This window comes from Cibotium barometz, chromosome 43, assembly GCF_041138505.1.
Source record: "Cibotium barometz isolate CiBa-2024 chromosome 43, ASM4113850v1, whole genome shotgun sequence".
In the NCBI taxonomy this organism is placed as follows: domain Eukaryota; kingdom Viridiplantae; phylum Streptophyta; class Polypodiopsida; order Cyatheales; family Cibotiaceae; genus Cibotium; species Cibotium barometz.
The window spans coordinates 39,557,824-39,845,489 of record NC_141088.1 but is presented as its reverse complement, the minus strand read 5'-3'; the positions used below and the strand labels follow the sequence as shown (position 1 = coordinate 39,845,489).

Here is a 287,666-nt window from a genome sequence, read left to right as displayed (position 1 = left end):
GATTAGTTACAATAAAATAATGTTATTTTTGGGTTTCATTGAATAATCCCAATAAAGAACATGATTTTCAACATCTATTTTCTTGTTGCTTTCTTTAACAAGTATCATTTTGCATTTGTTTAGTTGAGAACATTAGAAAAATATCGTCGTCTTTCATCTTCTTCAAAAAGCAAGAAACCATTTCAAAAAAGAGTTTCATACTAGATGGATAACCATTCTATTTAGTTGTCACTTCCTCTTTTTTCAATTCAATTTTATTTGTTCATATGCAACACATACATTGAATAATCCCAATGAAGAAGATGATTTTCAACATCTATTTTCTTGTTGCTTTCTTTAACAAGTATCATTTTGCATTTGTTTAGTTGAGATTCGAGAATATTAGAAAAATATCGTCGTCTTTCATCTTCTTCAAAAAGCAAGAAACTATTTCAAAAAAAGAGTTTCATACTAGATGGATAACCATTCTGTTTAGTTGTCACTTCCTCTTTTTTCAATTCAATTTTATTTGTACATATGCAACACACACACGCGCGCGCGCGCGCACACACGCATGCACACATACACACATGCGCACGCATGCATGAGACACACCCACGCACACACACATACACACATGCACATGCATGCATGAGACACATGCACGCATGCACACATACACACATGCGCATGCATGCATGAGACACACACACGTGCACATGTGTGCATGTGTGTATGCATGCACACGCACAGTGTCCGCCCTTCTTTTTGCAGTTCCAAAAATAGAGTTCTGTGTAGAGAATCGAACTTACCCACAGTGCTAGTGAACCCCTGTTGTGTGAACTGAAAAACGGAGGTCCAGACACGCCTGAAATGCGTTTTCAGCCCAAAAAATATTGTCCAACAGATGATATAGTTGCCCTATAGATTTTCTCCCATGAAGAAATCTCCTCAATCGAAGTTTGTTTGCCGGTGCCTTCCGAAGAGCTCCCGATAAGGGTATAGTAGCCAACACAAAGGGGGAAGAGTAGATGAAGCTCTTACCCTCGTACCACTTCATGTGCTTCTCTTGCTTGCCACTCAGCCCTTAGCATGAACCAGGCTTTGATACCATGAAAAGATGCAGGGGAGAAGAGAGCTTAAGCTCTTGCAAGCACACACACTCACACAAACCCTAATAGAACACACAAGGTGAGAGGCTAACATTTCTTCTTCTTCTTCACACAACAAAAGAGGTCTACAAAGAAGATAAAGTGACTAACACACATAATAGAGTATATACAAGCGGTCCATAATGTGAACACGCTAAGAGGAGTGGGTGGATGTGGACTAGTCGGTGTAGTCTAGTTGTAGAATCTCTGGTGAAGATATATCGATGCCAACTACCAAACCCACCACCAGTGATATAAATGTCGAACAGTCATGCAAGCGCCACGTGAGTGTCAGCTTATGTTGAGCTTGACATCTCAACAGGTAGCAACCTATGGAAGCCGGTCAAGCTTTTTTCCAATAATCTTATCTTGACTATCAGTCATTTTGCTATGCACAATGTTCACTGAGTGTTTCAAGAAATCAACTCAACCACACATACATACTTGTACTTCTTCACCAATGCTATTCGCATATTCCACAATTGGCGACAAATTTCAGGACTCAAAACCACTGTTTGCATAAGCTAAAAATAACTTGGCACCACTCAAAAAATTTGAGAAACACATCCAAAATAGTCCTCCACTTTTCTAAAACACTCCAATGTACTCACACAAGCTCAATCTTGATGATTTACATCCACTCGTTCACATACATCCACTATCCAGTATAAAAAGTCCACTATGCCTTGTTATGACAGGTTTTGTCAAGCCTTCCAATCCTTCAAATCACTGAGAAATGATTAAATCAAGTGTAGACCAAATACATTGACATCCATACATCCTCCATGTTGCATATAAACATCATCCGAGGTCACCAAGTATCAATTACATGCCAAAAATAGCTCTCTGTTTTGGTCGGGAACCTGAAAACTGTCAAACACCAGCACTAATCCGCTTCCAATTCATTCCATATGCATACAAATCTTAGGCCCAGGCATTCATTGGCTTCATATCAAGTTACTCTAGCTATGTATAGGCTCAATTTCACCAATTTTGGCTAAGTGAGTGATTAATTTGATGATTAAGCTCCTCTATTTTGTTAATCTCAATTAACAGACCTGCTAATCCTACTTAATCCAGCTTGTTTTGCATCAATGCCTTCAAATGAGTGCTTGTGGGTTCTATCCAAAGGTACATACATATGTGGGGATCAATTTCTAAGCTTCTTGTGCAAGTTATATATCATTTGAGCTTGTTTAATTTTTTTGGTCTCCATTGTGGATTTTTGCGTTGATTTTCAGCCTTCTTGTGATTGATTTAATCACTCCAATTTGACTTGGTTGGATATGGCAAGTGGTTGGGATGAGATAGAAGAGCCTAAGCTGTACTCTAATCACATCAATGTGCATAGAATGAACCTCCAATGGCTCCAATTTCATGCTTACATTCTCTGTTCTTATGTAGCTCTCAAACCAAAATTTTAACCTCTTCTATATGCATAGATTTGCACCACATCTCAGATATTGTAAGTTCTGAAGTTGCTCTTACTTCACATCCAATTGCTAATACATTCATGGTGTCAAATACATCACATATATCTCTTACTTCCAAGCTTTAATGGAAAGCTCAAACTGTCTTCTCTTGCCCATGGGGCAGCCAGGTTTTGGCTCTAATCTTGTTCAAATCACCTGCAATCCACTCAAGAAAGAGAGTACCACTCACCAATGGGCCTTAGCTTTCATATCTTCTTGAGTTGGTGTGCTCCATAGCTTCTCTTTTCTCCACAACTTCAATGGAAAGCTCCAAAAACAAGATTTTTCCCTCTTCTTCACTCACTTCACAAAACCCTAATAGAGAGCACCAAGCTATGATACCATGAAAAGAGAGAGGAGAAAGAAACAAGGGTAGAGAGGCAAACCCTAATTGGCTCTCATTATCTCAAACCATCATCATCTACATGATAGAGAAGCTCCATAGCTTTCCTTCATTGCACACACAAACAAAGCACACTACACTAGTGATGATAAGTTCACACTAAAAATAACCTAAGTCTAATGTCCACACACTTGGTTAGCTGGACACGGCCATCATTGTCCACACAAACTTGGTTAGCTGGACACGGCCATCATTGTCCACACACACACTGCTAGACTCATGTCCACATGCTGCCGCTATCCACTAGATCCCGATGAGCTTGCATTCTCAACATTAAGGGGGGGTGTTGAAATGAGTGATGCTAGAGTGCCAAGTCACCTCGTCAAATTATCCCACGTGAGTTATCAAAGCCTTGTTATACCTCCCTCACATAAAAGGGGTCATTTTCAATCAATGGAAACAAGCAAGCTCTCAAGCCTCTTTATGAGTACAAGTCTTAATCTTGTAACCTAATTGTGCTTGAGTCTAAAGCGTAATTAGCTTAGTTCATTCATCATGATTGTTCTTAAGTATCACCCCCCCTAGCTTAGATTAGCACTAATCACATGTTAATTAGTATAGGTTTAATTCTTTCTTATCATCACCATATCCATGGGAGCTTGGATCCACAAGATTTATCACTTCCTTCCCTCAGCAAGATGCCAAGATTATCAGGAGGTTCTTTTGGTGTGATGATAGTAATGACATTGATGGTGCTTCTCTTGATTGTATGATAGTGAATGGCACACTTAGGCTACACTCCATCAGGAGCACATCCTATGATGACTTCACATGGCACCACTCATGCTTTTTTGGGCCATGCATCAATGGTGACCACTCATTGTGTGAGATGTGAAAGTCGGCTAATCCTTAGTTAGAGCAGGTGTTGAGACTAGAGCGAGGAGCAATACCCCCCACTGTTAATCCTCACACACTATCTGACTAGGTAGACCATGATTACTTGACATATACTTTGATAGTGGGTGATGTTTTGCCGTCATTGCTGAGAGGATGACAATGAAGAGGAGGTAAAATGCTACATTCTACAGTGCACAAGGCCCCTTGAGTGCGATGTGATTAATGATTATGAGAAGTAGCAGAAGCAATTGTGCCGGGGTGGAAGTTTTCACCACTGACATGATCCCACAAACAAGGATTTCCATAACTCCATAGGGAGTAATTTGATCCATCTAATTTATCCTCTTTGGAAAGAATACCAAACAAATAATTTACAGAGTTATTGGCCATACCTGACTATTGAGAAGGAAAGATACTAAAATAAAGCTTTAACTAATGTTAGCAATTGATTTTTTGAACTCTCTGGTAAGCTGTTATAGCAATTATCAACTGGATAGGTAATTGGAGTCTCTGATCGGATGATTGGAGGCTTTGATTGGATGATTAGAGATGAAGAATCATAGATTTTCCCATGGGATAAATCACCGATTGAACTATGGCAAGAATCACTCAATCACAATTGGACTCTTGGATCCCCGATTGGAGAAGGTGACATCGGACGATTGGAGAAGTACGATTAAAGGACATAGATTGAATGATTGAAAAATAGGAATCACATGATTGAAAAAGTATTGGAAAAGTAGAATCGGATGATTTAAAAAGCATAATCATCGGTAGGAAATAGGAGATTTAGCCTCCTAAGTCAAAGATTGGACCTGTTGAAGTTGGCGATTACAAAATTAGAGTGATTGTTTTGTGCCGTGAGATGTTTGGAGAAGCTGGAAAACCAATGCAGTTACAACAATTGGAAAAAGCCAATGATTAGTGAAGTAGTCAATCAAATGATTGGAGAATGTTGCAGACAATTAGAAAGATCTACATACGATTGGAAAACTAGACAATTGCACTATCGGGCAATTGGAAAACTAGACAATTGCACTATCGGGCAATTGGAGAACTAGACGATTGGAGAAGTGGATGATTTGACAATCTATGGATTTCTCAATTGAGTGATTGCACAGTTGAGAGATTAGGCTATTTTATATACCACGTGGTGCTTATTTGACATGTGTTAGCAACACGTGAAGTGGTGGATTCTGTTAAAAGGACGGATTTGACTGGACGTCGATGTCCATTGATTGATTGATGGATTGCAATGAGATTGCATAAGAAATGAGAAGTTTGTTGCTTTGCTAATGAATTAAGCTACATGTAAATCTGACTACACCTGGCTATCTGCACAATTAGACTGTAGTCGACTACACCTGTAATGCTGCTTCTTGAGTTACACCAACTAAAACTTGTTGAACTCCATAGACAAAGAAGAAGACTTCAAGAAATAAAGCTGAATGAAACCTCTCAGTTCCACAGAATAGGGAATACTTCAAGAAAGAGAATCATCTGCAAACTACTCTGAAATCTTGAAGTAAACAAGCTATGGAATGCTTGGAAAATTGTGAACTTGAAAATGAGAAACCCAAGTAATGGAGAGCTTGGCTTTGATACCACTGTTAGCTTTGATGAAAAAAAAGTTGCAAATACTCACTCAATGTTTGCAAATCAAAGAGACCGCAAGGGGGAGAGAGAGAGAGAGAGAGTAGAAGGCTAGTTCACTATAGGAGCAAGAGCTCAAGGTACAATGAAGTATAAAATGAACAACAACCCTAAATTAAGGATGAGGTTACTTATATACTAGCTACTCGTAAGGTGTTTGTTCACACTTGGATGGCCATGGAAAAACACCAAGTGGGACAAAAGAAGGGCCCATGGCATAAGTGCATGATCTCACATATAGTACTACCAAAGATCTACTAACACACCCATTGTGCCAAGTGGTAGGACCGCTAGTTTCATGCATACTTAGAGTATTTTCCCATTAGGGTTGATACCTTAGTGTTGGAGTTTACAGAGAACTGCACGTTCTTGCCCTATAAGAGATACAATCTGAGTACTACTTATTAGAATACCTGTATAATAATATCTTCAATTATTATGTGATGTAATAGATAGCTTTTGATTTACTTATTTAAGATAAAAAATTATTGATTGCTATTTTCGTACACATCAGCTAGCATCATGTAGAGATACACTTGGGTGTAGCTGCCAATATACCAAAGGCTCCTCACATCATTATCAAGGGAGTATCATCTTTATAGTAGTGATTGTTTGCATGATGTACATTTTTTATAGCATTGTTTCTCCCTTCATATTGCATTTATGAGGGATTTCTGAGTCACATGGCATCATGGTGGATTTGGTCTGACGGATATGGTAGTGATTTCAAGTCTTTGAGGTAGTTCTATCTACTATACAAGTGACACTAGGATGGCAATAGGTTATTTTGAGTTTTTTGAGGCTGTCCATGGGAAGGGGGAGCATGATGATGATTGGTGCATGATGTCTCTATTTAATTGGTGTCATTTGTCATTTGTCTCTCTATTTGATTAGTGTCATTTGTGTCTCTCTTTGTTGCAAGAGAGGTGAAGGTTAGAGACATAAACATTTTATCTTTTTGTTTTTAATTTATTGCATATTTGAATATACAAAATTATGTTTAGAGTGAGAAATAAGGTGAAAGTTTCTCTTTGGTCTCACCATTCCAGCACATTTAGTAGGAATGTGTAGGCCAAAGGCCTACTTTTTAATGTGTCTTGCCCCATTAAAATTGGGCCTCTAGCTTGCATATTCAAACCAAATGTTCTTGGATGGTGACCAAACTTTGTAAGAGTGAGGGTAGGGTCCACATGTACAAACAAATTTTGGTCACTATCCAAGAATATTTGGTTGGAATGTACAAGCTAGAGGCCTTCTTTTTTATCTATCTTGGCTTTAGATGCCTTCTTAAAATTGGGCATCTAGCTTCCATATTTCAATCAAATATTATTGGTGGTGTGACCGATGTTAAGAGTGAGAGTGGGGTCCACTTGTACACACTTGAAAAGTTTGGTCGCCATCTGTGCACATTTGGTTAGAATATGCAAGCCAAAAGCCTGCTTTTTAGTTCACTAGGAGCAAGAGCGCAAGGTACAATGAAGTACAAAATCAAAAGCAACCCTGAACTGAGGATAAGGTTACTTATATATTCTAGCTAATCATAAGGTGCTAGTTCACACCTAGATAGCCATGGAAAAAAGGGCCCAAGTGGTACGACTGCCAGTTTCATGCATACTTGGAGTAGTTTCCCATTGGTGTTGTTACCTTAGTGATGGAATTTGTAGAGAACTGCACATTCTCACCTTACAAGAGATACAATATGAGTACTACTTATCAGAGCAGATATAATGATATCTTCAATTATTATGTGATATAATAGATAGCTTTTGATTTACTTATTTAAGGTAAAAAGTTATTGCACTTTTAGGTTGCTATTTTTGTACACATTAGCTAGCATCATCTAGAGATGCACTTGGGTGGAGTTGCCAGTATCCCAAAGACTCCTCATATCATTATCTGGGAGTACCACCTTTATATTAGTGATGCACATTTTGTATAGCATTGTTTCTCCCTTCATATTGCATTTACGAGCGATTGCCAAGTCACATGGCATTAGCGATGTATTTGTTTCGATGGATATGGTGGCGATTTCAAGTCTTTGAGGTAGTTCTATTGGCTATACAGGTGACACTAGGAGACTTGCAGATAATAGGTTATTTGGAGATTTTTGAGACTAGCCATGGGAAGGGGGAGCATGATGATGTTGGTGCATGATGAGCCTGAGAGCATCATATTAGATGTTTTGAGAGTGAGAGAGGGTGTTGATGATTAGTTTGCTATCACCACAGGTTGCACTTTGGCTTTTTGTTATTGTATTATCAGTGTCTCATTTTTTTCAATGCAATGTTTCTTCTGTATTTGATTATTACATCATAAATTTTAATCTCTATTTGATTGTTGTATCATTTGGTCTCTATTTGATTGGTGTATCGTTTGGTCCCTATTTGATTGGTGTCATTTGTCTCCCTATTTGTTTAGTGTCATTTATCTCTCTCTTTGCAAAGAGAGCTGGAGTTTAGAGCCATAAATATTTTACCTTTTTAATTTTACTTTATTGCTTATTTAAATGAAAAAAATTAACACATTTGCAAGTTAATAAGAAGGTAGTTGTTGGCATGGACTACCTGGAAATATTCCCTTCCCAAATATTAAAAAATATATATTTTATAAGTATTGGACATAAATTTACAATTTGATTCTCACGTAAGACTAAAATTTTCTTACATTTTAAATAACTTAAAGTAACTCAAAGCACTACCTTCAATTTTATTTTGTACTTAAATCATCTTTTTTAAAAACCATGTTTATACAATGCTTTATTTTTTGAATATGAGACAGCTTCTAAAGAAACAAAAGTTTGTAAAATTTAAAAGACTTAAACATACAACATATACAAGGCAAGCTAGAAAACATTTTTGGGCCTTTTTCCTCTAGAGAGAGAAAGGGTTTGGACCAATAGGAAGAGAGGAAATTTTGATAGTTAAATGTTTTCATATATTCTTTATATGAATATATTATTAATAGAGAAAAACAAATTGCATTTGCAAAATACTTAGACCACACTTTATATTGACAATTCATTAATGCACATGAAAACTAGAGTGTTGTCACCTCATTTAATAAAGGTAGTTTTTCCCTCTAAAAATTCTTCAAATTTCCCAGCTCATTTAATGAATGGATTTTCCTCTAAGAATTTCGCATGTTTTCAACGTTCTCTTCTTCCATCTTCTTGTGTTTTGAAGGTTATCTCTTCTTTCGTCTGCGTTTGTGCTTGTGTTTGCTTCATTGGGGAAACCACACATCCTAGATGTTAGGCATACAAATTTAGAAAAAAACTTAAAGAAAAACATATTATATTTTGCTGTGTGAAATTCAAACACGTAAGGGTCTTCAGAGTTGCAAGGGCCTTAGCAGAGTAGAAGGTTTAGTTAGAAGCAAAGTCCTACTGGATAGTCGGGAGTTCTTCTAAGATGCTAGTAGTAGAAGCATGTGCCAGCATACGATCTAGGTGATGGGTGGCGAAGGCAGTGAGTTGGCAGCAATAAAGAGGAAGGTGGGTAAGCAAGCCAATCTCTAGAAGGAGAGAGGTGGTGTTGGCAAGAGGGGAGGCGGTGCAGTGTAAGGAGAGAGGTGAGTGGAAAGAGACAAGTGCGTGGAAGAAGGGGACACAGCTTTGGTAGGAGGGGAGGTGGTGTAGAAGGAGAGAAAGCAACGTAGGAGGCCCCATGAGAAGACAACAAAGGAGGCACAATGCAAAGGAGAGAAAGCAACATAGGAGGCCCCATAAGAAGACAACAAAGGAGGCGCAACGCAAAGGAGACAATGATGCAGGGGGGAGGGGAGGGGGAAGGCACATATTATTTTTGGGAAAAAAAGATTTAAAAATGGAGGATAACACCATCCTAGGGTGAGATACAAAGGAAAAGTTGAGGAAAGCAAGAGAGGTAAACTTATGCTCATGTTTTGTACCAATTTAGATGTTCAACATCCAAATTGCCACAATTTGGATGTCAAGCATCAAATTTCCTGAATTTGGATGCAAAACATCCATATGCATGTTTGACGTGCTGATCTAGGCCAAAAGTGTACCCGCTTGATATAGCCTCTAAAGGCATGTGTTTTTAGGAAAGCGGCCTCCAAATGACTACCAACCACAATAACAGTTGCATATCAAAAACCATATAGGCCATACCGTAAATGGCCCTTCGGGCCACGGGTACGTGTAAGGGTGTGCTCGTGGGAAAGGACAAGAGTGTCTTGTGGGTGTTGGGACAACCGCATGTTACCTACGAAGGGTGCCCACAGGTAATAAATACATGCAATTTAGCGAAAAATAGACTCTCGAGCATTTGAGAAAGGTGTGCGCACGGCTTGGGCACTTCATGGGCAGGGGCCATGGTGGGGCCCATGACACGTGCCCGGAGTCGTCCGACAGACGACATAATTTTTTTTGGTGAAAATGTCCAGAGTTCTGCTGGGACCCCAAGGATGTGCTCCACTGCTAGAATAGCTGCTAAATTTGGTCGGAAGTTGCGTATTTTAAAACTTTGGAACTTAACTAAAGTTACTCTGGTCGCCCATTTTAACCCCCCGAAAAAATCCCTACCTAGGGTAAATCCATGCCGCAAATTCCAAATTTGAATTCATAATTATAAAATTCCAAGCAGAACTAACTCATTTTAAAAACACCCCAAAAATATAAACTTTTGGTGAGAAAGCAAGAGAGAGGTAAACTTATGCGGACACCAAGAAGTGTTGCTACAGTCACCTCAATGAAGGTATGGATATGTTTAGAGGGCATTAATTTTTATGTTATTTGAAACGCAAGTGTTTAAAATTAATGATAATGTATGAAAAAAATATATTTACTTCTTCTTTTTTTGGAGTAGAGCCTTAAAATTATGTTTTATAAATTTTTTATTGAATAAATTATTTTAAAAATGTTTTTTTATTTTTTCGTATTTAAAAATCATGAAATATAATGGTGAGGTAGCAGGCGTTTTGCCACATGGCAAACATATGCTGACATGGAACCTTCATGTATTGGCATTCCTCATGCTCAAGTGTGAGGTGGCAATGCCATGCATATATATGATGTGTCATGCTATGTATGCACAGAAAGTCAACCAAGTTGACTGTGCTGCTGAGGTGGCAAGATGACATGGACATTCTTGATTACGTGGAAATTCCATGTATGCATTTGATGTGGCATGCCATGTAGGCTTTAGGGAGTCAACCTTGTTCACTAAGTTGAGGTGGCATGATGACGAGGAATGCTGAGATGGCAAGATGCTTATGTAGAGTCTCCCCCCATATATGATGTGGCATGTACATGTAGGACTAAGACTATATTACCATAGCTCAATTGCTTTACAAATGGCATAATTTCTAAGCTTGGTGAAACACCAAGCCTAATACGGTTCCTTTGTTTTAGACTTTGGGCGGACAAATAGTGAAAAATTGATTAAGATGGCTAGAAAATGGACTTTCCTTACTCAAATTCACTCAATTTTTTTCTTGTTAAACTCATCACCATGACAAGTACTTTGATCCACAAGAAATTCAAGTGTAATGAGGGTTGTATTAAATTTATATAATTAAATTATTAAACATTTACAAGACCTCTAAGAGACTAAAGAATTTTCTACAAAAAATCAAAAGAAATCCATCCGTTAAAATTGCAATTTGACAATATGGCCACATTTTATACATATTTTTCTAAATTCTCACCGTTGGATCTTCAATGACGAGCTTCACATTTGCCAAGATCTTGAATAGAAAATCACATATTTCTTTACAATAAAAAGCATCGAAAACATATTTATAAAAAATAGTTAAATAGCCAAAAAATCTCAATAAATCAAGTTAAGCTCTATGCAATGTGTTACATTCATGTACGAATTGGGATGATCATTAGACTTGGGATGCAAAAGTAATAAGCATTGTATGTGTGACTGCAGTAAAGAAAAGTGAAAAATGCAAATGCCAAAACTTTCGTGCAATGAAACAATCACTATAATAAATTGGATTTCCGATCAGGGGGTGCCATTTGAACACTCACTATATGTATAATGTGCCCCAAACAGCATGCCACTAAATTCCAAACATAACTACAAGAGATTGGACCTTTAAGTTGGAAAAGATGCATGTTTTCAAGCTACCTTCAGGGTGCCCAACTGTCAAAAGTGGAACCCCTTATCTTGCAAAACCACCCTGCAAAGTTTCATCACCATCAGACGCCGGATGGACGGGACGGTGTGTTGCCATCCACTTCTTTTTGACATAGTGCGCAAAGGGTCCCCTATGCAAAAAATAACAAGTTTGGGTGGGGTATCATTATCATACGATGTCCAATGGTTGTGAAACTTTGCAAGCAAGTCTATGGGGCTTCTACCCCACCACTCACAAAGTTTCATCACCATCGGACGTCGGATGGGTAGGACGTTGCGTTGCAATCCACTATTTTTTGACATAGTGCCCAAAGGGTCCCCCTATGCAAAAAATAGCATGGCACCTTACATGTACAAACTTTATAGAAATTAAAAATCACAAGACATAGTCCAATACATAAAACTTCATAGAAATACAAAATAAAAAAAGACATAGCTCAATATATAAATCAAAATGGGATACAACTCGTGGATGTCATACATAGAAACATGAGGTCATAAATACAAATGGCATGTAGGCTGGTCGATACAAAGCATGATGTGATATACATGTACATGATGTCTAACCCTCATCTAAGAGGACTTGATAAGCTCCACAATGACGTGCCCGCCACTGCCTTCTCCTCGGCTCCTGTATACAACCCGCTCTGCAATGGTCCTCTGGGTAAGACGCTTCTCTGCCATGGCTGAGGACTCACCACGAGTAGCAACAGCAGCATAACTAACTTCCTCATCAATCACTTAGCCTCTATGCTCATGTCTCATCTCCCATAAGTGGCTGTCAGCGTACATGCACGACGCGAAAGCAGCAAAATGGCCACGTGTATACTACTCCATCGACCTAATACGTGCATCGAGACCCCAGTCCACCAAACTCCCTACTTCAACTGGGGTGCGTAAAGCAACATGCCGAGCCTGTAAGATGAACTCATCGATGCGGGCCCATCGTACTCTCTATGACTCCTCCTTTTCTGGTGATAAATCCCTCTCAAAATCCTTAGCAACATATCCATCATCTGCCATGATGTCTAGGATAGCATGTCGATGATTAGTGCTACCGATGGGCCTCTATGAGACAAGATCCACAGTCATTGTGCCGACCCTGTGGGTATAAGTTGCCTATCCCCCAAAGGCGATATAAGCCAAACTCCACACTACACCGACAAGTCATGGACACCTAGAAGTCATCTCTAATGAGCGAACAAGGTAGTAAAGATGAAACTACTGGTGGCACCATAATGTGTACCACCCCCAAGTGTTAAACTCGCTGAGGCAAATTACACAAATTGCAGTGCCGGTGTCCGCACGTGGTCTCGCAACAACCAAAGAGTTTGGCGAAAGGGGATAGATAACAATGCTTGGCATCACATGATGGCAAGCTACATCTTTGCCAAGTCTTGTCCACTCCCATGTAGTGCTCCACGTGGTAGTATGCGATCCGTCTCTCGACGTCCCCTCCCGAACTAACTGTCTCTGGCGCTCAATCTCCTGATGTGACTCCTGTAACTTCAGAGTGAGCTATGACACCTGTTTGACAAAGCTCAACTAGCTCGGTATCCTAAAAAGTGAAAGTGATCAATATTAAGATAAATACAAGAAATAATACTTGAGTAATGGGAAAATAATTTAAACAATGTTCTCACATGGCTAGGGGGTGCTGGTAAAGGTGATGATGTCCCAACTCTCTCCTCGGCTTGGATTAAAGTAGAAGCGTGGGTGTGAAACTATGCAGGGCCCTGCATAAACAAGATAACATATAGGTGGATAGCTTATCAACGTATAAATACACATCGCAAATGAATTACTCTAGAAGGGTTTGGGAGAATACCGTGCTAGTGGTCGGCGCTACGATAAGAGAGCCATGGCATGTCGATTAGACTCTGTAGCGTAATTAAATTGGTGATCGATCTGCACACCTAGCTTATGCACTGTGGGAAAATGGTAGCATCTCCAATCCAGGTGTCCCAAGTACAGGTGGGAGATGCCTAGCCTGGTCACCAGGCCTCCTGTCCTAGTCCTGAAGCTAGCCCACACCATGGCCACCCTAGCACTAGGTTAACGATCATGATAACCTACCTCGAGTCCCAACACAAACTCTGCATATAACTGTTGTGCAACATAGATCAAAATATCATGATGATGGGGCAATGCACCATAATACACCACATATCATGGTAGAATGTGGGCTACCATAGCTACATGGGTGCACCAAGCTACCTTAAGCGGCCCTATAGTTGCGACTGGCCCATCCTCACGAATGAACAATTGTAATGTCCTCTCTCTGATAGAGGGCGGTTGGGATACCTCTCTCGATGAGAAAATCCACGCCGTACTCGTCTACCCTACTTTGTCTCTAGCCATGTCAAAGACTCTACGTTGTCAAGGGAACGTAGAGTCTCCACATGCCCTCCAACGATGCAACAAGATGCATGGTGGAGGGATGTGGATCTCTCTATCCGAAGCTGAGTGCATGAAGCCTCTAAGAGTGCGACCATCTCGGGGATGGTCTCTGGACGTGACTCACAAGCCATGATAAAAACTGCACAATGCTACGTAACCGAAAGGTCATCTTTCTCTCTCTCTCTCTCTCTCTCTCTCTCTCTCTCTCTCTCTCTCTCTCTCTCTCTCTCTCTCTCTCTCTCTCTCTCTCTCTCTCATTCTCAATACTTTTGTATCACCAAAGTGAGATGACTACTTGCTACATAGGCATTGTTTAGGGTCTCTATGGGCTCTTTTATGTGCCTTAAAGGTCAAATAGGCCGCTTGGGGTCTAGTATGTTACAGGCTTGAACCAATTTTAGAAATGTTGTTGCAAGACATTGTAGTCTACGTGGGGCAAGAGGGTCTTTTGTTAATGATGGACAAAAGAACCTCGTTGCTTTAGGAGCAATGATAGGATGCAAGGTCGGTGATACATGCATATGTTCCAAGGGGTGTGAGTGGTTGGTTGGACACTTTGTTTTATTAATGATGAGAATACTAGCTTAGAGGAGCATAATATGTCCCCGAAATGTTGTTTTCATCATTAACTAATTAAATAAAGATGGTGAAAACACACAAAGACTGAGGCATCTAGGTCATCGCCCAACCATAAAGCCATTCAGGCTCACCCCCAAGCATAGGGGGATAGTAGAATTATGGCATGTGGGAGACGTGGTGAACATAAGGCCTTATGCTTTAAGCCTTTATACATAAGGCCTTATGCACTGAAGCCTCTATCCATAAGCCTTAAGCATAAAGCCTCTACGCATAAAGCCTGTGGGGCTTAAGCATAAAGCCCCTATAAAGCCCTATGATTAAGTCTTTATACATATAGGCCTTATGCTTAAGCCTTCATGCATAAGGCCTTTATGCATAAGGCCTCTATGGATAAAGATTTGAGGCTTAATCATAAAGCCTCTATGGATAAAGATTTGAGGCTTAATCATAAAGCCTCTATGCATAAAGGCTTCATGTTTCATAGGGCTTCATGCATTAAGACCTTATGCATAGAGGCTTCATGCATTAAGACCTTATGCATAGAGGCTTCATGCAATAACCTACTAAATGGGTTTGGATGGGTTTTGAGACATGGTTTTACATCCATAACTACCAAAATCTGAGGAGCTTCTATGTTTTGATCATTTAATTAAACTACTTAATGGTTTTATTAATTACTAGTATAGACCCTATTTTGATCATTTAATTAAATTGCTTATAATGGTGAGGTTGATTATTGGTGGTGGTGGGGCAGACTCTGGTTTCAAATGCAGAGCTTTCGTTAATTATAGTTTTCTCGCGTATAAACGAATGCAAAACCACCCATAAACGAATGCACGGTGATTTTTGTTAATTATGCTTTGTAATAATCAATTTACATTAATTAAGGTGTTTGAATTGCTCAAAGCTTTAAAAAATAATTACTCAATAAACTAGGATGCTTACCTGGGCAAAACTTTGGGTCCGATGATAGAGATGTGGGGGGGCAACTCAGGCGAGTACAACGAGACAGTGACAGATGGTGACAAGTGCTCCAACGATGGTGACAGGTGCTAGTTGAAAAGCTCCAAAAAAACAGAGAAAAGGACGGCAGATAATAAAAAGGGAGAAAAGTTTGGGCATTTTTAGGGTGCACATATCTCGGGCGAGATACGTGGCACAGACCATTCGCTTTTTGTATCTCGCCCGAGATATCATAAATATAAAAAATATTGACTCGCTTCACTTATCTCTCCCGAGATAAGATAAATATATAATTAATTCGATTTACGTGTCTTGCTTGATATACGATAAATATATAATTAATTCGATTTACGTTTCTCGCCCGAGATACGATAAATATATAATTAAATCGATTGACGTATCTCACCCAAGATATGATAAATATATAATTAATTCTATTTACGTATCTCGCCTGAGAAACGATAAGTATATAATTAATTCTATTTATGTATCTCGCTCGAGATATGATAAATATATAATTATCTTGCCCGAGAAACCTTTTATCGATTTTCATATCTCGCCCAAGATATAAATATACATGCTGCGTTGGCATGCCATTGTGACTGGGCAATCTAGTCAGCATGTTTAGCTATCTTGACCGAGATACGTTGGGATGATGACTAGATTTCCCGGTCATGTTGCCATGTATCTCGCTCGAGATATCACATGGCTAGTTTTATCGAACCTACGTGGGCGACACATATCTCGATCGAGATGTAGCGCAGCAGCTAATTGGTCATTTCAAACTCACCTGAGATACCTCAGACACAGATTCAGGAGGCTAAAAAATGTCCCACTTCTTGCCAAACTGTTGCGAAAGCAACCATCTTATCATGCTACCGCCCATTAGAGAAGACAGTTCGTCCACCTCTATGGATGCAGGTGAATGAGTAAAAGACCACTTACTGTATTGTTAAAAAATAGTGAAAATTACAAACGCCGTATACATGCCAAGACTGATAAGCTGAAGAACCCTAAACAAGACAATGAGCACTCTCACAAGTCTTGTAAAGATAGTGGTGAAGTCTACACTTTCTCATTCAAAGTTCAGAATAATGTGATGATCTCGTGCATGCACGATTACAAGATGTGAAAAATGCATTTATTACAACTGAAGCTCAAGGTATTTGTGACAAAGTTGGTTTAAGTAGAGAATCCTATGCAATGATCTACAAACAAATGGATCTGCAGGTTTTAAGTCCGTGTTGCAAAACAAAAGGGTAACTCCACTGTCATGCCCTTTTAGTGTCAGAAAAGCAAGGCAACAATTGAATAATAATGTCCTTGAACTCATTGGGGAGCCTAAACACATAGTTCACTCGCATCATGTATTCACGTATTATGCTAAAGAAGTGACCTTCGACATGAAACCAAACAACAATTATGCCTTGGATGTGTGCAAATTGCAAGCTACAATGGTGAAGTTCTATGTTTGTCTGTTCAATAATGTGTTGGCACACTGAAATTTGTACTAAAAATTGATGAGAGTGAAATTGTGAAGAATCAAAAGATAGAAAGAGTAAGTTTAACATTGATGATGAACAAGGCATTGGATCCTTCCATAAAGCCAAGTGATCCTTAGTACTTCAGTGTTCAATTTGAAAATGAAATTTGGTGGCTCGCAGCATTTGAGGTTCCAAAAGAAGACCATGAGATCCTAAAGATGTTTTTCAAACTAACAGAGATTGCTACTATGGTTCAACGTTAAAAAGTAGGTGAAATTATACATGTGAACGGATTTGGAGACTACTCAGTGGAATGGCATCTTGCACATGATCTAAAGACACTAAAGTGCATGTTTGGTGTCTCAAATGCTACAAATGCAGAGTTTGCTTGCTTGTATTGCACGCGCTCAAGGAAAAAGGGTAAGAATGGAAAAAAGGCATGGAATATGAATACTGGGAAGGATGATGCACCGACTCGTGATCAGTTCATATGGGATGGCATAACAGTGGTTACAGTGGATCCAAAAGTGGGACCCTATACTTGACATTTCTTTAACATGAGTCCATCATTGTACACTACATGCTATCTGTAGAATTGTGAAAAAAATAGTTTATGAATATATATGTTTTACATATAAGATGTAACTGACATCCATGGCCCAAGAAGTGTGTAAGAGAGTGGAGGAGGTTCTTTCATGTGTGGGTCTACACAAAGGGAAAGTGGAAATCAAGAAAGATGAGAAGAGGTGAGGTGCAAGTGGAAATCTTCCATGCAAACCAAGTATTGGTGGAGGTAAGGCTAGAAAATTTTTGTCACCACCAAAGAACCATGGACATTTATTAATTCTTCAATCATGGAAGTATGAGGCATGGAGGAAGTTACACATGGTTGTCCCAGATCATAGTAATAATGGCGAGACTAGAATTGCAAAGGCTAATGTATGGATTGCCTTTGATAAGGTTTCTAAGCTTCTACAGAAAATGGCATTCAATGAAGAAGATGCCAACAACGACTTTAAACAAGCTATGACTACGTTTTACAGGTAAATGGTGGAAGCATGGACATCAAGTAGCATAACACATTATATAGTAAGATCCCTAATTTTGTGTGTTCCTATGTTGTTTAGTGATTCTTATTGAAAATAACCAATGTGCATATGTTGTTGCCATTTTTATTCCAACATTTTTTTGAGGGTCATGGTCCCTACTTTGCAAATCAAGGAATTCTAGCCTACACATTACTACCAACGATGGGGAGACTAAAGATAAAATTTTGCATTGTTTCTCATTCTAAACATAATTAATACGTTTGCAAGTAAAATAGGTAAAATTACCTCAAAAAAAGCAACATTTGGCATCTTTTAAAGTTTCCTTTCAAAAAAGACATTTTTAAGGCTTTTTTTGAAAACATTGTACTCGTGAGTAAAGCATGCCGAAAAAATGACAAAACTTTGGGCACTCTATACAAATTTGACATGATACAAAATTACAAATAAAGTAAAAAGTTGAGATTTTTTTACAAATTGTTACTTGAAAAAGTAGACAACTTTTCGAAATTGAATAAAAATGGATGTTCAACATCTATTATGTTTCAATTTGGATGTCCAACATCCATTTTAATTTAATTTAGATGTTTAGCATCCATTTTATTTTAATTTGGATATTTAAATATATATGTTTACATTTTTATTTATAGCTTAAATATTGAACAACATCCTAGGCATGTTGTTACAATTTTGGTGCTTTTTTTACATTTATCTTGGTGTACTTTGGATGTCTCACATCCAAATTGTTATAATCTAGTGAGATGTGTGGTGAGTTATCTATTGCACATGGGTTGAAATTTTTGGGTCTGTCATGGCGCACAATTGGAACAATAATGATCTGCTCGATAGGACACATTAGCAGGGGATGCGAGCAGCACATCCCCCAGGAGGGGTCCGAGGGGACACACCCCTACACGTACCCCTCAACCTGAAGGGATGTATGGCCTACATGGTTTTTGACATGCAGCTCTCAATGTTGTTGATAGTCATTTACAGGCCGCTTCCCTAAAAGCGCATGCCTTTAGAGGCTATATCAAGTGGGTACACTTTTGTCCTAAATTAGCACTTTAAATATGCATATGGATGTTTTGCATCCAAATTGAGGCAATTTGGATGTTCGGCATCCAAATTGTGGTGATTTGGATGTTGAACATCCAAATTGTTATACAAAACGCCAGTATAAGTTTACCTCTCTCTTGTTTTCCTCACAAAAAATTACTATTTTTGGAGTGTTTTTAAAATAAGCTAGTTTGGGGGGGGTTGCGGGGGCGTGACGGTAGGGCCCCGGAGGGGGGGCTGCGGGGCGCGACGGCACGGTGCCGCGGGGGCGGGGGGGCTACGGGGGCGTGACGGCATGGCACCGCGCGGGGGGGGCTGCGGCGGGGGCACGGCACCATTCAAATTTGGAATCTTCGCCATGGATTTCCGTGGGCTGGGATTTTGTCAGGGTCAAAATGGGCAACTGCAATAGCTTTAATTAAGCTCTAAAAAGTTTTAAAATCAGCAACTTCCGACCAAATTTAGCACCTATTTGGGTGGCCAATTAGAGGACGGATCATTCCCTTAGAGTCCCAAGGTAACCTCGGATGTTTTTACCTACAAAAATTATGGCACTCATCGGACAACCCCGGGCACGTGTTGTGGGCCACCATGGTCCCCACCTGTTAAGCGCCCCACCTGTACGCACACCTCTCTTGAAGGCACCAGAGTCTTTTTTTCACTAAATTGTGTGTGTTTATTACCCACGAGCCCACCTATTAAGCACTCGACATATGCGCACACCTCTCTCGAAGGTGAGAGAGAGTCTATTTTCACTAAATTGTGTGTGTTTATTACCCACCACGAGTGCCCTTTGTAGGTAACGAGTGGTGTCCCAACACCCAAAAAGGAACTCTTTCCTTTCCCATGAGCATACTCCTACACATACACTCTGGCCCGAAAGGCTGTTTATAGTATGTCTCATATGGTTTTTGATATGCAGCTGTTAGTGTGGTTGTGGTAGTCAGCCGCTTTCGTAAAACCACATGCCTTTAGAGGCTATATCAAGTGGGTACAATTTTGGCCTACATCAGCACTTCAAACATGCATATGGAAGTTTTGCATCAAAATTGAGGCAATTTGGATGCTCAACGTCCAAATTGTGGGAATTGTGGTAATCTTGATGCAATAACACTTCCTGGTAGTAAAATAATCAGGTATAGAAAATCAATGAAGGCAAATAGGACTTTTTGGTTCCACTTGAAGGCACCAGAAAGTCAAATCTCTCTTCATTGTTGTCCATGAATAAATAGTATGTGAGAAAAGAGGAGATTCAAGTGAAAGCTTAGAGACTTCACTTAGCAAATATTGAAGATTTGAATGGAGGGAAATTCAAATAGAGAAGAGTGCCTATTGAATGAGGAAAACTCACCCAATGACAACCACCATAACTTCATGAAAATGCACTAGAATAGAACTTAAGCGTGTTTAATTGCGTTGAAAAAATAACTTTTTAAAATACTAAGTTTGCTTCAAGATATATTCGAGTTCTTTTAAAAAATTCCACTATTTCCAATCAACATCTTCTAATTCCATGTTGTACTTATGTCAAAAATATAGTTGCATAGTTTTATATATCAAAAATATTCTCGTACTTGTTTTCTTACTATATACAGTATTAGGTTTTCACATTTATAAATTTTCATTCACAGTGGTTGACGTTACGTAGAATTTAAGCACATTAGAATAAAATTAGCATTCAATCTCTTTAGAAAATATGAAAAAAGCAAATTTAGATTTAAAAAGAAGAGAGATAAACCCAACATAATAATAATATTTTTGCACTTTTTCGGGATTCCAGGAAGAGAGAGAAACCCTTAAAGGATCCATTTCGAGCCCGAATTTTTCCTAATGTTAAAAAATGCCACTATTTCCAATCAATATCTTCTAATTCCATGTTGTACTTATGTTAGAAATATAGTTACATAGTTATATATCTCAAAAATATTTCATACTTGTTTTCTTACTTTATAGAGTACTAGCTTTTCACATTTATGAATTTTCACTCACAGTGGTTAAAGTTACGTAGAATTTAAGCACAATAGAATAAAATAAGCATTGAATCTCTTTAAAAAATATGGAAAAAGGTGAATTTAGACTTGAAAAGAAGGGAAAGAAACACAATATAATAATATTATTTTTACACTTTTCCTAGATTCCAGAAGGAGAGAGAAAGCCTTTAAAGGGCCCATTTAGAGCCTGAATTTTTGCTAATGTTATTCTTATTCCTTTTCTTCTTTGTGTAGGAAAATTGTTTCCTCTTTTCAAATTCAAGAGAGAACCCAACTCTTTTCTCTGTAAGTACATATTTTACGGTTTATCTATTTCCTTACTGGAAGATTTATATTTTTTAGTCATATATAACTCTTCTTAGGTATTTTTTTAAAAGATATTCGTATGAAACCTATTCACTGTAAATATTTTGGGGTGTCTTTTGGTAGTGATGAGAACATTTATGTAAGTTTGACTGCACATTGGGACTCTCATGCCCGAGCCATTTTGTACATATTTTCTTTTTCTTGTTCTTTTTTTCTTTAACTTTGAAGTTACCCTAATTGAGGTTCATGTGAAGGGAAAATGGAATGTCAATTAATAGGAAATTTCAAGCTCTTTCCACATAGTACCATCTTTCTTTTGGAGAGGTTGAGTAGAAGTTCCTTGTGAGATTAGCTACATACATTTTTATGGTGTGGAATGGAAAATGGGACGTCAATTAATAGGAAAGTTCAAGGTCTTTCCACACAGTACCATTTTTCTTTTGTAGAGAGGTTGAGTGGAAGTTCCTTGTGAGGTTACCTACGTACATTTCTATTTTCATTACTACAGGACAATATATTACTGACACTTTTACCGACGTAAAACACTTATACTTTAAAACCCACGAGCGTCTATACTTGCGTTGAAAAACGTCGATAAAAACATCGAAACACGCGTCTTTATAAAAGTCGGTACATACGTCAGAACATGCATCTATACCAATGCCGGTATCTCTATCGAAATAAGTTACCTACTTCTATCCCAAAAATAGTTTATTCCCACAGTTATTTCGACGCTTTTACCCGACGGACGCAGTATATTACCGACGCTTTTTTCGACGGACGTAGGGAATTATCGACGTTGATACCGACAGATGAAGGTTTTTTTTTTAATAATAGATCTAACAGGTATAATTGTATACCTGGATACACTTGAATACACCATTTGCTAAAGATTTGAACAAAAAATCACCACAAACAAAGATGTACAAAATCAAGTTGAGCATCTAAATGCATTACTTGGTGTCAAACGACAACGAGACATTGATACCAATTGTATGATATGTATGCTTATATGTGTCCAGATATACAAGAACATAACCGCATATGCGAGCGACCTATATATGCCCACAAGAGGTGCAAGAAAGATTTGTACAATTTCAAAACCAAAAAGATCTATACAATACTAAAGCTATGCTAGCTAAAAGGTCTCCAATCAGCTATTTTGCATAGTTCCCTCACAGGACTACACAGCTCCTGAGACTAACATCATCAAGTACCACCTTCCCTTCCCACACCGTGTAAAGATGCTAATCTGCATTAGGGAGAGGACTACTACCAAAACGTTGACTAGATCGATGCGAGGAGATGGGGGTGTCGGCCACATTCAGTATAGGTGGACGCTCTCGTGGAGGGGTAAATGCATCTATGGCACTACCACCGCCACAACAACCGCCACTACCCCTACGACGTGTACTGTGACTGCAGTTGGAGGAACGGCCTGAGGGTGGGGGGTTTGAGTAGGGGATGGTATGGGTGTAGGTGTGACGGTGGTGGTGGTTGATGATGGGACTACACTCGGCTCACCACCCCATGGCTAAAATAGGCTCTAGCCATGGCTGCTTGCTCGGGGGTGGCTTGTGCAATGAAAGCCCGAAATTGGTTAAGGCGCATGACGCGTGGAGTAGGTGGGACAGTTGGTTAGGGGGTTATGCGAGGGGTGATTTCCAGGCTATATGTATGGTCCTCCATTTGCATGTGTATGGATATGGTGGATATGCAAGTTATGATTAGGACTAATCAACACACTAATTAACTTCATTTTAAAAGCACAAAATCAAAATAACATGAAGATATTAAGGAGAGAAAAAAGGGGCTTACCTCTGAGAGATTGGGGATAGATAGTAGTGATATACAACCTACAGCAAAAAAATCCAAAAAATAAAAATTAGAACACAATAAAAACCTGTAAAAATAAGAAAACATAAAAGCAAGAAAGATGGAAACATAGGAGAGTGCAGAGATGAGTGCAGAGATGCAGTAGAGAGAGAGAGAGAGAGAGAGAGAGAGAGAGAGAGAGAGAGAGAGAGAGAGAGAGAGAGAGGAAAACCAAAAGCTCACTGGGGGGAAGGGGGTTGAAAAAACCTGCAAAAATAATAATAATAATAATAATAAAGATTAGAATATTTAATTTGGTAAAATTTAGGAAGGAAGCAAGATGCTAGAGTAGGAGAGTGGTGTAAGGATGTAGGGGAGAGAGAGAGAGAGAGAGAGAGAGAGAGAGAGAGAGAGAGAGAGAGAGAGAGAGAGAGAGGACATGCAAATTAGGAAGGAAGCAAGATAAGCTCACCGGGGGGGAAGGGGGTTGAAAAAACCCCCAAAAAAACCCCAAAAAAAAGAGATTAGAACATTTAAATTAGGAAGAAAGCAAGATGTTAAAGTAGGAGAGTGTAGGGATGTAGGAGAGAGAGAGAGAGAGAGAGAGAGAGAGAGAGAGAGAGAGAGAGAGAGAGAGAGAGAGGACATGCAAACTAGGAAGAAGCAAGATTTAGTCACCAATCAAGGAAGAGAGGAAGCCAAAAATGACAAAAACAGAGTTTGCGTTTTGGCTTTGTTATTTTTCCAATGTTGGAATAGGCGTCAAAGATTTAGTCGTTAAAAGTGTCGGAGAGATCGTCGGTATATGCGTCCAAATATGTATCTAGAATATTACCGACGATATTACTGAACGGTTTTTTTGACGTTATCTCCGACGTATGTTCCGATGACGATCATATTGTAAAAGTGTATACAATCTTTGAAATTTTCTACCCCGATACATTTCCCATTAGAATTTAACTTTGGCCGACTAAACTATGGCCTCATATATAAAGGGCCATTCGTCATCTCCCAAAAAACACAAATTTACAATCATGAATGGTGTGAATACTACAAACATGGGGGGACACCCGAACGTAAAGGAGAAATGCTTGTGCCCTTGCAATCAGTGTAAGTACCAAATCAGTTGAGCATCTAAATGCATTACTTGGTGTTGCGAATGTGTGTCCTCAAAATGAGCAACAGATCGATTACTTGGACCTTCAACCCGAGCAAAGTACTAGATGGATAACGACACAAGAAAGTACTAATCAACCTCATGGTGAAGAAGAAACTATGGTGGACTCTCTGACGTATTTGGAGCAACACATGGATGACATGATAGACGCCCTACATGTGACACAGGGGATATCGAGTAAGAAACACCGCACGAGATGGTGGTGTCCATCGACGTACAGAGCAGACCTCAAGAGAAGAGCAAGAGTTGCGTAGGCTGGCTCGTACGCCTCTATATCATGGTGCACGTATATCTGTTTTGCATACAGGCCTCGCAATGCTAAACTTGTAATCAATATTTGGATAGTCCGATACTAGCGTATCAAAACTTTTTGCATAAGTACTTATCACCCTTTCCATTTTTAATCTCTTTCTTTTACCTTTTTTAAATCATTGTTTGTGAATTTGACAAGTCATTGAGAGATCAAATATTGCCAAAAGGCAACGAGATGCCTGCGGACCGTACATGTGCAGAATCCATCCTACAATCCATTGGTATGGACTACAATTCCTACCACGCTTGTCCAAATGATTGTGTTCTTTATCAACACGAGCATGAAAGCATTGCACAATGTCCACAGTGTGGAGATTGTGCAAGCATTGTGCAATGTCCACAATGTGGAGAATCCGGATATAGGAAAGATGTCCAAGGAGAAAGGGTTCCTGCAAAAGTACTCAGGCATTTCCCTATCATTCCACGAATTCAAACCATGTTCAAGTGTAAATCCATGGTGTCTATGATGTCTTGGCATTGAACCACTAGATCCATGGACAATGTTATGTGTATGCCCCGCTCATTGCCCTACATGGAGACACATTGAAGAGAAGTGGCCAGGCTTTAATGAGGAACCTCGTAATATTCGCCTCGGGCTAGCTATAGATGGTGTGAACCCATTTGGTCTTAAAAGTTCAACATGGAGCACATGGCCAGTTTGTCTTGTGAACTCCAATCTTCCACCGTGATTAGCAACAATAAAGAAGGGACATCTTTTTCTCTCATTAATAGTCCCTAGGAAGTACAAGGTGGCCAACATGGATGTGTACTTAGCCTCGTTAATAGAGGAGCTACAAAGTTTGTGGGAAGGAATTAATGTTCATGACATGTCAAAGAGGTTTGGACAAAGGGAGTTCTCAGGAATACTAATGTGGACTATGCATGACTGGCCAGGCTATGGAGAATGCAGTGGTAAGCTATTTTGTTATTATGTAATAGATATTGATATATATGTGGATGGATGTGTAATATTGATATATATGTGGATGGTTTTGTTATTATGTAATAGATATTAATATATATGTGGATGGTTGTGTAATATTATTTGTTTTAATACAGGACTATCAATCTCTGGATACAATACGTGCCCTTTGTGTGGACCTAAACTAGATTCTTGTCATTCAAGAGGCTTGAGAAAGATGGTGTATGAGGGTCACAATAAGTATCTACCAGAGGACCATGAGCTACGTGAGGGCTATTTGGGTCGACCTCCTCCTACACTAAAGGAGGCAAGCAATTGAAAAAGAGCATGGGAGGACAATAAAGGGTCTCCACTCCCCTGGAATGAAGCGGCTGTCCATATTCTATCGACTACCATATTGGGAAGGTCTTCTAATTAACCATTTGCTTGACCCTATGTATATTTTTAAAAATATAGCCGTAATGCTTTGGAAGACTATTAATGGGGTCATAGAGAGCAAGGACCAAAGGGAGGATTTACAAATAAGTGATCATATGCAACACTTATGGCCCTAAACCAGAAGTGATGGTAAGTTGCTATTACCTAAAGCTCCTTGGGTATCGACAAAAGAAGATAAAGCTCAAGTTAAGAAGTGATGGTAAGTTACCTAAAGCTCCTTGGGTATCGACAAAAGAAGATAAAGCTCAAGTTAAGAAGTGATGGTAAGTTACCTAAAGCTCCTTGGGTATCGACAAAAGAAGATAAAGCTCAAGTTAAGAAGTGCATTTTGGAGTTTCGTACTCCGACTGGATGTATGCACTGCCTCCTAAAGGGGGCGTTTACAAAGGATAACGAGCTCTCCGGCTTAAAATCACATAATTGGCACAAGTTCTTGCAATTTGTCTGGCATGTGGCCATAAAAGGTTGCCTCCCGTTGACAACATAAGGGATACACTATACAAGATTGGCATTGTGGTCTGTTGGATTTCATTGAAGGAGATAAGAAAAGACACTTTGGAAGTAGCCCGCTTTAAATGCCATAAAAGCAATTACATTAGTGGAGAAGTTTCTCCCAACCAACATCTTAACCATACAAATGCAAGTTCATGTTGTGGATGAGGTGGTTGTGGTGGCAAGGGTTGTCCATTCACGTTGGATGTTCTTTTTGGAGAGGTTCATGAAGACGCTAAAAGGGTTTGTTCATGAAAGAGATCGCCTAGAGGGAAGTATGGCAATGGGATGTCTTGTGCAAGAATCCCTCGTGTGTACATCACAGAGTTTCTTAGTACCGTAGACCCTGAAATGCCTAAACTGTGGTCAACGGAAGAGGATGATAGGGTAGTTGGAGAACAGCCACAATGACAAGGGATTAAGAGAAGCATGGATGTGGCCTTATGAGATAAGATCAATAAATTTTGCATCTTAAACTCAAAGAGTATGCAAAAGTGGATCGAGCGGTATGGAGAGGCCAAGAACAAAAGGAGTCGAGCTCGTCAAGCTTTTCAAAGGAGTCGGACTATGCCTCGCCAACCATACCCTTCATTGCTTGCTATTCTTCTAGACATTCCATCAAGTAGATGGCTCCAACAAACCTTACAAAGCAAAACTTCGTGATGATGAAGTTATACGGATGAGGAAGAGGAGCTTGCATACGGTTGTGACTATCGTGTAGGTGATTTAATTCATTCTAAGCCTCGATATGTTCACATGTTTTCTAAATATTGTTTATAACTTCTCCATAATCTAACGATGTGTTATTTTCTTTTAGTATCAAAAATTTGTAGCGCTGTGGTCACATGGACACCATTTTTGAGTGGAGCGGATCAATAAGAAGAGAACAACGTTCGATTGTGGTGTTAAAGCAAATTTCAAAGCCGGACTACTACAAAAGATTCAAATACGGATGTGAACATGCTCGATTACTTTGGAACCATCCAAGATATCATCAAGGTTGGCTTTAGAAAGTTTCATATGTTTATCTTTGATGTTAAGTGGTTTAAGGTAGTTACAACAGGAGCACATGCAACCATACGAAGAGATAAATCCGGATTAGCTCAAGTGGACTCCACAAAGATATGAACATACTAAAAAGACGCATTTGTACTACCAGAGCATTGTGAGCAAATAATCTTAAGGAGGACCCAAGAGGTCTAAGATGGTGGTTTTTAATCCAAGTGGTAGCACGTAATAAATAAATATATGAAAATATGGAAATAGACAGAGATGAAGCAGAGATTGGTGTGGGCCAGCAAGATCAAGTTCCACTACATGTCGAAGTACAGCAAGAGCAAGGGCTAGACGAAGGTATAGAGATCGAACAATCAGACACAGGAAATGTTTCAGACACAGTAGATGATGATCTTGATGAAGAGCGAGCAACAAATGAGGAACCAGAGCCAGAGCTAGAAGATTTAGAGGCCAACATAGATGCATCGTCTATTCCCACCTATTTGAAGATGGAGGGATTTTCCTTGAAATAGATATTTTTGGAGCTAAGGATCTTTTTGAAGGTGAGAGGGTTGATATGATCAACTTTTATTTTGTAAATATGCAAATAATCTCACATGTTATGATTTGATGGTAATGTATTTATTAGTTTCATTTAATTTTACAAGTATTTTAATATACTAAAAGTGAAAAAGAAACATATAATATTGGTAATGATACAATCAAGGAAAAAAATAAATAAATAAATTTTTGACTTTTATTGTGACATGTATAGCGACAGTTTTTTCAACATCTATAGCAACGTTTTTTTAACGTTATTTTCGACGTCGAAACATAGGCATCGTGTAGTAGTGTGTGTGGCGGTTAGTGTTTAAGTCTTATATATTAGACAAACACTTATATATCTAAACTACTTGATTGTATTTGATCACAAAGTCACATTAATATTTTAAAAAATGTAGCACTCTTAAAAGTCATATTGACCACCAAAACATTGTGCTTGTTTTATTTATTTGTGTTTTAATAAAGAGCACATTTATCAATGCATAATGCACCTTGATAGTATTTGATTACACAGTCACATTGACCACCAAAACATTGTGCTTTGTTTTATTTATTTATGTTTTAATAAAGAGCACATTTATCAATGCATATTGCACTTGCATATCTGACTTTGTACACATACACATAAAGACTTAGGAAGTTTACTCTATAGAACACATATATATGGGGTATGTAAGATCCATTGTCAGTGAATCTTGAGTATTTAATCACACTTTCATAATTTTTTCTATCTAAAAAAACCTTAAGTACATTTTTATAAATTTATCCCAAAGATACACATTTTTTATAAGTGAATCCCACCAAGCAAAGAGAGATATGAACTAATGATGGAAGTGACATGTTGCACATTTCTATATTATCTTAAGGAAGAGTTTCACAAAGCTTACATGTGACAGGTTCGAAAAAGGGAGGAAGAGGTTTGAGTAGAATTTAAATTTGGAGTCTCAAAAGACGTGCAAAGCACAAGTTGCCCACTAGAAATAAGGACTATTTGCTTGTCATAAGAATCTGGAGAGCGTGGACTCCACCTAGAGAGAGTGACATTCCATGCCATTCTATGATTTAAGAAGTGTGAGGACAAAATCCCCGGTTAAATGTGAACACTCGGTTGTGTGAAACGAAGCTTGAGGTAGTTACTTTTTTTATAACTAAAACCGACCACTTAATAAAATACTATTAGAGAGAAATTATGAAGGCTGCTGGCTTCGAAAACGTTCGAAATCATGTTGGTGCGGCCTGCCGATTGCACGTTTGACGCCATGGGCATCACGTGAACTTGTAGGTAGTATAAACTTGTAATTAGCACGCCAAGTAGGCGCACTAGGTTACTGGCTATCATGGCAACAACAACATTATCATCTTCGTCCTGCTGTTCCATTTTAATCTCCTTGTTAATCACTAATTATGCAAGCGCTGTTCATCTCTCCGTCTGCGAAGCGCCCACACCAACCTTGCCCAGCTTCGTCGACGCCCTCACGTTCCCACCTCTCATTCACCTCTCCCCTTCCCGCCACCTTACCTTGGGCGCCTTCAAAATCACGCAGGCAATAATCACACGCTTGATTACTCAGAATTACTCTAATTATCACTTTGATCTGTCACGGGTAGTCATTCACATGTAATCGACTCGCTTCAGATCTCGTTATTAATCAAACACTAACAAAAAAAATAAAACACACTTTTGCCGCAGAAGCTGCATCGCGATCTTCCCAACACCACGCTCTACGCATATGGAATAAGCCAGGCCACAGCCACCTACCCAGGACCTACTTTGCTGGTAATTCACGCCGTTTATCACCAATTAACATTCTTGGCTGTTTTATTTTAAAAAAAATCGTCTGGTCGTCACCACACAGAGCTCCACATACTTATTATTGTTCATTAAAATCCAATTAACGTGTGCGTTCACCTTTGCACACAGAAAATGTTGCTCTCTCCACTTGCTCACCTTCTTCTTGCTCCTCCCCCTCCTTGCTCCTACTCTCCCTCGCCTCCTCCTCCCCATTCTTGCTCCTACTCACCTTCTTCTCACCTACAGCATAGACCTAGACCAGTGAGAGAGAGAGAGAGAGAGAGAGAGAGCGCGAGAGCGCTTCCAGCATAGATCTCATCCTCCTGCTTCTCCCCCCTTCTAGCGTAGACCTAGACCTATGAGAGAGGGTGCTTTCGGCATAGACCTAAAATATGAGAGAGAGGGAGGGATGGAGAGATGGGACAAGGGTGGGCTCATCTTCTCTATTGAGCGATCGAGAAAGAGAGAGAGTAAGAGCACTGCCCGCGCCCTCCTCTTGCGTGGGCTACACTCTTCTTCACCACCCTTGTATGAGGACATGCCCATCCATACCGACTCTCCTCCTCACAGCTTTGGCAACCTAACAAGGCCCGACTGCTCGTAAGGGTACTACCGCCGCATAGGAGTGCACAACCCCATGGGGCGGTTCTCAAGCACATTAATGCTATCATCACCCTCCATATTAGGGATGGCTTAGCTAGATTCATATTTTGTGTGAAGAGAGAGCGTATATAGTACCATGCTATTTGAAGATTGTGAAAAGATACAACTTGTTTTGTTTGCAAATATGTGTACATCTTGGAACCTTTGAAATTCACACGAAAACCAAAGCATCCATGGAAAATGGGGTGGTTAATTAGTTCTTGCCAAACAAAGAAATGTTTTGGCAGCCTATTAGTAAAAAGTATAACATTAACAACTAGATGAACAAAACAAATGGTATGATCCTAATAAACAAAGAAACATTAGTCAAATGGTTAAAGCTATGTTCCAAAAATGTTGCACCTTGTCTATGTTCATAAGAGCATTTTAGAAATGTGGGTTGTCCGTCGTGTAGCATGCACAAATCCACACACAACGTGCACAAATCCACCTTCCCAAAGAAAAGAAGGTTTAAGAAATATACGGCAACCCCATGATCTTAAAAAGATTAAAAGTGCCATTAATGTATTTGCTTTTGATGTACCACACATTAAAGAAGTATACCACGATCCCATGGTCTCAAAAAGATTAAAAGTGCTACTAGTATACACTCTTTTGGTGTGCCACAACTAGGTCTTAAAGAAATATACCACAATCCCATGATCTTAAAAAGATTATAAGTGCTATTAGTGTATGCGTTTTTCGTGTACCACAACTAAGCTAGGAACATGATTTTGGTGTACCACAACTAAACATTATAAGTGCTACTAGGGTACACATTTTTGATGTACCACAACTTAGGTAGGCCTTTTTGGTGTGCCACAACTAACATATCTCTTAATGACAAACTTGCGTTTCTTTATTTCTTGTTGTGAAATCTAGGAAAGAACCATTATGGTTGTTGTAACCATTGAAGATGGGTATGTCCTTTACAAGAATATTACCTACATGTAATGGGGATAAACTAGTAGTGTGGCATGCTCGGATACCTAATTTTTGAAGGGACGTGGTTTGAATTCACCATCCAAAAAGGCATTTTCTCTTGTCACTTCATCATCCGTGCTTTTAAAACATACAACTAGATACTTGTAATAGGGTGTTTTTTCTATTTATTAACAAACCTACTTTGTAGTTTTCAATAATTTTTTGTAAGGACATATTTACAACACTTCTAATGACTTGAACAATCTATTTATTAACTTTAACAAGTCTAGTTTGTAGGTTTTGATATTTTTTGTAAGGACATATTTACAACACTTTTAATGACTTGAATGTTCTACATATGCAGGGGGAGGTGGAGGTTCCTGCGTATGTTAGGTGGGAGAATCACATTCCAGATGCATCCCACTTCTTGGGAACAGATAATGCGATACCGTGGGCAAACCCAAGTAGAGGTGGTGTGCCTATGGTGACTCATTTGCATGGAGGTGAGGTGGAGAGCTCATCAGATGGCAATCCGGATGCTTGGTACACTCCATTTAACGAGACAGGGCCAGCTTACGAGAAACGAGACTACACGTATGCCAATGCCCAACGCCCATCCATGCTTTGGTATCATGACCACACTCAAGGCATTACACGCCTCAACTTGATGGCCGGTTTGATGGGCTTCTACATCTTGAGAGAGTCCATGATCAAATATAAAAGCACTAGTGAGAAGCAGCAACAACAAATGCCCTTGGGGATGCCACTTCTCATAAGGGACTGGCGCTTTTTTCCCAATGGCTCGCTCAATTTCCCTCTCTATGTAAACGTGAGCAACACTACCAAATGGTGCGCCGAGTACGGCGATACCATGCTTGTGAATGGGAAAGTGGTCCCCTTCCTGCGCGTGCTTCCGCAGCAGTACCGCTTCCACCTCCTCAACGGCTGCAACGCCAGGTTCTTGGAGCTCACCTTGAGCAATCCCACGCTCTCCTTCTTACAAATCGGCACCGACGGCGGCTTACTTCCCGAAAGCAGGCGCCTCACCTGCCTTCTCTTCTCTCCCGGTGAGAGATTAGACGTCTTAATCGACTTCTCCTCTTTGGAAGACGGAGCGGAAATCTTAGTCATCAACACCGCTCCGGCTCCTTTCCCCGTTGGCAAGCTTGCTTACTCAACAAACGGTACGTTCCATGTGATGAAGTTCATTGTCGACTTTAAAGAAGGCACCACAGATGGCTTGTTTCCTTCGCAAACACACATCCCTTTCCCTCCTCCGCCTCCCATGGCTCTTCAGCTTCCAGTTAACCTCACAAGGAGCCTCACTATGAGGTCTTTCCAAGGCGTGCATGGTGAGCCAAATCATCTCTTACTAGACAATCGTTCTTGGTCTGATCCTGTCACCCAATTCCCCGTCGTCGGAAGCACCGAGATCTGGGAGCTTATCAACCTTAGCCTTGATGCCCATAACATGCATATCCACCTCGTCTCATTTCAAATCCTCAACCAGCAGTCCTTCTCCGTTACAGGCTACGAGAATGGAACTTGCGCTTTTGACTTGCCCTATCCCGATCCTGCAAGCTGCTTTACTGACTATCCTCGAGTCCCTGAGAATGGCTACGGCCAAGGCTGGAAGGACACCATTATCGCCTGGCCTGGCAATGTTACTCGCCTCCTCCTCCGATTTGCTTCCAAAGATGGATCCTCTGATTTCCCTTTTGATCCCACCATCGGTCCTGGATACCTTTGGCACTGCCATACTGGTGATCATGAGGACTATGAGATGATGAGGCCCTTCCAGCTCCGCTTCCCTAGCATAGTCCTTCCTCCAACCACTCTTCCTTTGACATCCTCATCTTCTTCTACATGAATGTATCACAACTCAAGTAGTTCAATCATCCAGTATCTTCCAAGAGCAATAGCTTTTGCGTTCTTTCTAGACCTTCCTTTCATTGTTATAACACAAAAAATATCAAGTCATATATATACATACATACATATGAATAGTTATCTATACATACATACATACATATCTACTTATAATATAGTAGGGTGGATGCATGGTAAGCTAGACTTGAAACCTATGTCCTGGACATAGCTTTTAAACTGGTTTTTAGACATTTGAGAAAGTCATTTTCTCCCACATTTTGAACGTTTGAAAAGCCTTAAAACAAAAAAACAGTTACAAGCAGCTCGTAGTGTACTCATTTCACCACCTCTCCCACATCTCTCTCTCTCTCTCTCTCTCTCTCTCTCTCTCTCTCTCTCTTTCACTTATCCACTCTATCTCTTTCCATCTCCTCTATACCCTAAACCTGCATCATTGTCGCCTTGTTGTTTACCTCTCTCTCTCTTTCTCTCTCTCTCTCTCTCTCTCTCTCTCTCTCTCTCCTCCTATTGCGGGTCCCTTACTGTTGTTTCACCGACACACACATATACGCATGGACCTTTCACCCATCATAGATTCCCAAGCTTTTAGAGGCAGATGTAGAAGTTTAGACTGGGTAGACAGTTGCGAGTCATATGTAAAGTTTTCTGTCAATGCAAAGAGGAAGCAAGAACAACGTGCAAGGATGGAGTCTAAGCTACAAGAAGAACATGAGCACAATGCAAGTCATGATGTAAACGAGCAGAACCGTCAAAAAATAAAATACGCAACGACGTTGTTCAGTACTTTAATCAGCGGACCAAGGGTCTAGACGAGAAGACCAGGTTTGATATATTATCTCAGGTTCTCCAACATCCCTCCATGAAGGAAATTTCTAGCAATTTTCCACTATGGAACTAGACAAGTCTAATAGAGGGCATACGAAATACACTTGAAGCAATGAAAGTGTCTAGAAACTCTGAGGAGCTATTTCTTAAAAGGTTTATTCCAATGATTCTTATGAATGGCGCCAGCACAAATACATCCTCTCTTAATATTGCAGATGCTTCAAGGCAGTTGAACATACACAGACGTAATTTCTATGCAGCTAGAGAGTGTTTGCAAACCTTTGTTGATGGTATTTTGCCATTATCTTCATGCCATTGGCAAGCCCATGTAGTAGGCATAATCAGTGAGATGAGGTGAAAGAGCTTGTTTTCACTTTTTGGTTAAGCCATACTCGTGTTTCACCCAGCAAAAAGGATGTATGTCGCAAGTGCCTTGGTAGAAAATCTTATGTTAAGTATCCAACACACCTTCTCGATCAATCTCAAGTAACAACAACAACCCGTGCTGATTTGGTGTGCTTTTATACATTACATATTCCTTCAGTATAGATTCAAATGCTTTATATGATGATGCCAAATACTAGTTTAGATGTTTTCAACTGGCATACAAACAAATGTCAAATTCTCTACTCTTCTATGATTCTATCATCCTTGTATGTGTGTTGTTTCCTTCTTTTATCATGTGTCTATGTGTATTATGTCTGACTGTCAGATTTTCAGTCAGTCAACCTTTAGCTCTTGGACTACTTGGGGAAGTTTAGGACTAGAAAATCTAGCACATAAAAAGAAATCGTCCTCCCTCACAAGGCAGGGCATGGGTCTAAATGGTTTTCAACTTAGGGCGGCAATAAACAAAACCAAGAAAATCGGTGTAAAACCAGTAAGAGATTGGTGTTAAACTAGTAAGATACTTAGGCTATAGAAAAAACAAGCTTAACATACTTTCACCAGTATCATACCTGTCCCAAACCAATATGATACCGGTTGTGGAATGATATCTGTATACAACTAACACTAGTGATAGGGAAAAGACAGCTTTCGATTAAACATTGCTATCATACTAGCTTAGGAGCAAAGTCTCCTCTAATGTACTCTGATCACAAGCGCATGGGAGTTAATCCTATGTCCCGAATTTGAAGGTACAATTTTTCATGCTTTGAAGTGTCTGATGGAGAGTTATACTATCTGCGATCCTCGAAACATAGCATTTTGTCCAACTGAATCTACATATGTTGGTCGACTTGTCACCGTGTGTAGATCTTTCAGGACATAGAATGTGAAACCACTGATGATGGCAAGACAAAGAAGAGGAAAGAGTTAATACACAAGGAATCAGCTCGAAAAGTTTATCAAACATAATTTTGTGTACAAGTGGCAAGCTGAACAATACAAAGAATGCTTGTCCAATTTTCTCGAAGATCTGGTAATATCTGTTGTAGACTTGCTCAGAATTACTCTTTTAAGGAGCAAAATGAGATACAGTCAATGCACTGGTATTCAAGCCAAGTGTCCACATTTGTACATATTACATACTTTCACATTGCTAGTGACATCCACGTCAAAACAATACACTTTTTTATCTTACATGATAAGAAGCATGATACCCATTTTGTGCAACATTGTTTCATGCTACATTATAATTGGGCATTAACGTCATTGGGTTTGGTCTGATGGTGCTTCGTCTCAATTCAAAGCAAAAAGGCTTTTCTACTTTGTTTCAAGGTACACTGCCATCACAAGGTTACAAATGACTTGGAATTTCTTTGGCTCTAGTCATGGAAAGGGAGAGCACGACAGTGCAGGGACTGTAGTGACGAGAGCACTAACTCATGAACTACTCAAGCCTAATGGTGCTAAGATCTAATGTGTAGGTGATGTCATAACGTTTTTGCAAGAAATGCTCACCACCACTAGAGCTGAGTCCACATGCATCACAAGCTCGATACGTTAACGTGGACTCTTTTGCGAGATAAAGGTGGGTGATATAGATAGAGATGGGGCATGGAATGTCAAGGCTATAACAAACACAAGATCCCTACATTTAGACTTTGCATACTCTTAGCCCCCACGATCCAACAACATTGAGAGTGCGTCGGATATCCAGCATGCGACGATCACTAATAGAAACAGGTGCGAATAATTGGTCATATCGGTATCTCAATCTACGAAGTGTATCGAAATCCCTAGGCATTATTGTAAGCCTATGGGCATGGGCAGCGAGGAAATATGCATCTTCAAAAAACTCAATCAACCAGTCTAGTAATTTCTTGTGGAGACACAAAACTACAAATGCTTGCCATCACAATGCCAATACTCTAGTGTTCACAAATATCATGTGCAAGCCTTTGAAATGGTAGCCTGCCTATTGCAAGTTGCATACTTCACTCAATCTATCGAAGCTCTTACAGAACTGCCGTGTGGGCTTGATGTCTTCTCTTCCTATCTTGCACGTGCAGTGACTCTGTAGATCTTTCACTTGTTTCTAGCGTTCAACCAATTCGCTTGGTACACCGGAGTTAGTACCAAGCGATAACAGACTAGTGGGATGCCCGCGAGCTCGAGGGGTTCATAATATGTAAACTCTCTATATCACGTGTGTTCAAGGCCTAAATTAAAAACCCCTTATCTGTAATTTTTTCATGAATAAAACACACCCTTTTTCTATTCAATCTGTAAATATCCCCTTTAAATGTTACCCTTCTGTATGTACAAAATGTATTAAAAAAGGAATTTAAAAACCCTTTTTGTTGAACCCACGTGCTACGCTTACATATTTATGAGTGACCTCCCTGAGATATTTATGAGTGACCCCTGTGAGCCCGTGAGTAGCTAATCACTTGGTACTAACCCCGCTAACAAGATCTTATTGTATAGTCCGTGAGTAACATGACCAAAAGGGGAGTCAGTACTAAGCGATATGGGGCCAACAAGATGCCAAACGAGCCTCTTATCAATTGGTACTGACCTTGTGAGCAAAATGACGCAACGGGTCAATACCAAGCGAAATGGCCACAAGCCTTCTATCAGCAATATGGGGCCATCAAGATGCCAACAAACCTCCTATCGATTGGTACTAACCCCTGGTACTGATCCCGCAAGAAAAATGACCACAAAATATGGTCAATACCAAGCAATATGGGGCCTACAGGATGCCAATGTGACTCGTGTCACTTGGTACTAACCATGGGCAACGTGTCCCAAGGGAAGTCAGTACCAAGTGATATGGGGCGAGTACGATGCCCATGAGCCTCCTATCGCTTGGTACTGACCCCATGAGAAAAGTGACCGCAAGGGGGTACCAAGCAAAATAGGGCCTGCCAATGAGACTCGCATCGCTTGTTACTAACCCCGTGAGAAAAATGACCGCACCGCAAAGGGGGTGAGTACCAAGAGACAGGGCCTGCCAATGAGACTCGCATCGCTTGTTACTAACCCCGTGAGAAAAATGACCGCACCGCAAAGGGGGTGAGTACCAAGAGACAGGGCCCACAGAGACTTGTGCCGCTTGGTACTGACCCCGTGAGCAACGTGTCCTAAGGGGAGTCAGTAATGGATAATCATGTCTGAGGATAACATGTTACAGCAACCAAAATTACCTTGTGTGATCTCAGAACCAAGGTGTCTCCCACAGGATGCCTCCATCACCAAGCACATCAGTTTTTTCAGTAGACATACTACAACCCTCAAAGTTTTTGTATTTCATCATCAAGGCGTCTAGGTCGAAGGGGGCATCCACATCATGCATGGACAAGGTGGAAGCGGCTGGGTCCACCCCCTCGCCCAGCCTCTGGCTCACCTGAGACATAACAGACAATTACTGTACATATCAAAAGTAGCATGAATCCTGTCTTATGAAAGGGGCATGCCTTACCTATGGACTCCTCATATGCATTCCCAAGTGCCCAACATCTTGCTACAAGTGGTATCTCCCACGAACAGTCTGGAACAATGCACTTGGGCTCAGTCGCACAGACAATGGAAAAGCAAAAGGGGTGGTACTTGTGGGCACATGGCAAATAATAAACGCCGGCCACATGTTTGCTTGACAGCAGCTAGCCACAGGCCACACAAGATCCACCAATGAGGACAGTGTCAGCACCTAGGACAGACTTGGCAGGCGAGGTAGGCACTAGAAGGGCTCTCCCCTCTCTCTTCAAGAAAGTGCATGCCTCCTTCACGAAGGAGGCCTGTCTCCTCAGCTTACATGACACATGCTCCATTTCCTCAACCAAAGCCTGCACATAATGAAAAACAACCAGCCATCAGAACTTTCAAGCATTTATAAGTGGTTTGAGCACCTGTCTCAGTGGTCTCTGTGCAGTGCCAGTGAGTGGTTTAAGCACTTAAAAGTGGTCTAAGCACTTAAAAGTGGTCTAAGCACTTGCAAATGATGCAACCACTTGCAAGCGACTCTTCCAAGTGTTCTAAGCACCTGTTAAAGGTCTTAGAAATTGTATGTGCTTTGTGCTTTTGCTAGTGTTTTAAGCACTTGCAAGTGGTATGAGCACTTGAAAGCGGTATGAACACTTGCAAAGTGGTCTTGAACTTCGCTAGTGTTTTAAGCACTTGCAAGTGGTATGAGCACTTGAAAGCGGTATAAACACTTGCAAGTGGTCTTGAACTTCGCTAGTGGTCTAGGCACTTGCAAGTGGTATGAACACTTGCAAGTGGTCTTAGAACTTACAAAAGGCATGAACACTTACAAGTGGCCTTAGCACTTGCAAGTGGTATGACCACTTGCAAAAGGTATGACCACTTGCAAGTGGTCTTAGTACCTTCAAGTGGTCTAAGCACTTGTTAAACTTCTAAGAACTTGCATGATTTCTATGCACTTGCTAGTGATGTACGCACTTACAGTGGTATAACACTTGCAAGTGGTCACAGCACTTGCAAGTGGTCCGAATACTTACGAGTGGTCTATGAACTCGATGACCTCTAAGCACTTACAAGTGATGCAAGTGAAACAAGCACTTGCAAGTGGTGTAAATGCTACACCACTTTCAAGTGCTTGAATCACTTGCAAGTGCTTGGACCACTACTTAAAGGATAGAAAAATGCCCGAGTTTTCAAAAGTACGTGCATAGTGGACACCTCCTCCTTCATCTCTGTAGAGCAAATGTCACAGCACCAGAAGCCACTGAGACCACCCTCTCCAGCACTCCTATCTCAGCTTCCTTCTTCAGAATGAGAGCTTCATTTTCTAGGGGAGATGCTTTTAATATCTCCATGTCTACTCTAAGTCTCTCCATCTCTACTATAATTCGGGCATAGGCCGAATAGGTGCCTTCGTTGCGTAGCCACAAATCCCTCTTCTCTGCTAAGACCAATTTAGCAGAACCAACCTTCGCTTCAGCAATATGGGCCTGCCCATCAAGATCTTCAGCAATTCTACCTAACCATTCTTTGTATAGGGGCTGGGATGCAACCTCAGTCGGTTTTGCAGGGTGATTAGACACTCTCAAGGCGTAGGAGTCAACAACATGCTCTGTTTGTCCATATAAGACAGAAACACTGTAATCGGACATGAACTTGCTCACTTTGCGATTCAAACCTCCCCGTTGAGCCTTCACATTCTCCAAGACCATACCACCCACCACAGCCCATGCAATCTTGTGACTTTCGGGTTGAGCTTTAGTAGCTGCACAGTTCTCAAAGGCAAACCCCCTAGCAAACTTTGTCATTAGTTCCCCATTAGAGGGGGCAGCCTGGTACACTTTCTGATACAAAAGACGGCAAGTGTCGTATAGGTGATCCTGCACCATATGCAGGAAGACCTTTGTCTTCTTCTTTTTGGGAACTTTGAAGACAGTCAGTCACTCCTCAGGTGGCAAATCCTCCACAGTAAGGTCTTTGGGCAGCTTGCCCTCCATGCTCAAGCCGTACTCAGCATGCAACTCAGCTCTGCTGATGAGTAGCAAAAACAGGAGAGCTCGAGGTACTCAGATGACACTGTCAATAAAAGAACAAGCAAACATTAGTTTCAAGGGGAGCATGCATTGACATGGAAACAATGTGCAAACAAAAGCCAATGGAGGAGATGTGTAAGAAGGATATGTGCATGCAGCAGACATGGAAGAGGAGCACAATACCTTTCCGAGCGGACTTTTCTGTTTGGGGGCCGCATGTTGTCTGGGAAGCTGTTGCATGCAAATGAAGATCAATACAAGGATGCCGAGGATGCAACAAAAAAAAGATACTTAGGGCTCTTGTAAAGAGTTCCACTTTGTAGATGAATGTGGGAGAGGGTTTGATAATAATCCCACATGGGGACTTATGGGAGTCCTAGAATTTTTGTATAAAAGGTGGCTCATTTGAGAGCTTAGGTACACTTTGGGCTTAGTTCATGTAAGAGCTCCTTTGAGAGACCTACTCTCCCTCTTCTCCATAGAGGTGAAGACTCTTCTCTCACCCCATCTACATCATTGTATGAGGTTAATCTCTTCATTGAATCATTAGCAATGTCATGAGTTTTTCTCATCCTCTTCTCTAATCATTTTACTCTTATGCATGCTTTTAGTATTTCATTTTTGAGTACATGGATTGATTTGAAGCTTTCATGGAAGCTTGATGCTTGAATGTGTGCATGCTTGTAGGAAGATAGGAGTGGAGTGAGGTCTTTCTCTTTGCTTGAGTGCATAGTGATTGTATTCCTCTTGCTTGGATTTGTGAATGAATGGGTGTGTAGGAATGAGGCCAAGTTGAGCTTAAGTATGTATTGAGTCTATGTCATTAGTATGTGGTTAATTCTTCTTCTCCCATTCGGGATAGCCTCTATGCGCTAACCGGGTCGCATTCACGGAATGACAAGTGAGTGGGTTTGAGTGTAGCCTCCGCTATGCTATGATGCCCCAAACAATGGCGCCGCTGCCGGGGAACGCACACCTAAGTTAGTGAAGGGTGTTAACCATTACTTCTTATTAAGTGCTCCATTGATTGCAAAATCGTGGATTTGGGTAGATTAGAGTAGAGTTTGCAAGGGCATTGAGTGTGTGATCTCAAGGGCGCCTTGTGTATTTTCGTTTTTGATGAGAAGCAAGAAAAAAATTTAACCCCATTGCGGTTGAGTAATCCCGCCATTAATTAGAATTTACGCACTTTCTATTTTTGTTGCAAGTTGGCGTGAGATAGGTAGGAAGTAGTGATATTGTTTTGTTGTTGTGTTGATTATCATGTAGGGAAGCATCTCCATAAGTGTAGCAAAGAAAATATATATATATATATATATATATATATATATATATATTTTACATTGGAAAGGCCGTGGAGGTTCGAAAAAAAAAAAAAATAGAAGGCGGTCTTAAAAAAAAATAAAAAAAATACATATCTACATCTATATATATAGATATAGATATGTATTTTTATTTTCTACATTGAAGTGAAGCGTTGACGGCGGCTGATAAAAGCCTGCAGAGCAGCAGCAGACGGTTTTTTTCAAAAAATAAAAAAAAACAATTATATATATATATATATCTATATATATATAATCGTTTTTACGATTAGCTGCTGGAGTTGAAGAGCATCAGAAGAGACGATTGACGGCAGCGTCGACAGAGGCATAGAAGGCGGCATTTTTCTTTTTTAAAAACACAAAATAATAATTTTAATATATTTGCAGCGTTGACGGCGACGTTGACAGCAGTTAGAAGACGGACGGCGACGTTGACACGGCGACGTTGACGGCAGCGTGAAGACGGACGGCAGCAAGGGATTGACGCACAGCAGTTAGAAGACGGACGGCGACGTTGACACGGCGACGTTGACAGCAGTTAGAAGACGGACGGCGACGTTGACACGGCGACGTTGACGGCAGCGTGAAGACGGACGGCAGCAAGAGGACGAATGACGCACAGCAGTTGAAGCGGCCCGGCTGGAGGGAAGGCGACGGAGCGAGCAGAGGAGTGGAAGAGGCTGTAGGCTGTAGGAGGCAGCTGCTGCTGGGCAGTCGGCAGAGAAGCAGTCTGCAGCTGACGTGGCCGGCTGCTGCTGCAGCTAAAGGCCGGCGGCCGACAAGAAGAGAGCGATGGCGGTGGTGGCAAGCCACAGCAGAAGTGGAAGAGGGAAGCGAAGGTGAAGACGGCTGTTGCCAGCAGTGGAAGCGTGGGGGCGCCTGAGCAGTAGGTGAAGAAGACGGCCAGCACGTGGAGCCGGCGGGAAATCCGGGTGAGAGCCGAGCGGTGCGGAGGCGAAGGATAAGGTTAGTGGAATTTTATTTTTTTTTATTTTTAATTTTTTTATCATGTTTTTTTTATTTTTAAATTAAAAAAATAATATTTTTATTTAAAAAAAAGAAAAAAAGAAAAAGGCATTAAAAAAAAGGAAAAAAAAAAGAAAAGAGATTAAAAAAGAAAAGAAAAGAGAAAAAAAAAGGAAAAAAGAAAACAATTAAATATTTAAAAAATAGAGAGAAGAAATTAAAAAAAGAAATTTAAAAAAATAAAAAAATTAAAATAAAATAAAAATTTCTTTTTATTTGTTTTTAGGAGTCCATATTGTGTGTATATTTTTATTTTTTTCATTTCTGTAATTTTTAGCATAATTAGTTTAGATTTGCATTGTTTTAATTTTTTGTTATTAAAAACAAAAACAAAATTAAAATAAAAATAAAGAACAAAACAAAATAAAAGGAAAAAAAAAAAGAGAAAAAGAAGAAAAAATAATTTTTATTTTTCGAATCCACTGTTCATTATTTAAATTTTTGTACAAAAATTTGCATAATTGAAGGTAGCCTGCATTTTTTATTTTTATTGCATGCATAATTAGTATTTTTATAATTTTTTATTTTTGACACGAAATTCATTCATTTTATTTTTAAAAAAAAAACAAACAAACAAACAAACAAAAAAAAAAGAAAAAAAAAACCATAAAAACAAACAAAAGGAGGAAAAAACAAAAGAAGACAAAAGAAAATTTTTTGATTTTTTTAGGAGTCTATTATTTTTTGCATATTTTGTAGTTCTTCATTTTTTTTAATTTTTGTAACTTTGTGCATAGTTAGTATTTTTTAGTGTGATTCATAATTTCTGTGTTAAAAAAAAAATCATAAAATCATAAGATCATTAAATAAATTAAAAAAAATAAAAAAATGAAAAAATAAAAAAATTTAGGATAGATAGTTACACCATACATATTCTTTTTGAGTTGCCTTTAGTGATTAGGTAGGGAAAAATATATATATATATATACATATATATATATATTTTTATCAAAAAAAACAAAACACAAAAACCAAAACAAACGAAACAAAAACACATAAAAACCCAAAAACCAAAACAAAATTTGACCTTATGCACTTACGGTCAGGACGTCTGATAGATTCTGCCATAGGGCCTAGGGCACCATCTAGAGTGCCTACTCAAGAAAGTGGAACCCAATCGGTAGGCAATTTGGCAGATATTGCTGAAACCCTATCTGAATCCCAATCCGATACCCCTTCCTCTAGAACAAATAGTTCATTGTCCATGGACAATCTAGGGCCATCAACTAGTCATCCCGTAGCCCAAAATAGGACACCCTCAAGATCCTTTAATCCATTTGAGGCCGACACCATGGGGTTAACATTCAATGTGCGACTCCAATATGTCTACACTAATGCTCAAGGAGCTGAGATCTTTAGGGACCCACAACAAAGGTACCTTGTTAAGATCGCAGACATATTCTCAGAACTTGATAGAGCACCTCTAGTCAATGACCAGGGTAACATGTACATGGGTGGAGATGGTGTTCGCTATGAAGTCACCTACCATCCAGAAAAGGTAGACAAATTAGGGGAGCTCTCTACAACAGAGTTTTTAGACAGATCACAACTTTCCAGAGCGAGGGAGTCTCGAGATGACTGGCTCATCGAGCCGGACATGCCTGGACCATCCAAGGCCCAATCCTCAAAGCCATCCATAGATGATTTGCTTCTAGTAGATCTAAATTTGGACAAGGATAGGAAAGGCAAGTGTAAAATGGATCAGGGGGCTGAAGGCCAATGGGAGTTTGTACGACAAATTCCTGTGACAAAGGTTTTACAGGATGACCAACTTCAAGAGGTCTATAAGGATTCGTTAGAGGGATATTATGCCACAACTAAATCGCCAGAGCTGGATCTTCCTCTAGCTTATGTAGTGGTAGTTGAGAAGTGTGCAGGACACATGCACAGAATAGTTGATAAATGGGCCAATGAATATCGAACGTTAGATTGGAAAGAGATTAGGGAACTCACATGGAAAGGACAACCATTATTCATGGAAGTGTTCTCAACACATACAGCTAAACCAGGAGAGACAGCCTTTCTTGGAGAAACTGTTGCTCCTCCCCTACGAGAGTTCACTAGAGAGGGACCTTCAACATCTAAGTGGACCTCTGCTAGTAGCCCAACTCTAGCACCACGATATCGTCCTACACCAAATGTGCGACCACAGGTCACACCACCACAACAACATCTTTCCCACTATGACAATCAGATGAGAAGGGAGCCAACTAGGCCTCCTATAAGTGCACCTCCTGAAATGAGGGTGCCAAGATCTTTAGAGGGGTTTGGTGAGGCTGGTAATAGGGTACCCACACCAATTTTGGAAACATGTGGACCATCTTTCCAAAGAGAGGAACAATTCCCACTAAGGGTAAGAGGCCGTAGGCCCTACGATGAGTATTCACGACAAGTAAGGCCATCAACTCTTCAGAAACTGGTAAAGAAATATGAAGGGTCGGGAGATCCATACGACCATGTAGCAGCTTTTAGGCAAGCAGTTCGAGCTGAGCAAGTTGCTGATAAGCATACTCAAATAGAAGGGTTTGGACTCACTCTTGAGGGAAAAGCCCTTGCTTGGTTTCAGGCATTAGAAGCTTCTGACAAAACTTCTTTAAGAGTTTTGGAAGAGAGATTCATTGCTGCTTTTTCCTTGATGGGAATTCAACATGACACAGTAGCGCATATCTACTCTTTCAAGCAAGGTGAGAATGAGAGTGTTAGAGACTGTGTAAATAGAATGAAGCAGTACATTAATCGTTGCCCAGAAGATGAGAAACCCGCCCAAAGTCGATTAATTTCTCTCTTCTTAAAAGGCCTCAAAAATTCGACACTGCATACACATCTCTATGCTAAGAAACATACAAGTTTCAATGAGTGTTGCCATGATGCTATGGATTTCACCGATAACTTCAAGTTCCAGGATGGTTCTGGCCCTGAGGTGAAACCTAGAAATCAGTGGGGTGATGATCAAAGTTCAGGGTCTAGCGCACTAGTAAATCCAGACCAAATAGCCAACCTAGTGCTAAGGAGATTAGGACAAACCTATCGTCCACCCATGCAGCCACAACAACAGCAGCAGAGAATGAGGAGTGTACTTCCTACAGGTCCTCATCTTTGTGGAGCATGTGGCGGTGACCATAAAACAGAGGACTGTAATACCTTTTCTCCTCTAGTCACAAACCAACCCACAAAGAAGTGGTGCCAAGCCTGTGCTTGGAACTTTACTCATACCACCCAGGATTGTACTCGCATTGCGAGAATGAGACAGGAACGTGAGCAGCCGAGGGGTGGAGTGGCTCCACAAATGTATCAACAATATACAAATTTTGAACGTAAGCCACCGATGACACAAGAACAAGCACGACCTGTTCTTGGTGCTCAACCTCCTGCTCCAGGGACTGCTCCTGTGAGGGTTGTGGACTATGACAATCCAAATGTGTGTAGAGAATTGGTAAACCCAGGATATGTGGAGGAAGAATATGTATCATATTCATCCAAAGAAAATATCTTTGAAAGTCCCGCATACCCAAGCCCAGCACTGGAGACTCAACCAGGGGAACAAAACTCTTTAATGTTGCTAGGCGGCTACCAACCTAGGACTCCAGGCCCCTCAGGTCAATGGCAGCCAAGGAAAGTAGAGGCCAAACCAATGGGTCCGTGTTATGAGTGCGGAGAACCCCATTGGGCTCGTGATTGTCCACATCGCTCAAGGCAAGCATCTAGGTCCAATACAACAGTGCAACAGTTTCCACCAATAGAAAGATATTGTCTGGGGTGTTGTGTCGAACACTTCCCGAAGGATTGTCTGTTGAAACCACATGAGGAGGGCAACTCCCAACCAAAGGTGTCACTTAACCTTGTAGGGGCAATTCCATCACCACCTTCATCTGAGAATGAGGATGTCGTGCCACTTAGAGTCATGACTCGATCACAGACACGAAACGCTGAAATACAAACTGATGAGACACCTCGAACTAGGGACGCAAAGACAAATCTAGTGGACAAGACCCTACAGTCCAGTAGAAAAAAAACCACAAGGAGGAAGAAGAACCGAAACAAGCAAACTAAAAGTGCATCCACTTCTAGTTCTCAGGAATCCTCTAAACAAGACATAAGGGATAAAACTTTTACATCCCAGGAAGTGCGTGAGGAACATCAACCTCAACCTGAGCCTAGTGTTAAACAAGATGAGGTTAGTACGACTGAGGATAGTTCTGGGGGTTCTGTTTTTGTGGATAAAGTGAATGAGACTCTAGAGGCCATCATTGATGCTCATAGAAGTCGCATTGCAGCCTTATCAGAGCTACCCAAGAAGCTTCAAGAATACCCAAACCCTCGTGAGGAGAAGATCAATCTAGCTGTACATCAGCAACTCATTAGGGAAGCTCAGTCGATACTTGAGGGACCACCACCACCTATTCCTCGGGGCCCAACCTCTCTTAAGCCAACATTAGAAACTATACCGGAAGTGTCATCAAGTAGGGAAATGAAAAGTGAGTTCATTTCACAAGCTCAAAGCGAAAGATCGACACCAATTGACACTCCATTGAAAGAAGAAAGTCTACCATCACCTAGCCTTGTCTTCCCATGCAATGATGAAATTATTGATGCTAATGAGGACATGGCAAATGACATGTGGGCCGCAGTAAATGAGAAAATAAATGAGAACATGTCTTCTGTTAGTTTGCCTCCATTCTCTGAGGTGGATTTTACTAGAGACACGGAAAACAACTTTGGACACCCAAGCATCCAGGAGGAAGGTCAAACAATGGTTTCTCCTAGAAGTAAGCATACAATGAAAACCTTACCATCCTATCTGGGAGAATATGAGAACTGTTCTCAAACCTTGAGGATACCCTCCATGCATAAAAGGTTGACTAAGGAGAAAGATATGAGTATGGTGCAAGCTATTTTGTCAGCACCAGTGGCTTGTACCTTACCTTTGCTTGAATTGATAAAGCTTAAACCTGAGTTGTGGAATGATATTGCCACATGTTTGTCAGAGCAGGTATTGCTACAAAAGGGTCACCATGAGTGTACTATACACCCTGAGACAAAGCATGTAATGCCAGTTCCTATCAACAAAGTTGGAAAATTTTGTGAAAACGATCAGGGAAATGCTACCCTCCCATTGGAAGTGCGAAAAGTATCTTCAACTGCCATACTTGATAGTGGCGCAGGAGTGGGCATTGTGACAAGGTCCATTTGGGAAAAATGGGGCAAACCAGCTATTAGGAGTACAAGGATGCGCTTGCAGCTAGCAGATGGAAGCTTAGAACATCCCCTTGGGCTGCTTGAGAACATATTGGTCACCACATGTGGGATTGAATATGAGCATACCTTTGCAGTGGTGGATTTTGGAAAGCATCCAAACTATGAAGTGATATTGGGTAGACCATTCATGCGACAATTTAAAATGATTCAAGATTGGGGATACAATTATTTGTACCTCCGACATGATTCTGTCATCACAAGGGTCAACCTAAGTAATCACTCATATCGTGATGTAACAAGGTCTCCAATAGATGAGTTTGATTCTGCTTCATCTGAGGGCTCAAAAGTTACATTGTCAGATGGGCGAGAAGATCTATGGATGTGTGGAGCCTCCTGTAGGGATTTCAACACTGAGAGACTTAAGGGTAATCGAAGTGTATCTGACGAGGCATACATTCCACAACCCTTCCCTGAGCATTTAATTGATCCATTAGAATGGAGTCATGTCCTTGCAACATTATCGACATGTGCTTTACCAAAGCCAATTCAATTTTGTGACTCAGATGGATATGATATTGTTCCTATACGAATGGTACAACCATGTAACCTTCGAGATGATTTGTACTATAGGAATGCATCCACAACAGCACTGCATGTTGAGAAAGTCTCAGTTGAGGATTTGACACACGAATCAGCTAATGATGCTGATAAGAAAAAGACACTAGCTCCAACACAAATGATGTGGATAATTGATGAGTACTCAAGTGAGGGCCATGGCTGGCATGTTCCAACTAATCTAGTTGCTGCTCAAAGAAGGCCAGGCAAGAAGGATTCATCAATGTGGCTACCCAAAGATGCGTACAAACTTGTACCATTTCTTCCAGTTGCTAAGCCTCTTAAGAAGCACATCATTTCCAAGCCTAAATCTCGAATTGTTACTCGATGGGTCCCAAAACGGGTTCTTAAAGCACAAGGTTACTATGAGGGTACAACAGCAATTTGGCTTCCAAAATGCCATGCTGAGCAAAGGGTAAAAGAGTGTATCCAAAAGATTCCAAAAACCACCCTTGATTTTCCATATCAGTGGGTACAAAAGAAATCAACACAGACTCTTCAAGAAAGGAAAGGTGGCTGTGATAGCATCTACAAATCCACTTGTGTTGATATTCCTAATACATGTATTGAAACACCGGTTGACCCGATTTCTCCTTGTTACATAATTCAATCATCAACTGGTGTACCTAAGACTCATCCAACTCCAAAGGAGTCTCATTTGAGCATAGATTCTAGCATTTCAAAGCCTACATCCTCTTATCTTGCTCAAATTCCTCGACAATTGATAAAGTTCCCACCCAAGAAGGACACAACTAAAACCAAAGATAAGGCATTAACACTACAAATGAAGCTCTTTGGTCGATCAATGTTTGAATAGTGTAATTCCTTACGCCTTTAGAGAATTATGTTCTTTTTGAGATGATCCTCACCATCAGCGCAAGAGTGAACTCAGTGACTCCACAATAAGATCAACAAGCCAGGGCACTTTTCTCCCATTGGGTTTTTCCCCTCGGCTATATTTGGTGATTGGCACCACTAATAAATTTTATTCTTTTGTTTTTTTCTTTAATAAAACTTTGTGCAGAGATCTCAGCTTAAGAAGAGCATCAGATACACCCCTACAGTCCACCTATCGTGCACACAAATTAGGAAGGGGGGAGATATGCTATGCCTACAGGGATCAAGGAGAAGCAATCTGCACAAAATCAGCAATTAATCAAGGCAAACGAACAACATCAACAGGGCACTACAACAGGTGTATGCAAATCTTAATCTTTATTTCTTTATGTGCTCTTATCTTTCGAATATATGGTTTGCATGTACACAATATTGGCTGGTTTGAGTTTTGATTAGTAGTTAAAATGTGGTGAGTACATTCTAGAGTCTTAGAAAACTTAGTAAGAGATATGTCTATCCAAAGACAGTGTAGGATATATACCAAGGGAGTATGCCAAGTACTTATGTCTTCAAGGTATATTAGTTATCCCTAGTGGTAGTTATCTCTTAGATATGAGCTAGGTGCTAGGAGTAATAAAAAAATTTATGAAAATATACCCTAAAAAGATATATATCTATATACAAGGTGAATTACGACACGAAGTGTCTACCGCCATGCGAAGTGCTTGGTAGGTCCTAGGGATGTCTCAGCACCTTGGAGCCGATGCCTTGGTTTCCATGGGGTGAACACTAATGTCTAAAAACTTCAGAAGAAGAACTTTGAGGAATCTATCGCCTTGATAGATGTTGGTAGGACTCGGGGGTACACTATGGGCCCTCAAGACCGATGCCCTCATCTTCAAGGGGTACTCCTTAGGTCATAACAGAAAGAAAAAGGGTCTGTCGCCCTTGAGATACTTAGCGGTCTTTAGATTCTCTTGGCGGAGGTCTCTGGGCCATTGCTTGGGTCTCATGGGGATAGAACCTTAATCTTTATCACCTTCTACACATATATCAAAAAAAAAAAAAAAAAAAACAACAACAACAAGAGAGAGCTCCAATCACCTTTGCTCATACTTAGGAGTAGGGTTGCCACTTAGGAGTAACTTACATACTGATAGGACATTGAGACTGCGGTCATAACCGGAGGTGTACAAAGACACTTGCCTTTGCATAGCATTATCTACTACCTAAGTCTCACTTTGACTAGTTTTTACTCACCTCTTTTAGTACTCATTAAAACTTTAATCAGCCTTGCACTTGTATGCTCACGTGTGTGATTATTATTGCTGATTTTGCTTTTCTTTTCTTTTTATCAATAAAGGACTTTACTCGTATCAATTGTTTTTTGTTGCAGCTCTTGCTACTACCGCGCTCGAGGACGTGCGCAAAATAGGAAGGGGGGAGTGTTGCATGCAAATGAAGATCAATACAAGGATGCCGAGGATGCAACAAAAAAAAGATACTTAGGGCTCTTGTAAAGAGTTCCACTTTGTAGATGAATGTGGGAGAGGGTTTGATAATAATCCCACATGGGGACTTATGGGAGTCCTAGAATTTTTGTATAAAAGGTGGCTCATTTGAGAGCTTAGGTACACTTTGGGCTTAGTTCATGTAAGAGCTCCTTTGAGAGACCTACTCTCCCTCTTCTCCATAGAGGTGAAGACTCTTCTCTCACCCCATCTACATCATTGTATGAGGTTAATCTCTTCATTGAATCATTAGCAATGTCATGAGTTTTTCTCATCCTCTTCTCTAATCATTTTACTCTTATGCATGCTTTTAGTATTTCATTTTTGAGTACATGGATTGATTTGAAGCTTTCATGGAAGCTTGATGCTTGAATGTGTGCATGCTTGTAGGAAGATAGGAGTGGAGTGAGGTCTTTCTCTTTGCTTGAGTGCATAGTGATTGTATTCCTCTTGCTTGGATTTGTGAATGAATGGGTGTGTAGGAATGAGGCCAAGTTGAGCTTAAGTATGTATTGAGTCTATGTCATTAGTATGTGGTTAATTCTTCTTCTCCCATTCGGGATAGCCTCTATGCGCTAACCGGGTCGCATTCACGGAATGACAAGTGAGTGGGTTTGAGTGTAGCCTCCGCTATGCTATGATGCCCCAAACAGAAGCTTCACCTTGCTCTGGCATCGATGAAGGGGTCTACACGACTGAGTCAGCATCCGCAAAGGGTCTCTTGCACCTCCTAGGGGGGGTGTTCTTCTTGGGGGTGGGATCACTCATCTCTGCACACACGACTGTGAAACGATGAAACCATGAGTGATGCGAGGCAGCAGAGTGATGGGCAAGAAGCTCGCTTGGTGAGAGGGAATGTAGGAACGGATCAGAAGGAGAAGAGGAGTAGAGGGAGAAGGGGGCGCGTGCGATAGGCCAAATCAATGCATGCTTTAAAGAGGGTGACCCAATCCTTTTCATGATAGCCCACTACTTTCCATATTATGAGAAGAGGGACACCAAATCATTGCATGCTTTGAAGAGGGTGACCCAATCCTTTTCATGATGGCCCACTATTTTTCATATTAGGAGAAGATGGGTGGCCAAATCAATGCATGCTTTGAAGAGGGGGACCCAATTAATTTTATGATGGCCCACTATTTTCCATATTAGGAGAAGATGGGTGGCCAAATCAATGCATGCTTTGAAGAGGGGGACCCAATTAATTTTATGATGGCCCACTATTTTCCATATTACTAATTTTAAAAACACTAAACTTCCCTCCTTTTAGGGGCTATTGGTGGTACCACCAAAAGGTGAAAAAAGTGGTACCATCTATACATGCCTTCACCCTAATGGTTGCCTAACATATGGACGTTTTGCTAGTGCATAATCTTCATCTATACGAATGTGAATGTCTACTTTACGCTTTCTACCATTCGTAATATCATCTAAAGGCATGTCTAATTTAAGATGATAGAAAAATAAGATTGATAAAAGATTAGAAAAGAGATTTATATTAGATAATAATATTCTAACATTTGGAATGTTCCTAAAGAAATATATATTAAGAATATATCTCTCTAAAAAAGCCATTTTTGATATTCCAAAAATAAAGATTTCAGTCATGATTAGGAGAGATGATAAGAATGAAAGAAGTGGAGTGGCATTAAATGACATTAAAAATTTACATTAAATGAGATAAGGATTTGAAGATGATATTAAAAAAATAAACTTTTCAATATATATATTTGGGAGGAAAGTTTTAAATGAAAATACACTAAAATGTGAAAAGTATTAAAAAGTCATTATCTTAGTGGCCTCAAAAAACGCCCTTCTATTTTGGGATATAAAATATTAGAATGCATCTTGTAATCATTAGATAGCATAGCAGTTATAGGAAGATATGATGTTAACCTATGAGACGGACATTGAGACGTACTATGTTTTACATCATGTAATTAATTTAAGTATTCTGAGTCATGGGCCGGGCTTGTCAGTACCACATGTAAAGGATAAAGGGATTGGGTGATCGCCGATGAGAGGTGCACCTTGAATATCAGCAGGTTAAGGGTTAGGATTGGCCGGCCATGTATGGGCGCCCATGTGTGAACGGCTAAGTCACCTATGAGAGTCAAATGTAACCCTAAAACTCTCATTCTCAATGTGTTGAATGAAAAGTGTGCTCTTGCCTTATCTTCTTCTTGGTCCCCTTCTCCTGCGTATGTGTGTGTGTGTGTGAGAGAGAGAGAGAGAGAGAGCGATCGAGCACTGTGTGGCGGCACGGCGGTGGCGAGGCGGTAGAGCGGCGACGGCGGCTCCTTCTTCACTGCAACGTGAGAATCCTTCACGGCGGCAGTTTGAGCGGTGAATGACACACCTTTGCTTTCTGTTTGAGCTTGCTAGTTTCTGGTTGTATGCTTGCAGCCATTCGTGGCTCACATACGGTGTTCGGCAAGACCCCAGGCAAGACCCCAGCTTCGACTCGTGCGGTAAAAACGCACATTTTTGGCACCGCTGTCGGGGAAATGCCTTGCACCAAGCTTCAGTTTGCAGCTCGGTCTGCTGCGTGAAGTGAAATTTATACTGTAGGAAAGGCGATGGTGTGTATGTTGTTGACATTGTTGCGTGTTCGGTAACTTGTTTCTGCAATTTTGGTTTTCCTGGTTATTTTCTTGCTCCCCACTCTGTCTTTTGGTTTTCTACGTTGCGGCCTCCCCGCTCTGTCTTTTGGTTTTCTGCGTTGCGGCCTCCCTGCTCTATCTTCTGGTTTTCTGCGTTATGGTGTGGACGAGGGGGATTCCTGAATCCGTGGGCCTGTAGCTGTGTGCGAGCAACGCCACGGCCAAGTCCAAACCCTAGAAAGAAACCCTAGAAAACTTTTCTCAAAAAAACCCCAAAAAAAAAGTGAAACAAGAAAAAAAAAGAAAAAAAGAAAAAATCAAATTTGGAAAAAAAATTTAAATTATTTTTTAGAAAAAAACAAACGTGTGGAGAGGAAAGAGATTTTTTATTTGGAGAAAAGAATTTTGAAAAGAAAAAACCCCCAATTGACCCCAACCTCGGTCTCGGTCTTTTGATACATATATATAAGAGAGTGAGGCTCCATAGCTTTCTTTCAAGTGAAAGCTTAAAGGAAGTGGAGCTCTATATGTGGTCCACCTCCCAAGGAGTGAAGTGAGCATGTGGGATAAAGCCTTCACCCTTTCCTCCACAAGCAAATAGGCCTTCACCCCTTCCCCCACAAGCAAATAGACTGTTTTGAGGACCACAGGAGCTCTGGATAGGCGAACACTGTGCTCTAAAGCACACTAGGACCCTTTAAACGATACGCTCGTCTCGAGCTATCACACGTCCTAGTTCAGGTTCGACCATAAGTAAGGGGATTAGAAACAGGTTAAAAACAATACAAAAACAAGTAAAAACGGGGTACGAAACACCCGAGAGACCACTTGGGCGGGCTTCAAGGGTAGTCACCAATGCCCGTAGGGTACCCACGTCATATGCATCTACACTCTGGTCGGGTGCTAGAGCCTGAGCCACTAGAAAGCGTTTTAGTTTATGTAGGCTCACACCATCCCTCCATGTTAGCATCTTGGCCTTCGACGACTGGAACCCAAGGAAGTGCAACCCAAGATCCACGAATAGCGGCTAGTGACTCATCCTCTGACTCAGAAACCATGGATGCACCCTACCAAGAACCCTGAGGAGACAAGCCAAAACATGCCAGTTTGGGTCCCACAACCCGGATCTAGCATGTTTAGTCGTCTAATAGAGACCTTTAGTAGAGCTACACGCTCTGAACATGTGATAAGTGAAGTAAACGAAGAAGGAGGGGTAGTAGATTCGCCATTCACATCTTATGTAGACCCTACCCTCCCAAAGAGTGTCCATGTGGATATTCTACCCACTTCGTTTAATGAAGGCCCTACTGAGCTACCACCTTCCGATGCTCTTCCTAAAGTAGAGGTCCCTAGAAGTCGATCCATAAGAAGTGACATTGCGTCCACTTCAAGAGAACCGTTTGGCACACCAAGTCTGGATGGGATATTTCTCAATGAAAATTGGGAATATGATCTACACACAGAGACTCTAACTGACCTATACACGGGTTACACATACCATGTAGGTTGGTTAGAAGTCATACGATCTACATCTAGCGCCACTAATCTAGAGGAGCAACAACAAATGATATGTGAGGTTATTCATAGAATTATCCAATTTGAGAGGCAAAATAGGGGAGTGAACCTAGTTTGCACTGGCCCTATGAGATTTTTCGATATGGCCAAGGCCAAACAACCAACTCTGTCACAATTGCCAATGGCGTATGCTCCACGACTGCCTTATCACAACCCTTATCTAAGAGGAGCTAGGCCTAGTCACATATCATATCCTATGTCAGTACCAAGACCAACGCCAACTCCTATCAACCAGGCTATCCCAGAAGTGCCTCCACCAGCTATTCCTGCTCACCTAGGTGAACTCGCAGTGTTTGCTCAGACGATCGGACAATCTATTGCGGAAAACATGCGGGGCATGCCTGAGAGAGAGCCTTGAAGAAGGCAGTATAAGTGGCTAAGCTCACTCAGAACTTCAGTGGTAATGAAGATGTCAGGAAGCACATTGAAGTTTTTGAACACGTGTGTGATTCCTTGGAAGAGCACAATGAGCTACATAAATATAAAGCCTTAGGCTTAACCTTGAGTGGAAAAGCCAGAGATTGGTATCGAACTTTACGGGTTGAAGAGCGTACTCACTATCCCACTCTCAAGAGATTATTCTTGAAGGAATACATACGTGAGGGTGTGCTTTGGGGAGTAGCATCTCAACTCCAAAAAGCTGAACGCGAGGAAGGGGAGTCAGTGAGAGACTTTATTAGTCGATTAAAGCATCTAAATTCTCGTTGCACTCCCGATGAGCGCTTCAATAATAACCAACTGCTCGATAGATTCATCCGAGGATTGTGCCACGAGGACATATACAATGGCCTAGTCATTAGAGGTCTTACAACATGGGAAGTAGTCACTGCGAATGCAATCCAGTTAGAAGACAACTTGATGATTGCAGGTAAAAAGGTGTCTTCAGAGACAAAATCCGTTAGTTCGCAAGTATCTGGGCACGAGCCAATGACGGTGAAACCTATTGCCAAGGAGCCCAAGATATCCGAAATGTCTGTGACCGACCTTACTAAGGCTCTCCAAGAATACTTTAGGGGTAATCGAGCTCCTCAGAATAGCCATATGTACCCAAAGAGAGAGCAACAATGGTGTTCGGTTTGCTTAGGACCATATAGCACGAGTGAATGTCCCACATTCAGAGTCAAATTCAATGGGAATCGCAATGCATGTGGTAAGTATGGCCATCAATCTAAGGATTGCCTAGTACTTAAGCAAATGTTGGCAAATCAGGCACCACTAGCCTGGTCAAACACACCTCAAGACCCGCGCTGATGCCTGCACCACGTTTCGAGCAACTGTCACAGCACATAGTTCCAAGGAACCCGAATGTAGTCCAGTCTGTGCCATTACCACCGCCAGTACTAGGACCACAACCTCCACATCCAAGGATTACCCCTATAAACCAGATGGGTTGTGAGTCACATAGTGCATGTGGGGATTATGAAGAGGAGATAGACCCCACTGTTTCATATGGGATTGATACGTTTGAAATGATTCCCTAGTACTACATGGAGGATCGTTTCGGGCAAGTCAAGCCTGTATATCAAGCGGCTGCTCTCGCCACAAGAGGTCAAAACCTTAATACCTTGGCAAGGAGACCACCTCTTCAATGCTACGATTGTGGTGGACCGTATCATGTAGCGGAGTGCCCTAATAGGCTATAGAAGATCGCTACTCAAATGCAACCAAATCAAGGGAGCACATCAGGAATGCCAGTACTTACATGTAATCGTTGTGGCATAGATCATTTGATTGCTCACTATCCACATAATCCTAGTGCACCCAAGATTACGCCATTGAATTTGGTTGAGGTCACCAACCAGGCACGAGGAACCACACCTGTTGTACCCACGAATGTAGTTACACGATCAATGCTTCAAAATCAAAACTACATTCTCGAAGAGAGGGATACTGCATCAATTGCTCGAGCAAAGAAAAAGAAAACGCGACGGAAGAGATCGCTTAATGCCACGAGCTCCAAGCCTAGTTCAAAGACTAACATAGGGACAGGAGACGACCTCATGTTTATGAATGATCCTGAAGATGATTCTGATTCAATAGAAACCATGGGGACCAAAGCCACTACCTTAAGGGAGGAACCCAGTTGGGAGCTCAACGAAGGAGGATCAAGCGAATACATAAATAAGGGAAAACAGAAGGAAACTTCCTCGGCCCCACAACCAAGTCAGTTAATGCCCTCTCGATCACCCAATTTGACTGAGACTCCCCAAGACAAGCCACGTGGGTCAAGAAAAAGATTGGAACCTACCCAAACCCAGTTGAGAAAATTGAACAAGTACAACACTTAAGGGGTTTGGTGGAAGAAACACAAAGAGAACTGGAGTCAACAGACCCTAGAAGAATCAAAATTCCAGACACAGTGTTTCCTACACAAGTTCAGCCTCACAGGAGCCATAAACTGTTAGCTATACCTAGTATCATTCGGGAAGAAAGTGAAGATAGGACATCAGGAAGTGGGCAAACACCCTTCTTGCTGGAAAGAATGTTTAGTGAGGGAATGCCTGACCCCATTAAAGAGGAAGTGATTCCATCTTCACCAGTTCCTAGTCAAGGGGTGATATCTCGAAAAGTACCATTGAATGTGTCCAAGCTAATGGATTTCATGTCCTCTGAAATCAGAACCACGATCATATCCAAGTTATACGGATATCCTGAGCTATTCTTAGCTCTCCGGGCATTTCTCAATGGAGAACTGAAGGCGGGGTTACCACAATTTGCAAATATGGATAGACCCGACACGCTTCAAGATGAAAGGGAACATTGGGATCTATGACCCAACCTAGATGAAGACTCGGTCGTTGAAATACATGTTAACAAGTTAGGACAGTACTTTGAAGGTGACAAATCTAATGCAACCCTCCCCATTACTACCAAGGGATTAACTCTAAAGGGAATCCTAGATGGTGGTGCTAGAGTGAGCATTGTGACTAAAAACTGTTGGGAATCTATGGGAAGACCTCACCTCGAAGTCACAAACATAGTGGTTAAGATGGCAAACGGAACTATTGCTAAACCTATTGGGATGTTAAGGGACCTCAAGATCAAGGTTCTGGATACAAGGTAAGACATACCTTCATTGTAATGGATTTCTCCAAGCATCCTATGTTATATCAAATGATCTTAGGACGTCCTTTCATGAGGGAAGCACAAATGGTGCATGACTGGTCGAAAAACTATGTCTACCTATACAATTCCAGGACTCTGTCATTCGAGTTGATCTTGAGAATGGTTGTGCACATCCTTTAGGAAGCAAGGTTATCATTGATAAAAATCGATCGGATATCACTATTCACTCCGCCCCATTAAGGTATTGCTATACGTGCAAAAAAGAGACTGATGATGGGAAAGATTCTCCTTATATGGATGTCCTACCAGGTATGACTGAGTCGGATAACGTGGATTGGGTACACCTAGCGGGGCAACCATAGACACATGGGAAAATAGATGCACAATTTGGGTAACACCTGAGAGGCAAGATATGCCACCATTAGTGCCAATAAACATGATAGGTGTTATGCACTTGACTCCTGATGGCGAGAAAGTGGCAAACTCCACTGACACTGAAAGTAGCGAAGACTTTGACCAATGCAACTCTAAGTATGAATCTCAAGAAGAAACTGACTCTGAGCCTGATGGGAGGATGAATCAAATATTCACCCAAATGTGGAAGCAAGGTGCTCAAGGCCTAGGACAGTGACCTCCTGCAATTCATCCGAACGTGAGGGGGACACAAGTGAAGATCGACCAAGTGAGTTCGAATCTGACAGAAACAAAAATCAAAAACTTGGTAAGAAGAAAACGAGACATAAGCGACAACGCTATTGAGCTAATGTACGAACTGCAATAAACAAGGAGAGATCCACTACACAGAATGGCTTAGTTATGTAGGAGCTATTGACGCTCATCGGAAGTTAGCGGATAATTGGGGACAATACCTCCAAAGTGTCATGTGGTGTATTCCGCAACCTCATGACATCGCCCAATTAGAATCGAAGAGAAGCCAAAACTAAGTCGTACTGCCAGAAGGCGGCAAAACCAAGAGTTAGCTCAGCAACAAAAGGATGCGAAGTTAAAAGAAAAAAACCTATCACAACAAGAACTAGTAGACTTACACCCCGCACCCGAGCATTTCAAATCATTTACCACAGCAGGGGAACGTAAAGTGGTCGACACAAAAGCCCAACGAATGCCTAAACCAATGGGAGTAGTGGTGTCTATGATGGCCCTATAGTAGTTAAGGAGATAGACTTAGCAGATCCGGGTGAGGAGTCTTAACCAGTTTTTATTACTCAATCAAGACCTCACCAAGATGGAAGAAGCTGCACTTAAGAAGCTTCTTAAAGAATTCAAGGACATATTTTCTTGGACATATCATGATATGAAGGGTGTTCCACCCTCTGTGGTGCAACACACGATTCCAATGATTAGCACTGCTAAACCAGTCCAGCAATGTCCCTACCCAATGAATCCTAAGTATGCAAAGATTGTACAAGAGGAAATTGAAAAGCTTATAAAATGTGGATTCATATACCCAATTGAGCACTCAGAATGGGTTTCTCCGATAGTCATCGTACCAAAGAAGAATGGGAAACTCAGAGTGTGGGTTGATCTCAAAAAGGTTAATGCAGCCCCACACCAGAAGGGATCATTACCCCTTGCCGTATTTTGAACATGTGCTTGAAAGAGTTGCAGGTAAGGAGGCATATAGCTTTTCAGATGGGTACTCTGGTTACAATCAAATCACAATTGTAGTAGAGGACCAAGCTAAAACAGCATTATCACGGAGTTTGGATAGTTTGCCTTTCGCATCATGGCTTTTGGCTTGACCAATGCACCTGCAACATTCCAACGATTGATAAACACAGCGTTTAAGGAATATCTAAGGGACTTTTGTGAAGCCTTCTTAGATGATCTTTGTGTTCATTCCTCTTGGGATGAGTACTTGATGTGTTTACGAAAAATATTTGAAAGGTGTAGATTATATCGCATCTCATTGAATCCTTTCAAATGCCAATTCTGGGTTAAACACGGAGTTATCTTAGGGCATATAGTGTCCAAAAATGGGATTTCCACCGACGAGAGTAAAATCAAGGTCATTCTGGAATTGCCCCCACCCACCAACTATAAGGGAGTCCAATGCTTTATGGGCCATGTTGGTTATTATCGAAGGTTTATTTTATTCTTCACGGAGATAGCTTGACCATTGTATAAGCTTCTCATCGAGTTTATTTGGACCGAAGATTGTGACCGTGCATATGAGCTATTAAAGAAGGCCTTGGCGAGTGCTCCAATCTTGCAAATGCCTAACTAGGATTTAATCTTCCATGTGCATATTGATGCATCAAACTTTGCTATTGGGTGTGTGTTAACTCAACCTAGAGAACACAAACTAGACTACCCCATAGCTTTGCCAGTCGCCAGTGAACGATGCTAAGATGAACTACACCGCTACGGAGCAAGAAGGGTTGGCAATGATATATGCAGTAAGAAAATTTCGTTATTACCTCCTTGCCACCAACAAGTTATTACCTCCTTGCCACCAAGTTTGCTTTTTATGTGGATCATCAAGCATTGTTGTATCTGGTAAACAAACCATGCTCCACAGGAAGAATCATGCGATGGTTATTGATTCTTCTTGAGTTTGATTTCACTGTTGTTGTGAGACCTGGCAAAAAACATGTCATGGCTAATCATTTGTCTCGCATACCTACTAATGGTGAGGCTCCTACGAGAGTTGATGATGACTAACCTGACACTTCCCTGTTCATGGTGGAGACAATGCCTGAATGGAGTGAGAAGATTGTTAACTTTTTGGTTAATGGCTTTCCACCCACCAAGGAGCTTCATAAAGATCTAGCTCGAAAGCTGATCAAGGAATGCAAACCCTATTGCTTGATAGCCGAGACTCTTTATAAACGAGGAAAGGATAACGTTCTTAGGCGTTGTGCCCGAGAGGATGAGTATCTATACATTTTCCAAGAGGCACATATGGGCGGAGCCGGTGGTCACTTCTCAGGATCAGGGTATTGGTGGCCCACTATGTTCCAAGATGCATCACTTTTTGTGAAGGGTTGTGACGATGAATGCTAACGATACTAGAAACCCCAGCGGAAAGATCAGATGCCCCTACATCCAATCAAAGTAAACCAACCATTTGAAAAGTGGGGTTTAGAATTTGTAGGTCCAATTAGCCTAGCGGACCGCAACACACAATCTCGCTATATTATTGTGGCCACTGACTATATGACCAAATGGGCTGAAGCGAAAGCAACACGTAAGGCAGATGCAAGGACAACAGCCAAGTTCCTCTTTGAAAATATAATCACACGCTTCGGTTGTCCTTTTGAACTTGTGAGCGACAATGGTACACATTTTATAAATGAAGTGATTAAGGAGCTCACAACAAATTTCATGATATCCCATCATAAATCTATTCCTTATTATCCGCAAGCAAATGGCCAAGCCGAGAGTACAAACAAGACATTAATCTCTGTTTTGACAAAAATAGTTGAAGCTCATCGCACGGATTGGGATCTAAAGCTTACGCGACAGCTTTATGGGCCTATCGTACTGCGTACAAAGTGGCTATTAACTGCACACCATTCAAAGCAATCATGCCATGGAAATTTGTCATTCCTAGTCTTCGTGTTACTACTCAAGAGGGTTGGGATGGTAATCCCTTAGTAGAGCGTCTGAGCGGCTAAACGAAGAAAGACAATTGGCTGTGTACAATGCCCTTGTGGAGAAGGATAGAAGAAAAAAATGGTTTGATCGCCACCTGAAAGACAAGGACATCAAGGTTGGGGATAAAGTCCTGATGTATGGAGTGCGTAACGAAAAGAAGAATCTCAAATATGCTAGTAAGGGACCGTATAGAGTATGTCAAATTACCCCGCAAGGTACCATCCGAGTGGAGACTCTCGACGGAGTTGAAACTATTGGATTCCTTAATGGGAGTAAATTCAAAAGATACTATGACCCCCTGAGCCAAGAGGAGTTACATCCAATCCATCAGAAGAAGGCAGCTAAAGAACAAGCTAAGCTTAAGAAGATACAAGCAAGAATTGAAGCCAAAGAACGTCAACAACGTGCTAGGCGCCAACGAGAAGCCAACTTGGGGATTACGCAAGTATTTTTTGAGGAGGCAGAGGAGGATTCACTGGAATATGACCCGCCTCTAAGATACCCAATTGAGTTACAGAGTCCTTACGGGGAGGTGTTGTATAATGCATTATTGGATACAGGAGCTCAACACAATTTGCTATCATATGGCGTGTGGTGTCAACTTGAAAAACCACCTTTATCCAAGAGTGCTATCCAAATTAAAGGAATCAACAAGAAGAAAACCCCTGTCTCAAGAATTCTGCACACTCCGGTTGCCTATGACAAGGGGACCGTAATTCAAAGCTTTTTAGTTATGCCTGCTAGTACAATGGAGGGGACTGTAAACTTAGGGCGCAAATGGATGTTAGCCACCAAGTGCAATATTGATTGGGCAACCAGGCGAGTTACAATGCAAGAACCCGCTCTCGATCTGACCGCTCAAAATACCGCACCTAAGTCATCAACTCTAGACAAAATGCTAGATAATGAAAAATCACAAAGTCCAGTAGCAAAACCATCTTTGATTGTTTGCGCTTTAACACCAAGAGTGGAAACAGGCTATGTGGTCTCCAAGGCTCCAATTACTATGCCAAAAAGTACATACAAATGGGTCCCAAAAGCTTCGTTACCCCCCTGCTCAATCTCATTCAGATAAGAAGCCTCATAGAAGGAAATCAGCTACCCACCCAAGAAAGGGCAATGTAACATCACGATGGATCCCTAAAAAATTATTAGTAACCCAAGGGTACTACGAGGGGAATGACCAAATTTGGGTCCCTAAGCATAAGCTGAATCCCTCTACATCACCTGTAAAACCTTGCAAACCAAATGTTGCCACCCCAACGACAATTCAAGACCATGGTAAGGGAAAGGTAACAGAGTGCTCTGCACCGCTTCTTCCAGAGCTAGTTTGGATTCCCAAACGATATCGATCAATACCACCTAGCTCAGGAAGGGGGGAGCCACATGAAGCTTCTAGCTCCTCATGCCAGGCACACGTTGATATAGAAGTTTCTACATGCTCTACACCTACTCTTGTCAACACCCAACAAGAGACCGATGATTCTATGTCTCCCTTTGTAAAAGTATCATCAAAAACCATTTCCTCCATTCGTTCATGGGAGCGTACACTACCATCTCTACAATTTGATGTGGCCACGATCTACATGCTTTACCACTGATGTCCTATATGCACATTAGGAAAAATTTGGACTATGAATGGTTCCTGTAAAAAATCCTAATTTTTAGTAAACTTTTGATTAAAATGCTAATTTTGACCCCATAGTGGGAGACAAAGCAAATGATTCTCCTATTTTTTATAGACTTTTTAGGTCCTTACATTTTATCCACTCTCTCACTAGCTTTTAATACTTTTATAGTCTATAGTTTTGGAATATTTTAACCCATTACTTTTAGATACAAGTTGCATCACCATTCCCAAGGTTTCACTTTTCGGCCATAAGGGAGGCCCAAAATTTGACTTTTTTAAAATTTTTAATTTTTTGAGTTTTTCCATCAAAAAACTTTCCTTATACATATACAAACCCAGAAAGTGAAATTTTTATATCATTTCTTAGTCATAACTACCTCATAACAATCTTGTCATATCTTTCTAACTTCTATGATATCTAATGATTTCAAGGTACATTCTAATATTTTATACCAAAAATAAAATGCAAGTTGCATCACCACGCCCATAAGGAGGTCCCAAAATTTTATTTTTTAAAATTTTTAATTTTTTTAAATTTTTTTGAGTTTTTTCATAAAAAAAATTCCTTATACATATATAAACCCAAAAGTGAATTTTTTTAATCATTTCTTAGTCATAACTATCTTATAAAACAATCTTGCCATATTTTCACAACTTCCTCAGAATCTTCACTCTTATCATATGTGCGCTTTTGCAGTACGAGTCGGAGCTGGGGTCTTGCCGAACACCGTATACGAGCCACGAATGGCTGCAAGCATACAACCAGAAACTAGTAAGCTCAAAGTGAAAGCAAAGGTGTGTCACTCACCGCTCAAACTGCCGCTGTGAAGGGTTCTCACGTTGCAGTGAAGAAGGAGCCGCCGTCGTCACTCTACCGCCTCGCCCCATTGCCGTGCCGCCACACAGTGCTCGATCACTCTCTCTCTCTCTCTCTCTCTCATACGCAGGATAAGGGGACCGAGAAGAAGATAAGGCAAGAGCACACTTTGCATTCAACACATTGAGAATGAGAGTTTTAGGGTTACATTTGACTCTTATAGGTGACTTAGCCGTTCACACATGGGCACCCATACATGGTCGACCAATCCTAACCCTTAACTTGCTGATATTCAAGGTGCACCTCTCATTGGCGGTTACCCAATCCCTTTATCCTTTACATGTGGTGCCGACAAGCCCGGCCCATGACTCAGAATACTTAAATTAATTACATGACGTAAAACATAGTACGTCTCAATGTCCGTCATCATAGGTTAACATGCCCCCTTTCCTGATGTAGATTCCGTCCCCTCGGAATCTATGGTATGGTAAGCTCGATAGGGTTTGTTGTGGGAGCCCGTCTGCAAAATAGGGAAGTAGAGTGAAAGTATGCTGGAATTCAAAAGATATAGAGTGTAATAAATTCAAGCATGTTTAACCACAATGGATATTGCCATGAGAACTTAGTTTAAGGGGTCACATGAATGAGCTAGTGTAACAAATTAATAGGAGTTTAAATTTAATGAAAGTAATTCAAGAGTTAACAGGGTGTCACATGAATGAGCTAGTGTAACAAATTAATAGGAGTTTAAAATTAATGAAAGTAATTCAAGAGTTAACAGGGTGTCGAAGGTTAATCAAGGTCTATAAATGGCCTAAGCTAAGGAAAATTACCAAGCTTAATAAATAAACAGATGACCACAATGTGTCTACTCTAAGAACAAGTTAATACCACGAGCCTAGGGACACAAGAAACATTAGAGTTATAGGAGCCTTTTGCCTTTATTTCTTTATGCACGTGACAATTTTTACACACAATGGCGACCTCCCTAAGGCAAAACTAACATCAATCCTGGTACCATGTTTAACACGAGGTATTTTCCAGGAATCTATTAGTTCACTTTAGGCAAGGCTACCCCCTACCAACCCAGGGCATCGGTCTGGAGTAGAATACTCCTCGTCTTAATAAGGCGATAGACCAATATCAGAGCACATAATAGACTTGCATTGCCATTTATTGTAGGCTTTTTTTTAAAATTTTATTTCTTTTGATCTTCGCTCCTGAACTAAAATGTGTTCTTAAATCCTTTCGACAAGGGGTAAAAGCTATGTCCTAGAGGTCAACACACACACAGTCAGGTGTTCAAACATTAAGATGGTTATAACCCTAGACTTAAGACAACCATATTCTAGGCTAACTAAAGACTTCATGCATTCTCAAGAATATAGCCAATAAGGTTAAACTTATTAATGATTTACACTAGCATGTTAGGCAACTTCAAAAACTAAGTAGTGCTTTGACAAGTTCCATGTGGTCATGCCTTCAGTTCATGCAATTAATTGAACAGGAAAAATTAAAGAGAGTGGGTATGGAAGAATTACACCTATAAATTGGAGATCTCCTGGATTTGATGAGAAAGCTGGCAATTTGATGTAGATATTTATGATGAACATTGCAGCAGTCTCATGCCTTGGAAGTGAACCCATCTCAACTTTTCAACTTGTACAACCAACTAACAAACAATATACCTCAAGAGGCACATCAGTGGAAAAAATAAAAGACTCGTTTAAGGACTCAAAACTAGAAACAACTTGAAAGCACTAACCTACCTACCAGTCACCACACTACTACTGAGGATATGGTAAGAGGATGTTGTAGAGTCCTGGCTCTAGCCCTAAAGCTAAGCCTTTATCCGCATCATCCACATAAATAAAGTCAACCTCGGTAGTGCCATGAGTTTCATCCATCCATTCATCATTGTCAGATATTTCCTTTTCATTTTTCCATCCACATAAACTCATCAAGAATGTAACCATGCGAGGATAGTCATCTTGTGGAAAAGGAAAGCATTGGGCTATCGGGGATATGTCCTCTACGGAGTAGGGGTCAATCATGGTCAATAGGCGAATTAGCCATTCTAATTCCTCAACATTTTCCTCTCTGGCTAGTACATCTATATGATCCCATTCAGTTTTAATTACAGGATAGCACATGTGAAATATCTGAGAAAGGTACAGATGATACCTCTCGCCAAAGGTGAGAGTAGATGAAGTGTGTGATGCTCGTGCATTTGCCATATCTGCAAACACAGATATAGCATCAGTAGGTTTATGATGACAGGTCAATCTACTTCCTGATTGTATACGGATATTTTTGCTCTTAATGTGCTCTTGCTCTTTTTACTATTTTTTGTTTTTCTTTTCTTTTTTTTTTGTGTGTGAAGCTATATATATACATCCCCTTGAATTTGGCAATTACATGGTCAGGGGAGAAGGTTAAGGAGGAAGCAATAGAATGTCGAGCTTGAGTACATGCTCCCCCTTTCCTTGGGTAGATCATATTTTCTGCAATGATGTTGCAGCCTCTTGGAACCAATTTGTCCAGCGGATCATAGGTGGTGATGTGGGCAAATAGCTTTTTATGACCCATAATGACACGCGAGATTTGGTAGATTTGCCAGATGACAAGAATGTGATTGGTTATAAATGGGTTTACAAAGTGAAGTGTAAATCAGATGGTTCAATAGAGAGGCATAAAGCAAGGTTGGTTGCAAAAGGATATGCACAGACACATGGTTTGGATTATGATGAGACATTTAGCCTAGTGGTGGCTAAGATGGCTACATTTATGTCTATGATATCTATGGTCGCTTCTCATGGATGGAATCTATTTTAAATGGATGTGAAGAATTTATCTTATGTGAAGATAGATGAGCAAGTGGTTGACATATTCACTAAGTAACTTATTGGGAAGGACAAGTTTGAGTACTTCCGAGACATGCTTGGAGTACTAGAGATGGATATGATGAGCTTGAGGGGGAGTGTCGATAGCCCAAGCTCATCTTCTTCATCTATGGCTGTACATCATGAGCTTGCGAGGGGCTGTTGAGATTACAAGCTCGATGATAGCTAGAGCTAGGCAACGATATGTACTGACATGGTAGATAGCAGCATGTGTGTGTGGCTGCGTCCAGCTGGCCATAGTGTGTGGACATTAGATAGGGTTATTTAGTGTGTGAACACATCACATTTAGTGTGTGGTGTGTAGTTCTCTTCTATTATGCATTGTGTGAGAGTGGATATGGCTTCTCTCTTTGGTTAGGGTTAAACTAATGGATTAGGGTTTGCTCTCATGTGTGTGCTCTCTCTTTATCAGTATTTTATCATATGAGCTATAGTGTAACACTATCCTAGGACGCATGCACTCTGTTGGCACAAGGTAGCCTATATGAGGCAGAGGTGGAAGTCTCAGGTCAAGTGTAGACATTGCTAGATGACATTCTACTGAATACCAAGTGCAACAAAGAAGCAGCATTACTAGCTCTTTGTATAGATAGCAGAGGTAGAGGAGGAAAAGTGCATCTTCCATCGCACTGAAGGTGAAATTGAATATCACACCATGATGTGTCCATTAAAGAACATGCCCCTTGATGCACAAGAACAAGCAGAGCAACAACTTCAAGATAAACTTCGCGTCACTAGAGAAGCTCTAGAAAAAGCAAAGGTATGTATATGAGTTTTCTACATATGAAGAAACTCCATGCCATGTTCATTGCCTCTTTGTCTATGTTTGTAGGCTGATTTAGACCACAAGAATGAGGTTGTGGAGAAAGCAGGTGCTAGTAGAGCTTTCATGATGGGTGTGAAGTTAGAGAACTCTAGCATGATGATCATTCCACAACTGCCAAAGATTCTTCTGCATGAGGATAGTATGCTGATTGTGACAGAAAGTTGCCCAGGGTGTGGCCTTTGATTTGAAGCGAACTAGTCTAATGTTGGTCTATTACCTTCTTGCAAGACTGTAGTAGCCGTTGACACAGTGGAAGGATCGAGACCCTTTGATCCACATGCAATCCCACTCTCTATCTCTGTCTACATCACCGAGCTTGACCTTCCAGAATCTACGATCGACTTTCTTCCCTGTCATCAATGGACATTCTTTCCTGAGGGTTGCGTTGAGGAATGCCACCACACTTGAAGCGTTATGTAACACCCATCCCTCAGATTTCAGCTGCTCCTGTGTGAGATCTCTTTTGAGCACCGCACTAGCCCCATCGTGCTCACCCTTCCCATGGCCGGATGTGAAGAAATTGTGCATGATCTCAATACCTGTCATATTGAAGTATCGGGCTACAAAATAGAAAGGGTGCCTTGCTTTGAATTGTGAAGCAGCACCATCAAACCACACCCAGTGTTGCTTGACACTGCATCCTTGAGCTTTCAGCCAATCATTGTGCAAAAGAAAGTAGTGCTGCACAAACAAAGTGTCGTGGATTTTGTCATCAGAGATGTAGAAGTGGGTTGTCTTTTGAATGGTACCAAGCACATCACGCAGGTACGAAATGAGATTGTCACCTGAGTTGAATACTAATGCATTGACTGAATTTCATTCTGTACCTTGAAGGAGTAATTCTCTACAAAATCCACTACCGACACCACTACAGCATCTGGAAATTTATCCAAACACTCTTTGAATTGTTCAGCTTGCCATCTGTACTTATAATTGTGTTTGATGAAGTTTCCCAATTTGCTTTGAAGCAAGGAAGTGAAAGTCCTCGGGCTAACTTGGCGAACAACAAGATCTTTCTGAGTTTTTGCTTGACCGTTCTCATCCAAGGAACGTCATCAAAAAGCTTGACAATCATCATAGAGATGTCATCGCTTTTTTCATGTGGACACAAGGAGATCTGTTTAATGCCACAATGTTGGCATGTACCCAAAAGACATTATCTACGGTGATAAGCACAGTCAATGGGTTTTGGGCACAATACAGACTCCCACAGGTCTGTTAAGCTTGGAAATGTGGCATTGGAGGCTGCGCCGCACGGCGATGTTCCATCATAAGAACTGCAAACAAGGCACCTGCAACTGTATGGACGGCCATGTAGCCCATATCTTCCCTGGCGCATCTGATTAGAGCTTCCTTGAAGTAGACAAGATGCACATGGTATTCACAGCAACAAGTGTTGCAGTCTTGCGTACGAAGTATGGCTTTAGACCCTCAAAACATCTAAGGGAGATCCTTATATTAGGATGAGCCACTTGGAACCGCATATAGAAGTCCCTCTGTGTGACAAAGAAGATAAATTGAGACACACTATCAAGCATTATAAATCATTCTGAAGCAACCTATAACATTGGTAAGCATTATGACACACTTTCAATCAGTGGTGTAAATCTATGACACTGGGTAAAGCTCTTAGACGCACTTAGTAGCACTTTCTGCACACCTGACAGCACTTGTAAATGGTTGTAAAGCACTATAAAGCACTCTCAGGCACCTGCAAGCACTTAGAAGCCTGAGGATCCATTTAGATGAACTTGAAATAACATGGAATTTCTTGGAAGCACTTAGAAGCAGTTGGAAACACTAGCAAACACTTAGAAGCAAGTAAAGCATGTGGAAGCACTTGGAAGCACTTGGAAGCACTTAGAAGTACTTAGAAGCACATGGAAGCACTTAGAAGCACATGGAATCACTAGCAAGCACTTAGAAGCACTTGGAAGCACATAGAACCACTAGCAAACACTTGGAACCACTAGCAAGCACTTAGAAGCACATGGAAGTACTAGCAAGCACTTAGAAGCACTAGCAAGCACTTAGCAAGCATTTACAAGCCACTTGAAAGCACTTACAAGCACTTACAAGCACTTGAAAGCAGTTAGAATCTCCTGTTATCACTTCTGAAGCTCTGTTAAGCCATTACGAGCATAAGAACTTGGAAGCATTTGGAAGAACTCTCAGGCACCTGGCAGCTTTTTGAAGCACTATTAAGCACTCAGAAGCAACAAAAGGCACTTAGAAGCACACAGAAACATTTAGATGCACTTGGAAGCACTTACAAGCACTTACAAGCACTTAGAAGCACACAGAAACATTTAGATGCACTTGGAAGCACTTACAAGCACTTGGAAGCAGTTAGAAGCTCCTGTTATCACTTTTGAAGCTCTGTTAAGCCATTACAAGCATAAGCACTTGGAAGCATTTGGAAGAACTCTCAGGCACCTGGCAGCTTTTTGAAGCACTATTAAGCACTCAAAAGCAACAAAAGGCACTTAGAAGCACACAGAAACATTTAGATGTTGGAATTAGGGTTGCAGGAATGCACACACAACTTCAAGAAGATGAGGAAGCTTGAGCACAACACAGTAGTGTATTATGAGTGCCAAAAATGAAAGATAACAAGCCCTAGAAGATAATGGGCGTATATACAATGCACGGGGGAAAAAACCTCCTAGTGAGGGAAAAAGTGCCCCGGCGGTCCTAAGTGTGTTCACACACATCACTACTATAATATGGTAACAAATCCCCCCTGGAGTGATGCGGTGAACAAGAGCTAGCACTCATGTATAGGGAAGTGTCTAGCTATGTGGACGAATCCACAAAAGGGAGTAAGCCCAAAGCTTTGCGAAAAGCTTCGAACTTCTCACGAGGCAGGGCCTTTGTGAAAAGGTCTGCAAGGTTATCCTGTGTTGGCACATAAGCCAAACTGATCTCTCCTGCAGAGAGTCTCTCCCTGACATAATGGTAGTGCACCTCAATGTGCTTCGTACGAGCATGGAACACTGGGTTCCGCGCAACTGCCAATGCGCTCTGACTGTCAGTGAAGAGGGTGGTGGCAGATGGCTGCCCAACACCCAAATCAGCCATAAGGCGTCTGAGCCACACACACTCAACCGTAGCTGTGAAAGCTGCCCTGTACTCAGCTTCACAACTAGAAGTGGCCACAGTAGGCTGCTTCTTGCTCAACCATGATATGCATGAGCTTCCAAGCATGAAGCAAAAACCACTCGTGGACACGCGTGTGTCATAACAACCAGCCCAGTCAGAATCTGAAAAAGCATGTAAATCTGGCGGCAATGATCCCCCCTTGGGATAAAACAACCCAAGATGCCGAGTACCACTCAAATAGCGAAAGATACGCTTCACTGCCTGCCAATGCTTAATGCCTGGGCTATGCATAAATCTGCTCACCTGTGAGACTGCAAACTGAATGTCTGGCCTCGTAATGCATACATAAATGAGGCAACCAACAGCTGTCTGATAGAGTGTGACATCAAAGTGATCTCCAGCATCATGAAGACTCAACTTCAAACCTGTCTCCATTGGAGTAGCAATAGGCTTGCAGTCTTCAAGGCCAAATCTCCGCAACAATGTTTCAATATACTTTGTCTGACACAAAGCAATACCTCCATCACACTGCTTAAATTGTATCCCCAAATAATGATGCAAATGCCCCAAATCTGACATCTCAAAAGAGGCATTCAAATCAGCCTTAAAATCAGCAATATGACTCTCATTTGGTCCTGTGAGCAGCATGTCATCGACATAGAGAGCAATGATTAGATGTACACCATCCACACGTTTAACATACAAAGTGCTTTCTGTTGGACTATTCTGAAACCCATGTGCAGTCAAATATGCATGTATTTTTTCATACCAAGCTCGTGGAGCTTGCTTTAAACCATATAAAGCCTTTTTTAACCTGCACACTTTGTTTTCCTGCCCTCTTTGAACAAAACCACGAGGCTGCGATACATACACCTCCTCATGCAAATCTCCATTTAAGAACGCAGTCTTTATGTCCAGCTGATGTACATTCCAACCATTATGAGCTGCTAATGCACAGATGCTACGAACAGTGGTCATACGACATGTGGGAGCAAAAGTCTCATCAAAATCAATGCCCTTCTCTTGAGCATAACCTTTTGCAACAAGCCTAGCCTTATGGCGATCCACTGTGCCATCAGGCTTACGCTTCAATTTGTATACCCACTTAGTGCCAATGGCCTTCTTGCCAGGGGGCAAGTCACATAAAGACCATGTACTATTCTTCATAATAGCATCGTATTCTGCTTGCATAGCAGCCATCCAATTTTCTGAACTTTGTGCCTCATCAAATGAAACAGGCTCATTTTCATTGCACATACTAGAAACAGCCAATGCATAACAATCTGACGCATAAGAGGCACCATGAGAGCCAGAACGAGTGCGACTAGACAAAGGGGCATCCAACTTGCTGTCACGCAAAGTCTGCACCAGCCATCTAGGCATATTCCTAGAGCCCTCAATCTCTTGTCTCTCATCCTCAAGTGCATCATGCACATCTGCATCAGATATAGGCTGATCTGTGCCATCATTTAAAACCTGCATAGGCTGAAAAACTGCCTCATGAGGTATTGCACTTGACTGTGCACCACTGAAAAGAGGCAACAATGTATCATAGACATCACGTGAGCTGATATCTGTCTCCTTAGTACATGAAACCAAGGGCTGAACTGCATCTTCCACAAATACAACATCACGGCTAACCAAAATGCGCTTTGTCTGTGGATGATACAAACGATAGCCTTTGCTCTCAGCACTATATCCAACAAAAATACATTTGACAGCTTTGTCATCCAATTTTCTGCGATGTTGCACAGGCACTAATGCATATGCCAGGCAACCAAAAACACGTAAATGGCCAACAGATGGCTTGCGGCCATGCCAAGCCTCATATGGAGTGACAACCTGTAATGCTTTGGTGGGACACCTGTTTAGTACATAAGTGGCACACATGACAGCCTCAAGCCAAAAACCATGTGGTAGACTTTGACTCTTAACCATACATCTTGCCATTTCCATGAGAGACCTGTTTTTTCTCTCAGCCACACCATTTTGCTGTGGTGTATACGGCACTGTACATTGGTGTTTTATCCCACGCTCAGCCAGAAATGCATTAAATTCTGAAGACATATACTCCCCCCCTCGATCTGAACGGAGGGTGCCCATCTTACTTTCTGACACATTTTCAGCCATAACCAAAAACTGTTTGAAGCACAAAAACACTTCGGACTTTGCCTTCAAAGGATATACCCATGCATGCCTGGTAAAATCATCAATGAAAGTCACGAAGTAAAGGTAGTTTCCAAATGATGGAGTTTGCATGGGACCACAAACATCACTGTGAACAAGCTGCAATCTGCGTTCAGCTCTCACTGATCCATCTTTGGGAAAGGAAGCACGCTGCATTTTACCCAATATGCAGCCCTCACAAACATGCTTGACAGGTGCCTCAAGCTTAGGCAAAGAAGACACCATGTCAGATTTCTGCAGGCGCAGCAAACTTGCAAAATTCAGATGACCAAAACGTGCATGCCACAGTTTTGCATTTGAAATAGCCTGCGTATCCATAATAGCACATGCTGAATCCTCTACACATTTGCCATCCATATTGAGCTTATACAGCCCTCGACATAGTGAACCAGATGCTACAATGATGTCACCACAAGAGAGATCATGAACAGTACATCTGTCATCCACAAATTTTACAACCAAACCTGTTTTGGCAAATGCGGAGACTGACAGCAGATTCTTTTTGATCCCTGGCACATACAATGCATCAAAAAGTGTAAGGGTGTTGCCATTTGCAACATTCAGCACAATCTGTCCAACTCCTTTAACGGGATAAGAGGAGTTATTGGCACAAGTGACAGTATTCCCTGTGGGAGCAGACTCAAGGAAAGTGAATAAACTGCGCTGCGAGGTGATATGCTTAGTGGCACCACTGTCAAAGTACCATACATCTGAATCTACTGCAGACATACATGTGTCATGCAAAGATGGGTCATAACTGCACTGCGCATTGAATGCCCATTCTGTATCTAGCACAACATTAGCAGATTCATTGTTAGAAGGAGAGGCATCTGCAACAGCCATACCATCCTCTTTCTTCTTAGCCTCTTTCGCAGCCAGCTTAGGACACGCTTTGATGACATGATCATTTCCCTTACAGTACTTGCAAAATGTCTTCTGTTTGTCACCCTTCTTCTCATCTTTGTCTTCCTTCTTTGGTTGCGCAGCATTTGCAGATTTCTGCTTACTAGAAGAAAAGCCAGCTTTACCTTTCCCGCTTCTCTGATTAGCAACGAAAGCTTGATCTGCGACACGCATAATATTCCTGTTTTGCCTTGACTGGTCTTCTTGCAGCAAAACAGAAACTAACTCCTCAAATGATAAGGCATTAGGATTGCCTTTCATCATCAAGCGAAGAGTGGAAGCAAAACCCTGATAAGAATCTGGTAGACCATTCAAAACAGTCTGCACAAGTGAACTGTCTGACAGGATTTCATCTGCAGAAATGAGCTGCTCTTTGAAATCCTTGATCTTTGTCAAGAAGCTATCCATAGAATCACCTTCGTTCATATGCTCATTCTCCAACTGTTTTCGGAGATAAGCAACACGAGCCTCATTTCTTGCCTGATACAATGTGGCAAGTACATCCCAAGCATCCTTAGAAGTCCTGCAGGAGCGAATATGTGGGATAATGGTACGTTTGACAGACAGCGCAATCAAGGCATGAGCCTGCGCATCTCTACCATCCCAACGAATCTGCTCTGCTGAAAGTGGTGGTTCTCGAACAGCTGCTACAGCACTTGTGCCTGCACCATCATCAACAGTACCTGTTTCTGATGTGTTTGCAGCATTCCCAGCCACAATAGGACGTGTATCAATACCCTGCACAATGTTCCATAACCCCTTTGCTACCAGTACATGTCGCATCATATATGCCCACAATGGATAGTTGGTGCCATCCAACTTATCCTCAGCAGCCAACATGCGGAATACATCATTGTTGTCAGCCATGGCCAATGACTGTACTACTAGATGTAAATGCTGTCTGTAAGAGGTAAACCTGTATAAAATCGACCTGTGCTATGTAGCACAGCCCAAAACAGACGAATGGGCACCTGTCCTGCAGATTTTAATCTTGACAGAAAATCTGCACAGTCGGACGATTTTGCCTGCGCAGTACTTGGAATGCAAAAACGGAGAGCGAAATGACTTCAGATCAAAATTCTGAAACGACCAAGCCCTACGGGCTTTCCCACGGCATATACTAACCTGCAGACGCTCGTGAAACCTCGTCGCAATCGGAGGAGATGAAGCGGCAGGTGCCGGTGATGCTGCCCGGGAGGAGGAAGCCTGCTCTGATACCAATTGTTGGAATTAGGGTTGCAGGAATGCACACACAACTTCAAGAAGATGAGGAAGCTTGAGCACAACACAGTAGTGTATTATGAGTGCCAAAAATGAAAGATAACAAGCCCTAGAAGATAATGGGCGTATATACAATGCACGGGGGAAAAAACCTCCTAGTGAGGGAAAAAGTGCCCCGGCGGTCCTAAGTGTGTTCACACACATCACTACTATAATATGGTAACATTAGATGCACTTGGAATGACATAAAATTACTTGGAACCACTATGAAGCACTTAGAAGCACTTGTGATCACTTAAAGAAGTATGTCAAGCACTATAAAGCGCATGGTTAAGTAATATAGTGCACTGTCGGGCACTCAGAAGTGGTCTGAAAATGCTCCAGAAGCACTAAGATGCACTCATGACTTGGAATTTCTTGGAATCACCATGAAGCACTCAGAAGCATCTGAAATCAATTGTAAAGCTTCGTAAAGCACTATAGTGCATGGTTAAGCATTGTAATGCACTGTGAGGAACTTGCAAACATTTTCAAGCATGGTAAAGCACTCTAATGCCCTATCATACAAAATTTTAGTACTATCAAGCACTCTAAACCACTGACATTTAGAAATCAGTATCGTACAGAAGAGCATATCCGGATACACTATCAATCATATGCGAGCAATTGTGTAGCTCTTACAACACACTCTCAACACAGTGATATACCTGAGGCAAATCAAGTAGATGCACTGGATGCAGTACATGCATACTCTTACCTATCCTCTTTCGAACAACATCTTTCTTGTTTGGGGAGATGCGAGTTTCCACCGACTAAAACTGAAACACGATTTCCTGATTTCACTGGTGATGGTGCTTGCCCTATGCAATTGACGGTGACAAGAATCCAAGGGAAGTGACCCTTCCTCTACGTCATGTTGCAGCCAAAAATTGGCCGCAATGACATTCCTTCGATGAACTCCTAAAGCCTTGGCAACTTCTCTACCACTCATTTGATTGTCAACACCAGATGCGCCATTGAGGAATGCCACGACAGTAGCCCACTTTAAAAACAACTCGTTATTTGAATGGGGTGCCTTCACCTCAGATAATGTATGACAAATGTTAGAGAAAATGAGTCTCTCAACTGTCTCTGACATGTGCTACAACACTGAGAATGTTGGATAATGGAGGAGCTGTTGTAGAATCTTTGTTTGAAGGCCCTCGGAAAGCCCGTTTGTTTGTTTGCGCCACCACTGAGAAACTGCTCTGCATATTTTCTTTGCCTCTTGCTCATGAATGTCAATCCTCGCGCGTATGTGCCATCCTCTTCTCAATGCTTCTTTGTTCCCTCTTCTTTGCAACCCAGTAGTTTTGAAGACCTGGCAGAAGTTCTCTCGGGATGTGTTGTGTGATAGACAATGGGGAAAGATATACGGAGCCTGTATTGCCATTCTATACACTATGAGACTCCATGTGGAGCCAGATATGAGGGAGCTAGGAGGCTAAGGTTATTGCAAAGAAGACTATTAAAGCACAACTGTAGTCTTCATGGAGAGAGAGAGAGAGAGAGAGAGAGGGAGAGAGGGAGATAGTACAGATGAATACAGCTTGTCGCTCAGGTGGGAAGAGAGGCCCTTCTGTGTAGGCAGGAATGTGTAGGCGAGAAGCAGAGGCTATGGCAGAGAGAGAGAGAGGCGGAGAGTAAGAGAGAGTGAGAGAGAGAGAGTCACGACAGGCCAATGGATTGCAGGACGAGTGCAAACTCAGTGGAGGAGAGAGAATATTCAGAAGCATTTAATGGGCACGCCATTCCCTTAATGAATGCTCAATTGCATTTTCAAGCCCACCTCTATTTCAAATTTAAGCCTCCTTCTCCTCCCGAAGGGGTGGCTAAAAGGAGTGTCCAAGACACTCCTTTTTGGTACCACCTATACATGCTTTCACCCATTACCTAATTCAACCATGTCCACACTAAGAAATGAGGGGAAGAAAAATGTTGATCTTTGGGTGGATGGGAATCTCTTTCCCTGTGATCCTTTGACCTTGTATAGTCCACCATTTTGTGATTTGACTAGTTTTGTTTCATATGTAGGTGATGGGAAAAATGGGCTCTTAGGTTATTGTGTAAAGACTTTTTGTTTAGTGGTGGTCTTCATAACCAATACTTACACTCAATTAATTCAAGTCTTCAATCAAGTATTGAAGATTCTAAAAAACATTCACATGACTTAGACATGAAAAATAAGGAACAAGAAACACTCATAAATAATCAAAGAGATAAATTGTCTAGGTTACAAAGAAAAATAAGGAGGTTGAAGCACACACCAATTGGTGCACGTGAGCGTAAACGAAAGCTTTTGAATATTCAAAATCTTTCGGTGCAAGGTGACGCAAGGAAACAGAGGATCATGTCAACAAGGTATGTTTCCATGGAATTTTTTATTTGTATTTTTTATGTATGTGTTAATTTAAAGGTTTTTCTTGATAGATTTAATGGTAGTTTTGTTATGTCCCAAGAATTTCTTAGCTGATGCATGTGGTGTGGGAGATACTATGCACGTTTTCAAAGCCTGCATGAAGAACAAAAAGATAACATCAATCATCCGTGATCCAAATTACAAGAGAGTCGTTGAGGTGGTTACAAAGGACATTATGCAAGACATCAAGGGGCTTATTAGTGCAAGGGATGTACAAGATGCATGTGATGAAGCCGGCATCAATTTATGGAGTCATCAAAGGAGCTCTTCGTACACCCGAGGGATTCAAGGGCAATTTCTTCCTCCTTCCTACAAAGTATCATTAGAAAAGAAGGCAAGCAATGCAAATGTTAAATCAATCCTTGGTGAGTATATTCATGTAGAAGGAACAATGGTTTTAGATCCTAAGTCCAAGGATAGGCTTGAAGTACAGTACAACACATACAACAGCCTCTTTGTGGACCTAAAGAACCTTCAACGACATATGATCCGATTCTATAAGGTTTCACATCAAGGTTGGGTTTAAGCATTTATCATCTAACTTGAAAATTTACCCTGACATGAATTACATGTGTTGTTTGGCTTGGTTTATGTGATATGTAGAATCGGAGGGAGTCCTATCGCTTACACTAAAGTTGGATGAGGCTCAACTAGTAAAAGGGAAAAGATTGGAGCGAATGGGAGTCGCATATATGAATGAAGAAATGGCATATGCAAAGGACAAGGATAAAATCCCTTCTTTCAGTGTTCAATCTGAGAAGGATAATTGGTGGCTTGGAGCCTTTGAGGTTCCAAAGGAGAACACTGAGGTGTTGAATTGGATGCTTCAACGATGCCCTCAAATTCTAGAAGCCATCAAACAACATATGAATAGGGAGGAGATTGAAGTGGATGGTAGGGGCTCCTCCTTTCGTGTGGATTGGCATCTAGGTGGTGATTTGAAGATCATAAAATGCATGTGTAATTGCGACAATAGTACACAATTCCTCCATCTGTGTTGTCCATTGTACATGAAGCAGTCAATTCTCAAGCCAAAGAGTGAGGATGAGCTCCGATGGGTGGAGGGGATCTTGTCTTCCGATTTAGATGCAACACCCAATAGTAGGGACACAAACGATCCAAATTGGGCACCAATTATTCCTTTCCCAATGAAAAGTATACACTTTTGCACATTGCATGCCATGATGAGGATTTTTGATAGGTTGCTTAAGCTTCACATTGACTATGCATTCACTATGCAGCACAACCCCAAGCAATAAAGCAAGTGGAGGAGCTCCTCAACTCTCTGGGGGAGTGCATGGCAGGAATGTAAAGATTGTGAAAGATCTTAAGAAGTTTGGGGCACATCATATTGTTGCTCAACAAGTGTCAATGAGTGGTGCAAAGGCAAGGCCATTCTTGCATCCTATGAACGATCGAGGGAGGAGCTTGCGATGGGAGCATTGGAAAGATCTTTGCAAGTGCACCACAGATCTCGACAAGGATCCAACTCTACAAAATAAGTAAAAGAAAGTGTGGGCTTACTTTGACAAGGTTGTGACAACTATGTTAAAGAGCACAACAACTCAAGAAGAACAAAGTGTGTTCAAAATAGATGTGACAGAATTCATCAAGCTTGTTAGTGAGAGTTGGGGAGATACCTCCATTACATATTACATGGTAAGATATTCTCATCTTAATTATCACCGTTGTAATTGCTTACTAAAATTCCATAAACATTTGTCTTCATAATTTCTTACTTGGACATTTTTTCATAGCACATTGTACATGCACAGGGACCGTATTTTTCTACAAAAATACGGGTCCTTGGATATGTTCAGCACCCAAGGCATGGAAAAATCACATTACGCAGCCAAAGGAGTGTACTTTAAGAATACTCGACATGATGGAGGGAAGACGTAGGAATTATCTTGTGGAGATGTTTAATTGGTTCTATCACAACAATCTTGCAAGAAATGTTACTAGAGAAAAGGCTCGAATGTCATCAATTTTGCTAAAGCCACACGACTCTAAAGGAAGGAGGCAAACAAAGAGAAGTGGAATGGAAGTTCAAGAGTAGGCCATGTCGCATGGCGTGCCACAATGGCAAGACATGGCAGACGTTGTTTTAAATGTGTCTAATTTGGTGGTTTTGTAATTTTTGGCTAGTTTCAGACTATCTGAACACATTATAAATGACTTTATATAAAGGTGTAAGTCTCATTCATTCTCATTTCTATATTTTGACTTCACTTTTTGCCATGGCTCGCACGAAAAACACTGCACGTAAGCATCCACCATCACCTCCTCGTCCTCCACCCCCTCATCCGGACACCACTAGCCCAGCCACCACCACTGACCCTGATCTCGAGAGATAGGGAGTGATGTTGATAGTGATGGAGTGCCATGGGATGATATTCCTATCCCCCCAGTACGTTCCACAACTGGGGGGAAGAGCTTGCATCATCGAGGCATGGGTACGTGCCAACACGAGAAGAGGTGGCAGCAGCAGCAATAGAAGTAGTAGCAGATGAAGGAGCTCCATCATCCTCTCGGCATAAATGTGCATGAGATTGAAGTGCTCATGCACGTCCTCCTCGATGACCCGCAAGAAACCCTCCTCCTCGTGCCCCTCCTCATGCCCCCAAGAGGAAACAACGTAATGGCATGGCAGCTCTAAAGGAGATTCGGAGGTTCCAGAAGAGTGTCGACCTCCTCATACCGAGAGCTCCTTTTGCACATCTTGTCAAAGAGATACTATATGATTTGGGGGGCCGAGACAAGAGGATGCAAAGCCTTGCCTTGGCTGCAATCCAAGAAGCAATGGAGGCATTTTTGGTCACCATGTTTGAAGATTCTAACCTATGTGCAATTCATGCAAAGCGGGTCACAATCATGTGTAAAGAAATGAAGCTGGCACACACCATTCGACGTGATAACCTCTGAATATTTTCCCTTATAATGTACATGATTAGACAATGTAAAACTTCACTTAATATATTCTCTTTTTAGTGCTTCTCAAGTTGTCCACCATCAAGGCCTTGATTGCATGTGTATCTGTATCAAAAAAAATTAATGTATTTGATTTGTATATTTCATTTACAAGGGTGATTTGTATATTTCACTTGTTAGTATGTATAGTTTGAAGGCTTTAAAAAGGTAAAAAAAACCTCCAACTTGAACATGGCAACTTTTGCCCAGACAGGAAGCTTGTCTGGGCAAAAGCTGCCCTATTCAGGTTGGGGGTCTTTTTGCTTTTATAAACCTTCTTCTCAACCATATGTATTATTTTTTTGTTTTAATATTATTTAGTTGTAAATTTCTTGGTGATAGCAAAACTTGCAATGTATGATAACTAGGTGATATCAAGCCCATTGTGAAGGCACCACATCTTTTATGATCTGAATATTACTTTGTAAGGTAGTATATATCTTTAATTTTAAGTACCTAATTTATAATAAGATCTATATAAATGCTTATACATGACAATTGAAGGCTAAAAAATGCAAATAGAGCCCTAACTTGAACAGGGTGACTTTTGCCCAGACAGCAAGCCTATCTAGGCAAAAGTCACCCTGTTCAGGTTGGGGCTATTTTTGTATTTAGTGGCCTCTAATTGTCATGTACAAACATTTATATGTATTCATATTCACATATACATTGGCCTTACTATCAATTAAAGCTGAGTATTGGCTAAATTAAATAAAACTATACTCATGTAAGAACTACACTCATGTAAGAACTCTCTCCTTCCATGTTTAAGAACTCTCTCATCACGTAAAAGAGTATCTTTTATGATCTTAATATTATTTTATAAGGCACTATATATCTTTAATTTTAAGCGCTTGTTTATAGAAAATCTTATATGAATGCTTATACATGACAACTGAAGGCTAAAAAATACAAAAGGAGTCCCAATTTGAACATGGCGACTTTTGCCCAAATAGCAAGCAATTGTCATGTACAGGCATTTACAAGTAGTCACATTCACATACACATAGGCCTTGCCATCAAGTAGAGCTAGGTGTTGGCTAAATCAGACAGAACTACACACTCATTGTGGTTAGAGAGGACAGGGGGACATCATGGGAAGTTGGCCCAAATTAATCATTACTGATACCACAAACTAAACATGCATGCAATCCAGTGTTATCCACAATGGCTCTCTCTCTCTCTCTCTCTCTCTCTCTCTCTCTCTCTCTCTCTCTCTCTCTCTCTCTCTCTCTCTCTCATATTATGAAAACTTACATTATTCAAACTTTATGTAGACATTATGTAGAAAAAAACCCATTTGTATTAATAAAAAGGATTTACATTGATTGTCAAACACAATATCTACGATAAATTTTCAAGATAACTCATAATGTTCTTGAGAATGCCTAGCAGTCTTGCACCTCTTCTTGTTAAGTGGAAGGGTCCCCGACAATATGGATTGATGACACAATCTGGGTCCTTCTCACCAATACTCTCTGCAAATGTAGTGTGTGCGAGCACTTTAGAAGCGTAACCCCCTTGGAAGGCAGCGTACGCTACAGCCTTGTTGATGAGCACTATCTTGTCAGCATTTCTTGGAATCGTTGACAAGCATAGGACCTTGCTAAGTACTTTGAGGGCTAACATGTGTCTTGGGAATTGGATAGAATATTGTGGAGGGGTTTTACAAAGGAGACATCTACTCGTGTAAAGTGGTGCCTTCAAGTGTGACCTTTCGATACTTAAAGACTCGTCAGAGCTTATCCATTCGATTTTTTTATGAACGATGGATGAAGAAGAATGGGGAGTGGGTTCCCTTGCAATCAAGTGAGGGTGTGGATACACCCATAGATTTATCTGTGACTCTTCCTGATGGTTCAATTGAGGTGGTGAATGCAAGCAATGAATGGAGCTTAGGAGATTTTCGAGAGCATTTGCTCATTCTGGTATTTCAAGATGTCCAAGAAGCAGGCATCAAGATTGGCCGACGAAAGGTGAGCTTTGATATTTGTAAATTTGCATTGCTTTGTGTTTTTTGAATATGTTATTTTATTTATTACACTTGAATTTCCTTGTTTAGATTGGAAGTCATTTGGAGAAGAGGTTAAAGGTTTGCAAAAGACTGGAGTAACGGTGGATGCAAATTTCAACTTCAGAATTAGTGTCGCAAGTCGTCAGGGGGCTATTTGTCTTTCTTTTTTTTTAGATGGTTTTGTATCAAATCTATTATAAAATGATGGTTCCTGCCAAATAGGTGATATTCCAAGTGGTAAAGTGTTTGCCTACTAGGACCGCAAGGTCTTGGGTTCAAACCCTGTTTGGACCCCTCGGCGGCACCTCTCATCCGTGCTCTCCATAAGCTTCCCTTTCGGCGTCGATCGTGTCCTAGCCGCCTTTCCTAGGAGGACTCCAGTGTAGCCCCTCCGTTGTGTAGCCCCTCCGCTCTCTGTGGTCGAGTGTGCTCGTCGCCCTCTTCAGAGGGCCGTATAGATGATCTTGTAGCTCACAACACCAGCATGGCTGGGACGTTGAGCGAGTTGTAATGTTAACTATTAGTAGAATCTCTCTCCCGGGAAAAAAAAATGATGGTTCCTTATGAATGATCACTTGTGTTATGTCTTGTGGAATTAATTTATATTTTTATATAAATTTGGGGTTATTTACTGGTCACTTATGTTATAGTCTAAATCACTCCCTTCCAGCATGGACCCAAACATGGCATACGAGAGGTTTATTGAGTTCTTAAGAAGAGGACCGAGTGGCTTGACAAACAGAGAGGAACTTTTCTTTATCTTCTCTCGCGAGATTGACTTTAGAACAACCATCCTTTTGGGAGAATAGGACTACAGAGGTACTCTTGACTACATGGAGGAGTACATGAGGCCCTGGACTATCAAGCTACCATAGGAGGACAGTGATTGGGTGCCATGCAATCTCCTACAATATATCAACAAGAATGACATGAATGCCCTTATGAGGTTGCAAAAATTCCAAGATATTGTGCTCCTTGATGGTCACTACAAGCAAATCACCAAGGAGGAGATGCTTGCACTTCAGAGGGGGAATATTGGCCTTGATTTCCTCTCTTGGGGTGCCACCTTCATATACCTTTGTGGTGAGCAAGACACTGATGAAGAGGTAGAGGTGGAGGATGTCTCAATTGGAGGCATGGTACAAGGCAAGGAGGAGGATCCTAAACCTGAGGTCCTTTAACCAGGTTGTTGAGGCCGTTATGGCCAAAGATCTCCTCCTCCAAATTGAGGCACCTCAATCTGGTGAAGCATCCTCATCAAAGGCATTGGTGCCATACTCTGGAGAGACAAGTGCCTCAGCCACAATACAGGGTGGAGAAGAGGTGGGGGAGGGTGGAGAAGAGGTGGGGGAGGGTCCTATAGAGGGTACCCTAGAGATGTACCAGCGGGGGCATCACGGCACGGCCCCGGGGGGCGTCACGGCACGGCACCGGCGGGGGGGCTGCGGGGGCGGCACGGCACGGCCCCGGGGGGCGGGGGGCGTCACGGCACGGCACGGCACGGCACGGCACCGGGGGGGCTGCGGGGGCGTCACGGCACGGCCCCGGGTTCAGTATCTTGACTTTGTTAGATAAACTCGGTCGTTAAGAAAATAAAAAATGGTGGAATGGTTCTCATTTTTCGGGCATGGAAAATTTTCCCGGTTTCGATTTTTGGAATGACCACCAGCTTAGTCTCGTTTTGCCCAGACATTCAGATGTGGGCAAGGGAAAGGAGGCTACAGATGAGATGCCAGAGCTTGAGCTTAGTAAGCTCAGCTCTATGGTGATTGAAGGGGAGGAATTCCTCTTTTTACATGACCTAGAAAAGTCTACAAGCTCAACCAATCCGAGTGCCTCTCCTTGTTAGCTGTGAATTATGAATTTCCCATCGACAAGGGCTCGGAGGCTTTGCAAACAACAAGGGCTTGTTCGAGTGCAGGGTGGTGTGCATGAGTTGGTGATGATCCTGAAATCAGCAAATTGCAGAGACTGATCAAATCCTTGTGGTTGAGGAGGAGTTTAGAAAAGCTCAGGAATAATTTTTGCCAACCAGAGAGTCTGAGGACGCTACATTAGTGTCGTTGGAGGAACACAAGTCCTCCATTGACATTTGCAAGCCTGAGGTGGTTAGCTCTGATTTCAAACATACGGTAAGATAAATTATGTATGAATCTAATAAATATAATCGATAATACTACTAGAATTCCACTAATCCTCTTTCTTGTGTTTCAGCATATAGTCTCTGTAGATGCTTGGGCTCAATGTAAAGGTGGCACACGCGAGGGTTTTGGAAGAGATGCTGCATTGGCCGATTACATGGGTCGTATTGCACCTCAACACCTTGTTGTGGTGCACAATGCATTCAGCCCCATGGCAGAGAGAGAGGGAGAGAGAGAGAGAGAGAGAGAGAGAGAGAGCTCACATACAATCTACTATAAAGGGGAATGATCATGCTTTTCTTATTGAGAAATTGGCTTATATACATGTGACTAGTGTTCACACTTGGCTGGCCATGACTAAAAAATAGTCCATGGTGATCTTTTACTAGCCTAGCAGTTACATATGAAGTCCAAGACTTCCCCTATTTTACAATAAGCCTAGTATAAGGCTACGGACGCATAAAGTACAATTACCATCATACAAAATGTTGTGTCTTTTGAAATACAAAGACGTCTATTTAAAGGGCAAAAATAAAGTGGCAGCGTCGTAAGTTGGCAGAATGCCCTACAAAAATAAGATGGTCAAGACCATCCTAATGGTGGTGACCACGTCCTTGCATCACCTACGTCGATTGTGAAGGTGTAGTTGTGAGGGCCCAACTCGCGTAGCAGGGACGTTATATTTGCAGAGCTTGTGGATGTATGTCAAAGTTGTTCATAATCTACAATGTAACATTTTAACCAGTAAAGTGTTCTCTAGATATTGAAAATTTTATATAACAGTGCAACGCTATAATATGTAATAATGGGCTTTAAAATGATTGGTAAATTTTCTCTAAATTATTAGAGAGAATATCTAAAAGGTGGTCCAAATCTTACCTTCGATAACATTTTAAGTGTTTGCTTCTAGTTATGCTTTAGTCTCAACCCTCTATCAGTAATGTGAAGTCATCTTTAGATATCGGTAACTTCTAAATAGATATCAGTAACTTCTAAATAGATCGCTAGTGATATATATAATTTTATTTTTAAAATATAAGTATGTAGTAATAAGGCACCACCCCATAGAGATCAAAGAAATGTCTCATAGACCTTCACCAAGAGTTTCTAAGAACCGCTAAGTATCTCATTACGTCGATGTTTTTTTTTGGAACATAAGGTCCCACGCTACGGCCCCAATGTCTATAATGAACTTTATGACCTACTAATATCTATATGGTGATGGTTATCTTCTTGATCTTTCTTTCTTTTCTTATTTTTTTAAATTAATATATTTAGTCTATTTTCATCTATGTAAATTACTTAGAAGTCTTAACTCTAGCTAGAGAAGGCACACTACTTGGCATACTCCTTTGGCATAGTTTATATAAGTATTAGATTAGGACCTTTTATCTAGGAATAAATATTCTTTGATGTTCATCGAACTAATAAACTAGATGAATATTACCAATCATAAGATGATGTAATGTAGGCACTCAAAATATGATTAAAACTTGAATTTTTAAATTGTGGTTTTAGTTTTGAATGCATATGGTAGGTTCTGAAATGTTGAATTTTTCATGCAGTCCTGTTTCGTGGTCTACGTTATTCCTATAAAAATAAACACTCTCATTGCAACAATTCATCATATAGCCATAATTCGATATGTGGGTTCTGAATAACCTTCACCATGTGCATCCTCTTCCTCACCATTGGTAGGTTTCTTTGTTTGTACGAGTCAATGGTGTGAGTGCTTGTCTATAGAATGGCATGGGGACTACCAACAAGTAAGCTAAGTAGCTACCTTCAGTTAACTATTCTAGGAAATCTTGCACTATGCTCCTAAAAGAAGATATAGGTGGTAGCATTATCTCATAGAATGTTGGAGTTATTGCATATTTTCTATTTGTTCTCCATTATTCTATGAGTTCTTCTTGTTCAATTATTACTTGATAGGGTCCTCCCACAAGTAGAGTAGACTCATGTCATCGTGTCTTTGTGGGGTTATTCTTACTAACGACTATAGGAATCCTATCCCATAACATCAAAAGTAAGTTCTACACTCCATCACAAAAAGGATGCTGCAGGAAGCATGCATCTCTCATAGATATAGGAGCTTATTTGGAATGTAATGTGTGGAGTTGAGCTCGAGGGGGAGTCTTGAAATATCGAGCTCAACTTATAAATGTAGACATTGATGGCCTGCTTGGGTGATAGCTTCCTGTTAACCACATATTGGTTAACACATTCTTACGAAAACTATGTCTGCACACTTTTGTAATGGGTGCCAGCACTATATATTGTAAATCCCGTCATTTGATGAGGGAAACGTCCTAAAGACGCTCCCAAGTATTAAGCTTCAAAGGAAAGATAAAAGGATCTTGGTCAGTTGGCCAATCCATAGAGAAAAGCCTTGTAACTATGACTTGGGTACCCCAAGTCACTTACTCTTGGGCAACCTAGTGGGAAAAGGCTTGGAACTATAAAAACTAATTTCTCTTGTTTGTAACGGACTCTCCCATTTGTGCAATAGAAGTGGAGTGGTCTATCTCTCCCTCTCTCTTGCAACTTTAATCTAGTATGTGTGGTGTGCTTAGGGTTAGGGTTTGGGAGTGTTTAGTGCTAATCACTTGTTCCATCTTACTTCCTCTCTCTCTCTCTCTCTCTCTCTCTCTCTCTCTCTCTCTCTCTCTCTCATGTTAGGCTAACCAAATGCGATCCTCTTTATGGAGATACTGCACGATCTTCACGAGAGAGCTTGCATCACCCATAGGATTAGAGCAACCGCCTCAGTGTGACAATGAGTGGGGGAAGACGGCAGTGACAAGTGGTTATGGTGGAGCTCTTGAGCCGATGAACAACTTCCCATGACACGTTAGGGTAGGGTTTCCTTAACACTTTTACACTCATGCCATTGGCATGGTTGGTGAGATTATGATTGATATGCTACCAATGGATGACAGGCTGTGTGATAGCCACTTTGGAGTACTAGAGTTATGGCATAATTATAGCACTAGCTCTCATATAGTCGACTTCACACTATGGACTGACCATTGCATGTTATTGTAGGAGAGTACTTTCCCTTATAGTATATACTCTTATCTTTTTAGTTATATGGTTATAGAGAAGAGGAAGATAGAAGAAAATTGAACCATCCATCTCTCTTGTGTGTGTGGGTTTGCTTGCAAGGACTCCACATACTACCATAGCTTTTGAAGCATGGTAAGTTCTAAAGAACCAGTATGAGAAGAGGAATCAGACAAGGATTCAAAACCTTGAGAATCAGTCAAGGATTCAAAACCTTAAGAGTTAACTTCTTACGGCAAAAAGGCATTCTAATGGAGAAGCAACAAAGCAATTCAGATTATGAATAAAGAATCTACAAGATCAAATGGTGGCAGTGGGGTTCACTAAGACTAGCGAGAGGATCTAACATGTAGGTGCATCACAATATTGTCCCCAAAGTATGATAGTTTGGTGACCTCATTGAACATATAGTTGCATAACCTACCTCTTAATTTTAAGGAGTTTGGCATAATGCTAGTGGAGGAGGAGATAAGTTTCAAATCCGGAGATAGTAGTGAGATGGCGTGTCATTCTTTGCAACTATAAAGAAAGGAAAGGGGGAAGGGCTTTAGTAACCCCGATTCTTCTGAAGGGAAGATGAAATATAAGGGAAAGATTTTCTACTATGATAAGCATGGTCACATGGTCAAAGCATGTAGACTGAAGGAAGAAAATGAGAAGAATGGAACTTTGAAGCCTTGGAAGAAGGAGTCTAAGAACAATGTTGAAGTAGAATTGGATCTTTTTGTGTGGCAATAGAAGAAATCTCTGCAAAAGCAGAACATTCCTTAGCATCCGATGGTTCTTCGATCATTGACAATGGAGTATCTTGATACATGACCAGTCAAACGGGCTGGTATACATCCCTCAAGCCCATGGGGGAGTTCGTACTGCTAGTAGAAATCAGGAATGATGCTAAATACCCAACCATGGGTTCAATTGCCATTTCTTTTATTTCTAGCAATGGTGGCACTTAGAAGTTGTCTGATGTCCTTTATGTTTCAGACATCAAGAGGAATCTGCTATCTGTTATTTTATGACCCATTGTTTGCGATTGTGACTTGAAGGTTTACTTCAATAAAAGGATGGTGTAGTCATCATAGACACCAATGGCAATGCCATTGGGAAAGGAATCTTGCACAACAACTTATATAAGATGTCAGCTTTTACAACTTGAGCCAATGTGGGGACGAGCAAGCTATGTCATGAGAGATTTGGACACCTGAGCTTTGTAGTCTTAAGAGAGATAGAAAGGTATGGGATTGTGGCACATTTAATAAAATTTTAAGACACCTGAGCTTTATATGAGATGTCAGCTTTTACAACTTGAGCTACTGTGGGGACGAGCAAGCTATGTGATGAGAGATTTGAGCACCTCAACTTTGTAGTCTTAAGAGAGATAGAAAGGTATGGGATTGTGGCACGTCTAATAGCATTTTTAGAGAAATCAGATGTGTGTGATGTTTGTATGATGGGCAAGCAGCATCAGCGTACATTTTCATAGAAAAGCAAGAATTGTGCAAAGGCTCCTCTAGAGCTTATACATATAAATCTCTGTGGTGATAAAATGTCAACCATTATATTGGGTGGTTCTTTCTACTTCTTGTGATTGATGATCATTAGGAAGATGTGAGTGTATTTTCTTTGAGATAAGGCTGAAGCTTTTAAAAAGTTTAAAATATGGCATAACTTGGGTAGAGAATAAGATAAGAAAGAGAGAGAAGAAGTTTCAAATAGATCAAGGAGGAGAATTTACATTAAGTGAGTTTAATGCCTACTCTGTAAGGAGTAGGGGTGAAAAGATGCAGGGGGGAAGAGAGCTTGAGCTCTTGCAAGCACACACACACACTCACAAAACCCTAATAGAGAACACACAAGGTGAGAGGCTGAAAATCTTCTTCTTCTTTACTCAACACTCAACACACCATATACAAGAATAAGAGTACACACAATATGAAAGGTACTCAACCAAATACATACACGGGTTCTCTATAGTGTGAACCCGACTAAATGAGCTGGCGCTATAACTATGCCAGTCTCTAGAGTGGCTGTCACACAGCCTGTCATCCCACTGGCCGCATATCACCCAAGATCTCACCAACCATGCCAGTGGTGTAAGTGCGGGGCCTATCCCCCAGGCGGGTCATCAGTGTCCACCGCCTCACTAGAGCTCGATATCTCAACACTCCCCCTCGAGCTCAACTCCATCTCATGTACACCAAGCGAAGCCCTGAATCTGCGGAGCTTCTCTGTACCCAATGCTTTGGTGAAGATGTCAGCTACCTGATCCTCTGTGCTGACATAAACAAGGTCAAGGTCTCCTGCTAAGACCTTCTCTCTCACGAAATGGTAGTGGACCTCTATGTGCTTCGTACGAGCATGAAAGACTGGGTTCCTGGCCAACTGTATACTGCTAATGTTGTCACAGAAAATGACAACTTGTCTATCCACTGATAGACCCAAATCTCCAAGTAGCTTTCTCAACCAAGCTACCTCACATGCTGCCATAGCAGCTCCTCTGTACTCGGCCTTCGTACTCGATAGAGCAACCGTAGGCTGCTTCTTGCTGCTCCAAGTCACAGCAGCACTCCCCAAAGAAAACATGAATCCACTGGTAGATCTTCTGTCTGAGATACTACCAGCCCAATCAGCATCTGTGTACCCATGTACACATATCTCTGTCCCAGTCTCATAGAATAGTCCACAATGCAAAGTAGACTTCACATACCTCAGTATGCGTCTCACAGCATCCAAATGCGGTTTTCGTGGAACCTGCATAAACTAACTCACCAACCCAACAGCATAGCTCAAATCTGGTCTGGTGATCGTCATGTAGATCAAACTTCCTACTATGCTCCTGTACACAGTAGGATCCTCCAATATCTCTCCTGAATTTGCACTCAACTTGCCATTCTGATCCAATGGCACAGAAATAGGCTTACAGCCTGTCATACCATACTTGGACAACATGTCCAAGCCATACTGTCTCTGCAGTAATCCAATACCATGTGGTGACCTAATCACCTCAATGCCCAAGAAATATCTGAGCTCCCCCAGATCCTTCATCTCGAATTTCTGTTTAAGCAAGATCTTTACATCAAAGATCTCTGCATCATGGTCCCCCGTAATGATCAAGTCATCTACATAGATGACAACAAGCACAACTCCTCTATCACCATGTCTCACATACAATGAGAAATCTGCATTGGCTACATGAAAGCCAATAGTGACAAGATATTCAGAAATCTTGTCAGACCATGCTCTTGGTGCTTGCTTTAAGCCATACAAGGCTTTCTTCAACCTGCAAACATGCTCGGGGTGACCCTCATCCTCATAACCAGGTGGCTGCAACATATACACCTCTTCTTGCAAATCCCCATGCAAGAATGCATTCTTTACATCCATCTGATGTAAAGACCATTTCTTTGACGCAGCCACTGCTATCACAACTCTCACCGTTGCCATCTTGGCAACTGGGCTGAAAGTTTCCTCGTAATCAATGCCATATGTCTGCGCATATCCTTTGGCTACCAATCTAGCCTTGTACCTGTTAATGCTTCCATCACTGTTATGTTTAACTTTGTACACCCACTTGCATCCAATGGCTTTCTTGCCTTCAGGCAATTGCACTAAATCCCAAGTTTCATTTCCATATAGTGCATCCATCTCCTCATCCATAGCTTTCTCCCAACACACATTTCCAACAGCCTCATCAATGCATGTGGGCTCAACAACCTGCACAACCTTTGCCATATATGCATAGTGATGTGCCACATAACCATCATATGTAAATCTCTGCACAGGGTTCTTCACTCTCCCTGATCTTCGCAGCTTTTCATTCATGGCCTCCATAGCCTTCTTTACACCAGGTGTTCTCATAGCTGGGATCCCAAGCTCCTCATCAAGGCTCATATCTGAGCCACTAGACTCTCCATCAACATGAGAATGCCCTGCAAAAATGTCAGGCATACCAAGGGGCTCAACCACTTTCTCTTTTCCTTTACGTGATGTACCAATCACATTTGCAGGGCTGGTATTATGACGCAGCCTGCCACTCCATGGTCTATCAACAGACCCACTAGATGAGGACTCTCCTGGTCCACTCAAAGACTGTGATTGCTGACCTGCATTCTGTGCAACCACACTTCCACTCACATCAGCCCCAACAGCTTCTTTTTCAGCAGCATACCAACTGCTCATCTCATCAAAGACAACATCCCTACTTACCCTCAACTCACGTGTAGTAGGGTTATAACACCTGTATCCCTTTTGCTCAAGGGAATATCCAATAAACACACATTTTTCAGCTTTCGGATCCAGCTTGGTTCTCAGCTCATCTGGCACATGCACATATGCAATGCATCCAAAAACTTTCAGATGAGACAAATCTGGTTTTCTGCCAGTAAACCTCTCCTCTGGAGTTACATCATGTATGGCTGCAGTTGGAGTCCTGTTAATGATGTATACTGCTGTAGAAACAGCCTCAGCCCAATAGCAATGCGGCATATTCTTCTCTTCCATCAATGCTCGCGCAATCTCAGCAATGTGCCTGTTTTTCCGCTCAGCAACTCCATTTTGCTGCGGAGTATATCTACATGTGAACTGTCTCCGAATACCATTCTTCTTCAAGAATTCAGAGAACTCATTGGAGAAGTACTCTCCCCCTCCATCTGACCTTAGGCACTTGACATATTTTCCTGTTTGCTTTTCAACCAAAACTCTGAAATTCTGAAAGTGAGTGAAAACCTCACTCTTCTCCTTCATGAAATATACCCACACTTTCCTTGTGTGGTCATCAATGAAAGTGACATAGTACCTGCAGCCTCCCATAGACACGGTCTTCGTAGGACCCCATACATCTGAATGCACAAGATCTAGTGCATTTCTGCTCACATATCTGTTACGTGGAAACACATGCTTTGTTTGCTTCCCAAATTGGCATGCTTCACATATTTTCTGCATACCTTCCACCTTAAATTTTGGCAGCCCTGTCACGATTCCTTTTGTCTGCATAGACTTCAATCTCTGAACATTTACATGTCCAATTCTTTTATGCCATATGTCTGTGTCTGCAACAACTCCTGAACCATTTGCAAACATCGCAGCACTCATTTCAGGCATGTCTACATCCAACGTAAACATTCTGCCCACTCTGTTGCCTTTTGCAACCAACCTGCACTTGTCTTTAAAGTCTTCGACATAGCACCCATCAGGGTTAAACCTAACCTGCAAACCCTGCTCAATCATCTGGCCAACTGAAACCAGATTCTTTGTTATGTTCGGTACATGAAGTACATCTGCAAGGTACTTCACTTTGCCATCCTGCATAGACAATGGCACATCTCCAATGTGGGCAATTGGATGAGCAGTGTCATCCCCTGTTTCCACAAAACCTGGTCTTTCTGGGTTTTTCATCTCCTTGAACCACTCCCCATGACTCGTCATGTGGTTCGAAGCGCCTGAATCCACATACCATACATTATCTTTTTGTGCTGCATCAACATTTTCAGACATGGCATTCACAACATGCTGCATAACAAACAACCTTTCATTATCCTCATTATTTCTGCTTGAGGATGCATAGTTGTTTTGCTGCACTTTCCCATTTTGCATGTCAGCCTGCTTCTTATAACATTCTGACTGCACATGTCCAGGCTTACCACAATAATAGCATTCACGTGTATCATTATATTGCCTTTGCCAATTTCCACGGCCTCTTTGACTCCCCCTGCCTCTGAATTTGCCTCTTCCACCTGCGTGTTGTTGTTGTTGTTGATTCTGGGACTGTTGTTGTTGCTGCTGCTGCTGGCCATAATTCTGATTACCTGTTCGGCCACCTCCTTGACCACGTCCACGGCCTCCTCTACCTCGTCCTCTTCCTGAACTCGTGTAGAAAGCCTGTTGCTCTGAACTGTTTTTACTTTGTGAAGACTGCTGGTCTTCACCCAAGTTCTTCTCTTCGATAATCAGCATAGACACCAAATCTGTAAAGTTGGGAATGTTTTCCCGAGTCTGAATAGACGTCTTAAACGCCTTGTATTGTGGCCCGAGACCACGTAGACAGACTTCCACCTTGTCATCATCATCTATTGACACACCAATAGATGCAAGGGATTCCACAATGCCCTTTATCTTCAGCGCATAGTCATTCACAGACATGCTCTTTTTCTCCACAGTATGAAGTTCATTCTTCAACTGTATCTTACGTGCCTTGGTATTTGTTTCATAAAGCTTTACCAAGGTGTCCCACGCCTCCTTGGGGGACTTGGCATCCTGAATGTGCCCAATCATGGTGTCCTGTATACTAATGGAAAGCCAATACATTACTTTCTTGGCTCCTTGGTTCCAGTCTTTAAACTCTTTCACATCTGCAGCAGTCGGATTTATATCCGGTATCTCCGGTGCCTCTTCATGCTCACCTTCTATGTAGTCCCAATAACCTTTTCCCATCAAGAAATTTGTCAACCTGAACCTCCAAGCATGGAAGTTATTCTTATCCAGCTTCTCAGCCACAATCTGAGTTATGCCATCATTAGACATCTTGCCAAACACACAATTTTACCAGAACCTGCACTCTGGTTTTTTCTGCACAAATGCTGTATTCTCTGCACAGCGGTACTGCAGTACTCTCAAATGTCACAACCAGTGACTTCAATGCACATACATACACCCAATGGCAACTGTAGACCTCTTTGCAGCACCCACAGTGTCTGCACAGTCAATCTGTCTTCCTGCAGTTCTTAAAATAGAGTTCTGCAGTGAATCGATGGCTTACCCGCAGTGCTCGAAATCGTCTGCTTTCTGAAAAACGGAGGTCGAGACGCGCCCGAAACGCGTTTTCGGCCCGAAAATTCCAGTCCATAGGACTTTATAGTTGCCCTATAGCTTCACTCCCGCGAAGAAATCTCCTCAATCGGAGATCGTTTGCCGGTGCCTCCCGTAGAGCTCCCGACAAGGGTGTAGTCACCAACACAATAGGGAAGAGTAGTTGAAGCTCTTACCCTCGTACCGCTTCCTGTGGTTCTCTTGCTTGCAGCTCAGCCCTTAGCACGAACCAGGCTCTGATACCATGAAAAGATACAGGGGGGAAGAGAGCTTGAGCTCTTGCAAGCACACACACACGCTCACAAAACCCTAATAGAGAACACACAAGGTGAGAGGCTGAAAATCTTCTTCTTCTTTACTCAACACTCAACACACCATATACAAGAATAAGAGTACACACAATATGAAAGGTACTCAACCAAATACATACACGGGTTCTCTATAGTGTGAACCCGACTAAATGAGCTGGCGCTATAACTATGCCAGTCTCTAGAGTGGCTGTCACACAGCCTGTCATCCCACTGGCCGCATATCACCCAAGATCTCACCAACCATGCCAGTGGTGTAAGTGCGGGGCCTATCCCCCAGGCGGGTCATCAGTGTCCACCGCCTCACTAGAGCTCGATATCTCAACAAGGGGTTCAAGAGAGATTTGAAAGTTGCTCATACTTTGTACCAAAACGGTGTTACAAAACACAAGAATCATATAGCGGTGGAGATGGCATGGAGTATGCTCAAAGGAAAAGGATTATGAATTTTTTTTTGGGCAGAGGAAATTTGCATATCCTTAATAAGAGTTACATAAAGGAAGTGAAGGGCATGACACCTCAAGAAGCTTATTCAAGTAAGAAACCCTCAATTATATATTTCAAGACATTTGGCTGTGGCTATTTTAAGCATGTTCCAAGCTCATCCAAAAGAAAGTGGGATTCCAAGAGCAGAAAGTGTATCTTCTTGGGATACAGTATCCATTCACACTATCTTTTAACAAAGAAGTAGCCCAGCAGACATAATCACCAGTGAGAATACCAACTCCACAAGTTCTTCAGATTGTGAAGAAGAGAAGCCTTCAACACCTCATAAGGGGCCATATCCTAAATGGGTAAAGTAGCTCTTGGATATAGGAAAGCTCCATCGGCAATCACAGAAGAGCCAAAAACTATTCACAGATCCAAGAGAATAGAGGAGAAGAAGAGGGCCTCCATTGACATTATTAATATGGCCTTGATGGTGGCTGAGATAATAAAATTATAGAAGTCAGCTAGCTTGGAGGAAGCATAAGTAGATCCAAATTGGAGGGAGGCATGGATTTTGACTTAATTTTGAGAAACGACACTTGGGATCTTTTGGATCATCTTGCAAAAGGGAAGGTTATTAGCACCAAGTTGGTTTAGAAGGCCTCCATTGACATTATTAATATGGCCTTGATGGTGGCTGAGATAATAAAATTATAGAAGTCAGCTAGCTTGGAGGAAGCATAAGCAGATCCAAATTGGAGGGAGGCATGGATTTTGACTTATATGTGAGAAACAACACTTGGGATCTTTTGGATCATCTTGCAAAAGGGAAGGTTATTAGCACCAAGTTGGTTTAGAAGGCCAATTACAAGTATGATGGTACACTAGATAAGTAAAAATGTAAGGCTCATGTGGTGAAGGGTTTTGCACAAGTCAAAGGGTTTAACTTTCCAGTAGGAGACATTCATCTCCACAACTAGATTGACCACTATTCGTACAGTACTTGCCTTGGCCACTCATGGGAAGTGGCTAGTATTACCAGGAGGAATAGTACCACGGATAATGTCTATCCTATGGTCTTCAAGTCTAGAATTAGGTAATCCAGGAGGTAACTCATCTCAATAAAACAATTTGAAAATTGTGAAATGAATGGTTGGGTGTGAGGTGTCCTTGACAATTGGTTTAGAGGTAGAAGCCTCATTATCCATGACTAGATTAGTCTTTTCCTTTTTCCTCATTGCTCGCTTAGCTTGGGCATGGCTAAGGAGTATGGCTCACTTAGCTTGGGTATGGCTAAGGAGTGCACATTCACTAGATTCTCGTAATCCTTTTAGACACACATTCTCACCATTGAATACAAAAGATATAACGTGAATCATAATCAATGTGAGGGTTATGCTCATGTCTCTATGGAATTCCAACAATAACATCATACAAATGTAAAGGTGCAACTAGAAAAGTATGGGGTTGAGAATATGGTGCAATGGATAAAACAATATCTTTCACTTCCTTTGTGCAATCATACTTTCTTCCTTGAAAAGCAGCTTTGATTTTATACTTGGAAGGAGTAGCATTCAATTTAAGAGCATGCACAAGTCTTTCGGAAATAAAATCATGTGTACTACCATCATCATGTAATATATTTACTTCCTTACCCTGAATTTGCTATTTTATTTTTAAAAGCATATGAGGTGAAACTTGGTTTCCCATAGGTTTAGGCATACCTGGATCATTTGAGAGATCTTTGTTTTCAGAAGTACCCTCTTGCTCAGGAGAGAAGTCATCGTCTTCTGCTATCTCCTGTCATGTTGACATGTGCGGTTGTTGACTTCTTCTTCTTCTTCGGGCAATTGGGTGCAGTGTGTCCTTTTTGTCGACAATTGTCATGAAGATGTCAACCATGTGATTCTCTATGCTGGCATATACCATATCTACATCACTTGTTAGAACATGTCCCCACTCGAGGTACAAAATCTTGTTTCTTCTTTGCATCATCGTTCTTCTTGTTGTTATTATTAGCATCATGATTATGTTGAAGCAACACCCTTGGTATCATTAGTGTACCTGTCAAACTTATGAAAAGGAACAAACTTTTTAAATTTGTTAGCATGAGAATCCTGTGGTGGTTTGTTGTCCTTTGGTTCTCTATTCTTTTGCTCACAATTGTAAGCTAAAGACATTGCCGTGGAGAGGGACTCAGGTTGGAACATGTTGATCTCTGCTCAAAGAGTAGGCTTTAATCCAACAATGAATTTACGTCTTTGCTCATTTGTTCTCACTCATCCTATGGTTTGGAGTTGAATGAGAACTTGTCAAAATTTGTCCACATAAAGTTGTACAATTTCTTTGTCAAGCTAGCGAAGCATATCCCATTGTTGACGTGATCTTGCTTTATATTGGGGTGACAAGAAATTCTTTTTGATGAGCTTTTAAAATTCTTTCAAAGTCCTAGGTCTTTCACATCCTTTCTTGATTGCATTCCACCATAATGATGCCATTCCAACCAAGTGATTTGCAACACACTGGACTTTATCTTTCTCGAAAAATTATTTGCTAGAAAAATAATCATCAAGTTGACTAATCCATGATTTTACCATCAAAATTTTGAAATGTGAAAACTTTACGACTAATTTTCTTTCCTTTTTGTTTCTCTTGTTCACGATGAAAAGTTTCTTTAATGGTGCATCTAATGTCAAAATCAGATTCAACACTTCTTGATCTTTTCTTGTTAGAAAGAAGTTCTTCCATTTTTTTTCTCTTAGCTCGTTCTTCATTTAATTGAGCTTAAAGAGATAGAAGTTGCTCAAAAATAGGAGGAGGCTGTGGGTTTAACATGATGAGGGATAGAGAGATAAAAATAAAATTATCCAAAAGTTTGAAATTTTCAAACCTTTGAACTTAGCATTTCTTTCTTTCTTTTTAATACAACATACAAAGCTCTTAAAATAACAAACCAAGGTTGTTGTAGCAAATTGTGAAGAGAAGGAAGAAGCTTGGAAAGGTTGATTTATAAGTTTTTGATGGAGGCTTATAAGCTTTTTGTTTTTTGGAGAACATAAAGCTTGCAATATAAAGCTTTTAATATGAAGCTTTTGTTAGAAGCTTTTAAAAGCTTTGGTAACAAAAGCTTTAAGCTTTATAGCTTTAAAACTTACGCTTTTACAAAAAGCTTTGTAACAAGGATTATAATAGCAATGTGCAGTCCACAATGGCGATGGAAATTCGTGCAAGGTAAATGAGGTGGCCGGTGTTGGGAATTCAGCGCAAAAAAGTGATCACTAGGCGGCTATGGCACAATCGAAGGCGGCCAATATAGTTGATTTAAAAAAAAGAGCAAAGGGTGATTAGCTTAAGAAGAAAGAAAAATGTAACTATTAGAAGCCAGACCATGATATCAATGAACGTAGAAAAATATTAGAGAAGGAGAAGAAGAAAGAGTCAGTCCTGTTATCAGCACACTAAGTGGCTGAAAAGAAGGAGTCAACAAACTATGCACAAGATGATCGCGCAATACTTGCTATCAATCTTTGCCATTGCTAGGATAGGCAATCAATCTTTGCCATTGCTAGGATAGGCAAACATAAAGATAAGCCTTTAATGAGGGACATAGATAAATGACCTTACAAAGACCTCTTTGCATGTAATCGACTTTAATTAACTAGAAGGACTTATGGAATCAAGACTTGGAAGTGATCTTAAAGAAGGGAACATCTTGGGAAGATCACACAAGGATATGTTGTGATTGGAGGGATTCAGGTTTCTCAGAGTTTGGAGTGAAGAGCTGTGATATGTCTTGTTGAGCTTATGATGGTTTACATTGCTTCAGATATAAATATGATGCATTTGAAATCTTACTTTATTTCTTGGATACTACGTTTATGCGATGCATATGTTTTTGCTTGTGGAAGCTTATGAAGATACCACACAGGTTTATGGATTTCCGTGTTGGTGTCATCTATGGGCTATATTAGACATACGTGACTCTTGACGAAGGTACTTGGAGTGTCCTTGCTTCTGGAATAGGTGACAAATGACAAATAGAAGCAGCTCTAAGGATTATTTGGCACTTATGTTAAGGTGGATGTAAGGCATGTAAGGCTCCTGTGGTCCATCATGGTGGTCCATGAGTGTTTGGGCTCATTGGTGTGTATCGTCGTGGTCTAAGGATCTAGCCTTATGATTATGGGTGCGAGGAGATGATGTGACATTAATGTGTTACTTGTGATTTGTGATATGGACATATGATATATGCATGTATGGAATGAAATGCATGTTTTCTTTTATGAAAGGACTTCTTTTACAAAAAGGAGTGTGTGTGTTAACTTATCTTAAGAGGTGTGTGTGAGTGAAGTGGCAATTTTTAATTATAGGTGAGTGAATTTACATTGGCATAAGGAGAAGAGCTAGACCCATAGGATTGGAGAGGGTTAGGCTCAGCCTATGGATCTGGTTTAAGTAGAGAAATGATCCAAAATTGAAAAGTGGAGGGCGGAAAGCTAGACCCATGGGATTATAGGCTGAGCCTATGGATATGGTAAAGGATCCAACATTGGAAAGTGGGTGGTAAGGTGGACTTGAGTTTGGTTTCAAACATGGATAGAAGACTTGCCTTCATAATCGAGGAGTCATGACATCTTGTTGAGTCTCATGATGAAGAGGAGCCACTTGATGTGACCTCCTTACACCTAGAGGAATCATTCACCTTTCACGCGTAAGGATTGTTCTAAGATGAGTTGATGGAATAGCCAAGCATTAGGATATTGTGATATGAGGCCTCAAGTGAGTCACTGTATCCTTATTCAAATGCCATAGATAGAGGGGTAGTGGTCTCATACTATATTTTAGTAGTAGAGTCTTTTCCCTTATAGTCTATACTCTTGTCTTTATGTTATGGTTGTAGAGAATTGAAGAAGATAAAAGTAGATCCAGTCATCCATCTCTCTCTTGTGTGCTTGCCTTATAGTCTATACTCTTGTCTTTATGTTATGCTTGTAGAGAATTGAAGAAGATAGAAGAAAATCTAGCCATCTAATCCTCTCTAGTGTGCTTGCCTACTCTTGAAGAAAGATTGCAAGGAGCTCAACTCGCCCACATTCTTCTCAATAGCACTTTTACAACTTTAGTGGATAATATGACACCTTTACATTAAAATAGAATAAGATCCTAGGCGTACATTAAATATTCTATCTTTTTAAAGGTTCTTACTGTAATTTTGTAAGGTTAGCAACTCCCACTTTGGCATGTTTAAGAGCCTTCACTATGCCATATGTCATTCTAGGTGTCTCTCTCTCACCTTCACGGTGGATGAGGATTATAGAATTATAGGTGAGGTCCGCTTATGTGTGTGTGTGTGCATGCACACGTTAAAAAAAAACATGGTCCCCTTTGATATTTTATGGCACCCTTGCTTGCCTCGTCCCTCTCTTTGTGTGCTCTTGTGAAGACGAGGCTGTAGCATGCAAGGGGACACTGTTGCTTTGCAGGTCTTGCATCAACTTTGCTCAGTGAGAGCTTGTTGTTGGGGGTTGGAGGAGGAGGAGGGGCGGGTAGAGCGAAGAGCCAAAAAATCATGGGTACATGTGGTGATTTTAGTGAATAGGCACATATGATTAGCCTAGGAATCTAATAAAGCTATCAAGGTGGGGCAAAAAATAATGGCCACATGTGATGACTTTATCTTTAGCGTAGGAACATGAGCCAATTCCAAGAGCTGAGCTCCATGGAGTCATAACTTCGAGCTTCAGCAGCAGCGTCGCCAACAAGAGAGCCAAAATGGGCACTGCAATTCTTCTCCTGTCGAACCTGTTAACGAGGTGGGACGACTGGGGAAGCCACCAGAGAAGCTCAGACTTCTGCCACGACGCCTACCAAGAGGCCAAGCCCCTCTGCGTGGACACTCATCCGCACGAGCTCCCCTGGAACTTGTTGGAGTATCCCGCGCTACCAATCATCCATCCCCATGGTCATCGTCATGATAGTCCTCCCCCACCACAGCAACACCAGCAGCTCGATGAGGAAAGAGGGCAGCGCACTTCCGATGATGAGCTTTGCCAATCCCTGTGCAAACATGGGCATCTGGACATGGCCCTGAATGTCCTCTCCCGCATGCACTCGCCCCCACCCTCCACCACCACCTACCTGTCCCTCCTCAAGGCTTGCATCAAAAGAAAAACCCTCAACCTTGCCAAGCATATCCATGCTCATATCACCTTGCACAAGACCGATCTGACTGGCTTGCTAGGTGACTACCTTGTCATGACACTGGCAAGATGTGGTGCCCTTGAAGATGCACGCCGTATATCTGATTCATTGCCCCACCTTACTGTCTTCTCTTGGACCGCCATCATCTCTGCTTACGCAGAATGTGGTCGTGGGAAGGAAGCCCTCGAATTGCATAAACTCATGCAAGAGGAAGGTGTGGAGTCAGATAGATATACCTTTGTTGGCCTCTTCAAAGCTTGTGGCAGCATACCAGATCTCACGCAAGGCAAGAAATTTCATAATGAAGCCCGCATGAAGGGCTTCACATTTGATGTCTTCGTGAGCAATAGCCTCATAAGTATGTATGGAAAGTGTGGGGTGATTGTGGAAGCAGAGGATGTGTTCGGCTCGATGGCCCAACATGACATCGTGTCATGGAATGCAATGCTCTCAGCATATGTCGAACGGGACCAAGGAGAGGAGGCCTTACAGCTATACAGACAGATGCAAGATGAAGGATTGGATCCAAACCAACAGACATTTGTGATTGGCCTTCAGGCATGTGGCATCATTGCACAGAAGGAAGACACTCTTCTTGTCGAGGGAAGATCAACCAAAATGATGGCCCTGAGTATTGGACAAGCATTTCATGCTGATGCGTCTGCAAAGGAGTTTACGTTAGATGTATTTGTTGGTACTGCACTCTCGAGTATGTATGCCAAGTGTGGGACCATTGCACAAACAGAGAGTATGTTCAGCACATTGTCTCAGCGTAATGTCATCTCATGGAATGCAATGCTTTCGGCATACGTTGAACAGGGCCAAGGGGAGAAGGCTTTACAGTTGTACAGGCGGATGCTAGAGGAAGGTGTAAGTTTGGATGAGCTCACAGTTGTGTTTGCCCTTCAGGCGTGTGGCATCCTTGCAGAGAAGGAAGAAGTTCTTCGTGTATCAAATAAATTGACACCTCTGCAAATTGGGCAAGCATTACATGCTGATGTCTGCACAGAGGACTTTGCATCAGATGCGTTTGTAAGGACTGCTCTCTTGGGTATGTACAGCAAGTGTGGGACCATTGTGGACGCAGAGGATGTCTTCAGTGAGTTGTCCGAGCGTAACATCGTGTCATGGGCGGCAATGCTCACAGCATATATTGAGGAGGGCCAAGGGGATAAAGCTTTACAGTTGTATAGACAAATGCAGGAGGAAGATACAGGTCCGAATGCACAGACCTTTGTGCTTGCACTTCAGGCATGTGGCACCCTTGCAGAGAAGGAAGAAGCTTGTCCTGGGAAGGAGAGCTCAACCAAAGTGATGTCTCTAGAAATCGGACAGGCATTACATGCAGATGCATGTAGAAACGGCTGTGCATCAGACATCCTAGTTGGTACCGCCCTCGTGAGTATGTATGGCAAGTGTGGGACCATTGTGGAAGCAGAGAATGTGTTCAGTGCATTGATTCAACGAGATGTAGTGACATGGACTGCGATGCTCTCAGCATACATTGAAGAGGGGCATGGAGAGAAGGCACTTCATCTCTACAAAGAGATGCAGAAACAGCATGTGACTCTGGATGATGTTACACTTATCTGCATTCTGCAAGCCTGTGGTGAAACAGGGAACTTGGAGATTTGTGGACAGCTCCACTTTGATATTGTTGCTGCTGGGTACGATGGGATTCCATCTGTGATAGCCACTCTAATACATGCATACGGGAGTTGTGCAAGCATGGTAGATGGGCAGGCAACCTTTGATGGGCTTCCTGAGCCTCATATGGTGTCATGGACTGCGTGCATTTCTGGTCATGCAGGAGAAGGAAATTTTGCAGCAAGCTTGCACATGCTTGAGAAATTGAACCTTGCAGGTTTAAGGCCTGATGAAGTCACATTCAGTTCAGTTCTCTCAGCTTGTAGTCATACAGGGCATGTTGTCAAAGCTCTTGAGTGTTTTGACTCCATGAGTAGAGATTATGGCGTAATGCCAGACTTGAAGCATTATGGCATAATGGTTGACCTTTTCGGGCGTGCAGGGGACTTCAAGGGGATAGAGAACATGTTGAGCAGGATGCCAATGGCGGCCGATGTGTCCATTTGGATGTGCTTGCTGGGTGCGTGTTGTACACATGGCAATTCAAGGCTGGCAAGGGAGGCATTTGATCAGGCGCTGAGTCTGCAGCCTAAGCAGGCTACTGCATATGTTTTGATGTCAAATGCCTATGCTGATTTTGTGCTCCAGTAGTGTGCAGTCAAAATTTCATGTGGAAAGTTTGCAAACTATTGAGAAGACGAGTTTTAAGATATAGCAGTCACTCATTTGTATACTTCAATTTGCTCTCCTTAGAATTTCACTCCCTACACAGCATAATTTTTTAAGCACAACTGCAAGACAATAGCACCTCTGAATCACAATCTCCGACAATTTTTTAATTGATGGACACGGCCTCCTAGCTTCTCAAATCATCCATTTACTCTCTGTTTTCATAATAAAAAACTATATGTAAATACTTTGAGCACATTTATTACGATATTTATAATATGCTACCTTGGGTCATACACATGACAATTTGTAGTAGGTGGTGGTCGAATTGTATCCATGCATGTCTAAGGTCCCCGGAGCTGGTCCATCACATTTGATTCACCAAATCCAATTTAGAAGAGGGTCTAATTGTGGAAATCTTGAAAACAAAGCACTTCTCACCTACGGACCCTTCATTGGAAACCTGCTTCCATGGAAAAAGTTGCAAGGACACTCTCGTTTCAGTTTCAATAGTGCATTGAACCCAAATCTCCCCTTTGAAGGCCTATGTCAGGTTATAGATACTAACCTTAGGAGCCTAATTATAAAGTTGTTTAGTTTTTACACTTTAACTATCAAGAAATTTCAAACTCATTTATAAAAACATAAGTATCCACAACAAAATTAATTTACCAACTGTCTTCCACCAATGGTCCCATCTTGTCTCTGCAACCAACGTTTAAGAACTCTTGTTCCCCAATAAAATGTGAGGAACCACCTTCTTGCACAAGCATTGCCATCACGATTTCTTTAGCCACACACATTTGTACCTTTCTTGTTCTAGCATGGTGGTCTACCCTTAACACCTTGGACACCATTTTCTTTATCCTATTAGTTAGTTCCTTGGTTGTGGGCTTGAGATTAATAAAGCATTAAGTATTGAGGAGTAATTGCATGAAAGAGAGTCTTTAAGTACATAGAACTCCTCTCCTTGATGATTAGAGGTATGCTCTAGTGGGACTCACAACTCTTTGGAACCAATAAGCACTACTGCTTGCAATCCAGAGAATGACATGGGTGCTACTTGTCCTTGTAAGAACTTTGCATCCATGATAACTCAACCATTGATGAAACCTAGATTCATCGTAGAAGAAGGGAAGGAGATTGTGTAGCTCATTTTGTAAACAGGGGAAAAATAAGTACATATAACAACTGAACAAAAGTACACAAGAGGTACAAAGTACACACCAAATGAAGGGTGATTAACAACTTTAAATAATGTGGCCATATTTTAATTAACCGTCTTAATATGATTTATTTATCTTTTCTCATAATATTAATTAAAACATTATATAATAATTATTATTTTTTCAGTAGAGAGAGGGGAGAGAGAGAGAGAGAGTTATCAAGGGAGGGAGTGAGAGATCGTATAGAGAGAGAAATATGTTGGGGCATCTCCTAAGCCCTTAATTTTCACTTCTTCAATGCCAACACTTTCTAAAACTTTACTTCTGGTGGGCTTATTTTGAAACCTTCTTGTCTAATGGTGGTGAAAGGATAGGGAGGAAGGGAGAGAGAAAGAACAAGAGGGAACACACATGTATTCACACACACACACACACACACACACACACAATTGACACCCACACACACCCACACACACCCACATAAATACACACACACACATAATATTCACACACATGTATATATATATTATATATGTATGTATTTGGCCATATATATATGTGTGTGTGTGTGTGTGTGTGTACACACATATATATGTGTATATATATGTATGTATGTATGTGTGTGTGTGTGTGTGTGTGTGTGTACACACACACACACACACACACACACACATATGCATGTATATATATGTGTGTGTGTCAATATATATACACACACACACACACACACACATATATGTTATGTGTGTGTGTGTGTGTCAATATATACACACACACACACACACACATGCATGTATATATATGTGTGTGTGTCAATATATATATATATATATAGACACACACACACACACACACACACACACACACATGCATGTATATATATGTGTGTGTATACATATACATATATATATATATATATATATATATATATATATATATATATATATATATATATATATAAACATCCACACATACATACATGTATATATATATGTGTATTTGAACCCCACACACACACACACACACACAAACACACACACATTAATATGCACACACACACACACATTAATATGCACACAAACAAACACACACACACACACACACACACACACACACACATTAATATGCACACACACACACACACACATACATGTATATATGGGGGTGGGCATTTTCCGAGCCAAGACCCACGAGCTTCCGAGCGTCTTAAGGATGGGAAGGCCCTTAATACAATTAAAATGCTAGAATTTGAATAAAGAAACCAAAATATTCTTCCAAGAAACACATAAATATTGTTCCATTAAGTGTGAACCATCCAAAAATACACCTCAAAACCCCCAGGGGATATTTATAGCTTAGACATACAAAAACATAATTAGCACTACGGAAGCATAGCTAGTCTATCATTACCGATGCAGTTTTAGGTTCACAAGGTTTTATTAAAGTAGAACATCTACTCTTGTGCTCTTACTTGTGTCATGACAAACACAAAAGAGCCTCATTCAACTCTTTCTTGGTGGACGAGTTTGTGACTGAAAGCATCAAGCCCCAAGTACTTCAAGAAGATGTAGTAGATGTGTTTGCATGGCATGTAGCGATCCAAGCTTGATGTCCTATGGCTAAAGTGCTCACACATACAAGATGGGAAAACTGACACCATGACCATATATTGAACCCATTTCTTATGTGAACCAATAGTTGCCAATATAATATCCACATGCTCCCATATTCTAACCACATTCACATTTAGAACCTCACAATCAAGAACTATTGTAGAATCAATCCTTGTCTGCATGTCTTTTGTAATGCTCTGTTAGTAAATCACCTTCTAGATATCTATAAAACTGTGGTCGTACTATTGAACTCTTGTGTTGTTGCTGCTTGCTCCTCTCCTTGGCTCGCCAACTCTATCACTCACATGGAGCTCACATCCAACACAAAATCACCACAAATCACCATCAATCAAGATTTATAGCTTATGCGGTTGAATATGAGTCCCCTTAGCGAGACTAGCCAACATGAGGGGGCTTGTGTTTCCAATCCTTGTATTACGGATGTTGGATTCTAGGTGTGATCAACACTATCACCACAAGAACATACTATAATCCTTGGAGTAGTATGACGTATTGCCCATTTGGTTTGATGTATATCCTGCTCTTTTATTATATCAACTTCACTAGCTTTAACTCCTTGGTCACAAACAAAAGAGGCCGACTTCCTTCTCATCACAACCTTCTTCACATGTTGATACTTTGTTCTGTGAGAGTCATCTTCATGGATTTGTGTGGTCAAGGACCTTGGCCTTTTCTTCCTTACTATCTGAGTGTTCCCAATGTCAACTTCTTCCTCACATGCCACACTTACTTCATTGGCTAATCATTTGTATGGTCAATATAATTTCTTTTGTTGTAGCTATTTCTTACCCACATTGAATCTCTTCCTCTCAATTTTTGTATGTTGGGCCCATCCCAAATGTGTCTCCCTTTGATATAAGATGCTTGCTTTGTGCTTTGAAGCAATGATGTAGTGAGGTCTGTAACACAAGAATCATAGAGTAACATGTACTTGACCCCATTGTTGTTTGCTAACTAACCAACTCCCATGAATAGATTTAGAAAGGTTAACTCTTAGAATGAGGTAAAGATCATCACCCTCCCAACCCTACACAACCACCAAACCCCACACACGCTGCAACTCTTAAACATGACATGCCATACTATGCCAGTCACAAATTCTTTTCACATGGTCAAAGAAGATCCAACAATCACCTAAATCTCCCTTTGGTTTTATCTTGCTCACCAAATATACACCTAAACCTGGCCCCTCGTGGAAATCTTGAAGACATGACATTGATCAAACCCCGTGAAAGACAATTGACCTAGGAAGATAACACTTTGAATAAAATCGTATCTTCCCTTTGCTTTCAACTCTAATATCTTATCAAGCACATTGTTTTTGTCACCCATCTCTTCCAAGGCTTCCTTCTTCCTTCTTCCATCTAGATACCTTGACACATCCAATGGCACAAGTTTAAAATAGTTTAAAAAAATGAAGATTAGTGATTTGATTAATTAAACAAAAGAGGTGGGGACGTATTAATTAAAATGGCACCAACCTTTTTCTATCTAGTATAGTGGTGCTAGGCTCTCTACTACGAGATTCCCAAGCTATATATATCAGCCATGTCTATGAAACATTTGGAATAAGGTAGAATTGCTTGCAATACAACCTCTTTTTCTATTCTTTTTTGTAATGCCTTGGGCCTTATAGTGGAATCTTTTGAACAAGCTTTGAAGTCTTGGACTTAAATGCATGCATGGTTTTCCTAGACAACCCTTCTCCAACCAAATGCACATGGAACCAAATATGGGGATCACACACCTACTTATCCTTTTACAAGCTACAACATTTGGAAGATAAATATACATTTTACTCGTGCAAGTAGCATTGTAGATAGGATTTAGTTTACAATGTAGCGATTGTAGGGTCCTTGGATCATTTGACCAACTTCTGGTACCCTTGCTAGTCTGCCTTTCTAGTGAGCCTCATTCTTTATCCTCGACCTTTTTAGATATGGGAACAACTTATTCTCATAGGAAAGATGTCCCCCACATTTTCTAATTCTCACCACCCCATTGAAGCATGAAATATTAATATGGTAACATCCTCTAACCAAACGAGGGCATTAAACTTAGTCTCCATACCTTGAGTTCGTGGCCCATTAGATATTGGGGGGAACTCAAACAAGATATTTCCATCATATCGACTTGGTATCTCGTCGACTTTCTATATCTCTGACACCAACTAGTATAGGGTATGCAATGTACTTCTCGATGGCATGTCCTTGATACCATCAACTATGCTAATGACATCATTATTGTCATCCAATTGAACTACTGGCTTTGTCACAAGAATCTTTTGATCTCTAGAGACAATGAATTTGTTCCCAAATTGAGTGTCAATGCTGTCTGATCTTGTCATAAAAACGGGCACGTCAAACAAAACATGACGGTCCATTCCACCCACACTTTGATGTATCTTAATACTTTAAGATTGATATTGAAATAATATAATAGCTCTTTACATTGAATGACACAGACTTTGTTTTGAGTTGCCTTTCTTAGAGTAATCACCCCACTCTTGTTCCAAAGAATTACAAAATGAACGTGATCCATTGTAAATGCAAGAGAGTTTTGTTGAACTAAAGGCTAAATGGTTGCTTGATCTATCAAAGGCTACTAAGAAGCATAATCAAAGGCTACTAAAGGCTAAATGGTTGCTTGATCTATCAAAGGCTACTAAGAAGCATAATCATATTTTAAACAAGAATTTTGATATTATATTAAAAAGTCAAGCTTAATATCATAAGGATAATATTTTAAAATTAATTTAAAAGCTTGCACAAATTTTAAATTTGTGTGACTCACTATTCTTTGTACATAAATGTTAAAATCATAGTTGAATATGTTATTAAATAATCACATGGATTCAAATTAGGTTGTTGGGCATCTCTCTGATGAAAAACTACGTACCTTGTGTCATGTAAGAATACTGAAAATCTTCACCTTAACTATTCACCCACTCTCCATGAGAATTAATCACATCTCAACATCTTAACTATTCATGGTGCCCATGCATTCGGTTGTTGTGGTGAGACATAGACCATTCTTGTTCAAGCCATTCACACCACATGGATGATTTGACTACCTTGGCTTGGTGTATAGGTACGAGGCATAACCTATCCTCTTTGTTTGTTTTCTATTCCTATATAACGATATTTAATTTTATTTCAATCACTATGTGTAGGTTCCTCCACTACGTGGTTTGATAGCAAATGCTTGCAAATGGTTCCTACTATTTGTAAGGCATGTACAATCTTATTTTTGGCCTCATATTGCATGTACACACATGCCATTTTTAGAGAGAATAAGAAAAAAGATGGGCCTATAAAATTAACTGAGTGGGAGAGGAAACATTATCCATGGTGGTTAGAAATGAAGAGTGGCATATGTATGGAGGAGGAGAAGGAAACTTTTGAAAGGCACCTTAAGGGAGAATTTAAGCCAGATTCTGGGTCATCGCCGAGTACCATGAATGAGTTGAGAAGAAGAAGCTAGAAGAAGACCAAAGATTTCTAGCAGAGAAACAAAAAACTAGCCATGCCACACTTGATAATAAATGAGGAGGATGGCCTGAACCCACAAACATAGTGAATACTGGTTCGCTTCACATGCACAATTCTAATTTGTTAAGTGGATGTGTACTATTCTTTTTTGTGTGTTTGCTATCTATTTACCTTGAAGTGCTGAATGGGCTAGTGAATGGGGTGTCATTCGTTTTACTATGTGGGTTTCATGTTTCTCTTTTACTTGTGAAGCTTGTAGAATTTTCTTATCATTGCATGTGTGATGTTACTTGTATGTGTAGATAATGATCATGACAGGGAAGAGAATAAGCTTAGTAAGAGGTCTTGCAATGTAGAGATGGTATATGTCCCTTTGTCTCATTTGCCTTCCTCTACAAGTCCTCTACATAGAAATAATTATAAAGTGTGGGAGTATGATTATATCTCTTTGGGTAAGGAGATCAAATAATATAATTATAATGGAGTATTCAAAATCATTCGTCAATTTTATTTGGATGTTGGTGGAGCTAAGAAGTGGTGAAACTCTAAGAAAGCCACATGGAATGTGGAATTGTGTTTAGGATTTACATATAAATAACCTTGTTAAAAGTTTCTAAGGTTTACACATGAAAAAATATTTTCCCAATAATAAATACTAATGGGCCTATACACATAACTACTTGTACACACACGCACATAAAATAATCTTATACACATTCGCACATAGAATAATCTTGTGCACACACATAAAATAATCTTGTGCACACTCGCACACAAAATCTAGCCACATGATAGGCTACAAAGGATTAATAAAATTCTAATATGTGATTAGCACATGATCTTCATCTTTGCACCACCGCTCAATCCACCATCCATATGACACCTCAATCAGCACCCTCGTATAGTGCGACACCTCAATCGGTACCCTCACACATTTTATTATACTCATAGATATAATCCACATTAGTTAAATAATCAATTGAACACATTAATTAATCCCAACGTTATCATGAGAAATAGGCAATCATAATATTAAATCACACGTACCAAACTATCATGGTACACACACATGCATCCCCAATATTAAATAAGAAATATAGGTCCCAATACTCAAGAGTAATTCTTATAACATTCCCACTTGCTTGGGTTGCAACTGTCCTCAGCAGTTGCGTAAATCCATGAGAGGATGGATTCATGATTGGTGTGGAAAACTTAATCAACACATAATTTAGATATGCAATAATCCAGTCAAATGACCATATGTGAAATGAGTCTAAGTGTCCCATACCACAAAGGCATATTCCACGTACACATAAGATGGTAAAAGATAGAAGACATATATGTGTTTGGTATATCTACATGAAATCAATCTGACGTTCCATACAACCAGATTAATCCCACATACCTCTCCTTCAGAATAGAAGTTTGAGGCGAAGTGGCCAATTCCCTTTGAAACTTAAATTCCAACATAAATTTTCTTTATCTTAATATATATATATATATATATATATATATATATATATATATATATATATATATAAATTCTTAGTTAGGATGTTATAAATTAATATCTAAAGTGTGAAAAGTATTTAGATTATGCATGCCAAAGCATTTAGAGTATCTAAAGTATTTAGAGTATGCATGCCAAAGTCTATTCTTACTTATAATGAAATGAGAGGTAAATGAGATATTAATGAATTTTCTCTAAATGCATGGTAGAATTGCTTCTCAAGGAGTTGTAGAGCTTGGAGACCTCAAGGGTTATGCGCTCGACCATTGGAAAGATCCTCACGACAGTTGCGGTTCACCAGGTAATCTTCTTGTTAGATGTGTTTCAAGAGGGGTTTGAGTGAGCTATAACATTTTTGGCGTCGTTGTCGAGGAATCATCCCATGGCTTTTTTCATCGTTTTTCTTTAATCTACGCATTACCCATTGCCCACCAGTGTCTTGATTACTGGTTTCCCATGAAAATGATGTGGTTCGATTGGAGATTTGTGTATGATTTGGTGAAGAATAGCTCTCTTTTTTGTTTTATAAAAGATTATCTTTTTGCTTAATTTTTAGCTTAAATCGTTGTTTTGTTGTTGTTAATTTGGTTTTTAATGTTCCTAGGGCTTGCACATAGAGTATATTAGGCTTTATTTGCTCCATTGCAACAAAATTGCAATAGAATGCAATTTTTAGTGATTTTTAGCTCTCTTTAGAGTTGAACATAAAGCTAGAATCATTAATTTTTGTTCGACTTGTGTGTTTTTTGTTTGATTTATATATGCATTACAGTGTCAGAAAGTATTAAGAGTAGCTTAATCCTTTACAAAATTTCACAAAAACTCTTAAAAACTCTTGAAATCCACTAATCTTCCTCAATGGACTGGTTTTTGTCATTAAGAGAGTGATTAATCTAGTTCAAGGGACCCAAAAAAAACTAGAAAAAGTGTTTTTTAGGATCAAAATTGATCATGTAAGAGATCAAGATTAGTGTTTTTGAGTGTTTTGAGAGTATCTAAATGCATCAAAACACCTAATTACATCAATTTCTTCACCAACTGCATGAATTTTCCTCTCTTTTTGCTTAATTTTACATAAAGATAAGATGTCAAAATTAAGAGTTCTCTAATTATGAATTAATTTACACATTAGTTGATGCACATAGCTTAGCAATATCCTGCCCTATCCAATGATATGCTTAATGGTGTGAATTAATTAGTGATTAGTGGTTAATCAAAGTCTTTGATTAATTCAAAAGAAAAAAAGATTAGTGAAAAGATTAATCTTTGATTAATTCTTAAGCGTATTTTTTACACAACTCATTAGTGGCTAATGAGCATTGAATGAAAAGATGCCAATGAGTTGTCAACTTGTCATTTTGGGAGTCATTTATGAACGGTGTAAGGAGAAAGTGATCACTTTTTTTATTCCCACTTACCTTTTTGGGAAAATGCCCATATCTCCCTAATTTAAAACTCAAAAAATATTCCCTTCACACCAAAAAAACTCAAATTTTCCACTAGACACCAAAAAAAACGTGAACCACCTAGTTCACGTCGTGAAACAAGTTCACGCCAAAAAATAATCATCCGTGAAATACCCAGTGCACGTCGTGAACCGTACCTACTTCACGTCGTGAACTAACCCCGCATAAAAAAAACCCGTGAACTACCTAGTTCATGTCATGAACTGCACCTAGTTCATGTCGTGAAACAAGTTCACACCCAAGAAAAAAAATCATTTTTTTTGCATGAAATCCGTTTCACGTGTCGTGAAACATGACTTGCTAGTTCACGAATTAGCAGTTCTCGAAACTCAAAAAAAATTACTTAAATTCAATCAAGTCCGTGAAGTCTGTTTCACGTTTGTGCAAAAAAAAAAAGGGTGAAGTCCATTTCACGTCGTGAAACACCTGCTTGTTCACGTCATGAAAGAGGGTCCGTCACTATTTTTTTTTTTAAGTCTAGAAAAATAGCCTTGTTTGGAGGCTCATATCTCCTAAACCGTAAATCTGATAAACACGTTCTAGTGAAAATCCGGCATGGAGCTCTTCAAAATTAGTCTTGGACGTCCGAGGGCAAAATCCATCATTTTGGCCTCCGACTAGCAACCTCAAAATTCGACCCCAAAATTGAAGCAAAAAAACAAGCCTTAAAGTATTAAAAATCGCCCAAAATAGCCCCAAAAAAGATTGTGTACCATATTCGGGCTACTTTTTCAGTCTCTAAATGATAACATCACAAAAAAATAAAAGAAACAAAGTTATAGTACTTCAAAAATACTACAACTCTCTCATACGTTTTCCAAATTCCTTTTGAAACACTTTCAAAAACAGGCTGCAAAACATGAAAAATCTTTTCGAAAAAAATTTTCATCTTGAGACAGTGATGAAAAATATGTTTTGAGACCTCCTCTTCCATTTGGGATGCTACCAGCATTCACTTTCTCCAGAAAAGTTCATCCTAAGAGGGTGTTCACTGCACTTTTGAGACCTTGGCTTCCATCTCGAACACCAGTGGCACCATGCACTTTTTTCAAAAAAAATCTTTCTCACGTGCGCGTAAGCACCTAAGCTAAGTACGGTAAACGGACACTTGTTTGACCCAAATAAGAGTGCGCCAAGCCTCTTGAGGCTGTATAACGGGCTATAAAATAACCTAAAAAGCAACAAAAAAAACCCACGTGTGTTTGCTCATTAAGAAGCAATTAGCAACAATAGAGGGATTATGTAGGCTCTCACCCAGACTAAACCAAATGGCTAAAATCTTCGAGCCATTGAGATCCATGCTCCAAATGCACCTCCCAATACCCTTTGCCATGCCGACAACAAGCGTGTCATCGGGTTTTACATCCACTGTCACATCAATCTCTCCGAGATTTGGTCCCTTGCCTAGTACTACCACAAATCCTAAACTTTTATTCTAGGTACCATCCCTTTGCAACCCCCAGATGCCCACATCTTGGACATATTGATTAATCCAGGAAGGGGCGTTTCCCAAGGACTAAATGAGGTCCTAACCACATTAGCACCCACACATGGCCTTAATGACTCATACAAAAACACGGTCGTACAGATTTCCAAAATCATGGGGACAAGTACAATGGAACAATTGATCCTGTTCAATTCATACAAATGTTTGAACACAAATGTGAAGCCTTTGGAAATCCAAACTGTCCCACCAAGGTATATGCGTTGAACCTATGCTTAGTGGGAAAGACTAGTCGATGGTTCATCACATTGGTGCCATCAATTAAGACAAATTTCATGACCTTGAAAACAGTCTTTATCCACTGCTTTTCATTACAAGGTGATCGGTGGAGTGTAGCAAGAGAACTCTATTCGATTGAGCAAAAACAAAACGAAACCATTACATCCTTCAGATAAAGATCTTGGACTCACCATGTGAGCCATGGAAGAAACTAAATGATGCTCAATTGAAGAGATGTTTCATGATGGGAATAAAGCAAACCAGCTTACACAACTTGATCATTGTATCCAATCCGAAAACATTCACTCATTGTTGTAAAGGAGCAATACATTTAGATGACAACATGATAGAGAATGATCACGATACCAGATGTCCTTAATCTAAACCAAGTGAAGTAAAGGCTAAAGAAAAATTGATCTCAGAATTGTCATTCCCTGAATTTTACACAGCCTTGCTTAAAAGCTTTGAACCAGAATCTCCAAGAGAGTATGAGCTATCTCATAATCAAACATTTTTAATGCCTCTTAGAGAGTGATGGCCAAAATGCCTTGTGTTCATTGCTATCACTACGTCTATCCCAATGCCCAATGTGCGTACAATAGACCTATTTTTCTATATTGCAAAACCTTTGGTCACGACACACCCCGATGCCCCAATTCACCTATAAATACCTCAAAACCTCAATCTTCCGTGCCCCAAATAGAAACAATCCAAAGGGTAGAAACTGCTCAGGAAGCCATTAAGCAAACGCTTTAGTGTTTCTATTGTTGTGGACCACACAAAGTGACACACTGCACATTTTGGAATACTTCCATGCCCACAGCAGCTCTTAACATCTTGAGTGTACAAAACTGGCAATTATCCACGGTACCCTTGAATGTTCTTACATACTTACAAGCCAAGGCACATGAAACAATAAAAAAGAATGCAAAAGAACACACTTCGAAATGGGTAGAAGAGCATGTTTTAAAATATAAACAAAATGAGGACGTAAAACCTTCTAAACCCAATAAAAACAAGGGCCGACAAACTGTAGAAACCAAGGTTGAAATACGGTACAAGGGAAAGGAGCCTGGGCGGTCCTAAACCCAAAAGCACCAAAAGCAGAAGCATCCACCTCAAAGACTACTGCTCAAACCACAAAACCCATGGGTAAGACAAAGAACAGAAAAGCAAAAAAAGAAAATTTGTTCTTGTCGCATGGGTAGACGTAATGAACACCTAACGATTCAAGGAAAGTCAGAAGATGAAACAAGTTCTAGTATGTCACTGAGTGATGAGGATGAAACAAGTTCTGATTTTCGTCACTCAATGCACCTCATAAACCAATCAAGAAACTAGAAACCTCCTAACCACCCAAAAAGTTCTGACATATGCAGAACGCAAAAAGCAAGCACAGGAGAGCATGCTTAGCATTGTTGAGTGTCATACAGGATCATCAGTGTTGTGATTGAACTACATAATGTCAAACCCACAAAAGCAACCAGAATACAAAAACCGGGGGAGTATCACTTCCCCTTCCAAGAGGAAGATGTACTCTCTACCAAGATGAACCCATCAAGCCAAGAAGAGTCATCAGGAGAAGATTGCACGAATGATGCGGTTAAAAAAGCACATGAGAAATTCAATGAATCCCTTACAAAATTTAAGCAATCTCTCAAATCCTCATTTTGGAGGAGTGCTCTTCTCTCATGTGGTGAAGCTAGAAGAGCTTCAACCCTTGCGCCTTTAAAAGCTAAACATGAGTTATACCAAGACATCAAGAGCTACATAGAACAAGACTGTAAGGATTTGCAAGTTTCCAACAAACAAACCTCAGTTAAAGTTGTCAAAGGACCAAATGTGCCATTGTACACATTGGGCACCCTTAAAAAAGCTAAAAGCCAAGAAGAGGATGAAATTGAATGGGAATATGAAATCGAAAACAGAATCTTAAGTTGAAACAAAAACTAAAACATCCATGGTTCCACTTGAAGATTCTATAATGGTATGGTTAGATTTCCCTATGGGCAATGATGTTAAGTGCCAATGCGCATTAATTAGCCCTCGAGCTAGTCATAACATCATGACAATAGACACTTAGGTGTCATTAGGACAGCCTAAAATCATCCCTAAAGACAATGGTCTTGTAAGAGGTGCCAACAATGGACAAAACATTGAAGTTCCAGGAGCTATGCTACTCAAACAATCAGTGGAAATGTGGAATTTAGATTCCATGTTACCCCAGATTCCCTTGAGTATAATGTCATCCTTGGTGGAACTTAGGTATATGACTCGTTGTATTCAATTGATGAATCCATGCAAATAGTCACCTTGAACACTCCTGTAGGCATTGTGAAACCACTATTTACGGGAGGAAGAGACCTTGGAGGATGTAGAGCTTCCAACATATCTTACTCAGAATATCCCAAGAGTTATGGTTGGATTGAAACTTTCCAATAAAATCAATTCAATCCAAGCACAACTTATCCACAATGAGAGCACAATCTCATGACCCTCGAGTTATGGGATTTGTTAGGTCAACCAAACTCACGGCTCATCCTAATAGAATTCCATTTACACAAGACTTGAACATGCCATGTTTAGGGTACTTTGAACATACAATATATATAGAATCTAACCCCCTTACTTGCAAGTTTTTTTGTGGTTGAGTATGTGTTGGAAGTAGATTACTATTACTACCCAAGCACCACTATGCTTTGCTAGCGATAGGGTCTATGATGGTCAACAATACAAAGTTGACAATACCATACTACAAGGAAGAGGATCCAACCCTAATGAATTTCTATGATGTTGAACGCAAAAAGTTACAAACCTCTTCCTCAAAAGCCCCTCTACATACAGGCCTACCATCTGCATCAATGACCGACTCCGATAAAGCATCTACCCCTCCAACTCCATCCTCACTAACAACATTCAATGCCAAAATCTCGCAATCAACAGCTATTCCCGAAGTCTCCCATGCGCAACCACCTATCTCTAAAAAGAAACTCAAGGGTAAAGCTTCGGAGCCAACGTCTCTTTATTCATTCTCACCAAAGGAGAAAGTTGCATGCTCAAAAAGCCTCAACATCGAAAGCCACTCTGCAAGAGACTCAAGCCTCATCAACAACAACTGCCATGAGTCTCAAAGCCGCAACCTCAATGCTAACCAATGTCAAGGAGGGCCCCAAACCTTCCTCTTCAACCAAAAAGAAAACTCCAGCATGACATCCAAAATTGAGGTATCTTAATGGCATCAAAATGTGGGTGAAAAAGCAGCTACTTGTAGCTCAAGGCTACTATGAGGGTGTCAATCCAATTTGGGTGCCTCGACAATCAAAGCCTCTTTGTCATCATCAATGGTAACACAAAACTCAAAAGCCAAGAAAGAATAAAAGTACTCCACAACATCATCCACAAAAGCCCATGCAAGTTTCTCAAAGAACAACAACTCAACAATTGTGGATACCAAAACAAAGGTAATACCAGCACTTAAATTCCTAAGCGCATCAAGAAGTGCCCCAAGCCTGCCCAAAGAAAGACGTCTCAAAGTAGCAACCATTAACTCCTAATGTTCATTAAAGATGGGTGCATGTGAACATGCTTCAAGAATAAGGGTATTAGGATGGTAATTCCATCATATGGTTGCCAACATTGAACAAAGGAAGGAACACTTCACCAACACCTTCAATCCCAACAACCACCTAAAGTTCGACAAGAATGGAGGCCCAAGCAACACCAAGCAAGCCACTCAACCCTTCTCGTGCATATAACACACACAAGAGCTTACTTGTTTAGTCAACCCCAATGGCAACTAACCAAAAGCTGTACCTGCCGCCTTGACAACACTTGAGCCACAAATTCAAGATTCAATTCCCATGTCTGCAACGAAAACTTATGAACGCATTAAGGACAAACTAACAATGCTCTTTTCACCCATTTGGATGAGAAGCATAAGTGCAAAAGCTACATAGCAGACATAAGAACCTATTCTCTCAAAAAGGAGAGTAGCTCCACAAGAACCTCTTGGACAAGGTGGTTTTTTTTTTTGAGACAAAAACACAAGGGAGTTAAACAAATGGACTACCTAGAAACGGTAAAATATTACAAAAAACTCCTAATAATCCTCAATGCCAATATATTTTTGTTACGCTTATAGCATACTATTCTTTTGGCTAAGTTAATATAGCAGCTGCTCCATGAGTACATATCCATACTCATACCTAGAGGACATTTGAACCAAAGCCTCATCATCGATAACTTTTTAAATAAATCTTTGGGTGGGAGGCCAATGGTGGGCGAAAGCCTGGTCAATGGTACAACCCATCGCTTGAAATTTTCCTTCAAATTGCAAACCTCTCCAAACGAAGCTAGAGTCTTCACAACACATTAATCTCTAGTCCTTAGTGAAGATGTCTATATTAGCCTCACAATTCAACGTAATTCTTTCATGCCTCACCGCAGCAAGTGGATATCTGCTTCATTGAATACTTACATATACATAAACGCATAAAAAGCACATGCGAAGAAGCATGCAAAAACATGCCATACTCAACAACATTTGACAAGAATCCTGCCACAAAAAGTGACATCATCGATGGCCAAATTCTCCAAGATGAATGTCGCTTCAGTGAATCAGATGAGGAGCTGAGAATCACAATCTCATGTTGATGATTTTATCTACGTTCCTCCGAATCCTTCCTCTCTTCTTGTTATTAACATCTCTTAGTTTCCCAACTAACACAAATAACATATAGCTTTGTTTATGATTGCCAAAAACACAGTGAGCAAAAAATATAACCCAAAAAAATGCTCACAAAAATATAAAAATGCAATTACTCGTAAAACCCCCACCCTCACCCTGTTAGGAATTCCCGCTAATCTCTAACCTTCTTATTTACTTACTAGCCTTTCTCATTCCTTCCGGAGGAACAAGGACCATTGAATGTCACTCGACATCAAAAGCCATCAAAAAATCTTGTCCATTCTCCCCACACAAAGGTCTTCAATGCGATCACGACACGATCAACATCAGGAAGGGGAGAATGTTAACCCATTCCTAGGGCTAACAAGAGATACCACCATTATCTTACATAAAGGAGTCAAGGTAGATATACCAAAAGGTCATACATTCAAGCTATGAAGCAATGGTGTCCAAATCTACAACTTAGACGGGTGTCCGTAATGGTCCGATGGAATACTTATGGGGATTTCCGCTTCAAGAGTGTGTGGTAGTAAATTAGGATGAAGTCCCGAGTTGTTAGATATCCGTAACGCCGCTACGGGCGTTACCACGAGAGGGGACGGCCTCTGGCTCACCACCCAGCCATAGAGGAAGAATGAGGATTGCCCCTCATCCCCCAGGCTATATAGTGTGTGGCCTGCCGTCCACACTAGCCTGGCCGCCCATGACTCCGCATGGGCGTCCTCTCCCACTGAACCTCGGACATGGCCATCCGGTCTGCCGTCGGTCACAGGCATTACAGCCTACGTAACATTACCCTCCCCTTAAGAAGAGTTTTCGTCCTCGAAAACAAACTGGGGAAACCTTTTGGAAATTGCACTACGGCGTTCCCAGGTTGCCACCTCCTCATCCCTATCTCTCCATTTAACAAGTACTTCCTAGTACACTTTATGTCGGGTTTGTCTATCACGATACTGTAGAATCTTTTCAGGTTCATGTGGTATCTTTGGTGGCTCTATCAAGTCCACCAAAATCTCTGGAGAAACTGCGTTCTCTAACTCGTGAACTGATTTCTTCAGTTTACTGACATGGAAGACAGGATGGACTTGAGAACTCTCCGGTAACTCAAGTTTATATGCTACGTCCCCAATCTTCTTAAGGATTTTAAAAGGACCACAATATCTTGGAGAAAGTTTATCACACTTTCCCATTTTCATGGTTTCTGACTGCGCAGGAACCTTGAGGAATACAAAGTCACCTTCTTCAAAGGTCACCTTTCTTCGTCCTTTATCCGCATAAGTTTTAGCGCGATCCTGAGCGCTACGAATGCTCTCACGTGCGGCTCTGAGCATATCATTCATATCTTCAAGGAAATCCTTGACAGATTGAATCTTCTGCGATCTTCACGTAGTCCTTCACATACTGTCGGTAGAACCCCAACATGCCAAAAAAAATCTACAGTTCCTCGAGATTCTTCGAGATTGGCCATTTAAGAATAGCCTCTACTTTTTCTGGCTCCATCCGCGTACCATCGGCGGATATAATATAGCCAAGGTAGTGAATTTTTGTTTCAAAAAATTCACATTTGCTTTTCTTTGCAAATAATTTGTGCTCTCGCAACAACTTGAACACTAGACGCAAATGCTCTATGTGTTCTTTCTGTGTCTTACTGTACACAAGAATATCATCTAGGAAAACTACTACGAATTTTCCCAGATATGGACGTAAAATACTGTCCATTAGCGTCATAAACGTCGCTGGAGCATTGGTTAGCCCAAATGGCATAACCAAAAACTCAAAATGCCCGAAACGGGTCCTAAATGCTATCTTCGCAACATCTTCTGCTTTTATTCTAACCTGATGATACCCAGATCTCAGGTCTATTTTTGTGAAGTATCTCGATCCATAGAGTTGATCAAACAACTCATCCATGCGTGGCATCGGATACTTGTTCTTAATCGTTATCTGATTAAGAGCCCTATAGTCTATGCACATCCGCATAGATCCGTCTTTCTTCTTTACCAGAAGAATAGGCGATGCCCACGGACTTGAACTAGGCCGAATAAAGCCTTTGTTCAAATATTCCGTTAATTGTTTTTCCACCTCCTGTGCCTCGGAGTGGCTTAATCTATAAGCAGGTTTGCTTATAGGTTTTGATCCTGGCATAACTTCGATGCCATGGTCTACTTCCCTAGATGGTGGTAAACCATCTGGTAAATCATCAGGAAAAACATCTTGAAATTCCTCTAATAAATTCGTTAAAGTATCTACGTACTTTTTCTTTAATGTCTCATTCACCTTGGATTTTTTCTTGTTTAAATCACATGCATGCCAAACACGGTTTTCAAACAGGGGGTCTCATCCAAGGTTATTTTGTTTTTCTTGTTTGTCTACGCAAACATCATTTATCGTTTCATCTACGGAAACAGAATTCAAAGAGAGGGTAACAAGCATATACCTCTACTATCTGGTCTCTGCGGACCGCTGTACACAACTCCATGGAGGAAATAAGTGGAGTGGCAGGGACAGTACGGTCGCCCTGCAGGGTGATGACTCTACCTCCATGCTCAAAACATAGCGTATTATGTAAGTAATTCTGATCTAGACTAGGGCCCAAGCCATACAGCCACTCCCTGCCTAGATATACGTCTGCTCTGGCTAAGTGCATGACCTGAAAGTCAAGCGGAGCCTTGTAGTCCTGCATAGATAATGGGACCCCCAATACTACGGTATTCCATACCATTTTGTCATATCCGTTGGCTAGGCCAACAGTATACTCATGATCACTCTGGGTCTCAGTCAATCCCAACTTCTTGACTAACGAGTAGTTCAAGAAGTTGTGACTAGCTCCATCATCAATAAAAACTGTGACTCTACGGCCACCTATGGTGCCATACATGCGCACCATGTCATGCGGACCTACAGTAGGCTACCACATCGCTGGTGTCACTGAACAAGCGTGATGCTCATCACAATGACACACTGTCACCTCTCTGAACTCTGCGAAACTGAGAGGGAGTCTCTGCACTGTATGCAACTGCCTAGAAGATTTACCATCTTTTTTGGGCTCGTTGCCACTCGTGCTGGCTTTAGGCTTTGGACACTCAGCCTTCGTGTGTCCTACTTCATTGCAATTAAAGCAGCGATTTTCCTTTCGCGCTTTAATATATTGCTCTTTCTTTTGGTTTTCAGTGTCTCTTTTTTTTCTGGATGGTCGCGGTTTTTTAGACCAATGACCACCTTGTCCTTCCTGGTCCGTCCTATCCCCTTGTTTGTCACTGCGGAACCCTTTTCTTTTGAGGCCTGACCTCCTCTTTTCACTACCCTCGGCCCTGCTAGAACCACCACGCGCACTACGGCGCTTGATGTCATCGAATATCTGTGCATATTGAATTGCCTCTGCTAAGTCTTTAGACTGTAGGGGTTCTACGTACTCAAGGTAATCATCTTTGAGGCCTCTCTTAAAGCCTCACAATGTCTGGAATGCATCGATTCTCTTTAGCTTGAGTACTATTTCCCTGTAGTTTGAGATATACTGAGTTACGGATTTGTTCTCCATCGAGCACTTGTCCCATAACTCCCAGCTTCTCTCTGCCTCATTAACAGGCAAAAATTCTTTTCTAAACATTGTTTCAAATTCCGTCCAAGTGGCAGAGCGAGTTGTCAAACTCATCCACCACTTGTACGCTTTGCCGGTTAATGAGAGGCTAGCCTCTACGGGCTGTATACGGCTAGGCTGCTGCCGCAGCGCGTGCAAATCTGACCACTTCGCTAGAAACATATTGACTGAGTCCTTGTTTCTCTCCTTTTCCTCGCCACCAAAACTAGGCGGCTTTAAGTCTTTTAATCAACGACGAAGCTGTCGCTACGGACGGCCCCGCAGGCGCATCGGCCTGTACTCCTGCAACCACTGGCGAGGCTACGCTCACCCGTGCCGCAGGAGCTCGGCTACCACGAGGAGTCGGAGTATTAGCCGAGGCGGCTGTCAGTGCATCTAACCGTGTGGAGATGCTCTGTAGCATCGTGACTAAATCAGCCTGGACTTTACCCATAGTGTTCAATTTGGCATTAAGATATTTAAACAGTCCACTAGAGAGCTCCGTCTCTGTCAGGATATCAGCAGGATCCAATAGGTCATAGTCATCGTCGTCATAATCCAAGAGGTCCTCCTCGGTCCCCTCGGCGACGTTAGTGTTCATGTCCTCTGGCTCATCGGCTAGAAAGGGGTCATCAGCCAATGCGGCCACTGCGGGCTCGCTGGGTCCTAAGACGGGTCAATAGACGAGGAGGGCGCTGGCGAATCACGAGTGATCGATAAGCGCACTCCGGACCGAACAACGGTCGGGTGTGTACGGCCTGACAATTCGGTCGGGGTCAAACCCGCGACGACCGAGGACAAGAGACTGGAAAAACCTAGAGAAGTAGAAGGCGGTGGGGACACACTACGCCTAGCTGACATTTTTAATTCTTGCAAAAAATAATGCGAGAACTCAAAAATTACTTAAAAAAAACGCTAATAAAAATGAGCAATGGTGGAGAGAGAATAATAGTCACCCCCCTTTACGGTCGCCTATCGATTTGTTGCGTTGCGAGCCCCTACAAGGACGCTTCCGGGATGCTCCGATCCACGAGAAAATATGCCTGCAACTCATAACAAAAATTAATCTCCGGAAACACTTATCCCTTGTTGCCGGGATTATTTCTTGCGGGAATGATTCTCCTCCCCAGCCGAGAGAGAGGGTTCCTTGAATTTTCTCATATAATTCACAAAAATGAATAATGAAAATTATTTTAAGATATAATGAAAAAGGATGTCTTACAAAGTCTTGCTAAAAGGGAAAGGAAGTGACTAGAGACAATTTCTACTAAAATCTTAATACTCAGCCTAAAAGTAAAAATTTCGTATTTAAATTGAAAACTTAAAGTGGATGTAGTTTAACTTATCTCAAGCTAAACTTGTATGTGATAGTTAGTATACTTATTCTCACAATGGATAAAGTCCATGACTTAATTCCATTAAGTCTTGTATAAGTACCTTCATAAGGTATATAGGGTATTTGTCTCTTAAACTTGAACAAACAACCCTATGGTCATAGTTTTTCAATTAGCAGATAAGTCTAATAGAAAGTCTGTAAAAGTTTTGCTCTTAAAGTCACATGATGGAAATTATTTCCTAGTCCCACCATCTCTTGGCTTTAGCATAAGTGAAGTAAAAATAAATAAATAAACTACTTAAATCTTATACCTTTAGAAGCTAATCTTTATAGCTTAGAATACCTATACTATTAGCTATTAGCTATTATAGCTATTGCATATAACTTAGCTAATTATAGCTTGTTTTAGCAAGAAAAACCCGCCAATGGTAGCACAAAACTAAGAGAAAAGAGAGAAAATCAAAAGGCCAGATGGCGGCGGTCGTGCTAAATGGAAGTATAAGGGTTTTTCTTTTTTCTTTTTTTATTAAAATTCTTTATAAGTTAAAGATTTATAAAGCTTTAACTAAAGAGGTTTAACAAAACTTTAAACCAAAGCTTCTCCATGCCTGTTCAGCTAGCGGCAGCGCGCACTATGATGAAGGAGATAGAACCCGCTATGCTTGGTTTTCGCTGCTCGTCGAATCGCGATGGAAGAAGAGAAATAAATTTAAAAAAACTTAAAGCTTTGATTCTCTTATAAAAGATACAAATTTATAGCCTTGCCTTGATTAATCTTTAATTTCAAACTAATGGCCTGTAAAAAGAAAATCACTTTTCTCCTTCAAATTGATTAATGGGCAAATTTCCACCATCCATTATAGATTTATGTCTCATAGGCGAGGGTTATAGATTTATGTCTCATAGGCGAGGGTTTAGCGGAGCCCAATCCTCCCTTGTATACCAATTTCATATGTAGACAGATTAAGAACATGTTAAGAGATGAGGAAAACCATTTTTCATTAAGAAGGGTGGTTTTTGGTTATATAAAGTGATTTTTGGACAAGAAAGTGACATAAATTAGGAGCCCTTGATCTAGTGTTAGATCCAATGATCCATAAAATTCACATAAACCATTGAACCCTTTTACCCAAAGTTTACTAGATTCATTATTCTTTTGTCCAAAAGACTCAAGAAAGCACATGCTTTTACCCTCAAACCTTAAGAACTATTTGTACACTTCATGGTTCAATTTGATAGAGGCTTGCAAGCTTTTTAAAACTATTTTCATACTCCTTGAAATAAATTAATCAAATCTACAAGAGATTTATGCATACCTTGGAATTATGAATTGCTTCAAAATCATGTTTTTTCATTTAAACCTTCAAGATGTCCTTGTACTTGCTAGAGCTTTGATACCACTGAAATAGGAATCTTTCTCCAAGCACAAATTTAAACCATATACTCAAATAACAATTAAATTGAATAGAGAAAAACAATTCAAGCATAGAGAAGATGAACGTGAACACTTGAATAGAAAAATACTTCACCACTCCCACATGCGATATTTATGTCATTCATATTTTTTGCCCTTGGAGCCAATAATAGCACTTTTTCCACTTTTGGGCTTTTACTTTACATATAAATAACCTTTTCAAAAGTTTATATACTCTACACATGACAAAATCTTTACCCAATAATAAATACTAATGGCCCTATACACATAACTACTTGTGCACACACAAACATAAAATAAGCTTATGCACATTTGCACATAAAATAATCTTGTGCACAATCGCACATAAAATAATCTTGTGCACAATCACACATAAAATCTAGCCATGTGATAGGCTACAAATGATTAATAAAATTCTAATACATGATTAGCACATGATCTTCATCTTCGCCACCACCGCTCAATCCACCATTCATATGACACCTTAATTGGTACCCTCGTATAGTGTGACACCTCAATCAATAGCCTCGCACATCTCATTACCTATACTCATAGACATAATCCACGTTAGTTAAATAATCAATTAATCCCAACAATGATGTCATGAGAATATAGGCAACCATATGAGGAACCACCTCTTATTGAAGGAGAGGAAGAAGTACTAGTTCCTGATGCTATCATTGATCAAGAGATAACAACAACAAGAACAGGTAATCAATACTTCAAGTATCTTTTGACTTTCAAGAATCATCCTCAAGAAGATGCTAAATGGATGCTGAGAGATTTTTTCGAGTTTACCCTGAAATTCTTCATTCTTTTCAAACCCAGCAAATCCGCAATTAAGGACAATTGCAAACTCAAGCAAGAGGGATGTCATGAGAATATATTTTAAGTCCTCTAAAAAAATATTATTTATCCCCTCGAGTAATTTGGGGACGCCTGGGTTACTTTTGCGTCATGCCGGCTAGGTTAATATCGTGGGTGATACCACTATAAATATTAATACGTGCGGTATAGTGACGTATGTTTGGGGCCATCTATGATTATTTCAGTTAGGTTCGTATGGCAGGGTGATTCCTGGGGTACTTACGCCTGGTAGTCTCATGAGTTGGTTATGATTTGTGCCTGTTTAATATTTGTGGGATTAATTTAATTATTAATTAGGCTTATATTTTCAGGTGATGAAGACTATGGAAAATAAAGAGTTTACTTTGGAAGAAATGTCTTGGTTCATCATATTTAATTTTTGGCAAGCATAGTAGCTTGCAACCTTAGCAAATGATTTTTCCATTTTGAACTTTAGGAAAGATACATTTATAATGTGGAATTTATTAAAGCCTATGGCTTTACCCTAGTCCCAATATTAGACACTCTATTTTTATAAAAGAATAGTGCCGTGCTCTCTAAAAGCACATTTTGTATATTTTGGGGGCTATGGCCTATTTTTTGAAAAGCTAATTAAATACCCTTGTGTGGGGAAGGCCACACACAAGGGGGGGAGGGAAGATTGCACCCAGCATGGTCTATTGAGCTAAGTATTTTAATTTTGTTAAGTGTTTGAATTTCAATTAATTTGATTTAGTTGAAGCTTGCAAAGCATTGGTTTTTATGGTTGAATCAATTCTTGTGAATTCTCTACCCTTCCACAATCTATCCTAGAGTAAGATTCCGGCTACAGTGGTATCAGAGCTTGGGCTAGGAGATTTGTGGAGAAGGTAGGAAAGGGCTTCATGTTCTCAAAAATCAAGAAAGTGCAGGAATTTATCCATTGGACAGAAGGGTGCTTTGTAGGTCTTTACCCAAAGGTCGAAAAATTCAAAACTAGATCTACTCACAAATCCACTCACCACCCTACAAAACCATACTTCTCTATCAAAAAGTGGTTTTTCTAAATACTCAGAGAAATCAAAATCTGATCGCATGGATGAAATCCCCATAGCCAGAAACCTCACATGATTTTCTCAGAAATCAGAAAGCTTCAAGCACTAGCAAATCTATAAATGGACGGAGCATGTTTATCTATGGAAAAGCCAAAAAAAAATCACAAAATCTATGAGGAAATAGGCGCAATGCGGACAGCCTACCGGACGCAAATCGTCATTTTCTTTGATTTTTTTTAAAAAAATTCCAAAGCCTTAATCCCCATAAGCCTAATCAAGACCCTAAACCAAAAGCTAATCAAAACCTACTTTTCCCAAGCCCCATGCAAGTCACATCACCTTTTTGAGCTTTTACTCCTCCTATTTTCAAATTTGAAGAGAAATTCAAAAAGGTTTCCTATTTTGAAATTTTTGGGTGCAGAAAAGTGATTTACAGGTTTTAAAAAGGCTTAAAAGTTACCTAGAAAAGGCCAAAAAATTCCAAAATCATTTCAAAAAAATTTTGAAAAATTTCAAAAAATATTACAGAGATTGGGCAAGGTTTACAAGACTATTTCAGCAGGTTTCAAAGTGCAGAAAATTATTTCATCAACAATTTGACTAGCCCAAGTCTCGTAAATCACGCGGAATCGCTCGGGATTTGTTTGAAGCGACGAGGATTCAATTCAGCCATTGAACAGCGTCTTTGTTCAGCTTCAACCAAGATCAAATTGCGGGAGAAAAACAAGATAAGTACTTACATTTGCTTTATTTATTTACATCAAATAAATTTTATTTATCTACATCATTTTCACAAGCACTATGGCAGATTTTCCTATCTCGCTCAATTCAAGAGCAACTCCTTTCTTTACAACATCAAATTGTAGAAGAGAGAGAGAAGCGTATTGAATTGGAGAGACAGCTCACGAGTCGTAGACGCAAGCGTGACTCTTCGCTATCTTTTGATGACGAAGATGACACTATCCAAAGGGCTGTAAATGCTACATTGCAAGCACAAAGGTCACAAAAAGAATCCAAGATTAGTCGGAAAGCTTTCACATTTCAAAATTATGACAGAAAGAAGGATGCTAGGGTCATTCTAGCTTGGCTTAGTCAACTAGACTATTTTTCAGGAGAAAAATTTTCAGAGAGTGATAAAATTAAATGTGCAGTCAATCATTTGGTAGACAGCGCAGCTTTATGGTGGAGTGTAATAAAGCAAGGTCGTGATGACAAGCCAGATTCCTGGAAAAGATTTCAACGGCTGGTTAAAAAGCACTTTTTACCCTCACAATTCAAGTCTAAAGTTAGGCACCAATGGGACACTTTGCATCAACTTGAAAAGGAAACTATGTCACAGTATGTAGAAAAGTTCTGGAATACTTTATTACAGGTGCAGGTTGTGGAGAGAGTCAGCGAGAAGGACCAAAAGAGGAAATTCATTTCAGACCTTAGATCTACCATTAGGGCCGATGTGAATATGTTTCGACCTCATTCACTATCTACTGCAATATCTTTGGCAACTAATTCCGAACGCAAAAATGGTTTTTCTAAAGAGATTAAAGCACATGAGGGTACTTCTTCTAAACCATTTACTAAATCTTTTTATGCTCCAAAGAAGATGTATAAACCAGGTTATGACAAAGGCAAGGACGAGGTTAAAGGCAACATGAGTACCAATAAGAAAGTCAATGGTGGAAAACCGAAGGCACCTCCTATCAAATGTTTCAAGTGCCACAAAGAAGGACACATAGCCCCGAATTGTCCGGAGCGTACCAAGAGTTCGACACCAGCAGGCAGAGCAGCCGCTTGAGTCAATATGATTGAAGAAGACGACCATGAAGAAGAATCATTCAAGCAAGAGGGTAATTCCGATCCAGACTACTCAGAACAAGAAGGTAAACCTCATGTTCATTCTTTGCTTAAAATAAAAGGAACAATAAATGGACATGAAGTTGTTATTTTGCATGATGATGGTAGTACACATGATTTCATTTCTGAAAAGGCACTTAGAGCATTAAATCTTCATTCTTCACCTACGTACTATAAAGTCAAAGCAGCATTTACTGGAACAAAGTATAATTGCATGCAAGAGGTGAAAGGTTTGGATTTATGCATCAAGTCTTTAACATAAAAGAGGGATTTCTTAGTTGCACCTTTACAAGGGGTAGATATAATTTTGGGTATGCCTTGGAGACACATGTACAACCCTATTATAGACTATGACACTCATAGCATTTGTCTAAAAAAGGACAATGAAAATATTTTCCTCCAGTGTCTAGTCAAAGGAGAAATGAGTCCTTTGTTGAGTCACACTCAAGCAAAGAGAGCTCTAAGAAAAAGAGAGAAGACTTAATGGTATGGGTTAACCAGCTTGATGCTGAGTCTGACACATCCAAAAGTCCAAAGTTTGATCTTTTTATCTCCAGATTTAGTGACTGTTTTATGGAAGATCTACCTCCAGGATTACCTAAGTCTAGGCCTGAGGATCATAGTATTGACTTATTGCCTAGAAATTCTCTGCCTTGTAAAGCTCCCTATAGAGTCAACAATTTAGAGCAAAACGAAATCCAAAACCAAATCGAAGACTTGCTAGAGAGAGGCCTTATTCGACCTAGTAGTTCACCTTTTGGAGCTCCAGTCCTTCTTGTTAAAAAGAAGAACGGAACTTTCCGAATGTGTGTAGACTACTGTGCATTGAATAAGATTACTGTCAAGAACAGATATCCTATTCCTAGGGTAGATGATCTTCTTGACAAGCTTAGAGGATCAAAGGTCTTTAGCAAGATTGACCTAAAGTCTGGGTATCATCAAGTTCGCATGACTGAATCTGACATTTTCAAGATAGCTTTTAGAACACAAACTGGTCATTATGAGTTTTTGGTTATGCCATTTGGTTTGACCAATGCTCCAGCTACTTTCAGCCATATGATGAATCGCATATTCCTTAAGTTTCAAAGTTTTGTTATAGTGTTCTTTGATGACATTCTTGTTTTCAGCAAGGAGAGCATGAACAACACTTGGAACAAGTGTTCAACCTTTTGAGAGAAAATGAATTGTATGTCAATCGTGAAAAGAGTTCTTTCTTTCAAAAAGAGATTGAATACTTAGGTCATATAGTGTCGGCTGAAGGGATTCGTGTAGATCCTAAGAAAATTAAGTGTATAGCTTCTTGGCCTAAGCCTAGGAACATACATGACCTTAGATCTTTTCTTGGCCTATGTAGTTATTATAGGAAGTTCGTCAAGAATTTTGCTTATATTGCTCATCCTTTGACTGAACTCCTTAAGAAAGCTACAAATTTCAATTGGACTGAAAAGCAAGATAAATCTTTTGCAACACTCCTCAAGAATGCTTTAACACAAGCACCAGTTCTAACACTACCTGATTTTCAAAGACCATTCTTTATAGTAGTGACTGATGCTAGTGGCAAAGGATTTGGAGCTGTTCTTATGCAAGACAACCATCCTATTGCTTATCAGAGTAGAAAGCTTAAGCCTGCAGAGCAAAATTATAGCACATATGACAAGGAATTAGCAGCAGTAGTGCATGCTTTGAAAAATCTGGAAGCATTACCTAATGGGTTTTGAATTTCTTATCACCAAGACGGATCAACAAAGCATTAGGCATTTGCTTTCGCAGCCCCTTATTTCAGATAGGCACATCAAATAGGCATCTTTCATTCAAAGTTTCCAACCTATAATTCAATACCAACCTGGAAAAGAAAATGTTGTTGCCGATGCTTTGAGTCGAAGACCAAATATCAATAACATTTCCGTTATTGAAAGTGAACCATTTGTACTTATGAAAGAAACTTATGAAGTTGATCCAGATTTTTCTGAAATATGGATCAAATTGCGTGAAAACAATTAGACACCTCAAGGAAGTTATTCTCATAATGATGGCTATCTTTTCTTTGAGAAAAGATTGTGTGTTACTCAACCTTATAGACAACTTGTCTTGGAAGAGATGCACCAACCACCATTTGTGGGACATAGAGGAGTTTCCGCAACACTTCAAGTAGTTTCTCGAGAATTCTTTTGGCCTCATTTGAAGAATGATGTATTTTACTTTGGAAGAAATGTCTTGGTTCATCATATTTAATTTTTGGCAAGCATAGTAGCTTGCAACCTTAGCAAATGATTTTTCCATTTTGAACTTTAGGAAAGATACATTTATAATGTGGAATTTATTAAAGCCTATGGCTTTACCCTAGTCCCAATATTAGACACTCTATTTTTGTAAAAGAAGAGTGCCGTGCTCTCTAAAAGCACATTTTGTATATTTTGGGGACTATGGTCTATTTTTTGAAAAGCTAATTAAATACCCTTGTGTGGGGAAGGCCACGCACAAGGGGGGGGAAGATTGCACCCAGCATGGTCTATTGAGCTAAGTATTTTAATTTTGTTAAGTGTTTGAATTTCAATTAATTTGATTTAGTTGAAGCTTGCAAAGCATTGGTTTTTATGGTTGAATCAATTCTTGTGAATTCTCTACTCTTCCACAATCTATCCTAGAGTAAGATTCCGGTTGCACATGGATAAATAACTAAAACAATTACTCAATGATAATCATAAAACCAAGGCTATTACGCCCATAATCTCAAAATTAATCAATCAAATCCACTCATACAAATCAACTCCAATCAGACCATACTAAAGCTCAAGTGAACTTACAAGAACCACACAATGATGCCAGCTCTCCTTTGTTTTCATCCACAAGTTTTTTGCCTCTAGTACCTTGTTATTCCATTTTCATTTTACAATTTGACAATAAGCAATCAACCCTTGTTTTGATGAACTATAACCCCTCAGTGACATAATGTCCATCTTTCCAACACTTCATTATATACATTCTTTCAGTTGGAAAAGGTTCAATAGTTGAGATTTGAGAGGATACAAACAGATAAAGAAAAACACTTTATCACCAAAGAAAAAGCTTCAATAGTTGGGATTTGAGAGGATAAAAACAAAGTAAGAAAAACACTTTATTACCAAAAGAAGAGCTCTATTTTGGCTAATCAAAAGTAAACACATCAACATTTATAGCTCATTAGTTGGAGGGTATTGTTCTAATACATCTTCTACCTATGATTTACACACTTATGACTTACACATGTGGGGTGCTACCATTGCATCAAAGAATCTAACAAGAATGTAATGACAGGTAAGGGAAGAAAATGTTGGACTGGTAGCATTGCTCACCCATGTTGCTCTTTTGATGAGATGGGTAAAAGCCCTTAGAGTTTCAGTTTTGTTAGAGAGTGACCAAGCTGATTTTTGAGCATTTCTTAACAAACTCTACACACATGTATAGTGAAGATGAGCTTGTGGGCAAGCATAGCCACAAAGCATATATTGGATAATGAGATTTTGGTGGAGTAGTGTAGAACTTGTCGTTGTGTTAGGCTTTAAGTGCATGTGCGAAGCTCTCTTAGTGCTCGATGAACTAGAACTCCAAAGGACTACTCAAGGGAAGATGAATTCGCCATGGTAGTTTTGTCATGACCTTCTTTGATTATGGATCGATGACTACTCGACCTCATCGTTCACATGGGCAAGTTGGTGAAGTCGAATCAATGACCAAAGGACTACTCAAGGGAAGATGAATTCACCATGGTAGTTTTGTCATGACCTTCTTTGATTATGGATCAATGACTACTTGACCTCATCGTTCACATGGGCAAGTTGGTGAAGTCGAATCAATGACCACTTGCTAGCTGGATTCCTTATGGTAGTTTTGTCATGACCATATCCAATTTACTCATGGTTCACACGGGCAGATTGGTGAAGTCAAATCAATGACTACCTGTTAGCTAGTTTTTTTGTTTATGTGAGGTTCGTTTCTTTGCTTATGGTGAGACAGAGGGGGGGAGCTGATTCGAATTCATTGCCCGCTTAATTGAGCTCAACACTCTATCACTAGGCTACTTCCTCGCGCAACTAATTGCGGGCTTAGTTAAGTCCAACACTCTACACCTAGGCAACTCATTGCCCAGGGCCTAGGCAACTCATTGCCCAGGGCCTAGGCAACTCATTGCCCGCTTTGTTGAGTTCAACGCTCTACTAGGCTACTCATTGCCCACTTAGTTGATCTCAACCCTCCATAAACCCGCCCTGCGCATTGCCCGCGCCCAAGATGGTCGGACGGACGTATTTGAATGCGAACAAGTCCTGCGTTTAAGCTTGCAGTGCTTCCGAAGGTAACCAGCCTTTAGTGAAAGATGATGTATGGTAGCTTCAACGATGGTACGTCGCACGAATCTCTGCACCGGCGCCAGCAAACCCTTCCTGGGCCTGCAACAGCAGAATTCAGTGCCTACGATGGAGACGGTACACTTATACTGATTGAATCGTTTCATTTAGACAATTCTACCGCTGTTAAACCCTTATTTTTTCCGGCCACTACAGGTAGGCGTGTCCGCAAGCCTGTCCACAGGCGAACCGTCGATCATACTTCTACTGCCGTTCGCTACATTCAGGTATGCAGAGAGACCTGTAAACTCTGTGTGTGCGTGTGTAAGATGAAAATTAACTACATTTAATGATTTTTCAGACACGAATGTGGCAGCGGGACTGGAGAGACTCAACCGTGTTGCAGCCAACACCTATAGCTTCCATAGATGTATGTACTATCTTTGCACTGCCATTTGTTTCTTGCTAAAAAAATCTTGGTAGATTCTTTCCTATATGTCCACTTTCTTAGGAAAACAGTAATATTAGAAGTTATTTTTTTTAAAACATTAGAGAAGAAATATAACAGAGAATATAATGTAATAAAGCTAGCATGAGCAATCGTGGATGGAGGAGAATTGTAAGCCGCCACTACCGAACCCTCCAGAGCCTTGTCCACCCACTTCTACCTTCTTCACAGCAGAGATGGTGAGGAGGGCCATCAATAGATTGCATACAGGGAGGGCACAGGATCATGAGGGCATTGTAGGCGAGCATTTCATACATGCTAGAGATATGATTGCAGACTTGCTAGCTCTCATGTTTAATAGAGCCATGTGAGGGGCATAGTTGTTTCTCGTACCGGTACGAATGGGTTCATACAGTACGGTTCATACGGTACGATACCGTACGATGTCGTATGGTACGAGTTCCCCCCCCCCCAAAATTTTTTCCTTGAAAAAAAAAATTCCGAATGCTAAAAAAAATATAGAAACCTTGCTTTACGAAGATCCCAAATGCTCGCAATACTTCGCAACTTTCGTGTCCACTCAGTATTCCATATGGGGTTGTTGAGAGACCTAAAAAATCTGGCGTGGTAGACTGGTAGTGTACACTTGATTGGTAGGATGAGAGAATCTTGCTACATCACTCGGGGATCCCTGGTATAGGTAGGCTAGACAATTAGATTCTCAAGTTATGCACGAGGGAGAAGATTTGGACATGGCCATTTTGATCTAGAGAGGAGTCCCTAAACTTATCACCCTAGATGCACTCCTCGTATTTGTGCAAGGACGGTCCCTTAGTCATAAAAGCTACACTAGGAGACCTTTGGTATTGCATTACCCATCCAGGTTCCTTTTTGGACACAATCGGGAGATCCAACCGGGAGAGACACATATCCATGTTCTGGTTCCTCAAACATTGTAGACTCCTCCCCTCCCAACCTTCCCTCACATTCAAGCTTGAAGCTCCATAGGTTGTAAGTGTAAAAAATAAAAACCGTATTTTATCGTACGGTATCCGAAAATTTCATATCGTACCAAAAAGTCCCGTACGGTATCGTATTTTCGTACCGTGACAACCATGGTGAGGGGTTTCCTGGACTTGGAGTACTTCCACGATTGTGCCGGTACTCAAGTCTGGAGATCCGAGACTGCCGACTAACTACCGCACCATTATGATTGGTCACTCGCTGGCCAAGCTATATGCCTCTATTGAGCAGATGGGCAGAGAGACAAGGGGTCCGAGCTCACCGACAAGCCGGTTTCAGGAGGAGATTCTCTACTTTGGATCATATCTTTACCCTCAGGGCTATCATTGAGGAGGGCAGAGCACATGGGAGGAGGATCTACTGTGGCTTTGTGGATTTCCTCAAGGCCTTTGACACAGTGCCCAGAGCTAGACTGATGCGCAGGCTACAAGACTTGGGGGTTCCATGTGAGCTCATTTGGGGTATTATGGCACTTTATGAGACAGTAGTTGGGCAGGTGCGGACTTCAGAGGGTCTCTCCCAGCCAGTACACTCCACTATAGGGGTGAAACAGGGCTGCCCGCTCTCTCCGACTCTATTTGGACTATACATTGATGAGATCTTTGATTATATTGGGACACGAGGGGACAGAGGAGCCCAGTTGGTGATGATATTGTGCTTATAGCAGACTCACCAGAGGGTATGCAGAGGCACTTGGATACTTTACATGCCTATGCACGAGACAGTGGGCTCTCAGTTAACCTTGGTAAGACCAAGGTTATGGTGTTTAACACTACAGCTCAGTGGGTCTGGAGATCAGCGCCTAATTTCACATATGGGCAGGAGACAGTGGAGTATGTTGACTCATACACATATCTTGGAGTGGTGTTCACTGGGCCTACATTTTCCATGAGGGGGGCAGTAGAGGCCAGATTGACTAGAGGATATGCAGCACTAGGAGGTCTAGAGAGGATGTGCTCACAGGTACAGTTTCAGGAGCCACGCACTAAGCTGTGGCTTTTTGACACGGTGGTCACATCGGCTATGCTATATGGAGTACAGATCTGGGGGCCTATCCTAGATCGTCACAGTCGATCAGGACGCACATATGATGGATGGAGATCGATGGAGAGGCCACTTGTGTCCATGATCTCCAGGATGATTTGGGCTAAGGCCTCGGTACCCCATGAGATCATCAGAGCCGAGATGGGAGCACCACCGATCGTAGTTGAGGCTCTTGCCAGATCAGTGTCCTTCATTCATAGCACTTGGGAGCTTCCCCGACACCGGTATGCACGACTTGCTTTAGAGTCCTCTCATCAGCTAGCCATGGAGGGAGACACTTCATGTTGGTATGCGCAGAGAGCATCCTGGTTTGAGCTCCATGGGTTCGGTTTAGACAGATTTCCACCCTTCCAGTACTCTCTGGAGGCACCCTCTCTCACCTTGCCACATTTTGAGATTAGTAGAGTCATCAGACAGGACCTCATTCAGTTGGACACTAGGAGGACATGGCTAGAGCCCTCACAGGAGTTGGGGACGAAGATGGCTTTCTATAGAGACCATCTTCTCCGCACCACTGAGGATGGCTTTATACTTACCGAGCTACATGGATACCCATCTGTCTCATGGATTGAGGTGCGCCATTGGGCACATCCGCACCTCTTCACATCAGTTAGAGATAGAGACAGGTAGATTTAGAGGCATACCTCCAGGGGACATGATTTGTCAGATTTGTTGGATAGAGCTTGAGACGGAGGAGCACTACATTTGTCGCTGCACAACATATTATGAGATTCGAGGGTGCTACCATTGCCTTTTCAGAGAGGGATTTGGACCACTGGCTAGAGTCATGGACTATTGTGATCAACGATGCTTGGGTTTTTATCTCCTGGAGATCCGCAGGCTCAGAGAGTCCATTATCAGGAGCAGATGCCCGACTGGCAGGGAGTCCACACAGAGACAGATTACTGACTTCTTTAGAGGGACTACCCGGGAGGGGACACAGCCGACAACCCAGCAGTGGGCACCCCGTGGGACTCTAGTTGAGAGAGCTATCCAGTTGGACACATCCAGACGCCCGAGGGCTTGCGGATCCTCACATCGGAGACGGTGCCTACACCGAAGGATTCAGAGCATCATTGCGAGGCATCGGGCTCGTCCGACCAGGCATCTCACTATGGCAGATATCTGGCCATCCAAGAAAACAAGAAGATGGTCGACTCTTCCGTTACCGCAATCATAAACCGCCTCTCCAAACTCGAGAAGGGATTTGACAAAATCCAAGAGCTCGAAGAGAGAACATCCAAGCAAGAGGCTGAGATTTCAGCCTTAAAGGAGGAACTAGTGGAGGCCAAATTGCATGCTAAATGTCAAGCGGTTGAAATCTCAGCCCTCAAAAAGGAGTTGGAAGCCACTTCACAAGGCAAGCTTGAGGATGGAAAATTTCAGCCCTCCTTAATTGAACAGCTGAATACGATCAAGGAACAAATGAGGATCATTTGAGAGGAGGAGGAGCAACATAAAGAGAAGACATCTTCATGGGTGGAGGTGATAACAGAGACACAAAAGAAGATGGACGAGGCAGAGAAATGGATCAAGGTCGCCAAGAAAGGGAAAGGTAAAGAATTGCCACCCATCCCCACTCCCACCATCATCAACATGACCCTTAAAGAGGAGCAAAGGAGGAAGACCCGGGCCTTACAGGTAGAGTGGTGATTATGGAGAGACGCTCTTCATGACGGCGCGAGACCTATGGGACTTCACTCAAAGTTGCTACTTGGAATTGTAATGGATCTCTACGCCTTGATGTAGGGGATTTTGAGGATAGTTTCACTGGGAGGGACATCATCTTCTACCGTGAGACGCATCAGGCTCCTGGACAGTCCATGCCACATGTTAGTGGATACCGATGGGAGACAACTTGTAGACAGGAGGCTCGTTCAGAGCATAGAGGACGGGACTCAGGAGGAGTGGCAGTATTGTTTAGAGAGGAGTTGCAGCCACTGATATATATAGTCCGTAGAGATGAGCAGGCTAGGTACATGTGGGTTAGACTGAGGGCAGAGACGGGCAGATGTCTCAGGAGTTCTCCAGGGATGGTGACATCATTCTCCTGGGGGATTTCAATGCCAGGACTGCCCATAACCATACAGTATTTTATGATACCTCAGAGGAGATGTTGAGGGAGCTTGATGTTAGGGATATGGGCCACAGATGCTTATGTGCCGAGGAGCCGGGACGGCCATTAGATGAGCTCACTCAGATATTGATAGAGACGCTTCATGCTGCAGCATCAGAGGCATATCCCCATAGTCAGCCTACACGGAGACGATCTGGGAACATGCTCCAGAACAGTTGGTATGATGAGGAGTGCAGAGAGATGAAGATCAGATTATAGAGAGAGGTGCTCATGGGTGTTACCACTCACAGACAGTCACGGATTACCTTCTAGCGCCTAGTGCGACGGAAGAAGAGGGCTTATCTTGCTCAGTTAGAGAGGAATTTGTATCAGTTATTTTTGAGTCAGGACTCAGGCGAGGCATGGAGACTATTCCATGAGCATTCACCATCACCAGCCATTACCTCCATAGAGATTTGGGGTGAGTATGCAGCTTCCTTGTACACAGCACCAGGACAGCCGCCCTTGCCAGACCCATCGGAGCCATGCCCAGAAACATGTGCTTTCTTTACTGCTGAGATGGTAAGGAAAGCTATTGATAGGATGAGGACTGGGAGAGCATATGATCATGATGGTTTGGTAGCAGAGCACTTTATTCATGCCAGAGATATGCTTGCAGAGCTTATTGCTATGATGTTTAACTGAGCCATGTGTGAGGGTTTTCCTGAGACTAGGAATATGTCCACGATTGTGCCTATCTTCAAGTCAGGGGATCCCATGCTTCCTGGGAATTATCGTACCATCATGATTGGTCACACATTGGCTAGATTATATGCATCTATTCTTGAGCAGGAGTTGAGTAGATGGGCAGAGAGAGAGGGCATACGTGCATCAGGGCAGGCAGGGGTTCAGGAGAGGTTTCTCCACTCTTGACCATATCTTGACACTCAGAGCTATTATTGAGGAGAGTAGATTATATGGCAGGAGGATTTATTGTTGCTTTGTGGATTTCCGCAAAGCTTTTGACACAGTACCGAGAGCGAGACTGATGCGCAGACTACAGGAGATGGGAGTGCCCACACAGTTGATTTGGGGAATCATGGCTTTATACAGGACAGTTGTGGGGCAGGTACGTACTAATCAGGGTATATCTGAGATGGTTCACTCCACTATTGGGGTGAAGTAGGGCTGCCCCCTTTCTCCCACCTTATTTGGGATGTATGTGGATGAGGTTTCGGACCTTACCTTTATGTATTATTGGTTGGCTACAAATGAAAAGGTTAAGAGAAATAGAGAATTTAAAACAATTTGTGAATAACTGAAATGTTTTTATTTAGTTAAGATAAGGACTTATCGTAAGTCGAGCTAATAATTGTCGAAAACTGTACGCGGCTTCCATGGATAGAAATTATCTGAATAACCAAAATCATGGGTCCCTCTACAGAAAATATCAAAAACCATTAAGTTCAAGTGGCAAGAGAATAACAATAGTCAGTTTTAAAAAAAAAAATATTTTCTTCTTCTTCTTCTTCTTCTTCTTCTTTTCTTTCTTCTTTTCTTTCTTCTTCGCCTTCTTCTTCTTCTCATCTTTCTTCTCTCTCCTCTTCTTCTCTGTCCTTTTCTCTCCTCCTCTTCCTTTTCTTCTTCTTTTTCTTCTTTTCCTTTTCTCTTTTCCTTCTTCTTTTCCTTCTTCTTCTTCTTCTTTTCCTTTTCTCTTTTCCTTCTTCTTCTTCTTCTTCTTCTTCTTCTTCTTCTTCTCTCTCTTCTTCTTTTCTTCTTCTTCTTCTCTTTTTCTCTCTCCTCTTCTTCTTCTTCTCTCACAGCTTTGCTCGCGTTGCCACGCTTGCCATGCTTCCCACATACTGTTTTTTGAGGCCTCGCGCAAGGGTATAAGGGGTAGACAAAGTGCACAACGCGTATGCACAGGACAGTGGATTGTCTGTTAACCTTGGTAAAACCAAGGTGATGGTGTTTAACACCACAGCACAATGGGTTAGGAGGTCAGTACCCACCTTTACATATGGTCAGGAGACAATGGAGTATACAGATGCATATACTTACCTTGGTGTGGTTTTTAGTGGCCCACTATTTTCCTTGAGGAGAGCAGCGGAGACCAGATTGACCAGAGCTTATGCAGCATTGGGGAGACTAGAGAGGATGTGTTTGCAGGTTCAGTTTCAGGAACCTCGAACAAAGCTCTGGCTCTTTGACACTTTGGTCACTTCAGCCATGCTGTATGGAGTGGAGATATGGGGACCCTCAGTGGATCACCACAGCCGAGCTGGTAGCACTGATGTATGGAGATGTATGGAGAGGCCCTTGGTTTCTATGATTTCCCGGATGATTAGGGCCAAGGCCTCCGTACCACATGATATTAGCCGTGCAGAGATGGCTGCCCCCCCATTGGTAGTAGAGGCACTCACTCGATCAGTCTCCTTTATACATAGCACTTGGGCTCTCCCTAGAGACAGATATGCTCGCTTAGCCCTGGAGTCTTAACGACAGTTGGCATCACAGGGAGACGGATCATGTTGGTATGCACAGATGACAGCTTGGTTCCAACTGCATGGCTTTAGTATGGACAGGCTACCTCCATTTCAGTACTCCTTGGATGCACCCTCCCTCTCTCTCACACGGGTAGAGATTACCAGACTTATCAGGCAGGACCTGACTCAGCTGGACACTAGGAGGACATGGATACAGCCGACACACGAGCTTGGTACGAAGATGGCTTTCTATAGAGATCATCTTCTCTAGTTCACAGAGGATGGGTTTGTGATTAGACCCAGCTACATGGATACTCATCTTTCTCATGGGGTACGGTGTGCTATTGGTCAGATGCGCACATCCTCACACCAGCTAGAGATTGAGACTGGCAGATTTAGAGGAGTACCAGCTGAGGCCAGGATTTGTCAGTTGTGCAAGATGGAGCCAGAGACAGAGTTACATTACATATGTCACTGTCCAGTATATTATGAGATATGAGGCCGTTTTCACTGCCTGTTCAGAGAGGGTTTCGGACCACTTTCCAGAGTCATGAGATACCAGGATCAGAGATGCCTTGGATTATACTTGCTGGAGCTGCGTAGACATAGAGAGGGTCTGTTGAGAGGGAGGGAATGAGAGAGGGAGAGACACCTACAGAGGCAGATTACAGACTTCGTTCGACCAAAGATTGAGCAATCAGGCCAGCAGGCATTGCAGCTAGCCCCAGAGTATAGCCGCACCAGAGGTACACTGATTGATCGGGCTATAGAGCTGGGGCGGTCCAGGCGCCCCAAGATGAGAGGCCCATCTCGACACCGGTGGAGACTACAACAGAGGATCAGGACCATACTAGCACGGCATGGGAGACGTCCAGTTACTCACCATGGAGGACATTGAGCATATCCGCCATTGACCGATGAGAGACATCTTTGGATAGTGATGTATATGATGCTTACCTTTGTTGCTGGAGTTTTCCTCCAAAGATGTTATCCATTAGGAGCTCCTAGTACCTTACTTTTCCTCATAGTTACTGTTTCAGTTTCAGTTAGTTGTTTAGTTGTTTTAGCTTTTCTTACACAGACATTGTATCAGATCCACCAATTGTTGTAACCTTTTTGGTCTCATAGGTCATTTTGGCCTTTTGAGGACGTTAATATATCATTTCATTTCATTTTCATGTCTCTCTCTCCTCCTTGCCTGTGGAAAGCGCTGCAGAGTAATCTTGAGGAATGGCTCCGAGTCTCCAAGAGAAGCTCGAGGCCCTCGAGACGGCAATGAAGGCACTAATCAAGGAGAACAAGAAGACATCCAATTCCAACCTCAATGAGGTGGAGAACAAACTACACCGGCACATCATGGCCCTCGAAGCACGGGTCACGGACCTTGAACAAGACAACAGGGCACTCAAGGAGGAGGTGAGTGCATTGAAAGTGGAACTGGTAGCCGTCAAGAACACCGAGAAGGAAGAAGGGGAGATCAATGACAACACTCTCATGGCCATCGTGAGGAAGAACATCCGTAAAGAAGTGAGGGAGGAGAATTAAAGGGAAGAACACCAAATCATTCACACCACCATTGAGGAGGAGAAGATGAGGCATGCCCGCCCCCTCGAAATTCGAGTCACAGGTATAGCCGAGACACTCGACTCCACTCCCGAGAAAGATGGACAACTTCTATGCATGAAGCTCGGCTACAGGGAAGAGACCCTCTCCCCTTCACCAAAGCATGGAGAGCCGGGAAAGACTCAACACGCAAGCGAGCCCTCATCCTACAGTTTGTAGGAGAGACGGAGCGGGTCACCTTCATGAGGAAGAGGGTGATTCTATGAGGATTACAAGGAGATCCCATCTATTTGGATGACGACCTTACAAGGATGCAGATAGAACACATGAAAACATGCATGCCGAGAGTCCTATAGGCCCGAAAAGATGGCAAGAGAGTATTCTATGGCGATGGCCATGTCATCATCGATGGCAAGGCCACCGATTAGTGCCAGGCGGCCTATGGGACATGGGCTATGGAGGATCCAGATTCACAGATACACATAGCAGTTTAGAACTGCAATGGAGCACTTTGGACACATCCTGGGATGATGGAGGAGGTCATGGAGGGACGGGACATCATACTACTTACAGAGACGCACCAGAGCCTAGAGAGGGGGCTACTTAAAGTAGAGGGCTATCAGTGGGAGTTTACATACAGGGGGACCACATGGCAGAGCACATCAAGAGGATCTGGAGGTATAGCGGTACTCTTCAAGCGAGAGCTACAGGAGCCCCTACAAGTGGTAGCACGTGACCAGGAAGCTAGATACATGTGGATTAGACTCCAGCTCTCAGCAGACATGGTGTTATACATTGCTCTATGCTACTTCTCTCCTAGAGGATCGAGATATGCCATGACAGCAGAGGATGAGAGTAGAGGCGAGGAGGAGGACACAGGGCCATTGGGAGAGTCACCCTATGCAGCCTTTCCATATGAGATCATACACTACTCCAAGCTGGGGGAAGTTCTCCTTATGGGGGACTTCAATGCACGGACACAGAGCCGACAGTGCGACATTTATGATTTCGAGCACCCCGAGGTGATGCACACACTAGAGGTGGAGGACACGGGAGCCTGTAGGGTGTCAGAGGACATGGGGCCGGATAACACCAGATATGTCATCACGTACTTGAGCTAGAAGCGCGACACCATCTCGTTATTTATAACGGGATGAGATAGTGGCAGGATTCAGGAGCACTGACATGCTTTCCACGATCAGGGGGGGGCAGCATAGTGGAGTACATCATGGGGTCCATGGAGACCACACAGGCAGTGACATCTTTCACCATCCCGCCGTGTCCTATTGGTGCGGATCACACGTACCTCTTACTGTCACTGGCGAGCTCCACACCAGCACCCACACAGCCCACACAGGCATCGCATACAACTGTCTACTTCACCCATGACTTGGCAGACATATATGAGCATCATGTATATGACGGGCTATTCCAGATGGATCCCCTGTCACCTCTAGACACACTCACCACCCAGCTGTCATCTCTACTACATACGGCCGCCGCCCGCAGCTTCCCCCATCATACCCACATTGCACACATAGATAGATCTGGGATCATGCACCAGAATCGGTGTAGAGAGCTATATAGACACCCCCGTGCCTAGACCCAGAGAGCACTGGGGACCGTTACACGGACAGGCGAGCCGACAGATGAGGATCCTGACATGCCGTAAGGGGCGTGCATATGAGGAGGCACAGTACTGGCCCCTGGGATATATATCACCTAGTCATGAGCAGAGATGGAGCCACTCCATGGCATAGGATGAGAGAGCCTCACCCTCGTACCCCGATTGAGGATCCACACACATGGCACACATATGCAAAGAGCCTCACCATATCCCTCAGCAGCCGCCCATACCACAACCACAGGAATCCCGCCCTACCACCTCTACTTTCTTTACCGCCTCGATGGTAGAGAGAGATATCCGTCGGTTACAGCATGGGAGATCGGCTGACCACACAGGTATACAGAGTGAGCATCTTATTTATGCAGCTGACACACTGGGACCCTTTGTTGCTCACCTCGTTAATAGGGCACTAGTGGAGGGCCTACCAGCTGAGTGGACTATGCACACCATCGTGCCTCTCCACAAAGTGGGAGACATGCTAGACCCCAGCAACTATAGGACTATCATGATTGGTCATACATTGGCCAAACTTTATGGCGCAATGCTCGAGGTAGAGTTGAGCTCATATGCAGAGAAGGAGGGACTGCGAGCACCAGGGCAGGCTGGATTCCGATGAGCTTTCTCCACTATTGACCATATATTCACTTCGAGATGTCTGATTGACCAGGCTAGGGCGCGGGAGAAGAGATTATACTGCTGCTTTGTGGATTTCCGCAAAGCATTTGACACGGTGCCACGAGAGAGACTCTTCCAGCGCCTACAGTCATTTGGGGATCTGGGGATCCCATCAGAGATGGTTTGGGGCATCTATGCTTTATATGAGCAGGTCCTTGGGTGCATACGATGCCTCGGGTCTGATGTTATTGCTAGCACCATAGGTGTGAAGCAAGGATGCCCACTCTCTCCTACACTATTTGGGTTATACATAGATGAGGTGGCTGACTTCATTCGTCCCGGTGGTGGGGACAGAGTAGACATCTCAGGTACCACAGTCCACATTATGCTATATGCAGATGATATTATTCTGGTCTCTGAGTCGCGGATGGGACTACAGCACCATCTCCATGCACTCGATGACTTCTGCACACACAGGGGGCTTACAGTAAACCTTGGAAAAACCAAGGCCATGATTTTCCACACCTCAGGGCCGGTTCGATGAAAGGCCATCTTCACACTAGCAGGAGGACAGGTAGAGGTTGTAGACTCATATGTGTAAGTGGGGATTACATTTATGACTCCGCCAGGAAGATTTACTATGGCACATGCAGCCAGGGATAGACTCACACGAGGGTATGCAGCTCTGGCGATGTTAGAGAGACAGTGTCACCATGCACACTTCGAGGAGCCCCTCACGAAGGGGTGTGGTTGTTTGACACACTAGTCACCCTTGCTTTGATGTATGCTGCAGCAGTATGGGCACCTGGGCTCGCCACCTCCACATGGTCTCAGATAGAGAGGCTTCAGATTCTCATGCTCTCACGGATGATCAGCAGCAAACCCTCCGTCACACATGACATTGTTCGGACGGAGTTTTCTGCACTTCCTATGCTAGTAGAGGCCCTCTTCCAGACGATCTGCTTCATACAGAGGATCAGAGATATGGCATCAGATTGACTCTCACATACAGCTTTTGAGGCGTCCAGGCAGCTCGCAGAGAGTGGAGATAGGAGATCATGGTATTCACAGATGATGCAGTGGCTCACTCAGCATGGTCTTGACATAGATCACCTGCCACCTTTCTAGTATGATATACATGCACCACACATCCAGCTCTCTCACAGTGAGAGGAACAGAGTCCTTCGGCGGGATTTATGGCAGCGATACACTCAAGAGACTTGGATTACACCCAGTCAGCCTCTACTGTCGAAGATGCTATACTAGAGAGATCAGTTTATGTGTCTCTCAGCGGATGGATTCATACAGAGAACTGGATACATGGATGTGTACATGCCTCACAGTGCTCGAGTGGTGATTGGCGAGCTCAGAGTGTCATCACACTAGCTTGAGATTGAGGCAGGTAGGGCAGCACGGATCCCTAGAGTAGAGAGGATATGCAAACTATGCTAGGAGGAGGTTGAGAGTTAGGAACATTATGTTTGGAGATGGAGAGCATATGGTGTCATTAGAGAGAGATACATCACCATCTTCAGTGGACATCCCTCACTCCGCCAGATCACGGAGTCCGCAGACTAGCGCAGATTTGGCTAGTTCTTGTTACAGACACAGCGCCACAGAGAGACACTGATACTCTTCTGGTCCTTGATAAGATCCCTAAGGATATGATCAAGCTGGCTGATTTTGTCATCTATAGACCCTCCCATTGTAGAGGGAGGGAATGTTTGAAAGGAGCAGGTAAATATGTGGGAGAGAAAGAGAAGAAATGGTGAGATGAAATAGGGTGGGGGGTTCAAGTCCCCATTAGGGCCCTAGGGATGGTGATCGGGGTTCACAGGCAGGGGGGGGGGGGGGGGGGAGCAGAAAAATGAGGATGAAGGAAGGGAGGGGGAGAGGGGGGGAGAGAGAGAGAGAGAGAGAGAGAGAGAGAGACGAGAGGGAGAAAATGAAATGAAATGTTATATTAATGTCTTCAAAAGACCAAAGTGACCTATGAGACCAAAGTTACAACCATGTGACATCTGATACACTATCTGAAAAAGAAAAGAAAGGACTGAAGGTAAGTATCTAGCCCTACAATACATCAGTAGGGAGCATCCGGAAGTAGCAACTAGGGAGAGTGGGAAGCTAATGCTACTAGTCAAAATGGGGTGCATGAGTACATGGATACATGAATACATGAATATGGGGGAGTACAAAAGTGACAGTGAGTACAAAAGAGAGAGATGCAGGGGACAAAGGACGGGGTGCAGGCGGGCAAGAGGGTGCACAGGCGGGGAGGAGGGGAGGGAGAGATGCGCAGGAGAGAGAGACGGGGGAAGGGCAGAGAGAGAGCGAAGGGCAGGCAACGTGAGGGGGGGGGGCGCAGGCAGGCAGCAGGAGGGAGGGGCGAAGGGGGGGCGCAGGGAGGGGGGGGGGCACAGGCAGGCAGCGGGAGGGGGGGGGGGGGGGGCGCAGCGGGGGGGGGGGGGGGGGAGAGAGAGAGAGAGAGAGAGAGAGAGAGGTTTGCTTACATCTTTAATGTGGAGTTGCAGCTTTTACCGCCCGTAGCTTATGCTGAGTGTCCAGCAACTTCTTTTGCAACAAAATTTGTCCATGCATCAACAAATAAAGTACGATGCTCAATCAACAAAGTTGTGGTAGGTGACAAGTGTTTTTTCCTTTTTGTTATAAACACTATCAAAGAAGGTGAGAAAGACGTAATCAACTGTTTTAATCCTACCAAATAAAACATAAATAACTGTATTAATCTTACTCAATTAACTTTTCTCATGATAGATTGAATGGAAATAAATTGAGGTTATGTAGGTCTATTTCATGATCTGTAGGTTGACCATTGTGCGAAAGCACCAACTTTCTTTTGACTGCTTTCTTTGTCCCAGTGGAAGTATTGGATTTAAGGAAGTTGATGACAAGCAAGCAGCCAAAATAGAAAGAGAATGGTTTTTTAGGCTGGTCACACTATGGTCACACACAACACGAGCCCCCTTCCCTGCTTGCCCAGACTGTGGGCATGGGCATGGTGGGATGAGCATTCAGGCCAAGGCATCCTAGTCTCCACATCAATCTTTTCTATGGGGTAGCTGAATGCCAGCAAAACATGAAAGGAAAAAAAACTAGCTACCGAAAGAATAGTACCCATGTCCTAAGTGAGTCCTGCATGTATAAAGTGATCAATCCAACTTGCCGTGTGGTTTCCTCATCCAATAACAGTACCATCCTCCTCCACGATAGTGCAGAGAGCTATGATGGAGTCCACCTCCTGGGGTCCATGTCTTCGGATCAGTATCGTCCGGAAGGACGAGGATGCACGGTATCTTTGGGTGCGGCTACAGCTTAGTAGTGACAGAGTCATCCACATTGCTGTGTGTTATTTTGCACCACTCCACTCCCCTTACGCTGCACAGCATGGCCAGTACCGTACTAACCATTTTATGGCGATAGCATGGAGTTCTCACAGCTGGGGGAAGTCCTGCTGCTCGGGAATTTCAACGCGAAGCTGGGAAGTCAGAAGGTCCCACTACTTGATCTAGACGACCCTATCACACTACAGGAGCTTGACATCACTGACACAAGGCTGCAACGATCATCACAGGACCATAAGGAGGTCACAGTGTAGGGGCGATATTTCTTAGAGCTGGGAGCTCCACATGGTCTCCTTATCTATAATTGGATGTCCCGATGGCCCTCCTCCGGCGCCCTCACCTCCTTCCCTCACTCAAGAGGTACTAGCACGGTGGACTACCTTATGGGATCTCTGGCGTTGCCACACCTTCTCCCCGACTTCTCCATCCCGCCACCCCCTTTTGAAGCTGACCATGCCTACCTCTCTTTCACTCTTACCTGCACACCACTCGTCCCTCCACCACCACCCCCCATCTCACATTACACTCAAGTCCTTTTTGATCACGAGCTTGACCTTGTTTACTCCAACCACATCTACCACCAACTCCAGGATGTGGAACCTACTGTCCCCCTATCCACCCTCACAGCACAGCTCACCATCATACTCCACATATCCGCCACCGCTTCTTTCATCTGCATGTGGCGGTCTACCGCTAAGCTACCTTGGGGTTCCATGCCCTAGAACTGTTGTCATGATGACGAATGCCGGGCCACACGCTCCCGTCTTAAGCATGAGGTACGGATTGGGCAAATAACGAAGTGCCAAGCGCAACGGATTTATCAACGGCTCACCCAACCCAAGAAATGGGAGTTCTATGCTCAGAAAGAGGATGAGTTATACCGACTTTTCTTAAGGCCGAACTACAAAGAGGCTTGGAGGAAACACCGAGAACATCACCCTCCCACACCTATCACCTGCCCGGACACATGGCACTCCTATGCACGCTCCCTCTTATCATATCCCCCATCAGCCACCCCTACACCACCACCAGATCCGCGTCCCACCACCTCCACCTTCTTCACAAAGGGTATGGTCCTCGAGGCCATTCGTAGACTACGCGATGGGCGAGCCCAGGATCATGAGGGACTCATTGCCGAGTACATCTCGCATGCTGATGATACCGTAGTGCCCCTACTAGCCTACATGTTCAATAGAGCCCTTTGTGAAGGATTTCCACCCTCTTGGTCCACCAACACCATCACCATCACCATCACCCCCATCCTCAAAGCCGGAGATCCACTTGATCCTAATGATTACAGGACGATCATGATTGGCCACACAATGGCGAAACTCTATGGATCAGTGCTAGAGGCGGAGCTCAGTTCATTTGCAGAGAGCCAGGGATGCAGAGCCTCAGGACAGGTTGGCTTTCGGAGGAGCTACTCTACCCTTGACCACATCTTCACCCTCCGTGTCATCATCGAGGAGGGTAGAGCACCACATCAGAGGATTTACTGTTGCTTTGTGGATTCCCGCAGAGCCTTTGATTCTATACCCCGATCCCACCTCCTACACCGTCTATAGGAGATCGGAGTCCCATTTGACATGTTTTGGAGTATTATCGCCCTCTATGAGTCCGTCACCGGACGAGTGAGATCCCCAGGAGGTACATCACAGGAGATTTCTAGCACTATTGGGGTGAAACAGGGCTGCCCCTATCACCCACTCTTTTCGGCCTCTACATTCATGAGATCTCGAGCTTCATTGACGGATTAGGTGGAGCCTGGTGGTGGTCCCACATTGGCAAGCATATTGATCGGCATACTACTTTATGCAGATGACATCGTCCTCCTCTTAGACTCAGACGAAGGGCTTCAGAGACAGTTGGATGCCTTACATGACTTTTCCACTCGGCGGGACCTCTTTGTTAACCTTGGTAAAACCAAGGTAATGGTCTTGAATACCTCTCGCCCCTTCACATCCAGATTGAGCTTCAAATATAGAGGGGATTGTCAAATCCCCATCGGATCTCCTCGTGATCGTTCTTGGTACGAGACTCGAAACCTGCAAACAAACAAACAAACAAACAAGGGGGTGCAAGCCTGACTCACCTCCCAACCATGATAGCCGTGGGCAAGCCCACAGTCTTGGCTGTCCCCACCGAGCCACGAGTTGAGCTAACTAGGTTGACGTACCGACCAATCTCCTCCTCGCGACGTTCCATACCACCACGAAGCTACCCTCGCGGGCCTCGAGATTACCGCCGGCCTCGGCTGCGTAAAGCAGGTGCACGTCTTCACTAGATCCAGGCTCCAAGACCATAGAGCTCTCACAAACTCGCGAGACTCTCTATATCACTAATGACTAACCTTGGCCACCCTTTTATAGGCTCTTGGCCGGTCATCGGGCGTCCACACTTGGACGCCCGCCCGTCCATACTTGGGTGCCCGTCCGTTAGTCTTTCCCTAACTCAGCTCGCCAATCTGCCTTCCTAGCTCCAAGCTTCCCCAAACCTTGAAGCTATTCTTGTGTGCGTGTAGCACTCACTAAAAAGCCAGGGTAATCTCTCTGAAGAGTAGTGAATGTCTCCCATGTAGCGTCCTCCTCAACACGATCCTTCCACTTGATCTTGTATTCCATGATAAGCGTATTACGTAATCTTCTTTCACGAAATCCAAGAATCTTTTCAGGTTCGTGTGGAACAAATGTCATGTCCTCGACATCTATAATTTCTTGAGGAGTAACTAACTGATCTGTTCCACCACCCAGTACTTCCTTAAGTCTACTGACATGAAATACAGGATGAACTTTCACATGAGAAGGCAAATCCAATTCATATGCAACTGAACCAATCCTTCGTGTAATACGAAATGGTCCACAATAGAGGATAATTTTGGAGATCGACCTGTCCGTAAAGTCTCGGAATCTTTCGGAACTCGCAAATACACCATCGTTCCTTCAGAGAACTCTCTGGGTGAACGATGTCTATTAGAATAAAATCTGTCTCGGTCTTGAGCACTTCTAATAGATTCCTTCGCAACTTGTAACATTTTCTGCATATCTTGCAAAAAATTACGTGCTGCATAATCCTGAAGTCCTGAGAATCCTACTGTAACAGGTGATCTAGGTTGAAAACCATACATAAGCATGAAAGGACTAAAATCTGTACTCGTATGCTTAGTACTGTTATATGCAAGTTCTAACATAGGAAGATAATCCGCCCATGAACTCTGTCTTTTGGATACATATGCGCGAAGCATACCCTCCAAAATCTGATTCACTCTTTCAGTCTGGCCATCAGATTGAGGATGATCGGAGGAACTCAAATTCAAAGTTGTTTCCAACTTCTCAAAAACAAGTTTCCAAAAATCACTCGTAAACTTAGAGTCCCTATCACTGACTATGTCCTGCGGTAACCCGTACAGTCTAAACAATTGCTCGATAAACTGTCGTGCTAATTGCGTAGCCGTAATAGTCTTCCGGGTCGGTAAAAATCTAGCCATTTTTGTCAAGCGATCTACCACAACCAAATAGAATCGTGGCCTTGATGTGTTCTTGGCAATCCGGTAATAAAATCCATGGAAATACTTTCCCATTTATTACCTGGGATTTGCAAAGGATGCAACAACCTAGCCTGTCTAAAGCGTCCAGCTTTATTTGCCTGACAAATTTGACACTTGAGAACATAATCTTCTACATACCCTTTCATCTTTGGCCAATAAAAAGTGTGTTTCACTAACGATAGCGTGCTGTGTACCCCAAGGTGTCTAGCAGAAGGGGCTTCATGACACTCCTTAAGAATCTTGGACCAAATGTCCGGGATCTGTGGTACACAAATTTTGTCATTACGGAATAGTAAACCATTCCGAATCATCCACTGGCCTCCTGCAGCCTGAATGGTAGACTGCTCATAGCTATGTTTATGTTTTCTTTTTGTTTTATTTTCCATTCCATGATGAGATATGCCATGGACATTATTGTATCACTTTGGTCTCATAGGCCCGTTGGGTCTTTAGTAGACGCTTAATATCTCTCTCTCTATTTTTGCACATCTCGCTCTATGTTGTGCGGTATCTTCGTCTTGAAAGATTACTGAATTATGTTTGTTGAAGTTACTGATTCTATCCATCAAGCTTCCGCATGCTACAATTATCAAAGGTGACAATCAAAACCTTGCATAGATATTTGAGAAATCACACAGTACTTTTGAAACCTTTGACTTAACAAGGGGAGCTTTCTAAGAATGTCAGCAAGAGAATGCAATGCATTCACACATTCATAGCAACATAATTCGGGTTATAAGCATATATTCTCTTAGATTGCTAAGACTCCATCAATAGATTTGCATAGTCTACCTATTGGATTATGGCAACTCAACCACTGAATATCAAAGACTCTTTACATGCATATAACATCACAATCCAAGTCTTCCTGCAATTCTTGTCAATTCTCCATCCTCTTTGAGCGATTGATAAAATATTAGCAATTTCATTAGCTATTTTGTCAATCCTTTTTGCATAGTCAGACTTTTTAGATGCATTGGATGTAGCTCAATGAGTCTTGTGTGCAATACAATGTATGTAAATTAGCATTGGGTTTACCTTCTTCGTGGCGCATCCATTTGAACCAAAAGGAATTAACTTACATCCAATCTAGCTTTCCCCAATTGACACATGATTGTCTTAAACAAACCTTTTGCAGTACTGTTACTTGTGCGAACCATGCCGTAAAATATGGTCTTTCGCACACAACCAACATCCAAGTAAGATGTATAATACCACGTGATGATGTGTTGGGATGTCGTTTGACTCATCAACCATCACTCTAAACCAAGGACTACCTTGCATTTGCTTGATTGTATCATTCATGATGCATTTAGCTATACAATAAATGAACTTGGAACAATTCTTATCATCATGGTATAAACTAACTGGCAAGTGTTTTGCCTCTACATCCTTCAGCAAACCAAGTAAAGAATAAAATTTAAAGAAAGAAAAATTCTCTTTTGCAACAAAGTAGGCAATCCTAAATAATGTCATCAAGACATCATCCTTGGTTTCATGCATCTTCTTTACCCCCTCTTTCATTGTTGTTTTTCCAAAAAACATTGCATCCCTTGCATGGGTGCATGACACTTGAAATTGCTAGGCTTAAAAGCAATTGATTCATTTTTAGCATAAACACTTTTGGTACGAGGAAACTCCTTGCAATACTCACAAAGTAGTTTCACAATTACTTCATAAAAAATAAGCCAAGGATAAGTATAATGCCAAGAATCTTGCTACAACCGATTCCTTTCTTTAGGTCTTAAATTTAAAAGTTAAAACCTAAATGTCAACGATAACTAAACCGATTGAACCATTTAATTGGAAGATCGTGGTAGGGCATGATTGCATTTTAGGCAGCGTGGGCGTAAATGCTCCTGGCGAAAGTTTCAAACTCTTCACTTCATCACTACACAACACTACTTTGCGTCGCTGGCAAGTTGCAACTCACTGTAGCTCAAGCCTCAGAGACTTGACGTAATGTATTAATATAATTAATTCATTATATGCATTATATTAGATATACAAAATATATGTAAAATTTGGATTTTGTTTCACTTGTACATAGAAGGTCGAATTCCTATTCCTTTTAATATTTACCTTACAACATTCCTGTACTAGTTTCGCTCAAGTAGTACTTTTTGCTTAAATTGATGGACAATACCACCTTCCTAGTGATCCGAGCATTGCCATTTTGTTCGAGGATGAGACGAGATGTCGGATGTAGCCCTCTGTTTGAAGAGGGAAGGAGCGCTCAATGTGTAGGTATGTGATCTGATATAAGATCTCCACAACCATTTTCTGCAAGCCGTATGCCTCTAGAGTATCTCACCAATATGGAGCTGCCGTGTGGAGGGTTGCCTTGGCCTATAGGCCTTGCTTGTCAAGATTGCTCTAGCTAGAGTGCCATGTCTAAAGTGGCATCCGGGCTGCGGAGTGGCGGAGGTTGCTCTAGTTCTGTGAATGTGCGTTGCTTGGTCTGTTGGGTTAGGCCATCTAAGATTGCGCCCCCTCGTGGTTGTCGCTTGGCACCGCCACCCTAGGTTGAAGGGAAGAACTTGGTGATGTAAGTGGCTATGAGGTACCACGCGCCAGACCCCACTTTGGTGTGACACTAGATCAGGCCACGACATTTCAGCGAGCCCAACGCCCCAGACTTTGTGGACCTTGCTAGCACACAAACATCAGCCCCAGCTTGAGGAGATCTTGGAGAGGCATAGAGACACCTTCCCACGCCAATGGATCTGGAGAGCCTTCTATAGGCTACCCCCATGCTTGATATACTTGACGGCCCCCTCCTCCTACTGGGGGGGTTAGCTCCATACACTTTGTGATGATCATCATCCCATTTTGTATCATATGGCTCGGATTTGACATTCCCAGCTCATAGCTCTAGTCTTTGTTTGAGATTACATGGACACTATTGTATAGCTTTTGGTCTCATAGATCCATTGGGTCTTTTGAAGACAATTAGTATAACTTTCTTTCTTTCTTTCTTTCTTCATAGCTGATCTCTAAATTGGTACAACTCCAAAAGATATACACTAACATCTTTCTTGTATGTTTTTTTGTGAAAGTGGACACCGCAAGGACGGAGGCTTATCACGGGGTCTCAGAGTGGGGAATTCACATTGTGGAATGGCACGTCATTTAATTTTGAGATGATCTTACAGGTTTGCTTTACTTGTTGGCATATCAATTTTCTTATGTGAGTTATTTGGCGGAGCTATGATAAGATATTCAAATATATCTTGCTTTATTAGGCCCATGATGAAGCGATAGGAGCAATGGTGTGGAGTCACAATGAAAATTGGATGGTTACAGGGGACGAAGGTGGCTGTATCAAGTCAGTATTGTCTATAAGAGTTATTAGTTTTGCCTTAATGTCGATTTTGTCTGGTGGGTGGCCTTTATGATGTTTGCAAGGATGCTATGTGCAGGTACTGGCAACAGAATATGAACAATGTCAAAGCTAACAAGGGACACAAAGAGGCTATTCGAGATTTAAGGTATGCTTTGATGGTTTATTTGTGCAACTTCTGTACATTACTGCACAAGAGTCTTCAGATAGAAACCATAGTATGATTGTTGTCAAAATGTTTAAACAAAATGAAAACAGAAACCTCGAAAACATATTGAAAATGGCACAAGATAAGAACAAAAACAGATCTCAACACTGTGTCATCATGCCATGTTACATGTTATAAGGTTAGTTGTGTTCTCCATAGAGAGAAGCACAAGTATGAGAAAGATCGATTTGATGCATGCACAAGGTTACAGTGCAAGGAAGAGTTTGTTGAAGTTGCACTGCAATGGCAGTGGTACAGCTGTGCCTAACAGTGGGCTCTCAATCTCTTCATTGACTGCTAGGTAGGACATAATCTCCCAAGGCCAGGCTTAATATGCTATGTGGCATTCTAACCAATGTGGCCTTTCCCAACTCGCCAACCAATGCTTTCCAACTTTGTTGTCAACGATGGAGCAAAGGGTTGGCTGGCAAGTTGGGGTGCAAACAACTCAATGGCTCCGCCTGGGCAAAAATGTGAGAATGGGGTTTGAGCTTGCCAATGCCAAGTTTATGACAACTATGATAGAAACATGCTTCTTGGATTCTTTGTGATGTGGCACCTGAATTACACCCTTTGACAGCAGTAGTTATATCACTCAACCTCAATTTGTAACTACACCGGCTAGATATGAATATCCTTGGGCACCGTCTTGTGAACAATATGTGCAACACTTAAAAAATGTCGTAGTAGCCACAATGCACAAAACAACTGAATGATACCTCATTACACAAGATAATCTGCAACAGAGAAGCACTGCAGAGTACACACCACTCGGGTCGCGAACGGGCCGACTCCCCCTCAATACTGAAGTATATTATTGGAATATTTTAATCTGTGTACAAGATTCGAAGGGCTTTAGCTAGATAATCCAATGCAAATGCAAATATGAAGACAAGTTACCCAGACAAGAATGTGTCGGAGTAGATTGTTGAAGCCGGACTTGTCGAAAGAGTCAAAGTAGTCTAGCCACCAGTCCCATACACCTGGAGGTGAGTGAATGCGAAACTGTTGTTCCGAGACCATGCATGCACAGGTGCTCTCATACTGAAGCTTGGCTCACACCCCCGCAAAGACTGTGGCTCAAGCCTCCCTGGTGAAACCGGCCTTCAGGAATCTGACGGGCGGTGAAACAAACACTCACACATAAAGCACTTCATCACCCATGGGAACCTGGAAAAGAAAACAAACAGGGGGAGCTAGAGTGCTCCTGCAAATAATACAAGGACACTGATTGGCCCCAAAACGCAATGGTGCCCCTTGTGGTATTTCTTTACTTGATCAAAATTTGAGTACAAAGTACAACTTGTAGAATCCTCTACCAATAGGATCCCTCGAAGCTTTTCACCGAGGACTTCCAAAAGAAAACTCTTGTTATTACAGCAAAACATTCCATAGAGAAGGCACACCTATACAACACCTCCCTGGTTGAAAAGGTCTTCTCCATCTCTACCATGGATCCCACAGACCCTTTCCCAAACAGCAGTAGGGCTGTACCAAACCACACGTCCTTCCTATAGTCACATCTTGCATGTAACCTCGAGAAAACTAGAACCTATTCACATGAATCCAAAGACATGCTTTCCACATGAAACCAAAGACCTGTATCCGATAAACCATAGACCTGTATCCCCATAAACCATAGGCTTGCATCCTCAATACCGAAGTCCTGTTTCTTCTCGAAAAAAACCAATGTCCTGTTTCCATGAGAAAAATCCACATATATGCACCATCAATCACGGTGCCAAAAACCTAGAGAGAGAAAGATAGAGGATGTGTCAAGCAATCCCTGAATACACATAAGCCCGAGACGAAGAGCAACACACATCTCTTCCCAGAACATCATCTTATGCATCTTAACTTGATCCTCTGTATCCCAATCTCATAAACAAGGCTTGCAATCGAGAGCCTCCCACCTGACATCCGCTTGGCTGCCCGACTGGCTGCAGCGAATCTCCTGCCTGACACCCACTTGGCTGCCCATTGCTGGCTGCTCGTTGCTGCCAGACTGGCTGCCCGTTGTTGCCCGCCTAGTCACCAGTTGCTGGCTGTAGCCCAGCCGCCTGGTGCCCGTCTGCTGGCTGTAGCCCATGTGCAGCAACGCCGTGGTCTTCCATGCGCAGCAGCACCCTGTAGCCCATACACGCAGCCACCTGGTCGCCTGCTTGGCTGCCCGACTGGCTGTAGTCCATATGTGCGTCAGCGCTCCCCTCTGCTGGCTGTAGCCCACCTGGCGCCCTTAGCCATACGCAGCCTGCTTGTAGCCCATGCGCAGTAGCGCCCTGTAGCCCATGTGTGCCTGGCCTCCCTGGAGCCCATGTGCGCAGTAGCCACCCTGCTGTGGCCCATGTGCAGCAGCGCCCAGCACTCCCTGTAGCCCACACGGCGACCACACACCAGCTCCACACGGCGACCTGCTCAAGGGGATGCGCCTGCTGCTCCATGCGCCTACCTCCACCTTTATAAAGAGGCGATTGCTTTTCAAAAACGCCCAATATAGCAAAAACGCATGCCTTCAAAAAATAATATATTAAGCCTTCAAAGGTTATTAAACCTTATAAACTTTAAAATCCCCCTTTTTGTCCCCTTTCACACTTGGGCTGACCACACTTATGAAATTCCTTTTCATATCCAATTGATGCTTGTTCACACTGTCCATCCCGTGCTCGTGCCTACCTGCTTGTTGTCCAGAGAGAAAAACACAGGGTCGTAACACACCCCCCTCTTGAAAAATAGCAAGCGTCCTCGATTGCACTCAATAACACAGTAAGCATCCAATGAAGAAAGAGTTCCCATATGACCAAAGTAATGCCCCTCCAGTGCATCTGGGTGATGAAACAATCATCCTGAACGATAAGGCCATACCGTCACGTCAAAGTGACAAACAACTCTTGCTTGTTGCTTCAGAACCTGGAGCAAAAGTCTAAAACCAAGTGGAAACACGTCACTTGTGTTAGCCAAAAACAAAACCATGCATCATTCAACATATGACAAACATATGCATGACACATATATGCATTCGCAAACAATATGCTCCCCAAGATGCTCTACCTACTCCAAAATAACAGTCTCAGGGCTGCTCGCAAGCCTTACACCCATGAATATCCCGCAGGACCCACGACTGATGGTACAACATGAGTATATGAAAGCACTCAATGCATCTAAACTATACATCCACTAAGTACTTCCCACATTGTCCCTCTTGATGATTTACCCACTCTGCTCATGGCCATCCCGTAGGAGCCACACTCAGTGATGCATCCATGAACATAATAAAGTACTTGATGTATCATACCAATATACATGCATCTCATCCTGACACATCCAGAGGATTACTCAATGTATTCTCAAGGGTACCAAGATCCAATGGCACCAGAATACAATAATACCTCGGAAAGTGTATAAATACATGCACAGATAGAGTTTAATCCATATATGAACCAAACCACTCTAGGACTGCTCGCAAGACTTATGCCCTTCATAGAGTCTCGATGTGTTAGCTCAGGTTGCCGCAGACTTTGAGCTCAACCAAAACATGCCATTCCAAAGGAGACCAACTCCACAAATAGCATCATCTCAATATCCAATTGATCGATCCTGTGGTCAAGAACAGCCAAAACCATATGACAAAGATCAATGTCCCAATCTTCCTCAGTCATACCCTAGTTCCAAAGGCAAAAACCATCCATAGTTGCAGTTATAGTTCATGGTGCGGCCGACTGTGAACCAAACCCAACTTTACCATCTCATGTGATTGGTACACAATATCATAGAAGTCCCATAAGCAGATGTACTGTCAGCCTCAGTACCTTCGGGTGAATACAAAGATATCACCAAGCGACTCCTAGATGAAAAACTGAGCCTGTCTGTAACAAGGGAGCAAAGGTGCTACCCCCCTCTTGAGCATCAGGCAATGCTCCAGACCCATGCTCTACTGAACCTGAATGAGCTGTCGCAAGAGTCGGTTCCAACTCAAAGGTATCAAGATAAAGCTGCAATACCTGAGGTGAATCTACTAAGTCACCCTCCTCCATCCACTTCGCATCCATCTGTGAATAGTTCTTTAAACTTCACAAGATAGCAACGGGAAACTTTACCCTCTACCTTTCTTTCCTTATGTGCCAGTATCTGCTCGAGAATAAGAACCTCATCAAGTTCCTCCTCTTCCAAATGAGCCTCATGTGATACATCCACAGGCACCCAAAACTTGCTTGCACTCCACCCAAGTGGTAAGCACAAGTCCCAATGAAGCATAGTAGATCACCATTGCTAAACATAGAAAGAAGCTGCCTTCCGAACCCCATGAAGCCTCCGTAAAGATTCCATCGGTGACGAAAGCCATAGCCTTCAACCCATCTCTTGCACCATAACACTTCAACTGCTTCTTGTTCCTAGCTAACTACTTCCTGTCCTTGCTGTCTTTTCTCCTGAGCTTCATTCTCAGATTTTGCTCTTCCACTTCCTTTTCTCTTTCCACATGTTGAAGCTTTTGATGTGACAACCATGGGCTCGCCTCCTTGAGAAAGTCGACGATATCCCGGCAATGGAACCATGAAACCGGCCAGAAATCTGACGGGCGGTGAAACAAACACTCGCACATAAAGCACTTCATCACCCATGGGAACCTGGAAAAGAAAACAAACAAGGGGAGCTAGAGTGCTCCTGCAAATAATACAAGGACACCGATTGGCCCCAAAACGTAGTGGCGCCCCTTGCGGTATTTCTTTACTTGATCAAAATTTGAGTACAAAGTACAACTTGTAGAATCCTCTACTAATAGAATCCCTCGAAGCTTTTCACCCAGGACTTCCAAAAGAAAACTCTTGTTATAACAGCAAAGCATTCCATAGAGAAGGCACACCTGTACAACACCTCCCTACTTGAAAAAGTCTTCTCCATTTGTAACTCGCAGCGGTGCCCGGGGGACTAGGGCCTTTGACACACTTGTTGATACCATCAATGCATATTAAAACACTTCATAGCAAAAGCACTAACTTTGCAAACTCAAAGTATACTTAGCTTTTCTTTGCCAGGTTGGTCATGAAGCCAGAAGAAATATCTCGTCACCATATCCTTAAGATATCCTAAGATATATCTCCATATAGCTTGCCTGTAAGCTTGATAATATAATCCACAATATCCATATGGAAAGAGTGCTAAACGTGTGCACATAAAGCCAACTCCATACTTCCAAGATAAATTTTGTGAATTCATAAATCCTTAGACCAAGCTGTCTATTGCTCATGCTCTTGCTTCATAGGCTCTAAAGTGGCTGGCCATGCTTAATAGCAATGATGGTAAGTGTGGTCTCCACTCCAGATCTTTTCTCTTCCTTATTGATAGAAGGAAGCCTCCGCTTCCAAGAAAGCCTATGCTCTGATACCAATGTAACTCGCAGCGGTGCCCGGGGGACTAGGGCCTTTGACACACTTGTTGATACCATCAATGCATATTAAAACACTTCATAGCAAAAGCACTAACTTTGCAAACTCAAAGTATACTTTTCTTTGCCAGGTTGGTCATGAAGCCAGAAGAAATATCTCGTCACCATATCCTTAAGATATCCTAAGATATATCTCCATATAGCTTGCCTGTAAGCTTGATAATATAATCCACAATATCCATATGGAAAGAGTGCTAAACGTGTGCACATAAAGCCAACTCCATACTTCCAAGATAAATTTTGTGAATTCATAAATCCTTAGACCAAGCTGTCTATTGCTCATGCTCTTGCTTCATAGGCTCTAAAGTGGCTAGGGCCTTTGACACACTTGTTGATACCATCAATGCATATTAAAACCTTAAACATGGCCACAACCTTAACACATATCCATCATCACTTTGCATAAAACATAAAGCTGGACAAAACATCCACAAATGCTGAAAATGGATCTTGCACATGTGACACCACATAGAGGCCGGAATGGGCCGACCCCCCCCCCCCCTTGGAGTATTTTATTACCCAAGGAGAATAATATCATGTACAAGCTTTGAGGGCCTTACTCTCCCCACGGGAGATGCCGGATTATCCATACACAAATGCCATAACACAGCCCAACACGAGGCAACCAAGCCGGAACATAGGTTGTAGAAATGCCGAGCCAACAATATAATCCATATACCTCCGTGTGGGTATTGATTCTTCCCCAAAAACCACGGGTCTTCATGCAATAGAGAGGGTACATCAAGTACAACTCTCCATTCAGCCGGTACAACAGGTACAATGGCTGGTACAGCCGGTACAGTGGTTGGAACAGCAGGTACAGTGGTTGGTACAGCCGGTACGGTGGTTGGTACAGCAGGTACAATGGGTGGTACAGCAAGTACAGAAGCTGGTAAGCTAGTACAATGGGTGGTACAGTAGGTACAGTGGCTGGTACAGCCGGTACGGTAGCTGGTATAGCAGGTACATCAAGTACAGAAGCTGGTACAGCCGATACAATGGGTGGTATAGCAAGTACAGAAGCTAGTACAGCAAGTACAAATGTTGGTACAAGTAGTACAATGGCTAGAAATCATAATAAATGATTAAATACCCTTGCCTTTAGTATTTCTTCGCGATGGAAACCTCCAAAACAGTCCCCAACAGCCGGTATTCCTCATGGGCAGCCTTCAAGTGAGAGAGAAAGAGAGTAGCCATCATTAGGGCAACCTGTAACGGTGGTAGAGGCTAGTGTGGAGCAAGAGAGCCTCTATTAATGAAGAGAGAGGGCTCCAATTTATAGATTTGGGCCTCCCATGAGCTAAAATGGCAAGAGAAGGTTACGATGACAAGTGCAGAGCCACACAATAGCTGAAGTGACAAGTGTGAGGCCACTTTGATCCTTTTTCTAACAAGTGTCAGGCCACTTGTCTCACTTTGGTCCACTTTCTTGCCACATGTCCCAATCTAAGAGATGGGTCCTTCCATAATCTTTACCTCTAAAAATATCCCATTTGGTAGACATTCTGTCATAGGCACTTTGCCAACTCTTGGTATCTGCTCAATTCCAGATGTAATGACGCGAACAGAATTTCCATCGGAGTCGGGCCAAAAATAGCAACTCTCCTAAATTTTAGGAGTGTGGTCCTTTGTATTCTAGGATAATCCCCCATTCCCAAAGCTTGTACTTTCCAAATATTTAAACATCTTGGAGTCCACCAGACCCCTTTCAGACTGGGATATGCTCAATGTCCTCCATGGTGAGTACTCTAACTGGACGTCTCCAATGCCGTGCTAGTATGGTCCTGATCCTCCGTTGTAGTCTCCGCCGGTGTCTCATCTTGGGGCGCCTGGACCGCCCCAGCTCTATAGCCCGATCAATCAGTGTACCTTTGGTGCGGCTATACTTTGGGGCTAGCTGCAATGCCTGCTGGCCTGACTGCTCAATCTCTGGTCCAAAGAAGTTTGTAATCAACCTCTGTACGTGTCTCTCCCTCTCTGATTCCCTCCCTCTCAAGAGACCCTCTCTATGTCTACGTAGCTCCAGCAAGAATAATCCGAGGCATCTATGATCCTAGTATCTCATGACTCTGGAAAGTGGTCCGAAACCCTCTCTGAACAGGCAGTGAAAACGGCCTCGTATCTCATAATATACTGGACAGTGACATATGTAATGTAACTCTGTCTCTGGCTCCATCTGGCACAACTAACAAATCTTGGCCTCAGCTGGTACTCCTCTGAATCTGCCAGTCTCAATCTCTAGCTGGTGTGAGGATGTGCGCATCTGACCAATAGCACACCGTACCCCATGAGAAAGATGAGTATCCATGTAGCTGGGTCTAATCACAAACCCATCCTCCGTGAGCTGGAGAAGATGATCTCTATAGAAAGCCATCTTCGTACCAAGCTCGTGTGTCGGCTGTATCCATGTCCTCCTAGTGTCCAGCTGAGTCAAGTCTTGCCTGATAAGTCTGGTAATCTCTACCCGTGTGAGAGAGAGGGAGGTTACATCCAGGGAGTACTGAAATGGAGGTAGTCTGTCCATACTAAAGCCATGCAGTTGGAACCAAGCTGTCATCTGTGCATACCAACATGATCCGTCTCCCTGTGATGCCAACTGTCGTGAAGACTCTAGGGCTAAGCGAGCATATCTGTCTCTAGGGAGAGCCCAAGTGCTATGTATAAAGGAGAGTGATCGAGTGAGTGCATAAGCTCTGGTCAATCTGGTCTCCACTGCTCTCCTCAAGGAAAATAGTGGGCCACTAAAAACCACACCAAGGTAAGTATATGCATCTGTATACTCCATTGTGTCCTAACCATATGTAAAGGTGGGTGGTGACCTCCTAACCCACTGTGCTGTGGTGTTAAACACCATCACCTTGGTTTTACCAAGGTTAACAGACAATCCACTGTCCTGTGCAAACGTGTGCAATGCATCCAAATGACGCTGAGTAGTAGGTACCTGCCCCACAACTGTCCTGTATAAAGCCATGATTCCCCAAATCAGCTGTGGGCACTCCTATCTCCTGTAGTGTGCGCATCAGTCTGGCTCTCGGTAGAAATGAAATGAAATGAAATGAAATGTTATATTAACGTCTTCAAAAGGCCATAATGACCTATGAGACCAAAAGTTACATCATGGTGGATCTGATACAATGTCTGGATAAAAAAACCCAGAAAATGAAAAATAAAGATGATACTACTGGCACCTAGAAAATGAAACTGGAACTGGAAGGTACACTATGGAGGTACCTCCATCTCATAATATGTGCCGCATCGGACACTGGCGGATCTCCTCAATATCCTCTGTGGTCAGCACCCTGACTGGGTGTCTCGCATGCCTCGCAAGAATAATCCGAATCTGCCGCTGCAACCTCCGTCTATGCTGGGATGCCCTCCTCCGTGGTCGTGGGCGTCTGGACCACCCAAGCTCAATCGCACGATCAATCAGTGTACCCCTGGTGTGGGCGGTATCCATGTCCTGCTGCTGCTGTGGTCCATCTGGCGCAGTGATGGCCGGACTAAAGAAGTCTGTAATGTGCCTCTGAGTCTGGCTCTCTGTGCGCCTAAGCAGGCTATCTCTATGTCTCCGCAGCTCAAGCAAGAACAATCCCAAACACCTCTGGTCCTGGTACCCCATGACTCTGGAAAGTGGTCCAAAACCCTCTCTGAATAAACAGTGGAAACGACCACGTATCTCATAGTATGCAGTACAATGGCATATATAATGCAGCTCTGTCTCTGGCTCCCCATGGCATACTCGGCATATCCTGGCCTCAGCTGGTATACCTCTATATCGGCCAATCTCAATCTCAAGCTGGTGTGAGGATGTGCGAATCTGACCAATAGCACATCGTACTGCATGAGACAAGTGTACATCCATGTAACTGGGTCTGATCACAAAACCATCTGCTGTGAGCTGAAGAAAATGTTCTCTGTAGAAAGCCATCTTCGTGCCCAGCTCCTCAGTCGGCTGTATCCATGTCCTCCTAATGTCCAGCTGAACTAAATCCTGACGGATGAGTCTGGTAATCTCTGTCCGTGTAAGAGTGAGAGAGGGTGCCTCCAGAGAATACTGGAAGGGAGGCAATCTGTCCATGCTAAAACCATGTGCCTGGAACCAAGATGTCATCTGTCCATACCAACAAGCCGTGTCTCCCTGTAAAGCTAACTGTCGGGAGGACTCCAGGGCGAGGCGTGCATATCTGTCTCGGGGGAGATCCCACAAGCCATGTATGTAGGAGACTGATCTCGTAAGAGCCTCAATCACCAGAGGGGCAGCCGCCAGCTCTGCTCGAATAATCTCATGAGGTACCACAGCCTTGGCTCTAATAAGCCTAGCAATCATAGATACCAAAGGCCTCTCCATACCTCTCCACCCGCCTGCGCTGTGATGGCCCACTGAAGGTCCCCATATCTGCACTCCATAAAGCATAGCTGATGTCACTAGAGTGTCAAAAAGCCAGAGTTTTGTTCGAGGTTCCTGAAACTGAACCTGCGAACACATCCTCTGTAAGAGAGAGAGAGAGAGAGAGAGAGAGAGAGAGAGAGAGAGAGAGGAAGTTGTGTGCATGGTTGGTGGGTAGGAGGTGGAGGGGTCCAACCGCTATGTGCCATGTGGCTTAGCCCACCTCAAACAAAGGTGGGCAGTAATAGTGGGTACCTCCTATTACTGCCCACTCAATAAAGAGGGTTCACATGATCGAAAGGGTGCCGGAAGGTTGGGCTGCCCATACATGGGTCCCTTAGGCCCCGGGCAATGGCTAGAGTGGCTGGTGCCCAACTTTAATGAACGTGACCAGCGAAGGTTATGAAACCTTTAGAAAAATAAACAAGGGTTTCAATGAATACTTGCTAGCTGCTAACATGCCACAAACCATGTCAAAATATGCACGGTTAACGGGTGGGTGTCCCTTGCTCGTGAACTCGACACATTATAGTAGGTAGTCACATGAAAACAAGTGACGCAAAATCAGTTTCAAGCAAGCAGAGATGCGTGCACATGCATTATGCAATGGATACATTTCCCGTTCCTAGAACTTGTAAATAGCCTGTTCTTGAGCACGGAATTGGCTCGGTGGGAATCCTAAACTAGGATTCTTGACAGAGGGTTCCACATCCTGGGCACGCTATGGGTGACATGAGGCCTAGCCTCCCGTAAGTGACATGAGTCTTGGTCTTAGTACGAGCAACACAATGCTCCATGGTCTCCCGTACTTTGGCACTAAATAAAGGAGAGCCACTTGGGTGGCCAAAATGGTGACATCCCCTTGGGCTTCTAAACAGTTGACCTGTGGGTAATCTCTGAAGTAGTTTTCATAAACCCATTTCGCGTCGATAGGCAAGTTTTTTGAACTTCACAAGGTATCGCCTGGAAAGCTTACCATTAGGTAGCTTTCTCTCCTTGTGAAAGAACTTTCTTTAGCTCAACCTCAGGCTGCTCTTTTGGCTCTGGCTCCACATACTTCCGCAATAGACTCACATGAAAGGCATTGTGAATTCTCCAATGACGAGGGAATGCAAGCCGGAAAGCAACGTCATTGATATGCTTTATCACCTTAAAAGGTGTGTAATACCGGGTAGCGAGTGTAGGGCATGCTCTCTCCTTTCCTGGCCTCTTATGGAGTCTTGTTTTCTCAAATTTCAGTAATACCCAATCATTCTCTTTGATGTCCACCTCTCTTCTATGCTTGTTGGCAGGCCTCTTATGCTTATCCTATGAACGAGCAATGGCTGTCCGCACTTGTGCAAAGGCAACATCAATATCTCTAACATAGTCATCTGCCGCAAAGATCTCATCCTTAGTGCGTAGGATGTGTGGCAATATCACTTTGCCATATACAATCTCAAACGGGGCCTTTGCTGTGGAGGCATGCACTGTGTTGTTGTATGCAAGCTCTACTAGTGGTAGATACTTTTGCCAAGCAGTTTTTTGATTTGCAAAATAGCATTTGAGGAGATCTAAGACTGCTGAATTTGCAGCCTCACTTTGCCCATTCGTTTGGGGATGAAAAACCAATGAAAAGTCTAACTTAAGCCTTAGTGTCCATATTGTCAAACAAAGCTCTCCAAAAGAGGCTTGTAGTCCTTCCCCCACAATGGACTTAGGCATACCATGGTGTTTGAACACTTGTGCCACAAATACGAATAGGTACAAGTACACAATCATGTACTAGTCCGTGGTTTCCAATAGAAGGTGCTCAAAGAGGTACACATGGAACTGGTTCACAGCAAATACATGACTACTGCAAGTACAGCAGGTACAATAGGGTTCTCAGCTAGAACAGCAGGTACATAGGGTTTCCAGCAAGTACAGCTGGTACAGTAGGGTTTCCAGCAAGTTTTGTAGGTATAGTATGGTTTCCAGCAAATGCTGCAGGTACAACAGGGTTTCCAACTAGTATTGCAGGTACATTAGGGTTTTCAGTAAGTACTGTAGGTACAGTAGGGTTTTCAGCTGTACGGAAGGCAGCAAGAGACCTGAATGATAGTCGACTTGTAGATGAGCGGCAGGGAGAGATGCGCCAGCCTCCAAAAAGTGCAAGAGTGAGAGAGAGAGAGAGAGGCAGTCGTGTACATGGTTGGTGGGCAGGAGGTGGAGGGGTCCAACCCCTATGTGCCATGTGGCATAGCCCACCTCAAACAAAGGTGGGCACCTCCTTTAAGTGTCCAATCAATAAAGAGGGTTCACATGATCAAAGGGGTGCCCAAAGGTTGGGCTGTCCGTACGTGGGTCCCTTAGGCCCTGGGCACTGGCCAGTGGCCGGTGCCCAACTTTAATGAATGTGAACAACGAAGGTTATAAAACCTTTAGCAAAATAAACAAGGGTTTCAATGAATACTTACCACCACCTATTCACATGCCACAAACCATGTCAAAATACATGGCACTCGCACGGTTCACGGGTGGGCGTCTCCTGCCTCTGAAACAGTCATAGCAAGTAGTCACATGAAAACAAGTCATGGGAAGTCAGTTTCAAGCAAGCAGCGATGCACGCACATGCATTATGTAATGGATACATCTCCCGTTAATGGAACCTGTAGATAGAAGGTCTTCCTGAGCACGGAACTGGCTCAGTGGGAAGCCTAAACGTGGATCCGTGATAGTGGGTTCCACGTCCTGACCACACTATGGGTGACACGAGGCTTGGCCTCTTGTAATCCTGGCCTCAGTATGGGCGACACGAAGCTCCCTGGCCTCTTGTACTTTTGCACGAAATAGGGGAGAGCCACTTGGGCAGCCAAATGGTGACACAATCTACTTTTCTTGCACAAATTTGTTGACTTTTTGTTGACCTGTTGAGGGAGTACCACATTCTATACAGGGAGCTATGCTGATGGAGATTGTGATTCTAGATTGTACATGTACTGTATGTGGCAGTGTTAATCTCCTTATTGAGGCTTTAATCACATGCTAGATGGAATCCCACCTGGCCCAATGTTCGCCATATGGCCAGTCACTTCCCAAAGCCGAAGCCGGTTTTGGGTCTTTTACCTCAGTACGCTAATAATGCCATGGTTTTCCTCTAGGCCTTCCCTCGACATTGGCCACCTCAAGAACTGGCGGATTATCTAGACATGTCAGCCTTTAGGTGAATCCTGTGAATACAGGACATGAAACTTACAGATTAGTGAACAAGCACGAGAAAAGGAGCCATGCTTTTGGGAGGAAAGACTCCAACTGGGGTAGTGGGATAGCTTTAGTCTTATTGGGAAGGGTCAAGCAAAAGGGCAGGCATGCAAGCAGCCCATTTGCCATGACGATACAGGCAGGTATGAAGCGCTAGCCTGGGCAAGATGCAGGATTGAAGCATCAGTTCATGCACTGACAAGAACCTGCGTCCAAGAACTTTGGGACTACAGCAAGAGGCAAAGTGGCACCGAGTTTGAAAGCAGCAGCATTTCAAGAGCCCAACAGTCTGCCTCAGGGTAAGTAGGGAGTTGCTCCACCTGCTTTTTGGCAGGCGGATTAGGTGCGAGGGGCCTCATGCTGGCATCAGGCCAAGTTTTTTACAGGCACAAGCAGGTAAAGATAAAATTATGATTTTCAAAAACCGACTGCTGGCATAACCTGTTGTAGGGCATCTTGGTTAGTTTGAATGTGTTTATTGGCATGAACCTCTATTTGAATCTTGCTAATCCATCTGCTTAGTAATCAAAATGTTTCTTCTTGTGCACTTATGTGCAGCGTGCTATGGTAAACTACAATAAAGAATTACCATGTTGGGTTTTTATGATGCAGCTTTTCGAGCACAGATTTGAAGTTCTGCTCTTGCTCTGATGATGGGACTGTAAAAGTCTGGGATTTCGCTCGATGTCAAGAAGAACGTTCACTTGCTGGTAAGCTTACTATTACTTGTTTGGTTTGCTTTGGGTTGCAACAATAAAAGATTTTTATGTTTTTTGCCCTTCTTTATTAACAGGTAGGCCTTCTTGATCACACCAAAAAACTGGCTGGAAAATAAAAAACTGGATTTAGTATATTGACTTACAACTTATGTACATTTTTGTGGTATCATAGATCCTTTGGGTCTTTTTGAAATGTTAATAAACCATATTTTACGTTTAGAGCCATCATTGAGGAGGCCTAGTCGAATGGGTGGAAGGTCTATTGCTGCTTCGTGGACTTCGTAAGGCCTTTGATACTGTACCTCAAGCACGTCTTCTTAGATGCCTTCACGAGTTGGCCCTTGAAGTGGAAGTGATACTGGGAGTCATGGCATTGTATGAGTTGGTGACAGGGAGAGTCCGAGCACCAAGGACGCATGTCAGATGTGATCACTAGCACCATAGGAGTGGAGCAGGGACACCGTCTCTCTCCGACACATACGGCATTTACATAGATGACATCTTTGACTTCATTGACAGACTTGGGTTCCACACACTATGATACGTTGGCACCCATTTTTCTTTATGCAGACAACATAGTGCTGATCTCAGATTCAACAAAGGGGCTACAGAGACATTTGATGGCATTGCAGGCCTTTTGTGAGTAGAGGGACCTCACAGTTAGCAAGACCAAGGTTATGATCTTCAACACCTCATGCCGTGTGGCTTCCAGACTGAGCTTTACATATGCAGGGGATCAGTTAGACGTCGTCTCATCTCATTTATACCTAGTCACCTTTTCTGGACCCTACTTCATTACGTACCCATTGGCCCATGCGTTGGCTCGATTGGAGCAACAGTGCTTCCGGGCATACTCTCAGGAGCCTAACCCCACCCACTTCATTATCCTTGGAAAGTATTGCCCCACTCCATTATCCTTGCAAAGTTTCGAGCACCCCCCTTGGTAGTTGATGCCCTCTTCAAGACAACGACCTTCATATACCGCATCTATACCTTCGCCAGAGACAGGCTACCTTGGCTGGCACTAGAGTCGTCTAGGTGTCTAGCCCAGACGGGACATGTTAGGGTTTAGTATGCCAGGGTTACACAGTTTGGATGCGCCACTATTACCTCTCACCTGCCAGGACATTAACTGACTCATCCAAGCCGACCTCAGACGTGAGACCAATGTCACATTGTTGGATCCACTGCAGTTTCCTACAAAGATGCAGTTTTATGGGGACCACTTTATGAGGCTTACAGAGGATGGCTGCATTGTGAAACCTGTGTTTTCATAGACACATTTCACAAGCCTTGAGGATTGCCATCGGCCAGATCAGGGTCTCATCACATCCCTTGAGGATTGAGATTGGGCCAGCAGAGGCTATTGCAAGAGAACAGGATCTGTCGATTCTGATTACTAGAGGTCGAGACGGAGGAGCACTATCTTTTTAGATCCCTAGTGTATTTTGAGATAAGAGGGAGGTTCATCGTCTCTTCAAGGAGGGAATTGGGTCTTACAGGGCTGCCTTTGGTCTTTTGTGGACGTTAGTAGAATTCTCTCTCTCCGTTCCATGATGAATCATGAGATATGCCATGGACATTATTGTATCACTTTGGTCTCATAGGCCCATTGGGTCTTTAGTAGACACTTAATATATCTTTATTTCTCTTTCTCTTGCACCCTTCCTCCTTCGTTTGCCCTTCCGCCTTCCGCCTCTGCCCAATTGCCCTCTTTTGCATCCCTGCCACCTTCCCTCGCTTGCTCTCCTTCACGCTTCCCTGCCTCCTTCGCTCGACTGTCTGCCACTCCCCACTGCCTGCGCTTGACTGTCCACCATCACTCGCGTGCACTCCTTCACGCCCCCGGCCTCATAGATCAGCTATGCAGAGAGGCACAAATGCATACTCTATATACCTTGGAGCCCACCAACATGAGCTTCTGTCATCCGACCCAGGATGAAGGCACTTGCCACCCCCTGACCCAGAGTGCGGGATGTCCCTACTCGATTGACTAGGCAACGCACACTAACAATGCATGTGCCATGGGTGCCACCTTGCTTGGTGGGTGTCGATGTGGAGAGCCTCTATACTATCATAGATGTTGAGGATCCACGTTGGTCCCCTCACATTACCATTGTACCATTAGCACTTACACGGCTGCTTTTTTCCTTTAGCTCTGGTTGGATTTTTAAATATGTTTTTTCTATAATTTTGTCAATTCATGGGCACATGTAATATTGTTGGTCTTATAGACCCTTTGGTCCTTTGTAGACGTTAGTAGAACTCCCTCTCTCCGTTCTATGATGAGATATGCCATGGACATTATTATATCACTTTGGTCTCATAGGCCCATTGAGTCTTTAGTGGATGCTTAATATATGGCGGACAACTTTGGTGGGTCGCACCAATAATTATTTTCATTGTCAGAGTTGTATACAAAGTACTTGAGCTACAAGTATTAAGTTTTTGGCACCATTAAGTGACTAAGGTGGACACTAGCCACTTAATGGTGGTTAATAAGGTGGCTTCAACAGGTTTCAGTGACACATTTTTTACGAAGTCAGAGCTACTACAAGTGATCGACATCAACAAATCGATTTGTTTTGGTGTCCTTGTAATTTTATCTACTTGAGCAAGTTTCTTAGCACTTCACTTATTATTTTATGGATTTTTTCTGCTCAATTGTGCTCAACACGATGTAAACAAGGGATGACCGAGCTAAGTGCAATGTCGGCATCAAAGGAATGCATATTACATAGCCTAGGACACACAAATACATGGTTTAGACCAAGGCCAGCCGCCCAAGTTTACGTGCTAGGGTATTTAGTAAGTTGTATCATAGTTGTTACAAGGCGCACCTCTAACAGTTCAAGGCGTACGACTGCCTAATCGAGGCGTCCACTTTTTTTTGTTTTTTGCTGGCTTGAGTCTTTAGACGGGGGCTTTAAGGGCCCAAGGCAGCCCCTCTCACACACACTTTCTCTCCCCCATTCTCTTCCTCCCTCCCTTAAGCCTTTCTCAAGACCTAAAGTTCAAAGTTCAAACCTTAAATACACTAGGATGATGATGTTATTTATACCCACTTTTGGAGCTATCTCTATACTCTACTGGTTCATTTCAGTTTATTTCATTTTACTTTGTACCCTTGAATCTTGATGATGTATCTAGATGATGAGGATGGACTATTTTGGTCTCATAGGTCATTTTGGCCTTTTGCAGACGATTAATACAGCTTTCTTTCTTTCTTTCACACACACACACACTCTCTCTCTCTCCATCTCTCTAATACACACCCTCTCCCTCCCTCCCTCAAGGCTCATACATACACACTCTAGTTAGACGTTAATAAAATCTTTCTTTCTTTCTTTCTTTCTTTCTTTCTTTCTCTCTCTCTCTCAACTTGGACGGGCGACAGATCATACAGGATTACAGGGAGAGCATCTCATCTATGCATTTCTTGCTCATCTCTTCAACAGAGCTCTGTCAGAGGGGTTTCCGGCTGAGTGGACGATGCACACTATTGTGCCGATCCATAAAGCGGGAGATGTACTAGACCCCGGGAACTACAGGACCATCATGATTGGCCATATATTGGCCAAACTATAGGGGGCAATTTTGGAGGCAGAGCTGAGCACTCATGCAGAGGTTGGGGGATTGAGAGCAGCAGGCCAGGCAGGCTTCCGCCGAGCCTTCTCGACCATCGACCACATTTTTACATTGAGGTGCCTGATTGATCAGGCCAAGGCATGGAGGCAACGGCTCTATTGTTGCTTTGTGGATTTCCGCAAGGCATTTGATACTGTGCCCAGAGAGCGCCTCTTTCGGCGACTACAGACACTAGGCATACCTTCAGACATGATGTGGGGCATATACAGGCTATATGAGCAGGTCTTTGGGAGAGTCCGATGCCGAGGAGGCTTGTCCGACACAGTTGCTAGCACCATTGGTGTGAAGCAGGGGTGCCCGCTCTCCCCCACGCTCTTTGGGCTCTATATTGATGAGGTGGTCGATTACATCACACAGGGAGGAGGCTCTGGGGTTGAGCTATCAGGTATTACTATCCATGTTATGCTTTATGCTGATGACATCGTCTTGGTATCCGACACGCAGGTTGGGCTTCAAAGACACCTTGTGGCTCTTGATGACTTCTGCGCACAGCAGGGGCTCACAGTGAACCTTGGGAAAACCAAGGTTATGATCTTCCACACTTCATCCGCAGTTAGGAGCCACACTACTCTCACATTAGCAGCAGGAGGGCGGGTCGAGGTGGTGAGCTCTTATGTTTACCTTGGCATCACATTTACTAGCTCAGCTGGACGCTTCTCCATGGCTCAGGCAGTCCGAGACAGAGTGACCCGAGGGTATGCAGCTCTTGCTGGCCTTGAGCGTCAATGTAATCAGGCACATTTTCAGGAAACCCGCACGAAGGGGTGGCTCTTTGATACATTAGTGACACCAGCCTTGATGTATGCAGCAGCGGTTTGGGCACCAGGGCTTGCAGCCTCCACATGGGTACAGCTCGAGAGACCACAGATCTTGATGCTCTCGAGGATGATACGCAGCAAACCATCCGTCCCGCACGACATTGTTCGAGCTGAGTTTGCTGCACCACCGATGGCAGTGGAGGCATTGTTCCAGACGATCTCCTTTATATACAGGATGAGGGAGATGCCCATGGAGAGATTATCCCGCCGAGCTTTTGAGGCATCCAGACAGCTGGCCGAGGCTGGACACACTAGATCTTGGTATGCACAGATGCTACAGTGGTTCTCACATCATGGTATAGACATTGAGCGGTTGCCTCCTTTTCAGTATGATCAGTCTGCTCCACGGGGTTACCTCTCTCTCAATGAGAGGAACAGAGTGATGAGACAGGACATATGGCAGCACTACATACAGGAGACATGGACAGCACCAGAGAGCCCACTACCACCGAAGATGCTGTATTACAGAGACCACTTTATGAGCATCTCAGGGGATGGGTTTATACATCGACCGCGGTACATGGATGTATACATGCCACACAGCTCTCGTGTTGCTATTGGACAGCTACGAGTCTCATCACATCAGCTAGAGATAGAGGCTGGGAGAGTGGCATGGGTTCCCAGAGCTGAGCGGATATGCAGATTGTGCCGCGAGGAGGTGGAGACTGAGGATCACTTTGTATGTAGATGTAGAGCCCACCAGGGGGTCAGAGATAGATATGCAGGATTGTTTGAGGAGCACTCTTCACTACATGAGTTGATGGAGGCCTCGGACCAGCGACAGCTTGGCAGACTACTACTAGAGCTTCATAGTTCTCGAGAGAGACTCCTCCAGACACTCGCTCCCACTAGGGGTGGGAGACAGTCCCAGCTCACAGATTTCTTCGAGAGAGCTATGCCAGTGCCAGCTGATGTACCACGTGGGGTGACCGCACAGAGAGCAGAGGAATTGAGAGCCAGGAGGAGACCTAGACAGACTGGACATAGAGCACCCAGACTTCGTCACCGAGAGATAGCAGCTATCCGAATGAGACATCAGATGGAGACACAGGAGAGGTTAGCTCGCTTTCATTCAGACTCAGGGTACATGTTCACGCCATTCACAGCCTCAGCATCCGCGATGTATGATATCTTATATCCCTCTTATGGCACTGGGTGGTGTTAGAGATAGATCTGCATAGCATGCTTGTACTACCCCTTCAGCATATAGAGATGCATCTTGCTTTAGCACTCCATCCACATCCCCATCCCCCCTTCTATTGTTTGTATATGGGCTCCACCGATCCATGATGATTCACAGTTGTATCCAGACACATGCACACTTTTTCTTTTGTTTCTTTTCTTCCGATGACCGGAAGAACACAGTTGTATTATTTTTTGTCTCATAGGCCGACTTTGGCCTATCGTAGACGTTAATATATCTTCTCTCTCTCTCTCTCTCTCTCTCTCTCTCTCTCTCTCTCTCTCTCTCTCTCTCTCTCTCTCTCTCTCCCACTAGGGGTGGGAGACAATCCCAGCTCACAGATTTCTTCTAGAGAGCTATGCCAGTGCCAGCTGATGTACCACGTGGGGTGACCGCACAGAGAGCAGAGGAATTGAGAGCCAGGAGGAGACCTAGACAGACTGGACACAGAGCACCCCGACTCCGTCCTTGAGAGATAGCAGCTATTTGGATGAGACACCAGATGGAGACACAGGAGAGGCTAGCTCGCTTTCATTCAGACTCAGGGTACATGCTCACGCCACTCACAGCCTCAGCATCGGCGATGTATGATATCTTATATCCCTCTTATGGCATTGAATGGAGTTAGACATAGATCTGCATAGCGTGCTTGTACTACCCCTTCGGCATATAGAGATGCATCTTGCCTTAGCACTCCATCCATATCCCCCCACCCCCCTTTATATTGTTTGTATATGGGCTCCTTTGATTCACAGTTGTATCCAGACACATGCACACTTTTTCTTTTCTTTCTTTTCCTTTTCTTCCGATGACCGGAAGAACACAGTTGTATTATTTTTTGTCTCATAGGCCGACTTTGGCCTCTCGTAGACGTTAATATATCTCTCTTTCTCCCTCTCGTACACAGCAGGGAATTACTCTCCAGAGAGCAGAGACACTCAGAGCCCGCAAGAGACAGAGGACACCTGGCTTTCGGACACCACGCCTATACGAGAGAGAGATGACACAGATCAGAGCTCAGTTTCACAGAGAGGGTGCCTAGCGACTGGCTCGCTTTTTCAGAGCACACCCAGGCATGTTCTTCAAGGAGCTGTGGACACTCCCTTCATTGATGTATACCATTTTATACCCCCGGTATGGTACAGGATGGAGCTAGCTAGGTTGCATATCATGATTGTATACTCCATGCATACAGCTTTGCATTCTCCTAGTAGTAGAGCTCCATCCCCTCCCCCACTCATTGTACTTATTGTACACCCAGATTTAGCTTTTTAGTTCAGTACTTTTTCATTTTGTTGGGATGACAGAGGATACCCCATACAGGTACACCGATTTGTCTCATAGGCCGAGTTCGGTCTTTTGGAAGACGTTAATAAAATCTCTCTCTCTCTCTCTCTCTCTCTCTCTCTCTGCTCGCGCTATGCGCTGGTGGTCGTGCCCTGCTCGCGCTACGCGTTGGTGGTCCTCTTCTTGCTAGCGCTACAGCTTTCTTTCTTTCTCGCAAGGTCCATGGCTCGACGTCGCGCAAGCTCTCACTGCTCGCGCTACGCGCTGGTGGTCTTCTCCCTGCTCACGCTACTGCTTTCTTTCCTTCTCGCAAGGTCCATGGCGTGACGTCGCACAAGCTCTCCCTGCTTGCGCTACGCACTGGTGGTCCTGCCCTGCTCGCATTGCGCACCGTGGCTGTGCTGCACCTAGAGTTGCCCTGTTCGCGCAGTGCTACGCCTATCCCCGCTCGAGCTCCCCTGCTTGTGCTGCGCTTGGAGCTGTTGTGCTCGCATTGTGCTAGCTTGCTTGTGCTTCTAGAAATACTCTCTCTCTCTCTCAGATCATACAGGATTACAGGGAGAGCATCTCATCTATGCTATTGATACATTGGCACCATTTCTTGCTCATCTCTTCAACAAAGCTCTGTCAGAGGGGTTTCCGGCTGAGTGGACGATGCACACTATTGTGCCGATCCATAAAGCGGGAGATGTACTAGACCCCAGGAACTACAGGACCATCATGATTGGCCATATATTGGCCAAACTATAGGGGGCAGTTTTGGAGGCAGAGCTGAGCACTCATGCAGAGGTTGGGGGATTGAGAGCAGCAGGCTAGGCAGGCTTCCGTCGAGCCTTCTCGACCATCGACCACATTTTTACATTGAGGTACCTGATTGATCAGGCCAAGGCACGGAGGCAACGGCTCTATTGTTGCTTTGTGGATTTCCGCAAGGCATTTGATACTGCGCCCAGAGAGCGCCTCTTTCGGCGACTACAGACACTAGGCATACCTTCAGACATGATGTGGGGCATATACAGGCTATATGAGCAGGTCTTTGGGAGAGTCCGATGCCGAGGAGGCTTGTCCGACACAGTTGCTAGCACCATTGGTGTGAAGCAGGGGTGCCCGCTCTCCCCCACGCTCTTTGGGCTCTATATTGATGAGGTGGTCGATTACATCAGACAGGGAGGGGGCTCTGGGGTTGAGCTATCAGGTATTACTGTCCATGTTATGCTTTATGCTGATGACATCGTCTTGGTATCCGACACGCAGGTTGGGCTTCAAAGACACCTTGTGGCTCTTGATGACTTCTGCGCACAGCAGGGGCTCACAGTGAACCTTGGGAAAACCAAGGTTATGATCTTCCACACTTCATCCGCAGTCAGGAGCCACACTACTCTCACATTAGCAGGAGGGCGGGTCGAGGTGGTGAGCTCTTATGTTTACCTTGGCATCACATTTACTAGCTCGGCTCGACGCTTCTCCATGGCTCAGGCAGTCCGAGACAGAGTGACCCGAGGGTATGCAGCTCTTGCTGGCCTTGAGCGTCAATGTCATCAGGCACATTTTCAGGAACCCCGCACGAAGGGGTGGCTCTTTGATACATTAGTGACACCAGCCTTGATGTATGTAGCAGCGGTTTGGGCACTAGGGCTTGCAGCCTCCACATGGGTACAGCTCGAGAGACCACAGATCTTGATGCTCTCGCGGGTGATACGCAGCAAACCATCCGTCCCACACGACATTGTTCGAGCTGAGTTTGCTGCACCACCTATGGCAGTGGAGGCACATTTCCAGACGATCTCCTTTATATACAGGATGAGGGAGATGCCCACGGAGAGATTATCCCGCCGAGCTTTTGAGGCATCCAGTAAAAGGTGTCTTCTAAGTATATAAAATTACCATGTGATTTAGGAATTCTAATTCTTATTTCAACTACCTAGGGTGGCCGAGGCTGGACACACTGGATCTTGGTATGCACAGATGCTACAGTGGTTCTCACATCATGGGATAGACATTGAGCGGTTGCCACCTTTTCAGTATGATCAGTCTGCTCCACGGGGTTACCTCTCTCTCAATGAGAGGAACAGAGTGATGAGACAGGACATATGGCAGCACTACATACAGGAGACATGGACAGCACCAGAGAACCCACTACCACCGAAGATGCTATATTACAGAGACCACTTTATGAGCATCTCAGGGGATGGGTTTATACATCGACCGCGGTACATGGATGTATACATGCCACACAGCTCTCGCGTTGCCATTGGACAGGTACGAGTCTCATCACATCAGCTAGAGATAGAGGCCGGGAGAGCGGCACGGGTTCCCAGAGCTGAGCGGATATGCAGATTGTGCCACGAGGAGGTGGAGACTGAGGATCACTTTGTATGTAGATGTAGAGTCCACCAGGGGGTCAGAGATAGATATGCAGGATTGTTTGAGGAGCACTCTTCAGTACATCAGTTGATGGAGGCCTCGGACCAGCGAGACAGCTTGGCAGACTACTACTAGAGCTTCATAGTTCTCGAGAGAGACTCCTCCAGACACTCGCTCCCACTAGGGGTGGGAGACAGTCCCAGCTCACAGATTTCTTCGAGAGAGCTATGCCAGTGCCAGCTGATGTACCACGTGGGGTGACCGCACAGAGAGCAGAGGAATTGAGAGCCAGGAGGAGACCTAGACAGACTGGACATAGAGCACCCAGACTTCGTCACCGAGAGATAGCAGCTATCCGAATGAGACATCAGAAGGAGACACAGGAGAGGCTAGCTCGCTTTCATTCAGACTCAGGGTACATGTTCACGCCATTCACAGCCTCAGCATCGGCGATGTATGATATCTTATATCCCTCTTATGGCACTGGATGGTGTTAGAGATAGATCTGCATAGCATGCTTGTACTACCCCTTCAGCATATAGAGATGCATCTTGCTTTAGCACTCCATCCACATCCCCATCCCCCCTTCTATTGTTTGTATATGGGCTCCACCGATCCATGATGATTCACAGTTGTATCCAGACACATGCACACTTTTTCTTTTGTTTCTTTTCTTCCGATGACCGGAAGAACACAGTTGTATTATTTTTTGTCTCATAGGCCGACTTTGGCCTATCGTAGACGTTAATATATCTTTCTTTCTTTCTTTCTTTCTCTCTCTCTCTCTCTCGGACACCACGCCTATACCAAAGAGAGATGACAGAGATTAGAGCTCAGTTTCACAGAGAGGGTGCGGAGCGACTGGCTCGCTTCAGAGCACACCCAGGCATGTTCTTCAGGGAGCTGTGGACACCCCCTTCATTGATGTATACCATTTTATACCCCCAGTATGGTATAGGATGGAGCTAGCTAGGTTGCATATCATGATTGTATACTCCATGCATATAGCTTTGCATTCTCCTAGTAGTAGAGCTCCATCCCCTCCCCCACTCATTGTACTTATTGTACACTCAGATTCAGCTTTTTAGTTCAGTACTTTTTCATTTTGTTGGGATGACAGAGGATACCCCATACAGGTACACCGATTTGTCTCATAGGCCGAGTTCGGTCTTTTGGAAGACGTTGATAAAATCTCTCTCTCTCTCTCTCTCTCTCTCTCTCTCTCTCTCTACTGCGCTCCCTCTCTCGCTCCTCTTCGCCTGCCTGTGGGAAGCACTACAAAAAACTCTCGAGAAATGGCTTCGAGTCTCCAAGAGAAGCTCGAGGCCCGTGAGACGGCAATGAAGGCACTAATCAAGGAAAACAAAAAGCCGTCCGATTCCAACCTCAATGAGGTGGAGAACAAGTTACACCGGCACATCATGGCCCTTGAAGCACGAGTCACGGACCTTGAGCAAGAGAATACGACACTCAAGGAGGAGGTGAGTGCATTGAAAGTGGAACTGGTAGCCGTCAAGAACACCGAGAAGGAAGAAGGGGAGATCAATGACAACACTCTCACGGCCATCAAAGAAGAGATCTCCAAGGAGATCACAAAGGACATGGAGGGAAATCTCGAAGCCAAGCAGGTTGAAGTGGTGAAGAAGAACATCCGTAAAGAAGTGAGGGAGGAGACTCAGAGGGAAGAACACCAAATCATTCACACCACCATTGAGGAGGAGAAGATGAGGCATGCCCGCCGGCTCACCATTCGAGTCACAGGTATAGCCGAGACACCCGACTCCACTCCGGAGAAAGATGGACAGCTTTTATGCATGAAACTAGGCTACAAGGAAGAGGACCCTCTCCCCTTCACCAAAGTATGGAGAGCCGGGAAAGACTCAACACGCAAGCGAGCCCTCATCCTACAGTTTGCAGGAGAGACGGAGAGGGTCACCTTGATGAGGAAGGGGGTGATTCTTCGAGGATTACAGGGAGATCCCATGCATTTGGATGACGACCTTACAAGGATGCAGATAGAACACAGGAAAACATGCATGCCGAGAGTCCTACAGGCCGGGAGAGAGGGCAAGAGAGCATTCTATCGCGATGGCCGTGTCATTATCTATGGCAAGGGCACCAATTAGCGCCAGGTGGCCTATGGGACATCGGCTATGGAGGATCTAGATTCACAGATACACATAGCAGTTTGGAACTGCAATGGAGCACTTTGGACACATCCTGGGAGGATGGAGGAGGTCATGGAGGGACGGGACATCATACTACTTACAGAGACGCACCAGAGCCCAGAGAGGGGGCTACCCAAAGTAGAGGGCTATCAGTGGCAGTTTACATACAGGGGACCACACGGCAGAGCACATCGAGAGGATCTGAAGGTATAGCGATACTCTTCAAGCGAGAGCTACAGGAGTGCCTACAGGTGGTAGCACGTGACCAGGAGGCTAGATACATGTGGATTAGACTGCAGCTCTCAGGCACAGCAGACAGGGTGTTATACATTGCTCTATGCTACTTCTCTCCTAGAGGATTGAGATATGCCATGACAACAGAGGAGGAGAGTTAGAGGGGAGGAGGAGGACACAGGGCCATTGGGAGAGTCACCATATGCAGCCCTTTCAGATGAGATCATACACTACTCCAACCTGGGGGAAGTCCTCCTTATGGGGGACTTCAATGCATGGACACAGAGCCGACAGTGCGACATTTATGATTTTGAGCACCCCGAGGTGATGCACACACTAGAGGTGGAGGATACGGGAGCTTGCAGGGTGTTAGAGGACATGGGGCCAGATAACACCAGATATTGTCATCACCTACTTGAGTTGGGAGCCCGACACTATCTCGTTATTTATAACGGGATGAGACAGTGGCAGGATTCAGGAGCACTGACATGCTTTCCACAGTCAGGGGGAGGTAGCATAGTGGACTACATTATGGGGTCCATGGAGACCACACAGGCAGTGACATCTTTCACCATCCCCCCCCTGTCCTATCGGTGTGGATCACACGTACCTCTTACTCTCACTGGCGAGCTGCATAACAACACCCAAACAGCCACATAGGCATCGCATACCACTTTCTACTTCACCCATGACTTGGCAGACATATATGAGCATCATGTATATGACGGGCTACTCCAGATGGATCCCCTGTCCTCCCTAGACACACTTACCACTCCCCTTACACAGAGACAAGCGAGCCGACAGATACCGACCCTCACACGGCCTAAGAGATCTGCATATGAGGAGGCAGAGTACTGGGATATGTACGAGCTTCTCATGAGCAGAGATAAAGCCACTGCATGGCGCAGGATGAGAGAGCCTGGCCCTCGTACCCCGATTGAGGATCCACACACATGGCACACATATGCAAAGAGCCTCTACCATATCCCTCAGCAATCGCCCATAGCACAGCCACAGGAGTCCCCCCCTACCACCACCTTTATTTACTTTACCGCCTCGATGGTAGAGAGAGCTGTCCGCCGGTTACAGCATGGGAGATGTGCTGACCACACAGGTATACAGAGTGAGCATCTTATTTATGCAGCTGACACACTGGGATCCTTTGTTGCTCACCTCCTTAATAGGGCACTAGTGGAGGGCCTACCAGCTGAGTGGACTATGCACACCATCGTGACTCTCCACAAAGCGGGAGACATGCTAGATCCCAGCAACAACAGGACTATCATGATTGGTCATACATTGGCCAAACTTTATGGCGCAGTGCTCGAGGCAAAGTTGATCTCATATGCAGAGAAGGAGGGACTGCGAGCACCAGGGCAGGCTGGATTCCGACGAGCTTTCTCCACTATTGACCATATATTCAGTCTGAGATGTCTGATTGACCAAGCTAGGGCACGGGAGAAGAGGTTATACTGTTGCTTTGTGGATTTCCGCAAAGCATTTGACACACTGCCACGAGAGAGACTCTTCCAGCGCCCACAATCATTGGGGATCCCATTAGAAATGGTTTGGGGCATCTATGCTTTATATGAGCAAGTCCACGGGCGCATACGATGCCCCGGGGGGCTATCTGATGTTATTGCTAGCACCATAGGTGTGAAGCAAGGATGCCCACTCTCTTCTACACTATTTGGGCTATACATGGATGAGGTGGCTGACTTCATTCGTCGCGGTGGTGGGGATGGAGTACACATCTCAGGTACCACAGTCCACATTATGCTATATGCAGATGATATTATTTTGGTCTCTGAGTTGCGGATGGGACTACAGCACCATCTCCATGCACTTGATGACTTCTGCACACAGAGGGGGCTTACAGTGAACCTTGGAAAAACCAAGGCCATGATTTTCCACACCTCAGGGTCGGTTCGATGACAGGCCATCTTGACACTAGCAGGAGGACAGGTAGAGGTGGTAGACTCATATGTGTACATGGGGATTACATTTACAAGTCCGCCAGGAAGATTTACTATGGCACAGGTAGCCAGGGATAGACTCACACACGAGGGTATGCAGCTCTGGCGATGTTAGAGAGACAGTGTCACCAGGCACACTTTCAGGAGCCCCTCACGAAGGAATGGTTGTTTGACACACTAGTCACCCCTGCTTTGATGTATGCTGCAGCAGTATGGGCACCTGGGCTCGCCACCTCCATATGGTCTCAGATAGAGAGGCCTCAGATTCTCATGCTCTCACGGATGATCCGCAGCAAACCCTCCGTCCCACATGACATTGTGCGGATGGAGTTTGCTGCACCTCCTATGCTAGTAGAGGCCCTCTTCCAGATGATCTGCTTCATATAGAGGATGAGATTTATGCCATCAGATCGACTCTCACATAGAGCTTTTGAGGCGTCCAGGCAGCTCACAGAGAGTGGAGATAGGAGATCATGGTATTCACAGATGATACAGTGGCTCACTCAGCGTGGTCTCAGCATAGATTACCTGCCACCTTTCCAGTGTATACATGCACCACACATCCAGCTCTCTCACAGTGAGAGGAACAGAGTCCTTCGGGAGGATTTATGGCAGCAATACACTGAGGAGACTTGGATTACACCCAGCCAGCCTCTACCGCGAGAGATGCTATACTACAGAGATCAGTTTATGCGTATCTCAGGCTTCAGCAGATGGATTTATTCAGCGACCCAGATATATGGATGTGTACATGCCTCACAGTTCCTGAGTAGCTCAGAGTGTCATCTCACCAGCTTGAGATTGAGGCAGGTACGGCAGCACGGATCCCCAGAGCAGAGAGGATGCAGATGGAGAGCATATAGTGTCATTAGAGAGAGAGACACCACCATCTTGAGTGGACATCCCTCACTCCGCCAGATCATGGATCCGCAGACTAGCGCAGATTTGGCCAGTTCTTGCTAGAGACAATGCGCCACCAGAGAGACATTGCTATGGACTCATACCACAGGGAGAGGTGGGCGACAGCTCCTGCTCATTGATTTCTTCCAGAGATCTATCCCAATGCCTACCCTGACACAGGAGGGGGTTACACTTCAGCGCGTCGCGGATCTCCGACCAGACGGAGACCGAGAGCACCAGGCTACCAGATTCTCAGACTACATTAGAGGGAGATCACAGAGATACGGGCTCGACATCAGCACCATATCCAGGAGCGGCTTGGTTACTTACACTCACACCCGGAGATCATGCTCCGAGGGATTTTTGCCTCGCCATCGTCTATGTATCACATATTACACCCCCATTATGGTACTGGTTGGAGCTAGACAGATCTGCATTGCATTCTTGTATACCATACGCATATAGGTTGCATACTGAGCCTCTAGCAGTAGTGCTCCATCCATCCCCCCCCCCCCCCACTAGCTCAGTACTTTCATAGTTTATTTCATGTTCATTTTGTCTTTTTTTTCTAGACATCCAGAGCACATCGATAGTTGTACATTGATTTGTCTTAGAGGTCGAGTGCAGCCTCTAGTAGACGTTAATACAGCTTTGTTTCTTTCTTTATATATATATATATATATATATATATATATATATATATATGTATGTATGTATTTATATCTATATATATGTATATATATATATTTGTATATATATGTATATATATGTATATGTATATGTATACGTATTTTATATATACAGACGCCTCTAACGCGCCTCTAACGTCTTTCAAAAATACGAGTGTTTCGAGGCACGTACCATACCCACCTTGTACCAAACGCCTCTGACGCCTCTAACAACCATCAGTTGTATATATGTCAACTCAACTAATGGAAATGGACGCTACCCTTGTCTAGATTTGAGAGCTCTTGCCTTTTCTTGCTAACCTCTTGCTCTTGCTCCTGCGTGTGTGAATGAGATTGTGCTTTGGTTACCTATCCCTACTCCATGGCAAGTATGCTGTGAGGGGATTGAGAAGCTCAAGCTCTCTTTCTATCCTTGTGCTTGTGTGTGTGTTGAGAGAGGGAGAGTGAGAGAGAGAGAGCATTTGGTTCTCTATCTCTACACCATGGAAACTATGCTGTGTGGGGATATATTCGATGCAAGCTAGCTCTGGAGCGCCGGAGTGACAACAATGGAGCAGTCTAAATCGGCTAGCTACAAGAAGTGGTTGGAGGGTCTTCCTTGGGAATGTCTCGCCATGACAAGTAAGTTTCACTAATCTTCTCTCCATTAGCAGGCTTTTGGTGTGGATACAATGCCTTTGTGCTTGTTCTTGGAGTAGGGAGATTTAAGCTAAACATTGGCATCGTTGCTAGGGAGGCACAGTTTGCCTTAGCCTTTGTGACAGTTCATTGAGCATTCATTGCATTTTTGAGCTTGTGGGTACATTAGAGAGAATAAGATTGGAGGAAGGTCAAGGAAACGAAGGGATTTTTCTGTTTTTTTTTTTTTTGGGGGATTTTGGTATGATTTGTGTTTTTGAGTGATTTAATGTGTTTTATGTGATTGGACTGAGTTGATTTTTATTGAATTTTTGTGTTGACAATGCTCTCTATTAGTTATGTGAAAATATAGTAGTGAGCTTATGCTAATTAATCTTGAAAAAAGGCCCAAAAAAGTGTTTTGGCATTGCATTATTAGTTGTATTAGGGTTGCATTAATATATTGCATCAATTAATTAGGATATAATTAGTGTTTGATTAACTCTTAATGAAAATCTTCATTCCTTGGTTAAGATAATAAACAAAGGGACTTGTTTTATCCATATCTTGAGTTACCGGACTCCGATTTGAGTTACCACCGTTGAAATAAGGAGATCAAGCGCTATAAGTGTAGCATGAGAGCGGGGCTCGTCTAGTCAAAGAGTCGATGTCCTTTCCCTTGCTTGTCACAACCATGTTTAACAATGTCGTCTACTCTTAGGAGTTTGCCATGGTATAACCTAGAGGAGTGACCAAGTATTCTTTGTTTTTGATATCTTAATACGGAAAATCATAATTGGGTTTCGTGACTGGGTTATCAACACCATTCTGAGGTTTGGGCACCACTTGGTGCATCGGAGTTACTCTTGGTGGTGCCAGCTGAGGTGGCAAGATTGGAGGTAGCAAAGGAATTGTTCATCCTTCTGCCTGCATTGGGTTATGTCCTTGGGCAGGAGGTGCAGGCAAGGCTAATGGCCTTTGAGGAGCCGGCAAAGCCGGAGTTCTTACTGCTTGATTCATCTTTAGGGATGGATTGAATCTATAGCATCAGTTGGTGTCGTGGTTGCCCATGTGACCGCAATGCGCACACCACAGATTCAGTTTTGGTTTGAGGTGCGAATAGTCAGTAGTCATATGATTGGCTTTACAGAATGCACACCAACCCATATCCTGTTGTTGATAGAGATGGGGATTACTCGTCTCTTTTGGGGTGATCTTAAACTTTTCTTCAAGTTGTTTTAGCATTCTCCGAACCAAATTTGCATCTCCTTTTCTCTCATCTACTTTTTGTCCTTTAGAGCTACTACTCTTTGAGCCTGTTCTACATGATGCATCAGAGCCATGGATCTCTTGGAAGGTCCCATGAGATTATCATCGTAATCAATGGCATCCGGAGCACATTCATTAAGCATTCTATGGCTGTGGGCATAGAGAGTGTCACGAAGCTTCTCACTTTGTAGCCCCTCCAGGAATAGAGAAATCAACAGGGTTTGGCTCGGCCTTTCCTCAGGCTCGCATCTACTATATTAATACTTTGATGAATTCTCTCACAGACTCCCCTTTTTAGCGTGTTCAATTGATCTACTGAACTCCACTTCACTCCAGTCTTGGTGTACGTGATTAGGAAGGATTGCTTAAGATCCTCATAAGTGGCCTTATTCTCAGGCTCAAGAGTCCTGAACTATTTGGCTGATCCATGTTCAAGAGTAAAGCCAAATGCTCCAATCCTAGTTGGATCATTAGCATCTTAGGCCTCGCGTACCTGTTCTGGCCATGGGCATTATTGGTGCCGTTGAACTTTGGTACAGCTTTGGAGATGCTCCAAACCCGAGAGCTAATCCTATCACGTTCTAGGCATAGAGGCATGTACCACTAGAGGCAAAGCAGGCTCCATGGTATGAGCTACTACTCTTGTGATGGCTTAGCAGCCATCCTAATGGCATCGTCCGCGGACATCATTCAACCTGGAGGGATTGGATGGGCACCTCTAACTGGTCTTTCTGCCTCTGTATGAACAGGAATCCCCATGGCTGGTCCGCTCCCTACAGGAGCCACATGGACTCTTGGAGAAGTAAACATTGGATGCACAAAGTGTTCTTCAGCCATAAGTCGGGGCTCGGGTCCCAATCCAGGTGTTGTAGGAATGTTGGCTCCTGTTGCAGGAGCTTCAGTGAATGTAAAATTGCCTTTGTCATTGGCAACAAAGGCTTGGTCACTGTAGAGGCTCTGGGTTACCTCTTAGAGACAAAGTAAGAAGTGTGGAAATTCAAGTAGAACTCTGGCAGGGAGACTGCAGTGTCCTGGATACAAGTTGCTTTTTAGGAATGACCTCATCAATGTTAAGCAACTGCGTCCAAAGATCCTAGATCTTCGTAAGATGATCGGCCCTATTGTTACCTTCATGCATCTCTTCTTTCTTTCTTTTTCTCTTTCAAAGGGAGACCCCTTATAGAGAAATTTTCCTCCTTTTTTTTTTTTCATTAACCTTAATGAGCTGCCTGTGCGATTTGGATACTGGTTTGATTGCTGGTTGAGGCATTGTTCTTATGCAAAGTGGAGACTATCATAGAAGAACTTTTCATGAAAATGGCCTAACTTGCGTACACTGACTCAAAACTCAGAGTTGTTTGCGAAGGTGAGAGCTCTACTTGGCTAGAGAAAGAGTGTGGGCTAGCTTGGAAGCTGTTGGTTGCAGTTTCGAGCTTACTCCTGCATAGTATTTACCTTACTAGAAAATTTTGAATGTAGAAGGTTTCTGAAGGGTGGATTTGAAGTCTAGAAGTTGTGAAAGGTTCACACAAGCGGCTGTGATGGAAAATATGTTTGTAAAGGGGCTTGCCACTTAGAAGAGATTTGTGTGAAAGTTACTCAAGCAGGTGGGGATATACCTATAGGGTCTTTGACATGGACACATTCCCCCTGTGCTGCTGAGGGCAAGCGTGTAAGTCTACTTATGAGGTCAACCCTTGTTTACTTAGGGGCCGCTGAGGAACATTGCTTCAAGGTCAACCCTTGTTTACTTAGGCTCTGACACATGGTGGCCATGGTGGGATCTTGCGGAAAGAAACGGTGTCGTAGATGTAAAGCATCTCTTGAAAATCAACAACACTGTCTATGAGATTGCCCAGCAGCTCAAGATTGTCAGATAAATAGGCTACTGTGGTGAGTTGCTAGGGAATTTGTTTTATCACCTTGTGTGCCGTGGGGACTGGGCTGGATTTTACCACGGCTATGGACTTGTAGAGTTGCCCTTGTTCTGGAGCAGTATCAAACAAGCTTTACGAAGGCATATCAGCAGTGTTCTAGACCTCATTGCCATTTTTTATTTTCTCATGATTGTGTATGTATTTTGACATTTTGCCTTTCCATTTCCATTCCATACACGTTCCCATTTCCTACCCCATCCTGTCCCAGTTCCGTATGACACCGGTTCCCCGTTGCATGCAACTATGGATGCAGAGGGTGAATTTCACAGCCTGACAAATCCGGTGCAGTGTGACCATCAAGCACTACACTTGGGATCTTCTGGGGAGGCCAGAGATGAAAAGTCATTGAACCAAGTGGATATACAGTGTAGATGGTCTTGGACTAGTACAAGGGTAACTGCTGCAATGTTGGTGTTCAATGCTTTATCCACTTCCCCCCATCTTCTCTTGCCCACAACATGCACTCTTAAGGGAAGCTGAGCAGTCTCTTGCTTGCTTGTGTTGTGAGACTCTTTAGGCAAGGGTATTGCTTGGTGTACTTGTTTACTTGGTTATTTTAATGATAGGAAGGAGGAAGAGAAGAAAATGTTATAACATCACAGTGTGAGCATAAGTGGGGCCAGATTCATTGACAGGTTCACCTTTTGATTGTGCAGGTCATGGTTGGGATGTGAAAAGTGTTGACTGGCATCCTCAGAAGTCATTGCTAGTTTCAGGCAATAAGAAGGAGCCCTCCGTTAATACATGATTGGGCTTTTTCATATATTGGGTAAGCATAGCTGATAAATATAGATTTAATTTTATGTGGCTGGTGTGGACAGGAGCAAAGGACCACCTTGTGAAGCTGTGGGATGCCAAGACTGGCCGAGAACTCTGTACCTTGTGAGCTTTAAACCCCTTTTCTTTCGTTGTAACTCTGTCCGAGCTTCTAGGCTTGTCTTTTGAACACTTACTTCGGTATCAGACATGGGCATAAGAACACAGTTCTCTCTGTGAGGTGGAATGGCAATGGTAACTGGGTGCTCACAGCCTCCAAAGACCAGATTATCAAGGTGAAGTGGGAGCTCTAGTCTTTAGAAAAAGAGAATGCTGTTATCGGAGGTGCTTGTTACTGCCTATTGGACATGTCGATGTGCAGAATAGCTTCTCATTGTTTTTGGTGCAACTATGCAGTTGTATGACATCCGAACATTGAAAGAACTGGAATCCTACCGAGGCCATCAGAAAGACGTTACTTGTAAGACCTTTAAATCACGTTTTTTGCCTCAAGAACTCTCAACTTGTGCACAACATTAGCATGACAAAAGAAGCAGAGAAATGTAAGTAACTAATGTTTGCATAGAAGAATCATTTACCATCATTTATTTGGTTGGCATTGCATGTATCCCATCCCCCATCTCCCCGGAGGGTACTTATGCTAACACCAAGGGGAGTAGCCTAACCCTCTAATCAGCAGAATCAAGCAGCTTACAATTCTCATGTCACGACTATCATCATGATTTTCATGTTGATAGGTTTTATTGTGGCCAAGGGGATATGCTCCATGAAGATGCTCACCCCAACCTCAAGAAAAGAAAATAATATATTGGGTATGATCAAAGACCTAATATTGGGAAGGGTGGAAAGGCCATATGTCAGAAGGGAAGAGGAGATTCCACACCCACTAGGGCCTTAGGTTCAGCCATAGCCAGCAAATGGGCCTAGACCAAGTGAGTTTAATTTGATTGGAACGGATGAGGAAGTAGATATGTTAACCAACAAAAGAACCAGGGGTGGAGAAGGTGAAGATGAAGCAGGACCATCCAGAAGGAAGAAGGGGAAGCAGATAGAGGACCAGTTTAAAGAGGGTAAGAAAAAGAGCAGACCCAGGAGGCGTATAGGAATGGAAGATTTTCCTCTAGGGGCTCAGGTGGAAGAATATGGTTTGAAGAAGGATCTCCAGCAGAAGGGTCCTACTTTGTCTTGGCCCTAGTTGATATAGATGTCCCCCAAACTTAGGAGAACCTGGAGCAAACTGGTTAGTACAAGGATTTCCAAGAAGGAGAAGGAGAAGAAAGCAGGATAGCTGGATATAGTACGTGTTAAAGGAGACAAGGATTATGTGCCTATCATGGATGCTTGGATAAACAAGTTTAAGGTTCCTAAAGTGTACATTGATGGTGGTGTCCAGGTTTGTGTAATGACCCAGCAAACTATGGAAGCCTTAAGACTTAAGGTGAGTACACCTTCGAAATTTAGAGTTAGAATGGCCAATAATTCAAAGGTTAGATGTCTGGGAGTAGTGAAGGGGCTATGGGTGACTATTCTTGGGCTGGAAGTTGAGATGGATGTTCATGTCATGCCAGGAAGGACATAAGCTTATCCTTTGATTTTGGGGAGACCATGGTTGATAGCAATGAGAGCAGGGCAAGATTGGTGGAGATGACACCTGATTTTGGGCCTCGATCAGCCTGCTAGGAAGCAAGTCAGATATGACATGGCCAAGGGAAGATAATTGATTCCAGAGAATACTTCATAGGATGAAGATGAGGCTGCAAAAACTAGTTCCTCAGAGGATTCTGAAACAGAGGACTGTGAGATAGAAGAGGATAGCTCAGAGCATGATGAGGGGGAAGTTCCATTTCTGGAACTAGATACTGACATCATGCGCATGTCTTTATAGCTGTGTACAGAAGAAGGGGAGAAGGTAGAAGCTGAGGTTGAAGAGCAGTGAACTAAGGAAGAAGTTTTGCAAAAAATGCTTACTAAAGATCTAGCAGTGGTAGTATCTGACAATGTTGGAGCAGTTTCCTGATCTTTTTATTTCTTCTTATACTCAAGTTAGGGGGGTGTCAGCTGTGCAACATGAGATACGATTGACGCCTGAAGCTAAGCCATTGGTGCAAAGATTGAGAAGATTGCAGCAGTGGAGTAGCATGTATTGAGAGAAGAGGTGAGTAAGTTGTTGAAAGCGGGCTTCATCTTTTCACTTGACGACTCTAAGTGGGCTTCTCCAGTTGTGATTACTCCTAAGAAGAATGGAAACTGGAGAGTTTGTGTAGACTTTAAGCCTTTGAATGCTGTGACCAAGAGGGACCATTACCCATTGCCTTTTCAAGATGAAATCTTAGATAGTGTAGCTAGGCATGAAAGGTACATTGTTTGTGATGGATATTCTGGTTACTTCCAAATTTCTATTGCCCCAGAGGATCAGAAGAAAACTACTTTCATTACACCATGGGTGTGCTTTGCATACAGGGTGATGCCCTTTGGGCTTACAAATGCACCTGCAACTTTCCAAAGATTTATGAACTTGGTGTTTGAGCCCTATCAGGGGTCCTTCATCAGGAGTGTTCATAGATGATTTCTGTATTTATAGTTGCAGATTAGTTCACTGTGAGAAGCTGAGGATGGCATTGAGAAGGTTGGATGAACTGGGTGCACAATTGAACCCTGGCCAGTGTCACTTAGCTCAGCCAAGGTAACCCTACTTGGAAATGTGGTTTCTCATAATGGAATTGAGGCAGATCGTGCAAAAGTGGAAGCTTTGCTACTGTTAGCGGCACTTCAGAGTGTGAAGCAGCTGATGACATTCACACGTAAGGTAAGATACGTGGCTATCTTCTGTCTTAGGCTTTATACCCATTGCAACAAGCATGCCAAAGGGACCCCTTTGTGTGGCAAGCCAAGGAAGAGGAAGCCTTTCTGTAGGAAATTCTGAGTACTCAGCCAGTTGTTATGCCCCCAGACTAGAGTAAGGAGTTCTTTGTAAAACCTAGTGTGGGAGAAGATGCCATAGGTGCAATACTGTTACAGCAAGGAAGGGAGCATTCCTATATGAGACCAATATATTTTGTTAGTAGAACAAAGACAGTTGGAGAAAGGACTTATTCTGAGGCAGAGCTTGTAATGGTAGCTGTGGTGTTTGCCTTAAGAAAATTTAGGTCGGTCTTACTTCCTAAGCCTTTCACTATACTGACACATTACTCTTTACTTCCCCATTTGATTCAATTTGACCTTCCATCAAAGGGATTGTCTAACTGGTTGGTTGAGGTGCAAGAGTTTCAATTCACTTGCATAGTGGAGGATAGTACAAGGGCTACATTGGCAGATATTTTGACATACAGACAAAATCCTTTGATATTGAGGGAAGAGACAGTGATGAAGAAGAAGATGCCCATGTGGAAAATCCTGAAGCAGATCTGTCCAATGCTTTTACTGAAGAAGAAGATGCCCATGTGGAAAACCCTGAAGCAGATCTGTCCAATGCTTTTACTCTGTTTTTTGATGGAGCCTTTAAGAGAAGCTGAGGGGTAGCTAGTGGAGGGGTTGTTTTGTTGAATCGAGAAGGTACACTAGTATATCAAGAAGGTATTAAGTTGCAAGTGCAGACCAGCAATGAAGCTGAGTATGCCACTTTAGAATATAGACTCCAACAGTGTCTTAAGAGAGGGATTAGCTAACTTATCATCAAGGGAGACAATTTATTGGTTATTAGACAAATTCAGAATGTTCGGAAGACCAAGAATCCCAAGTTGAAGGAGTGGTGCTTTCAAATTTTAAGGATGCCATAGAAATTTCAAGAGGTCCAGATTCAACACGTGAAGAGGAAACAAAACCAGGCTACATATACATTAGCTAGATGGGAGTTAGACAAGGATTTAGATGCACATTCCATGATTGTACCCTATCATAGTTATGTTGAAAGAGAGAGTTCACATGAAGTTGAAGAGTTTTTGCATACAAGTTTGGCACCTTCAAGTTTATCCAGAAAATAGAAATATGGTTTCATGAGGGCTCTGCAGTATAGTATTGTTAATGATCAATTGTATACGAAGGGCAAGGATTTGGTTGTGAGAAGGGACCCAACCAGAGAAGAGATCTTTGCCATAATGGCTTCATGTCCTGAAGGGGTATGTTGAGGGCACTTTGCCTTGAAGTTAACTCTGAGAAAGCATCTTACAGCAGGTTATGTGTGGCCCAGTTTGAGGAAGGATGTCTACCAATAGTGCAGAAGTTGGGAGCCATGTCAAAAACAAGGAAGGAGAGTGTTGCACCTGAGTGGAGGAAAACTAATAGTTCATATGGAGCTTTTGAGAAATGGGGTTTAGATGCAATTGGTCTTGTACCCCACCATGAGTTGAGGAAAACTATTATTGTATATGGAGCTTTTGAGAAATGGGGTTTAGATGCAATGGGTCCTCTATCCGCAACTGCCAGGGGTAGGACCTACATCTTAACTAGAGTGGATTACTTAACCATGTGGACTGAGGCTAGATGTGTAAAAAGCATTACTGCTAGGAAGTGGGATATCTGTGCCAGATTTGGTGTGCCCTTGGAGTTGTTGACAGATCAAGGACTTGGTTTTAGAGGCCAGATTGTAGAAGAGCTTATGCAGAAATTGCCCATTACACACAGGTTTTCAATCCCTTATTATCCACAATGTAATGGACTAGTTGAAAGGTTCAATGGGGAGTTGTGTACAATGTTAACCAAATGTCTGGAAGAACATCCCAAGCAAAGGGACTTACATATATCTTCAGCTCTGTGGGCCATATATATATATATATATATGTGTGTGTGTGTGTATGTGTGTATATATATATGTGTATATATATATATGTGTGTGTGTGTGTGTGTGTGTGTGTGTGTGTATATGTATATATGTATATATATATGTGTGTGTGTGTGTGTGTGTGTGTGTATTGCAAAAAAAAAAAAAAAACACAAAAGCCAAAGCTAAAGCTAGCTTTTGGGGAAACCTTTATAAACCCCTTAAGTGGACTTCTTGCCACACATCTCTTAAGTTTCAAGCTCTCAAGATCTCAAGTTCTCTTGCATTTTTATTGTGCAAAGATCGAATTTTCTCTCCACTTGCTCTCTTCACGATGTCAACCCAGGAATCGGAGTTGGAGCCCCTTGTGGAACGCGAAGGCTTGCCGGCTACGAAAGATACCGATGCCGATCTTTTTGACGATTATGTGTCAAAATCAGATTTCCAAGAGTTCAAAGTAGCTCTCGAAGCTTCTTTGTCGGAACGTGAGGCACAAATCGCAGCCCAGATGCAAGCTTTGCAAATTTCCATCGCTCTATTGACCACTACCCTCTCTACTCTTTCGGGTATGGATACCTTAGCTTCTGCTTTAGGCCCCAATATTACTCCGAAACCGTTCGGGGGCGAGCAAAAGCAGCGCACCAAGGAGATTGTGGACACTTGGCTACATAAGTGGCAAGTTCACTTTCAGTTTCATCCATATGATGATGAAAAAAGATCCAGTTAGCAGCAGGTTTCCTGTCCGGCAAAGCTTTGCTCTGGTGGAAGGAACTCAACCCTAAGCCCATGACTTGGGCACAATTCAAAGACGTCTTGAGGAAGGAATTTTTCAAGAAAGAGGATGATTATGATGTTGTTGCCCGGTTTTCAACGTTGACCATGACCTCGCAGCACCTCACTTATGAGGTCTACCTCCAGAAGTTTAGGGACTTGCAGATGAAAGCTACAAAGATGGATCCCACTACTCTTTTGGGGATCTTCGTAGCTGGTTTATTAGACTTATATCGTTTACAAGTTAAAAATAACAAATGCAAAACATTGGACGAAGCCATTCATTCAGCTCGTATCTATGATGATACAATGGTTTCTTCCAAGTCTAAAACAGTTACTGAGCAGGGGAACAAGCATAAAAGAAAGTTCTCCGCACCTATGGCTAACACGACTGAAGGCAAGTCTTCGGACCAACCTTCGAAGAATTCGAGTTCGACACCAACGAAGAAAAAACGACGCCTTTGAAGCTCAAGAAGGAAGGATGTTGTTTTATCTGTGAAGAAAAAGGACACATGCGTAATGAGTGCCCAAAGCAAAAGGGTGCCAAGACAAACGCAGGACCCAAGCCAAAGGCAGCTAACCAGTTGTCTTTGACAGGTACGTCTTACTGTAATTTCTCGCCCTAGTACGTGTTCTGATTGTCTGTTCAACTCTAAAGTATTTGGCTTGCATGATCTTCTCCGCGTTTATGGAGAAGTGAATGGCCATCAGATTCACATTCTTCTAGACCCTGGCAGCTCACACAACTTTGCTAACTATAAACTTGTGCAGAAATTGAGTCTTGATACGACACCCAGTGATCATACCTATGAGGTACGCCTACCTGCGGGAAGGCAAGTATGGGATCGAAAGGTGGAGATGCTTCCAATCCAGATTCATGACTACAAAGATACTCTGGAATGCTATGTAATGCACCTAGAAAATGTAGACTTGTTATTAGGAATTGAGTGGTTTAAGACTCTTCAAGTCCAGATAGATTAGTCTAGTCATATTTTTTCTTTTCAGCATAGGGACACCAAGTATAGTATTTTAGATGATTGTATTCATCCCTCTCAGGGACCTCTTGTAAATACAGTTGATTTTGGAAATATAATGGATTCTTCTTTGTATACCGCTTTCCATTCTGTATTGATTCCACTTTCTTCATTTCTCATACCTTCCATGGATGTCAATGAATAAAGTGTGTTTGAAAGCAAAGAATTACAGAAGATACTTGATTCGTTTCAAGACGTATTTCCTACGGAACTGCCATCGGGTTTACCATCTAAACGGGCAGTAGATCATCGTATTGACTTGATCCTTGGTGCTCATCCTGTCAGTATTCCACCTTACAGGATGAGCCAAGCTGAGGAAGATGAGTTTGCTAAACAACTCGGAGATTATTTGAGGATGGGCGAGATCCGTCCAAGTAAATCACCTTGGGGTGCACCTGTGTTGCTTAGGAGAAAGAAGGACAATACCTGGAGAATGTGTATAGATTACAAGAGATTGAACAAGCTGACCATTAAGAACCGCTTTTTTTCAAGATGGTAGACCGGTTGCTTTTGAAAGTAAAAAGCTAGACGACACTCAATCTCGTTGGCCAACATTTGAGAAGGAGCTTTATGCTGTGATTCATGCTCTCTCTCAAGGTTTGGAGACATTATTTATATGGCTCCAAGTTTGTGGTATTGACTCATCATCAGTCAGTCAATCAAGTATGTTTGTGATGCGGATGATTTGAGAGGAAGGAAAGCTCGTTGGACTGAATCAATGCAAGATTTTGATTTTGAGATCCGTTATCGGAAAGGGTCCATGAATAGTGTTGCAGATGCGCTTAGTCGAATTAGAGAGGTGAATTCTTTGTCGTTCACCGAGATTTCTACTGACTTATTTCAGTCATTGAGAGGGCTCAGACTGATAGTTATTTTGGTCCATTTTGGCAGAAGATCCAGGACAGGAGCTCATTGATTGACCAAGACTCAATGACTGAGCAGTCTACCATTGAGGTTACAGGAGGCCAGTGGATGATTCGGAATGGTTTACTATTCCGTAATGACAAAATTTGTGTACCACAGATCCTGGACATTCGGTCCAAGATTCTTAAGGAGTGTCACTACGCCCTTTCTGCTGGACACCCTGGGGTACACAGGACACTATCGTTAGTGAACCACACTTTTTATTGGTGTGTGAGAGAAAAACAGGAATTAGGGTTAGGTCATGTGGGAGACATACACAGAGAGAACAAGGGAGAGAGAGAGAGAGAGAGTTGTGGGGATAAGTCAATTCATGAGGCATGAGTGTGTGACTCCCCTATCACACATGTATATTGCACTAGTACACATAGTGCACTTAGTACATTAAAAGTACTAAGTGTACTATGTACTATAACTTATGGGCTTGTACACACTATAAGGGTGGGCATAACGCCTTTACCCCAACAACCTCCCACTTAAAGGCAAAGTGCCCTTAAGTAAAGGAAAAGAAAAATCAGCATGTACATGATAATATACAAGGCCATATCAAGGCTGAAACTGGCCTCATCCAATGCCCATCAAGTGTCTGCAATGAGCAAACCGCTCCGGAGGCAAACTCTTCGTCAACAGATCAGCCGGGTTGTCATCCGTATGAATCTTAACAAGCTGAATTTGCTTGTTCTCTATCACCTCTCTGATGAAGTGATACTTCACATCCACATGCTTCGTCTTTGCATGAAAGACAGGGTTCTTTGCCAACTGGATGGCACTCTGACTGTTACAATGCAACAATGGAATATCCCCTGCATAGCCCAAGTCAACCACTAACCGAGATAGCCATAATGTCTCCTTGCAAGCCTCTGTGGCTGCAATATACTCGGTCTCTGTAGTAGATAAGGCTGTGCACTTCTGCATCCTGGATATCCATGACACAACACCTCCTGTGAATGTAAATACATAACCGGTAGTAGACTTCCGGTTATCTGGATGACCGGCATAGTCCGAATCCGTGTAACCATGCACTAATGCATCCTGTTTGCCAAAGCAAATGCACAAATCCTGTGTGCCCTTCAGGTATCTCATGACACCTTTCACTGCTTCCCAATGCTTCTTGCCAGGGTTGGCCATGTATCTAGAAACCACTCCCACTGCAAATGCAATGTCCGGCCTAGTAGCAACCATGGCATACATGAGACTGCCACAAGCTGAAGCATACGGAATCTTGGCCATATCAGCCCTGTCTCTATCTGACTGTGGGCTGTCCATAGCACTGAGTTTCACATATGGAGGCAAAGGAGTACTAGTCTTCTTCCCCCCGTCCATATTGAACCTCTGCAAAACTTTGCCAATGTATTCCTTCTGAGACAAATACAACACATGCTGATTTCTGTCCCGAAGTATCCGCATACCCAAAATGTGATTTGCATCACCCAAATCCTTCATATCAAAGGTTTGATGCAGCCTCTTCTTCAAGGCATCCACCTCTTTACGAGATTTCCCGGCAATCAACATATCATCAACATACAAAATGAGAATCAATAGACTGCCATCCAAAGCTTTTTTGGTGTACAAGCAGTGATCTATGTCACTTCTCCTGAATTTCTGAGATTTCATGAATGTATCAAATTTATGATACCATTCTCTTGGTGCCTGTTTGAGCCCATAAAGACTCTTTTTCAGCTTGCATACAAGCTTCTCCTTTCCACTCACTGCATAACCCTCTGGCTGCTGCATATATATCTCCTCATGGAGATCACCGTGAAGAAAAGCAGTCTTCACATCCATCTGAATCAAGTCCAGATCATCATGCGCAACCAAAGCTAACACAACTCTAAGTGTGGTCATTTTGACCACTGGAGAGAAGATCTCCTCAAAGTCCACACCATATTCCTGCTTGAAGCCCTTAGCCACTAACCTGGCTTTGTATCTTGGCTTTGCATCTGGTGCAACTTTGAGCCTGTATACCCACTTGCATGGCAAAACCTTCTTGCCTGCAGGCAAATGCACCAACTTCCATGTTCCATTTTTGTGAAAGAGAATCCATCTCTGACTTCATGGCACGCTCCCAAAGAGCCTTGTCTGCCCTCTGTAAAGCCTCCTTGTAACATGAGGGCTCCCCACAGTCAGTGAGCATCAAGTAGTCAACCCCTGGAACAAGCCTGTCAGGGGCTCTGGAGGGTCTAGTGGACCTCCGTACCCAATGACCATCATTTGCAGGTTGCTGTCCAGCCTGCATATCACCCATTGGTGGCTCCTGTTCCATGCCATAAGGCTGAAAAATCATTTCCGGTATCTCCTCTAACTGTGGTATATCCATAGGGATATCTTCTGCCATCTCAGGCTGTCCATTTGGACCATTTTCAGCACCATTTAAGGGCTGGTTTTCTTGCTGTAATGGTTGATTTACAGCCCTTTGTTGTTGTCCATGATGTCCATCATCATCAAAGATGACTCTGCCAGGCTCCTGTTGCCTTGCAGGCTCCTTATACATGCATGTTTCATCAAAAATGACATCATTGCTGCGTATGATCTTTCTATTCATGGGATCCCAAAGTCTATACCCCATTTCACCTCTGTCACCATATCCTAGGAATATGCATTTGTGAGACTTAGGATCAAGTTTGGTGCGCATTTCCCTGCGTATGTGCACGTACGCAACGCAACCAAACACTCTCAAGTGCTTGTATGACGGAGGCTTCCCTGTCCATACTTTCTCTGGCACTTTCCCACCAAGCCTCGTGTTAGGTGACCTGTTTATAAGGTGAACGGCTGTCATAACAGCTTCAGCCCAGAAACCATGAGGTAATGCAGCATGTGACAACATAGAACGGACCTTCTCCTGAATGGTCCTGTTCATCCTCTCTGCTGTCCCGTTTTGTGGAGGATCATAAGGAGTAGAGAGCTCCCTCTTGATGCCTTTAGCATCACAAAAGTCCTGAAACTGTTTGGACATATACTCTCCACCATTGTCGGAACGCAAAGCCTTCAGTGTTTTGCCAGTTTGATTCTCAACAAGAGCAACAAACTTCTGAAACACTGAGAATGTATCACTCTTCAAACGAAGAGGATAAACCCACACCTTACGTGTGGCATCATCTATAAAAGACACAAAGTATTTTGCCCCTCCCAAAGAAAGCTGAGGCATCTCACATACATCTGTATGCACAAGCTCTAACTGAGCATCTTTCTGTCCAAGAGCTTTCTTGTGGGCACTGTAGTTGCCTACCATATATACAATGCTCACAAAACTGAAAACTTGAAAACTTTAGAGAAGGCAAGTAACCCAAACGAGACAATTGCTCCATTCCCTTGACACTCATGTGTCCCAACCGGCTATGCTACATAGAAATTTCCGGCAGCTCGGTTGCATTTACATTAGCATGGTGACAAACACCTGCATGCATAAAGTAAAGAGTGTCCACCTTAGAGCCTCTGGCAACAACCAGTGAGCCCTTACTAATCTTCCACTTTCCACTACCAAATGTGGTAACATAATCAGCATCATCAAGCTGTCCAGTAGAAAGCAGATTCTTTTTGATCTCAGGCACATGCCTGACATCATGGAGCATAAGCTGTGAGCCATCTGAAAACACAAGCCTTACATCACCTCTGCCAAGAATCTTGCATGCATGGTTATCACCCAAATGAACCACTCCTTCATTGCCAGCAGTATACCTGACAAACAAGTCTCTGCAACCTGTGACATGAAAGGAGGCACCTGAATCAATGATCCATGAGTGCATACCATGACCACCTGTAAGAAGTGAATGGGCATCAAGTGAAGAAGTAAATAGGACCTCATCCTCACTGCCACCTGCATGTGACACATTGATTTCTTCAATCTTGACTCCACTTTTGCCCTTTGGCTTTACATCTTTGGCTTCATCTTTCTCTTTGTCTTTGCCTTTTCCCTTTTCCTTTTGATCATTTTTCCATTTGTAGCATTGCTTTTTAATGTGTCCCTTCTTGCCACAATAATGGCATTCCAAATCCTTTTTAGAGCGAGACTTGCTCCTTCCCCTTTCTTGGCTTTTACCCCTTTGCTGGGATCTCCCACGTGCATTCATTGCATTGGACTTTCCCACAGAGTTGTTTTTCCTGTTCATCTCTTCTTGAAGAAGAGCACCCTCAACATCTGCATATGACAGCATAGCATGCGAATTGCTAGTGGCTGTCCTGAATGTGTCCCAACTCTCTGGCAAAGTGCATAACAGAAAAGTGGCTTTGAACTCATCGTCCATTGCCAACTTTTGATTAATGACCTGGCTGACAATACCATTAAACTCATTGAGATGGGCTGTCATAGATGCCCCTTCCTTCATCTGAAGACCTATGAGTTTCTTCAACCAATACACTTTGCTTGAGGCACTTTGCTGGGCATACAAGTCCTGCAATCTTTGCCACATTTCCCAAGCTGTCTTCTCTTCACGAATGCTGAAAAGTAAAGAGTCTGACACAGACAACATGATAGTAGATCTTGCCAGCTCATCCATATCTTCCCACTCTTCAGCAGTAAGAGAAGCGGGCATTACACCCCTTTCTTTGATAGGCTTGTGCTGCTTTTTCTGGAGCAACACATTGTAGCACTGGGTTTGCCAAATATCATAATTATGCGAGCCTTCAAGCTTCTTGATATGAAGCAATGAAGAGCTCTCACCTGTGGTTGCCATAGCAATATGCAACCTGTCAATGCCTGACTCCCTGCAAAATGTGCAAACACTGCACCAAAAGCACACAAAGTGCTCACAGTTGTTCTCCCAAGCTTTATCTCCCACTGCGGAAGCACAAATGCAACTTTTCTCCCACTTTATGTGATGAAATCACCAAAATCTGGTTGCTGCAGATTTTGGACAGCACCTTAAATGTGCTCTGTTGCCCTTCCAAAGTACTGTACAGCAGTACCAAGTGCTCACCAATGATGTACCAAACCTGTACCGGCAAGTACATCAGCTGAAATTGAACCTTTTGGTCACTCAAAACAGTGTACAGCCATGCCAAAACATGCACAAAGTTGTGCCAAATCTGTACCAACAGGTACAATAGCAATAAATGCTCTCCTGGCTGTGCAAATGAGTGAAAATCAGACTTTTACAGTCCCGAACACTGCATAAAACAGTCCCGAACAGAAATTGGGCAAAAGTCCCTTGACTGCAAGCTGATTTTTGAGGATTCAAGGCATAAATGTCTTGCCTGCTGCTTTGCCAAGCTCAACAAGCATACAAACTTGAAAAGCCCCTTGATTTAAGATCAATTTCTGATCATACATGGTACATTGACGCACATGAAGGCATCCAGAGTGTTCACGATGCTTCCCCCTGGTCACATATACATCCAAATAATGAAAGCCCCTTGATTTACAGGCACATTGAGTGCTTGCAAGGCATCAACACATTATCCACAGCATCAAATGCGATCGCCTGCATGCAAATCAATCCAATCGGCACAAAAGCCCCTTGATTTGCGCTGCAATTTGCTGCAATTTTGCCCAAATGTGCGATTTCTCACATCATACAGCATGTATGAGTGCTTAATTGCACAATTACATCAAAAGCCCCAAATTCCGACATCCAATTTCCTGCAAATTGATCCTGATTGTGACCAATTTCCTGCAAATTGATCCTGATTGTGACCAATGTCACCCAATTTTGCCAATTTCGCTCAAAATTGAGCAATTGGGCACCTGTACCTGCTCAATTGCAAATAATGGACATAAAAATTCCTGAAATTGAAGCAAAATACCTCTAATTTGGGCTGAATTTGAGGGGCAATTCTGATGTTGACTGTTGATTCGTGTGGATAATTAGCTGCTGCTGCTGTAGAGGACACGTGGAGGCACCAGGGGACACGTGGCTGTTGAGTCGCCTCTTTGTTGGGCAGACCAGCGTGGCTGTTGGGCAGCCCACGCTCACACTGACTCAGCGTGGCTAGTTGTGCAGAGTAGGAGGTTGGGCAGACCAGCGTGGCTGTTGGAGAGGCGGACTGTTGACCAGTCGTACAGAGAGAGTCGGAGCAGCGATTATGCAATGCGACGACCACCTTTGTTACGCCTTGTGACCAGCGCTATACGCCTTGCTGTATGTTTACGTTGCTGCTTGGTTTACGCCTTCGCTGTCTCCGCCTACTGCTGACGCACGCGCTTTGTGGACCAGCCGACGACCGTGTAGCGCTATAGTAGCCAGCGCCGCCTTCGCTTACTTGTCTAACGTCGTGTAGTGCTACACGCTTTGTGGCTCAGCGCTTGCGTATCTGTTGTAGGCGCCTGGCTACACCTGAGTATGGACAAAGGCCTACGACTGCCTAGTCTCCCGCTTCACCAGCTCCACGCCCACCATCGTGTTGGAAGAATACTGCGCATGCAGAGAGCACAAGAAGGCTCTGATACCAGTTGTGTGAGAGAAACAGGAAGAAGGGTTAGGTCATGTGGGAGACATACACAGAGAGAACAAGGGAGAGAGAGAGAGAGAGTTGTGGGGATAAGTCAACTCATGAGGCATGAGTGTGTGACTCCCCTATCACACATGTATATTGCACTAGTACACATAGTGCACTTAGTACATTAAAAGTACTAAGTGTACTATGTACTATAACTTATGGGCTTGTACACACTATAAGGGTGGGCATAACGCCTTTACCCCAACAATTGGCCAAAGATGAAAGGGTATGTAGAAGATTATGTTCCCAAGTGTCAAATCTGTTAGGCAAATAAAGCTGAACGCTTTAGACAGGCTGGGTTGTTGCATCCTTTGCAAATCCCAGGTAATAAATGGGAAAGTATTTCCATGGACTTTATTACCGGATTGCCAAGAACACATCAAGGCCATGATTCTATTTGGGTTGTGGTAGATCGCTTGACAAAAATGGCTAGATTTTTACCGACTCGGAAGACTATTACAGCTACGCAATTAGCACGGTAGTTTATCAAGCAATTGTTTAGACTGTACGGATTACTGCAGGACATAGTCAGTGATAGGGACTCTAAGTTTACGAGTGATTTTTGGAAACTTGTTTTTGAGAAGTTGGAAACAACTTTGAATTTGAGTTCCTCCGATCATCCTCAATCTGGTGGCCACACTGAATTCGCGCATATGTATCCAAAAGACAGAGTTCATGGGCGGATTATCTTCCTATGTTAGAACTTGCATATAACAGTAATAAGCATACGAGTACAGATTTTAGTCCTTTCATGCTTATGTATGGTTTTCAAGCTAGATCACCTGTTACAGTAGGATTCTCAGGACTTCAGCATTATGCAGCACGTAATTTTTTGCAAGATATGCAGGAAATGTTACAAGTTGCGAAGGAATCTATTAGAAGTGCTCAAGACCGAGACAGATTTTATTCTAATAGACATCGTTCACCCAGAGAGTTCTTTGAAGGAACGATGGTGTATTTGCGAGTTCCGAAAGATTCCGAGACTTTACGGACAGGTCGATCTCCAAAATTATCCCCTATTGTGGACCATTTCGTATTACACGAAGGATTGGTTCAGTTGCATATGAATTGGATTTGCCTTCTCATGTGAAAGTTCATCCTGTATTTCATGTCAGTAGACTTAAGGAAGTACTGGGTGGTGGAACAGATCAGTTAGTTACTCCTCAAGAAATTATAGATGTCGAGGACATAACATTTGTTCCGCAGGAACCTGAAAAGATTCTTGGCTTTTGTGAAAGAAGATTGCGTAATACACTTATCACGGAATACAAGATCAAGTGGAAGGATCGTGTTGAGGAGGACGCTACATGGGAGACCTTGACTACTCTTCAGAGAGATTACTCTGGCTTTTTAGTGAGCTCAGGAGTGAGCTCTTAGAGGAAGGAGAGTATGTCATGTGCACAGTGTGTATCTACCGTGTGCTACACGCACGCAAGACTAGTTTCGAGGCTTGGGGAAGCTTGGAGCTAGGCAGGCTGATTGACGAGCTGAGTTAGGGATATACTAATGGGCGGGCACCCAAGTATGGACGGGCGGGCGTCCAAGTGTGGACGCCCGATGACCGGCCAAGAGCCTATAAAAGGGTGGCCAAGGTTAGTTATTGGGATATAGAGAGTCTCGCGAGTTTGTGAGAGCTCTATGGTCTTGGGGCTTGGATCTAGTGGAGACGTGCACCTGCTTTACGCAGCCGAGGCCGGCAACAATCTCGAGGCCCGCGAGGGTAGCTTCGTGGCGGTATGGGACGTCGCGAGGAGGAGATTGGTCGGTACGTCAACCTAGTTAGCTCAGCTCGTGGCTTGGTGGGGACAGCCAAGACTGTGGGCTTGCCCACGGCTGTCATGGTTGGGAGGTGAGTCAGGCCTGCACCCCCTTGTTGTTTATTCGTTTGTTTGTAGAATTTGAGTCTCGTACCAGGAACGATCGCGAGGAGATCCGGTGGGGATTTGACACATGTCAAAACCATGAGAGCAAGCCAACACTGGCCAAGTGTGTAAAAGGCACTCCCAGTAAACATCACATGTGAGAAAGTGACAATGTCAACACTGTAGAAACAATCCCACTGCAAGGAAAAACAACATAAATGGCATCTCCGTAGACATCACATCAGAGAAAGCGTCTAGCATAGACCAGCGTAAGGGTCAACAAGCATAGTGACCGTGAGGCATCACCACCTACATGATAGGTTTTTTTCTGGCCAAGGGGATATACTCCATAAAGATGCTCACCCCAACCCAAGAAAAGAAAATAATATGTTAGGTATGATCAAAGACCTTTGGAAACATAGGATCTTGCATGGGTAGCTACGCATTGGTAACTCGTTGTAATAAGCTAATGTTAGGAATGTTGCATGGTGGCTAGTTGACAGAGTTGGGTAGAGTAGGTGAGAGTATGCATGGCGATAGAGCATAGTTGCGCAAGGAGGGAGGGGGGGGGTGGGGGGATGGGATGTGTAAGCGAGTTTTGTTGGTGATAGCATTTTGTGAGAGCATTGGTGTGGACGAAGCGATTGCTAAGAGAGCTAGTTTTGTTTTGTGAGATTGGTGTGAAGATGGTTATTTGAGGATTTGTTCTGCGTGAACGTCCAGAGCAGGGAATTGCAGGAGTGGGAGAGGGTTTTGTGTGGGAAATTGTCTCCCAGAACCTCTCGTAGTGCAATATTGTTGGAACTTGGACTAGACTTGAGGATTGCTCAAGCATCTCCTCGTTGTAGTAGCTAGTGAAGCCTGCAGATAGTTGCTGCAGATTATACAGCTGTTGATGATCTTGTGGAAGTTTGAAAATATAAGTTTGGGTTTCTTTGGGGTCATATGTGCAAGTGTTTCTTTTGATAGTTGCTTGTTTCAATCATTTGCTCAAGATTGAGGGTTTGTTACGTGTTGCACAGTCTTCTTTGAGTACACAGAGAATCAAGTTGTGTGGTATTAAAGACTACTTGTGTGTTTTGATTCAACTCTGTGTTACATGGATGGAGTGCTCTTGGTGAAAAGGCTGCAAGTGGAGAGTTAACTCTGGTTGAGTTTAAGTTGGCCTAGTCAGCTTGGAAAGGGTTGATTCTGAGTCAGCCAGACATTAGAAAGGTCAGCAAGTTGTGCTGGGACCTTATTCTTATCTATTTGTGTTGAAAGGAAGTGATTCTGAGATATAGCTGACAGTTTTGGAGCCGTCTGAGGACAACTATCCGAAGGCTTGGTTATCTTATGGGGTTTTTGTGGCAGCAGTCTGACACTGGTGGTCAGTTGGTAGTTTCTGAGGATTGGTTCTAGTTGTGTGGTTAAGTGTTTTGAGGTCCATGCGGTATTAGCCGACTCAAAGGAGAGATTTTCTGCGTCAGTCGGGTCCTTTAGGCTAGTTGGGTGGAAATAGTCCTTTCAGAGGTAGTTGTGGACTTATAGTAGTCAGCAAAGAGCTTGGGAGGTGATATCTTGTTAAGATGAGTGACATATGAGGGTGTGTAGCTGTTACTCCTCTCACGGTGTTGTGCTTTAGATGGAGCTATAGAGGCAGTATCTACTGAAGCCATCAACGTCCATGAAAATCCCACAAACATTCCAAGCAAGAGGACTAAAACATATAACCCGCTAGTAATCTATCTGACTCTCTAACTATTCAAATGCCAACTAGAGAAAGCACAACAAGAAGAAGAAGTTAGCAAAAAGATGTATCATGATTTGCTAGCGGTGTGAAGTAATCTCCCAGTTGTCACCTACACATGAAAAACATCTGATCAAACTAGAGCAGTGGTTGGCAAGTATCACATGATCGAAGACACTTGAAGAAGACAGCATAATGAAGACACTAGAAGAAGGCAACATGATGGAGAAACTAAAAGAAAGAGCCTCTACTTTGGTTGTCTTGTAGGTAATTCCTCGGGCCCTTTGAAACCGATCCCGTCAAAAGGGAATAGACTCCGTTGGACACCCAAACGCGTAATAGCACAACTTAAATATCACAAATTGAATGGATAACTTAATAACAACTGAAAACTGAAATGAAATGAAATGTTGATCAATGGACACCAGCACTGGGGCCGGAACGGGCGGACCCCCCCCCTCAATATATGATATATTATTGGGAGTATTTAAAAGATACAATGCTCCATGGGTTCAATGAATTAGATGATGTCCATGTACAACTGAGATGAATACAGTACCAAACAAGAGACTCGAAGTAGACGTTCGAAAGAGAGCAGTCCACTTGAGTAATCTAGTCTCTACGGTCATGTGCCTTCACTGGAATCCGCGGAGAGCGCCCCACTGGTGTTCCAGGACCACGCACAAACAGGCGCTCCTGTACTAATGCCTGGCTCTCCCGATCTCGGCACCCATGGACCGTGGTTCTCCAGAAGCTTGGACTACCCGGGACCGAACGGGTGTTAGTAGTAGAGAGTAACCTTTATCAGATTTACATCAAAGTCCTTTACTTAAATCTCAATCCACTTACCAGTAGTCCGCTAGTGGAAGACAAATACCCGATGTATCTAGGTGCAACTACTAGAGATGGACACTAGGGCGCAGCAGCCAAGTGGCAAGAAGGAAGAGCACGCAGCCGCGTGGAGTTTTGAGCGCAGCCACTTGTGGAAGAGGGCAGCCGCCTGTGTAGAGAAAGAATAGCCGCCTGTGGAGAGGAGCGCAGTCGCCTGTGGTCGCCTGTGGAAAGGAACACAGCTGCCTGCTGAAATAGGGCGCAGCCGCTTGTAGTCGCCCGTGGAGAGGAGGCACAGCCGCCTGAGGGAGGCGCAGCCGCCTGCAAGGGCAGAAGATGCCGCTTGTGGAGTGGAGGAGTAGCCTGGCTGCAGCCGCCTGCAAGGGAGCAGAGCCGCCTATGGAAAGGAGGCGCAGCCACCAGTAGCCGCCTGCAAGGCGTGCACAGCCGCCTGCAAGGGCAGAAGACGCCTGGCTGCAGCCGCCTGTGAGGTGGCGCAGCCGCGTGGGAGTGCAAAAGTAGCCTGGCTGCTGCCGCATGTGGGGTGGCGCCGCCGCTTGCAGAGTGGGCAGTCGCCCTTGGAGAGAGAGCAGGCGCCCGTGGAGAGAAACGCAGCCTCTTGCAATGGAAGAATGCAGCCGCCTGCAAGGGGAGGAGCGCCGCCTATGGAGGATGAAGGATGGTCGCCTGCACACTCCTTTGTAGGTGTTGGAGAGAGAGCACACGACCACAGGTGGCTGGCCCCTCTAATTTGCATGGAGGCAGCCAGTTCCAAGGTGGGGTGTGGGTAGGTGGCCATGCACCCACCCCCACACATAAACCTTTTACCCTTCATGATTAAATGTGGGTGCCCACCCTACCAAGGACATCATTAAATATTTGGGAGGGTGCCTACTCTTTAATGAATGTGAACTTGCCACCTTATAAAAAACAAAGGTTTAAAAGAATGCTATAAGGTAAACAAGTGCAATACACTTACCACCTGTTCACATGCAACAAAACTCGTCAGAAGACAGAGCAAACTTCACGACTCACTGGCAGGTGTCCCCGCTCAGTAAGTGGCACGTCAAAACATGCAAACACAAAAATACAAGTCATGCGAAAGCAGTTTCAAACATGCAAATCATGAATGCATATGCAAACAGTATCATGGACATATCTCCCGTTCATGGAACAAGTACAAAACATCTGTCGGGAACAAAAATGGCACGACAGAAAACATAAATCCCGGTCTTCCTATGGATTGACAGTCCCATAGGTAAGACACAGATCGAGGCACGAGCCTCCCTATGGAGTGACAGTCCCATAGGCAAGACACGGCACAAATACTGGCTCTTCCATGGCGTGACAATCCCATGGATAGAACACAGTCCAGGTCATACACGGGTGGCACCAGTCTGGCTCCCGTCTATACAACACCGTCGTGCTAACACACGGGTGGCATCAGTCTGGCTCCCGTCCATGTTATGCAAAAAAATACTGGCCCCTTCACATGAGACACTGGCCTGGCCTCAAGTGAACGAGACACAAATCTGGAGATGGACCAAATGGTCGGCCAATTGGTGACATCCCCCCGGGCTTCTAAAGAGTTGTCCTCAACTGAAAAGCCTCAAGATATGCCTGCAACAACTGTGGGTAGTCAATAAAATAATCCTCATTTACCCACTTTGCATCTATGGGCAAATAATTCTTGAACTTCACAAGGTATCTCCTGGAAAGCTTTCCTGTAGGTAGCTTTCTCTCCTTGTGAAAGACAGTCTGTTCTGGCTGGAGGATCTCCTCAAGCTCATCAATCTCTGGCGGATCTTCTGTGACAGGCTCGTCAGGATCTGGCCCGACATATTTCCGGAAAAGACTCACATGAAATGCATTGTGAATCTTCCAATGACTAGGTAAAGCAAGCCTGTATGACACTTCATTGATCTTTTGAATCACCTTGAAGGGTCCATAATAGTGAGGAGAAAGCTTAGGATATGATCCTTCTCGTCCTGGCCTCTTCCGAAGCCTAGCCTTCTCAAATTTCAGCAAAACCCAATCACCTTCTCTGACTTGCATGTCCCTTCTATGCTTGTCAGCAGCCATTTAATGCTTATCTTGTGACCTTGCAATGGCTGTCCGTACCTGAGCAAAGGCTACATCCAAGTCACGAACATACTCACATGAGTTGCAAAAATCTCATCCTTTGTACGAAGGATGGGTGGCAATACCACTCTGCCATAAATAATCTCAAACGGGGCTTTTCCCGTGGAGGCATGGATCGTATTGTTGTAGGCAAACTCAACAAGTGGAAGATACTTCTCCCATTCACTCTTTGATCTGCCACATAACACTTCAACAAATCCAACACGGCTGAATTTGCAGCTTTACTTTGGCCATCCGTTTGGGGATGATAAGCTGATGAAAATTCAAGTTTAGTGCCCATATTATCAAATAAAGCCCTCCAGAAGAGGCTCATAGTCCTGGGATCTCTATCCCCAACAATGGATTTAGGCATACCATGATGCTTGAAAATATTAGCAAGAAAAAGCTTCACCATATGATCAACTTTAATGGTTTTCTTGACGGGCAAGAAATGAGCTTGCTTGCTAAACCTGTCCACAATGGTCCAAATAGCATCATTCCCATGCTGGGATCTAGGCAAGTCCATAATAAAATCCATAGTAATACTTTCCCAAGGTTGCGAGGGAATAGGCAATGGCTGAAGTATACCTGGAGGTTTTTGCCTGTCAAATTTCACCTTTTGGCAAGTAGTACATGCACGTACATATGCCTCAATGTCTTTACGCATGCTTGGCCAAAAGAAATCTCTCTCAATCAAAAATCGAAACCAAAAATACTGAAAGATTGCTCGCTGAAGCTCGCGCTCCCCCCCTGCTCGCGCTATTGCACACCTCCTCCCTCTTCCGCCTTCGCGTCTGCTCACCCCTCTCCCCCCCCCCCCCCCCGCCTGCATTCGCGCTCGCCGCCCCCTGCTCCTCCTCCTCTCCTTCGCGCCCTCCCATCTTCCTTCAGCGCCCCGCCCCCCCTTTCACCGCCGTTGCCTCATCTTCCCCCCCACCCCCTGTTTCGCGTTGTTTCCGCCTCCCCCCTAGGGCCCTTTTTTTGTCTTCGCCGCCTTACCTTCCCCCCCCTTTTTTTTTCTGATTTCTCTGTCCCCTGGGGTCTTCCCTTTTTTTTCTCTTTTTTGCCTTCCGCCTTCCCCCTCTGCCCTTGTGTGCAGCTCGGCTCTTGCAAGACTCTCCGCTTTCGCTCCGCCTTCGACTTAGCTTCAGACTCTGATGGAGGCTCCTCCCGCCCCACCTCAGAGGGACTCTCCCGTAGCCCCCTCGCCTGCCCCTGAGGATACCCCCATCAGGCTTTCTCTTTCGCCAGAAGAGGAAGCGAGCCTCACCGCAGAGGTGGAACGCCTCTAGGCACATTCCACCATCTGCCGTATAGTTGGCACTCGCCGTAGCAGAGGGGAGATCCGGGATCTTCTCCAGGCCCGCCTTCTTGCAGATGTGGGCAAGATCCTGGACGTTCAGCTACTGGGCCGTGGTCACTACCAGATCGAGTTCAAGACTGCCCAGAGCGTGGCCAAGGTCCTAGCCATGAGTCCCCTAGACATCAGGGGTGCTCGGGCATTCTTCAGACCTTGGCAGCATGGCGTTGACACAGCAGCGGCCGAGCAGGGAGAGCGCCTCTTCCATGTTACAGTTTGCTTCCCTGGACTCCGCCGTGAGTACTTGCCGCTCCTTTCTAGGCTGGGAGCATTGGTGGGTTCGGTGCTAGAGACTGGCCCCACAGCAGCTTCAGTGGTGGCCAGAGCAGCTGGGCTACCTTTGGTCAGAGTTTTGGTTCCGGACATCTCCTCCCTTCCGAAGGTCATTCAGCTACCGAGGATAGGGGGGGGGATGGATTGATCAGAGAGTGGAGTTCTCGGGACTCCCAAACCAGTGCTTTATTTGCAGGCAGGTCAGCCATCTGGCCAAGGCCTGTCCTCGCAGGAGACCCCGACCCTCACCGCAACAGCAGGCCCCTGATGGCCCGCCCACAGATGCGGCTCGGCAGGCAGCCTCCGGGACACCTGCTCAGGCCGCAGAGACCTCGGAGTGGCAGCCTGGACAGGGGCGCCGTCGAGGGAGGCAGCCACAGCAGCACGTCCAGAGACCGATGCAGTAGCAGCCTCAGTCTCAGCACCACTGGGTTCCCGTGAGGAACAGCTTTGCTCCCCTACAGGAGGAGACCCCTGCGACGAGTGAGGACCAGGAGATGCCAGCTCCCCCTCCTTAACCCTCCCCACCCCCACCCCCCCCTACCGCCTCGCTTCCACCTTCGCCGCCTCCCGCCCCCGCTCCGGTTTCGGCAGCGGCTCCTTCTCCACCCCCATCGCCCCCCCTCCTCCCCCCCGCCCGCCTCAGCTCCTCGGGAGGCCCTGGCAGTCCCCTGGCGTTCACCTGCAGTCCGGAGGGCTTTGAGCTCCGATCTTGATCGAGCACCGCAGAGGAGACTTACCATGCCGATTCGGGCTTCACGGATATCATCTATCCGCAGTCGGCTGAGTCGCCTCGGCACTAGACAGCGCTCGGAGGCTTTTGATTACTCCTTCACACGGCTTTTTGGAGCAGAGGGCCCCCATGAGCCAGCACCCATCCGAGTTCATGTAGTGATACCTCCGGCCCGCGGGGAGGAGACACTTGACTCAGCGGTGGCCTTCTCGTTCCCTCTCTGTGGCCCATGCGACCGGGAGTGGACTCTGGAGCTCGCTCTTAGCACTTTGAGGACTCAGGCAGTTGAGTTCCCACCATGTGAGCGATCTGGAGGTGAGAGATGTGATAGGCCGACTATGGGAGTTGGCTCATTTTTTCTTGGATCCCGGGAGTGTGGATGCCTCAGGGATTCGCCATTTGGTCGTTCGCATAGTGGCAGACTTAGCACGCGACCCTGGATATGTATGCATACATGAGGTTGCTCTGTCTGAGCAAGAGGCAGTAGCCATGGGACACAGCCACTGGCGCTTGATCCATGATTCTTGCAGAACGCCGGGTGGACAGATTCGTAGCCGCTCGGATGGGGACTATTCTCCATCCAAGCCGCTTGCGAAGGCCCGCCGTACGGCTGAGACAACATCCACCTCAGCAGGTCATCCATGAGGATCATCTCATGGAATGTACAGGGCCTTGGCGGAGCACATTACATACGCTATGGTGGTTGCTTGAGGCAGGAGCTGCAGAGATGCCTGGTTGGTGGCAGTATTGATATCTTGATGATGCAGGAGCACCACTTGGGTGAGAGCAGGATCTGGAGATATGGTTCGGTGATGCTTGGTAGATGGGACACCTTTTGGTTTGCAGGGTTCGGCCCTTTGGGTGGACAGGGAGGAGTATGCATGGTCATTGCAGATGTATGGCGGCAAGTCATTGTGGATCGAGGGATCATTGTGCCTGGTAGAGCACAGTATGTCATTCTGAGGATGCATGATGAGCTCTTGGGCATGCTTAACGTCTATGTGCCGAACCATGCTAGTGCCAGAGCAGAGTTCTGGACCCAGGTTACGGATGCATTGCCAGAGGCCGCACATTGGTGTGTCGGGGGAGACTTCAACATGCTTGAGGACCCGGCCGACAGGGTGGGAGGCAGTCATGTTACAGTGCACGGCACGGAGCTTGCAGCTTGGGAGCGATTTTGCATGTCACTGAGGATCACTGATGCATGGCAGCATGGGGCCTTCTCCCGCTCTCGGGACAATCTTAGTTTCTCTCGGTCGGATCGCCGGCAGGGAGGGACTAATCTATCACGGATTGATCGCTTTTATGTGGGCGACTGGTTTGTGGAGCGAGGGGGCTCCGTTGGCATTCTCGCTGGCACCTCATTTTCAGATCATGCGCCAGTTATTTTGACACTTGAGGAGAGGACACGGGAGCCCACCCTGCAGTTGAGGATCCCAGAGAGGGTACTTACAGATCCTAGTCTCACTGAGGACATTGTTCTGACCAGGATGCAGCAGGCCAGTGTGCTCAGGGACTCATCGAGCTTAGCTCCTTTTTGCACGCAACAGCTTTGACACGGCTGAGAGAGACTCGCGAGCGGGAGCATCGGCTGAGACACAGCCTTGCTTCGCTCCAGTGCCTTCAGGAGCAGCAGCCTGCATGTGAGTGGGTGGCGTCCCAGCTGAGCCAGGCACGCCAGGAGGTTAGAGAGGCAGAGGAGCAGAGACATGAGTTTTACTATCGCCGCCAGGCCTCTCAGTGGACGCAGCTTGGTGATAGAGTGACTGGGGAGTTTTTTGAGATCACTGGACCCCGCCATGCTCGAGCAGGAGTTCGTCAGCTTGGGAGGCCGGACGGATCGGTAGCTACTGAGCCCGGGGAGATCAGAGCCATTGCCACTGGGTTCTATAGAGACCTACTTTCAGCGGAGCCAGCCACCACTGAGGCTCGGGATGCTTGCAGACAGACTGTGTGGGCCCATGTGCAGAGGAGGGTCACAGATCGTATGCGTACAGTTCTGGGTGAGCCTCTTTCAGAGGTTGAGCTTGCTGAGGCCTTGAGGGTCCTGCCGCGCCATAGTTGCCCAGGGGAGGACGGATTGGCGCCTGTCTTTTTTATGCGCTATTGGGACCTTTTGGGGCCAGGCCTCCGCAGGGGCTTTCAGTATGTTTTGGACACTGGGGTGATGCCACAGAGCTTTTTAGAGGGCTTGATCTTTCTTATCCCCAAGGGGGAGGGAGTATCAGATGATATTCGGCATTGGAGACCTATTACGATCCTCAAAACTGTCTACAAGGTCTTAGCAAAGGCCTTGAGTTTGAGGATCCAGCCCTTCCTGGGGGAGTTGATTCTTGCTACCTAGACAGGATTCGTCAAGGAGCGTAGTATCCTTGACAACATTTTCACCTTTTGGGAGGCGATGGCCCGAGCTAGATTTCTTGGAGAGGACTTGGTCGTGATGCTTCTCGATTTTGAGAAGGCATACGATAGAGTCGATTGGGGTTTCTTAGAGGGCACTATGCTTCGCCTGGGCTTTGAGCCAGGTTGGATTAGAGGGGTAGCGGCTCTGTATTCCACAGCTCATAGCTAGGTGTTGATTGCAGGAGGACGGGGGCCGAGTTTTGAGCTGATCAGATCAGTCCGACAGGGGTGTCCTCTCGCCCTGTTTCTATTTCTCTTCTTTGCTGAGGCTATGAGCCATAGTCACATGGGAACGCCGTTCCATTGGTGTGGAACGAGGGAACGTGGAGGAATGGAACTTGGGAACGGCGGAACGTGGAGGAACGCTTTTTTTATTTATTTTTCCCTGAAATCGCGAAACGGCACCCTTAACGTTTTTTTTTCCACGTTCTGGCCGCCGGCAGCGTAATAGCGTATCCTTCTTTTTTTTTTTTGAATAGAAGGGTTACGGGTGCCCAAAACGTTTTGGGCACCCTTTGTATGAAAAAAAAAAAAACGGATACCTGCAAGTAGCGCCGCCGCCGACCCCTAGAAAAAAAACATGGGAAAAAAAGAATAGATTATGCAACGTTTTTTTAAAACGTTGAAAGACGACCTGCCAGGCTGCCCTGCAACGTTCAAAAAAAAAACGTCAATATCAACGTTTAAAAAAAAACGTACCTCTCTGAGAACTTATAAAAACCTGCAGAGTGCAGCTGCAAGTACAGTGTGCAATTCTCTCTCTCATTATTCATAGCCAAGTACATTGTACAATCTCTCTCTCTCTCTCTCTCTCTCTCTCATAAGGAACCAAGACAGCTTTCTCTCTCTCATAGCCAAGTACAATCTCTCTCTCAAAGCCAAGTACAATCTCTCTCTCTCTCTCTCTCTCTCTCTCTCTCTCTCTCTCTCTCATATAATGCCTCCTAAGGGAACCAAGAGAGCCAAGAAGAACGAAGCATGGTCATGGTGGGATGAGGTGGATATTCTTGAGGCCAATCAAGGCGGAGGAGCTAGGAAGTGGAAATGTCGCTATTGTGGCAGCACCAAACATGGGGGAGTCAACCGAGTTCGAGGTCACCTAATCCATGAGCCGGGACAAGAAATCCAACCATGCTTGTCAATCTCAGCTGAGAAAAAGAGAGAGCTAGAAGCTAGGCATAATGAAGTGATTTTTCGTGCTCCTCCTCCAAGAGCTATGGTTGCGAACCCATCATTCTTTACAACTCCTTCAAGCAACTTCTCCACATCCGTAGGCTCTTCTTCCGTGCATCAACCACCACCCCCCAAAGGCACGCAAAGAACTCTTGCGGGTTCTTGGAATCCACGCAAACGAGAAGCCGTGGATGCAGCTATTGCAAGGTTCTTCTACCATGACCACATCGCTTTCAATGTGGCAAGGTCCCCTTATTTTTGGGAAATGGTTCGTCTCATTGCTGAATTTGGACCAACCTACACTCCCCCTTCTTCGGAGAGCCTTCGAACCACGCTTTTGGCAAAGAAAAAGGAAGCTGTTGAGCAAGCCATGCAAAACGTCAAGGAAGGGTGGCAACGCAACGGTGTCTCCATCATTAGTGATGGATGGAGTGATAGCCAATCTCGCTCCATCCATGGCATCATCGCATACTCTTGAGGGAACACATTTTTTGTGTCTTCCCATGATGCCTCTCCAACGGGCAAGTATGCCGACGTCATCGTGGAGGAATGGGCAGAGGCAATTGAGCAAGTGGGTCCTCAAGATGTGATCCAGGTCATTGGTGATGGGGAGGCCTCAAATCGAGCTGCAGGCGACCTTCTTTTGGCAAGGTATCCACACATCACATTCACTCCATGCATTGCACATGGCTTGAATAATCTTCTGAAAGACATTGATGGTCTTTCATGGGTAGCACCATGCATAGCAAAGGGAAAAGACATAGTTTCATTCATCACTCGGCACACATTTAGCCTCTCCGAGTTTAGGAAAAGATCCCCAAACTTGGATCTTAAAAAATATTCGGAAACTCGTTTTGCATATAATTTTATTATGCTAGAGAGGCTAGTTGCACTCCATAACATTCTCAAGCAGCTTGTAGTGAGTGATGAGTGGAGCACGTGGCCCACTGCCCGTAGCACACAAGGAACAACTTGTTACACCCACATCATGGATGCTCCTTTGTGGGTGAAGATTGAGCATGTTGTCAACATTACGAAGCCCATTATCTACATGCTGCGTATGGTGGATGGGAAAAAACCTTGCATTGGCAAAGTTTATGAGGGCATGGACAAGATGGTGGAGCGTATCCTTTCTTTGGAGCCCGACACAACAAAGAAAGCAGAACTTCAAAGTTTGTGTCAAGCAAGGTGGGACCGATATCACTCACCAATGCATGCAGCTGCATTTGTGATTGATCCAGAGTTTCAAGGCAAAGGCCAGGAATCGGATGAAGAAGTCACAAATGGCTGGGACAAAATCCTTGCCAGATTGGTGCCTGATGCTACGATGAGAAGCAAGATTAGAATTGATTTGGGAAAGTACAGAGCAAAGACAGGTAATTTTGGTTCAGCAGATGCCCAGCAAGATAGGACACTTATGGGAGGTGCTCTTTGGTGGGAGAACTACGGATCGGGTACTCCAGAGCTACAACGGCTTGCAATGCGCATTCTCAGTCAGAATGCAAGTTCTTCTCCAATTGAGCAACTATGGAGTGTTTTTAGCCATGTTGCCTCGAAGAAGAGAAATCGGCTACTCACTACCAGAACAAATGACCTTGTGTATGTGTCAGCCAACTTGCGACTATTAGCCCAGGTTGCTAGTGGTGACTTTGACCATGAGAGCTTCATAGATATGGAGCCACAGTCTGAGTCGGATGATGACGACCCTCCACCTCCACCTCCACCTCCACCTCCACCTCCACCTCCACCTGCATCGATGCATGATGCATCTATGGATGATCTAGCTGACATCTTTGCACCTATTTGATATCACCTAGGACTTTAGGTTTCTTTGTTCTTAGCTATCTAGCTTTCACTATGTGGCTGTACATTGTACAAGCTATTGTACTTCTGGTTTTCTAAATATGAATAAGGTCATTGAGTTTGCTATCAAATTCTTGTCTTTTTTTGTCTACTTTCAATTGTATATTTGTCTCTTTTTACCTGCTTTTAATTGTATATTTGTCTACTCATGTGTATTGAAATATGATAACGTGTCGTTCCGGATTGCAAGGGGTCCCGTTCCCGTTCTGGATTGGCCCCCTCGTTCCCATATCCGTTCCCGTTCCCTGGTGACTATGCTATGAGCATGTATTTGACGGCAGAGGAGGTTGGTTTGAGAGGACTCCAGCTCCCAGTCCGGGGGGAGGACCTGCTCGATGCTGAGTTTGCTGACGACACGGGGTTATTTTTGCATGGCCATGAGGCCAATCTTCTTCGGGCAGAGGAGTCGCTCCAGGTTTTTAGTGCAGCTTCGGGAGCATTGATCAATTGGCGTAAGACAGTGGCCTTTTGGATCAGTAGCGCTCCCACTTCGGCATGGAGCCGAGACCCTGGTTTTAGATGGATTCCTCCTGGCACAGCAGTGCGGTATTTGGGATGCCAGATTGGACTAGATTTGTCACCTGAGCAGCAGATTGCCCCGCTTTTTCTGAGCATTCGGAAGAAGCTTTTGTATTGGAGTACAGCTCGGCTATCCTTGGTTGGGAGGGTGGTGGTGGCAAATCAGGTGCTTTTAGCGACCATGTGGTACATTACGTCTTGCTGGATCTTTTGGAGTTCTTGCATCAGCCAGGTACAGAGGCTGATCAGGAACTTTCTTTGGTCCGGGCGGGACGGTCAGCCAGCTCGGGCCAAGGTTGCTTGGGCAGTTATTACACTTCCGCTGGCCCAGGGAGGCTTGGGCATTATAGATCCAGTCGATCAGAGTAGAGCCTTATTGGGGAAGCTTATTGTTCGGTGGCTGCTTCCAGGCGCTGAGCCTTGGAAAGAGCTTGTCTTGCAGAGGCTGCAGGCTCGGGCTCCCCCAATAGGGGGCACTTGGGCACCAGAGATTCGATGGATCTTCATAGAGATGAGGAGGACAGGCCTCAGTAGAGGATGGGAGGACAGATTTGCTTTGAGCATCCTGAGAGCTTGGGAGCTGCTGAGACCAGGGCTCTCTCAGCGACCTCCTTCTTGTGTTGAGGAGCGGGCCAGACAGCCGCTCATCTGGAGCCCACCGGTTCGCACATAGTAGGGTCATATGCTGGGTTCTCGGCCTCGTCTAGCCTGGGGACCTTTGGCGGCAGGCCCAGCTCGTAGCTTTGGAGACTGGCAGGCCTTTTGCAGTCTCCCAGAGGAGATACAGGTGGAGAGGCTGAGTCACTTCAGAGGGGGGTTGATTATGAGGGATGACATTCAGGAGGCACTCACAGAGGAGTGGTTTACGCCTCTCGAGCTAGTGGCCCCACGGTGGATGGGAGCCTTTACACAGTTGGAGATCCTGATTGCTGTCAGAGCTTGCACTGAGGATGGCAGATGCCTCTACTATGAGATTCAAGGTGAGGGCAGACTTCAGAGAGTGGAGGTGGAGTCGCCTTTGGTTGCAGAGTGCACCTTCCAGAGGATACGGGTAGTGGCCGCCGCTTCTCGGAAGTGGCATATTGACCCAGACCGTGCAGATGTGCTCCCGGATTGGCGCATATGGGCATATGCAGCGCGCCCCTTGGCCCGGCTATAGTGGGACCCTGGTGAGTACGAGTGGCATGATCCTTATGCAGCCCTTGAGGCTATAGAGATCACCTTTTTCCAGTATACTGCTCGGCTGGGGTGGCATATTTTGACGGTGAGAAGATGGTTTCTCTAGCTGCAGCGGGGCATGGCGGCTACAGGGACTTTCACAGGAGTTCCTGGAGGATTTTTGGGCCCGGCTCTGGGCTAGTCGATAGGCCCGCAGGATCTCGACTTTCCAGTGGCTGGTCGCCCACAGGGGATCAACAGTTGGCACTTGGCTTGTCTACAGCGGTCTTCCGGCGGCCTGCGTCCGATGCGGCCACCCTATGGAGACACAGAGACATTGCCTTTGGGATTGCCCTCAGGCGCAACAGATTTGGCTGCGGATGCTGTGTATTCTGGCCCCCCTCTCCAGAGGGTTTGTATACGTGGGGTGCTGCTGCTTGGTCGACTTCGTCAGGGCCTGCTATGGGCTATGAGATGGAGCAGGACAGCCAGGCCATCAGATTCATTAGGGGCCAGCCTCGCCTTGTTCCTTCACCGGATTTCTCGTCCGCCAGTTGGACACAGGAGAGGGATCTACGATGGGAGCTCCTCAGCAGCCTCACCATCTGGTTCACCTGGAGGGCCTGATGTTTCGGGGTCTTTGAGGGGAGATTGGAGCCACCAGCAGAGACTGTACGGGGGATTTGGCAGGAGTTGATCCACACCCTGCGAGGACAGTATGACCGCATCCGGGGTGACTCGGATGAGGCGATCTTGCGGCACCAGGCCTTTCACACCACCTGGCGCAGCGGCCCCTTCTATACCCTACACGCGGGGTCCCCCCGTTGGCATTACAGGCCACCTGTTTGGCTTTTCCCCCCTTCTATTGTATGATTTAGCCCCTCAGTTCTTTGTACTGATGCTTGTACTTTTCAGCACCTAGGGAGAGTCTCCTGGGCTGCCTTGCTTTGTCCACTGCTCGGGTTTTTTCTTGTGAGCAGGAGAGGATCTTTTGTAGCCCTATGGGCGTCTTTATATAACTAATGAAAGGATCTTTTCTCGGAAAAAAAAAAAAATCTCTCTCAATCATGCGTGTAGTGGGCATGATACCTCTATGACCAGCATAAGGTGGAGCGTGACATTCCTCCATAACCTTTGGACGCAAATCCTGCACCACACATAGGCAGTTATCCTTCATAAGATAACCCTCGTTGATAACATAAGAGGCATGTGAGTGACCAGCCATCAAATCAGTCCATATATGGCGAAAATCAGCATCCAAATGATATAAATCTCGCATAGCAAATAAGTCCCCATGAGAGGCCACTGAAACTGCAGCCACATAAGGCCTCCTGGATAAGGCATCTGCCACCACATTTTTCTTTCCGAGAGTATGCACAATCTGAAAATGAAACATGGAAAGAAAGTTTGCCATTCTCATCTGCTTCTTCGAAAGCTTTGTTTGAGATAAAAAGTATCTCAAGGTTTGATGATCTGTCTTGACTACAAATTCAGCCCCAAGAAGATAATGTTTCCATATCTTTAAGGCATGAATTACAGCCAAGAGCTCTTTCTCATAGATATCCATATGAAGCTCAGCATCATGCAAACGACGGCTCTCATATGCAATTGCATGTCCTTCTTGATTTAGGATAGCCCCTATACAATCGCCACAAGCATCACATTTTGATGACTTGGTACAATGCTATCACGAACAAAAACCAAGTACGCAGAAAGACTCTTTTTCATTGCTTTATTAATCTGGATGTGAGATACAAGTGGGATGGAATCCCCTTCTTTGCCGGCATCAATGAAATGCATGCGGCCTTTATGCATAAAAGAAATCATGTTGGTCTTGTACTCTTTGCGGGGCTCAAGCCTATGATGCCATGGCTTGCCCAGCAATACATCACATCTATTTAGTGGTGCAACTAAGAAATGTTCATTATCAAGGTAGCCCTGGATATGTATGCGCAACTTCCCTATTAGTGGGGTAACCTGCACCTCTTTGCCAACAAAGGCAGCTTCGGCTTCAATCTGAGGTCCCATGTTCTCAACCTCAATACCCAAGGCAGCTGCCATCTAAATAGAGATGAAGTTATCGGTTGCACAATCATCAAACATGAATAAGGCGGGCTGATCCTTGATTTGACCCCAAGCTTTGCATACGATCCGCTCTTTTGCATCATGTTTTGTGTTTCGCTGCACATCGGGAACTGCATGCACATTAGCCTTGGTTCGCTTATCCTCATGCTTTGGTTTGCGGTCAGGGCATTGTCGAAACATGTGCTCTTTGCTGCCACAAGAAAAACATTTTCCCTCCTTGGCATATTGCTCTCTTTGCTCGGGGGTCAAGCCAAATTTGTTCTTCTTTGGGCCCTGATCTTTAGATGAGGTATTTTCAGCTTTACCTCCCTTCTGGATCTCCCAGAAGTTCTTTTTAGGTGGCTGTCCACCTTTTTGCAGATTTGGGACAGCCTTGTCTTTGCCTTTTGAACCGCCTTGATCTTGCTTAATTTTGAGCACCAATTGCTCCGTAGCAAGAGCAGAGGCTGTAAGGTGTTGCAAAGTATGTTTCGGGTGCAATTCAATGCCCGAACGATAAGCTGGTTGCAATCCGGAGCGAAACTTCCTCTTTCTTTCATCCTCAGTGATTTGCATAAAAGGAGTTACCTCAAGCAACACTTTCCAAAACTTATTGACATACTGTTGCACACTTTCATTATCTCTTTGCTCAAGTCTATCCCACTTTTGGGTGAGAGTTTGCTCCGCATTCGGTGGCAAGAACTGAGCATAAAATCTGTTCTTAAACTCTTTCCAGGTGCAAATGGGGTCTTTGGTAATCTTTTCAGTGATCCACCAATGCCCTTCAAGAACATGCTAGCATGGCGTACTTTAGACTTCTCAGTGAAGTCCTCATCGCTAAAAGCAATGTCAAACTGCGCCACAAATGCTAACACTTTGGAAGCATCATGCTCTCCATGAAAAACATCAAACTTAACGGACTTGTCACCTGCTTTAAATTCCTTGAGCTTTCTAGCATGGGACTCATGGTCCTCTCTTTTTCTTTTCCCCTTATCCAACGGGGTAGCCCTATGTGCATGGGCTCCATGGGCCATCATGGAAGTTTCATGAAGCACGGTGGCATGTGCTCCACGAACTTGAGAATCAGATGCATGTGACCTTCCTGCATAAGGCAATGTCTCTCCATGAGACAACTCAGTAGGCAAAGCTCTTCTAGTGGCAGACCTGTCACCCCTTCCATGGGATACATGTCTTGAATGCATGTGACCATCATGCCCTCCATGAGCACTAGCATACATATACCTGTCAGGCTTTGTGCCTTGTGGAGAAGATGCATTACGAGAGGTGACTGTCACCTCTTTCCTTTGCATAAATGACCTTAACCTTTGAGATGCAGGATCTCCATGCTTCAAGCGAGGTGGATTTCTGAATTTCAGCTCTCCATCTTTCCCCTCTTTGATATCACCTTTGCGGAGGAGGTAGGAAAGTGCCAACTCGCTTGGCTTCTTGCCCACTTCCCATGCCATGGACTCAAAAGTCACGTCTACCATTGCATCGGCTTTCCTTGCTTCAATGGCACTTTGCACATGGGGATCTTCATGCAAAAATTTCAGCTCTTGCTCTTGTGCGTGCAAAAGCTTTCTCATATGCTCCAATTCAACCCTCATTGCATCAGGCTCTTCTTCTTGCATGACTGTCTTTCCTCGAGACAGTTGTCCCCTTGAACTATATTATTTACCCTCTCAAGAGGCTTGTGCCTTCCTTGTAAAGCATCAGAACCACGCGAGGCACTTGATGGGCCCCTCGAATTGGGCACTTCCAAAGGGTTGCCTTGGCTGTCCATTGTATTGTGTGTGCTAGAAGCGGGGTGTCCAATACATAGGTTCGTTTCCCCACTAAGAAGAGGGAAATAACCGTGCTCTGATACCAATGAAACCGATCCCGTCAAATGAAAATAGACTCCGTTGGACACCCACACGCGTAATAGCACAACTTAAATATCACAATTTGAATGGACAACTTAATAACAACTGAAAACTGAAATGAAATGAAATGTTGATCAATGGACACCAGCACTGGGGCCGGAACGGGCCAACCCCTCCTCAATATATGATATATTATTGGCAGTATTTAAAAGATACAATGCTCCATGGGTTCAATGAACCAGATGATGTCCATGTACAACTGAGATGAATATAGTACCAAACAAGAGACTCGAAGTAGACGTTCGAAGGAGAGCAGTCCACTTGAGTAATCTAGTGTCTACGGTCCTGTGCCTTCACTGGAATCCGCGGAGAGCGCCCCACTAGTGTTCAGGACCACGCACAAGCACGCGCTCCCGTACTAACGCCTGGCTCTCCGGATCTCGGCACCCATGGACCGTGGTTCTCTAGAAGCTTGGACTACCCGGGACCGAACGGGTGTTAGCAGTAGAGAGTAACCTTTATCAGATTTACATCAAAGTCCTTTACTTAAATCTCAATCCACTTACCTGTAGCCCGCTAGTGGAAGACAAATACCCGATGCATCTAGGTGCAGCTACTAGAGATGGACACTAGAGCGCAGCAGCCAAGTGGCAAGAAGGAAGAGCACGTAGCCGTGTGGAGTTTTGAGCGCAGCCACTTGTGGAAGAGGGCAACCGCCTGTGTAGAGAAAGAATAGCCGCCTGTGGAGAGGAGCGCAGCAGCCTGTGGTGGTCGCCTGTGGAAAGGAACGCAGCTGCCTGCTGAAATAGGGCGCAGCCGCTTGTAGTCGCCCGTGGAGAGGAGGCACAGCCGCCTGAGGGAGGCGCAGCCGCCTGCAAGAGCAGAAGACGCCTGGCTGCAGGCGCTTGTGGAGTGGAGGAGTAGCCTGGCTGCAGCCGCCTGCAGAGTGGGAAGAGGTGGAGGCGCAGCCGCCTACAAGGCAGCAGAGCCGCCTATGGAAAGGAGGCGCAGCCACTAGTAGCCGCCTGCAAGGCGTGCGCAGCCGCCTACAAGGGCAGAAGATGCCTGGCTGCAGCCGCCTGGGAGTGCAGAAGTAGCCTGGCTGCAGTTGCATGTGGGGTGGCGCAGCCGCCTGCAAAGTGGGCAGTTGCCTGTGGAGAGAGAGCAGGTGCCCGTGGAGAGAAACGCAGCCTCCTGCAACGGAAGAACGCAGCCGCCTGCAAGGGGAGGAGCGCCGCCTATGGAGGATGAAGGATGGTCGCCTGCACACTCCTTTGTAGGTGTTGGAGAGAGAGCACACGACCACAGGTGGCTGGCCCCTCTAATTTGCATGGAGGCAGCCAGTTCCAAGGTGGGGTGTGGGTAGGTGGCCATGCACCCACCCCCACACATAAACCTTTTACCCTTCATGATTAAATGTGGGTGCCCACCCTACCAAGGACATCATTAAATATTTGGGAGGGTGCCTACTCTTTAATGAATGTGAACTTGCCACCTTACAAAAAACAAAGGTTTAAAAGAATGCTATAAGGTAAACAAGTGCACCCACCCCCACACATAAACCTTTTACCCTTCATGATTAAATGTGGGTGCCCACCCTACCAAGGACATCATTAAATATTTGGGAGGGTGCCTACTCTTTAATGAATGTGAACTTGCCACCTTATAAAAAACAAAGGTTTAAAAGAATGCTATAAGGTAAACAAGTGCAATACACTTACCACCTGTTCACATGCAACAAAACTCGTCAGAAGACAGAGCAAACTTCATGACTCACTGGCAGGCGTCCCCGCTCAGTAAGTGGCACGTCAAAACATGCAAACACAAAAATACAAGTCATGCGAAAGCAGTTCCAAACATGCAAAACATGAATGGATGTGTAAACAGTATCATGGACATATCTCCCGTTCATGGAACAAGTACAAAACATCTGTCGGGGGCACAAAAATGGCATGACAGAAAACATAAATCCCGGTCTTCCTATGGAGTCATAGTCCCATAGGTAAGACAGATCCAGGCACGAGCCTCCCTATGGAGTGACAGTCGCATAGGCAAGACACAGCACAAATACTGGCTCTTCCATGGCGTGACAATCCCATGGATAGAACACAATCCATGTCATACACGAGTGGCCCCAGTCTGGCTCCCGTCCATACGACACCGTCCTGCTAACACACGGGTGGCATCAGTCTGGCTCCCGTCCATGTTATGCAAAAAAATACTGGCCCCTTCACATGAGACACTGGCCTGGCCTCAAGTGAACGAGAGACAAATTTGGAGATGGACCAAATGGTCGGCCAATTGGTGACACCCTTCCTCAGACCTTCTTTATGTTCTTTGCGACACTAACTCTCTCTCTCACGATTTAACATCTCTCTCCCAAAGAACCTTCCCCATAGTAGAAAAATGTGTGCATCCTCATAGTAGCAGATGCGAATTCTTTTAAGAAGAGAGAAACTGCAGAAAAAGAGGAAAGTGCTCCCTCTATGGCTGGCCACTCTTGAAGGGAGACTAGAAGGGGAAGAGCCATGGTGGTACGTGTAATGCCAAACAATTCCTCGTCTCCTCGGGTGAGGAAGGGCCCGGGTTCCAAGTACAGAGAAAATCAGTGCACTCTCCCTGATGACCTGTGAGCTTCCCTAGATGTGCCCACACAGCGTCCAAGGAGGGCGTGTATATCACCCCACATTTCAATGTGAAACTTGATAAAACTGCAGTTTGAGAACTTACATGGTAAGGAAGCTACATATCATAAATAATCGCCACCATGTGCACAAGGCGAACAATTCATTTTAGCAGTTCTGAAGTATGTTTTAGCACACCGTACAGTTCACGCCTTTCTCAAGTATGGTGGTGACTTGTGATGTGAGGATGGGTAGGGGGACACGAGGTCCCACATCTTGAAGTTGGCGGTAGATGTCATTGGACTAAACAAGGTCAAGCTTGCGATCAAAATTGACCTGGGTGTAATATGAGATGGGGATGGTGGCTGAGGGATGGGTGGTGTGCAAGTAAGAGTGAAAGAGAGGTAGGCAGGGTCCCCTTCAAAGGGGGGTGGCGGGATGGAGAAGTTAGGGAGAAGGTGTGCCAAAGCTGGAGATCCCATAAGGTAGTCCATGGTGCTAGTACCTCCTGAGTGAGGGAAGGAGGTGACAGAGTTGGAGGAGGGCCATCGGGACATCCCATAATAGATAACAAGACCATGTGCAGCTCCCTGCTCTAAGAAATATCTCCCATACATTGTGACCTCCTCACGGTTCTGTAATGATCTCTGCAGCCCCATGTCAGGGATGCAGAGTCTCAAGATAGGCAGGCTTTTGGAGGAGCTACTCTACCCTTGACCACATCGTCACCCTCTATGCCATCATGGAGAAGGGTAGAGCACGACATCAGAGGCTTTACTGCTGCTTTGTGGATTTCCACAAAGCTTTTGATATTGTACCCTGAGCCCACCTCCTACACTGTCTATAGAGATAGGAGTCCCATGTGACATGGTTTGGAGCATAATCGCCCTCTATGAGTCCGTCACCGGACGAGTGAGAGCATCGGGAGGTACATCACAGGAGATTTCCAGCACTATTGCAGTGAAACTAGGCTGCCCTCTATCACCCACTCTGTTTGGCCTCTACATTGATGAGATATCGAGCTTCATTGACGGATTAGGCAAGGCTGGTCCCACATTGGCAGGCATATTGAATCTTGATCCCCATACTACTTTATGTAGATGACACTGTTCTCCTCTGAGATTCAGCCGAGGGGCTTCAGAGACACTTAGATGCCTTATAAGACTTTTGCACTTAGATTAACCTTGGTAAAGCCAAGGTAATGGTCTTCAATACTCGGGAAGATAATCACAATTGTGATCACAACTGCGATTTTGTAGGTTTTACCTAAAAAGGCGATTTTACAAAAAAACTAGGAGTAGATGCTCTTTGCCAAAAGGAAGCTACTTCCACAATCTCCTTGCTCCATCCGACTCTAGTACATCTTGAGGGGCTTGGTCTAGTGGACATGAATAACAAGTACACAGACACTCCGAAGAGTTTGCCACAAGCATTAGAAGCCACGCGACCTAGTAATTATTTAGAGCATGCATTCAAGAGCATGGTTGTTTCTCGTACCGGTACGAACCTATTCGTACCATACGGTTCGTACGGTATGGTACCATACGATATCGTATGGTACGATTTTTAGTTATTTATCCCCCCCCCCCCCCCCCCCCCCACTTGAGAAAAAAATTCCAAATGCTCAAAAAAAAAAAGAAATCCTGCTCAACGAAGATCTAGTGTGCACTTGATTGGTAGGATGAGAGAATCTTGCTACATCACTTGGAGATCCCTGGTATAGGTAGGCTAGACAGTCAGATCCTCAAGTTTTGTAGGAGGGGAAGATTTGGACAGGGCCATTTTGATCTAGAGAGGAGTCCCTAAACCTATCACCCTAGATGCACTTTTTGTATTTGTGCAAGGATGCTCCCTTAGTCATAAACGCTACTTTGGGAGACCTTTGGTATCGCATTACCCATGCGGGCTCGTTTTTGGAGACAATTGGGAGATCGAACTGGGAGAGACACATCTCCATGTTCTGGTTCCTCAAGCACTGTAGACTCCTCCCCCCCCAACCTTCCCTCACATTCAAGCTTGAAGCTCCATAGTTTGTAAGTGTTAAAAAAAACTGTATTTTATTGTATGGTATTCGAAAATTTCATATCGTACCAAAAATCCCCGTACGGTATCGTATCATCGTACCGTGACAACTATGTTCAAGAGTCATAGGGAAACGCTCATCCACTAGATGCATGATGCCATCACAGGTGACATCGAGGCATGAATGGTACTAGAACGACAATTCTATTGACCAAAGATGAGGCTGATGTGCTCACATATGTGACGCATTGCCTAGTTTGCCAAAAGGTTCAAGCATCACATGGCAAGTAGACTGGGTTGTTACAACCTTTGTCAAGGAGAAATACAACTTGTTTAATTATCGTAGATTGGTTTAGTAAGTTTCTCTCTGCAAGTACCTTGCAGGCAGTTTCTTCTTGAGCCACATTTCTTCCTTCAGAGGCCTTTGTGCTTGAACTTTGTCAAATACTGGTGGGCCGGCTTGCCTGATCTGTAATTGAATATGTTCAAGACTACCTGCTTCAGGATCAAGACCTTATTTTTGGTGAGGTCTGGCTGTTTCTCCTTCAGCACTGCAGTATCGCGAGGTCCAATGTGCTTCTGTGATAGAGGTGCATTGTTTACGGTAGATCTGGTTTCATATTCACTTCATGGTTGGTATTTGTGGTGGGAAAAGGATCTAAGAACTCAAGAAAGTCTTGGGACACTTCCCAACTTGGTTGATCCTCTCCTTGGTGGTGCAAAAATAAAATCTGTTTTCGTGCAATGTGGATGTGCTGGTGCTTGTATCTGGCCTTGTGTAGCACTAATAATACCTTGCTTTACTGACTCCAAATTTTCTGCACAGGACACTATGACTCTATCAGCAGCATCCACACAATCTGATGTTGATAGGAAACAGTCATGAATTGTTACAAAAGTTTTTTTTTTTGTTCCTTGTCATTGAAGAGGCGATAGCACAAGGTCTAACAGGCTGTGGTATAAGCATTTTGGGCACTTTATTGAGACTACTTTTGTTGAGATGCAGGAACTTTAAACCTCATACACATAAAGCTGTATTCCTGTATGTGCTTCACACGAAAATTTTGTCTTTTTTTTTTTTTTTTTTTTTTTGGGGGGGGGGGGGGGTTTGGAGTTTGATGTAGCTTCTGTCCCTAGCTCACCTTTTGTGTTAGGATAGCATAACAAGACCAGGCCTGCTGCATCATTTGTTGGCTAAAAGAGCCTGCCCTCTGCTAGGATGCAGCCACCCCCCTGGGCCCATTTGATCTTAGAATTCTGTCAGAGATTGTGTCCAGGCACAGTTGTCTAAAGCACACCTTACTCATGCCCTTTTCACCTTTGTTGAGATTCTCATGCAGCTTTATCAGTATTCGGTCATGCTCACACTGCTTTCAAAGCTGTTACTGTTTGAATAAAAATATTATATAGAAATATTTTGCTGTGGCTACCAACTATGAAATTTGTTCAGCTTCGAACACCTTCACTTCTTAACGCAGCTCACATGTGAATCATTGCTGCAGGTTTAGCATGGCATCCATTCCAGGAGGAGCTCTTTGTGAGTGGCAGCTACGATGGGACTATCATGCACTGGCTTGTTGGGTATTATCTTGCATGCTTCTTTTATCTGCTTACTTGTTGAAACCCATTAAAATGGGGAATTAAGGTGATGTATGTCTCTGCTGTGCATGATTCATGGTTCGCACTGCAGACCCTTATGCCTAATTCCGGCTTGTCTTTTAGGCATGAAATTCCCCAGGCTGAAGTTACAAATGCTCATGAGAATAGTGTATGGGACTTGGCATGGCATCCGATGGGTCACATCCTTTGCAGGTATCGTTATGTTAATTGAAGTTGGTTTGGAATGAGCTTGGTGAGCTGGCAAGTAGCTCATATAGAAGAATTACGAGACTTATTATATTGTTACACAGTGGAAGCAATGATCACACCACAAAGTTTTGGTGCCGTAACCGGCCTGGTGATCCTGTGAGGGAAAAGTTCGGTGCTTCTTATTTTCAAGGTTATGGTGGTCTAAACTTAATTATATACATTAAGCCTGTGCCTTTTTTTTTTTTTGAGATTCTTACATGTTTTTCTGATATGCAGGGAACGCCAATGAGCAAGCATCACCAATGATTGGTAATCCACCGGCTGCGTTCCAGTCAGCAGAAGGGCCGATCACACCGGGAGCTTTTGCATCCGGGGGACCTGTTCGTGGCGATGGTACTATCCCAGGTGTTGGAATGGCCATGCCCTTTGTTCAGTCTTCCATGGAAACTGGGGTTACAGCAGACTCATCCCGACAGCAAACGATGCTTGGTACGATGCCACCTGGTCTTCTCCCGAGGGGTCCTCATCCCCCCTCTGCTCCATATCCCTCGATGATGGGCTCTAGTCAACCTGTTCTTCAGCAAGTGCAAATGCAGCCTCTGCATCAAGCTCCGCAGCAGCAACCTCTTTTATCCCTTCAACAGTCTCAGCAACATCAGCAAGTGCAGATGTTACCTCCACCTCCACCGCTTCCACCCCCTCGCCCAATGGTCCCTCCTGTGCCTCAACAACCCCCGCTTCCTCTCGGTGTGGCACCCACCAGTGTTCCTGCAGAGCCTTTGCTGTCAAGGCCAGGCCTTTCTCAATCCCCTGCCCCGCTTGTTATGAGTGGACAAATGACTTCTATGATATCAATGCAGGGTCTTGCGTCCCAACTTGCACCTCAAATAGGTTCTTCACCTGCGCTCGGAGTGCCATCTGTGCAGCCTCTATCTCTTCCACAATTTCAAGGCTCAGGTGCTGGAGGAGAATTTTTAGCTAGTGGGGGGATGCAAAGTGGTGGAATGGCTTTGAGCGGAGGGCAACCTTATAGAGCAAATCTAGGTGGATTGCAGGGTCATCCTTCCAACATGATGGCTCCACTTGGTGCTACACCTTATCCTGGTCTGACGGGCCCCCCTTTGCCTAATACGATTGCGCCAACTCCTGATGCATTTCAGGTGAGAGATTTTAACTAGATGTACTTGTATTTTTCTAGCAAGCACAATATTCAGGTTTTTCTAGCAAGCAGAGTATTCAGGCTTGCATCTCCTAAGATTATGTGAGAGCTCTGCATTTTGTTATTGTGTGTCATGTCTGATGTATTCCCCTATGCCTGTCATTTTCTTCATGTCCCAATATCCAGTGTGTAGAGGTGGCTAGTTGGATTTGCCATTCTATGTAGGCGGTTGGATTTCTCCATTTGACATAGACTACGGAAGGGATGTGTACTTCAATGTGGTCTGCCAAGCCTGGACTTCTGTCAACCTGCCAGGGAGTTGAGGAAGTTCCAAGATGCAACTCTCCATAGGGGTATTAAGGTTGTATTCTTGTGGATGGTGGTGCACGTGCTGCATTGTGGCAATCAGTCTTAACATCTAAGTCCATGGCTGCTGAGTTGCAGGGCAAATCCAGAGTGCCATGATAGCAGTTCTTGTAAAGGTTAGAGTCTCTGCATGTGTGGTGACTAGGTTTCAACAGCTGCTAGGTATGGGTGCATGGTGGCCACTTTCTGCTTTTGCAATTGTGCAGTGTTGAAGAAGGCCCTGGTTTTATATTCTGTTGGATTTTCCATTTAGTATAGCCTTTCAATTGAAGTAACTTGTTATGTTTCTGCCTATCTCCACTTTGAGGCGGTTGGGATGAAACCCGTGTATGCCCAGTGGCAATCCGCATGGCATGGGACATGTGAACACTCAGGTGGCTGCTGGATGAATCCATTCTCAGTGAGCGTGAGGAAGTGATCTCTGTTGAAGCGCATCTTCGGTGGGAGCTTTGAAGGTGTGATCCATGTGCAGTGAGTATAGAGCCTAAGAAGATCTATCTGGATATCTATCCCGGTTGGTGTCCTCATGAGAAAGCCGGAGAAAAGGGGAGTCCAAAGTGTAATGAAGCGGTGGGAGATGGTCCATGCGGAGCCCATATCCTGTGAACCAAGTGGAAACCAAGGCATACCATACTCCAGGGTGGCTTTTGAGTGCTAGCTGTCTCGAGGACTCAAGGGCAAGCCTTGGGTACCAGGAAATGTGCTTGGAAGCACTACCACTCAAGTAAGCTCAAGGCTGCATATCCCCGTGTCATTGTGGCATGTGCTGCGGGAAGTGTGGTGAAGTGTGAGCCGCTGAAAGTGACATCAAGGTAGACATAGGATGAGACAATCTCCACAGGATCCCCTCTGTATGTAAAGCTCAATCTGAATGTGAAGGGGTGGGAACCACATTCGAATTCATCATCTGGATAGCATTTAAGCTTATAATTTCAAAATCATATCAACCACATTCGAGAAGACCATTACCTTGGTTTTACCAAAGTTAACAGGGAGGTCCCGCTTAGTGCAGAACTCTTCTAAGGCATCCATTCCCTCTAAAGCCCCTCATCTGAATCTGAAAGGAGGACAACGTCATCTGCATAAAGTAGTAGGGGGATCAATATGCCTGCCAGTTTGGGACCAGCCCCGCCTTATTTGGCAATGAAGCTAGAGATCTCAACAATGTAGAGGCCAAAGAGAGTGGATGATAGAGGGCAGCCTTGTTTCACCCCAATAGTGCTGGAAATCTCGTGCGATGTACCTCATGGGGCTCTCACTTGTCCGGTGATGGACTCATAGAGAGCGATGATGCTCCAAGCCATGGTACATGGGACTCCTATCTCTTGTATACGGTGTAGGAGGCGGGTTTGCAGTAACTTATCAAAATCTGTGCAAAAATCCACAAAGCAGCAATAAATGTTGTCGATGCAATACTAGATGGTGCTATTGACGGTGTCATACAACTACATGGGGTGACCTCAGACCGTCCTTTCCATTTGATCAAGTACTCTGAATGAACGGTATATCGAGACCATTTTGTATGTTGATCCAGAACCAACTCGGGCTCAGGGAATATACCTAGTCATGTCCTCGAGGTTAGGGATCTCCTTCAATGGTACAATACTACAATCTCATCACCTTCACCCAGACGTTCCTTTAAACGACTGATGTGAAAAACAGGGTGAATCTTGATTCCAGAAGGAACTGCTAACCGATAGGCTACCTCACTAATCTTCTTTGTGACGTGATAAGGACCACAACATCGAGAAGACAGCTTGTAAACCTTACCAGTTCTCATCGTTTTAGAGTCCTTTGGGACTTTAAGATACACCCGCATGGCCTCTTATAAGGCTCTAGGGGTTCATCGTTGGTTGGTGTAAATTTGAGCGCGATCTTGAGCACTTTGTACGCTTTCCCTGGCAATTTTCAGCATGTCTTGCATATCTTGCAAGAAGTCCACTGCTGATTGCAATTTGACTCCTCTCAGTCCAACGACTATAGGTTACTTTGGTTGATAACCATACATGAGCATGAATGGGCTATAACATGGGACCCGAAATGGGGACGGGGAACGGGGACAGAAATGATTGAGAATGGCCATTCCCTGTGACTATAGAGTGACATGGGACGGGAATGGGAACGGAAAGATGCTGCCATCCCCAACATTCCCGAGTCTAAAAATGCCCATTCTCTGTGACTATGCTATAACCAGTAGCTGCATGCTTACTGCTATTATAAGCAAACTCAATCTGTGGGAGGTACCTTTCCCACTCGGATTGTCTCTTGGAGATATACGCCCTCAACATATACTCCATAGTCTGGTTAGTCCTCTTCGTCTGACCATCCCACTCAGGATGATCGGAAGATGACATACTCAAGCATGTTTCCAATTTGGAAAATATAGATTGCCAAAATTGTGCAATGAATTTGGGATCCTTGTCACTAACAATCTCCTCAGGCAGTCCATAAAACTTGTACAACTGCTCCACAAAGAGCCGAGCCAACTCGTGACTCTTCATCGTCGACTTAGTAGGGATAAATCTTACCATCTTTGTCAATCGGTCTACAATAACCCAGATTGAGTCATGGCCCCTATTAGTCCGGGGTAATCCAACTACAAAATCCATCGAGATACGTTGCCATTTGTTCTTAGGAATTTGTAAAGGCACTAGTTCTAAGCCTTTCAGCTTTGTTAAGCTGGCACTGGCAACACTTTCGCACATAATCCTCAACAAAGGACTTCATGCGTGGCCAGTAAAAATGCCGGCCAACCAAGGCTAAGGTTCTATGTATGCCCAGGTGCCCCGCACTAGGTGCGTTGTGGCACTCATGCAATATCAAGGTTTGGACGTCCAGATCACTGGGCACACAAACCTTGTCATCCTTGAACAGTAATCCACCTCGAATGGAATACTTTTCCAATATCTTTCTCTTAGCAGCACTCACCGGAGTGTCCGGAACACTCGGATCTTGTAGGCTGCTTCCGGCGTGGACCAATTGCTAGATTCGATAAAAATGGGAATCTTGTTGGCAATGCCCTTTCAGAGATAGATAAAAGTCAGTCGTTATCTCAACAAAAGAGATAGCATTAACCTCGAGGATCCTACTAAGGGCATCAGCAACCTGATTGGTTGTTTCCCTACGGTAATGAATCTCAAAGTCAAACTCTTACATGAGGTCAACCCATCTGGCCTTCCGACCCCTCAGGTTAGGCTAATCATAAATATACTTCAACGAATGGTGATCTGTCCAGACTACAAATCGAACCCCCTGATCCATTTACCGAGTGGCCACATGATAGGGGCCCGACCGCACATATCCTTGAGCATGGGACTAGCCAGGTCTCTTGGAGATTGGGTTACACACAGGCAGTTACCTCAAGAGGAGCATGCGAGAGGCCTGATAGGGTGAAGGGATCTGGGGTAGAGACAAGCTAAGCATCGACATTGACTCAATTATTCCTCCAAAGTGGTTGACTCCTATTCCAGACCTGACCCCCCCGATATGGCTAGGCGTGTTCACCAGACACGATATTCTCGTGGCGGTCTATGGAGCAGATGAGGACAATTGTCTGCTCACTTTTTGTATTGGACTACATGGCATATTAGAGAGATCATAGCACCCCTTGGAGGATTTCAGAGACTACACCTTGTAGAGAGTGAGGGTGATTGGTTTTCGGGCATGTGCATGGCACATAGATCCGGCACCGGCCAAGGTGGCCAGGGAGAGATTTTGGCGGTTATGGATTTGGGAGTGCCGACCTCTCACGTTGTTGCAGTGGGACCCTGGAGAGTGGAGGTGGCATGATCCCACAGATTGGGTGGAGACTCTGGATGCCCCTTTCTTTGCATATACAGCCAGGCTCGGCCGTAGGATCCAGATGTCGGAGATAGATGGCACACCGGCAACAGCAGCACACTGGCAGTCTCAGTGCTTCCTTTTCGGATTTTTGGAAGAGGCTTTGGGACAGCTTTCGGCCGAGGAAGATCGCTCTCTTCCTCTGGTTGACGGCACACAGGAGTCTGGCAGTGGGTACTAGGCTGGTAGTAGGAGGGCGGCCACCCCTAGGAGTCTCAGCGACATTGCCTTTGGGATTGCCCGAAGGCTCAGCAGATTTGGCAGCGGATTCTCCGCATCTTTGCCATGGACAGGGCAGCGACCCGGATTATCACTTGGGGTACTGTCGCTTGGGCCCCCAAGGCTAGAGTGGTCAGGACTTACGAGGAGGATGGGGGAGGCCATGCCCTTCATGACTCCGACCATCGTATTATACTAGTACCAGTCACAACCCCACCTGCAGGCATAGTTGTCACGGTACGAAAATACGATACCGTACGGTACGATACCGTACGGGAATATTCGGTACGATATGAAATTTTGGGATACGGTACGATAAAATACGGTTTTTATTTTTTACACTTACAAGCTATGGAGCTTCAAGCTTGAATGTGAGGGAAGGTTGGGAGGGGAGGAGTCTACAGTGCTTGAGAAACTAGTACATGGATATGTGTCTCTCTCGGTTGGATCTCCCGATTGTCTCCAAAAAAGAACCTGGATGGGTAATGCAATACCAAAGGTCTCCCAGTGTAGCGTTTATGACTAAGGGACCGTCCTTGCACAAATACGAGGAGTGCATCTAGGGTGATAAGTTTAGGGACTCCTCTCTAGATCAAAATGGCCATGTCCAAATGTTCTCCCTTGTGCATAACTTGAGAATCTAATTGTCTAGCCTACCTATACCAGGGATCCCCAAGTGATGTAGCAAGATTCTCTCATCCTACCAATCAAGTGTACACTACCAGTCTACCTCGCCAGATTTTTTAGGTCTCTCCACAACCCCATATGGAATACTTAGTGGACACGAAAGTTGCGAAGTATTGTTAGCATTTGGGATCTTCGTAAAGCAGGGTTTCTATTTTTTTTTAGCATTTGGAATATTTTTTTCAAGGAAAAAAAAACTTTTTGGAAAAAAAAAAAAAAAACCCTAACTCGTACCGTACGGTACCGTACGACTCGTACGTACGAATAGGTTCGTACGCGTACGAGAAACAACTATGCCTGCAGGTGTTTGGCGTTTAGGCTCATGCCAGCGTTGGGAGATTTGCAGTAGCATAGTAGCTTGACACATCTGGCGTGCTAGATGTAGCGAGGCCTTCTTGAGACTTTGGAGGCCTGGCCCTTTCCTCACTGATAGAGGCGGTGACCCCATTTGGCACTACAGACCACCTGTGTGGTTGTTTCCCTCCCCCTTTATAAGTTAGTCCTCTCCTTGTAGAGCGGCCAGCCGGAGGAGAAGTATCTCTTCCCCCTTATGATCACTTGTTTCCCACCCTTATATGAGGCGAGTTTGTATTTAGGCCTTCATGGTTGTACTTAGCCCTTTGTGGCTGTTTTCTCTTTAACTAATTGAAGGATCTTTTTACCAGAAAAAACTATTGCTTGAGATAGAATTACACTCCAAAGCAGATGATCTTAATAAAATTTTAGTATTGAAAAGATCATAGAAACAACCAAAAGACAGAATTTGGATCAAAAAGTGATTCATATATATCCTCGGCCAAAGCCTAAGTTGAGTTTACATCGATATTCATTATGTGGAACATAGGATAATTCTTCGAGGATGGACCTTTCCTGCGCTCGCTGAAGCTTTCACCCCCCCCCCCCCCCCTCCTCGAGCTGCCTTCGCCACTTCCCCGCCTGCTCGCACCCCCCCTCCCCGCCTTCGAGCCTGCGCTTCTCCCCGCCTGCTCGCACCCCCCCTCCGCGCCCCTGTGCTCTTCGCGCCCCCCGCCCCCCCTTTCGTGCCCATCGCCATTGCCCGCCGGCCGCGTCTCCCTTGCGCCCCCCGTTCCCCCCTTCTTCCGCGTCCCGCCCCCTGCTTGCCCCCCCCCCCCCTTTTTGCGCTTTTTCTCGCCCCCCCTTTTTTTTCGCTTCCCGCTGCCCGTTTTCTCGCCTCTGTCTCCCGCCCCCCTCCCCCTCTATCTTCCGCCCTCCTCTATCTTCCGCCCCTCCCCCTCTGTTTCTCGCCCTTCCCCCTTTGACTTCCGCCCTTCCCCCTCTTCCCCTCCTCGTTCTGCTTTTTCGTGCAGCTTGGTTCTTGCAGGACCCTCCGTTTTCGCTTGCCCTCGACTCAACTGCAGACTCTGATGGAGGCTCCTCCCGCCCCACCTCAGAGGGACTGTTCCGCAGCCCCCTCGCCCGCCCTTGAGGATACCCCCATCAGGCTTTCTCTTTCTCCAGAAGAGGAAGTGAGCCTCGCCGCAGAGGTGGAACGCCTCTAGGCACATTCCACCATCTGCCGTATAGTTGGCACTCGCCCCAGTAGAGGGGAGATCCGGGATCTTCTCCAAGCTCGCCTTCTTGCAGATGTGGGCAAGATCTTGGACGTTCAGTTATTGGGCCGCGGACACTACCCGATTGAGTTCGAGACAGCCCAGAGCGTGGCCCAGGTCCTAGCCATGAGTCCCCTTGACATCAGGGGCGCTCGGGCCTTCTTTAGACATTGGCAGCATGGTTTCGACCCAACAGCGGCCGAGCAGGGAGAGCGCCTATTCCATGTCACAGTTTGCTTTCCTGGACTTCGCCGCGAGTACCTTCCGTTCCTTTCTAGGATAGGATCACTGGTGGGCTCGGTGCTTGAGACTGGCCCCACAGCAGCTTCAGTGGTGGCTAGAGCAGCTGGCCTTCCTTTGGTCAGAGTTTTGGTTCCTGACATCTCCTCCCTTCCGAAGGTCATTCAGTTACCTAGGATAGGGGGGGGAATGGATCGATCAGAGAGTGGAGTTCTCGGGGCTCCCGAACCAGTGTTTTATATGCAGGCAGGTCGGCCACCTGGCCAAGGCGTGCCCTCGCACGAGACCCCGACCTTCACCACAGCAGCAGACCTCCGGTGGCCCGCCCACAGATGTGGCTCGGCAGGCAGCCTCCGGGACACCTGCTCAGCCCCCAGAGACCTCTGATTGGCAGCCTGGACAGGGGCGCCGTAGAGGGAGACAGCCATAGCAGCATGCCCAGAGACCGACTCAGCAGCAGACACAGCCTCACCATCATTGAGTTCCAGTGAGGAACAGCTTTGCTCCCCTCCAGGAGCCAGCGCAGACTGAGGACCAGGAGATGCGAGCACCCCCCCCTCCCCCTCCCCCTCCCCCCCCCCCTCCCACCTCGCTTCCACCCTCGCCTCCTCCTGTTCCCGCTCCCGATTGTTCAACGTCTCCTTCTCCACCCCCTTCTCCCCCCCCCCCCCCCCCTCGCCTCAGCTCCTCGGGAGGCACTGGCAGTACCCTGGCGCTCACCTGCAGTCCGGCGGGCACTGAGCACCGACCTTGCTCGTGCACCGCAGAGGAGACCTACCATGCCGATTCGTGCTTCACGGATATCCTCTATCCGCAGTCGGCTGAGTAGTCTCGACACTAGACAGCGCTCGGAGGCTTTCGACTACTCCTTTACACGCCTTTTTGGAGCGGAGGGGTCCCATGAGCCAGCACCCATCAGAGTTCATGTGGTGATACCTCCGGCCCGAGGGGAGCTTTTCCTCTTTGCGGCACTAGCGACCGGGAGTGGACTCTGGATCTCGCTCTTAGTATTTTGCAGACACAGGCAGTTGAGTTTTCTCACCACATGAGCGATTTGGAGATGACAGACGTGATAGGCTGACTCTGGAAGTTGGCACATTTCTTTGATACCGGGAGTGCGGATGCCTCCGGGAATCGACACTTGGTGGTTCGCATAGTGGCAGACCTAGCACGAGACCCTGGCTATGTATGCATACATGAGGATTCTCTCTCCGAGTGGGAGGGAGTCGCTATGGGACACGGCCACTAGCGCCTGGTCCGAGACTCTTGCAGCACACTGGGTGGGCAGATTCGTAGCCGCTCGGATGGGGATTACTCTCCATCCAAGCCGCTTGCGAAGGCCCGCCGTATGGCTGAGACAGGCTCCACCTCAGCAAGTCTTCCATGAGGATCATCTCATGGAATGTACAGGGCCTGGGCGGCGCACACTATGTACGTTATCGTGGTTGTTTGAGGCAGGAGCTAGCTCTAACCTGGATGCAACAGGCCAGTGTGCCCAGGGCCTCATCAAGCTCAGCTCCTTTTTGCACGCTACAGCCTTGACACGGCTGAGAGAGACACGGGAGCGGGAGCGTCGCTTGAGACGTAGCCTTGCTTCGCCTCTCAGCAAATCAAGTGGGCTTTGCGTCTAGCAGTGATCCATAGAGCTTGGCCAATGTGTGGCGAATCATGATTCAATGGGTCTATGAGACCAAAACAAGGGTTCCATGTGGTACATGGCCGCAAAAAGGGCTAGAAGAAACCAAAAGTATCATACAAGAGGCTGGACTAGCTGCATGTTTATCCCATCGTCATCATCATCATAGTGAGTGAATATACATGTGCAAGTACATCTCTATATCATACAAAGGAGAGCTCATGCGTGTGTGGTATCATCCTCATCCATCCAAAATATCCAACTTAGGGGAATCTATGACTGTCGAGAGGCTCGCATGTCCACCACGAGTGGGAAAGTGGCTATGTAGTTGGAGAATCTACTCAAACTGTAGCTGCCATGTGGAGGGTTGCCAAAGATCGGGGGCGTCGAGTGGTGGTCCAAGATGACTCCAAGTGATCAAGGTGGGTCGTGGATTGGTGCGGTTTGATAGTTGGTCCCTCTTGATGGGTTTGTGGGTCAGGAACCTCTTTGGATCCCCAACTCGTCCTGCCATGCTGTACCTAGAAGAAGCTAGTAATGGTCAGGTGTGAGGTGTCCTTAGGTTGGTGTTATATACCTAAGACATCCTCGGGATTAGGGCCTAATTTGATCAGGGTTGGGAAGCCTTGGGATTAGAGGAAGGCCACAAGGAGGTTAAAGGTGGCTAGGGTTCATTATTAGTGATAATCCATTGTTATTGGCTATTTATAGCTGGATTGTTATTTATAGTGGCAATGGTCATTAAATAAGTTATGGGTTATTGTAATTCATTTAGTCATAGAGTTGACTGATGGTCTGTGCTTGGACCGGACTCGTGCCATGGACATGGCGGTTGACAGGCGGTCATGCTGAAAGTTCCATAGGACAAGCTCTGGTGGTATAAGACGCTAGGTCTGATTGGCTTGGCCTGTGGGGAGTGGAACCCTAACCTGTGGCTTGGGGGTGATTCCTAATGGAATGTACGGTTGGGAGGTGAGTTTGCGTGCACCCTTCTATATGTACTAACCTTGTGTGTTTAGCTTGTGTATCAGGCGGTCATATGGGGGCTTTACAGTCGGTATTAGAGCTTGCCTGATCACGGAAGCAAAAAGGTTGACAAGGTTTGTGTGGCTATCTTGTTCTGTGATTGGTCATGTTCTCCAGGTATCTCTCGCTCACTATGCTTTTGTTTGATTTGCAAATCAGGTAAGAGTTATGCTGTTAGGGTTGCATAAAGGAACTTGTGGATTCTGTGTAAAAGAGAGAGAGAAATGAAATGAAAATGAAATGAAATGATATATTAACGTCTTCAAAAGGCCAAAATGACCTATGAGACCAAAAAGGTTACAACAATTGGTGGATCTGATACAATGTCTGTGTAAGGAAAGCTAAAAACAACTAAACAACTAACTGAAACTGAAACAACTATGAGGAAAAGTACGGTACCAGGAACTCCTAATGGATAACATCTAGGAGGAAAACTCCAGCAACAAAGGTAAGCATCATACACATCACTATCCAAAGATGTCTCTCATCGATCGATGGCGGATATCCTCAATGTCCTCCATGGTGAGTACTCTAACTAGACGTCTCCCATGCCGTGCTAGTATGGTCCTGATCCTCTGTTGTAGTCTCCGCCGGTGTCGAGATGGGCCTCTCATCTTGGGGCGCCTGGACCGCCCCAGCTCTATAGCCTGATCAATCAGTGTACCTCTGGTGCGGCTGTACTCTGGGGCTAGCTGCAATGCCTGCTGACCTGACTGCTCAATCTCTGGTCGAAAGAAGTCTGTAATCTGCCTCTGTAGGTGTCTCTCCCTCTCTGATCCCCTCCCTCTCAGGAGACCCTCTCTATGTCTGCGCAGCTCCAGCAAGTACAATCCGAGGCATCTCTGATCCTGGTATCTCATGACTCTAGAAAGTGGTCCAAAGCCCTCTCTGAACAGGCAGTGAAAACGGCCTCGTATCTCATAATATACTGGACAGTGACATATGTAATGTAACTCTGTCTCTGGCTCCATCTGGCACAGCTGACAAATCCTGGCCTCAGCTGGTACTCCTCTGAATCTGCCAGTCTCAATCTCTAGCTGGTGTGAGGATGTGCGCATCTGACCAATAGCACACCGTACCCCATGAGAAAGATGAGTATCCATGTAGCTGGGTCTAATCACAAACCCATCCTCCGTGAGCTGGAGAAGATGATCTCTATAGAAAGCCATCTTCATACCAAGCTCGTGTGTCGGCTGTATCCATGTCCTCCTAGTGTCCAGCTGAGTCAAGTCTTGCCTGATAAGTCTGGTAATCTCTGCCCGTGTGAGAGAGAGGGAGGGTGCATCCAGTGAGTACTGAAATGGAGGTAGCCTGTCCATACTAAAGCCATGCAGTTGGAACCAAGCTATCATCTGTGCATACCAACATGATCCGTCTCCCTGTGATGCCAACTGTCGTGAAGACTCCAGGGCTAAGCGAGCATATCTGTTTCTAGGGAGAGCCCAAGTGCTATGTATAAAGGAGACTGATCGAGTGAGTGCCTCTACTACCAATGGGGGGGCAGCCATCTCTGCACGGATAATATCATGTGGTACGGAGGCCTTGGCCCTAATCATCCGGGAAATCATAGAAACCAAGGACCTCTCCATACGTCTCCATCCATCAGTGCTACCAGCTCGGCTGTGGTGATCCACTGAGGGTCTCCATATCTCCACTCCATACAGCATGGCTGAAGTGACCAAAGTGTCAAAGAGCCACAGCTTTGTTCGAGGTTCCTAAAACTGAACCTGCGAACACATCCTCTCTAGTCTCCCCAATGCTGCATAAGCTCTAGTCAATCTGGTCTCCGCTGCTCTCCTCAAGGAAAATAGTGGGCCACTAAAAACCACACCAAGGTAAGTATATGCATCTGTATACTCCACTGTCTCCTGACCATATGTAAAGGTGGGCATTGACCTCCTAACCCACTGTGCTGTGGTGTTAAACACCATCACCTTGGTTTTACCAAGGTTAACAGACAATCCACTGTCCTCTGCAAACATGTGCAATGCATCCAAATGACGCTGCATCCCCTCTGGAGAATCTGAGATCAGCACAATATCATCAGCATACAATAACAGCGGAATCCATGTCCCTGCTAGCTGTGCTCCTCTGTCACCCTCCCGCTCTACATAGTCCGAAACCTCATCCACATACATCCCAAATAAGGTGGGGGAAAGGGGGCAGCCCTGTTTCACCCCAATAGTGGAGTGAACCATCTCAGATATACCCTGGGTAGTACGTACCTGTCCCACAACTGTCCTGTATAAAGCCATGATTCCCCAAATCAGCTCTGTGGGCACTCCCCTCTCCTGTAGTCTGCGCATCAGTCTGGCTCTCGGTACTGTTTCAAAAGCTTTGTGGAAATCCACAAAGCAACAATAAATCCTCCTGCCATATAATCTGCCCTCCTCAATAATAGCTCTGAGTGTCAAGATATGGTCAAGAGTGGAGAAACCTCTCCTGAACCCTGCCTGCCCTGATGCATGTATGTCCTCTCTCTCTGCCCATCTACTCAACTCCTCCTCAAGAATAGATGCATATAATCTAGCCAATGTGTGACCAATCATGATGGTACGATAATTCCCAGGAAGCATGGGATCCCCTGACTTGAAGATAGGCACAATCGTGGACATATTCCAAGTCTCAGGAAAACCCTCACACATGGCTCGGTTAAACATCATAGCAATAAGCTCTGCAAGCATATCTCTGGCATGAATAAAGTGCTCTGCTACCAAACCATCATGATCATATGCTCTCCCAGTCCTCATCCTGTCAATAGCTTTCCTTACCATCTCAGCAGTAAAGAAAGCACACGTCTCTGGGCATGGCTCCGATAGGTCTGGCAGGGGCGGCTGTCCTGGTGCTGTGTACAGGGATGCTGCATACTCACCCCAAATCTCTGTGGAGGTAATGGCTGGTGATGGTGAATGCTCATGGAATAGTCTCCATGCCTCGCCTGAGTCCTGACTCATAAACAACTGGTACAAATCCCTCTCTAACTGAGCAAGATAAGGCCTCTTCTTCCGTCGCACTAGGTGCCGGAAGGTAATCCGTGACTGTCTGTGAGTGGTAACACCCATGAGCACCTCTCTCTGTAATCTGACCCTCATCTCTCTGCACTCCTCATCATACCAACTGTTCTGGGGCATGTTCCCACATCGTCTCCGTGTAGGCTGACTATGGGGATATGCCTCTGATGCTGCAGCATGAAGCGTCTCTATCAATATCTGAGTGAGCTCATCTAATGGCCGTCCCGGCTCCTCGGCACATAGGCGTGTCTGTATATCTCATCCGTGTATACGGTGTCAGTCTCCCTCGTAAAGGTATAACGATTGTGTGTGGAGACGTGTCCCAATGGAGCGGTGCTGAACTGAAATGTGAGAGTGAAGGACAAGATAGCATGATCCACTGCTATTCCTACCGGCCTAGTGCCTACCATAAAATCCTGAAAAGAGGGAATGAGACTGGGCTGAGCCATAACATAGTCCACTGTACTAGCACCATGCCGATGTGGAAAGCTAGTGAAACCGCCCGATGTTGGGAATCTCTGTAGGCCATTCAGGATGGCCAATCCATGTGCAGTCCCCATGTCTATCAAATACCGCCCATACACTGTATGTTCCTCATCCTGTGAGAGTCTAGATAGGCCCATATCCCTAACATCAAGCTCCCTCAACATCTCCTCTGAGGTATCATAAAATACTGTCTGGTTATGGGCGGTCCTGGCATTGAAGTCTCCCAAGAGAATGATGTCACCATCCCTGGAGAACTCCCAAATGTCATCATCCAAAATAGAAAAGGGAGACTGCCCGCTAGGTGATGCATACACTGATGTACTAGGAGCAAAATAGCATATAGCAATGTAGAGATATCTGCCGGTCTCTGCCCTGAGTCTAACCCACATGTACCTAGCCTGCTCATCTCTGCGTACTATATGTATCAGTGGCTGTAGCTCCTCTCTAAACAATACTGCCACTCCTCCTGAGCCCCGTCCTCTATGCTCTGAACGAGTCTCCTGTCTACAAGCTGTCTCCCATCGGTATCCAGTAACATGTGGCATGGACTTTTCAGGAGCATGATGCGTCTCACAGTAGAAGATGATGTCCCTCCCAGTGAAACTATCCTCAAAAGCCCCTACATCAAGGCGTAGAGATCCATTACAATTCCAAGTAGCAACTTTGAGTGTAGTCCCATAGGTCTCGCGCCGTCATGAAGAGCGCCTCTCCATAATCACCACTCTACCATCTCTATAGAAGGCCACTTTCCGTTTCTCTCGGGCTGCCCTTATCTCGGGCATAACTTCTTTCATGTGGGCAAGTTGCGAGAGTGTGAGGTCATCTCCAAGAAATATTCCCGTTTGCTTGAGTGTAGGACGTCTCTTCAAGAAGTCCTTCTTTGCTTCCATGGAGGGAAAACGAATGATAAGTGCTCTCTCCTTAGAAGAAGATTCGCCACTACCTTCCCTCTTCTTTCCCACTCTCCATGCCTTTGTGTGCGTGGCTTCAATGCCCATCATAGAGAAGAGCTCCTTGGTTTCCCCTTCCGCATCATCACGGTCTTTTAGACCGGACACTCGTACATGTAAGGCCCGGGTCTTCCTCCTTTGCTCCTCTTCAAGAGTCATGTTGATGATGGTGGGAGTGGGGATGGGTGGCGATTCTTTACCTTTCCCTTTCTTGGCGACCTCGTCCATCTTCTTTTGTGTCTTTGTGATCACCTCCACCCATGAAGATGTCTTCTCTTTATGTTGCTCCTCCTCCTCTCGAATGATCCTCATTGTTCCTTGATGGTATTCAGCTCTTCAATCAAGGAGGGCTGAAATTCTCCATCCTCAAGCTTGCTTTTTGAAGTGGCTTCCAACTCCTTTTTGAGGGCTGAGATTTCAGCCGCTTGACTTTTAGCATGCAGTTTGGCCTCCACTAGTTCCTCCTTTAAGGCTGAAATCTCAGCCTCTTGCTTTGAAGATCTCTCTTCGAGCTCCTGGATTTTGTCAAATCCCTTCTCGAGTTTGGAGAGGCGGTTTATGATTGCGGTAACGGAAGAGTCGACCATCTTCTTATTTTCTTTGATAATTGTGCCGAGCTTGTCCTCTACCTTCACGAGCTCCTCTTTAAACCCGGTCTTGGCCATGACTTTTTGCAGAACTTCCCACAGCCAATGGACTGAAAATTAATCCATGACAGCAGCACGAAACAGCAGCAACAGGGAGGGGGGGGGGGGTCAAGTCAGGGGAAAGGGAAAGAGAGGAGATTCAGCAAAGAGAGAGAGTTATGTTGCTGCCTTGGGGGCCTGACTAGGGGCTGGCGGGAGAGAGGGCGGCAGGGAGGGTTGGCGCAGAGGGGGTTGCTGGTAGGAGAGAGGGGGCAGGGGGGCTGGCGGGAGAGAGGGCGGCAGGGAGGGTTGGCGCAGAGGGGGTTGCTGGCGGGAGGGGGGGCAGAGGGGGCTGGCGCAGAGGGGGGCGAGGGGCTGCGGGAGGGGGCGCAGAGGTGGCTGGCGGCGCAGAGAGGGGTTTGCACAGAGAGAGAAAGAAAGAAAGAAAGAAAGAAAGATTTTATTAACGTCTTCCAAAAGACCGAACTCGGCCTATGAGACAAATCGGAGTACCTGTATGGGGTATCCTCTGTCATCCCAACAAAATGAAAAAGTACTGAATAAAAAAGCTGAATCTGGGTGTGCAGGGGATGGAGCTCTATTACTAGGAGAATGCAAAGCTATATGCATGGAGTATACAATCATGATATGCAACCTAGCTAGCTCCATCCTGTACCATACTGGGGGTATAAAATGGTATACATCAGTGAAGGGGGTGTCCACAGCTCCCTGAAGAACATGCCTGGGTGTGCTCTGAAGCGAGCCAGTCGCTCCGCACCCTCTCTGTGAAACTTAGCTCTGATCTCTGTCATCTCTCTCTGGTATAGGCGTGGTGTCCGAAAGCCAGGTGTCCTCTGTCTCCTGCGGGCTCTAAGTGTCTCTGCTCTCTGGAGAGTAATTCCCTGCCGTGTAGGGGCTGGGAGGGGTATGGATCTCTGAAAAAATGTAGTAATCTGTGTCTGTCGTCCCCCCTCTGGAGCTGTCTGAGCCTGTAATAATGTCTCTCTGTGGCGCTGTATGTCTAGAATGTATCTCCCCAGTATGCGCTGGTCTGCTGCCTCAAAGATCTGGCGTAGGGAATGTGGCTCTCTGAATAAAATGGGATATCTCTCTCTGATGGCTGTATATGCTCTGCATCTGCATACATAATGCTCCTCACTCTCCACCTCCTCTCTGCACAATCTGCATACCCTCTCCTCTCGGGGGATCCGTGCTGCTCTGCCAGTCTCAATCTCCAATCGGTGTGATGAAACTCTGAGCTGACCAATAGCCACTCGGGAGCCGTGTGGTAAAAAGCCCTCCATGTATCTAGGCCTCTCTATAAATCCATCAACAGTGATACTCATGAAGTGATCTCTGTAGTATAGCATCTTCGGTGGAAGAGGCTGTGTAGGCGATATCCATGTCTCTCCTGTATAGAGCTGCCATAGATCCTGTCTCAATACTCTGTTCCTCTCACTATGAGAGAGACGGATATGTGGTGCATCCCTGTCATACTGGAATGGTGGTAGATGATCCATGTCTAGGCCATGCTGTGAGAACCAATGTGTGACCTGTGCATACCATGATCCTCTATCTCCTGCCTCAGCCAACTGTCTAGATGCCTGAAAAGCTCTGTATGATAATCTGTCCTGTGGCATCTCTCTGAATCTGTCTAGCAGGCATATAGTCTGAAATATGGCCTCTACCATCATAGGAGGCGCAGCAAACTCTGCTCGGATAATGTCATGAGGTACTGACGGTTTGCTGCGTATCATGCGTGCCATCATGAGGGCCTGTGGTCTCTCTATCTGTGTCCACCAATGGGTAGCAAGGCCTGGCGCCCATACTGCTGCTCCATACATCAATGCCGGTGTGACTAATGTGTCAAATAGCCACCCCTTCGTCCGGGGCTCCTGAAAATGCGCCTGGTGGCACTGTCTCTCTAGCATAGCCAATGCTGCATATCCCCGTGTCAATCTAGCTCTGGCTGCTGAACCCATGGTAAAGCGTGTGGCTGCTGCAGAGAAGGTAACCCCTAGGTACACGTATGATGTCACCACCTCCACCTGGCATCCTGCGAGAGTGAATGTCAGATGACTCCTGCCCTGTCTCGATGTATGAAAGACCATAACCTTGGTTTTCCCAAGGTTCACAGTAAGACCCCTCTGTGTGCAGAAATCATGGAGTGCATGTAGATGCTGCTGTAGACTCCCTGGGGACTCAGACACTTATACAATATCATCAGCATAGAGCATAATATGTACTGAGGTACCTGCTAAATCAACTCCATCTCCGCCTCCCTGTGTAATGAAGTCAGCCACCTCATCAATGTATAACCCAAATAGCGTGGGGGAAAGTGGGCATCCTTGCTTCACACCAATGGTGCTAGCAATAGTCTCGGACATACCTCCTGGACATCTGACTCGCCCAAAAAACCTGCTCATATAATGCATAGATGCCCCATGTCATATCTGCTGGTATGCCAAGAGACTGCAGGCGCTGAAAGAGCCTCTCTCGTGGTACTGTGTCAAATGCCTTGCGGAAATCCACAAAGCAGCAATAGAGCTTTCTCTTCCTCACTCTGGCCTGATCAATCATACATCTCAAAGTGAATACATGGTCAGTGGTAGAGAAAGCTCTCCTGAAGCCTGCTTGCCCTGAAGAGCGTAAACCTGCTCGCTCAGCATATAAGCTAAGCTCCTGCTCCAGCACTGCACCATAGAGTTTGGCCAGCACGTGGCCAACCATAACCGTCCTGTAGTTGCTCGGATCGAGCATATCCCCTGTTTTGTGAATCGGCACAATGGTGTGCATCGTCCACTCCGCAGGCAAACCCTCTGCTAGTGCCCTGTTAAACAGGTGTGCAAGAAAAGGAGCTAAAGAATCTACTGCATATATGAGATGCTCACCCTGCAGGCCCATATGGTCGGCGGCCCGTCCATGCTGTAGGCGGCGGATAGCTTCCTGTACCATCGAGTGGGTAAAGAAGCTAGCTGTGGTAGGTCGAGGCTCCTGTGGCTGAGGTATAGGTGGCTGCTGTGGGGCATGGTATAGACCCTCTGCATATGTGTGCCATGTCTGTGGGTCTGCAATAGGTGTCGGGGTCCGGGGCTCTCTGAAGTGCCGCCATGAGACAGGGCTATCTCTACTCATGAAGAAATGAAAGATCTCTAGCTCCTGCATCTCTGCGAAGGCCCGCCTTTTGCGGCGAGTAAGTCTCCTCATCTCTCTCCTCGACTCCTGCTCTGTGATGGCTCCCAAGGCTCTCTGTATGCGGAGTCGTGAGTATAGGGCTCTGCACTCGTCATCATACCATCTGTTCTGGGGCATAGTCCCAGGTCTCGCAGGCTCTCCTGAGTGTACACGATGTGGGAAGCTCTGTAATGCAGCCGTGTGTAGGAGTGATGCGAGCTGGGCTGTAATGGTATCCATAGATGCCAGGGGATCCATGAGTAGGAGCCCATCCTCTACTCTGCCAGTGTATATGTCTGCCATGTCATGTGTGAAGTAGATGGTAGTGTGTGGCGTCGGTATGTGGGGGCTGGTGATACTGGTGATCCGGCTAGTGAAAATGCCAAGTATGTATGATCTGCCCCAATAGGACGAGGTGGAATGGAGAATGAGGTGACAAGCTGTGATGCCTCCAAACACCCCATAATGTAGTCTACCACCGTGCCTCCGGTCCGTGTATGACCCCCATGTGGGAAGCATGTCAGTCCTCCTGATCCCGGCCACTGTAGCATCCCGTTATAAATAACGAGACGATGCCTGGCTCCCAACTCTAGTAAGTGGTCTCCATAATGTCCTCTGTCTGGTCCAGTGTCCTCTGATGCCCGACTAGCCCCTATCTCCTCTGGATCCACAGGGTGGAGGATCTCCATGTCATCATAGTCATACACCTCACACTGTCTGCTCTGTGTGTGGGCATTGAAGTCGCCCGTAAGAAATACTTCCCCTAGTGTAGAATAATGCATAATCTCCTCTGACAGACAAGTGTATGGCGAGGCTCCTATCTCCTCCTCCTGTGGCATGTCCTCTGTAATGACATAGGAGGATCCTGATGGAGAAAAGTAACATAGAGCTATGTATATAACCCTGTCCTGTGAGAGCTGTAAGCTGATCCACATGTATCTGGCCTCTGGATCCTGTGCTACCACTCTCAGTCTCCCCTGTAGCTCTCGTCTGAATAGGACTGCTACTCCCCCCGACCCTCTCGAGGTACCCTGGCGTGTGGTCCTCCTGTATGCTGACTCCCACTGGAATCCCTCTACTCGAGGTAGCCCTCTCTCTGGGCTCTGATGTGTCTCTGTCAGAAGTATGATGTCTCTCCCCACCATAACATGCTCCAGTCGTCCAGGCTGCACCCATAGTGAACCATTACAGTTCCATACTGCTATGTGTATCTCTGTCAGTGGCCTGGTCTGTGTCCCATAGGCCCCCAGAGAGAGAGAGAGAGAGAGAGAGAGAGAGAGAGAGAGAGAGAGCTTGAGCCTTGAGAGAGGGGGCGCAGAGGGGGTTGGCGCAGAGAGAGAGAGTAAGAGAAAGGTATGCACATTTTTGACTAGAGGTTTGTTGTTTCATGTACTTTGAAACCCTAAAACGCTGAGTATCCTTAACCCTTTTGTTGTTTGTCGGTGCTCTGTTGAAGATCGCCTGTGTGCTGTGTTGTACTTAGGTATGTTGTGGAAGAGCCTAAGCAGCTTTGCTCTTGTTGACAGCTAGGCTAAGCTCTTTGTATAGAGCCGCTTGCTTAACACCACCAACAGCAGTGCTGCACACTGCTATCTAGGGAGGCGGAACAGCGAAGCGAGAGAAAGAGGGGGCGCAGGCAGGTAGCGGGAGGGGTGGGACAGCGAAGAGAGAGAAAGAGGGGGGCGCAGGCTGTGAAGGGAGGCGGAACAGCGAAGAGAGAGAAAGGGAGGCGGAACAGCGAAGCGAGAGAAAGAGGGGGCGCAGGCAGGTAGCGGGAGGGGTGGGACAGCGAAGAGAGAGAAAGAGGGGGGAGCGAAAGAGAGAGAGAGAGAGAGAGGGGGGGGGGCAGGGGGGCTGGCGGGAGAGAGGGCGGCAGGGAGGGTTGGCGCAGAGGGGGTTGCTGGCGGGAGGGGGGCAGAGGGGGCTGGCGCAGAGGGGGGCGAGGGGCTGCGGGAGGGGGCGCAGAGGGGGCTGGCGCAGAGAGGGGTTGGCACAGAGAGAGAGAGAGAGAGCTTGAGCCTTGAGAGAGGGGGCGCAGAGGGGGTTGGCGCAGAGAGAGAGAGTAAGAGAAAGGTATGCACATTTTTGACTAGAGGTTTGTTGTTTCATGTACTTTGAAACCCTAAAACGCTGAGTATCCTTAACCCTTTTGTTGTTTGTCGGTGCTCTGTTGAAGATCGCCTGTGTGCTGTGTTGTACTTAGGTATGTTGTGGAAGAGCCTAAGCAGCTTTGCTCTTGTTGACAGCTAGGCTAAGCTCTTTGTATAGAGCCGCTTGCTTAACACCACCAACAGCAGTGCTGCACACTGCTATCTAGGTGGCATTGCCCACAGCAGTAGCACCCATGTGCAGCAAGAAAATTGGTCGAGAGGGGAACAACAGGTCAACAAAGGTTTGATGGAAACGTAAGTCCAATATTCCTATTACCTAGAATGAGAGGCTTGATGAGGCTTTCCAGACTCTCAAGCGTAAGGTGAAAGAGGCACCTATTTTAGACTTACCGGATACCATCAACCACTTGTAGTTGAGACTGATGCCAGTGATTGTGCGATTGGGGCTGCCTTATTCAAGGGGGGCGACCTATAGCTTTTGAAAGGCAAGCAGCTTGATGATAGCCAAGTTAGGTGGCATACTTAGGAGAAAAGAGTTATATGTGGTGATACATGCATTGAAAATTTGGAGACATTATTTATATTGATCCAAATTTGTTGTCTTGACTGACCACGAGTCGATCAAGTACATTTGCGACAGACCTAAGTTTAGAGGAAGGCACAATGGGCAGAGCTTATGCAAGACTTTGATATGGAGATTCAGTATAGGAAGTGTAGTTTGAATCAGGTTGCAGATGCTTTGAGTTGGATTGGAGAGGTGAATCTTTTGAGTTTGACCTGACTTGTATGATTCCATGAGAGGGATGTGTTGGACCAATGGGCATTTCAGTCGGTATTGGGAGTGGGTTCAAGCAGAGAGCTCCACGGTTTTAGACGAGGACACAGAGGTCATACCCCATGTTAGGGCGGCTGTAGTCAGTACCTGATCCGGAATGGATTATTGTTCCGGGATGAGAGAGTCTGTGTACCAGATTGTGTTGAGATTAGGAGGAAGATTCGTCATGAATATCATGACTCTCCTACAACGGACAGAGAGAGTGAATTAGGTTCTGGAGGATATGCTTCGCGCATACGTTTCTAGTCAACTATTTGATTGGGAGAGATGCATCCCATCCCAATGGTCGAGTTTGCCTACAAAGTGCTAAGCATTCAGCTACTACTGGTGTACAGTTATCAACCTAGATCTCCAAGTACTGTATCAAGACTTAATGATATAAAGATTGATGCGGCTAGAAATTTCTTAGTAGATATGTAGGAGATGCTAGTTTGTGCATGGCATCTATCAGAAGTGCTTAAGGCTGATCATGGTTTTATGTTGATAGGAAGCGTGCGCCGAGGGAGGAATGCTTACATATCTATGGATACCCAAGAATTCTAAGATGTTATGGATAGGGAAGGTTGGGAAGCTGTCCCCTAAGTCCTGTGGACCTTATCAGATCCTGAAAAGGATTGGTGAGGTGGCTTATAAATTAGAATTGCCTCCTTATGTAAAAGTTAATCTAGTTTTTCATGTGAGTAGACTCAAGGAGAAACTGGGAGCTAAGGATAACGTAGTTACACCTTATGAAATGAACTGGTAGAGGTTGAGGACTTGTCCTTTGTTCCACATGATCCAGAGCTTATACTGGATTTCAGGGAGAGGAAGCTTAGGAATAAGTTGATCCCTGAGTATAAGATCAAGTGGAAAGACAGGGTGGTTGAGGACTCGACTTGGGAGACAATTGCTAGTTTAGAGGGGAGATTCCTTGACTTTGTTTCCTAGAGAGGAAAGGTCTTATGAGGGGAAGTATGTTATGTACCTAACACTAATCCTCAGGATTAGGGCCTAATCTAGTCAGGGTTCCGGAGCCTTGGGATTAGGGGAAGGCCACAGGCAAGTTACAGGTGGCTAGCTTTCATTATTAGTGATAATCCATTGTTATTGGCTATTTATAGGTGGATTGTTATTTGTAGTGACAATGGTCATTATATAAGTTACTTATGGGTTATTGTGATTCATTCAGTCATAGAGTTGGCTGATAGCGTTGCGATCTCTGAGATCTGCTCCTGCGAGCTCCGCCTCTTCCCCCCTCCCGCGGCTTCCCGCTGTTGCATGCCCCCCTCTCCCCCCCGCTTGTCCCCGCCTTCTCCTCCGCCTCTCTCCCCCGCCTCCTCCCCCGCCTTCTCTCCCCCCCCTTCTCCTCCTCCGCCTCCTTCCTCGTTTCCTCCCCCGCCATCTCTCCCCCCCCGCCTCCTTCCTCGCTTCCTCCCCCGCCATCTCTTCCCCCGCCTTCTCATCCGCCTCGCTTCTCCCCCCGCCTCTCGCTTCTCTCCCCCGCCTCCTTCCTCGCTTCTCTTCCCCCGCCTTCTCCTCCGCCATCTCTACCCCCCCGCCTTCTCCTCCGCCCCGCTTCTCTCCCCCGCCATCTCTACCCCCCCCCGCCTTCTCCTCCGTTGCGCGGCTCTTCCCCCCCCGCCTTCTCTCTCACCTCCCCTTCCGTCTCGCCCCTCCCCCCACCGCTAGCCCCCCCGCCCCCCCCCCCCCCCCCCCCCCCCGGGCTCCGCCCCCGCTATCCTCTAATCTTCCGCCTCTCCGTTTCCTCGTAGGGCTGTCCCCCTCCCGTTGGTGACCCCGGTTTCTGGCCTTTTCCCTCTGGAGGACTCCATGGAAGCCGCTCCGACTACCCCTGCCGATTCCGGTCTCCGTCTGGAGTTCACAGCTGCAGATCATCAGTTGTTTGTTTCCACAGTATCCGCTCTTGAGGCCTCCTCCTTGGTCTGCAAGATAGTGGGTAGCCGTCCGATGCGGAGAGAGCTTCGCGACCTTCTGCAAGGCAGCCTCGTTGGCGTGCCTGCCAAGATCGTCAGCGTCGATTTTTGGGACGTGGCTACTACCAGGTGGATTTCGAGTCCCCCCAGGCAGCTCAGATGGTGCTGGCTCGGAGCCCCATTGCCCTCCGCTCATCCCGGGCGTTCCTGGCGCGATGGACTCACGGTTTCGACCCCGCTTCTGACCCGCTAGCAGGCGCGACAGGTTTCCCCATCACTATCTGCTTTCCTGGACTCCGCAGGGAGTACTTGCCCTTCTTGTCATCCATTGGCAAGGCATTCGGACAGGTGGTGGAGACGCCTCAGACAGCGGCTTCAGTGATAGCTCGGGCAGCAGGACTCCCGGCCATTCTTGTTGTGGTTCCGTCACCGGAGTCCCTCCCGAAGACGATCCTCCTCCCTTGTCTTTTTGGAGGACATCTGATACAGCGCGTGGAGTATTCGGGCCTCCCCGGCCAGTGTTACATCTGTCGGGAGATGGGCCACCTCGCACGCGCCTGTCCCCGCAAGGGGGTTCATCCATCACGCTCTGCCGCCTCTGGACCCCCTTCAGGAGGCCCGAGGGGTGGCCAATCCACCTCAGAGACCGGACATCCCTGGCTCGTCTCAGCAGGCGCCATCATCTGACGAGCAGGCCCCGACGGAGGATGCTGCGCAGACCCAGGAGGCTGGTGGATGGCAGGAGGTTCGCCGGCGGAAACGCCCGGCCCGCAGGGACCGTCGCAGACGCCAGTAGGCAGCACAGGCTGGCGGACAGGCGACTCCGGCTGGCGTCCAGGCACCTACCCGCACTTATGCTCCAGTCAGGGATAGGCGGCCAGCAGGTCCCACCCCGATGGACGAGGATTCAGACTCAGTGCCCGTGCCTCTCCAGGATACTCCGCCAGACCACCCACTGCCTCGGGGCAGCGCAGCTGGGTAGGCAAGAGTTCAGTCCAGCGGCTGTTCCACCGCCACTCCGGGCCGGTGGAGATGGTGATCCTAGCTTCGCCCGCCACAGAGTTCTCTCCAGCCTCCCCTGGGGGGCCCCCGCGAGTGATGGGGCTCCCAGTGGATTACGGTTTTTTCAGGTGTCTCCAGCTGGATGCTGGCCCGTTCGAGACACTGGTCGCGCCCTTGCGAGTTTGCGTGGTGTGCCATCCCCCTCGTTCTCCTTCAGTGGTGAGCAGCATGGTGGCCTTCTCCTTTCCTCTCAGTGTTGCCCCAGACACAGCATGGGATTGCAATTCTGTAGAGGAAGTTCTGCGTGATCAGATACTGGAGTTTTCTCACCACTTCAGTGACTTGGGGCTCACGGACCTATTGCAGACCCGATTACACTCAGCCCGCATGAGCTTGTTTGGTATAGGAGATTGGCGGGCGGATCCGGTCCACACCTCAGTTGAGGCGGTGCTACTGATTCTCCTCCATGTCGCCCCGAGGGTGCAGCCTACCTTTAGATACATATATGCAGAGGATTGGTCTCACGACTATGCCCTGGACAGGGCGAAGGCGGAGTGGGGCTGGACACAGAGACAAGTCACCCTCTTTTTGGAGAGACTCCGCACCCGGACAGACAGTGACTATTCTCCCTCCAAGCCGGCGCCCAAGACTCACAGAGTGGAAGGCAGATCATCCGGCCGGCTGAGAGGGGTGAGCCAGTGGCGGCTGCTTCACTTGCCATAGCTCATCCATGAGGATCCTCTCATGGAACATCCAGGGTCTTGGTGGACATCGCTGCTACATTGGTCGGGGCAGACTTCGCCAGGAGATCCAGAGGGCTCTCGTTGGAGGACCCATAGATATCCTTTTCATTTAGGAACACCACCTTTCTGCCGGGCGTACCCGCACCTGCGGGAAGATCTTGCCAGGCAGGAGTCACACTTTTTGGTCACCGGCATATGGCTCCCAGGGGAACCAGGGTGGAGTAGCGAGCAGCTTCTATCCGAGGTTGTGGATTCTGGCACTCTGGTCCAGGGTCGAGCGCAGTGGATCATCCTTCGGGTTGGGGAAGACCGCATTGGCTTCCTCAACTTCTACGCCCCTAATGGGGCGACCGGGAGAGCCGAGTTCTGGAGCACCATTAGGCAGTCCCTCCCCATGGCAGACCATTGGTGCCTAGGGGGGGATTGCAACATGCTGGAGGATGCAGAGGACAGGATGGGGGGCAGCCAGGAGACCATTCATGGGCCGGAGCTCGCTGCCTGGGAGGAACTAGTGCTGCAGGTGAGAGGCCAGGATCCGTGGACTCTCTCGGAGTTTGGCAGGTTGCAGGGGAGTTTATCTTTCTCGCGCTCGGATAGACGGGCCACAGGAGTTAACCTTTCCCGCATCGACAGGTTTTACATTGATGAGTGGGCTTGTGATAGAGGTGGCACTGTGGGTATACTTGCAGGCTCCTCGTTTTCAGACCACTTTCCAGTGCTTCTCCAGATCGAGGACCCTACGAGAGGAGAGTGAGGCCAGAGCGTCCGGATTCCAGATTGTCTCATAGAGGAGCCTGCGATTGCGACCAGAGTTGAGCAGGTCTGGCAGGAGCTTCAGTTCAGGAGAGGATCGGTAGCCAGCGATCTTGCCAGGGGTTTGCAGGAGATCAGTAGGATGCTCAGACAGGCTGCCCTGACCGTCTGGAGGCTTTTAGAGAGCAGGAGAGGAGCCTGCGGAGGAGTCTAGCTTCCCTTCAGAGACTCCAGGAGAGGGATCCTACGAGCCCCTGGATTTCAGAGCAGATGGAGTCAGCTCGCACAGAGATCAGATCCATCGAGGAGAGGAGGGTGGAGTTCCGATTCCATGCTCGGGCTTCTTTTTGGACACAGGTTGGAGACAGAGTGACTCGAGATTTCTTTGAGGCGACAGGGCCTCGCTTCAGACGAGAGGGTCTCAGGTGTCTTCGGCAGGCTGATGGCCAGGTAGTGGTGGATCCCCCCAAGGTTCGGGCGATAGCCACAGATTTTTACAGGGATTGCTCTCTGCTGAGCCAGTAGATGACAGGGTGAGAGAGGCTCGGGAGGCAGTCTGGAGCTTCACGAGACCGGTTGTGCCGGCCCATTTGCAGCACTCCCTTCTCTGCCCCTTCTCGGATACGGAACTGGAGGAGGGTCTTCAGGCACTTCCTCGAGGCAAATGCTCAGGAGAGGACGGTCTCTTAGTGGCTTTCTTCCAGAGGTACTGGGGTCTCTTGCATAGGAGTTTCAGATTGGCATTCCAGGAGATTATGGAGTCGGGAGACATGCCGGACAGTATGGCAGAGGGGTTGATTCACTTGATCCCCAAAGAGGGAGGAGACAGACTGGAGATTAGACAGTGGAGACCGATCACCTTGCTAGGCACGGCCTACAAGGTCCTAGCTAAGGTGATCAGCAGGCGGCTTCAGCCTCACCTTCCGGACATCATCCACTCCACGCAGACAGGCTTCATCCAAGATAGGAGCATCCTGGATAACATCTTCTCTTTCTGCGAGGCTACGGCTTTGGCTAGATTTCGGCAGGAGGATCTGGCAGTGCTCCTTCTCGACTTCGAGAAGGCATATGATAGGGTGGATTGGGCCTTCTTGGAAGGCACTATGGAGAGGATGGGCTTCCCCCCTCAGTGGATCCGTGGGGTCTCTGCACTCTATACATCGGCTCATAGCCAGGTGTTGATACAGGGCGTGCGCAAAGAGAGGTTCCAGCTCTCGCGCTCGGTGCGGCAGGGGTGCCCCTTGGCGCCCTTTCTTTTTCTTTTTGTGGCGGAGGCCATGAGCACTTTTTTGACGGCACAGGATACAGGTTTGCGGGGCCTCCAGCTCCCCATCCGCACCTCGGAGGAGCTCCTAGACTCGGAGTTTGCGGATGACACTGCTGTCTATCTTCAGGGAGGGGAGAAGAACCTCCGCGGCTTCGCCTCAGCCATGGACAGGTTTTGCAGAGCTTCGGGCGCTTTGATCAACTTGCACAAGTCGTGTGGGTTGTGGGTCAGTTCTGTGCCCCCCCCGACTTGGAGGCCAGTTGATGGGTTTCAGTGGCTGCCCCTCGGCACTACAGTGCGCTATTTGGGATGCTATGTGGGCATTGACATATCTCCGGAGCAGCAGATAGCCCCCCTTCTTCTAAGCATTCGGAAGAAGCTTCTGTATTGGAGTACCGCTCGTTTATCTCTGGCTGGCCGAGTGGTTGTGGCCAACCAGGTTCTGCTTGCTACCTTGTGGTACATCACTTCTTGCTAGGCCTTCTCTCGGGCGTGCATTGGCCTGGTGCAGAGGCTCATCAGGAACTTTCTTTGGTCCGGTGGTGACGGGCGGCCCGCCAGGGCCAAGGTGGCATGGGCTGCGATCACTCAGCCGAGGGAGAGAGGCGGCCTGGGCATAGTTGATCCTATTTGCCAAAGCCAAGCTTTGCTTGGCAAGTTGGTGGTTCGTACCAGGCGCTGAGCCGTGGAAGGAGTTTCTTGTTTCCAGGATTCTCAGCCGCACTCCTTCTCTTAGCGGCCCCTGGACCCCCAGCATCAGGTGGATCTTTACAGAGCAGCGATCCAGAGGAGTGGGCCTTGGCTTCGAGGAGCGTTTTGCAGCTAGCCTTCTGAGGGCCTGGGAGCATCTGAGGCCGTCACTCTTCCAGACTCCCCCGGGCACCGATGAGGAGCGCCTGAGGCAGCCATTGATCTGGAACCCCTTGATCCGACTTCTCAGTGGTCATATGGTTGGATCGCGATCTCACGTGTCGTGGGGCCCGTTGAGCTCCGGCCCAGCCCAGTCCCTAGACGACTGGATATGTTTTCAGCAGCTGCCTCTAGAGGCTTAGGAGAGGAGACTCAGCGGGATGAGGGGCAGAGAGTTGATGAGGCAGGACATTGAGGCGGCCATCCCCCAGGAGTGGCAGACTCCAGTACAGGACCCTCCACCTCCACAGTGGATGGGCGTCTTTACTCGGCATGAGATCCTTCTAGCGGTCTGCGGCTCAGCAGAGAGAGTCGCCCCACTCACTTTCGAGGTGGGAGAGGGAGGCCAGCTTCAGAGGACCCGACTAGATTTGGATGAGCTCCAGGGTTGTATTTTTCAGAGGGTGCGGGTGGTCGGCTTTCATCAGAGACAGTGGCATGTAGACTCCTCACCGGCCTCGATAGGGGAGGACCTTTCTTGGAGATTATGGGCTTGGGATAGCAGGCCTCTTATTCGCCTTCAGTGGGATCCAGGTGAGTGGCTTTGGCGAGATCCCTACTTGGCCCCTACCAGCCCAGGCATCCCCTTTTTTCAGTACACAGCGAGGCTGGGGGCGGCGGATCCAGAGGCACAGGATAGCGGGCACCCCAGCGGCGGTCGAGCATTGGCGGTGACAGGAGCTCTCCCCTGCCTTCCTTAGGGACTTCTGGCAGCGCCTTTGGGCCAGCTTCCGGCCCCGGAAGGTGACGCTTTTTCTCTGGCTTACAGCGCATAGAGGACTGGCTGTGGGGGCTTGGCTAGCTTTTGGCAGACACCCAGCGTCCTGCCCTCGATGCGGCCATGCACAGGAGTCGCAGCGGCACTGCTTATGGGATTGCCCACAGGCACAGCAGGTCTGGCAGCGCGCTCTCAGGATGGTTTTTGCAGGCTCGCCAGGTGAGATGATGGTGACGTGGGGTGCGGTGGCTTGGGCCACGGACAGCGGCCCGGCCCTTGGATACGAGGACGTCCCTGGCAGTGTGACCATCCAGGTCTCTGACAGGGCGATGGCGGTGGTTCCGACGCCAGACTTCTCTTCGGCAGTCTCCCAGGAGGGGGACGGGCACAGATGGGAGATGATCAGCAGCATGATGGCTTGGCACATATGGAGAGCCCGATGTAGGGAGGCCATAGACCGCCAGGCGACTCCACCGGCGGAGGTCATACAGGCCCTCTGGGTGGACATCATTCACACCTTGAGAGGGCACTGGGGGAAACTTCAGGGCGACTCGGATCGCATGAGAGGTCGCCGCAAGGCGTTTCTCCGCACTTGGCAGCCTGGCCCTTTCCTCATCGCGAGGGGCGAGGATGTCACTTGGCACTACAGGCCTCCAGTTTGGCTCTTCTCACCTCCCGCATGTACTACTAGGTAGCCCCCCCCCCCAGAGAGCGGCCAGCCACGGGGGTGGAGCTCAGGTGTTCACTGTGTTTATTATCCCTCCTTGTGAGGTGAGCTTTGTAGCCTTATGGTGTTTTCTCATTAACTAATAGAAGGATCGTTTTTCCCAAAAAAAAAAAAAGAGAGTTGGCTGATAGTCTGTGCTTGGACCGGACTCTTGTCATGGACATGCCGGTTCATAGGCAATCTTGCCGAAGTTCCCTTAGGATAGGCTTTGAAGTTTTGTGGTATGGGAGGCGAGGGCTGACTAGATTCGCCTGTGGGGAGTGGAACCCTAGCCCTTGTCTTGGTGGTGATTCCTGATGGAATCTATGGTTGGGAGGTGAGTTTGCATGCACGCTTCTATATGTACGAACCTTGTGTGTTCAGCTTGTGTATCAAGGGTCCCCCAAGGCCTTTACAGCTAGGCTGTGTTCCTAATTTGAGGAGTGAGTATTTGTGCTTTCTGAGCTCTATGAGCTGAAGCCCCAGGTAGTGGAGTGTTCATCACAATCTTTTAGTACGTTGGGCATCTCCAAATGCAATAAATACAGAAAGAAAGAAAGAAAGAAACTCATATTAAATGCCTTCAATTGGTCCCAAGGGTCTATGATGAGACCAAAAAGTGGTACAATGAATTCATGAGAATATTGAGGCATGGAAAAAAAGAGGAAAACTAGCTAATAGTAATGCTGTGGGTGCCTGATGGCTGACATTATGTCCCTATGTCACATGAATGCGGGATAGTCTAGCAAGACTCAGCTAATGATGCCATCCTCCTCCAACGAGATCGAAGGGCCATCCTGTCATCGGGTCATGAACTGTATTGTAGAGGGTGGTCATGGACCGGGAGCCCGTGGACATCGAGTGCGCTGAAGCTGACGAGCGTGGTCGAGTGTGACTCCAGAGGGTTGAAATTCTCCATGAAGTGACTTAGTGTGGTATCAGTACCTCCTGGATAGGGCAGTGGGGCTGGGCGCCTCTTGGGATTGTTGACTAGTGGACCAAAACCCTCTTGGAAGAGGCAATGGACTCTTCCTTAGATGGTTTACTCCCTAGCTTCTACTAGCATACAGCCTTGATCTTACCAGTTCCAAATTAGGTTGAAGCTCCCTTCATAGGAGTACACAGGTGTGGGGCTTGGCCACCTTTTGTATCACTTTTAGTAATACTGTATTATTTTGTGTTATTGTGCAGTTTGAGTTTTTAAGTTTGAAAGATCCTACTTCCTGTGAGTGCTCTCTCGTATACACCGTGTTGTATCCTTTTACAGTGAGGTGGTACTGTACATATCTAAGAGGCAGGACCTTTGGTCTCCACACCCACTAAGATTTGACATTCTGTTTGTGGGCGAGCATCTGCAAACAGGAGCGTCTGGGTGTCTCTAGAGAATCGCTTAAAGCTGTTGTATGGAACGTTGTCACGGTTGCGTAGGCATTGAATGTCTGGCCAGCTACAAGTCGAGTGCTCTCTCCAATGTGACGCTTGGGAGGCAGAGTTGCTTTTGGATTGCCAATTGGTAGAGGCACTCATGATTGCACCTTTATGGGTCGAAGGAAAGAAATTGGTGATGGGGGTTTGTGAAGTGTTTGGGGCTTGGGTTTAGATCTCTTGATAGAGGGGGTCTTTATGTTGGTGCAACTGCATTAAGTAGAATCCTAAGTAGTGTTGATCCATAAATTCATTGAACTTGGATGATGGGTCAAATCATCTTTGAAAAGGCAGTGAACCTCCCTCGTATCTCAATAGTACACTGAGCATTTAAAACAGAGAGTGCTATTCTGTTTTGACCTCTAAAGAGCAGAGTTTGCAGATCTTGTCTGTCCTCGCAATGCTCTCTACTCTCCCTGTAAGATGGTAGACCCATGTCTAGCAAACACCTGCGGTTAAGCAAAACAAAGGAACACAGACACTGGCATTTTTCTCATTCCCCAACCATAGAGCCAATCAGGTTCACCCCTGAGCATGGAGGTTAGAAGCATCAAAGATGTAGCTCTATGTGCAAAGCCCTGTGTTGCATACCACCAAGACACACCCCTCCGGTGTGTACACATAGAGCAGTCGCACAGGCCTGAAGTTCAGGTCTCAGGAGCTTTCCCATACGAACTCCAAAAAGTCACACATATATAAGCCTCCTGTAAATGGGGAGTCATAAATAGCCCATGCCTTTAAAGCACCTCTAACCTCCCTGTTTAGATCCGTAACTCCCGGTCGCTTGCTAACCTAACCCAAGGTTAGACCTATTAACCATGCTAGGGCCGGCCCTCCTTGGGATGTAACACAAGGTGGTTCCAAACGTAGTGAATGGTATGTTTAGTACGTTTGGAAAACGTGCTGAAAAGATTCCAAAGGTAGTGAACATTGCTCCCAATATATATACTTATAAACTTTTTGAAATATGAGGAGAGAGAGAGAGAGAGAGAGAGAGAGAGAGAGAGAGAGAGAAATGAAACGATATATTAACGTCTCTAAGAGGCCATAGTGGCCTATGAGACGAAAACTGAGAGAGAGAGAGAGAGAGAGGCGGGGGGGGGAGAGAGAGAGAGAGAGAGAGAGAGAGAGAGAGAGAGAGAGAGAGGCGGGGGAGAGAGAGAGAGAGAGAGAGAGTCTAGAGAGAGCGAGAGAGTGGCGGGGGAGAGAGGGGGGGAGAGAGAGAGTTGAGCGAGTGCAGGAGGGAGAAAGAGAGAGGTTGGCCTGTGCGGGGGGGAATGAAATGAAATGAAATGTTATATTAACGTCTTCAAAAGGCCATAATGACCTATGAGACCAAAATGACCTATGAGACCAAAAAGTTACATCATAGTGGATCTGATACAATGTCTGGATAAAAAACCAGAAAATGAAAAATAAAGATGATACTACTGGCACCTAGAAAATGAAACTGGAACTGGAAGGTAAACAGAAACCCTTATAGGGTGTGAATATAGTGAAGGGGGGGGGGGGGGGGGGGGATACGCTATGGAGGTGAGTGGAGTACAGTGAGGGGATACAATATCATGTGGGACGGGGGGGTACACTATGGAGGTGCCTCCATCTCATAATATGTGCCGCATCGGACGCTGGCGGATCTCCTCAATATCCTCTGTGGTCAGCACCCTGACTGGGTGTCCCGCATGTCTCGCAAGAATAATCCGAATCCGCCGCTACAACCTCCGTCTATGCTAGGATGCCCTCCTCCGTAGTCGTGGGCGTCTGGACCACCCAAGCTCAATCGCACGATCAATCAGTGTACCTCTAGTGTGGGCGGTATCCATGTCCTGCTGCTGCTGTGGTCCATCTGGTGCAGTGATGGCTGGACTAAAGCAGTGTGTAATGTGCCTCTGAGTCTGGCTCTCTATGCGCCTAAGCAGGCTATCTCTATATCTCCGCAACTCAAGCAAGAACAATCCCAAACACCTCTGGTCCTGGTATCCCATGACTCTGGAAAGTGGTCCAAAACCCTCTTTGAATAAACAGTGGAAACGACCACGTATCTCATAGTATGCAGTACAATGGCATATATAATGCAGCTCTATGTCTGGCTCCCCATGGCATACTCGACATATCTTGGCCTCAGCTGGTATACCTCTATATCGGCCAATCTCAATGTCAAGCTGGTGTGAGGATGTGCGAATCTGACCAATAGCACATCGTACTGCATGAGACAAGTGTACATCCATGTAATTGGGTCTGATCACAAAACCATCTGCTGTGAGCTGAAGAAAATGCTCTCTGTAGAAAGCCATCTTCGTGCCCAGCTCCTCAGTCGGCTGTATCCATGTCCTCCTAATGTCCAGCTGAACTAAATCCTGACGGATGAGTCTGGTAATCTCTGTCCGTGTAAGAGTGAGAGAGGGTGCCTCCAGAGAATACTGGAAGGGAGGCAATCTGTCCATGCTAAAACCATGTGCCTGGAACCAAGATGTCATCTGTCCATACCAACAAGCCGTGTCTCCCTGTAAAGCTAACTGTCGGGAGGACTCAAGTGCATATCTGTCTCGGGGGAGATCCCACGAGCCATGTATGTAGGAGACTGATCTCGTAAGAGCCTCAATCACCAGAGGGGCAGCCGCCAGCTCTGCTCGAATAATCTCATGAGGTACCACGGCCTTGGCTCTAATAATCCTAGCAATCATAGATACCAAAGGCCTCTCCATACCTCTCCACCCGCCTGCACTGTGATGGCTCACTAAAGGTCCCCATATCTGCACTCCATAAAGCATAGTTGATGTCACTAGAGTGTCAAAAAGCCAAAGTTTCGTTCGAGGTTCCTGAAACTGAACCTGCGAACACATCCTCTCCAAACCACCCAGGGCTGCATGTGCTTTAGTCAATCTAGTCTCTGCTGCTCTCCTCATCGAAAACACTGGCCCACTGAATACTACCCCAAGATATGTATATGCATCCGTATACTCCACAATCTCCTGCCCATATGTAAATGTGGAAGCTGATCGCCTAACCCACTGTGGCGTGGTGTTAAACACCATAACCTTGGTTTTGCCAAGGTTGACAGACAAATCCACTATCATGTGCAAACTCATGTAAAGCATCCAGATGACGCTGCATACCCTCAAGGGAGTCAGAGATCAACACAATATCATCAGCATATAACAATAGTGGGATCCATGTACTTGCTAGCTGGGCTCCTCTGTCCCCCAATCTCTCAATGTAGTCAAAAGCCTCATCCACATACATACCAAACAATGAAGGAGATAACGGGCAACCTTGCTTCACTCTCCTAGTGGAGTGAACCAAAGTAGAGACCCCCTCTTGGACGCACGCAGGTTAAAAAACGTGATGTTGACGTGCGTTCGGCCTTCATTTTTTAACCTATATTAATCAAACTCCCACATTCCAAACGTTAGCGAACATTTCAATAGATGTAAACGTTTGGATCCTATCCAAACTGCGTTTGGATGCAACCTTGATGTAACATACTTCCTCCCTTAAGAACCATTGGTGTGAAAGGACTCTTTAGACTACACAATGACTCCCATGTAGCCTCGACCTCCTAGCAAACGGTATTCCGAGACGACCTAGTACCATGATCTAGAACTAACTGAAGTTCCATTGGAATATACCTCATGTCCTCAAAGTTAGGGATCTCCTCCACTCTCTATTGGCACAATCTCATCACCTTCACTTGGACGTTTTGTCAAAGGATTGACGCAAAACATGGGGTGAATTTTGATTCCAAGAGGTAGTGCAAATTGATGGCAGGTTGCCACGTGCTTGGACCAATTGCTAGATTCTACCAGAGTACGAATCATCTTGGTAATGCCCTTGAGAGAGAGATATAAGCCTATCGATCTCTCTCAAAGAGAGTATTGATCTCTGGAATCCTACTAAGGGCATCATATAGAGTAAATCGGATATCAAAAAACATAGATAAAAAAACATTTGCCAATGGAAAGAGGGTTTGCATACCATGTGGGCCCTATGTATACAATGTAATGTGTGTGTGTGTGTGTCTGAGAGAGAGAGAGAGAGAAAGAAAGAAAGAAAGAAAGAAAGATTTTATTAACGTCTTCCAAAAGACCGAACTCGGCCTATGAGACAAATCGGAGTACCTGTATGGGGTATCCTCTGTCATCCCAACAAAATGAAAAAGTACTGAATAAAAAAGCTGAATCTGGGTGTGCAGGGGATGGAGCTCTATTACTAGGAGAATGCAAAGCTATATGCATGGAGTATACAATCATGATATGCAACCTAGCTAGCTCCATCCTGTACCATACTGGGGGTATAAAATGGTATACATCAGTGAAGGGGGTGTCCACAGCTCCCTGAAGAACATGCCTGGGTGTGCTCTGAAGCGAGCCAGTCGCTCCGCACCCTCTCTGTGAAACTGAGCTCTGATCTCTGTCATCTCTCTCTGGTATAGGCGTGGTGTCCGAAAGCCAGGTGTCCTCTGTCTCCTGCGGGCTCTAAGTGTCTCTGCTCTCTGGAGAGTAATTCCCTGCCGTGTAGGGGCTGGGAGGGGTATGGATCTCTGAAAAAATGTAGTAATCTGTGTCTGTCGTCCCCCCTCTGGAGCTGTCTGAGCCTGTAATAATGTCTCTCTGTGGCGCTGTATGTCTAGAATGTATCTCCCCAGTATGCGCTGGTCTGCTGTCTCAAAGATCTGGCGTAGGGAATGTGGCTCTCTGAATAAAATGGGATATCTCTCTCTGATGGCTGTATATGCTCTGCATCTGCATACATAATGCTCCTCACTCTCCACCTCCTCTCTGCACAATCTGCATACCCTCTCCTCTCGGGGGATCCGTGCTGCTCTGCCAGTCTCAATCTCCAATCGGTGTGATGAAACTCTGAGTTGACCAATAGCCACTCGGGAGCCGTGTGGTAAAAAGCCCTCCATGTATCTAGGCCTCTCTATAAATCCATCAACAGTGATACTCATGAAGTGATCTCTGTAGTATAGCATCTTCGGTGGAAGAGGCTGTGTAGGCGATATCCATGTCTCTCCTGTATAGAGCTGCCATAGATCCTGTCTCAATACTCTGTTCCTCTCACTATGAGAGAGACGGATATGTGGTGCATCCCTGTCATACTGGAATGGTGGTAGATGATCCATGTCTAGGCCATGCTGTGAGAACCAATGTGTGACCTGTGCATACCATGATCCTCTATCTCCTGCCTCAGCCAACTGTCTAGATGCCTGAAAAGCTCTGTATGATAATCTGTCCTGTGGCATCTCTCTGAATCTGTCTAGCAGGCATATAGTCTGAAATATGGCCTCTACCATCATAGGAGGCGCAGCAAACTCTGCTCGGATAATGTCATGAGGTACTGACGGTTTGCTGCGTATCATGCGTGCCATCATGAGGGCCTGTGGTCTCTCTATCTGTGTCCACCAATGGGTAGCAAGGCCTGGCGCCCATACTGCTGCTCCATACATCAATGCCGGTGTGACTAATGTGTCAAATAGCCATCCCTTCGTCCGGGGCTCCTGAAAATGCGCCTGGTGGCACTGTCTCTCTAGCATAGCCAATGCTGCATATCCCCGTGTCAATCTAGCTCTGGCTGCTTAACCCATGGTAAAGCGTGTGGCTGCTGCAGAGAAGGTAACCCCTAGGTACACATATGATGTCACGACCTCCACCTGGCATCCTGCGAGAGTGAATGTCAGCTGACTCCTGCCCTGTCTCGATGTATGAAAGACCATAACCTTGGTTTTCCCAAGGTTCACAGTAAGACCCCTCTGTGTGCAGAAATCATGGAGTGCATGTAGATGCTGCTGTAGACCACCTGGGGACTCAGACACTAATACAATATCATCAGCATAGAGCATAATATGTACTGAGGTACCTGCTAAATCAACTCCATCTCCGCCTCCCCGTGTAATGAAGTCAGCCACCTCATCAATGTATAACCCAAATAGCGTGGGGGAAAGTGGGCATCCTTGCTTCACACCAATGGTGCTAGCAATAGTCTCGGACATACCTCCTGGACATCTGACTCGCCCAAAAACCTGCTCATATAATGCATAGATGCCCCATGTCATATCTGCTGGTATGCCAAGAGACTGCAGGCGCTGAAAGAGCCTCTCTCGTGGTACTGTGTCAAATGCCTTGCGGAAATCCACAAAGCAGCAATAGAGCTTTCTCTTCCTCACTCTGGCCTGATCAATCATACATCTCAAAGTGAATACATGGTCAGTGGTAGAGAAAGCTCTCCTGAAGCCTGCCTGCCCTGAAGAGCGTAAACCTGCTCGCTCAGCATATAAGCTAAGCTCCTGCTCCAGCACTGCACCATAGAGTTTGGCCAGCACGTGGCCAACCATAACCGTCCTGTAGTTGCTCGGATCGAGCATATCCCCTGTTTTGTGAATCGGCACAATGGTGTGCATCGTCCACTCCGCAGGCAAACCCTCTGCTAGTGCCCTGTTAAACAGGTGTGCAAGAAAAGGAGCTAAAGAATCTACTGCATATATGAGATGCTCACCCTGCAGGCCCATATGGTCGGCGGCCCGTCCATGCTGTAGGCGGCGGATAGCTTCCTGTACCATCGAGTGGGTAAAGAAGCTAGCTGTGGTAGGTCGAGGCTCCTGTGGCTGAGGTATAGGTGGCTGCTGTGGGACATGGTATAGACCCTCTGCATATGTGTGCCATGTCTGTGGGTCTGCAATAGGTGTCGGGGTCCGGGGCTCTCTGAAGTGCCGCCATGAGACAGGGCTATCTCTACTCATGAAGAAATGAAAGATCTCTAGCTCCTGTATCTCTGCGAAGGCCCGCCTTTTGCGGCGAGTAAGTCTCCTCATCTCTCTCATGGACTCCTGCTCTGTGATGGCTCCCAAGGCTCTCTGTATGCGGAGTCCTGAGTACAGGGCTCTGCACTCGTCATCATACCATCTGTTCTGGGGCATAGTCCCAGGTCTCGCAGGCTCTCCTGAGTGTACACGATGTGGGAAGCTCTGTAATGCAGCCGTGTGTAGGAGTGATGCGAGCTGGGCTGTAATGGTATCCATAGATGCCAGGGGATCCATGAGTAGGAGCCCATCCTCTACTCTGCCAGTGTATATGTCTGCCATGTCATGTGTGAAGTAGATGGTAGTGTGTGGCGTCGGTATGTGGCGGGCTGGTGATACTGGTGATCCGGCTAGTGAAAATGCCAAGTATGTATGATCTGCCCCAATAGGACGAGGTGGAATGGAGAATGAGGTGACAAGCTGTGATGCCTCCAAACACCCCATAATGTAGTCTACCACCGTGCCTCCGGTCCGTGTATGACCCCCATGTGGGAAGCATGTCAGCCCTCCTGATCCTGGCCACTGTAGCATCCCGTTATAAATAACGAGACGATGCCTGGCTCCCAACTCTAGTAAGTGGTTCCCATAATGTCCTCTGTCTGGTCCAGTGTCCTCTGATGCCCGACTAGCCCCTATCTCCTCTGGATCCACAGGGTGGAGGATCTCCATGTCATCATAGTCATACACCTCACACTGTTTGCTCTGTGTGGGCATTGAAGTCGCCCGTAAGAAATACTTCCCCTAGTGTAGAATAATGCATAATCTCCTCTGACAGACAAGTGTAGGGCGAGGCTCCTATCTCCTCCTCCTGTGGCATGTCCTCTGTAATGACATAGGAGGATCCTGATGGAGAAAAGTAACATAGGGCTATGTATATAACCCTGTCCTGTGAGAGCTGCAAGCTGATCCACATGTATCTGGCCTCTGGATCCTGTGCTACCACTCTCAGTCTCCCCTGTAGCTCCCGTCTGAATAGGACTGCTACTCCCCCCGACCCTCTCGAGGTACCCTGGCGTGTGGTCCTCCTGTATGCTGACTCCCACTGGAATCCCTCTACTCGAGGTAGCCCTCTCTCTGGGCTCTGATGTGTCTCTGTCAGAAGTATGATGTCTCTCCCCACCATAACATGCTCCAGTCGTCCAGGCTGCACCCATAGTGAACCATTACAGTTCCATACTGCTATGTGTATCTCTGTCAGTGCCCTGGTCTGTGTCCCATAGGCCCCCAACCGCTAATCCATGGGCCGGCCATCAATGATGACCCGACCATCTCGATAGAAGGCCTTCTTGCCTTCTCTCCTCGCGTGTAAGACTCGTGGCATGCAAGTTCTCCTATGCTCAAGCTGCATCCTCGTGAGATCATCATCCAAGAAAATAGGAGCTCCCTCTAAACCCCGTAGTATGACCCTCTTCCTCATGAAGGTGACCCTCTCCGTCTCTCCTGCAAACTGTAGGATGAGGGCTCGCTTGCGTGTTGAGTCTTTCCCGGCTCTCCATGCTTTGGTGAAGGGGAGAGGGTGCTCTTCCTTGTAGCCGAGCTTCATGCATAGAAGCTGTCCATCTTTCTTGGGAGTGGAGTCGGGTGTCTCGGCTATACCTGTGACTCGAATGTTGAGGCGGCGGGCATGCCTCATCTTCTCCTCCTCAATGGTGGTGTGAATGATTTGGTTTTCTTCCCTTTGAGTCTCCTCCCTCACTTCTTTACGGATGTTCTTCTTCACCACCTCGACCCATCCTGACTGCTTGGCTTCGAGCTTTCCCTCCATGTCCTTTGTGATCTCCTTGGAGATCTCTTCTTTGATGGCCGTGAGAGTGTTGTCATTGATCTCCCCTTCTTCCTTCTCAGCATTCTTGATGGCTACCATTTGCACTTTCAATGCACTCACCTCCTCCTTGAGTGCCGTGTTCTCTTGTTCGAGGTTCGTGACCCGTGCTTCGAGAGCTATGATGTGCCTGCGTAGTTTGTTTTCCACCTCATTGAGGTTGGAATCGGATGTCTTCTTGTTCTCCTTGATTAGTGCCTTCATTGCCATCTCGAGGGCCTCGAGTTTCTCTTGGAGACTCGGGGCCATTCCTCCAAATCACTCTGCAGTCCTTCCCAAAGTAGGGAGGAGAGAGAGTTATGTTGCTGCCTTGGGGGCCTGAGCAAGGGTGGGTGGGGAAATGGCGAAATGGCGAAATGGCGAACTGGGGGCAGAGAGGCACACAGGCCCCAAAAAGGCATACAGGCGAAATGGCGAAATGGCGAACTGGGGCCAAAAAGGCACACAAGCGAAATGGCGAACTGGGGGCAGAGAGGCACACAGGCGATATGGCGAACTGAAAGGGGGCTGAGGCGGAATGGCGAACTGAGAGGGGGCAGAGAGGCGATATGGCGAAAGGGGCCAAAAAGGCACACAGGCGAAATGGCGAAATGGCGAACTGGGGCCAAAAAGGCACACAAGCGAAATGGCGAACTGGGGGCAGAGAGGCACACAGGCGATATGGCGAACTGAAAGGGGGCTGAGGCGGAATGGCGAACTGAGAGGGGGCAGAGAGGCGATATGGCGAAAGGGGCCAAAAAGGCACACAGGCGAAATGGCGAAATGGCGAACTGGGGCCAAAAAGGCACACAAGCGAGCGAGAGAGAGAGAGAGAGAGAGAGAGAGAGAGAGAGAGAGTTGTATTGACGTCTACTAGAGGCCGAACTCGACCTATGAGACAAATCAATGTACAACTGTCAGTGTCCTCTGAATGTCCAGAAAAAAAGGACAATATAAACTATGAAAGTACTGAGCTGGTGGGGGGTTGTGATGGATGGAGCACTACTGCTAAAGGCTCAGTATGCAACCTATATGCGTAGGGTATACAAGAATGCAATGCAGATCTGTCTAGCTCCAACTAGTACCATAATGGGGGTTTATTAATGTGTTGCAAAGGGAGAGGACAAAAGAAAGAGGGGGTAGGGTATATGGGGTTATGATAATGGGTTGCATGCTTTCTCTGCATATGGAATAATGCCAGTGTGTCTTATTGCAGGGAGCCGGCCTTCCAGCAATGATGGATGTTCGAACAGTTGGTAACAACATGGGAATGCAGATGAATATGGGAATGAATATGCCACCTCATTCCCATAGACCTGGACAACCACAGCTATGATAGTTGTTTTCCAAGTCTGATAATATCAAGTCGGTTGTGTGTCAAGTTGATCCTTCTTGTTCTAGGGTGCTGGCCTTACAATCGATTTATGGATGGTGGAGTAAGGAAAAGCAGGTGAGTTCCAATGAAAGCCCCATAACCTAGACAACTGCAGCTGGAATGTCTAAGATGAATCTTGCAATATTTCCTCCGAGTTTTTGAAGGGTAACTTATAAGTTCTCCACGTATCTTATTGCAGCTCCTCATTGTAGTTCGGTGTGCACAAATCTCTTTTTTGTATGGCAAACATGATTTGGATATATGCACAAAAAGTATATCCAATGATAAGAAATAATTGCCTCAACTAATTCTCTGTGGAGAAACAAAATTACATGCATAAGGCTCACTTCCTTACACAAAATGGGAGCCTTGCCTATAAAAGCAATAATCTATCATCTTTATAACATTTAGATTTAAAGAAAATGGAGAGTTTTTAAAACTTTGCCAGAAACTTGTAGCTAAACCTAAAGAAAGATAAACCACCACTACTTCATTCTTGTTTATGTCAATAATATCCTTGCCTTGCAAGCATCATTCTATTATTTTTGGAACAATTAGATTTTAAGACAATGGGGATGTGTAGTAAAAACTTTGCTAGAAAATTGCATCAACCTACAAAAACCTAAAATTGCATCAATCTTCTTCACTTTGCTTTAACAATGTTAAAAACATCATTTTTCTCATTTTATTTTTCATCAAGTACATGTGTATATGCTTTGTAGCTCTTTGAATTCCATTCCATACCTACACTTGGCTTTTATTAATCTGCCCATCCACCATATTCCTTGGGTCTCTAGGTATATGTCAAACTTTATTTTCATCGTAAAAAATTAGTCTATCTCTTGTTCTGAACTTACCTATCATTATTCTAAATTTCTCTTTTCTATTCATACTCCTTACATCTTCTTATCCCATATTTTTTTATGTTTAAATTTACACAAAATGTTTCAGTCAAGAGCTTGTCTTAGCCTTGCCAAGGCATGTGTCGTTGGGTCTTGCCTTCGAACCTATCCATCATGTCCTCACTCTGTTGTCACATTGGAATGATGTTTGCCGCCACATAAGTGACGAGAGAGGTCTCAATGTCTAGATGCGTGCGTTCGCCCTTCATTTTTTAACCTATATTAATCAAACTCCCACATTCCAAACGTTAGTGAACATTTCAATCGATGTAAACGTCTGGGTCCTATCCAAACTGCGTTTGGATGCAACCTTGATGTAACATACTTCCTCCCTTAAGAACCATTGGTGTGAAAGGACTCTTTAGACTACACAATGACTCCCATGTCGGTATTCCGAGAGACGACCTAGTACCCTGCTCTAGAACTAACTGAAGTTCCATTGGAATATACCTCATGTCCTCAAGGTTAGGGATCTCCTCTACTCTCCATTGGAATATACCTCATGTCCTAAAGGTTAGGGATCTCATCACCTTCACTTGGACGTTTTGTCAAAGGATTGACGCAAAACATGGGATGAATTTTGATTCCAGGAGGTAGTGCGAATTGATGGCAGGTTGCCACCTACTTGGACCAATTGCTAGATTCTACCAGAGTACGAATCATCTTGGTAATGCCCTTGAGAGAGAGATAAAAGTCTATCGATCTCTCTCAAAGAGAGTATTGATCTCTGGAATCCTACTAAGGACATCATATAGAGTAAATCGGATATCAAAAAACATAGATAAAAAACATTTGCCAATGAAAAGAGGGTTTGCATACCATGTGGGCTCTATGTATACAATGTAATGTGTGTGTGTGTGTCTGTCTGAGAGAGAGAGAGAGAGAGAGAGAGAGAGAGAGAGAAAGAAAGCTGTATGAACGTCTACTAGAGGGTGAACTCGACCTATGAGACAAATCAATGTACAACTGCCAGTGTTCTCTAAATGTCCATAAAAAAAGGAAAGAATAAACTATGAAAGTACTGAGCTAGTGGGGGGAGGTGATGGATGGAGCACTACTACTAAAGGCTCAGTATACAACCTATATGCGTAGGGTATACAATAATGCAATGCAGATCTGTCTAGCTCCAACCAGTACCGTAATGGGGGTTTATTAATGTGTTGCAAAGGGAGAGAAAAAAAAGAAAGAGGGGGTAGGGTGTATGGGGTTATGATAATGGGCTGCATGCTTTCTCTGCATATTCAATAATGCCAGTGTGTCTTATTGCAGGGAGCCGGCCTTCCAGCAATGATGGATGTTCGAACAGTTGGTAACAACATGGGAATGCAGATGAATATGGGAATGAATATGCCACCTCATTCCCATAGACCTGGACAACCACAGCTATGATAGTTGTTTTCCAAGTCTGATAATATCAAGTCGGTTGTGTATCAAGTTGATCCTTCTTGTTCTAGGGTGCTGGCCTTACAATCGATTTATGGATGGTGGAGTAAGGAAAAACAGGTGAGTTCCAATGAAAGCCCCATAACCTAGACAACTGCAGCTGGAATGTCAGGTTTTCTTCCACTGACAACGTTATACAAACACAGCTGTTTAGAAAAGTGATCCATCCTTATGGCTATGCATTTTTAGAAATCTTCTGTTTATGATTGGATTGGGCTAGTTGCAAACAACTAGCGATCATTGAATTGATTTGGTCACCAAGCAGTGAGGTGATATGAGGCTACAAATTGTGGAAAGTCCTCTTTGGGCAAAAGCTATAGAGTCAAAATTTTCAAATTGCAACTGTCCTCCAATAGCTTCATGTAAAGTGATGTATGTATGCAGCAGGCAGTAATTAGGTCAAATGTGATCAAGGTATGCATGTGTGCAGTAATGAAGTCAATTGAGGTTACCAGAATTTCATTTTTGTGTATTGGGTGCAGTGATCAAATTAAATATTTGTTTTTTATAGGTATGTATGTGTGCAGTTATGTGGGGTGAGGTAATTTATCTTTTCTATTAAGCAGGAGTTTTTCCCTTGCCACGCATCACTCTTTCTAGCATCTTCTCTAAGACCATCTATTCTCCTCTAGGCAGCAGTGTACAAAGGGGCAGCCTATGAATGGGTGGGGATTTTGCTGCAGTAAGCGCGCGGGTGCAGAACTAGTTCTTAGTATAGGGTACATTGCTAAATACAATTAGTTTTCTTCTTACTTTTATTCAGCATTCAGAGAAATTTCATGGGCCGAGTAGATGAGGTCGGAAAACAAGCAGCAATAAACTTTTGCTTGTCTCAAACATCAACATTTTTCATCTTGCACCACCCTTTTTCCCCTCCAAATCTTTCCAAGTTAAGAAAACACAAGGCAATTTTCAATGTCGAAATTCCCAAACAACTCCCTTTAAAAGTTTCAAAAGGTAATCTCGATGTAAGCCTAAGAAATTTTCACTACAAAAAGTTTCATTTCTTTGGACATGTAAACTTTGGTAGAATTGTGAGAACAAGCTTCAAGTAGTTTCCATTTTGATTGATTCAATGGCTTTCTAAGAGGAGGTAAATGAATAATAGTTCTAAGCTGTCTTAATTAGGTTAGACAAGAAGCAAAGCTTCACGAAACTAAAGGTGTAACAGAGATCAAGAATTGATGACATAACTAAGAATCAAGTTTTGTACTATGGATGATTCATATATATGTTTCTTGAGTGGGGGAGTAATGCTGATGTGCAAATGAGCTTTGTACAAAATGAAGGCAAAATGCACACAGGACTATGTTGAAAGGAGTGCAAGCCATGGCCACATATGAGCCCACACAAAGAGAAAAAAATGAGAAAGTGGTCGATCAAGAGAAAACCCATCATTTCATTTCTCGTCTTCTTTTCCTACACGTTGGATTTGAGCGAGGGTGGAGGATGTTTTTTTTTTCGTTGATTTCATGGATCTCTCGTGTTCAACCACATGCTTATTTTTTAGGATTAGCATGATGATTATGATGCAAGAATGCAATGTACATGGAATAGTTTTGGTGAAAGGATTATAATATATAGTCCAATTGGAACTAAAGGGTTCATGTTGATGCTTATTTTGTTTTAAAGTCAAGCATAGATGGTGGTCGATTAACTCACAGAAAAGAGGTTAGCCCAAGTTTACTAATGCTCTTCATTTGAAGCAATAGTTTTTGTGAGGAAGCAAGGCAATATGTGCTAAGCATGAATGCTAGTGCAGTGAGGTAATGCTTTGGATTGGTAGCACCAAGAAGGTGAGGTAACTTGAAGGAAGTGTCATGCGGAGCTATAGAGAAATGCTATTGAATTTCCAACAAAGGGGCAATGATATATGCAAGAAACCAAGTTCATGCACATCAAAATCAAATAACAAAAGGGGAAGTGGTATGGTTAGGGAATTGTCAAAAATCTATTGGTCAATATAGATGAGTCTATTCATTTCGTTTGGGGTGTATATAATAAGTTGTTGACTACAAAGATTTGGTGGCTAAGTATATGAAGATGCTAACCAACATATTTAACACTATCTGAATATGTGGATTGCACAAGGTAAGATGAATCTTGCAATATTTCCTCTTAGTTTTTGAAGGGTAACTCATAAGTTCTCCACGTATCTTATTGCAGCTCCTCATTGTAGTTCGGTGTGCACAAATCTCTTTTCTATATGGCAAACATGATTTGGATATATGCACAAAAAGTATATCCAATGATAAGAAATAATTGCCTCAACTAATTCTCTGTGGAGAAACAAAATTACATGCATAAGGCTCACTTCTTTACACAAAATGGGACCCTGGCCTATAAAAGCAATAATCTATCATCTTTATAACATTTAGATTTAAAGAAAATGGAGAGTTTTTAAAACTTTGCCAGAAACTTGTAGCTAAACCTAAAGAAAGATAAACCACCACTACTTCATTCTTGTTTATGTCAATAATATCCTTGCCTTGCAAGCATCATTCTATTATTTTTGGAACAATTAGATTTTAAGACAATGGGGATGTGTAGTAAAAACTTTGCTAGAAAATTGCATCAACCTACAAAAACCTAAAATTGCATCAATCTTCTTCACTTTGCTTTAACAATGTTAAAAACATCATTTTTCTCATTTTATTTTTCATCAAGTACATGTGTATATTCTTTGTAGCTCTTTGAATTCCATTCCATACCTACACTTGGCTTTTATTAATCTGCCCATCCACCATATTCCTTGGGTCTCTAGGTATATGTCAAACTTTATTTTCATCGTAAAAAATTAGTCTATCTCTTGTTCTGAACTTACCTATCATTATTCTAAATTTCTCTTTTCTATTCATACTCCTTACATCTTCTTATCCCATATTTTTTTATGTTTAACTTTACACAAAATGTTTCAGTCAAGAGCTTGTCTTAGCCTTGCCAAAGCATGTGTCGTTGGGTCTTGCCTTCGAACCTATCCATCATGTCCTCACTCTGTTGTCACATTGGAATGATGTTTGCCGCCACATAAGTGACGAGAGAGGTCTCAATGTCTAGATGCGTGCGTTCGCCCTTCATTTTTTAACCTATATTAATCAAACTCCCACATTCCAAACGTTAGTGAACATTTCAATCGATGTAAACGTCCGGGTCCTATCCAAACTGCGTTTGGATGCAACCTTGATGTAACATACTTCCTCCCTTAAGAACCATTGGTGTGAAAGGACTCTTTAGACTACACAATGACTCCCATGTCGGTATTCGGAGAGACGACCTAGTACCCTGCTCTAGAACTAACTGAAGTTCCATTGGAATATACCTCATGTCCTCAAGGTTAGGGATCTCCTCTACTCTCCATTGGAATATACCTCATGTCCTCAAGGTTAGGGATCTCATCACCTTCACTTGGACGTTTTGTCAAAGGATTGACGCAAAACATGGGATGAATTTTGATTCCAGGAGGTAGTGCGAATTGATGGCAGGTTGCCACCTGCTTGGACCAATTGCTAGATTCTACCAGAGTACGAATCATCTTGGTAATGCCCTTGAGAGAGAGATAAAAGTCTATCGATCTCTCTCAAAGAGAGTACTGATCTCTGGAATCCTACTAAGGACATCATATAGAGTAAATCGGATATCAAAAAACATAGATAAAAAACATTTGCCAATGAAAAGAGGGTTTGCATACCATGTGGGCTCTATGTATACAATGTAATGTGTGTGTGTGTGTCTGTCTGAGAGAGAGAGAGAGAGAGAGAGAGAGAGAAAGAAAGCTGTATGAACGTCTACTAGAGGGTGAACTCGACCTATGAGACAAATCAATGTACAACTGCCAGTGTTCTCTAAATGTCCATAAAAAAAGGAAAGAATAAACTATGAAAGTACTGAGCTAGTGGGGGGAGGTGATGGATGGAGCACTACTACTAAAGGCTCAGTAAACAACCTACATGCGTAGGGTATACAATAATGCAATGCAGATCTGTCTAGCTCCAACCAGTACCGTAATGGGGGTTTATTAATGTGTTGCAAAGGGAGAGAAAAAAAAGAAAGAGGGGGTAGGGTGTATGGGGTTATGATAATGGGCTGCATGCTTTCTCTGCATATTCAATAATGCTAGTGTGTCTTATTGCAGGGAGCCGGCCTTCCAGCAATGATGGATGTTCGAACAGTTGGTAACAACATGGGAATGCAGATGAATATGGGAATGAATATGCCACCTCATTCCCATAGACCTGGACAACCACAGCTATGATAGTTGTTTTCCAAGTCTGATAATATCAAGTCGGTTGTGTATCAAGTTGATCCTTCTTGTTCTAGGGTGCTGGCCTTACAATCGATTTATGGATGGTGGAGTAAGGAAAAACAGGTGAGTTCCAATGAAAGCCCCATAACCTAGACAACTGCAGCTGGAATGTCAGGTTTTCTTCCACTGACAACGTTATACAAACACAGCTGTTTAGAAAAGTGATCCATCCTTATGGCTATGCATTTTTAGAAATCTTCTGTTTATGATTGGATTGGGCTAGTTGCAAACAACTAGCGATCATTGAATTGATTTGGTCACCAAGCAGTGAGGTGATATGAGGCTACAAATTGTGGAAAGTCCTCTTTGGGCAAAAGCTATAGAGTCAAAATTTTCAAATTGCAACTGTCCTCCAATAGCTTCATGTAAAGTGATGTATGTATGCAGCAGGCAGTAATTAGGTCAAATGTGATCAAGGTATGCATGTGTGCAGTAATGAAGTCAATTGAGGTTACCAGAATTTCATTTTTGTGTATTGGGTGCAGTGATCAAATTAAATATTTGTTTTTTATAGGTATGTATGTGTGCAGTTATGTGGGGTGAGGTAATTTATCTTTTCTATTAAGCAGGAGTTTTTCCCTTGCCACGCATCACTCTTTCTAGCATCTTCTCTAAGACCATCTATTCTCCTCTAGGCAGCAGTGTACAAAGGGGCAGCCTATGAATGGGTGGGGATTTTGCTGCAGTAAGCGCGCGGGTGCAGAACTAGTTCTTAGTATAGGGTACATTGCTAAATACAATTAGTTTTCTTCTTACTTTTATTCAGCATTCAGAGAAATTTCATGGGCCGAGTAGATGAGGTCGGAAAACAAGCAGCAATAAACTTTTGCTTGTCTCAAACATCAACATTTTTCATCTTGCACCACCCTTTTTTCCCTCCAAATCTTTCCAAGTTAAGAAAACACAAGGCAATTTTCAATGTCGAAATTCCCAAACAACTCCCTTTAAAAGTTTCAAAAGGTAATCTCGATGTAAGCCTAAGAAATTTTCACTACAAAAAGTTTCATTTCTTTGGACATGTAAACTTTGGTAGAATTGTGAGAACAAGCTTCAAGTAGTTTCCATTTTGATTGATTCAATGGCTTTCTAAGAGGAGGTAAATGAATAATAGTTCTAAGCTGTCTTAATTAGGTTAGACAAGAAGCAAAGCTTCACGAAACTAAAGGTGTAACAGAGATCAAGAATTGATGACATAACTAAGAATCAAGTTTTGTACTATGGATGATTCATATATATGTTTCTTGAGTGGGGGAGTAATGCTGATGTGCAAATGAGCTTTGTACAAAATGAAGGCAAAATGCACACAGGACTATGTTGAAAGGAGTGCAAGCCATGGCCACATATGAGCCCACACAAAGAGAAAAAAATGAGAAAGTGGTCGATCAAGAGAAAACCCATCATTTCATTTCTCGTCTTCTTTTCCTACACGTTGCATTTGAGCGAGGGTGGAGGATGTTTTTTTTTCGTTGATTTCATGGATCTCTCGTGTTCAACCACATGCTTATTTTTTAGGATTAGCATGATGATTATGATGCAAGAATGCAATGTACATGGAATAGTTTTGGTGAAAGGATTATAATATATAGTCCAATTGGAACTAAAGGGTTCATGTTGATGCTTATTTTGTTTTAAAGTCAAGCATAGATGGTGGTCGATTAACTCACAGAAAAGAGGTTAGCCCAAGTTTACTAATGCTCTTCATTTGAAGCAATAGTTTTTGTGAGGAAGCAAGGCAATATGTGCTAAGTATGAATGCTAGTGCAGTGAGGTAATGCTTTGGATTGGTAGCACCAAGAAGGTGAGGTAACTTGAAGGAAGTGTCATGCGGAGCTATAGAGAAATGCTATTGAATTTCCAACAAAGGGGCAATGATATATGCAAGAAACCAAGTTCATGCACATCAAAATCAAATAACAAAAGGGGAAGTGGTATGGTTAGGGAATTGTCAAAAATCTATTGGTCAATATAGATGAGTCTATTCATTTCGTTTGGGGTGTATATAATAAGTTGTTGACTACAAAGATTTGGTGGCTAAGTATATGAAGATGCTAACCAACATATTTAACACTATCTGAATATGTGGATTGCACAAGGTAAGATGAATCTTGCAATATTTCCTCTTAGTTTTTGAAGGGTAACTCATAAGTTCTCCACGTATCTTATTGCAGCTCCTCATTGTAGTTCGTCGGTGTGCACAAATCTCTTTTCTATATGGCAAACATGATTTGGATATATGCACAAAAAGTATATCCAATGATAAGAAATAATTGCCTCAACTAATTCTCTGTGGAGAAACAAAATTACATGCATAAGGCTCACTTCTTTACACAAAATGGGACCCTGGCCTATAAAAGCAATAATCTATCATCTTTATAACATTTAGATTTAAAGAAAATGGAGAGTTTTTAAAACTTTGCCAGAAACTTGTAGCTAAACCTAAAGAAAGATAAACCACCACTACTTCATTCTTGTTTATGTCAATAATATCCTTGCCTTGCAAGCATCATTCTATTATTTTTGGAACAATTAGATTTTAAGACAATGGGGATGTGTAGTAAAAACTTTGCTAGAAAATTGCATCAACCTACAAAAACCTAAAATTGCATCAATCTTCTTCACTTTGCTTTAACAATGTTAAAAACATCATTTTTCTCATTTTATTTTTCATCAAGTACATGTGTATATGCTTTGTAGCTCTTTGAATTCCATTCCATACCTACGCTTGGCTTTTATTAATCTGCCCATCCACCATATTCCTTGGGTCTCCAGGTATATGTCAAACTTTATTTTCATCGTAAAAAATTAGTCTATCCCTTGTTCTGAACTTACCTATCATTATTCTAAATTTCTCTTTTCTATTCATACTCCTTACATCTTCTTATCCCATATTTTTTATGTTTAAATTTACACAAAATGTTTCAGTCAAGAGCTTGTCTTAGCCTTGCCAAAGCATGTGTCGTTGGGTCTTGCCTTCGAACCTATCCATCATGTCCTCACTCTGTTGTCACATTGGAATGATGTTTGCCGCCACATAAGTGACGAGAGAGGTCTCAATGTCTAGATGCGTGCGTTCGCCCTTCATTTTTTAACCTATATTAATCAAACTCCCACATTCCAAACGTTAGTGAACATTTCAATCGATGTAAACGTTTGGATCCTATCCAAACTGCGTTTGGATGCAACCTTGATGTAACATACTTCCTCCCTTAAGAACCATTGGTGTGAAAGGACTCTTTAGACTACACAATGACTCCCATGTATCCTCGACCTCCTAGCAAACGGTATTCCGAGACGACCTAGTACCCTGATCTAAAACTAACTGAAGTTTCATTGGAATATACCTCATGTCCTCAAGCTTAGGAATCTTCTCCACTCTCTATTGGCACAATCTCATCACCTTCACTTGGACGTTTTGTCAAAGGATTGACGCAAATCATGGGGTGAATTTTGATTCCAAGAGGTAGTGCGAGTTGATGGCAGGTTGCCACCTGCTCTTGGACCAATTGCTAGATTCTACCAGAGTACGAATCATCTTGGTAATGCCCTTGAGAGAGAGATAAAAGTCTGTCGATCTCTCTCAAAGAGAGTATTGATCTCTGGAATCCTACCAAGGGCATCATATAGAGTAAATCGGATATCAAAAAACATAGATTAAAAACATTTACCAATGGAAAGAGGGTTTGCATACCATGTGGGCCCTATGTATACAATGTAATGTGTGTGTGTGTGTGTGTGTGTGTGTGTGTGTCTGAGAGAGAGAGAGAGAGAGAGAGAGAGAGAGAGAGAGAGCTGTATTAACGTCTACTAGAGGCCGAACTCGACCTATGAGACAAATCAATGTACAACTGTCAGTGTCCTCTGAATGTCCAGAAAAAAGGACAAAATAAACTATGAAAGTACTGAGCTAGTGGGGGGTGTGATGGATGGAGCACTACTGTTAAAGGCTCAGTATGCAACCTATATGCATAGGGTATACAAGAATGCAATGCAGATATGTCTAGCTCCAACCAGTACCATAATGGGGGTTTATTAATGTGTTGCAAAGGGAGAGAAAAAAAGAAAGAGGGGGTAGGGTATATGGGATTATGATAATGGGCTGCATGTTTTCTCTGCATATGCGATAATGCCAGTGTGTCTTATTGTTGCAGGGAGCTGGCCTTTCAGCAATGATGGATGTTCGAATAGTTGGTAACAACATGGGAATGCAGATGAATATGGGAATGAATATGCCACCTCATTCCCTAGACCAGGACAACCACAGCTATGATAGTTGTTTTCCAAGTCGGATAATATCAAGTCGGTTGTGTATCAAGTTGATCCTTCTTGTTCTAGGGTGCTCGCCTTACAATCGATTTATGGATGGTGGAGTAAGGAAAAGTAGGTGAATTCCAATGAAAGCCCCATAACCTAGATAACTGCAGCTGGAATGTCAAGTTTTCTTCCACTGACAACATAATACAAACACAGCTGTTTAGAAAAGTGATCCATCCATATGGCTATGCAATTCTGGGAATCTTCTGTTTATGATTGAACTGCTGCAAACAACTAGCCATCATTGAATTGATTTGGTCACCAAGCAGTGAGGTGATATGAGGCTACAAATTGTGGAAAGTCCTCTTTGGGCAAAAGCTATAGAGTCAAAATTTTCAAATTGCAACTGTCCTCCAATAGCTTCATGTAAAGTGATGTATGTATGCAGCAGGCAGTAATTAGGTCAAATGTGATCAGGGTATGCATGTGTGCAGTAATGAAGTCAATTGAGGTTACCAGAATTTCATTTTTGTGTATTGGGTGCAGTGATCAAATTAAATATTTGTTTCTTATAGGTATGTATGTGTGCAGTTATGTGGGGTGAGGTAATTTATCTTTTCTATTAAGCAGGAGTTTTCCCCTTGCCACGCATCACTCTTTCTAGCATCTCCTCTAAGACCATCTATTCTCCTCTAGCCGCGTGGCAGCAGTGTACAAAGGGGGAGCCTATGATTGGGTGGGGATTTTGCTGCAATAAGCGCGCGGGTGCAGAACTAGTTCTTATTATAGGGTACATTGCTAAATACAATTAGTTTTCTTCTTACTTTTATTCAGCATTCAGAGAAATTTCATGGGTCGAGTAGATGAGGTCGGAAAACAAGTAGCAATAAACTTTTGCTTGTCTCAAACATCAACATTTTTCATCTTGCACCACCCTTTTTCCCCTCCAAATCTTTCCAAGTTAAGAAAACACAAGGCAATTTTCAATGTCAAAATTCCCAAACAACTCCCTTTAAAAGTTTCAAAAGGTAATCTCGATGTAAGCCTGAGAAATTTTCACCACAAAAAGTTTCATTTATTTGGACATGTAAAGTTTGGTAGAATTGCGAGAACAAGCTTCAAGCAGTTTCCATTTTGATTGATTCAATGGCTTTCTAAGAGGAGGTAAATGAATAATAGTTCTAAGCTGTCTTAATTAGCTTAGACAAGAAGCAAAGCTTCACGAAACTAAAGGTGTAACAGAGATCAAGAATTGATGACATAACTAAGAATCATGTTTTGTACTATGGATGATTCATATATATGTTTCTCGAGTGGGGGAGTAATGCTGATGTGCAAATGAGCTTTGTACAAAATGAAGGCAAAATGCACACAGGACTATGTTGAAAGGAGTGCAAGCCATGGCCACATATGAGCCCACACAAAGAGAAAAAAATGAGAAAGTGGTCGATCAAGAGAAAACCCATCATTTCATTTCTCGTCTTCTTTTCCTACACGTTGGATTTGAGCGAGGGTGGAGGATGTTTTTTTTTTCGTTGATTTCATGGATCTCTCGTATTCAACCACATGCTTATTTTTTAGGATTAGCATGATGATTATGATGCAAGAATGCAATGTACATGGAATAGTTTTGGTGAAAGGATTATAATATATAGTCCAATTGGAACTAAAGGGTTTGTGTTGATGCTTATTTTGTTTTAAAGTCAAGCATAGATGGTGGTCGATTAACTCACAGAAAAGAGGTTAGCCCAAGTTTACTAATGCTCTTCATTTGAAGCAATAGTTTTTGTGAGGAAGCAAGGCAAAATGTGCTAAGCATGAATGCTAGTGAAGTGAGGTAATGCTTTGGATTGGTAGCACCAAGAAGGTGAGGTAAACTTGAAGGAAGTGTCATGCGGAGTATATTATTGACATAAACAAGAATGAAGTAGTGGTGGTTTATCTTTCTTTAGGTTTAGCTACAAGTTTCTGGCAAAGTTTTAAAAACTCTCCATTTTCTTTAAATCTAAATGTTATAAAGATGATAGATTATTGCTTTTATAGGCCAGGGTCCCATTTTGTGTAAAGAAGTGAGCCTTATGCATGTAATTTTGTTTCTCCACAGAGAATTAGTTGAGGCAATTATTTCTTATCATTGGATATACTTTTTGTGCATATATCCAAATCATGTTTGCCATATAGAAAAGAGATTTGTGCACACCGACGAACTACAATGAGGAGCTGCAATAAGATACGTGGAGAACTTATGAGTTACCCTTCAAAAACTAAGAGGAAATATTGCAAGATTCATCTTACCTTGTGCAATCCACATATTCAGATAGTGTTAAATATGTTGGTTAGCATCTTCATATACTTAGCCACCAAATCTTTGTAGTCAACAACTTATTATATACACCCCAAACGAAATGAATAGACTCATCTATATTGACCAATAGATTTTTGACAATTCCCTAACCATACCACTTCCCCTTTTGTTATTTGATTTTGATGTGCATGAACTTGGTTTCTTGCATATATCATTGCCCCTTTGTTGGAAATTCAATAGTATTTCTTTATAGCCTTGCAAGCATCATTCTATTATTTTTGGAACAATTAGATTTTAAGACAATGGGGATGTGTAGTAAAAACTTTGCTAGAAAATTGCATCAACCTACAAAAACCTAAAATTGCATCAATCTTCTTCACTTTGCTTTAACAATGTTAAAAACATCATTTTTCTCATTTTATTTTTCATCAAGTACATGTGTATATGCTTTGTAGCTCTTTGAATTCCATTCCATACCTACACTTGGCTTTTATTAATCTGCCCATCCACCATATTCCTTGGGTCTCCAGGTATATGTCAAACTTTATTTTCATCGTAAAAAATTAGTCTATCCCTTGTTCTGAACTTACCTATCATTATTCTAAATTTCTCTTTTCTATTCATACTCCTTACATCTTCTTATCCCATATTTTTTATGTTTAAATTTACACAAAATGTTTCAGTCAAGAGCTTGTCTTAGCCTTGCCAAAGCATGTGTCGTTGGGTCTTGCCTTCGAGCCTATCCATCATGTCCTCACTCTGTTGTCACATTGGAATGATGTCTGCCGCCACATACGTGACGAGAGAGCTCTCAATGTCTAGATGCGTGCGTTCGCCCTTCATTTTTTAACCTATATTAATCAAACTCCCACATTCCAAACGTTAGTGAACATTTCAATCGATGTAAACGTTTGGATCCTATCCAAACTGCGTTTGGATGCAACCTTGATGTAACATACTTCCTCCCTTAAGAACCATTGGTGTGAAAGGACTCTTTAGACTACACAATGACTCCCATGTATCCTCGACCTCCTAGCAAACGGTATTCCGAGACGACCTAGTACCTTGATCTAAAACTAACTGAAGTTTCATTGGAATATACCTCATGTCCTCAAGCTTAGGAATCTTCTCCACTCTCTATTGGCACAATCTCATCACCTTCACTTGGACGTTTTGTCAAAGGATTGACGCAAAACATGGGGTGAATTTTGATTCCAAGAGGTAGTGCGCGTTGATGGCAGGTTGCCACCTGCTTGGACCAATTGCTAGATTCTACCAGAGTACGAATCATCTTGGTAATGCCCTTGAGAGGGAGATAAAAGTCTATCGATCTCTCTCAAAGAGAGTATTGATCTCTGGAATCCTACCAAGGGCATCATATAGAGTAAATCCGATATCAAAAAACATAGATTAAAAACATTTACCAATGGAAAGAGGGTTTGCATACCATGTGGGCCCTATGTATACAATGTAATGTGTGTGTGTGTGTGTGTGTGTGTCTGAGAGAGAGAGAGAGAGAGAGAGAGAGAGAGAGAGAGAGAGAGAGCTGTATTAACGTCTACTAGAGGCCGAACTCGACCTATGAGACAAATCAATGTACAACTGTCAGTGTCCTCTGAATGTCCAGAAAAAAGGACAAAATAAACTATGAAAGTACTGAGCTAGTGGGGGGTGTGATGGAAGGAGCACTACTGCTAAAGGCTCAGTATGCAACCTATATGCATAGGGTATACAAGAATGCAATGCAGATCTGTCTAGCTCGAACCAGTACCATAATGGGGGTTTATTAATGTGTTGCAAAGGGAGAGAAAAAAAGAAAGAGGGGGTAGGGTATATGGGATTACGATAATGGGCTGCATGTTTTCTCTGCATATGCGATAATGCCAGTGTGTCTTATTGTTGCAGGGAGCTGGCCTTCCAGCAATGATGGATGTTCGAACAGTTGGTAACAACATGGGAATGCAGATTAATATGGGAATGAATATGCCACTTCATTCCCATAGACCAGGACAACCACAGCTATGATAGTTGTTTTCCAAGTCGGATAATATCAAGTCGGAAGTTGATCCTTATGTTCTAGGGTGCTCGCCTTACAATCGTCGATTTATGGATGGTGGAGTAAGGAAAAGTAGCTGAATTCCAATGAAAGCCCCATAACCTAGATAACTGCAGCTGGAATGTCAAGTTTTCTTCCACTGACAACATAATACAAACACAGCTGTTTAGAAAAGTGATCCATCCATATGGCTATGCAATTCTGGAAATCTTCTGTTTATGATTGAACTGCTGCAAACAACTAGCCATCATTTGCAACTAGCCATCATTGAATTGATTTGGTCACCAAGCAGTGAGGTGATATGAGGCTACAAATTGTGGAAAGTCCTCTTTGGGCAAAAGCTATAGAGTCAAAATTTTCAAATTGCAACTGTCCTCCAATAGCTTCATGTAAAGTGATGTATGTATGCAGAAGGCAGTAATTAGGTCAAATGTGATCAGGGTATGCATGTGTGCAGTAATGAAGTCAATTGAGGTTACTAGAATTTCATTTTTGTGTATTGGGTGCAGTGATCAAATTAAATATTTGTTTTTTATAGGTATGTATGTGTGCAGTTATGTGGGGTGAGGTAATTTATCTTTTCTATTAAGCAGGAGTTTTTCCCTTGCCACGCATCACTCTTTCTAGCATCTTCTCTAAGACCATCTATTCTCCTCTAGCTGCGTGGCAGCAGTGTACAAAGGGGCAGCCTATGAATGGGTGGGGATTTTGCTGCAGTAAGCGCGCAGGTGCAGAACTAGTTCTTAGTATAGGGTACATTGCTAAATACAATTAGTTTTCTTACTACTTTTATTCAGCATTCAGAGAAATTTCTGTCGAGTAGATGAGGTCGGAAAACAAGCAGCAATAAACTTTTGCTTGTCTCAAACATCAACATTTTTCATCTTGCACCACCCTTTTTCCCCTCCAAATCTTTCCAAGTTAAGAAAACACAAGGCAATTTTCAATGTCAAAATTCCCAAACAACTCCCTTTAAAAGTTTCAAAAGGTAATCTCGATGTAAGCCTGAGAAATTTTCACCACAAAAAGTTTCATTTCTTTGGACATGTAAACTTTGGTAGAATTGCGAGAACAAGCTTCAAGCAGTTTCCATTTTGATTGATTCAATGGCTTTCTAAGAGGAGGTAAATGAATAATAGTTCTAAGCTGTCTTAATTAGCTTAGACAAGAAGCAAAGCTTCAAGAAACTAAAGGTGTAACAGAGATCAAGAATTGATGACATAACTAAGAATCATGTTTTGTACTATGGATGATTCATATATATGTTTCTCGAGTGGGGGAGTAATGCTGATGTGCAAATGAGCTTTGTACAAAATGAAGGCAAAATGCACACAGGACTATGTTGAAAGGAGTGCAAGCCATGGCCACATATGAGCCCACACAAAGAGAAAAAAATGAGAAAGTGGTCGATCAAGAGAAAACCCATCATTTCATTTCTCGTCTTCTTTTCCTACACGTTGGATTTGAGCGAGGGTGGAGGATGTTTTTCATGGATCTCTCGTATGCAACCACATGCTTATTTTTTAGGATTAGCATGATGATTATGATGCAAGAATGCAATGTACATGGAATAGTTTTGGTGAAAGGATTATAATATATAGTCCAATTGGAACTAAAGGGTTCGTGTTGATGCTTATTTTGTTTTAAAGTCAAGCATAGATGGTGGTCGATTAACTCACAGAAAAGAGGTTAGCCCAAGTTTACTAATGCTCTTCATTTGAAGCAATAGTTTTTGTGAGGAAGCAAGGCAATATGTGCTAAGCATGAATGCTAGTGCAGTGAGGTAATGCTTTGGATTGGTAGCACCAAGAAGGTGAGGTAAACTTGAAGGAAGTGTCATGCGGAGCTATAAAGAAATGCTATTGAATTTCCAACAAAGGGGCAATGATATATGCAAGAAACCAAGTTCATGCACATCAAAATCAAATAACAAAAGGGGAAGTGGTATGGTTAGGGAATTGTCAAAAAT

The 287,666-nt window shown here is 44.2% G+C and overlaps 3 protein-coding genes across 4 annotated transcripts; all 3 read left to right on the top strand.

Moving 5' to 3' along the window:
- Positions 1–29,378: 29,378 nt before the first annotated feature.
- Positions 29,379–33,440, top strand: LOC147613906 (multicopper oxidase LPR1-like). Its single transcript, XM_086781913.1, has 3 exons — positions 29,379–29,693; positions 29,840–29,926; positions 31,872–33,440. Exons 1-3 carry the CDS (start codon positions 29,487–29,489, stop codon positions 33,375–33,377), a joined length of 1,800 nt encoding a protein of 599 aa, XP_086638039.1. The 5' UTR covers positions 29,379–29,486; the 3' UTR covers positions 33,378–33,440.
- A 67,523-nt stretch (positions 33,441–100,963) lies between these two features.
- Positions 100,964–103,778, top strand: LOC147613905 (putative pentatricopeptide repeat-containing protein At3g01580). Its single transcript, XM_086781911.1, has one exon. The coding sequence runs from the start codon at positions 101,049–101,051 to the stop codon at positions 103,713–103,715; it is 2,667 nt and encodes an 888-aa protein (XP_086638037.1). The 5' UTR covers positions 100,964–101,048; the 3' UTR covers positions 103,716–103,778.
- A 29,874-nt stretch (positions 103,779–133,652) lies between these two features.
- On the top strand, positions 133,653–270,876 carry LOC147613904 (polyadenylation factor subunit 2-like). Of its 2 annotated transcripts, XM_086781909.1 has the most exons (17): positions 133,653–133,949; positions 134,028–134,098; positions 134,173–134,241; positions 147,208–147,312; positions 154,642–154,737; positions 154,828–154,910; positions 155,005–155,073; positions 168,795–168,892; positions 188,649–188,708; positions 188,814–188,874; positions 188,957–189,044; positions 189,166–189,229; positions 228,786–228,864; positions 229,006–229,095; positions 229,194–229,282; positions 229,369–230,252; positions 270,279–270,876. In XM_086781909.1, the coding sequence occupies exons 1-17, from the start codon at positions 133,841–133,843 to the stop codon at positions 270,396–270,398; spliced, it is 2,235 nt and encodes a 744-aa protein (XP_086638035.1). In that variant the 5' UTR covers positions 133,653–133,840; the 3' UTR covers positions 270,399–270,876. The 2 variants fall into 2 exon arrangements, with proteins under 2 accessions (XP_086638035.1, XP_086638036.1); XM_086781910.1 differs by lacking the exon at positions 147,208–147,312.
- Positions 270,877–287,666: the final 16,790 nt, after the last annotated feature.

What these genes read in the sequence shown, in the direction of transcription:
- LOC147613906 (XM_086781913.1), top strand. Translation starts at nt 29,487, where the DNA reads ATGGCAACAACAACATTATCATCTTCGTCCTGCTGTTCCATTTTAATC. An exon ending in GCGCCTTCAAAATCACGCAG is followed by an intron (nt 29,694 to 29,839) that starts GCAATAATCACA and finishes CTTTTGCCGCAG; the next exon opens with AAGCTGCATCGCGATCTTCC. An exon ending in ACCCAGGACCTACTTTGCTG is followed by an intron (nt 29,927 to 31,871) that starts GTAATTCACGCC and finishes CTACATATGCAG; the next exon opens with GGGGAGGTGGAGGTTCCTGC.
- LOC147613905 (XM_086781911.1), top strand. Translation starts at nt 101,049, where the DNA reads ATGGGCACTGCAATTCTTCTCCTGTCGAACCTGTTAACGAGGTGGGAC.
- LOC147613904 (XM_086781909.1), top strand. Translation starts at nt 133,841, where the DNA reads ATGATGTATGGTAGCTTCAACGATGGTACGTCGCACGAATCTCTGCAC. An exon ending in CAGTGCCTACGATGGAGACG is followed by an intron (nt 133,950 to 134,027) that starts GTACACTTATAC and finishes CGGCCACTACAG; the next exon opens with GTAGGCGTGTCCGCAAGCCT. An exon ending in GAAGTCATTGCTAGTTTCAG is followed by an intron (nt 188,709 to 188,813) that starts GCAATAAGAAGG and finishes TGGTGTGGACAG; the next exon opens with GAGCAAAGGACCACCTTGTG.